At 32.2% G+C, this 284554-nt stretch overlaps 3 protein-coding genes across 5 annotated transcripts; 2 read left to right on the top strand and 1 right to left on the bottom strand.

Annotated features, from left to right (window-relative positions):
- Positions 1 to 52959: 52959 nt before the first annotated feature.
- LOC114337362 (ATP-binding cassette sub-family G member 5) lies at positions 52960 to 170767 on the bottom strand. 2 transcript variants are annotated; one of them, XM_050662527.1, is made up of 11 exons: positions 170749 to 170767; positions 94899 to 95016; positions 83802 to 83992; positions 77073 to 77217; positions 72578 to 72850; positions 71962 to 72181; positions 62976 to 63093; positions 61087 to 61180; positions 60888 to 61026; positions 60040 to 60225; positions 52960 to 53381 (listed from the first exon to the last, which is right to left on the bottom strand). In XM_050662527.1, exons 2-11 carry the CDS (start codon positions 94987 to 94989, stop codon positions 52991 to 52993), a joined length of 1848 nt encoding a protein of 615 aa, XP_050518484.1. In that variant the 5' UTR covers positions 94990 to 95016; positions 170749 to 170767; the 3' UTR covers positions 52960 to 52990. The 2 variants fall into 2 exon arrangements, with proteins under 2 accessions (XP_050518484.1, XP_050518483.1); XM_050662526.1 differs by lacking the exon at positions 170749 to 170767 and adding an exon at positions 109787 to 110126.
- Positions 125529 to 238770, top strand: LOC114338374 (ATP-binding cassette sub-family G member 8). Of its 2 annotated transcripts, XM_028288962.2 has the most exons (15): positions 125529 to 125864; positions 163506 to 163670; positions 207257 to 207388; positions 212162 to 212302; positions 212829 to 212973; positions 213091 to 213305; positions 214059 to 214209; positions 214430 to 214562; positions 216672 to 216901; positions 221510 to 221915; positions 225574 to 225757; positions 225913 to 226201; positions 228597 to 228717; positions 228854 to 229140; positions 235884 to 238770. In XM_028288962.2, the coding sequence occupies exons 2-15, from the start codon at positions 163525 to 163527 to the stop codon at positions 236124 to 236126; spliced, it is 2823 nt and encodes a 940-aa protein (XP_028144763.1). In that variant the 5' UTR covers positions 125529 to 125864; positions 163506 to 163524; the 3' UTR covers positions 236127 to 238770. The 2 variants fall into 2 exon arrangements, with proteins under 2 accessions (XP_028144763.1, XP_050518482.1); XM_050662525.1 differs by lacking the exons at positions 125529 to 125864; positions 163506 to 163670 and adding an exon at positions 202458 to 202544.
- An 8107-nt stretch (positions 238771 to 246877) lies between these two features.
- LOC114338373 (uncharacterized) lies at positions 246878 to 257165 on the top strand. Its single transcript, XM_028288961.2, has 3 exons — positions 246878 to 247045; positions 247518 to 247662; positions 256477 to 257165. The coding sequence occupies exons 1-3, from the start codon at positions 246949 to 246951 to the stop codon at positions 256610 to 256612; spliced, it is 378 nt and encodes a 125-aa protein (XP_028144762.2). The 5' UTR covers positions 246878 to 246948; the 3' UTR covers positions 256613 to 257165.
- The last annotated feature ends 27389 nt before the right edge of the window (positions 257166 to 284554 follow it).

The following is a 284554-nucleotide window of genomic DNA, read 5'->3' as shown; positions in this document are numbered from 1 at the left end:
TCAAAATCCCATTACTAGTTGGGACTTTTTGTTTTCTAGATGGTAGAGTTGTGGTAATGTTCTCAGTGTAGATTAGTTCTGGTGTCATTATATCCCAGTTCAGCATAAAAATGGATTCAATACATAATTTGGCCTCCAAGTATTGTTTGCTCTGAGTCTCAGGATGGTACTAACGGAACCAATCCCCAATGCATTGTAGATGTTACTGTTTCTAACGTAACAAAGAACGTCAACGTTATTGCTTAGTACCTTGTTCTGGAAACGTTAGTACCTTGTTCTGTAAACGTTGGATTATCTCTGTTACTCTTAATGGCACAACTCAATAGTTAAAAGACAGGCTTGAGGATTTGATTGTAGACCAGTATCTTGTTATGAGAATGGATATTTTGGAGTTACGTCGATGCAACCAATCCATTTTTTTGTATCTGATTCCAAGCTCTTGTCGTTTGTTCTTAACATTTAACTTTTCTCCTGAGTTACATCAAAAGTGATGTTCAGATATTTCACATTATTTTCATGTGAATCCTAGACCTTATTTACTTAGAGTGAAATATATTGTTTCCTTTTATTAGTGAAATCAATGCTGAAAATGAAAGAAGAGAAGATGAGAGGAGAGTGAGGGTTTCGTTTGGCTTCATTTTCCATGTTTTAGTCCAATTGGTAATATCTCATATGACCATATACCAATGATGTTTTGTGTCACATTTGACACTCTCTAACTAGTTTTACCTATTGCGTATGTATGATTTAAATAATTATATATAGGTAACTAAATTATAAATGAAACAAAAGTGAAATAATTTTTTCCACCTACCTCTACCGAAAGTATACTTTTCCGGACCTAATTGTAGGGAGCAAAGTTGTACTTTTCCTCCCTAGGGAGGAAAAGTAAAAGTGACGTCATAGTATTTCATTCATGAAATATAACTTATTGACGCCCGGTGCAATATCTATTTTCTATTACGTAAGTATCTATACATTTTAACGTTTATTTATAAAATACCCTGTATTTTGCAGAATGGTAAAAAACAGTACCTAAATTGTTATTTTGATTTAACAATGTTTACATTAATAATTTGACTTATATTTGACAGTTGACAGTTATATTGTACCTACATGTTAGTTTTAGTTCTAATAAATGTTGTTGGTAAGTTACATAAATAAATTAAGTAAAAATGAAAAAATAACTTGGTATTTGAGGAAGGTGGAAAAATCATATGTATAACATAGTGTAAAGTGCCTTTTCCTCCCTTGAATGATTACTGCCCTCCGCTACACTTCATTCTCGGGAGGAAAAGTAGCACTTCCCTCCCTTGTTATACAAATAGCTATTCTTTTTTACATTTTTTGCTACATTTTTTACATTTTTTACTTTTTTTTATTCTCTTATCGCTATTTAAGTACTGTCTACTAAATCGGTTCCTTTGTACCTATTATCTATTCATATTCTCCTCCTTAATATTATAACTCTTTCTAAGAATTGTCGTATGAATTTTTTTTCTTTAAAAAATTATCAATTTAGAGATGCATAACTTAATTAAACATTTATGTACATGACACATTACGAAAATGCTAAACAAGTAAATAGCGTGTTGAAGTTTGCATTTCTACATTATTGTATACAAAACAAACATACACAAGTATTAAATATTTTTAAAATTAATATGTATGTACATTTTAATGACCTATATTTATCAAGTTTGCATTAGAAGTTAAATAATATTACACATGTGAAAAGTTTTCAGAAATACGTAATAATTAGTCGAATTCAATATTTATAAATAATATCGGTTTCAAAACATTTGGCAATGTTATATGATGCTAATTTTTTCTGGTTTCTATTATTACATTGCCTTACTTTCAATTCTTTAACACTTTAGTTCCATCTTTCAATGTTTTCTTAGTTTTTCTTTGCTTCCTGCGGTTTAGTGGCATCAATTGCATGGTCAGTTTTTTCTGTATATGTCTACCTTATAAGACATTTTGTTCTCAATATCTGTGTTAATCATTCGCCCACTCACAACGCTGTCGAACATCATCATGTCAGACATCATCATTTTCTAATTTTGACTATTTTGGATATTAACCATATTTCGTTTACTCAGCCACATTATTTTTTTGTCTGGATTGTCATATTCGTTTCCTTATCTACCTCCTATCGTCTTTCTCTATTGTGTCAAATGTACCTCCTAAATATATGTAGGAACTGCATACAGGTATGTTATTAGCTTCTAGCACTGTTTTCTGGTTCAACATCTATTGAAAGGTATTTTGTCTTGTGCATATTCATTTTCAGACTCTATATTTTGTATTATTTATGTAGTTTCCTGGATTTATCCCCCTTGCTATTCCAAGATCCAAGATTACTGTACCGGGTGTCCCAATAAGAATGGCTCTCGGCCATATCTCAGGAACCGTTTATAGTAGAGCTTTGAAATAAAAAATATTATAACAAAAGTTGCATCAGGAAAAGCCTGGAAATTATTTTCATAATTGTGGGACCACCGCTAGAGGGCGTAATTGAAGATCAAAAATTAAAAAATCTAAATTTTACAAAATTTTCCTAATGAAGGGGCACTGGAAATCCGATCGTCGTATTCTTCATAAAATTCTACGCATATTTGATTTGACAAGTTTAGGTCTACCTTTGGAAATAAGAGGTGGGGGTGAGTGGGAACCTTGTTATGAAAAACTGGCTGTGAGTCCGGTTCTGCTTAATCAAATTTTGCAAACTTGGTCTTGTTGAAGACAGATCTTTTTCGTCAATGTAAAAGTTATGATTTCCAACCAACTTACTGAGTAATATGCCAGCTAGAAGGCGTTATTTATTTTTTTTTTCAGAAATCTAGTGTTCCTTGGAAAATATTAAATACAAACATGCATTTTTAATACCATATTACAAAATAAGACAAAATTAGCAACAGAATAGCGAAAACCGCATGTTAATACCTTTTTTCTATCTCGAGATATCTTACAAAACGTGTAAATTTAAAAACATAACTGTTACTGTCACCGGTAAACGAAATTAATTAAAAGTAGTGTGCTATGGAAACAACAAAGAAACATTTTCCAGCTGTAAACGTATATTAGGTCTTTTCAACGCTTCTCATTTGTTTCGAGCCTCGTTCATATCTCGTATATTAATATTATACACGGATTATACGGCATATGACAGAGGCTCGAAACAAATGAGAAGCGTTAAAAAGCCCTATTACAAAGAAATAAAAACAACTATTTAGTGATGACATAAACGTTCAAATTTTTGGCCCATCATTTTCGTTGCAAACATTTACTCTTTCAAGAGTAGATTGAACAGCAGTCTCAATTTCTGCTTTCGATATGCTTTGAATGGCGTTTAGTATTCTCTGGATAATGTATCCTAGAGTAGTGTATGATGGGCAACAATTTGAATATTTAGATCGTCACTAAGTAGTTCTTTTTGTTCTGTGTTATATTTAATTTTAATAGTATTGTCTCTCTTTATATTGTTGTTTTAATTAATTATATTTTTATACGTTGACATCTGGAAAATGTTATTTTGTTTTTTTCCACAGCACACTACTTTTCATTAACTTAGCTTACCGGTGATAGTAACAGTTATGTATAAAATTTACACGTTTCTCGAGATATCTTGAGATAGAAAAAAGGTATCGACATGCGGTTTTCGCTATTCTATTGCTAATTTAATCTAATTTTATAAAGTATGATTAAAAATGCATACTTGTATTTAATATTTTCCAAAGAAAACTAGATTTCTGAAAAAAATTAAATAACGCCTCCCAGCTGGCTTATTAGTTATTAGGATGGTTGAAAATTATCACGCTTACATTGAAGAAAAAGATCAGTCTTCAACAAAACCCAGTTTTCAAAATTTTATTTAGCAGAACCGGACTTACAGCCATTTTTTCATAACAAGGTTCCCACTCACCCCCACCTCTTATTTGCAAAGGTAGAGTTAAACTTGTTAAATTAAATATGCGCAGAATTTGATGAAGAATACAATCATCGGATTTCCAGTGCCCCTTCATTAGGAAAATTTTGTAAAATTTTGATTTTTTTATTTTTGATATTCAATTACGCCCTCTAGCGGTGGACCCACAATTATGAAAATAATTTCCAGGCTTTTCCTGAGGCAACTTTTGTTATAAATTTTTTTATTTCAAAGCTCTACTATAAACGGTTCCTGAGATATGGCCGAGAGCCATTCTTATTGGGACACCCGGTACACAATTTTTTATTGTAATTATAGTTAATAAATATATTTTTGAGATGTAATTGAAAAAAAAAAATATCAGTAGTAATTGCACAACAAGAGCTCTAAAATTATCGAATTTTTCCCGAGTGACACTTTGACAGTTTTAATTTCATGACCCGAAGGGGAGTGAAATTATCTCAAAGTGTCACGAGGGCAAAAATTCGATAATAATTTAAGAGATCGGGTGCAATTTGCTGCGATTATTTTATGAATAAAACTGTTCAAAACCAAAATTTTATTGAACGATGAAATTGAAAATGGTTATTCATTTTTGATTTACAAAATTTTATTGTAATTTATTTATGTAACTACAAATTAGTACAATTAAACACACAGTTGTTATACGCTCTGAGCTTCGCTGGTGTCGCTCCTAGCGGACTACTAATTCAACTTTCACCGGTAATTTTTAAATTTATTATTTAATTGTTATCGCTTAATATTTACAACGCAAAAAAGTAATTAAATTGTAATTAATTTTTTTAAGATTCTGCTAATCATTTTGACGTTCTATTGATAAAATATGAATTTCTTACTTCGGATACTTTCACAATTATCGTGTAGATGGCGCTAAGATTAATTTATAATTACATATTACGGAACATTAAAAAAACTTAAATTCAGTATTTAAAACGTAAGTATATTTAAGGTAAAAATATATACCACAGCTTTGACCAACTAATATTTTTTATAATTAATGTTTTTAATTTTAATTTTAAATTAATCACTTTGACATTTATGTCAAATTTCCGGTAAACGTTTACAGACTTGCCACTACTGGCGCTCGCGAATTTGTAAATATCCCCTCTACGTATGAGCTCACAGCGTATAAATATTTGACGGTTGAAAGTCATCACTTTTATAACTTTAAAAACATTAATTGTCATTAATGTCACTGAATGTAATTTTTCGTAGCAACGAAGGGCATCGGACGTAATATACTTGACGATGGGATATTATCAAAAATTATCACTAGTACTAATACCACTAGAGGTCAAATTATTTCCGGAAATTTTTTTTGATCATGAATATTTTTAGAAAATTTCCCTCGTCTGCGACTCGGGAAATTTTCAAAATATTCATGATTTCAAAAAAATTTCCGGATATTAATTTGACTTCGCGTGGTATTCGGTAAGAAAATTCCACACCAAATTTGCATTTGAAAATCCAAAGCTGCATGAACAGATTAATAGCGCGCCATAGCTTTGTCAGCAATTATTTAGGCTTCCAAATTCGTAATTTCTACTCATTGTAGTTGCATGGGAATACCATTTCAAGATAGAAAATAGTATATTCTTCAATTTTACATAAGTTTTGAGTAACTACAAGTGATAGAAAATGAATCAAAACTAAATTATGTAAACAAATAAAAACCAGTCTGTCAAAAATGTTCTGTTATTGTAAACGTCAAAAAATTTCCACTATAATTCGCTGTTGGGTACCCCACGAGCAAAAAATTTCCGATAAAATACCTCCGTTGCCATGGTGATCTGTCAAAATAACGTATTTTGATTGGTTCAAAATTACAGGTGTGGAATTTTCACTTTAATTTTTAGTTCTGTAGCTTTCTATTGGTCAGAATCTCCTATGAATGCAATAATCTTAAATATTTATGTTCCTATATCCTTCTCCTTCGTAAGGATGTAGTGGCGTCATGTAATTTGTTTGACTATTTCTGTCCAAATTATCTGTCTTCTCTTAGTGTTGTTTTGCTTCAGAGAATGAGTCACCAGCCATGTTCTTTATTTGGTCCGACCATCATGCTGGAGATATTCCTGTGGATCTTTTGCCCTCTACGTTAGCTTCAACTATTTTTCGTTCCATCTCTTCTTTCCTTCTAGTTATACAGTGCTCTGGAATAAGTGTTACCCCCCCCCCCCCCCTTACTAACTTATTTATTTTTAGCACATAAGCAAAACACTCGGGCAGGTCGATTTTTAAAATAATCATAGTATGTTATAGCATCAATGTTTCGAACTTTACGCGTTCCCTCTTCAGGTGATAGTGATAACTTTGATTTTTTTAAATGGGAAAGTATATCATGTGGCACCTCATTTAAAAGCTTTTGAAAGACTGATTACAAAAATGTATATTACTTTAATCCTTTTTGAGACCGTAGGCGCAAAATTTCGGTCGAATTATTTTGAAATATATTAATTTTTTTCGAATCCTGAGAAAACTAATAAGTATTATTTAAACGCAGAATGAAATATTACAGTATTATCGAGGGTCAAAAGTCCCTGAGAACTTCTATAATAATTATTTTAATAAGTCACAGGGGTGAAAAAAAAAAAAGAAAATTTAGTCGGATTTTTAATTTTAAATATATCATTCAAAAGAAATTTTTGTTTCTTTCAGCCCTCGGTAATAATGTAATCTTTTATTCTGTTTTTAAATTTTTCAAAAATACTTATTAGTTTTCTCAGGATTAGAAAAAAATGAATGCGTTTAAAAACAATTCGATTGAAATTTTGCGCCTACGCTCTTAAACAGGATTAAAGTATTATACATTTTTGTAATCAGTATTTCTATGTAATGAGCTATCACATGATGTACTTTCCCATTTTAAAAATACCAAAGTTTTGCCTGTCACCTGAAGAGGGATCGCGTAAAGTTCGAAACATTGATGTTATAATATACCTTGATTATTTTAAAAATAGACCTGTCCGAGCGTTTTGCTTATGTGCTAGAAATAAATAAGTTATTAAGGGGGGTGGGGAACACTTATTCCAGCGCACTCTATGAAATTTACAAAAAGTATTTTTTGTCGCTGTTACCTGGTCTAATATATAATTTTATCTAAATGGATTGTGTTTAGCCGCTAAGCCGAGACATCAGCTATAATTAAGAGAAATAATAAAGCATCATAAAGAATTTATTGTTGCCGTGTGATCGTTACATAGAAAGAGTTTGTATAATAGTCGATAGACGTTTTTGAGAGAAAGTGCACCCAAATAGAAAAAATAAAAGTAATGTTAGTTTATGATTAGAGGTGTTAAGGAAGGTGTATAGGAGGTGCTAATTGTTTTTATAAATAAATAACCACTTTACTAAGCTAACTTAAGACAATAAAATATTTTTTTATTGTCAGCACAGAGTTTGATAAATATGTATTCAAATAAGTATGGTAAAATTTAGCATTAAGGGGATAGGCGCAAAATTTCTGCTCAAATACTTTAATTTTTTTCGAATCCTGAGAAAACTAATAAGGATTTTGAAAAATTTAAATGCAAAATGAAAGATTACGTTATTACTAAGGGCCGAAAGTCCCTAAAATAAAAAGAAGGAAAAACTGGGTCGATACAGAATGCAAAATCAAAACAAAACGGAAAAATCCAGAAAGAAATAAGTGGATATCAAATTAAAGAAGAACATCATCAAAATGCATACAAAGAAACAAAGTAGCAGCGCAATGTTGCAAAAACAAAAAAGACCATAGATAGAAGAGTTGTTACTAGGATCTAGAAGAGAATAGTAACGACAGCGCTAAACTATTTGGATACCTAAAAGCTCAACAAAAAAAAATACAGATCAGTGCTAAACATTGACAATAGATAATGTATATCGTAGGAAACACACTTCACAGAACTATATAGATGAAAAGAAAGAAAGCTGTGAGAGGAAAAATCAGGGCCGTGCAGTGCTATGATGCGGTGAGGCAGTCGCATCAGGCGACATCACAAGGGGGGCGGCATAATCAGTAAAATGAAAATACATCAAAATAATCATAGGAATAAGAAAGGGTGTGCAAAATAGAATATTTGAAAATATCCGATGGAGTGTATCACTCGAGTTTAAAGCGTGGCGCATGCCACTCTGTAAACTTACTTTTAAAAGTGAAAGCGTCTTCTACAGAAACAACAACGTTTTTTGTATTATACAAGAATTTTACACTTTTCTGGTTCTACAAAGCGTTGGGAAGTTCCATAGCCACCTTTACTTAACAAGCCATGAAGTTGAAACTTGGCAACATCTATTGGTAGACCGATTAATTCTGACAGTTCTCATTTGTTTTTAAATAATTTTCATTACACAGAAACTGAAATATTTTACAATATTTCGTGCTCCAAATTATATAGAACATTAAAAGGTATGTTATTAAGATGATTTTAGTTCAATATAATATATTTTTATATAAACTTGCGTGCATGTGCATATAGAAAACCGTCTACTTAAAAATTTTGTCATTTTTAATGACATATTTCCTAAACCTGTTGGCAGATTTAAGTGATTTTTTAAATATGTTATAGCCTAATTCTTTAACAATAACGCTGTAATAATATTGTTGCTAACCAGTTAAATTTTTATGGTGTACCGGGCATTTATAAAATACTGAAATTAAAACCCAACTAGAGACTCCGGTTTTCTTAACATTCTGTTTTTTTGATTAATTCGCTTATGTTTAACAACTAGATTTGTTCTTTATCGATTCAGGGTGTTTCTAAATAAGTGCGACAAACTTTAAGTGGAAAGGAACAAAATGCAAAATTTTGACGCCTGTATTTTAAATGTAATCATTTTTTTCGAATTCTGAGAAAACTAATAAGTATTTTTGAAAAATTTAAACGCAGAATAATAGATTACTTTATTACCGAGGGCTGAAAGTCCCTTAAATTTTTTTTAATGACATATTTGAAACTAAAAATCACACTAAATTTTCTTAGTTTTTCACCCCTGTAACTTATTAAAATAAACATAAAAAGTTTTCAGGGACTTTGGGCCCTCGGTCCTAACGTAATCTTTCACTCTGCGTTTAAATTTTTGAAAAATACTTATTAGTTTTCTTAGGATTCGAAAAAAATGAATCCCGTTTATATTCTTGTTATTGGTGTTTTTTTTTGTATAATAAACGTTACTTACAAGGAATTACTTTTAATATTATTTTGTACAAACTTCTAATTAATAATATTTTCTTGTTCGACTCAAAAAATACTATAAATTTTACCAGAATTTGTACTTTAAAATCGTAGTTTCAAAAGCAGTAGTCCGAAAGTCAGACTACCGACGTCATCAATTGCGACGTTGCCTTTTTCTCTTCATGGCTTGTAAAGTAAAGGTGGCTATGGAAGTTCTGATAAAACATGTTTCACAAGTAACTCTAAAACTGTTAATCGATACTAGATGGCCAAGTCGAATAGATGCATGAAAAACCTTGATTTCAATTTTGTGATATATGATGCATTATTCAAAATAATAGAAGAAGTCAACAAAGATACAGAAACTTAAGTCAAAGCACGAGGATTAACAAAAAACATTAAAAATTATAAATTTATATGCGGAGTTCTTTGGCATGGTATTTTATTTCATATAAATTCAGCCTCGAAGATGTTGCAACATATAATTATAAATTTGTCAGATTGTGTAAAAAGGTTGTCAGAAACAATAAAAAAAAATTAAAAGTTACAGACAATCTGGCTATGACCAAACGAAAATTACAATTACTTCTAATGAAATTGCACAAAATCTTGATATAAGCTCCGAATTTCCAGCGGAAAATGAAATTCCAGTCAGGAGAAAAAAGCGTCAATAATAAAGCGTCAGAAGAAGATAAATTTAAAATGAATTTTTTCATCTATATGTCCTCTTCTAGAAATTCATAAATAAATAAATTTTTGATAATATTTTTAAATTGAGGGAAATAAATAATCAAACACTAAAAAATATTGTATCATTCAATACTTTCAATAGAAAAAGAATCAGATATACAGGCAAATGATCTTCTAGAAGAATTGCATGGTATATCCCAAATGATAACGTAGTCCATGAAACCTTTAGTAGTTTTGAACTAAGTATTTCTGTATACCGAAATCACAGTATATATAGGTTCCCTCTTTATACTGTGCCCAAATGTAGTTGTATCGCTAAGAATTTTACATTCCCTGTCTCGGTAGCTAGTGAGGAAAGAAGTTTTTCAAAATTAAAAATTATTAAAAACTATTTACGAAGCTCCATAAGACAAACAAAACTAAAAAAATAGCACTCATATAAGTTAAAAATGCTACTTTAAAGCACTAGTGCTTTAAAAATTTTAAGGCACTGCAGTTAAAAGTGAATTGTCAAATTGTGAAACGTCAAAATATTTATATTTCATTTATTAACATTAATATTCATAGTACAACTTGCGCAATTTGAAAAATGTGGTTTAAAAGGTTTTTTAAAATTTAATTTAAACTGTATTATTGCATTTTTAACACGTTTGTAGAAAAAACTAAAGTATTGGTATTGAAATTATAGGCAGTTTTGATGTAATGTCAAGAAAAATATAAAAATTGAATGTCAGTCAAGTTTAAGTAAAAGTTTTTGTAGGTATTGTCCTGTATTTGAGAATGAATAAATTATAATTGTTGATATATAAGACGTTTGTAGAAAAAATATTGTATGATATACGTGTTAAAAAGTACATTTTTAAGGCACTCATGTGAATTGCAGAATTCGCTTCGCTCATTCTGCAAACTTTCACATGCGTGCCTTAAAATTGTACTTTGAACACTTATATCATAAATAACTATTAAGGGGCGGCATTTCGAAGAATTGCATCATATTGAAAAGATGTACCGCACGGCCATAGGCGCCCATACACACGGGCAGGGGGGGCCGTGGCCCCCCCCTAGCTTTTCGGGAAAGAACAAAAATTAATTTTATATTACATAAACGTATTTTTGTCAAAAAATTATTGGATAATTTTGAGAGATAAATTGGAAACAACATATTTATTAATAAAAAAATTCACATATTGGGTAGTTATTAATAGTTTAACAGAAAATATTTGTGTCTGTGACAGTGGTCCATATGGAATGTGCATAATACACATTTCCCACAATCACGGTATGCTATTAACGAAAACATTGAAAGAGATTAGAGGCGTGGGAAACATATACACTGTAATCGACACCCAAAATTATCAATTAAATGAATCATTTATAATACTGCAAAAAAAACCATATCAGCAAGAAATCCGATCTCTGACCGATAATCACTAATGAGGCATTTGTCTTTGAGAACTGGTATAAAGTAATTATATTTTATATTTTGAAATAAATTCATACTGAAAAATAATTTTTAAAATTTATTGAACATAGTCAAATTTTAGTTTGCAAAAGTATTTTTTTAGTAAGCAGATTATTTTTAAAGTGTGCATTATTATGATGAACAGAACAATTTTATTTAAATGAAAAACAGGTGATCTTTCATGATGAATGAGTGTTATATACAGGGTGTCCCAAAAGTAGCGGAAAGGTCGAATAATTCGCGAAATGAACATCGGATCGAAAAACTGGAAAGTACGTGTTCAATAATTTTCAAAAATCTATGCGATAACACTAAACAAGTTCACCACTTCAACCCCTGGGTGTGGAGCGGGGGGTAACTTAAAATTTTAAATGGAACCCCTAATTTTTGTTGCAGATTTGGATTTTCCTTGTAAAAATAAGCAAATTTTATTCGAGCCATTTTGCGAATTGTGGATAGATAGCGCTATAATCGGAAAAAACGGTATATCGTGATACCATAGCAAAATTATAGAAACGGTCTAATACTAATATCTCGAGAAATATACTTCCAAATAAAAACTAAAAAACACGTGTTTAATATTTTTCAAAAATCTATAGAATGACACCAAACAGGATTTTTCATTCCACACTCTGGAGGTGAGGTGAGAGTTAACTTTAAAATCTTAAATAGGAACCCCCGTTTTTTCTTGCAGATTGAGTATCCTCCTCAAAAAATAAGTAACATGTATTCGAACTTTTTTAGAATTGTTGACGGATGGCGCTATATTCGGAAAATGCGATTTATTTGCGCCATCTATCAACGATTCTAAAAATGTTTGGAATATGTGTGCCTTATTTTTCATAAGGATTCTAAATCTGCAAAAATAAAGGGGGCTCCCTTTTAAGATTTTAAAGTAAAAACTTGGTTCGACACATACTCATGGTTAGTCTGCTCGCCAAAGTTGAAGGGAAGGCTTTGCAAGCATTGTATTCTTTTCAAAGGGGTTTTAAAGAGAGGCGCAACTTTTGTGGTACCCACGACATTTCCATTTAAAAACTTGGTCTAGTGTTTAAATGTATGAATAATTTCTCACAACAGGGTTCAAACTAGGTTTTTTAGGTGATTTAAACTACAGTAGACTCCCTCTATAACGAGAACTGAAATGGTGGATTAATTATCTCGTTATAAGCAGATCTCGTTATATCAAACAATAATAATATTGAAATGTTTTGATGCCTCTTACGTAGTTTATTAGGTGTCGATGGTCAACCTGAACAGTGAACAATATGAGACTTCGCCGAAATAAATTGTAAATTTCCTATAGTATTCAATATCGGTCGATAAACAGGCAGATGTTTATTACAGGTGGCCGAGTTTATTACAGCACTGGCCTCGATAATAAGACAGATGTTGGGCACTTCTATGTACAGGTAGTTGGGGCATTTATTTATTTATGACCATTACAACGCTAAAAACAAGTAAAGACAAGTATTCTTCGATTTAAATTTTCCTCGTTATAACCAAATATGCCTCGTTATAGAGCGTTATAGTTCAATAGGAATTTCATGGGACACCTAATGTACCTCGTTATAAGCAAAACCTCGTTATATCCGTGTTCGTTATAGAGAGAGTCTACTGTATATATTGTCATCCGAAATATACAAAATGTAATGTGCAGCATCTTCACGTTTGGCCCCCCCCTAAAATTTTTTATATGGGCGCCCTTGCGCACGGCTGTGGGAAAAATGCGTAACAAGACATGAGGGATAATGAAATAAGGAAACCAACCTAAAGATGAACATTTACACATCATTAAAAAAATTGAAACTGGGGGAAAGAAGGATAATTGACAAGGATCTACAACCGGCCAACCGAATAGTAAAAATATGCGAAGCAGAAGAAATGCCCGATGATTGTAAAGAAGGCAGAATTGAAACATTGGAATATTAGCAAGGATTCAGGGAAGGTAGATCCACTACAGATGCGATCCACAATTACACAAACAAGAAGTTACAAATATGAAACATTTTTCTACATTGTATAAAAATAAAAGAAAATATTGGAAAATAAAAGAATGTTCTAGATCTTTCGTAGGATAAACCGTGAATAAAACAAACAATAGTCTTATTCATGTCTTCACGCATAGAAAATCTTATTGTCCTTCCTATACAAACAATTGTCTCTTAGTACACTATTTTTTATTATGGGAAGTAAAAAATGTTGATACATACGAAATCTTCGTCATACATTCTTAACTTTCACACTTATTTTCGTAGCCTTGTCATTAGATCAACCTTGGTTCTGAGTTTTATAGTTTGATTTGCAGACAAACGGAGTAAGGTTACATACAAGGCACGTCCACAGAGTTCTATTAAAATAATACCTGCGGTGCAAAAAATTCGATCCACTAAAAATTTGGTCATTTTTAATATTTTGAATTTCCTAAACCTGTTGTCCGATTTAAGTGATTTTTTACCACGTTATAGCCTTATCCATTGACAATATCGATGTAATAATATTGTTGCTAGACAGTTAATAGAGATGCACAAGTTTGACTTGAATGTTTGAACTTGACTTGAGTTTGACTTAATTTCAAGTCAAACTCAAGTCAATCCTTCTGACAAATATTTCAAGTCAAGTCAAACTGGTCAATCGTACAGGTTTGAAAATTCAAACTGTTTGTCAAACTAGTTTGAAAGAGTTTGAAAAATAATTTATTTAGTAGATATACTTTTTTGTCGAGATTGACATATTAGTTGCCAATTAAGATAAGAAAATTAACCCTGGAAGCTCACACTTGGGTGTGAGATACCCATCGCGACACTTAACTGCATGTAGCTTGCGCAGCTTCATTTCAATGGTAATGCTGCTTTATGTAAATTCAGTCTCTAGTCTGCCAAGGACGGGTATGTAGTTGCGGTCTCATTTGAGCAATATTTCCAATCACGAGAATTTATTGAATACAGGCTAGGGTATGTAGCACCCATGTGTGAGGTTTGCGATCAAGTGTGCGTTCAAGTTAATGACCTAACAACACAACATCCCACAAATTTAGTAAAGAAAACTAGGTGTTATTTCTGCAAATGCAAAGATGGAAAAGCAAAGCGTGCATGCTCGGCTTGCTGTAAAGCATAATTTAATGCATGGAGCATAGAGCCACACTGTCTTATGAATGTAGTTACTAAAATGAGTGAAATTGAAATACCTGGCTAAGAATGAATATGAGCTCTATAATCAAAAGGTGTTATATTTTAGTTAAAAAGACCATTTTGTTGTTAAATTAAATTAAAATATTTTGAATTATGTTTCCGGTTTTTCAGAAAATGTTTTTTAATTATTTTTAGGCATTTTTAATATTTTGTTCTTTTGTGTTACTATAATTAATAGGGAGAAAACAAAATTATTGATTTAATTATTCGTATGTATTCAGTAGTGATTAGAGAGTCTCTGGAAATCATAAAATATTTACTTTTTTTTATTTCTTCACAAAAAATCATTGGGTTTCTGACACCCATGTGTGCGGTTTATGTAAAAAAAAATAGGTGTGATCTTCCAGGGTTAATAATACAATGAGTGCCACATAAAAGTAACTTAATACGGGAAGCGATTATAATCAAAATAGGGTCGTAAATTTAAATTTCTTGAAAATGATTCCTGAATGCTTAAACTGCTTGCTGGCAAGTTTCGTTTTATCCATATAACTTTTTTATATCTGAGTGTTACTAGATTAAAACAAAGAATTCGTTGGATAGTTTTTTTTATCATACAAAGTGCAATTTAATCTACTTTGGGAGCGTTCAGGTTCAAGTATTACGTAACACAAGTTGGGGGGGGGGTTATGCAAAACGTTACGGCGCGTTACACGGGGAGGGGGTAGGATGGTTCGAACAGCGCATTACGTAATAGTGATGTAACGAATGTCATTTTTTGAACATTCGCGAATACGAATGCGAATGCGAATATCTAATAACGACATTCGCGAATGCGGATGCGAATGCTCAGTTTTTTTTAATTTGTTTTTATTTTTGAAATGTTTTCTAAATTTGTAATGAGAAGTTAATTGATATTTAGTGTAAATGAATCTGAATCTTAAGCTTTATTACATTATGCCAAATAATAAAACAACGTGAGGGCTGATAATCTGATTATACGAGGTTAAGTTACCTTTTTTTAATAAAAAAGATGAGAAAGAGAATAGATTTTGATTTTATTAATCTAACTTTATTTTCAAATTATTATTTCTCTAGAGTTTCACGATATTCGATAAAAATATCGATATTGTATTGAAAACCAATACGATACCGATACAATACATACCTTAGCAATATTAATGTCGATACGATACTCATCTGAAATCAATACAATACTCTTGTATTGTCGATACGCTTGCCTCGATATTATTGAAAATATCGATGTCGAGAAAAGAAAATAAAACGCCACAGTTGTTTGATTATATTTTGTGGAATAGGTATTTAGATCATTATTATTTATTACATAAAAGTATAAGTGATCTGCAACCCAAGCATCAGCTGTTATAATATTTTACACTTGAGTGCACGAACTTGAAATTCTTGAGAGTAAGTAAATGTCTGTTATGATTACACTGTTTATATCATGTGGAATTTGTGGCAATATTATGGAAGTAAGTGATGATGGCTCAAAAATCATTTTTAAAAATACTGAATTGCGATTTATTCCGAATCTCCGGGGATTTCCCTATATTTTCAAAAGTAGTTTTTAAACAATACAGAATTATAAGTATTTGTCGACTTTCAAAGAAGCATTCAGCCATATTCAATCTTTATAAGAATATACATATAAGTTATAAGCAATATTCGTAATATTTTTAGAATAATGTCCATTTGTCAAGCATACAAAAGTGGGCATAAAGGGCCTACACAGCTCAGATGTATAATCCTTTTTATGTCGATATTTGATCGAGTATTGTATCGATATCGTATCGAAATCAATATCAATACGATATTTTTATAAGACAGTATTGCCGATATCGATACTCGATACGATACTTCATTGGCATAACCAATACAATACTCAATACTTAAAAAGTATCGATATTGTATCGTATCGTGAAGCTCTATATTTCTCTGATATTCATATTCGCAAAACATTCGCACAAATTTTGCGAATGCGAACGCGAATGTGAATATGCAAAAAGATGCGGATATTCCCGAATGCGAATACGAATACGAATATTCGTTACATCACTATTACGTAACATTGTTTTTTTAACTTAAATAAAAAAAAACTACCGAATCACAATCTTCCACCTTTTCAACTTTCGTTTATATTTTACATAGAACCCCTGGATTGTATTATATTGCCCCCTCACCTCCGCTCATGTTACAATAGGACAAAATAGTATTCAGGTGAAAAAATCTTAAAATTTGTATTTAGCAGTCAAGCACAGTAACATGTGTCTCAATGGACAGCTCAAAATAAAATGATTTGGAATTTTTATGACTTTCTTTTATTAAAAAAGGCATTTAAGGGTAAGGGCCAGTTAGAAAAAACATCTGGTAACCAATCTGCTAGTTCACTCGAAAATACAATACAAACGTATTGCTGTATATTTGTTGGTATTTCTTTAAAATTCAAATATAACCATTGGGTTATTAGACCTCGATCCTGCGTACCAAAAAAAGTTGATTAATAGCAAGCCGAAAATTTTTTAATAGCTTAACGGTGCCTAGTCGGACAAACTTAGATGTACGGGAACACTGGAACGGTGGAAGTTTTAATTGTGGAACAGTTTAATAATTTGGAACGTCAGATTACGAAAACGTCCCATGTATTTTGTCGGACATAACATCCAATTGATTTGTTACCATTTCATTAAACTCTCATGCAAAAATCAGACTGCTATTACTAACCAACATGATTCCTGTCATTTGACATGTTCTTCATGTTCCACTCATTAAAATGCCCAGTTGGTGATAAACACCAGTCTGATTTTTGCATGAGAGTTTAATGAAAGGATAACAAATCAATTGGATGTTAATCAATCGAAAGTTCTATCCGACAAAATACATTCCCCTGTTCCAGTGTTCCCATACATCAAAGTTTGTCTGACTAGACACCGTTAAGCTATTAACAAATTTTCAGCTTGCTATTAATCAACTTATTTTTGGTACGCGGGATCCAGGTCTATATGGTTTTACCTACATTTATCTACAATTTAAATTTCTTTCGGAGACAGGCTACAAATGTTGGGTTTAAATTTTTAAAAAATTAATGTATAAATATGCATTAATAGTATGGTATAACTTATAACTAGACCCAAACCCAGACATCCAAAGTGAAAGTTATCCTCCAACACCAAATGGTTCTATATGGTCCACATAATGTTAAGAAAAAAGTAACACACACCATTTTGAGCGTCGGGTTTGAGGGGAGAGGGGGAAGAAATCGGTAAATTCGGAGATTTTTACGTTTTTCGTCAATATTTCTAAAACTATGCGGTTTCTAAAGGATTCTACATAAAATTTAAAACAAAAAGGTCCTATACATATTTGTTATAAAATCAACGGTTCCAGAGTTACGGAGGGTGAAAAGTGGAAGTTTTCGATACCTTTTATATTTTTTGGGAAATTTATAATATTATTACTGATGAAAGAAATTTTCTTTAACAGGATTGTGTTTTGTAAATAAAATTTGCTATTTCAGTGGCATGTTAGTGATAAGCCCTCGAAGAAACGTCAACCTCACCACCCAAAATCATCATCAATTGCCCAAAAAATATAAAAAATATCGAAAACCTCCACTTTTCACTCTCCGTAACTCTGGAAGCGTTGATTATATAACAATTATATATAGGACCTTTTTTGTTTTAAATTTTATGTAGAACAATTTTGTATAGAACATTGTTTACGCTAAAGTATAGTTTTAGAAATATTGACGAAAAACGTAAAAAAATACTAATTTACCGATTTCTCCCCAATCTCCCCTCCAACCCGGACGCTCAAAATGGTGTAACTTTTTACTGCACAATATGTGGACCATATAGAACAATTTGGTGTTGGAGGAAGACTCTTTCTTTGGATGTTTGGGTTAGGCCTTTTTTTGACCAGTTATACTATACTACCTCCGTAACTTTGGAACCGTTCATTTTAGAAGGATTATGCAATGGGCCTTTTTTATTTCAAATTGAATGTAGAACATTTTTGTATAAAAGGTTGTTCATGCTAAATCGCATAGTTTTAAAAATATTGACGAAAAACGTAAAAAACTACGAATTTACCGATTTCTCCCCCCTCTTCCCTTCAAACCCGACGCTCAAAATGGTGTGACTTTTTTCTGAACATTATGTGAACCATATAGAAAAATTTGGTGTTGGATGATAACTTTCCCTTTGGATGTCTGGTTTATGCCATTATTTGGATCACTTGTATCATACTATAAGAAGCTATAAGCTTTCTTAATAATTATTATCCTAACTGGCGCGCTTATTGGGTTTTATTTGTCTGTCTGCGGTTTAAATATCATATCAGCCAATACATTTCTGTTTATTGAAATTTGTCAAAAAATTTTTGTTGGACCTTGTTGGGATTGGGAGATTTCCCCTACCCCTCCCCCACCCATTACTCCCCCCCCCCCCCCCATTGATCCGCCACTGAACAAATAAACACGTTGTGTAATATTCAAACTTTTCAAACTGTTTGAAGATGTTTGAATTCAAGTCAAACCTAAAGATATCGAAATCAAGTCAAGTCAAACTTTTTTATACAAAAAGTTTGATTTTCAAGTCAAGTCAAGTTTGTTGAGTAAAATCAAACTAGTTTGACTTGATGCATCTCTAAGTTAAACTGTCATTGTATACTGGGTGTACGAATTAAACTGTGCTTTTTTCAAAATTATTGTTAATAAACTGGAAGATAATCATTCAACGTTAGCTTCAGAATTATTAGCTTTGTTTTTGCGCCGCGTATTTTATAACAACGTAGAAATGTGACTGCACTACTGATTTATGACGCGTCGTGTGACGAAGAGGCTAAGAGCAATGATGACGAAGAGGCTCATCACGTAAGAAACGTCAATGTAGAGGTTCCGTCATGGGGTTTCGACCTTGATCTTACATTGTAAAAGGAGTTAGAGTTAACTTTATCATCAGCGTGTAATGTAACCATAACGAACTTTTGAGTCCATTATAAAAAAAGAAATTACTCTATGAATCTGGAGGGTCAATGGGAAAATATCTTACATTTATATATAAAGCCTTAAAAGGAACACCGCCGACATGTGTAGAAGCCGAAAGGGCATTTTGTGCTGCCGACTATATTGCCTCTAAAATACGCAGTAGTTTGGCAGTCGACAGTTTAGATGTGTTTCCTTCGCAAGCATTTTCAATTGAAAGCTTTAGCTAAATAATAGTAACCTAAAGCTAAGTAATATATTAACTAAATAAGTAAAGTAAACTATGTCAATTTTCAGTTGAAAATGTGCTTTTTGTTGATTTTTAATAATTGGTGTATTTCTTAAAGAAGATATATTTTTTGTTTTTTTCACTATTTGTTACTGTTTTTTGTGAAGAATAAACGGTGTAATTTGATTGATCTCATACTACTTAATAGTAATAAATGTGGAATTAGTTGATTAATTCATTGTTTTATTTGTCTTAAATAAATATGACTATTTTCAATATGCCGGATCTCGCAAATAACGAGATCCCGCGGGATTGAAAATTGGTAGTCCCGCAAATACCGAGATTGAACTTGGGCTGCGGGATTGGAAGCCCTACATCATGCAGAATGAAAAATACCAGTTCCTTCAACTTCTAATCGCGGGTAAAATTGAAGGCAAGATAGGAATGGGACGCAAGAAATTGTGCTGGCTCCGAAACATACGGCAATAGACAGGGATTAACGAGATACAATATCTGATACATGTTGCAAGAAAGAGAGAGTTAATGGAAAACATTATCGCTAACATCCATTAGTGGATTTGCATCTGAAGAAGAAAAAGAATCTTCGTATATCCCTCGTAACTTCTTTTTAATTGACGGTAGTTAATTTGCATAAAATCTTTTGTTATATTAACAAGCATGTTACACTATTATCCAATCAACAGTCAGTTTTTATGTTATAGATACCGATCGAAGAAAAAATATCAATGTCATCGATGTAATGTGATTGAATTCTTGTCATTGTTGCGTTCGGCTATTGGGAAAAAAGCACAAATGTTAAATAATGTTTGAAAATTGCTTTAACTTTTTTGATAGTTTTTTCCTTTGGGCATTGAATCATTAACGATTACTTATTAATTGGCCCCATACGTTAATCCAAAGGTATTTATGTATATTGTTCTTTGTAATGGATCAAAAAAATTGTTCATATCGCACCCTCAGTGCAAGACTGCAGTAAGTCAAAATAAGTAAGTTTCGAGATAAAGACGATTTTATTTATTTTCGTGCTAATATCGGTGAAATAAGACACAAATTTTAAGAAAAATTAATATTTAATTATGATTTTGAATGCTTTTCAGCCTATATTACATTAACCAAAAATAGAAATTTAAATAAAATAATATTAACGCAAAAAAAATTAGGAATTTCAAAGTTACAACACTTTTGCACGGAAAAAATTGTTAATCACTACACATTTAGTATTAGAATTTCAAAGTTACAACAGTTTTGCACGGAGAAAATTGTAAAAAGCGTAGACACATTTACTTTTACAGTAAAACCTGTGCTAACGGCCAGTTTAAAAATTACCCAAACCAATTATGTACAGTAAAACCTGTGTTAACGGCCACCTGTCAAAACCGGCCACCTAAACTAGCCGGCCAGCTTCAAAGTTCCCCAAACCAAAATTTCTGGACTACAAAAACTGGTATTAGCGGCCACCTTTTTATATCGGCCAATAGTTCTGTCATTTTTAGTGACCGTTATTGACAGGTTTTACTGTATATCTAGACTACAAAAACTGGCATTACCGGCCACCTTTCTATATTGGCCAATAGTTCTTTCATTTTTAGTGGCCGTTGCTGACAGGTTTTACCGTACTTGTTGTCCTCTTCTCGTACATCATCTTGTGCCAAAATATTTTTATAAAAACTATGGTGGGCTTCTGGTATCATACCCGAATGGCATAAGTATACCAAATCTTTTTTTTTGGCCATTTGAATTTTTGGCTGTTCTTTGGCAAGTTTTCTGAGAATAGATATTTTTGACCTCTCAGTATTGTCAATACACGAGTTTTAAGATAACTGTTTTTCCTTTTAAAATCTTATGGAAAATAAATATAATACAGCAAAATCTGTGTTAACGGCCACCTGTCAAAACCGGCCACCTGAACTAGCCGGCCAGCTTCAAAGTTCCCCAAACCAAAATTTTTGGACTACAAAACCTGGTATTAGCGGCCACCTTTTTATATCGGCCAATAGTTCTGTCATTTTTAGTGACCGTTATTGACAGGTTTTACTGTATTACACAAAGGACATAAAATTTACATTATGTTTATTTATATTTACATATCTATTTACAATAGATTGGTCTCGAAAATCTTTGTTTATTGTCTCAGCCGTTAATGGATTACGTAGACGCTCTGTATATTAAAATTAAACACCACAGATATAGATATTAAAATAACAAATATCTTACTTTTTTCATTGCTTGTTATCGAATCCGTTGCAATGTTCCGTGCAAAACTGTTGTAACTCTGTTACATTAGAGTTACAACAGTTTTGCACGGAACTTATGTTCAAAAACGCAAAATAGTTAAAGTGTTGTTGTTGTAATATTTAGCCCATTAAGCATTTGAAAGTTACTAAAGTTTTACAGGGGATAGATATGCATGTTTACAATCGAATTCCATGATTACTTCATTTTCATAAAATTTTGAGTTACTGCAGTCTTGCACTGAGGGTGCGATATATCGAAAGTTTACTGCCAAAACAAGCTAACTCCACTGTTTAAACATATTGAGTTTTATCGACCTTTTCGACACTCACATCTACACATACCCGAACTTATATGGAATTACGATGTATTTCAAAGTAATATTTATTTATTTTGAAAAAACTTGTTATTGTTGCGAATAATAATAGTCGAGGAAATGAAGCTGAAAAAATGACAAACCCTCGCAATTTTTTCGTCCAGCATCGATTTGTACAAAAATTTGGGATTAGGCTCATTACACCCTCTAGTTCATTTTCTATATTGAGCCGTTGTACGCTTCTGGTTTTAAGGGTTAAAACTACCCCTAAGTGTAAAAAATTATAAAATAACATTTTAAACTTTAATATTGTCAACATTTGGTTCTTATTAGTTACATAATTATTTGTTTTCACTTATTTCAACCCTTAAAACTACCCTTGTTGGAGCTATATATAAAAAATTTACTTATCCTAAAAGAATACTTTCGGCTTGCATCGGTATACATAAAGATTTGGGATTAGGATCATCTCACCCTGTACTTCATATTTTATATCATGCTTAAGGGCGTTGATTATTCTTGGGGGTGTAAACTACCCCTTATTGTCAAAAATAATATAAAAACATTGTAAACTTTAATATGGTTAAAATTTGGTTTTGATTGGTTAAATAATGATTGTTTTATACTTTAGGATATAATATCATAATATTTCAACCCTTAAAAACCACCCTTAATAACATTACAGTTTTTGTAAGTAGATATTTTAATAGGTCTATACAGAAAAAAAAGTAGAATTAAAACAAAAATACGAATACAAAAATACGAATTTACAAATATGTACAAATACAAATAGTTTTTTAGTCATCTTCCAGTATACGAACCGATTCTTTGGTATTATATATAAATTGAAAATTATCCATAAGCGGACTATGCGAATTTTTCAAAAAAAAATTCGTTTTATAAACATAGCTCCTTCATTTTTGGCGATAAAAAGTTTTTTCAAAAATGAGTTTGTAGAATTTTTGAAGAGTTATAACACTGTGTAAACTAAATTCCGCAAGATCCCTTAGTTTTTAATTAGGGTGGGTTTAAAGGGCTCGAATAAGGGGGTGTTTGCTCGTAAATAGAGGTTTTAAACAGCTATATCTCCCTAACTGTTCACTGTAATGAAAATCTATGCACAAGAGAATTTCAGATATTAAAAAGCTACAATTTAGTAGTCCATCATTTTTTTCGTATCTTCAGTATTTTGGGAAATATTTTGAAATAACTGGTGAAAAATGGGAAATTCCAAAAAATTAATTTTTCTTTAAACTCCAATTTTTCTAAAATTATGCCTTTTAAATAGGTCAAACTTTTTGGGTGTATTGATAATATAAATATAAAACGAATTACAGAAAGGTGAAGACCAATTTTTAATTAGGAGGGTAGTTAGGGGGTTGTTTTCACTGATTTTTTCATAGAGAAAAGCAGGTACCGACCTTTTTTTGATCATAAGTCGCTTAATTTTTAGGCTAGAAACTTATTATTTTTTTTGAAAGGCCTAACTGTATGCTTGAAAAATATTATGTAAGTTTTCCTCAAAAAATAAAAAGTTTTTCCGTTATTTTACTTTGAATATTTCAAATTATGCATTTGACGAAAAAAGCTAACTTTTAACATGCCGTATCTCGGTTTGAATTGGTCTTAAAAATATTACAGAAAAATAATTTGGTTTATGTTACTGAAATATATAATTTTGATACCTACAGTTTTTTTGATTAAATGCATATTTTTCGAGGTATTCTCAAAAAACCCTCTAAAAAAGTCGATTTTTTCATCGAAAAACTGTTATTTTCAAGCGCGAATAACTCGAAAAATATTAATTTTACGAAGAAAATGCAAAAAACATTTTTTTCTTAGAATTACTTTTTACATCGATTTACATGGTTAAAATGTAATAAAAAATACCCGTCCCCGAGATGGGGTGGCTACCACCCCCAAGGTTTTAGCGTACAGCGGCATGATATAATGATATAGAAAATGATTCTTAGGCTATTCCCTACCTTCTGTGAAAATTTCAAGTAAATCCATGCTGGACGAAAAAATTGCGAGCCAAAATGATTCATTTCCTCGACTATAAAGGCTTTTATTGAAAATATACAAATCTATAAGCTCGGTACAGTACAGCTCGGTACAGTACAGCTCGGTACGGTATAGGTTATTTGCTTGAGTTGCAAATTTAACGAAAATAACTACAACTAACTTTTGCGTTCAAAAACGAAAATATGCGTCATATGGGGTTATAGAACTTAGAACGGGGAAAAATTATTAATCTTGCGGAGCAAGTAATGTTCTCAGAGGGACATAGCTGTAGAGCTAGACGTAACAGAGGGCGTTCTGTTCAAAACCTATGCTTGGTAACAGGACTAGGAAAGCTCAAAAATAAAGCAAGGGAAAGTCGCCAAAAAGTGATAACGGCTCGCCACGATCGTTTAATTGTCCATTCAGCTGGAAGACACCCAACCATTTCTCACCTGCAGCTCCAAAGGTAGCTTTTGGAAGCTACAGGTTAACTCTTTCAGTTGAAACGATAAGAAGAAGAGTTCATGCCAAGAAGTATACAGCAGAAGACAGTTATGGGTTCCCGAGTTATCCAGGCAGCATAAGATTGATCGCCTAAATTGGTGTCTTCACCACCAAAGCTGGAGCATTGGGAATTGACAAAATATGCTATTTTCAGAAAAAGTCAGGATTTGTGTAAAATCAGATGACCCACGAAATCGTGTACTTAGAGGTCGGGGAAGACAAGCAAGAACGAAAACTCTCAGATCTGTTCACAAATATACAAGAGGAAGTGTAATGTTCTGGAGATAAATAATTGTGATCCGTAAAAAAACTCCTTTAATTTTCATCCAATCAACTTTAATTGCTCACAGGTATATTGATAACCTGTCGTTAGGCTCTGGAGAGGTGCAACAGGAGAAAATTTAATTTTCTTGCATGATAATGGACCTCCACATCCTTGTTTGGAGTGGCCTGCTTGCTCACCCGAGCTTAACCCTATAGAGAATTTGTGGGATATGCTTAAAAGAAAAATTAGAGCTCACCAGGATAATCCACAAAACACCTCACGGCTAGAAAAAGCTAGTCTTGAAGGATTGAGCAACCTACCACAACATAATGTTGATAATTTGATTAGGAGCGTGCCCGCGCAAACGGAAGCTTGCATAAGGACTAGAGGTGATAACACTGACTACCAAAAAAAAAACAAAAAAAAATAAATAAAGCAATTTAAACATTATTCGTTTTACATTGAAATTTTTTATGCTATTGACTTTAAAACAACTAATTTCAATTTGTTTGTTAAATTCTTTATTGTTTTATTTAATTGTTATGTGTTTATTATTAAATTGCTTTAAAATAAATATTTTTTGACTTCGTGTGTTCGTTTTTTTAAATTCGCACGAAATAATAAGAAATATCAGATAATTTCATATACAGTTGAGTCCGCGAATCTTTACCCGTGCGTCATTATTTAAAACAAACGAAATAAGTCGATGATAAGTCGGAAATTGAAATTTACTAAACGCAAGAGCAAGTCGCTTACTGTCACTTGCTGTTGCGTTTGGTAAATTTCAATTTCCGACTTATCATCGACTTATTTCGTATGCTTTAAATGATGACGCACGGGTAAAGATTCGCGGACTCAACTGTAAGTTTGGGTGTGTGTATATCCTTATACCATTTATTTGTTTGTTCCAAGATAATTCTAAGGATGCAAATGTAGTCAATTGTGAGCGTTTGGTACGAAAGCCTGTTTGGTGGTTTTCAGTTTTTTTACCCTGTTTCAATCTTTCCAATATGATTTTGGTCAACTGAAATGAGGGCCGAAAGTCCCTGAAAACTTCTATAATTTTTATTTTAATAATAGTATGTACCTAGGGGGCTATGTACGCTAAATTTGCAGTTACTCGAGCGTTATTGGGACCTATTGGGTTGTGAATAGTAGGTCCTAAAACCAAAAAAAATAAGTTTTTCATAAAGTGGGGACTTTCCATTTTTAGTTTAATTTTCCATTTCCAACAATCCCTTTTTCCGATTATAGCGCCATCTATCCATAATTCGAAGAAAAAAGTGTCTAATAAAAGTTACTTATTTTTACGTAAGGAATCCAAATCTGCAAAAGTAACCCCCTACCCCAAAACTCTGTGGGGGGTCGTGTTTGGTATCATTCGATAGATTTTGAAAAATGTTGAACACGTATTTTGTAGTTTTTCGATCTGACGTTCATTTCGAGAAATATTTGCTTTCTTTTGTGAAACTTTGTGACTTACCCATTTCCTTACGCCCGCGCCCCCTCAAATCGTAAAATTTATGAAATATACACTGCTTTGCATGTATGTATTTAATTTACCTTATCTTAATCTAACGATTTCGTTTTTCTAAGGATAGATTTTTTTTCGGACTCTTTTTCGGTTTCTCCCCACGTGATAATCTGACGCGCACGAGTAACTGCAAAATTCCCCGCTTGGGCTCCCCTACCATAAGTTACAGGGGTTAAAAAAAGAGAAAATTTAGTGTGACTTTTAATTTCAAATATCTCATTCAAAAGAAACTATTTGTTTATTCTAAGGGAGTTTCGGCCCTCGGTAATAATGTAATCTTTCATTCTGCGTTTAAATTTTTCAAAATAATTTATTAGTTTTCTCAAGATTCAAAAAAATATTTAAATAGCATTGGCCCAAAATTTTGCGCCTACCCTCTTTTAATACGAATGGCCGCTGTTTGACACCAATATTTTTTTAAGTAGAGTCCGAAAGTCCGCATTCTCCACTATATTTTAATATTTTGTTCATTATTCTTTCTAAATCTTCTAAGTTGTCGGGTATGACTTTATCGTCGTCATACCTAATTTTAATAAATACACTTCCATTCACCTTTATGTCGACTGTCTCGTTTACCAAACCTTCTTGTTATGTATGATTTCGTCAGAATAAGCATTAAACAATAACGGCGATAGTATGCAACCTTGCCCGACCCCTCTCCTTATCTCCATTTCTTCTGACGCTTCTCTTCCAATTTTCACATTTGATCGTTGGCTGTAGTATAAATTTAACATCAATGTTACATCCCTCATATCCAGATTCTTGTTCTTGAGTACTTCTATAAGTCGGTCATGTTTTACCTTATCGAATGCTTTGTTTTAGTCTATAAAGCATACAGAAAGATCTCGGTTAACATACAAGCATCTTTAGGTCAGCACATTAATAGACAATAGTGCCTCTCTTGTTCCTACTCCATTCCGAAACCCAAACTGGGAATCACTAATATCCATCTCCTTCTTAGCATGTATTCTATTATGGTTGATGTTTAGCAGGGTTCTTAAAGTATGTGACATTAAACTGATGGTTCGATAATCACTACATTCTGTGACGATAATCGAATTTTATGTAGAATTATGTAGAATTTTTATCTAGAGTACGCCAATGATTTAAGCAAAACGTGTTTTTATACCGTCTCGGACGATATAAAAGACGGAACGAAAAGCCTAGTTGGATTATTAGTCTTGGAGCGTTGATCGAAGAATAATCAACAACAATAAGGCATAAGAGGTGAGTTATCCCGACCATTTTCCCACGTCGTTTTGGTGCGTTGAACGAATCCGACGGTTTTTCCTTTTACCTATCCTATACGAGCGGTGATCGTATTTCCTTACATGTCTTTCTCCCTGGCGAGTTGAGCGAGATGTCCTCTCCTTATAACCCATTTCATACTAATAAAGGTAATTCCTAATCCACGCGATCGTCGGTAGTATTCATTCATGTACCAAATATCGTCATATCGACCTAAACCGAAAGTTCTTTACGTAGGTTATAGATGTATTTTATTAACGAAATTAACGAGTAATTAAGAGGAAACAGTAGCGATCAACAGGTAGCAAAAACGCGTTCCAAGATTGCGGCTGTAATTTTGAATATTTTTTCGAGATATTTGGCACACGTATTCGTAATATAATAAAGAATGGTGGTACAGAGCCCAATTTGAAAAATATATTAATATGTGGAAATTACTTTGTAATTAAATACAATATTAAAAAAACGAGCCCATGGACCGATTCTATAAGATTAACGCGAAACAATTACGTTCGTTATCCGACGGTTTGCTATTCTGTAAGCTAATTCGGGAAGAACCGGAGAAGCAGATCACGAAGCCGATTACAAAGCGAAAGCGATAACTTTTGGCTTGCGTTTCGTTTCGTTTTCGATAGTGATTGGTCGATCATTTTCACGTGGTACACAAGCGCAAGCGCTAAGCGGGTTGTTCGTTGTTGATTCCACAAGAATTCTGTGTTTTTTGTTGATAATGAATTCGTGATGCTCTTACACCATATCTTCCGTAAGTTCCTGTAGCTCATCAAAAAGGAATCGAACTAGTTCTTTGCTTAAGCGAAAAATATCAATAAACCTTATATCTGTTACACCAAATGGGTCACTTCTATCTCGAAGGAACCCGCTTTCCTCTCGCGTTAACCGTAGATGGTTTCTTCGCGAGTTTTCCATAATATAGAACAAATTGCACTGGCAACATTTTTATTAAAATATAATAAAAATATAGTTATTCAAGGAAATAATTCAATCAAACTTGTGATTATAAGGCAATCAGGTTATATAAATACGTCATGTAACTGCTAGTTACTCTTCTTCTTTCTTTATTTCTTCTTTTTTCACTCCCTGCACGTATATTTGCAATGTTGCCGTAATTATTTATTCATACGTCGTTTAAACTCGTATATTATCGTATGCCGCTATGATAACGAAGCGAAAGCGAAAACTAACCTTATAGAATATGAACATAAATCAACTTCGCTATCGTTTAGCTTAGCTTTCGCGATAATAACGAAAATTATAGAATTCGCCTACTGTACCGCCATTAAGAAGAACAAAAAAATACACTTTCTTCAAATACATTTTTTTAACCGATGCCTAGATTTTGTGTCATTTTGGAACTACTAAAAATTTTTATTTCATTAGTAGTTCCAAAATGACACAAAATCTAGGCATCGGATAAAAAAGTTTATTTGAAGAAAGTGAATTTTTTGTTCTTCTTAATGGTGGTACAGGCTCGTTTTTTTAATATTGTATTTAATTATAGAGTAATTTACACATATTAATATATTTTTCAAATGGGGCTCTTCAGGCACGGATACAGGGGGGTCAAGGGGTCCATGGACCCCCTATTGTATATAACAAAAATAATATTTTAAAATGCAAATACATTACACTGGGTATAAACCTTATCTCATGAAAAGTCACGTTTCAAATTTGCGATACAATAAAGATATAAAAATTTGTATTTTACTAGATAATCCATGGGTACCTACCCATTGATGGTAGAAGTAGAAAGGTTTGTCTTTATGGTAAAGAACGACCAGTGAGATTAATAGTCGTCAATTATCTATCAATACTTTTGATACCGTAGGTATCTGGGATTTCAATATAGTGTATTTTATCCTTAGAGTAAGTGTGAGTAGTATGGCTAAATCTAGAAAATATAGTATTTGAGCAGTGTTGCCACAGGTCTTGGATAAAATTTCGGGAGACTGCTCCTATTTTTTCAGTAGAAATCGTCAAATTTCGGTAGATTTAATTTTTTCCTTCTTTTGCTATCCCATTGCAAACAAAATGATACTTTAGGTACGAGTATTCAAAAAAAACTACATTCATCATCATATATAATGATCAATAATATCCATTCATCATAAAAATCATTTAAAGTTCAAAATCGGTATACCTTAAAAAATGTATTTTCTCGGCTTTCTAGGTATTATAGAGCAATTTTTTTCATTTTTTTTAATCCAAAGTAACTCGGGTAGAGCCGTCTAACTAACGCAATACTCAATAACGCAATATCAAGGATGCTTTAGTTTTGTTATATGGAATTAATTTATTTATAATAAAATAAAACTGCATATTTTTTCCTGTTGTAGACTTTTTAAAAAAACTTACCACACGTGTACCTATTAACGTTCAAAATACAAATATTCTTATTTTTTATAAACAAGTTAAAAAATTTTAATATAATAAATAATAGTTATAAGTTATTAACATTTATAAATTACTGCAAAAATAAGGGTTTTTGCAATTATCACCAATTGTTAATGTATTTCAAATTAGAAACTATTAAGATCTAGAATATTTATTTGAAACATTTTTCTCTAACACCTACAAGGAATGTTTTATAGGCAAAAACATGATTTGTTACACTTTATAATCGTTTAAAAACAAAACAATGTCGGATATTAAAGCAATTGAGAACGAGAAAAAATTTTAATGTTCTTTAGTTACCTATGTCGAAATACTGTAGGTTAAAAAGGAGCAAAATAAATTTCTCCTGTTTTAAGTTTTTAACATAAATACTATTTTTAGCTTGGAATTATCTTCTGTATCAAAATAAGCCACAATCCTTCAGTATTCACTATTCAGATGAAGGTAGATACATTTTACTCCCAAAATCATAATATAAAAGGACAAAAGGACTGGTCATAAAATTAATATCGGTAAATCCGTATCTGCTGGTTTGCACATTGTGTCACAGGCAATAGTAAAAGCAATTCAGGAATTCTTGAAAATTGACTAAACTCAAAATTTTTTTTCTAATAATTTTGATTTTTCGGTAGAAAAAAAATCGGCAGATTAATTTGAAAATTAAGAATTTTTATTTTTTGGTCGAAAAAAAAGGAGAATTAGGTAGATCGGTAGATTTGACAGGTATTCGGCAGATCTACCGAGAATCGGTAGCTGTGGCATCACTGTATTTGACGTAAGTTTGACCCCCCTATTATGAATTTCTAAATTCGCGCCTGATACTTCTAGATACCGCCATTCTTTATTATATTACGAATACGTGTGCCAAATATCTCGAAAAAATATTTAAAATTACAGCCGCAATCTTGGAACGCGTTTTTGCCACCTGTTGATCGCTACTGTTTCCTCTTAAGGCTAATTATCTTATGACCAACTATTTTTATGGGAAATTAGCCACAATTAAATTGAAAAAAATAATTTTATTAACGTATTGACGCCCAAATCGAGTGTCGTTGTCAAAATACAAAATACTTCTAAAATAAACAAAAATGTTGTTGCTAAGTAAAATATTCTTCTAATAATTTATTTAATCTGACTCATTTATATTGGCAATTCAGACATACATATATTATACATTTTAAAGTAGAAGACTTTAAAATGATATTGCCAATATTTATGAGTTGCGTTCCTGGGACGACTTTACTGAAAGATGGTCCATTCGATTACATGAAATCAACCCCAACTCAAGAATATCCGTCACAAAAATCATAGCATGTGATCTGTCTTTAAAAAGACAACCAAATGTAACGATGACAGTAAAATTCTCTCGTTAGAGATTCCATAGTAAATCACGAGGGAAAATCAGGAAACAACCTCGTGATACTATCCCGTCATCGTAAGTATTTGGTCTTACATTTAATTTATTCTCAAGGAACTAATACCAAATTCTGACTTTAATATGTAAAATAATAAAATAATACAGAGATATACAATAAGTAATACTAAAATATAAAATATGTACTAACTCGATATGTTATTGACTTACTAATCGTGGTATTTTATTTCTATTGACTTCCTCTTTCAGTATGGCTAACCACATCCTACTGCATTCTACCAAGGAATTTGTGACACAATTGGTTTCATTTAGCATAATTAGTGCCGCTTCTTTGATTTTTCTCTTTTTACTATTTGATTCTTTCAGGACTATATTTGAATCTATCCACTGAACTCTATGTTCTATCAAATTCTCTATTTTTAATATAAGACTAATGTTCACTTCTTCTAACGTTTAATGCTCTTGATGTTTCACCTAAATAAAATTGTTCGCATTCACAAGGTATTTTATAAATGCATTTCTTTGTTCTTTCTTGTTCATTGTTAGGTTTAGTTTTAGGTAGAACAAATCTCAATGTATTATCTTATCTTTTGTATGTTTTGATTCTAAATAAAAATGTCTTAAAAAGCGAACCTTTCTCTTCGACTGTATTTTGTTACCTGGACAATCAAATACAACGACAACGTTACAATTCTTTGGCATTTACTTTCTTTGGAAAACAAATCAATGTTGATGTTAACATTTCACGTGGAATGATTGCTGTGGAATAGATTGTATTAAATAGTTGGACTAAAAAATCTATATTTTTTTATTGGCCAGTTGACCATTGACCGGTTCCCCACACTTTGCATAAATTATCGAAAAGTAATTAAGTAATTGCGAAAGAACTTTTATATTGTATTTCTTTAATGACTAATTTTGCAACAGCCGATAATCTAATGTTTACCACAAAATGTAAATGGTATCTCAAATGTAATTTTCGCAATATATGTAGATTAACTACGACAAAAGAGTATCAAAGACCAGGTCACTTATTCTTATGCAAACTGCGGTTTTCACTTTTTAATTTTCACTCGTCCTAAATTGACCAACGGACAATATGATTCACTGCATGATTTGTAAATTGGAGGTGACTGTACCCTATTGCTCAATTCAAGTGCTGTATGTGGAAAATAAATTACAACGGTATCAATAATGACATGCATTAAGATTAACGTAAATTACTTGACAAAATTAACACAAATTAGTTGTTGGCAGTGTGATATTTTTATCTAAATTCATGTAGGATTATGGTGGACATCGTGTAGCGCCTTTGTGTCAGTTTTTTTAAATATATATGTTATTAATTTTGGCATGCGTCAAATTAAGGCCATCGGTACATAATTCGCAAATATTTTACGGCTATCCCTACTTTTTCTGTCTTTACACGGCAAATTACGTGTATTCTTTTTCCCATAAGCATCTTTCAGTGCGTCACAGTTTTTCGGTTTCTTTCTAACGCATTAAATTGTATGTGACAGAAAAAAGGCACGTCCGTGATTACAGATATTTATAACATTTATTCTAGTTGTCGATAGATGGCGCTATAATCTAAAAAAATATTTACGAATTATATAATATATCTACGAATATAATCTGTACAATTTATAAGACAATAAAATCAAAGAAAATACCATTTTATAAATGCAATAAACACAATTGATTTGTTTTTATGCTAAATTGCAAATAAAATTTGAAAACTGTCAAATTTAAAGAAGATGTCATGTTAGAATAAATGTTATAAATGTGTATTATCACGGACTTACCTTTTTTTCTGTCATTTGTGACGCACTGAAAAATGCCTATGAAAAGGACAATAGTAAAATTCTCATTGATATGGTGGTATGGATATATGTAAACTTTACTTGACAATGTCATCATTAACTTTAAAGATGGCTTTTGAATGTTCTTGGATAACTGTTACTTGTATAATTAAGTCACTTAATTAATATGATAATTTTTTTACTAACTATGTATTCAGTGATTGTAATAATTTATATACTGTACAACAAAAACTAATAAGTAATACGCAATCGAGAAAAGAGGAAAAGTGATAAAGTGATTTTTTAATAATATATTGTTATAGTCGCTTCGCTAAACTCAGACACAACTGGCTAGTAATTTTAGTAAGTAATTTTGCCAATTTGGCAATATTCGTTTTTCTGTAGGGGTACATTCTGACACTTTTTTGGGATTCTTCTTTCCCCCATTCGTCTTTGGTTATCTATGGGTGTCATCTAGTCATAGATTCTAATATCTCCGTCAAAAACTCAGTGGCTAGTAATTTAACGTTGTACTTCTTGGTTAAGAGCGTTGGCCCAAAAATGTGACCAATGCTTTTTAAATGCATTCATTTTTTTCGAATCCTGAAAAAACTAATAAATATTTTTAAAAAACTTAAACGCAGAATAAAAGATTACATTATTACCGAGAGCCAAAAGTCCCTTAGAATAAACAAACAGTTTTTAATGAGATATTTGAAATCAAAAGTCACACTTAATTTTCTCTTTTTTTTTTTCACCCTTGTAACTTATTAAAATAAACATTATAGAAGTTTTCAGGGACTTTCGGCCCTCAGTAATAATGTAATATTTCGTTTTGCGCTTAAATTTTTCGAAAATATTTATTAGTTTTCTCAGGATTAAAAAAAATAATGCATTTAAAAAGCATTAGCTCGAAATTTTGCGCCTACTCTCTTAATAATTATTTTATTAATCTTTAAGGGCTAACTTGGACAGATATGGGGCTAATGCAATATTGGCAGATATGGGGCTAATGTAATATTGGCAGATACTGTCTTGATAAAAATAGAAAAAGTATACAGTATACGTCATTTTCAAATAAAAATATAATTTCAAATAAATTGAATAAATTAATAATTATAAAACTGCTGAAATAAATTAATTTTAATCTGTAAAATCTGTGCCTTGTTTGGCGCGCGAAGAGACCCCCAAAATTTAAAAAAAAATCCCTAGGCACCCTATTTGACCGATTTGGATTTTTCAAAGTGCGTTTGAAGGGTCCTTTCTTTATGCAACAAAGAATTGTTGACTATTTAAAGTCCTTATTTTGGGCCCAGCATAATTTTGCAAATTTGCAATTTCATTTGCATTCAATTATTATGCAAAAAATGTTAAACCGATCCTAATGAAATGTCGCACACGTTTCAGTCATATTATAGAATTTTTATAGGCGGAATATAGTTTATCTTCAAAGGGTCTAAAAAGTATTAAACGAAAAACTTCATTTTTTGGATTTTTTCCCAATTATTGCTATTTTTCAAACAATAAACAGTAAATTTTTAATTTCTAGCTAGTCAAATGTTTTTTCCTTGAAGCAGTATCTCTCAAGTTACCTATAGGCAAAAATATGGGCGCAAAAAACAAAAAGTTTTGCTTTTTTTTAAATTTTGCCAAATTAAAAATTAAGCACAAGGTTTGAGACTGGGGCATATTGTGATTATTAATAAAAGGTACATTCTGAATTGATTCTAGCAAAAAATAGACTGCTATGAAAATTGTCCAATTTAAAACGGATCCCGTTTGGATTAGTAGCTTATATTCGACAAATTTGATCGATCATTATTATTTAATAGACAGAGATCTATATACATATTAATTAATACATAATTACTTCGCTAAGGTCGAGATAACGTAACACCAGGATCTCTGTGTAGGTATTTTGATTTTTATCACCTGGCCTTTGTTGTTCACCTTATTATTCATGGTATAACAATAAATTAATTTGTGTCATTTTTCCTAGAATAATAGCCATAAATAATATCACCTACGCTTTATTTTCGCACCCTATGTATACCTTGGAGTCGTATATGTATATGTCGCATTCCTTTAATTACATTGTAGAATGTTAAAATAGGTTTGCTTTAATAAAAAATAATTTTTTTCTATGATTGCTATACAATATGCAACTTCTATCACTACTTACATACATTTAAAACGAACAATTCCTCACGCAGTGAGAAAAGTCGGCCATTGCAGTGAGAAATATTTTTTCTCACGGGTTCTCTTACGGTTTTCTATACATATCGCCGTTTTCATGGTAACATGCACAATACAAACACAATTAATCTTGTCAAAAAAGTGTGTTGAAGCAAAACTTGCCAGAAATAGCCTTTCGAAACTGTTCAAAAAGAATTGTTAATTAGAATTTTAAATAAATAACGAATATAAATTTTAAGAATATTAAATACCTACATGTATATGTATTGTATTTCAATTTATGCACATAATATACCTAAAAGCATCTAAATTATTTAATTTTGAAGTTTGAACTCTTGACAAAACCGCATCCATAGAAAAATTACAGTGTACAACACATGAGAAAATGATATATTTCTCCCTCGCTTGATTTGCGGCCCTTGTTTTGTGCCTCGGCCCGTGCCAACAAACTTCTGCGCTCGTGAGAAATATGTATTTTTCCTCACTTGTTGTACAATATACTATTATTTATACAGAGTGATCGGACAAAAATGAAATAGAGACATGAGCAGGAACTAAGACACTTTTGAAAAGCGACAAAAAAACTGTTGACTTCTGGAATGTTTAAATTAAATATTATGTTTATATGGGATCAGCCACAGTGAGGTTGTAATGATCATTACATATTACCTAAAAGTACTTAAAGTTTCGATATCCACTCCAGAGATCGTTGTCAAAAGTAGAAATTAAGAAAACAATAAGTTGTTATCAAGATGTGTACCACCGCGAATTTGTTTTTATTGGCGCAATGTCACATCCCTGTCAAGAAAATATTGTGCTTTGTCCATGATGGTTTTAGGCAACAGCCAGCTATGGCTGGAAGGATATGAGGATCAACGTTGTTGTTTTTCTCTTCGTTTGATCCGGTCAGTGGATGTTGTTATACTCCGTGTGGATGATATAATGTAGTATTATTGAAATCATCTTTATATAGCACTTTATTACGATTATAGCTATAATCCTTCTTAACCTAACTTCTACTGCCACTGCAAATCCTGACATCCTGTCATTCTCTCCAAAAAGGTTCTGTCTCAAGTACCGACTACGTATAAGTGGTTGCATACTGAGCTGACTCTACAATATACTACTTATATCAAATTCTGACCGTTCTTTATATTTTTGCACAATTCTGTGTGTTATTGTGTGTTGCATACCTATGTGTAGTGTATGTGGAAATGTGTGCTTCACTTTCCTCTGTCTATTACTGGTATGTGTTTCTTGTTCACTTCTTCTTGAAGTATTGGCAACCAATGATGCATTTTTCTCTCCTTCATGTCTGTTTCCTTCATGACTATTAATTCATCTTTACACTGTGGTATGTGTTCATTGTGTCAGGCATGTTTGCATGTCTGTGATTTGTCGAAATCCCTGTTTTTGATGTAGGTTTCATGTTCCTTGACAGGGACGCGTTTAGGTCAATTGACGCCCTAGGCAATTCTCTAGTAGCCGCCCTTCAAATGTATCATTTTGGCAAAAAAATTGCAAGCAGATTTTTTTATTTAAATAATAATACTGTAGCGGAAGAGAAATATTGGCCGATCCCCGTTTAACAGTAAACACCTCGAGAATGACGTAATCGGATGTGCTAGGCCTCGCCGGAGAATTCTGGAAGGTACGTCACGTAGGCGGAACAAGCCGATAGCTCGAGATGGGAGTCGATTGTTCCAGAATAACAACTGGGTATAAATACGGGCATATTTTGTGAATAAGTTTAGAGTATAAGATAAATTCGTCTGTAACTTATATAAATAAAGTCGTATATAAATTACGAACCGCTAGTTTTATTGTAATTAGAAGTAATTACACTAATCACGCTACAGTTGGTGTCGGTGTTTGGTAAACTTAGTGCGATATAAATAAGTGAATTACGGAGAGACTTTAAAAGACTTTTGGACTTTATTCGTCGGGAATAGTTAAAGTGCGTTGATTGTTCGGTATTCGGAAAGACTTTTAAAAGACATTTTGGAAAGTACGTGTGTGCCGACCAAAGATGTTGCTACGAGAACTTACAGTAAAACAGCTCCGTGAACAGCTAGAGGAACGGGATCTGGACAGCAGTGGGCTCAAGATAGTCCTACAAGCACGACTCGAGGAAGTCCTAACGAAGAACGGAGATGATCCAGAGACGTTCCACTTCCAGTCAGCAGAACAAGCAATCTTATCGAAATTAAAAACTGTTTCTGAAACGATTGATGATACTTCTAAGATAAGCAACGAGAAATTTGAAAGTGTTTCTCAAAAGATCGATGAAACTTCTAGACAGAACAACGAGAAATTTGAAAGTGTTTCTCAAAAGATCGATGAAACTTCTAGAAAAAGCGATGAGAAATTTGAAAGTGTTTCTCAAGTAATAAAAGACGTTTGTAGACAGACCGACGAGAAATTTGAAGAAGTTTCCAGAACATTCGATAAGATACAGAAAAGTGTAGACGACAATAAAGAAATGCTAGAAGAGAAGATCAAACAACTAGAGAGCATGATAACCGATACAAAAGTGCAACTGTCAGTTAATGCAGTAGCTTTAGATCCTGTAGTGAAAGATGAACTACCGAGAGACGAAATGTCGCATAATATGAGAATCAAATTACCACCATTTGATGGAAAGTCCTCTTGGTCCATATACCTTAGACAATTCGAAGCTATTGCGACCGCCAATCATTGGACCGAACAGGAAAAGGCTGTTTCCTTGACTGCTGCTTTGCGAGGTGATGCTGCAGATATATTAAGATCAATTCCTAAGGGTCAAGAAAATTGTTACCAGACCTTGTTCACTCGTCTAGAAAAACGCTATGGAGATGCCCATCTACAACAAGTATACAAAGCACAACTGCGAAGTAGAAGTCAACGAGCAAGTGAGAATCTGCAAGAATTTGAAGCAGATGTGGCTCGTGTGGTGCGGTTGGCTTATCCAGAGGTGCCAGACAGCGTTTTAGAAGAAATTGCGGTAGACACCTTCGTCAATGGGCTGAAAGATAGTGAAATACAGAAAGCTTTACGACTAGCAAGACCGAAAGTTTTAGATGAAGCACTTGCTATTGCCTTGGAACACGAAGCAGCTAGCCAAGCTTCACGAAACAATGGAGTAATAGCCATGGAAAAAGGCGATAAGAGAAAAGATGAACGTTTGGTGGAAATGGTACGGAGGGTGATTCGTGACACGATGCCGAAGAGACGCGTGAAGAGGGCTGGAAGAGTTCGTTCAAATATAGATGCTTCCTCGATACGGCCATGCGGTGAAAGTTGTAATCACCGGCTTAGAGTAGAGGAACAGCGTTGCCCTGTGAGACGAACTACCGTAGTTAATGAACAATGGCAGCCCCAACAGTTACAACACGCCCAAGAAGATGATCCATGTATAAAAAGAGTATTGGATTGGATGCGTCGAGGTGAGAGACCTAGTTGGCAAAACATTAGTGCATGTAGTCCGGAAGTCAAGGCCTACTGGAGCCAATGGAATTGCCTGATACTAAAAGATGATCTTTTGTACAGAACCTTTGAGAACGATGATGGTACAGAATCTAAGCTTCAGTTGATTGTACCTAAAAGTAAAGTGTCAGAAGTATTGCGTCAGTTGCATGACGGTACATCAGGTGGACACTTTGGTATTACGAAGACTCTGCAAAAGGTTCGAGAACGGTTCTATTGGGTGAACTGTAAAGATAATGTAAGAAGATGGTGCCAGAAATGTGAACTGTGTGCATCCGGTAATGGTCCAGTTGGTAAAAAGAGAGCACCCATGAGACAGTACAATGTTGGAAGTCCTATGGAAAGAGTAGCAATCGACATTGCAGGTCCATTTCCAGAAACCGATGCTGGAAATAAATACATTCTGGTAGCCATGGACTATTTTACGAAATGGACCGAGGCCTATGCATTACCGAATCAAGAAGCTGCTACCGTTGCAGAGGTACTTCTTAAAGAATTCTTCAGCCGATTTGGTGTTCCCTTGGAGATCCACTCCGACCAAGGGCGAAACTTTGAGTCAGCTCTTTTCCAAAACGTTTGTAAATTGATTGGTGCCAATAAGACCAGAACAACACCCCTGCATCCTCAATCAGATGGAATGGTCGAGAGGATGAACCGAACGATGGGTAAACACTTGTCCAAAGTTGTATCTGAACATCAGCGAGATTGGGACCAACACATTCATTTATTCCTGATGGCCTACCGCTCGGCCGTGAATGAAACTACAGGTCAAACACCAACCTGCCTGATGTTGGGTTGTGAAGTTCGTTTGCCCTGCGACCTAGAGTTTGGCTGCAGACCTTCCGAGGAATATGTTGCAGGCGAAGAATACGTAGACCGCCTGAAGTTACGAATGAACAACATTCATGAACTTGCCCGACAACACATCCAGATAGCCAGTGACAGAATGAAAGATCAATATGATTCTCGATGCAAGATTGAAAGCTTCGAAATAGGTGATCTTGTCTGGCTTTATAATCCACAACGTCGTCGCGGCTTGTGTCCTAAACTACAAAGACAATGGGAAGGTCCGTATGAAGTTGAGAAGAAAATAAATGACGTAATATACAGAATTAAGAAGTTGCCAAACGGTAAACCAAAAGTTATTCACATAAATCGTCTCGCACCATATGCTGGCTCAAATGAAACAGAGGAAGCCCGAGTCCTCCAACAGGAGATGAAAGATGCACCACAGCCAAGTTTTAAGGAATTTATGTCAAATTACGCAGAAAGAAAGAGTGCTAGATTCGGCGTGACCACAGAAGTTCAGCAAGATCTGTTTGGTGTTCCAGAAAACGTCTCTCTGGCCCACTGTGTTGCCCAAGACCTCGAGATGACTAAAGGAATATCGTCCGTATTCAATAGAAAGTTCGGCCGCCTGGACGAGTTAAGAAATCAGCAGCCTAAAATTGGAAGAGTACTGCGATTGGAAGATGGTCCTCGATCTTTGCTGTATATGGTGACCAGAAAGTCTTATACGGACACGCCAAGCTACGAGAACATATGGCGTGCTCTAACTAATTTGAAGAAAATCGTGTGTAATTATGACATCAAAAATTTGGCTTTACCAAAAATAGGCCATGCAGTAGAAAATCTGGATTGGAAGATTGTGAGAAGCATGCTTGAAGTGGTCTTCAGAGGAACTGGTGTACAAATCACTGTGTGTTGCATGAACCCGAAGATGTCGTACCCTTCAAAGACAGTAGACTGTTATTTCTTCTTGAAGGGTGTATGCAGAGCTGGAGAGTCGTGTAGATTCCGCCATCCTGGGCCTTCATTTAGAGTTGCTGATCGAGACGCTTAGATCTTAAGAGGGGAGCAGTGTAGCGGAAGAGAAATATTGACCGATCCCCGTTTAACAGTAAACACCTCGAGAATGACGTAATCGGATGTGCTAGGCCTCGCCGGAGAATTCTGGAAGGTACGTCACGTAGGCGGAACAAGCCGATAGCTCGAGATGGGAGTCGATTGTTCCAGAATAACAACTGGGTATAAATACGGGCATATTTTGTGAATAAGTTTAGAGTATAAGATAAATTCGTCTGTAACTTATATAAATAAAGTCGTATATAAATTACGAACCGCTAGTTTTATTGTAATTAGAAGTAATTACACTAATCACGCTTCAATACATAAAAATTGTCATTCCAGTTCGATCACATCAGATTTCTTTCTTGATTTTTCTTTGGAAGAATCATCTATAAATTATTTTCATGACTATTTTAAATTCTTGACATTTTCGAAAATGACCTTTCAGCGGACACGTTGGTTGGCAACTGGGACGCACAAATAAATGCGCAAAGCAATATCAAAATTACGGAAAATATATTTCAATCCACTCTTCTTTAATTATTTAGATATGTCAATTATTGGTGATTAATGATTTTATTGTGGTATCCAAATGAACCTTCAAGTGAATGCATTCATGTATGAATGATGTAGGTATTAGTGCAGTCAGTGAGGGTATTTGGCTCCGAGTTCCATCCTACTGCATCAATTTACTTGATATGTTCACTGTAAGTAGGGAATAGCTCAAGAAACAAAGTCTACGCTATATCCTATGAGGCTTTTAACTTCCCACCCGTTCTCGGGGGTGGGAATTTTTTTTTATCAAACTAACACCAGAAGTGACCAGAGAACCTAATTCTAAGCAATAACTGTTTTATAAATTTTTTTGAAAACTCAATACTTTTTGAGATTCGTGGTTAAAAATTTGCCATTTTCATTGAAAAATGACACTTTTCGGAGACGGTTTTTTGGGAATACCATAAAAATTGTGCATCTAACGAAAAGAACTATCTATATAAAACATTTTTGTAGTTTATGAAAAATCAGAGAGATTAATTTTTTCATAAATCTTCTAGTTTTAATAAAAAAAGAAATGGTAGGTGAAAAAACATTTTTTTTGTTGCATGCTCAAATCGGTGTATTCAACTTAAAATATCATAAATTGTCGATTTTAGGGGTATAATGCTACGAATACCTTTTGTAGTACTTGAAAAGACCTTTAAAACGAGAGCTGTTAAATGTCGGTTACATTCAAACTGAAAAACTGGTTAAAGAAACTTATGACTAATATATTTGAAGGAAAAATGAGACGTATATTTAACCCTTCATCCACCAGAATTTAAATGCATCGGTTTTCTTCTAGAATACCTTCTACTATAGTGTCATTTCTATATTAACCCAGATATTACTGAAACTTTTATTGTTAACATTTTGAATTAATTTCGAATTTTCATGGAAATTATAGCATATGGAACCAAAAAACACAATCATATATTTTTTTATGACGACACCTGTCAAGTTTTGACATGTTCTTTTAAAAGGACGGTAGTAATATACGGTACCAGATATCATATATATTTTATTAGTATCAATTTACAAAGAATGAAAGGATTTAAAACAAAATTTTGGATGTAAAGGTATTTTGCACTTTTCACACAAAAACTGGACTTTTTTGTGACAATATCCACATCGCGATTGCTTTTCTTGATAAAGAACCAAGTGGTTAATACCGTCATATCTTGAATTGGCTACCGAATTCGAATTCCGCTTAGAAGGTCCGCGTTTTGTTTCTTTTTTAAAAGTTTCCAAAATATTAGTTGCAATAGATCTTCTAAATTCAAGTTGATCCAGTTTACCGTCTTGAGTTTTGTGAATCTGCCACGCATTTTGAATAGCCATATCAACGCAATGAGCAAAAAGGGGAAAATACCATTTCTTTCCTCTTATGGACACTCGATATAAACTGATGTTCTGGTCACTGCGATCAACGCCGCCCATGAAGTTGTTGTATATTCTAACAATATTTGGTTGAGGAACTTGAATATGTTTTTTCTCTGCTTGTGAAAATCTCTTTACAGAGAAGCAAGGCATTACTGGTACAAAATTGGAAGCAATAGAAACGATATTATTATCATGCCAGCGGCAAACCACTATTCCTGTATTTTTATCAAGACGATACTCGTATTTACCACGTTCAGTTTTTTTCATAATAGATGAACAGGGTAAAGGGCATTTCATGGTGCGACTTTCCCTTACAGTGCCTGTACCAAATATGCCTCTTTGTTTTAGCTCATGCAGTAAATGAATAGAAGTAAAATAATTATCAAAAATAAGATGGAATCGCCTTTGAGGCCATACTTCATTCAATCTGTCTGCATAGGATAGAACTACTGATGCACCCAATCCAAGGACTTTATATTGTTCAGGTATTGTAGTGGAATTACCTTGGTAAGGAGAAAACCAAACTATGTATCCCAGAGGAAGGGCTCCTACCCACATTTTGTACCCCCAACGGATTGGTTTTCCCCTGATGAATTGTTTTGTGGGATGGCGACCAAAATACGGAACCATTGCCTCATCTATGCTGTGATGTTGTTCTAAAGGGGAAAATTGTATAAATTTTTTGTTTATTACGTCGAACAGGGGTCGCATCTTGGCAAATCTATCAAATTTATCTAATGACAAGTTATTGCAAACATGCAAAACTTTCATTATGTGGGAAAATCTATCCCTAGATATAGCAGCTACCACCATTGCGTTGTGCGAATCGTCACGATTTTCCCAGTACATGTACCTTTTCGGCACAACCACATAACCACTCAATACAAGAACGCCTATAAAACATCGAATCTCATTTTGAGTAATGTCGTTCAAAAGATTTCTTTGTCCTGCGTAGATGTTAGTGTATTCGGTAACCAAATTGATGACTTCATCATCAAAAAACAAATTGAAAATTTCCATCGGCGACTGAGTCATTTTCGGTCCAAATTGAGTTTTCCAGTAAGTACAATCAGGGTGTTGATACAAGTCTCCTTGAATCCAGTGTGCAGATATTCTCTTCTCTAATTGATGGGGCAGCTTTTCCTTGGAAAGAAACAAAGCCAATGGTATATTGTCATCATCCGAATCTTTTTCTGGTAGGCTGGAATTCACAGAATCTTGTGGTAATTCAGTCGCGTTGTCAAAAACAAGTTCTACATCGTTTCTCAACTGACTACCCGGTAAATTATTTATTGTAGTTAGTTCTTCATCGCCGGAGTCGCAATCGGTGACATCATCATTGGCATTTTCTGGGGGAAATATGATCAAACCATCTGGAGGGACTGGGATTTCATCAGAATCAAGCTCTTCTAATAGCTCATGCAAATTTGAGAGGCCTCCTGAAACAATACGCACGTTGGTAGTACTAATTACTACCGTCCTTTTAAAAGAACAAAATGAAATCCCAAGCGGCGAGCCTTTGAAACAACGTGACAACTATTCGAGCCAAGAATATACGTACATAAGTCCCTATTATACAATAATCCACATGCCAATGCCGTGAAATAACAGTTTTTTAATTCTAGACTTACCTCCAATTATAAGCATCCATTTTGTAGTCCAAAACCTGGCAATTTACACAGATAACCTCACAATTACAGCATGTGCGCGCACTAAATTCGTTAAAACTTGTCGAATGCTGGCTCTTGAAAACACTCCATCTAGAGCCATCTATCAGTTGGTAGCTGTACTAACCTAAATTACGCATAATTTACACTGCCTTTTAAAAGGACGGTAGTAATATCTGGGTTAAAAAAGTTGGACGGGTTTAAAATGAATGGTTTTTGAAAAGAATGAGATCAAATTATAGAGCGTATTTTTAAATTTTCTTAAAAATCTTCCTTTTTTTTCCATGTAATTCCAAAGTGATAAGAAATACATAAAAAATACCTTACAAAAATGTAGGTTTTCTTTTAGATAACAATTTTATTTTTCTTTCATTACTGTATCCCATAATCATTTTCGAGTTACATGGAGAAAAAGGAAAGTTAAAAAAAAAAATTAAAAATGATCCTATAATTTGATCTTACTTTTTTTTAAATCATTCATTTTAAACCCGTCCAACTTGTTGAACATAGAAATAACACTGTAGTAAAAGTATTTACTCCGGTCAACTTACGCATCCGAGGCTACAAAAATTACCATCAAGCTGAAAATTGGCAGGATTGTTGAAAATACCATCATAAATGAAATCTAAAAAGTCCTCATAAATCCGACCAGTGCTAAAAATTTTACGCGGGGTCAAAGGTCACCAAATATGGTTTTTAGCGATTATCAGCGAAACGGTAAGTTTTATCGTAAAATTAGTTCTAACAAAAAATGTAGATTAGATAATCATCTATAAAAAATGCCTTATTACTTTTTTCCTGAGAGCCACCGTTTTTGAGATATAACGATTCAAAAAGTGGTAATCGTCATAATATGTGCACACGTTTCCACACCACCTTTGAGGTAGTGTACTTGGCGCATTTTTTTAACGTGGTTTCCCCAGTAGGCCTATTTCACGTATCTGAGATGATTCTGTTTAATTTAAAGCTATTTAATAATTGATATTGGCAAGGGTTAAAAATGAAAAAAGTTATATAAAGCGGTAGAAACTAAAAAAAAGGGAAATTTATCAAACTGGTTCATAATTTTCTAATACTTCTGCTTCCCTTGTTCTTCTTCTCATTGTTCTTCTTCCTCTTCTTCACCTTCTAGTTCTCCTTCTCCTTCTCCTTCTCCTTCTTCTTCTTGTTCTTGTTCTTCTTCTTCTTGTTCATCCTGGGTGCGAGTAAATTGTCCCAATAATGACACATCGCATGGCTCCTCGATAGAATCAAATGAATCCTCAATTGTTGGTGATTCAACATTGGAGCACGACCGGTTTTGACAATTAGTGCATGCTACCGAACAAAACAGTCCAACTTTTTTGCAACCACATTTAGCGCTACATCCCTTTTTACAGTTGCAAAAAATTGTATTCACGAGTTTTGCCGGCGCAGGAGGGAGTAAAGTTTGAATTGGTTCTAATGAACTGTCGACTAATTTCCATCCCCAGTCTTTTGGATCTAGCTGATAACCAAGCCACACTTGAACTTGGTAATATACCCGAAAAAGATGTTGATGAGCAGCTGCTGAGGTTTAAGGAAGACAAGATAACTGCACTTGTTTTTTGTTTCGAGTACTTTTAAAAAAACATGCATATTGAAACTTATTCATAAGCAGATTCCTGAGCTTGCCATACAAGAAACTCAACCTGACAATACAGAGCAGGAAAACAACGAGCTACATGATAACCTAGTAAGCGAAATGGCACGTGCTGTACAAGAGTTTAATGGAACAAACCCACTTAGCAGACCACCGCTACCACGAATAAACTCTTGTAAGAGACTAGGTGTGCTGTTACAAATTGTGAACACTGAAGTCCTACCCAATTATGTCGTAGAAGCCCACACATTAGAGTATCTGCACATTCTAATCTACTGTGCAGCAACAGCAATTGCTAATGTAATGGGCATTAAGATCAGAACACGACGGGGTACTAATAATGGAAGGACTGGTAGCAGAACTGCACCCTGGGAAAAAAGACTGCTCGGAAAGATTGAATTGCTGCGTAGGGATATTGGTCAAGTCACAGAATATATACGAGGTGTAAGAAGTACAAGAGTCATCAGGAGAGCTGAAGAGATAATACGGAATACTGCAAGACACTCAAGATACGATCCAGAAAACAACACAGCCCAACAGTGCCTGGATACATTAAAACAAAGACTCTCAGTTTATTCAGGACGACTAAGAAGGTACAAAGTGAGTAACAACCGAAAATCCGACAATGCCCTTTTTGAGACTGCTGAGAAGACGTTCTATCGAAAACTCAATTCCACCGTAGAAAGTCTCGATAAGTCTTACCCAAGCCAAGAAGAAATTCATGAGTTTTGGGGAAATCAACTTTCCACACCAGCTGCCCTTAACAACAATGCTGGATGGATAGAAGATACGGCACAGAACTGCCAACACTACACTACTACTCTCTACGAACCCTTCACCACTGAAGAAGTCTCAAATATCATCAAAGAGCTTCATAACTGGAAATCTCCTGGACCAGACGGAGTTCAAAACTTTTGGCTCAAGAAGTTTTGGAGTGCTCATGAATGCTTATCAACACTAATTAATCATGTTATTTCTAATCCGCAGGATATACCATCATTCCTAACTCAGGGAACCACTTATTTAATACCGAAGGATCAAAATAACACCCAAGATCCAGCAAAATACCGCCCAATTACTTGCCTTCCAACTTTGTATAAATTGGTCACATCCTGTGTAGCCCGGCGTATCTACCAACACTGTGCTCTGAACAATATCATAGAGCCTCAACAGAAAGGATGCGCTAAGGGTTCCATGGGTTGCAAGGAACAACTTATCATCGACTCAGTCATTTCTAATCAAGCATATTCCAAAAATTGGAATCTATTTACTGCTTTTATTGATTACAAGAAGGCCTTTGATTCAGTGCCGCATGAATGGCTTATAGATATATTGAGAATATATAAAGTCGATGATAATATAGTGACCTTTTTACAACATATAATGACAGAGTGGAAAACTAGAATTCACCTTCAAATACCTGGTGAAAGTAACATCGAAACTGAAAATATCGTAATCAGCCGGTGCCTGTTTCAAGGAGATTCGTTGAGTCCTCTGTGGTTCTGTCTAGCTATGAACCCACTATCTCAGCTATTGAACTCCTCAGATGCAGGTTTTAGCATCAAAAATAACAACAATGTGGTGGCGAAGCTTAATCATTTATTGTACATGGATGATTTGAAATTAATGGCTTCCACTCGACACCAACTCGACGAGATGCTAAAAACTGTAGAAACGTTTTCTAATGATATTAGTATGCACTTCGGACTAGATAAGTGCCGTATTTTAAATATAATCAGAGGAAAAGTACAGCCCGGAGGATTCGACATGCAAAATGGCCAGAACATCGAGGCCATGGGTGAAAACGATATGTATAAATACCTTGGAGTAAAGCAAGCGCGGAAAATTGACCATAAACAAATGAAAACAGAGATAACTACTGAGTTTATACGAAGCGTAAAACAGCTGCTTCGCTCACACCTTAACAGTAGAAATTTGTTTAAGGCACTAAACACCTACGCATGTTCCGCGCTTAGCTACTCATTTGGTATTGTTAAGTGGACAAAAACAGATATAGAAGCTCTTCAGCGAAAAGTACGAACACACCTCACAAAGGCACAAAAACACCATCCTAAAAGTGCAGTAGAAAGAACAACATGCATATTGAAACTTATCTAAGCACGTAGTTTTCTTAGGCGCTCCATACATAGAGAGAAGAAAGCTAATTCTGTTGGAAATAACTTCTTGTGGAGTTGAATTAGTTTTTTTAAAAACTTCAGCACATTCAACTGAATCTTGTTTTTCAAACATTTTAAAAACAGTCGTTTTACCCCTCCTGAAAAATGCAGATGTCGTATCACAGCCAGTTATTGCGTGTAAAAATACTATATGATTTTGACATTTTGCAAAAGTAGATAAACTTTTAGACGAATATATTTCCGACTGGTGTTGAGCTTTTCCAGGTTTTTCAAAAAAAGATAGTTTTTTCGATTGGAGTTCTACCAGTGAGTAATACGAGCAAGTCTACATATTCACCTACAACAATAGTTGTATTTGTTAAATTGAATTGCTCTATGGCTGTTTCAATTATCATTACGTCAGCATCATTATTAGCTTGTTTTACCGATATATTTTCAGCAATAAACTTATCTTTCAGCATTGAAATGAACCGAGATTTGTTGTGAGTATTTGCAAGAAATTTCTGTTGAGTGGTAGATACTGTCATAGATTGATCAAATAAAATATTAGAAGATGAAGATGTTGCTGAAGTTCTACGACGTTGTTCTGCAGCTCTAATATTTCTCGTAAAATCATTATAGCCATCAAATAAAGTTGTCGTTCATTATTATGTTCAAACCCTTCTGAGAAAAGAATAGGTAGGGTGATTACATTAGCCGACGAACGTGTTTATTCCGACAAAACCCATCTTTACAAATTGAACTAAGGCGCATAAATAAAAAGAATTATTATAAGTAAATACTTTGTCATATCAATTTACGATTTTTGTTGGGATTAAGCCGTAAAATTCAAATAAATCTTATTATTTTCGCGTTACATTCACTTTGTAAAGATTTTTTTTGTTGGCACTGTAATATAACACAGATTATTGCATCCCTCGGTAGACCGCAAGCTGTATAGTAGAAACATTATCATATTTATAATCTTATATTATTATGTGTAATATAAGTTAAGTTGACCGATAGAATATTATGTTTACTTGTATTACAGCTTCAGTGATGTATATACCTGGTGTACTAATACATATATTATGACGATTAAAAGTCTTTTAACTCTTTTAATCGTTGTATCTCAAAAACAGTGACTCTTAGGAAAAAAAATATTAAGATATGTTTTATAGATAATTATCTAACCTACATTTTTGTTAGAGCTAATTTTACGATAAAACTTACCGCTTCGGTGAAAATCGCTAAAAACCATATTTGGTGACCTTTGACCCCGCGTAAATTTTTTAGCACGGGTCGGATTTATGAGGACTTTTTAGATTTCATTTATGATTGTATTTTGAACAATTCTGCCAATTTTCAGCTTGATGGTAATTATTGTAGCCTCACTCCTATTTTTGAGTCTAACTAGACCGGTCTAATTGTAGAAGCAAAACGATGCATTTAAATCTGGTGGAGGAGGGGTTAAAATATACATACTTCGCATTTTATCTTAAAATAAATTAGTCATCCTTTTTTGTTGCACCATATCTCGCTTAGTTTGAATGTAATCGAAATTTAACAGTGCGGGCCGTTTTAAAGGTCTTTTCAGGCAGTACTTACAGAAGATATTGATAGCATTATACCCTTAAAATCGACCATTTCTCTGTTATTAAGTTAAACACACCCATTTGAGCATGCACAAAAAAAATTTCTTTTCACCTACCATATCTCTTTTTATGTTACCACTAGAAGACTTATGAAGGATCGAATCTCTTTGATTTTTCATGAGCTACAAAAATGTTTAATATAGTTTTTTCGTTAGATGCATAATTTTTAAGGTATTCGCAAAAAACCGTCCGAAAAGGCGACATTTTTCAATGAAAATGGCAAATTTTCAACCATGAATAACCCAAAAGGATTCAGTTTAAAAAAATTATAGACTTTGCGGTGCTGCCGACGGTCCAATAATCCCTAAATTTACCACTTCTGTACTTTTTGAATGAATAGTGTTAAGAAAATGCAATTTGTTTTCTAGAAATGAATGTCCACTTTTATTCCATTGATGGATGTACGATGTATGTACTTAAATGTTATTCGATTTTAATTTTTATATACAAATATTTTTTGTACAGTATTTTTGCCGCTCTCTCATAATTTGCTGCCCTAGGCAACTGCCTATATTGCCTAATGGATAAAGCAGTAATGTTCCTTGATCCTGACGCTTAGTGGTCTTGCAGTTTCTCCCATATAGAAATTGTTGTATTCACAGGGTATTTTGTAGATGCAGTTTTTTGACCTCTCCTGTATGTTAATCGATTTGGTTTTGGATAGGATAGATCTAAGTATGTTGGTTGGTTTAAATGTTGTTATTATTATGTACTCATTCCCTATCCTTTTTAATTTTTCTGATAAACCCTTTACATATGATATTTTTGTCAACAGTGGGCCCCTTTTTTGGGTGCAGTTGGGATGCTTGTGTTGTTTTGTTGTTTCATTTCTTCTGTCTTGTGGAATTTCTTGTTTATAAAAATGACATTGGATAGTCATATTTTGTTAGAACCTTTGTTAGCAGGTTTTCTCCTCTTGAAATGCTTTTTCGTTAGAACAGTTATTTTGAGCTCTGTCAGATAATGATTTGATGATCATTTTTTAATATTTATAGTGTGGTTTGAGTGAAAATTTAAATACCTGTTGGAGTGAGTTGGCTTTCGGTGCACTTTGGTTGCATATCCTGTAACTTCTTTGATGATTAGCACGTCTAGGGAAGGAAGTGAATTCGTTTCCTCTTTTCCCATGGTGAATTTGACAAATTGTTCTTGATTGTTGATTTCAATCAGGAATTTATCTAAGGCTTCTGGTCCATAAGGCCAAATTGAAAACTCGTCGTTTACATATCTCCGCCCTACCGAAAATCCTTCATGAATATCAGCTAATAATCAGCTTATCTTTCAGCTTGGCATATTTCTTTAGAACTTCCTGCCCTTTGGGTGTTTGGATTTTCTTTAGAACTTCCCTTCTTCTTCTTAAAGTTCCCTTTCCTATCGGAGGCTGGATATCATAAAGGCTATGGTCACTTTGTTGGCTACTGCTCTGAATAGTTGTAATGAACTGCAGTTAAACAATTTTTTAAGGTTCCTCAGCCAGGAGATGCGTCTTCTTCCTATGCTTCTTCTTCCTTGGATCCTTCCTTGCATATTAATAATTCTCAGCAACTCGTATTTTTCTCCTCTGGTAATGTGACCTAAATATTCCAGTTTTCTAGTTTTTATACTCTTCATAGTTTCTAACTCCTTATTTAAACGTCGTAGCACTTCAATATTGGTAATCCTTTGAACCCACTGAATTTTCAATATTCTTCTGTAACACCACATTTCGAACGCCTTTATTCTTCTTATGTGTTGTCTCTTCAATGCCCAAACTTTAGATGCCAAAACTAGCATCTTAGAGCCCTCAATCTGAGAGGCAACTGAAGGTCTTGTTTGTAACCAGTGTCTTCATTTTTATAAATTCTTGCCTTGCAGTTTCAATTCGGACTTTAATTTCTTTGCTTTGGTCATTCTTGTCATCAACCCAGGTTCCCATATATTTGTATGTCTTAACTTTTTCTATTTGGGTTTGCTCTATCATTAACCTTTCATTTCCATGTTCTGTTTTTGAGACAATCATAAATTTAGTTTTTTTATTGTTTATTTTTAGTCCGTATCGAATACAGTAATCGTTAATTCTATTTAGCAATTCTTGTAGCGATTTCAGGGTGTCTACCATTATAACGGTGTCATCAGCGAATCTGATGTTATTTACTATTCTTCCGTTTATAGAGATTCCATCACTTAGCTCCGCTATCTCTTCCTGAAATATGGCTTCACTGTACAGGTTGAACTGTAGCGGGGACAGAACACAGCCCTGTCTTACTCCTCTCTTGTATCGATGTCCTCTCTGTCTCAATCCTCCCATTCTCGGATTCTTGTTCTTCTATCTTTATATTGGCCTTTTGATTCCAATACAGATTGATGATAATTCGTAAATCTCGTCTGTCTATATCTCTGTTTTTCAATAATTTTATTAGTTTTTCATGTCGGACCCTGTCGAACGCTTTTTCTAAGTCGATGAAACAGGAATAAATATCCAGGTTCATATCTAAGCATCTTTGAGAGAGGACATTAAACGCAAACAATGCCTCTCTTGTTCCAAGTTCTTTGCGGAACCCAAATTGGGTATCATCCATATCATATTCTAGCTTTCTGTATAATCTTCCATGAATCACCTTTAGAAATATTTTGAGGGAATAGCTTATTAATGATATTGTCCTATAGTCCGAACAATCTTTGGCATATATTGTTTTTGGTATTGTTACAAAGGTGGACACCAACCATTCCTGAGGGTTTTTTCCGGTTTTATATACTTCATTAAACAGATCCAGTAGTACAGGTAGAGTTTCATCGTCTAGACATTTCAGTAATTCCGCAGGTATTTCGTCTGGACCTACAGTTTTTCCGTTTTTTGCGTTTCGTATTGCTTGTTCGATTTCCTCCATTGTGATCTCTGGTCCCGTTTCGCTGTCGATTTCTTCCGGTTCTTGTCTATTATCCTCAAACAGATCTGTTATGTATGTCTTCCCTAGAATTTCCCTGCCCTACTGCATTATGAATTTTGGTTTTGACTTTTCGGCGTCGAAAACGTTTAGGCCGTGAGTTTTTTCTCTCTTATTCACCCCATTTGTCCCATGACCATCTAGGCTGCTTTAAATACAAGGGTACAAAAAAAATAGGGCTTTTGGGATTTGATAAAAAAAAACACTAACAAATAAATAAATAACTTTATTTAAACCTTAATCTATTCCCTAAACTTTGCCTTAATGAAAGAAGGCAAAGGAATCAGATACAAAAACAAATTAAAAACGATCATTCCCAGTGCAAACCCACAGGTGAGTCCAACATTGAAATCTTCTTCCAGAACTCCGCTAAAAATGACCTCCGTGGGATCTCTGCTGTATCGTTCCGTGAGGAAGGCTTGTCCACTGGCGTATCTGCAGTAAGCATTGTTGGCTCCGTTCAAGATAGAAGTTTCGAAGCTGATTTGAGTGCAGTTGTGCAGGAGATCAAAAGGAAGGGCTTTGCTGAGGGCAGAGTGGGTAAACACTTTGCGATTTAGATAGGCAGCAGCGTAGCGTGCTTGAGTCCCGTAGGTGGCGTAATACAGCCATTCTGGTAAGCCTTTCATTGACCTAAAATAAGTGTTTTAAAATTAACATAAAAAGGTACACACTAGTTCTAATTGAATTAATAATTAAATAATTTATTCTGATAATTGGATCAACAATCCGAGTACACCAAATAAACATTACAGACATTAGCCGAAACAAGAGCGGATACACAAGCAAGATTTTTGCAGAAAAACAATATTGTCATAGCCATAGTTCAGAAAACACACACTGCTGCCACTTCTAACTGAACAACTATGGTCACATTGCAGGATATAGATCAGTTGCCTCACTTAATCATCCACACTATACAGGGTGTAACAAAAATACAGGTCATAAATTTAATCACATATTCTGGGACCAAGAATAGTTCGATTGAACCTAACTTACCTTAGTACAAATGTGCACATAAAAAAAGTTACAGCCCTTTGAAGTTACAAAATAAAAATCGATTTTTTCCAATATATCGAAAACTATTGGAGATTTTTTATTGAAGATGAACATGTGGCATTCTTATGGTAGTAGTATCTTAAGAAAGAATTATAGTGAAATTTAGACACCCCATAAAAATTTTATGGGGGGTTTGTTCCTTTAAACCCCCCCCCCCCAAACTTTTGTGTACTTTTCAATTTAATTATTATTGTAGTACCATTAGTTAAACACAATATTTTAAAAAAAATTTTGCCTCTTCGTACTTTTTCGAAAAGTCAGTTTTTATCGAGATATTTTGCATATTTTTCAAATCCACCACATATTTGTATGTATATGGCAAAGTACGATTAGAGAGACTTGATAATTTTCCGCACTTTTCCGCACGCGTGTTACTTTTCCGCACGCGGTTTTTACTTTTCCGCACGCGTGGTAATTTAGATATGTTAATATGGCCTTAAAGTAATTATAATACATGCATAAACTAATATTTAGATATTATTTACTAATTTATTTCAAATATATCTTATTGTGTTCCTGTTTTAATGAAATTAACGCGACAAATCGATGAAATAAAATTATTTTGACATAATATTCGAAAGTCAAATCGGTAGACAATAACAGTCGTTTTGAATCATCGTCATGGAAACCAAGATCGTCGTCATGTAACTAATTATATTGAAAGTTTGGTTTTGACAACCTTGTCAAAGAATTAATTTGTGTATTTATTTTCATATTAATTAAATTACTTGATTAAGATTTGGTAATTTTTTTAAAGAGTCTTAGAAAAAATATTGTTCCTAACTCTTGCAGAAAGTCTCTTTTGCGAAAGACTGCAGTCGCGTGCGGAAAAGAATGACTTTCTGCACTTGTTAGGAAAATAACTATTATGATTTACATTTTTAGGTATATTTTGAACCATATTAAAAAAGAAGCCACATCTCGATAAAAGGTGCCTTATCGAAAAAATACAAAGAACCAAAAAAGTTTTAAAAACACTGTGTTTAACTAAAGGTATCGCAGTAATAGTTTAATTGGAACGTACACAACCATTTGGGGGGTTTAAAGGATAACATTTAAAATCCCCATAAAATATTTATGTAAACATATTAGAAAAGAAGCCGCAACTCGATAAAAACTGCCTTGTCGAAAAAATACTAAGAGCCAAAAAAGTTTTAAAAACATTGAATTTAACTAATGGTATCAAAATAATAATTTAATTGGAACTAAAGTTTGGGGGGGGGTTTAAGGGAACAAAATCCCCATAAAATTTTTATGGGGTGCACAAATTTCACTATAATTTTTTCGTTAAGATATTCCTGCAATAAAAATGCCACATGCCCATTTTCAATAAAAAATCTCTAATATTTTTCGATATATTCATATATAACTTCAAAGGCTGTAACTTTTTTTATGTGCATATTTGTACTAAGATAAGTTAGGTTCATTCGAACTATTATTGGTCCCAGAATAGGTGATTTAATTTATGACCTGTATTTTTGTTACACCCTGTATATTGCAGTGCTACCTACTGTAGAACGGACATAAAAAATGTTAACACCATATACTCTTACTCATCTCAAGAACTCTTCATACTGGTAATCGTAATAGACATAATCACAATAATTATTATATACAACCCAAAAGCAATATGGCCACCAGAAGTGCTTCCTTCATTCCCGCATCCATCAATATATACAGGAGACTTCAGTAGTGGATCAGTCAGTAGCATTCTCATTAATGAACTACAAAAGATTTGTCAAATTAACTTCGCTAAAAAACGCATTCCACGTGGCCTAACCAAATCCTACATTCCGTGTAGTGCTGGATCGAAGAATGTAGAGACCTGTGTGAATCAACATGAGCAAACCTGAGACCCAGACATATGTGAAAAACTTATAGAATCTCTGAATTCTCCAAGACTCACCATTCAGAGGGAAAGTCTAGAAAACCTTAACTTTAAGCATATAATTACTTTAACTCTCGAAAACCGTCTAATTGTCTGGAACCTACTCAGAAAACTAGATACAGCCTCTAATATCCCTACAACTAACCTAGAAGATATAGCGAAACGTATTACTCAGTTTTAACTGATATAATGGGAAATAAGCCACAATATTATTATAAATAGTTAAAATTGTAAAAATGCCACAAGAAAATAGCTTCAGAACAACAGTATTACTCAGCTCCCCAAACCAGCCATAGAAAATTCATAAAAGACAAGTACGATATCAGCTCAAAAAGATCCAAATTGCACATTAGCAAAGCCTACTAATCATGAGGCAAGTAGATACCTAGGAAATTTTAGGACCAATTGCGGCTGAGATCTCGAAATCCTCCAATATCTCAAAGAACTTCATAATCGATGAGCGGGACTAAACAAGTACCAGCTAGTCCAGAATAGAAAAATTGAACCGAAGAAGAAAGAAGAAAGATCAGTAAGAGACTCCCTGACAAAGTTCAACTACAACAATTAGATTATTAATTGTGGATATTTAGTGAGAATGTACACTCAAAATATGAAGATATTGATATTGATATGAGAGATCTCATCAAGCTCAATCACAGTCAATTGAACATCATGATGCCATCATATCCTTGCGAAGGATAATGAACTGAGGAGGAGGAGAAGATCGAAGATCACGAGAAAGGTCGCAACAATATAGTGTGTGTGTGTGTGTGTGTGTGTGTGTGTGTGTGTTCACAAAGAAGGGATGGCATTAGATGAACTTTTTGCCACAGATATGCAACAATATAGGTTCATCAGATTACAGGAATCTTGAAACGACCGACCAATGTAGGAATTAAGGGGCCGGAAAGAGAAATTTATGAACCATATGAGACTACATCACGAGAACACTGATCCCTCGCGTAGGTCAAGACTGAGAATAGACAGATACTTAAACAATGACAGAATAAACAACTAATTTGATAATAATGATTTCAACATAATAACTTATAACTAGAGTAATTATAGACCAGGAAGGATAAATATGTTTTTAGGTGGATGTGAGAGGTGGCATTCGGATTTTTGCGGATTAAGTTAGGTTATAACTTCGTTAATAATAATTGACTTGTGCTCCTTCTCAAATATGCCCGGAACATTAATAAAAAAAAATAAAATATTTAAAAATTTCAAAAAATTTCGTTTTTTTTTTCTACTTTTTTGCTTATAATTTTAAAACGATTCATTTTAGAACAAAGTCGTATAAGAATAAAACAAAGATAATTAAATTTTCTATCAGATACGATTGGTTAAAAATGTCTTAATTTATCACCCTTACTGCAAAATAGCAATAAATATAAAATAAGGGGGCAAAACAAGCCTGTCCTTATTCAATGTTTTTCCATCACTTAGGTTACACTTGGAACCTTCCTAATTCGCTTAGAAAATTTCTGTAATGTGCTAAAACTGTCCACCAAATTTCATTAAAATTTACTTACTAGATTTTGCATAATAATTTTGCAATCTAAACTTTTTTTAAAAAATTAAAATTTTTTTAAAATTTTGCACTACAAAAACTAGAACATACAAAGATTTGTCAATTTTTTGAAGATATTCTTCTTTAGCGGCGAATCGATTGAGGGTAAAATTTGATTGATCCGCGCGCATGCGCACACCGACAGTATGGTATTGGTTGTTATACGGGCTCTGATTGGGTGTTGAAATTTTGAAATGATCTGTCAATAATTGTTCAATATGGAGGTTATCGGTAAACAAAAATATTGTATAATATTAGTTTTTATTGATGTGTGGACAGAAATAAAATCAAATTTATAATTATAGTGACTTTTTAAATAGTTTTGAAAAGCCGCAGGTACGTAATTCTAAATGTTTCAGTTGGAAATACCTAATAGTTTCAATACCTATCTATTTGGAAAATGTAAACAAAATAATGTAGGGTTCAAGCCCCAAGCAAGTTATTATTTTTTTATTTTTTTTTATAGATTTTATGATTGTAAGTATATTATTATATAATTTTTGAAGATATTCTTCTTTTTTGAAAGTGGTAGATAAGAAAGTTAGTTTGATTTTTAAATAAAATAAGTACAAATAACCTTTTAAGTATATTTACTTCGTTTAAATTACCTATTATACAGTGAGCACGTAAAGGTTGGAATAAATTCATTTTCTCGAGAATGGACAATGTTGGAAAAAAATCCCACAATAGGTCAATTTTTATTTTTAAATTACGACTTTTTGGCATATATATCATACCAGTGACGTCACCCATCTGCGCGTGATGACGTCATCGATGATTTTTTTAAATGAGAATAGGGGTCGTGTGATAGCTCATTTGAAAGGTAATTCAATTCTCTATTCAGTAATATAAACATTAACATAATTTTTTATACAGGGTGTCCAAAAAAAATTTTTTTGGATTAAATTTATTGACATAAAAAGAAGAATGTATGTAATTATTTAATTCAAAATACATTTTACTGCTCTCAGAAAACAGAAAAAAATGTTTATTTGAAAAATAATCATGGTTTTCGCTTAAATTAAATGTTTAAACTGTCACGAGGCTGGTGGGTGGCTGCTTTAATATTGAATTTAAGCAAAAAACAATATTTATCTGCCAAATAAACATTTTTTCCTGTTTCCTAATAGCAGGAAAATGAATTTTGAATTAAATAAATTACACACATTCTTCTTTTTATGTCAATAAATTTAATTCAAAAAATTTTTTTTTGACGCCCTGTATAAATAATTATGTTATTGTTTATATTACTGAATAGAAAATTGAATTACCTTTCAAATGAGCTATCACACGATCCCTATTTTCATTTAAAAAATAATAGATGACGTCATCACGCCCAGATGGATGACGTCACTAGTATAATATATATGTCAAAAAGTCGTAATTTAAAAATAAAAATTGCCTGTTTTAGGATTTTTTTCCAAAGTCGTCCATTCTCGAGAAAATGAATTTATTCCAACCTTTACGTGCTCACTGTATAATAGAAGAATATCTTCTTACGTGCGTACAAAGTACACACACATTCTTTTTTTCACATATAAAGAAGCACTCCACCTATCTAATGCACTTTACAGAATTGAAATCGGATTATTTAAGCAGCCTCAGCAATGTTTTAAAGTTATAAACAATTTTTTGGCTTATAAACAAATTAGTGCTGTGGCCAGGAGGGGGTGCTACGGGCTCCTTTATTCAGATGGACTTACTTAAGTTTTTTTTATGTATTTTGACCCGTAGAACATGAATTTTTTGGGTAACAGTTGATCCGGATGTCGATAAGATTGATATAAACAAAGAACTTGAGGAATTACATAACATCGAATTTTCGCAAAATAAAACATTTTTTGTATTTCTTGGGCAATTCTAAGCAAAAAATGTTTTTACAAGTTTTTTCGTAGGATGCATAGTTTTGGAGATAAACGCAGTGGAACTTCCAAAAAATCGAAAAATTGCAATTTTTGAACGCGAATAACTTTTGATTAAAAAATAAAATAGCAATTCTGCTGACAGCATTTGAAAGTTTAAGTTAAATTATACCGGTTTTAATTATTTGCATTGCTAAAAATTAATTTTTTTTATTATTAAACAAAGCTATTTATTTATAAGCCAAAAAATTGTTTATAATTGTAAAACATTGCTGAGGCCCCTTAAATAATCCGATTTTAATTCTGTAAAGTGTATTAGATAGGTAGAGCACCTCTTTATATGTAAAAAAATTAGCCAACTTCTAAATGGTCTACTTTTTGTTCAGAAAGATTTTAAAAAAATTGAACTTTTTTAAAAACATTTAGATTGCAAATTTATTATGCAAAATCTATTAGGTCGATTTTAATGAAATTTGGTAGACCGTTTACGTAAGTTATAAGAATTTTCTAAGCGAATTACTAAGGTTCTAAGTGCCACCAAAGTGGTTAAGAAACATTGAATAACAACAGGCGTATTTTGCCCCCTTATTTTGTATTTATTGCTATATTGCAGAAAAGGTAATACCTTAAGACATTTTTGACCAGTCGTATATCATACAAAATTCAATTATCTTTATTTTATTTTTGTACGACTTTGTTCCAAAACGAATCGTTTTAAAGTTATAAGCAAAGAAAGCAGAACAAAAATCGATGTTTTTCGAAATTTTTAAATATTTTAATTTTGTTATTAATGTTCCGGGCACATTTAAGAAGGAGCATAAGTCAATTATTATTATTGAAGGTGTCACCTCTCACATCCAAAAATAGACGTTTTTTACAGATTAGTCCTGGTCTATTATTGATAGTTACCTTAATATCCCGCTGCCAAGAGTAATGCACACCACTGTCAGATAAATGCTAAATATAGCGGCTTTCATGTAATCCTTCACAATCATTAAAATCGCCATGGTTTGCTGTTCTGCGAAGATGTAACAAGCCCATAATATTAGAGTGAAGTACACGAAATCGACAGGATTGTCGAATGATATAATTAACCTAAAAAGAAAGAGTTTTATTATTTGCTATTGTTTAAAACTTCATTCCTCATTATAGCAAGATAACAATTTTTAATTAGTGAAAAAATGCCATCTTTTCGAATATGAAAAAATAATTTTTCCCCAGATAATAGGGCATTCCAAAACTTTGACGTTTATCACACCGCTGGGAGTCAAACTGCCAAACATTGTATTTGTTTATATTTGTACCACGTTTTTTTACCTTTAATAGTTTTTTAGTTGTATTTTCCGAACATTTTGTTGTTGATTTTGTGTAGAGTTTAGTTGAAGTACTTGAAAGACTTTATTTAGTTTTAAGAAGTGAATAAATAAACATGAGTGAATATTTTCGAAAGATGTTGGTAGACAATACAGATGATGCTAGTAGGTACAAGCAAAATATTGGCAAAATAAATTCTTATTCTTCTTCTTTTATGGCACTATAGCCCAAATTGAGCCTTAGGCTCCTTTATTTTTTGCCGCCACCCTTGTTTGTCTGTGGCTGCTCTTTTCCTATTTACTGTGTTCCCAGCGCTTTCTTGGCTTTCCAACCGGTCACTTTCCCTGTATTCTAGCGTTCAGTGCTCTTTCTGGTAGCCTATCCTCTCCCTTTCTTATCACATGTCCGCTTTGAAAATCTATGAAATTGTCACATATACTTACGGGAAAATTATAACTGCAGACAAAACTGTCGAAAGAAATGAGAAAGGCAGCGAAACCAAATTGTAGGTTAGCAGAAACAACGTGCCTCCATATAATCCTTCTTGAGTATCTTGGTAGTACCTCGTCCTATATATAGGATCTAAAAGATACAAGAGAATTAATAAGTAATGTATTTGTAGTGAAATTAATAGGAGCTTACAGATTAATATGGTGTTTATTATTCCAACGAAGTAAACACAGCACAGACAGTTCAAAATTAAGCCATTTCTTGATATGAATGTATGTTGCCAATCCTGAAAAGATTATTTATCTCTATTAGTTGTATAAAGCAGGAAAAAGAAAAATACTTTGAAAATAAATGCAAAGAGACTGAGGACCTTCAAAAAAGATACGATATATTATTTTACGCAAGAAAGTTAAACAGATGGCAGGATTTTTCTCATTTTTTTCCCTAAATTTTAGATTTTCTTCTCTAAAATCAATTTTTTCTCTCAATTTTTTTATCTAAAAAAGCTTAAAAGAAATTCTGCATACACAATAACGTAATGTTTTAGGTATTTTCGTTGCAGCAAGTATATATCAGTGCCGTAGTTCTTCATTTTACAAATTGTATATGATTCCGCGTCTTTTTGAAAATCAAAACAAACATTTATATTCTGCATGCGTGAAAACGTGAGATGTCTCGTGCGGCTCTAGTAGCAGTTGTTATGGTTGTTCCTCAGTTTTCTGAAGGCGCGTCATTAGCAGTGGCATATTTAGACATTCACCTTGGGCGGGGGGACTTCCAATGAAACACCAACCAAAATACATAAAAAAGATAAACCCAAACTACGTAACAAACATAGATAATAATTTATATGCAATGAGTTCCCTTAATTTGTCTAAGTATTGAGTGTATTGGGTGGAATTTGTCTGTCTGTAGTTAAAGTTTTGTACAAGCTAATATATTTTTTATGATTCAACAATTTTGTCTTTATCTTTGGACCGTGTTACGGGGGGTAATTCTCCTATTCCCCCCTCCGTACATCCGCCTCTGGTCAGTAGTTTTCTAAAGGTAAGGCGGAATTTCATAAGTGTGAAACATTAATGAAAACATGATAATTCTTAAATCGCTCTAGCAACACATTTTCTATCGCACTTCTGTTTTCTAAGGACTTTTCGGGTTTTCTGAAGACTAAAATACGATGCTTCCATTTTTCACCACAAATTGCATATTTGCAACACGCAAATATGCAAGAAGGAAATGAGTCCCCTTTCTTTCAATAATAAAAAATATTTTCGTTTACTTGACCGTGAAGTAGAGAACTTAATGTACACCGAGTATGTGAGCCCAATAACTTCAGGAAGCTGTAGCTTCAGAATAATAGCTTTTCAGACCTAGGTTCCACGGACTTTTTTAATCTACGTACTGACAACTATCATTCACCGAACTTTTTCCATAAGGAATGTTCCGTTGGTGGTTAACGGAAACAATTAACTTAAATTAAAATAAGTGTAAAACAACGAACAGTAATATATTTATTTATTTTTGAGTAAAAAAGGCGTGCTTATATCTCATAAGAGGGTTTGTTATTGTTTGGGCCCAGCGAGAGTTGTATGACCAACCGATGCCTGCTGGGGTTTTGTATCGACTGATGTGGCTGAACTAAAAACACATGTCTGTGGTTTTACGTTGAAGACTAATTTATCAACATAAAGAGGCTGGCCCTTTATCTGGTGTTTTAAAGCTGAAAACACTTCTGTAGTTTTAAGAAGCGTCTTCGAATGCATTTAAAAAGTGATTTATTGACATAAGGTCTGATAAGGTAACTATTTAATGGGGAATTTGTTTCCCAGAAAAAAACATTAATTTTATACAATTTGGTTTTGTATTTTAGGAGCGAAAGACATATGAATTTTAAATGACCCATATTATTTTCGTTTAGAAAAGAAAGTTAATATTTAAAATTAGCAATTAAAAAATAATAAATGAAGCGTGTCGCTATAGGAATGTTGCGGGGTTCTTTGTGAGAAAAGGTACAATATAAATAGTTTAAAATATGGGTATGCATCATTGATTGCTGCACTTAAACCTTTTTTGTGACTTACCTTCATTTCTCTATAGAACAGCCACATCAAGAAGAAATATAAAGGTAGCGCAAAAGTACGCAAAAACGTTTGTCGCAGTCCAGCTCTTTTAAAACTCACAGTTGCCGCTAAAAGTCGCCTACAACATATTTAAAGCAACATAAATATAACAAATACATGATAATAACTAAGAAAACAAACATACAAACAATAATACATTTGGGAAATGTACCGATAGAAAGGGTTGATAAATACAAATACCATAGAGATATATATTAACATAGAGTGAGCCTTCACTCCACGCGTCCTGACGACAAGATCTCTTCTACTGGTTTGCGCTATCTCTTTCTAGCACATCGTACCGCAAAACTAAGATGACATTAAGGTGTGAGTATAGGCACGGAAGAGGAGGACAACTGTCTAACTGACAACGCAGCTTAATATGCGTAAGAGTGGAACAGCACTAATGGTGTCGTCACTTCGCTTTGAATGACACTCTCTCTATGTCAATATATAGGGTGAGGCAGATAACTGGCCTATTAGAAATATCTCAAGAACTACAGGCAACAGAATCATGAAAATTGGAATAAAGGGGTTTTGAAGGATGATCTATTAAATGAAAATATTTTCATCTCTTTGCAACTTCCGGTTATACCGGATATAATTTCGTATTCCGGTTATAATTTCGTTTTTTTAAATGGGACACCCTGTATATTTTTACATTTTTTGATTCTCTTCGATGTTTTCTTTCTTAAAATATAAGGTTTTGTAATATTATACAGGGTATTTTAAAAGATAATTACGTTTTTTTTATTAATTTCGTAGCAACATTCACACCCTGTAGAATTGTAGTAGTTTGACATCTAAAACTCTACTTACGTTCAAATAATTTTTTATATACTCTGCTATTGTTAAGAATCATTAGTATAGCTAAATTTTTAATTTTAGTATATAGGGTTGGTCGAAACTCGGAATGAGTATTTTCTGAGTTTTCTCAAATGGAACACCCTGTATTTTTGTATTGTAGTGAAATGATATTTTATAGTACTTTTTTATTTCTTAAGCATTCCCTATACCTAACTGCTTTAATTTGTGAGTTATTGGTGATTCAAGCTAAACATTAATTGCAACAAAAAATACGTAAAATTTTATTAGGTTGGCTGTGAAAATACCCAATCCCAAATAATTTTTCAGAAATAAATACATATTAATCCAGACTGGTCCTTAAAATTACCAATAATGGTTTAGCTATCGAAATACCTACTTAGTTGAGATTGTTGGTGCGATTAACAATTAAGCACAAATTAAAGCAGTTAGGTATAGGGAATGCTTAAGAAATAAAAAAGTACCACAAAATATCATTTCATTACAATACTAAAATACAGGGTGTTCCTTTTAAGAAAACTTAGAAAATACTCATTCCGAGTTTCGACCAACCCTGTATACTAAAATTAAAAATTTAGCTGTACTAATGATTCTTAACAATAGTAGAGTATATTAGAAATCATTTGAACGTAAGTAGAGTTTTAGATGTCAAACTACTACAATTCTACAGGGTGTTAATTTTGCTACGAAATTAATAAAAAAACGTAATTATCTTTTAAAATACCCTGTATACTATTACAAAACCTCATATTTTAAAAAAGAAGACATCGAAGAGAATCAAAAAATGTAAAAATATACAGGGTGTCCCATTTAAAAAAACGAAGTTATAAGCAACTTCCGGTATTACCGGAAGTTGCAAAGAGATGAAAATATTTTCATTTAATAGATCATCCTTCAAAAACCCTTTATTCCAATTTTCATGATTCTGTTGCCTTTAGTTCTCGAGATATTTCTAATAGGCCCTTTATTTGCCTCACCCTGTATACCTCTATGACAAATACCTAGGAACCTGGATTTCAGAGAAAAATGATCAAACAACAGAAATAAGGACAGGATAGAAATAGCAAGAAATGCGTTTGTAAAAATAAAAACAATTCTTTGCAACAAAGACCTTAGCTTAGAACTAAGAGTAAGAGTTTTGCGATGCTACGTGTTCTCGATATAGTGCAGTCATTCAAGCGTATAATAGGTTTTACCTCCGAAATTTTTTACTATGAACCGATTTACACAAGAATTTGGAATTAGGCTTATCTTACCCTTAACTTCAAAAGTGATATTGACCCGAACTCCGTTTTTTATTTTTAAGGGGTGAAAACAACCCCTTAATGGAAAAATTGACATTGAGCAATTTTATCGCCAGAAAACGTGTTTAATAATAAAGAGTGACATTGTGAAGTGTTTTCTAACACAATAACCTCATGTTAAACTCACATCCCCTTGAAAACCGTACAACCCTTGCAAACAACCCCTAAATCGAAAAAATTTACAAAAAATTAATTAAGTATGACATAAAAAGATTTAAATATAGAGTAAAGATATTTTACGTTCTCTATCTTAATTATTATATTAATAACCCCCTTTCAACCCTTAAAAACAACTCCTAAATAGAAAAAATTTACAAAAAATTAATTTGGTTTGACAGGAAGACTTAAATATAGAATAAATCTACGTTCTCTATCTTAATTATTTAATTGTTAACCCCTTTCAACCCTTAAAATCAACCCCTCGATTAAAAATTGTATAAAAAATTTCTTTTGATAAAATAAAAAGGATTTAAATATCGTTCCACGTTCTCGAAAAAGCTATGCTGGACAATCATATGCTCAAGTTTTTTAACCCTTAAAACTACCCCTAAATTAAAACATTGAATATGTATGATTTAGTTTTTGGGCCATAACTACTTCAATTTTGAAGCTATCACAACTTATAAAACAACCATTTTGAAGGTAATTAAAAGAGCTTCAACTTTTTTCGTTATAATATGTAGTGAAACACCTTTTACTTTGAAACGGTGATGGGTCAAAGGGCTCGAGAGAGACTGTGGTTGCGCTACCGCGCGATCTTTAATCAATCATATCTTCGTCAATTTTTGTGTGATAGGAAAAACAAATAAACCAAAATTTTTGTCAAAAAAAAACTATTTTTTGATTATTACACTTTTTTACGTATCTTTGTAAGGATAAAGGAAAGTGGTTTTTTTTAAATTCGAAATATTTTTGTTCTTAAAATCGTGATTTTTTTAAAAAATTTGTGTTCCAAAGCAGCGAAACTGCTAGAATTCATCAAACTCTTTATATTAAAGTTGATTCTAGACGGAATATGATTAATTTTAATTTTGGTGGAAATGGCACTTATGAAATCCATTGATTAAAAAAAAAACATTACTCTGTTTCTCTTTTTTTCATTACAGCTCACTTATTTTACGTACAAAAGACTTTTAACAGTGCTCATTTTAAAGATTATAATATATTAAGCACTATAAAATCCTTTCTCATCAGCATGCATACAATTTATTCGCTCTCCGCTAGAAGGCATTGAATACATCGATTAAATTTCACACAAAATAAAAAACGGCTTTGATCTTCAATATATCGCTTAATATTTCCCTTAGAACACTCTTTAAAAAACTACTTTGTTCATTTTTTACTTGCTACAATTTTGTTCAGTATAATATTATCGTTAAAATGCATATTTTTGGAGATATTTCCAAAAAACTGTTGAAAATCGTGAGAAAATTCCGAATTTTCAATTGCCAATAACTTGAACTATTGGGTTTTTGAAAAAACTTTATACAACATTTTTTGCTTAAAATTAGGTCTTCTATCGATATCTGAGATTATTTTGAAAAAAAAATTTCCACCACCGAAAAGGGGTGGCAACCACCACCAGGGTGAAAACGGAGTTCGAGTCAATATCACTTTTGAAGCTAAGGGTAGGATAAGCCTAATTCCAAAATTTCATGTAAATCGGTTATTTGAAACGTGGTGTTACAGAAAGATGCTTAGAATAGCATGGATACAGAAGAAAACAAACACATAAGTATTGCGAGAAATGGGTAAATAAACACAATAAAAATAAGAAAGTTACAATATTTGGTACACGTAATGAGGGGAAAGCCATATAAAATGCTAAGATTGATTATACAGGCAAAGATAAGAGGCGGAAGGTGTAAAGGAAGACGGAGAGTGTCGTGGTTGAAGAATTTAAGGGACTGGTTTAAATGAAGTTGAATAGAACACTTCACAGCAACGGTAGATAGAGTAAAGATAGTGATGATGATATCCAACCTACGATTAGGAGACGGCACTTAAAAAAGAAGAAGTAGAAATATAACAAAAAAAAGAATGTGTGTGTACTTTGTACGCACGTAAGAAGTTATACTTCTATTATATGATTTCAACGAAATTAATATACTTTAAACAGTCTATTTATATTTTATTTAAATATTAAACTAATTTTAATACTTACTACTCCTCAAAAATTTTTATTAAAACAGTGCCAAGAATTAAAATAATAAAAGAATAAAACACACACAAACAAACACATTGAAAAAGGCCACAAATGATTTCTGAACAATGTAGGAAATTTTTTAACTAAATACGTATTTTCTGAAAAAAAAATTATATAATAAACTTACAATCATAAAATGTATAAAAAAAAATAAAAGTTTCCATTGGGGTTCGAACCCGCTTATCAGTGCAGTTAGTATTGAAATTAATTCACCTTAAACTTTAACCCACGGAGACCATGTGTTATCATGTGCGAATATCCACTAACTAAACGGATTAAACTTTTGATGGTTCTGAATTTAACCAAATTATTTTGATTTTGAATTGAAATTATTTAGAATTGAAAGAAATATTAGAATACAACAAAACAGAGTAAGAAAACAATATATTAGGTGAATATTGATAGAAATTTTGATGGTAATCAAATTATGTAAATCAAAGCATTATATTCTATTTTAGTAGGTTTTTTTTAAATTTTCCAAATAGGTAGGTCCTACCTATGAAATTTTTTATTAGGATAATGAAACATTTTCAATAATTATTACGTACCTGTCGCTTTTAAAAACTATTTAAAAAGTCACTACAATATTATAAACTTGCATTTTTCTCTGCCATCACAACAATAAAAACTAATATACACAACATTAATTTGTTTATCCAAAATCTCCATATTGAATAATTATTATTGACAGATGATTTTAACACCCAATCAGATCCCGTATAACGTTTATACCAAACTGTCTGTGTGCGCATGCGCGCAGAATTATGAAATTTTACTCTCAATCGCGCCTAAAGAAGTATAACTTCAAAAAAAATAAAATTAACATAATATGTCCCTGTAAGTTTTATCCATATGGAAAACTTTTTGAAGTTATACTTCTTTACCGGCGATAGAGGGTGATTTTTTTATATGTTAAAACCTATCAGCCCGGCGCATGCGCATTATAACTTTGTTCTGATTGGATGTTCAAATGACATGTCAAAAATTATCCGATATGGCAGCTGTGGTTTGGAGGTAAAGGTAAAGGTAAACAAATGTATAATATATTAGTTTTATTGTTGTGAGGACAGAAACAAAAAAGTTTATAATATTGTAGTGACTTTTAAATAGTTTTTAAAAGCAATAGGTACGTAATAATTGTTAATGTATCATGGGTATAAACCTACCTATTTGATCTGCCAAAATACGTAGTATGTAATACTTTTATTTATATAATTTGATTACCATCAAAATTTCTATCAATATTCACCTAATATATTGTTTTTTTACTCTATGTTTTGTTGTATTTTTTCAATTCTAAATCATTTCAATTCAAAATTAAAATAATTTGATCAATTTTCAAAATATCAAAATATCACAAGTTTAATCCGTTTAGTTAGTCGATCTTCGTAAATAATGACACATAGTGTCCGTGGCTAAGCGGAGAAGGCGAATGAATTCCAATACCAACCGCTCTTATCAGCGCTGGTTCGAGTCCCAATAGAAATTTTCTGTTTTGTTTTTTTTAAATACATTTTATGATTGTAAGTATATTTATTATATAATTGTATTTTCAGAAAATACGTATTTAGTTAAAAATTTTCGACAATTAATGTTCAGACATCATTTGTGGCTTGTTTAATGTGTTTGTGTGTGTTTTATTCTTTTATTATTTTAATTTTTGGCACTGTTCTAATAAAAATGTTTGAGAAGTAGTAAGTATAAATTAGTTTAATATTTAAACAAAATATAAATAAAAAGTATATTAATTTCGTTTAAATCATATAATAGAAGTATAACTTCTTACGTGCGTACAAAGTACATACACATTCTATTTTTATTATTAATTTTACGCAAAAAAGTTATTCTTCATAAAAAGATCTGCATGGTCCAAAACCTAAGATTTATCCATCAAATATCAAATTTTTTGAATATTATACGAGGTATGTCAAAAAGTTTGAATTTCACTCAAGAGTAAAGTAGCTTTATTTTTCACAATATTGAAAATTGCTATTATGAAAAGTTGTTTGGAATTAAAAACTATATTCTAATATGCAATTACATCCTTCTAATTAAAAAATTTTTTTTGAAAAATTATGGATAACTAACAATATTTTCAGTTATTTCAATTCTGATAACTTTTTTATTATTAATTTTACGAAAAAAAGTGATTCTTAATAAAAAGTTCTGGATGGTCTAAAACCTAAAATACAACCATCTTAAATCAAATTTTATCAATTTTATAGGAGGTATGTAAAAAAGATAAATTTAGATCAAAAGTAAAGTACCTTTATAGTTCAGAATATTTCAATTAACAGGATGTAATTACATACTGAAAAATAGTTTTTAATTCTAAATAACTTTTCATAATAAAAATTTTCGATATTGTAAAAAATAAACGTATTTTACTCTTGAGCGAAATTCATATTTTTTGACATACCTCGTATAAAATTGATAAAATTTGACATAAGATGGTTGTATTTTAGGTTTTAGACCATGCATAACTTTTTATTAAGAATCACTTTTTTCGTAAAATTAATAATAAAAGAGTTATCTGAATTCAAATAACTGAAAATAATGTTATCCATAATTTTTCAAAAAAAAATTTTTTCAATTAGAAAGATGTAATTGCATACTAGAATATAGTTTTTAATTCCAAACAACTTTTTATAATAGCAATTTTCAATATTGTGAAAAATAAAGCTACTTTACTCTTGAGTGAAATTCAAACTTTTTGACATACCTCGTATAATATTCAAAAAATTTGATATTTGATGGTTGAATCTTAGGTTTTAGACTATGCAGAGCTTTTTATGAAGAATAACTTTTTTTCGTAAAATCAAGATGATAACTTTTTTTCGTAATAACTCAGGAAGTTTTATAAACGATAAAAAAGATGTGTCAAATGCTTTCGGCTTATTCTTTACATCATTTTCAAAAAATGCATTAAATGCCAAATATGGGGATTAACAATCTAAAAACTATACGGCTTTAAATATTGACCAAACATTCTACTTTTATCCTATTATAGACTACAGCGATGTTGCTGAGGCTGTTTCATCCTTTAAAAAAATGTAAATTCAGTGGGTATTGATTGCATTTCCACAAAGCTAGTTAAACATATGAGCGTATACATTATTCAACTGATTTAACTGATTAAATAAATAAATTTGTGGAGATGGGTATTTTTCCCACTGATTTAAAAGTTGGTATAGTTTCCCCATTATTTAAAAAAGGAAACAAAACTGTGTTAAATAATTCATGGATTCGACCGTTACTTGATGGAAGTTCATTTTATCTAACAATAAAACACTGAAAACGTTTGTTTTCCATACTTCCACAAAATTTATTACAACTATGTGACTACAGCTGTTTCGGCAGAGTGCCTTTCTCAAGTGATTTAGATTACTATGGGTTTGTCTTTTTAAAGTCTTTAACTGAAGAGGTTGAGGAGTGGGGAGCTGTTTGTCTCGAGTTGGTCATTCAGAATTATATCTGTATTTTTCAGTTTAATAATTTCCATAGATTCTAATAAAGATAGTTTAAGGCCTTTATTTTGAATATGCAGAATTTGAAACTGTTCATTAAAAGAATGATTATGATCTCGAAGGTGAAGTGCGTATGTTGAAGTGTTTGTTTTTCTACTGTTGAAAGCCCTTTTGTGTTCTGCTATCCGTTTGTCAACGGTTCTGCCAGTTTGACCGATGTAAGGTTTCGGGCAGTCACCACAAGTTGGTTTGTAAACACCACTCTGCAGTTGTTTTCTCTTTCGGCTCTTATTGTTCCTAATATATTTGCTTAAGTTGTTGTTAGTTCTGAAAGCTGGTGTTATTCCTTTCTTTTTTATGTATCTGGCTATTTTTGTTGTTATCTTGTCAGTATATGTGATAGAGAAGAAGGTACTGGGTTCTTTCTGTGGTGGTGGATAGACTTTTAAACCAAGAACTCCATAAGAGAGCCCTGAAATTAGGGAAAGCCCTATCCACCACCAAAGAAAGAACCCAGTACCTTCTGCTCTATCACATATACTGGCAAGATAACAACAAAAATAGCCAGATACATAAAAAACAAAGGAATAACACCATATTTCAGAACTAACAACAACTTAAGTAAATATAATTAAGAACAATAAAAGCCGAAAGAGAAAACAACTACAGAGTGGTGTTTACAAACTAACTTGTGGTGACTGTCCGAAAACTTACATCGGTCAAACTGGCAGAACCTTTGACAAACGGCTAGCAGAACACAAAAGGGCTTTCAACAATAGAAAAACAGACAATTTTCTACATACGCACTTCACCGTCTAAATCATAATCATTCTTTTAATGAACAGTTTCAAATTCTGAATATTCAAAATAAAGGCCTTAAGCTATCTTTATTAGAATCTATGGAAATTAATAAATTGAAAAATACAGATATAATTCTGAATGACCAACTCGAGACAAACAGTTCCCCACTCCTCAACCTCTTCAGTTAAAGACTTTAAAAAGAAAATCCCATAGTAATCTAAATTACTTGAGAAAGGCACCCTGTCGAAACAGCTGTAGTCACATAGTTGTAATAAATTTTGTGGAAGTATAGAAAACAAACGTTTTCAGTGTTTTATTGTTAGATAATATATCATTATACTAACACGTAAATCGTCCACCCAGTTGAAAACCTTCCAGGTCTTCCATGCATGAATGGAACCTTCTCGTGTTGTCCATGCTCGTGGTTCGGATTGGGCGAGATCATGCTTGGACTTTTCTGGAAAATAACTCCTTCGTTTTTAAACTTCTCCACTAATGCTGCTATTTGGTAATTGCTTTCTACGAATCGTTCTCTGGATCTTCTGTCCACTGTAGAGAGACAAACTAGAAAGAAAAACAAGAAAGGTCTAAGAAAAATATGTTTGCTTTGATCGAAGGATCTATAGACATAATTTTCATCAATACAGTCACAAAGGATCTCTAGATCTTCTTCTTCGTGCCCCATGTTCTTTCAGAACCTTGGTTACCATCATAGCTATCTTAATTTTAGTCACTGCCACTCTAAATAGCATGCTTGTATCTTGTATCAATACCATATCAATCTCGCAAGTTCTTCAACCATGAAGTCTTTCTTCGTCGTGACATACCTTTAAAAAAGTTTTCAATAAATGGCTTAACAAACTGATGGTTCTATAATTAGCACAGGTTTTTGCTGTTGTGTTCTTAGGTAGAGCCCTAGATAACTTAACTTATATCTGTTGTATTCTAAAGCATACTTACGATAGTACATCAAAGGATTTTCCAGTTGTGGACAAGGAAAGCCAATAACGTTGAAGTACTCGAGCATTTGCTTGGTACCTCCAGTGTAGACGACATCTCCAAGACACAAGTACAACACCCGATCCAAGAACGGGAAAACATCAGATCTAGGCTTCTCCATCGTCAAGATTATAGCAGTTCCATACTTTTTAGCTGCATTTGAAAGTATTGAAATTATTAGGTATGTGTTTAGTGGGTCCAGATCCCAGGTGGGTTCGTCTAGTAATAGTACCACTAAAATGGGAAAGAGAATTGTATAAATCAAACACTGTCTACAAACATTTTCCGAAGCGCACAGCAACAAATCCAGGTCTATTCTACTTCCATTTAAGGTAGACTTCCGCACCAAGCGATCGAGACAGGAGACCGCGACAGGCTACAGATAGGTCGCGATTAGACGATAGTTGGTCGCTGGTCTCGGTCGCGGGCTGCAGAACTACCCTGATATAATTGCATTGAGAGCAGTCGTGGGGAGACCTCGCCTATCTGTCGCCTGTCGCGGCCTCCTGTCTCGGTCGCTTGGTGCGGAAGTCTACCTTTAGAATGATTCTACTCAGCGGAGAATGCCTACCAAAGTTGCAGCGATGAAATTTAATTGAAAAATTTTGGGATGTTCTAGTAACTCTAGAGGGAACATTAAAGTCAATTAGAGACAGTAAATCATTGCAATTAATTTTTGAATTCAGTATTTTATGAAGAAACAAAACATCAGCATACATCCGTCTGGAAGATAGCCTAGGAAGGTTTAATTTATTTCTAATTTCTGAGTAGGAATGGTCACTTAAAGGTTTGTGTAATTTAAAACTTACGTACCTAATGAATTTATTTTGGACTTTTTCAAGCTTGGCTATATGGACTTCATAAGTGGGTGACCAAACAACTGAGCAATACTCAAGAACAGATCTAACTAGGGAAATGTAAATCAGTCTGATGGAATTAATGTTATGCAAACATCTAGAAGTTCTAATAATGAAGCCTAACATTTTAAATGCCTGGTTATTCACATAATCAAAATGAGCGCAAAAATTTAGTTTGGAATCTAATTGAACACCTAGATCTCTTACAGTTGATACAGCCTTCAGTGGTTCTTCAGCTAATTTGTAATTATAAAAGAGGTTGTTAATTCTTCTACAGAAACTAATAAAGTGACATTTTCCAACATTAATGCTCATTTGGTTCCAATTGCACCATGCCATAATTTTGTTAATATCATCTTGAAGTTTTTCACAATCTGAGACGGATTCGATAATTCTATAGATTTTTAAATCATCAGCAAATAGCAGAAATTTAGAGTTAATTTGAGATTTAATGTCATTAACAAATATATTAAAAAGGAAAGGCCCTAAGTGGCTTCCTTGTGGAACACCAGATGTTACGTAAATTTCACTAGATTGAAAGTGTTTAATTTTAACAAGTTGTATTCTGCTAGTTAGGTAACTACATAACCAGTTATACAGATTGCCCGTAAATCCAATAGCTTCAAGCTTGTTACACAACAATTTATGATTCAAAGTGTCAAAAGCTTTGGAGAAATCTGTATAAATAGCATCCACCTGTAGTCTCCTTTCCAAAGCATCAGATATATATTGCGTGAAAAGTAAAAGATTTGTAGAAGTTGATCTACCTGAAAGAAAACCATGTTGCTCTTCAATTAGTACATTGCATAAAGGTGTTTTAATAGAGTCGCATATTATACTCTCTAGAATTTTAGGAATAGAAGAAAGAATGCTTATTGGTCTGTAGTTAGCTATATTGCTCCTGTCACCTGATTTATGAATAGGAACAATAAAACTAGATTTCCACAAACTTGGACAGATACCTGAATCAAGTGAATGAGAAAACAGAAAATATAAGGGACGGGTTAAAGTACATCTACAATTTTTTAATAGTATGGGTGGAATTCCATCTGGTCCAGAGCCTTTAAAAATGTCTAAATTGGCTAATTTTTCAAATATGATTTCAATAGATACATTACAAGAATTTAGACTCACTGTTTTTTCATATTCTAAGGTGGCTGTATTAAATCATCATTTACTCTGTAAATATTTTGAAAGCATTGCGCAAAATTATTAACAATATCCGCACCATTATTAAGCGCTGTGTTTCCAAAAAACATAGTGTTTGATAGACCATTATTTTTGCGTTTGCTGTTAACAAACTTCCAAAAGTGCTTTACGTTTGAACTAATTCTAGATTCAGTTTGACTTATATAAATATCATGACATGACCTGCTTAATTCTTTGCATTTGGTTCTCAAGGAAGAGAAAAGTAGATAATCGTCCCAAGAATTTTGTTTATATATCTTATGAGCAATTTTTTTCCTAAATATTAATGATTTTAGGTCATTAGTCATCCAACGAGGAAATTTGGGATTTTTTAATCTTACACGTGGTATTGAACAATGGATGCCAAACTGCAATATGGAGTAGAACAGTTCCGTGGCCTCGTTAATATCACTGCAAATACCTAAAACATTCTCCCAGGAGATACTAGCAAGATACATATTAAGAGCAACATAGTCTCCTCTCCTAAAATTGAAGGCAAAACTATCATATTGAAGCTCAGGCATATTATCTTTAATAGCTAAAGAAATAGATAACGCAGGATGATAACGATCACAAGGCAATAAATAATCATTAGCAATTTCAACTGTTACATTTTCATTATCATTAGCAAAAACCAGGTCAAGTAAAACTCCGTTACAATTTGTGATGTGATTAAGCTGAAATAGGTTATAAAATGCAAAAGTATCAACTAAAGTATCAGTAGCAGTGTTACTATTATTACTAAAGACACCTCTTTTATCATGGTACCATTCGCTATTTGGCAGATTGTAGTCTCCTGTTAGAATGAACTTGTGTTCAGGAAAATTGTTACAGACAGATTCTATACTGATACAATGATTCTCATAGGATATTAAGGCTGAATTAGGAGGAAGATAAACTCTACCAAATATATAACATTCATTCAGAGTGCAAACTTCAACAAACAGTTCCTCCAACTGAACATGTGGTAACAGAATAGACCTCGATGAATAACATTTTTTAACTGCAATAAGGACACCCCCTCCAATTACTTTATCACTAGTTAATGGAGAGCGGTCCTTTCAATATATATTAAAATCTAAAAGTCCCAATTCGCCATTACTGATACCATCACAAAACCACAACTCAGTAAATATAAGCACATCATAGTCAGTTGTAGCAGCACTTTCTTCAAGAGCAGTAAGCTTGGTTCTAATTCCTCTAACATTCTGATAATACACTGTTAGTTCATCAGACACAATGTGGGAGGAAATATAGCAACATAATTAAATATATGATAAAAGTAGTAGCAGATGACACTAGCAACATGATCAAGAAACAACAAAAGCCGTTGTTCGATGATTAATGTAAATACAAAATAGAAAAACGCAACAAGCCACGATTAAAAACGAAGAACAAATAAAAAGTTAGACGAATTATATAAGAAGCCTAATATATTTAGAGTAGTAAAATCAGAAATACTTAGATGGTTAGGATATGTCCAAAGAATGACTACTGGAATGCTAAAAATCTTCATACAGAAGTAAAAAACTTCATTTGTACAATGGTATAAAAAGTTTATTAAAAACTATTAAAAGTCATCCAAAAGGATCTGCAAAACGTTTTCGATCTAGATCAGATCATCTTCAGTGCGTTCTGCCTAGTACATGGAACTAGCAACCTTATTAAAATGGTAACATCGAGAAATATGGTTTACATGATAATTCTATAATATTTATAGCGACTCCAAGTCGATGTTAAAGGATTAATTTATGTGTTAGGAGTGCTCAAAGGGCAACACGGTTCCCTGCTCGATAAAAAAATCGTAGTTCTTGCCAGTTCAATGGACACAGACCAACCATTGAACTGGCAAGAACCACGATTTTTTTATCGAGCAGGGAACCATGTTGCCCTTTGAGCACTCCTAACACATAAATTAATCCTTTAACATCGACTTGGAGTCGCTATAAATATTATAGAATTATCATGTAAACCATATTTCTCGATGTTACCATTTTCATAAGGTTGCTAGTTCCATGTACTAGGCAGAACGCACTGAAGATGATCTGATCTAGATCGAAAACGTTATGCAGATCCTTTTGGATGACTTTTAATAGTTTTTAATAAACTTTTTATACCATTGTACAAATGAAGTTTTTTACTTCTGGATGAGCTCTTTAACTATGGTATACAGCCAGCTACTGTGTATTTTCCCATTGATTTTGCTAAAAATCTTGTTAATCGCTGCAATAGGTGGTAAAAAGAGAAAATGAAGGCCTGGGATTAAATGGAGTCATCAAAACAATGACTCGTAAGTAATGTAAGCAATTCAAAAGAAAAAGCGAAGAACAAACAGCAACGGAAGAAGATTGTAAACCTAGACATGAGCCTGATTTTATCCAATTATTTTATTTTATATGGTATATATTTACCTGGGTTTTTGATTAGTTGGACACCAATCATCAGTCTTCTGTATTCACTTTTTGTCAAATCTTCAACGCATTTTTTAGCGACTTGTGACAATGCTAAATCTGCTATCACTTGCTTTACTTTAGACATTTTTAAATAGCCAGTGAACTAAAATAAAATAAAGAGTTATATAACGAAAGAAAAAATAAAAAAAATGATACGTAAGAATAATCGAAAGAAAAGTTACATTATAAAAACATAGCAGAAGCTACAATAAACAATCAAGGGTATATAAGGTTCTCGAACGCCTAATTGAAGCATATAAACCGGGAGATATTAACAGAAGTTCAACCACGATTTTCTAAGTCCTGCCCTTTACAATACTGGAAGGTTAGAGAAGGTACTTACAATTTGTGGAAAAATCCACGGGTTTCCTGTGACATTTTCCTGTGAACATTAGATTTTCCATGAAAAAAAAAATTGGGAGTTGCGAGGAATTTTTAAGTCCTGCCATATCCATAGAATAACAGGATACTATCTATTTTATGAAGAAAATTTTTTGGGCAGGACGGTTGCAAAAGGACTAAGGGAGTATACAGATATACAAACATGTAATGAAAATAATGAAATTTTCATAATTTTCTAAGTCCTGCCAACTTAATAAAATAATCATATTTATTTCAAAATGACCAAAAAAAATGTTGGCATGACGTCACCTAATGTTTAACTGCACTTGTTTCTTGGAAAATTCTGTATAAAATTTTCACTCTGGTTCCGTGATTTTCTAAGTCATAAAATAAATTTTGCTATAAAATAAATAATTTCAGTAGACATTATTCAAAATGGCAGGATGTTTAGTTACACCTTTTTTACTATATATAGTTAAAAAGTTTGTAAGAAAATTCGTGGAAAATTACACGATTTTCTAAGTCATGCCATTTCATACATATCTCAAGAAGGTTAATAAAAATCTATTTTCAAAGAGGCAGGATGGTTATATAGTTGTTTCGTATAAAAAAATTAAATTGTGTGTCTATAAAATTATTTCAGGGTGTTATACAAACATATTCATATCACCACAATTTTCTAAGTCGTACCATGTCGAGTATGCTTAAAAACACTAATCTAAAACCGTTTACAACTTGGCAGGATAACCGCAAAGATGAATAATACAAAAAATTAATTTGTATATCATTAAAACAATCGTATCCTATTAAATATTATTTTCTTGAATAATGTCTCGGAATTTTTACACACTTTTCAAATCTAATAGCAAACTGTAACATCTTTATTTTAAGTGATTAGATCATATTTTTATCTAAGTAAACGCAATAAAAGTAAATAAACAATTTTTACAATTTATTGGTTATAGTAGGGAATTTACCTACCCATTATATTAGACAGGGTGTCCAGAAGCTCTCATAACAAACGAAAACCGGCGATTCCTCAGATAATTTTAAGAAAATTTAACTCAATTCACCTAGTTCAAAAATGCTTCCGTGGAAAGCTAGAGCTCTTTAAAGATGGCGTCTTGTAATTCATCATCGTCATAATTCAACCCGGATCTATCCAATGCTGGATATAGGTCTCCCTCAGTCTTCTCCATGCATTTCTGTCCTGTGCTGTCTGTGCATCAAGTTTCTGTCGATCCGTTTGATGTCATCAGACCATCTGGTTGGCGGACGACCTCTACTTCGATACGCTTCGTCTAGAAGAAGCATATCGAAGTCTTGTAATTAGTTTCTTTAAAATAGCTGCAGAACGCTTTTATTTGGAAAAACTAAAACTGGTACACTTATTTATCTTCCAGAGGTCAATTGTTAAATGTCAATTATCAATTGTCAATTTTTAGTACCGGTCATAGGGGTCCGTTTTAGGTACGGAAACGGATATTTTATCGAATAGCTTTTCTGTCTAACTTTTAAGCATTTCTGACACTGGATTATTAAATTCTGGGATAGTTTTATACTAAAAGGTACTTTTGCTCTAATTTAGAAGAATACGCAGTGTTCTAGAAAAATCGATTTGAAAATTTCTTCGTTTTTTGGTTTTTTGAGTTTAAAAGAATTTAGAAAAATTCTATTTAGGAAAACGAAAACTGCTACGTTTATTTCTCTTCCAGAGATGAATCGATTTTATCAATTGTGAATTTCTAGTACTGGTCATAGGCATCCCTCTTGGGTAGATCAACGGATAGTTTATCTCATAACTTATTGGTCTTTAAATTTTTAGACATTTTTGAGAGTAGAGTATTAAATTATAAGGTATTATAGTACTAAAAGTTACTCTTGCTTTAAGTCGGCAAATACACCGTTTTTTTTTATTTTTTTAAAATTTTTTTCAAATTCAACAAACGAAAAATTTGAAAATAGATTTTTCCAGAAAACCGTGCATCCTACTGACTTAAAGCAGGAGTACCTTTTAGTACTAGAATACCTCACAATTTAATAATCTAGTGTCAAAAATACCTAAAAGGGAAAGACAAAAAAGATTCCTATGACCGGTACTAGAGATTCGCAATTGATGGAATCGATTTATCTCTGGAAGAAAAAAAGGCGGACCAGTTTTTGCCTTTCGAATTGGAAGCGTTCTGGAGATATAAAAAACTAATTACAACGCGCCATCTGTAAAGAGCTTTAGCTCTTTAGTGCATAACATGCATCCAGACGTGCATAGACCTGTCAAAATTAGTGTATTAAAGGCAAAATTTTGTTATTTGGGAGGTTTATGGAGTTACGAATACGCAAGCAGAACCGACCTCCGAATCACCTAGTGTCCAGTGTTGCTGCTAAGGCACGTCATCTGGAGTTTCGTGGGATATCGGCAATAAATTAAAGAAAACAGATTATTCGAGGGTTTTTGGGATGGCCGAACACGAATATGACATTACAACCGACCCTTGGAGCACCTGGTGCCCAGGGTGACTGATCTCGAATTTAGAGAGTTTTTGGAGGTCGATTGTGATGACGTATTCATGTTCAGCAACCACAAAAACCACCTGAGTAATCTGTCTGTATCAATTTACTGCCGAAATTAATATATAAATATGGTATAGAAAATGCTTAACAAATAAAAAGGTACCATAAAATATAATTTTATTATAATACTAAAATACAGGGTGTCCCATTTAAGAAAACTCAGAAAATACTCATTCCGAGTTTCAACGAACCCCGTATAGTAAAATTAAACATTTTGGTATACTATTAATAACTGACAATAGTAGACTATATTAAAAATCGTTTAAACATAAATTAATAGAAGTTTCGATATCAAATCACTAACAATATGTATAGGGTGTGAATGTTCCTACAAAATTAACAAAAAAACGTAATTATATTTTAAACTACCTCGTATAATATTTCAAAAAAACTATATTTTATTAAAAAGAACATCGAGTAGAATCCAAAAATGTAAAAATATACAGGGTATTCCATTTAAAAAAACATAAATTTGTGTCAACCTCTGAAAACGGGTAGCTCTGTATATTAGAAAATACTGTTAAATCATAGTCCTATCTGTGGCCCAAGTTTTACCTAAATAACTTTTTTCGTATATCTTACGACGAACGAGTAATTGGACTTTGTCACACTAATGCCCCACCCTGTATATAAAATAACCATAAAACCATCCTGCCTCTTTGTAAATAGACTTATATTAAGATTCTTGAAACATGGGCAAAATGGCATGACTCAGAAAATCGTTGACTTTTTCACGAATTTTCTTACAAATCTAGGACTCCTGCCGTCTTACAAGAACCGTTTAACCTTCCTGCCGAGTACCGAAAAGGTATTGATTGTATTTGAGTATTATAACTTTTTAAAGGCAGGACTAAGAAAATCACGGAATCAGGGTGAAAATTTTCCGCAGAATTTTTCAAGGGACAAGTATACTTAAACATTAGGCGACGTCATGCCAATATTTTTTTTGATCATTTTGAAATAAATATGTTTAGTTTATTTAGTTGGCAGGACCTAGAAAATCATGAAAATTTCATTCTTTTCCTTACATGTTTGTATACATATATACTCCGTTACCCCGTTTGCAACCCTCCTGCCCAAAAAATTTTCTTCATAAAATCGATAGTATCCTGTACATCTACGGATATGGCAGGACTTGAAAATTCATCGCAAAACCCTATTTTTATTTTTTGGGAAAATCTAATTTTTACAGGAAAATGTCACAGGAAATTTGTGGATGTTTCCACAGATTGTAAGTACATCGTCTACCCTTCCAGTATTGCAAAAGGCAGGACTTAGAAAATCGTGGCTGAACTTCTGTATAATATCTCCCGGTCTAATAGAGCTTCATTGAAAACGCACCATCGAGTTCTATTTTGCGCTGTCTTCATATCATTCCAAGACTTTCCTTGACCTCTTATCTAGTCGATGATTGATCTTCTCCAAGTTTGTGCTGCATGGGGGACCTCTTTTTATTTTTCCTGGGAGTTCCACCCTAGGACAGTTTTTGCCAAGGATATCTATCTATTGCCCTTCATTTATCCAAAGTTGAACGTAGGCCTCCCCCTTATTTTTCCACTCTTCTCGGTTCAGTGCTAATGCTGTCCATCTGGTCCCTGCGTATCTTTTTAGGTGATCCGAATATCTCATCTGTGGTCTGCCCTTTCCTCTTTTCTGGTGCCAAGGTCTCCAGTGGGTTATCGCTTCATTCCATCTTCCGTCTCTTTGTCTGCTATTGTGTCCTGCAAATTTCCATTTGAGAGTAGCTGCATGTCTGTTTACGTCTTTTACTTTGGTTTTATTTTTGATCCATGTATCATTCTCACTTAGCTTGATAACCAGCATCTGTCATTCCATTGCCCTTTGAGTCTTGGCCATCTTTTCCATATTTACCTTTGTAAAGGTCCATGCGAGTCTTATTCTCCTTTTTAGTTCTGCTGGTTGATTTTCTTTACTCAGTTTCATTATTTGCCCTAGGTATATGGTACTCCTTGACTTTCTGTTGTACTGATTCCTATTTGCTTGGTTTCGTTGTCCTCTTCTACGTTTGTCAGGTTTAGTTTTTGTTTAGTTCAGTTTTAGACCTCGTTTGCTTCCTTGTCCAATTGTGTCATCATTTCGTTAAGGCCTTTCATGTTGTCTGACATCACCGCTATGTCATCCGCATATATTAGGCCAATGGTAAGGAATATAAAATCAAAAAGAGACTAAAAGAAGAATGTCAGAAGAAGAATATACTCAGATGGTCAGGGCATGTGATACGCAGTAACGACAATCGCCTTATAAACAATGTGTTCTGGGAAAGGCCACATGGAAGAAGGTCTATAGGACCGCCTAGAAAAAGGTGGAAAAATGAAGTCAAAGACGATCTAGAGAAAATGGGAGTGCGACAATCGGAATTAGTGGCACAGGACCGACAAACATGGAAGGCAATAGTAAACACAGTGTACATAGACTCACGAAGAGTTCTAGCGCCATTGATGATGATGAAGAATGTCAGCAATTTAATATTGTGTCATAAATAAATGTGTCTTAAATGTAAAGTGTTTTGTAAGATATGTGAACTTTTTATGGAAAAAAAGAGGAATAATAGTGGCATGTCTTAGACATTTTTGATTTGTGTATTTATAGTTTTAATTCAAAGATGCAGAGATGTAAATCATGACGTCTTCATATGCGCGATTGATTTTGAGGCCTTTGATAAAGTTCGCCATGAAAAATGCTATATATTCTTAAGACTACCGGTCTGGACGGTAGGGACATTAGAATAATCGCAAATTTGTATTGGGGCCTGTATGTGTTAGGGTTGGGAATCAGTGCTCTGAAGAAGTAAAAATCAAGCGTGGAGTTCGACAAGGCTGTATATTGTCACCAATGTTTAATCTTTACGCTGAAACAATCTTAAGTGAAGTGTTGGAAAACGCAAAAGAGGGCATACTCATTAATGGTATGCTTATGAACAATATCAGATACCCAGATGACACCTTGTTAGTGACAGGATTAATTGAACATCTTCAAGCGTTATTGAGCCGAATGGTGGCGTTCTGCGCAATATATGGACTTAAACTCAACACAAGAAAAACAAAGTTTATGGTTATTAGTAAACAGGCAGCCGTAAATAATAATAACTACGGTAATGACTCAATTGAACGAGTAAGTAAACTTGTATATCTGGGTACTCATATTAATGAAAGCTGGAAACCTAGTACAGAAATAAAAAATAGAATTGCCAAAGCAAGAACAAGTTTTATGAAATTTAAGGAAATCCTGTGCAGTCATGATCTAAATTTGGAACTTCGCATAAAAATGGTTCGATGTTATATATTCCCAGTACTACTTTACGGGGTTGAAGCATGGACCCTGACAGAATCGCTTTTTAAAACCTAGAAGCATTTGAGATGTGGGTCTACCGCCGTATTCTGGGGATCAGTTGGGTAGAAAGAGTCACAAACGAAAGGGTTTTGCAACGTTTGAATAAAAGTTGCGAAGTAGTGAACACGGTTAAAAGGTGCAAATTGGAATACTTTGGTCATATAATGGGTCACCCAGAAAAATGTGACAAACTTCACCTTGTCATGCAAGATAAAATAATGGGAAAAATAAGTGTGGACCGCCGTACAACTTCTTGGCTTAAAAACCTACGCCAATGGTTTGGGGAAACTAGCACTGAACTATTTCGTGCGGCTGTAAATAAGACAGTGATTGTTAATATGCTGAGCAACATGAGAGCCAACGATCGACAAGCGGTCTCGGCCCCTTAAGAAGAAGAAGAAGTATTTATAGGAACCCCCTTACCTTAGTCGGAGTATAATACAACGTCTGTTCAACATTTAGTCCTGGTATAAAATCACATTTATGTGTAACATATGCACATTTCTGCTGGAATAAACACATACTGACTGGATGGTTGTTCAGATATATCTGTCCTCTTATAGGGCCTTGTGCTCGTCTTGAAATAACATCAAGTAAGGCTTTCTTCCCACTACCTAAAATAATACAAACATATGAATTATATTTTCTAATATGTATTAAAAATCTAATAATTTGTTCTATCTATCTAATCAGCCTTAAACATTCTTCCTTAAACATAGGCCCCCTCTTCCTTCTTTTTCATGCCTCTCTATCTTGAGCATTTTTGATTCATTTTGACCCGGCATGTTTTTTCAGGTCATCTGACCATCGCATTTGTGGCCTTCCTCTTTTTCGTTTGTGGTTCCACGGTCTCCAATGTACAATCGTCTTAGCCCAACTTTCATCCTTCTACCTCAGAGTATGTCCAGTAAACTTCCATTTAAGCTTTGCTACTTGGGTTGAGACATCTCTCACTTTTGTTTTAAATTTATCATGTAAGAAAAAACTATTTTGCTTGTCATTGAGAAATTTTTTTTTCCCAAATGGCTTTCGTTCTCTATGTCTTCCAGCTTCTTTTGCATTGATATCATTCTTTTTGTTTAGTCCCTTTGTTTCACCTCAAAACTTTCTGTCCATCTTTTTAGTATCTTTTCTCTTTAAAAAATCTAAACGGGAACTGGTGTATGTTTTCAAAAGACTGATAGTGTGTAAATATATATATATATACAGGGTGATCAACTTCTGTGACAAAGTCCAATATATCTGTTATTATACAATATATGAAAAAATGTTGTTAATAAAAGTTATAGACACCTTTAATGTACACATTTTAAAATTAGTGAGAAATATACAGGGTCCTCCATAACACGGTGCCAAACCAAAGTTATGTTTTTTTAAATGAAACACCCTGTATTTTATTCAAAATCTGGTTTCTCTACATTTTTCTGATTCTAGAAATATAACACTTGTCTAGGATTATACTGAGTGTTTCAAAGTTACGAGCACTTTTATTAAAAAAGCATACTGATTTGATCGCCCTGTATGTTTCTAACGGTGTAATATAAACTTATTTTTTTGATGCTTTTGACTGTCAATATTAAAGTAGTTTTGCAACAATGTACAATTTTTTTATAACTACACAAATTGTATACAGGGTAAGTCAAAATTTAAATACAAGATTTTCTTCATAATTTTAAATGGAACACCCTGTATTTTATATTATTATCGAAAAGTTCTATCACTATACTTACATATCTCTTAAATATTCCCTATACCTAAAGTTATTAGTTTTTGAGATATTTTAGTTTTATTGTTGATAGCAACATGTATTACTTAGTTATTAATAACAATACTTTAATTTATCAAAATTTATTAAAAAAACTAAATTAAATAAAAAAAAAATGTTCATCGTACCTCTTATGTTATAAAAGGTGTTCAAAATGACCTCCCATAACGTCTACACAAGCCTGGAGATGAGTTTAAAAAGACCTACAGATGTTTGTAAACATTTGTTGTGTGACACTTTGAAAGACGTTTTGAAACCTTACTCTCATATCATCAACTATTGTTGGAGGTGCCCTATAGACTACGTCTTTAATATAACCCCAAAAAAAGAAGTCACCTTCGTTTAATTCTGGTGATCTGGGTGGCCAGTGAACTGGCCCATCTCTTCCTATCCATCTTTCAGGAAATAGTTCATCGTTGAGAAGTGCGTTGTGGTGAGCAGGGGCTCATATGTTGGCGGATGTTTAATGATACATTTTCAAGTAGAATAGGTAAATGATTCACTAGAAAATTTAAATAAACCTCACCATTTACCGATTACTCATAGAGAGAAGGACCTATAACGTAATTGCCTCTGATTCCACCCCAAACATTTAAGGACCATCTTGTTTGACTATGTGTCTGAGCACAGTACGGATTGGTTGTGGAATAATAATGAAAATTGTGTCTGTTTACACTACCATTTTTGTGGAATGTTGCCTCGTCTCCAAAAAAAAGGACAAACTCAAAAAAATCTCTCAGTATAACTATTTGTTTTTGTGACCATTGACAAAATTGTACTCTTTTGTATATGATATGGGTGCATGTTGTTTTTCTTGACTATCTTCTGGATAGATCCATAACTTATATCTTGCTCTCTTGTAATATTTTGAATACTTGTATGAGGATTTTCTGTAACAGGCAGTAAAACATTTAATTAATTTTCATTCGTAATAATGAATTTTGTTTTTTCCTTTGCTTCATAAACAGAGCCAGTACGATTAAACCTGTCAAATAAGTTGTCAAATGCTATCTTATTTGGTTGCTGACGCTATGGACACCATTCCTTATAAATTCTTGTGGCAACTAATGAGTTTTTGAAACACTCTCCTAAAAACGATATCATGTCTGTCATTTCTTCACGACTAAAATTCATTGTTGGGTAACAATTATAACAATATGGCAAACAATTATAATCAATAACAAAAGTAAAAACGTACAGATATTTAAAATCTTACATCTGACAGTTCTTGTGTCAATTATTTCAAACCCACCTTAAACAAAAACTTGCAGCAATCTATAGTTTCCATTTCTTCGCGGAAAATTAATATCATTTTGTTAGTAAATATAAAATTGTCGTTATTGTATATAATTTACCATAAAATTGGAGAAAAAATGAAATGCAGTCTACTTTTAATTATCATTAACAAACTCATTGGAGGTTTCTCATATTATGGGTAATTAATTTACTGTAATAAACGTATCTATGAGTTATCGACAATAAAACTAAAATATCTCGAAAACTAATAACTTTAGGTATAGGGAATATTTAAAAGATATGCAAGTATAATGAAAGAACTTTTCGATGGTAATATAAAATACAGGGTGTTCCATTTAAAAATATGAAGAAAATCTTTTATTTGCATTTTGACTTACCCTGTATACAATTTGTGTAGTGATAAAAAAATTGCACGTTGTTGCAAAACTACTTTAATATTGACAGTCAACAGCAGTAAAAAAATAAGTTTATATTATACTGTTAGAGTCATACAGGGCGATCAAATCAGTATGATTTTTTGATAAAAGTGCTCATAACTTTGAAACACTCAGTATAACCCTAGACAAGTGTTATATCTTTTTAATCAGAAAAATGTAGAGAAACCAGATTTTGAATAAAATACAGGGTGTTCTATTTAAAAAAACAAAACTTTAGTTTGGCGCCGTGTTATGGAGGACCCTGTATATTTCTCACTAATTTTAAAATGTGTACATTAAAGGTATCTATAACTTTTATTCACAACTTTTTTTCATATATTTTATAATAACAGATATATTGGACTTTGTCACAGAAGTTGATCACCCTGTATAATAGCACTAAAGGCCTTAGAGGCCCATGGCTTGAAAAGTTTGTTCGTTCTTCATTTTTACTTTTCTTTAGGTACCTAGATCTTCTCTGGCTTGGTATGTGATTTTTCTCCATTCCTTCCTGTTATTCATTTTTCTTCTCTGACCTTCTAACCCCATTTTTTCCATATCTTTTTCGACCTCTTGCTTCCATCTATTTTTCGGTCTTCCTTTTCTCTTTTTTGAGGCTATGTTGTAGTTTAGTACCCTTTTTGGAGTCCTCGCGTTCGGCATCCTTTCTATGTGACCTCGCCATCTAACTCTCTGTGCCTTTATCACTCCTATTATATTAGGTTGATTGTATAATTCCTTTAACTCATTATTTGATCTTCTTAACCATAAACCGTCCCTTATTATTCCTCCATATATCTTCCTCAGGATTTTCCGTTCCCAGATCTCCAGTAAACTTTGTTCATTTTTTGTCATTGTCCATGTCTCACTGCAGTATGTTACTATTGGTTGGATAGTTGTTTTGTATAACTGTATTTTTGCCTTTCTTGATAAAAACTTGCTTTTCAGCATTCCATTAAGCGCATGTACACTTTTGTTGCCTGCCATTATTCGAGCTTGTATTTCTTCTTTAATATTCGGTTTACGTGATATTATTGCTCCTAGGTATGTAAATCTTTCTACCATTTCGAATTCGTATGATGTTCCTTCTTCTACTTCTACTTTAAGCTTTTGTCCATTCCTGAACTGACCATCTGTCCATTCCATACATTTTGTTTTAGTTTCATTTATGTGGAGTCCCATTTTCTTCGCTGCTTTTACTATTCTCTGTACTATTTCCTGTAGCTCTTTTGTTCCTCTTGCAAGCAACACCACATCATCCGCAAATGCCAAAACTTGGTGTCGTTTTTGATATAGGAGTGCTTCTCTATTGATTTTTGCTTCTCGCATTATTTTTTCTAGGCATAAGTTAAAGAGTAATGATGACAAAGGATCGCCCTGCCTTACTCCTTCATTTACTATAAATGTGTCTGATGATTGGTTGTTTATTTTGACTCTATTTTCTGTATTTTCTAACGTAATATGTATCATGTTGCGTAACTTTCTGCTAACTCCCAATTCCTCAAGCGCCTGCTTTAAATTCTTCCTCTTTATTCTATCGTACGCTTGCTGGAAATCGATGAATAGCGCTATCGTTGGTAGGTTGTGTTCATAGCTTTCTGCTTGTAATTCTCTGATTACGAATATTTGGTCCGTTGTGCTTCTTCCTCGTCTAAATCCGCACTGATATTCACCTATTATATTTTCCGCTTCTTTTTCAAGTTTATCTTTTATGGATTTTGATAAGATTTTATATATGGTATTTAGTAATGCTACTCCTCTGTAATTACTACATTCTGTTTTGTCTCCTTTTTTGTGTAATGGGCAAATAATTGCTTCCTTCCAATCTTTTGGTATCCGTTCTATTCTCCATATCTCTTTTATGATCTTGTATATCCACTCATGTAGCAATTTTCCACCATATTTCATCATCTCTGCTGTTATATTATCGCTTCCAGGACATTTGTTATTCTTCAAATCTTTTATGATTTCCTCGATTTGTTCTTTGCTGGGTGAATTATCTTCTATGTCTTCTAAGTTTTCATTTCCTTCTTCTGCTTCCATGTATTCTCTTTGGTTTGACTTATTCTTGCCATTTAGTAACTCGTCAAAATACTCTTTCCATCTCTCTACTATTTCTGCTTCACCGCTTATATTATTCCCCGCTTTGTTTTTAACGAATATTGGTTTTTGTTGGTATCCTCTTTTCTCATTTCTGGCACCTTGATACAGGTTTCTTATTTCTTTATTTCTGTAGTTCTCTTCTATTTCTTTTAGCTCATTTTCTACGTGTTTTCTCTTCTTTTCTCTCAGCAATCTCTTTACTTTATTTCTTTGCTCTATATATTTATTCTTCGTCTCTGTCGTTTCTTTCATTATCATTTCCATCCTTAATGATTTTCTTAGTTCTATTTCGTTTTGGCATTCTATGTCGAACCACTCCTTTCTCTTTTTATTCTCCTGTTTATTACACTCTTTTGCTGCTTTGTTCATTACTTGCTTTATGATGTCCCAGTTGTTTTCTGTTCGTTCTTCTGTTTGTATCTTTTTTAGTTCTCTTTCCATTGTTTCCCCATACGTTTCTTGCTCTTTCTTTGTTGCTAATCGAATTGGTTTATTTATATATTTCTTTACCTTTATTTTGTTTTTGTTTTCTGGTATCAGTTGTTTCATTTTGATGCCCACCATGTAATGATCAGAGTCGGCATCTGGTCCTCTGTATGTTCTTATCTTCTTTATACATTGCTGTTCTTCTTTTTCAATCAGCACGTGATCTATTTGGTTTTTAGTCTTTCTATCTGGCGATATCCATGTTTCCTTATGTATTTCTTTTCTTTCAAAATATGTGCTCATTATGATCATATTTTTTTCTCTTGCGAAATCTATGAGAAATTGTCCATTCTCATTAGTTTCATTGTGTTTGCTATGCTTTCCTATTGTCGGTCTAAACACTTCTTCCTTCCCTATTTTGCCATTAGCGTCGCCTAAAATAATTTTCATATCATATCTGGGTATACTTTCGATTGTTCTGTTTAGTTCACTGTAGAAACATTCTTTAACATCATTATCTTTTTCTTCGGATGGAGCGTGAATATTTATGAGGGTGATTTTTTGGTATTTTCCTTTGATCCTGATAGTACATATGCGGTCTGATATCGGTTTAAACTCTACTATTGCTTCTTTTAGTTCTTTTCTTATCATAAAACCTGTGCCTAATATTCGATTCTTTCCACCGCTGTTAAAAAACAATGTATCTTCTATTTCTAATATATCATTTCCCAGCTGTTTCGTCTCCTGCAAGGCTACTATGTCAAATTGGAACTTTTCGATTTCTCTCGCAAGATGTTTAAGTTTACCTTCGCCATATGTGCCTCTTACATTCCATGTTCCTAAAAGTAAGTATTCTTTTCGACATGTTTTCTTGTTTTTTGGTCCGGTTTTTGTTTTTTTCCTCTTGTTTCCTTTTTTTGTATTATCACTATCCTTTTTCTGTGCTTGTTTCGTCAACGTTATTCCTATGGTACAATTATTTGTTAGTTTTTTGATGCTGTTTTGATCATTGTGCCCTCTTTGTCGTTCCACTTCCATTCTATGTTATTTACCCATATTTTTTTTACTCCAATTTTGACTTCATTTCCTTTATTTCTTTCTTCCTGGGCAATGTTTCTAATTGTTTTCTGTATATCTCGTTCTTTTATGGTTGTATCTTCGTTGATATATACCTTGTGCTCTTTAATTTCTTTTAGCTTGTACTTTTTTTCCATTATTTTTCTTTTTTCCTCTTGGTTTTCTAATTCAATTAGACATGTTTTTTCGCCTAGCTTGTGAGCATTTCTTATTTTCACCTCTATTCCTAAGTGGTGTTTGATGAAATTGTTGATTTTTCCTTTTAACCGTGCTTGCTCATATGTGTCTATTGTTAGGCCGCTTATAACTACGTTGTTTATTCGTCGGTGTTTTTCCATAACTTCCATGTTTTTTGTTATTTCTCTGAGTCCCTCCTTGATCTCTTTATTTTCTTCTTTCAGTTCTGCATTTTCTTTTCTCAGCTCTCTGTTTTCCATAATGAGCTTTTCTATTGTTTCCTTACTTTCTTTTTGATTTCTTTTTATTTCCTTAATGTCATCGGTGAGGAGGCTCATCATTATTATTAATTGATCAATTTTTGACCCTCCTTCTGGATGTGTGTCATCACTCTCTAATTTTTCCATTTTCCGGCGCCAAACACTGTCTTCCACCTCAACAGTGCAGAGAAGACAGCGTCTACCGTATTTATTTTGTTTGTTTATTATCCGTTGTTATTTTCTGTGGTTATCCTGAAAGTCTACTCACAACGGCAACGTCGCAATTTCAACGGTCAAGGTTTCGTTTCTACGTTTTGATGTTAGACAAGCTTATCAATTGTAGCGATCTTACTTTTTATAGGTCCTTGGTATTATTCCGATGCTATTTCACCGATTTTAAAGTTTTTTCTTATCACTGTCCTTAACTTAATGTCTTATATTATTCACTAGATACTTCCAATAATTTATTTCCCGTTACAACTCTCAGAAATTGAGTTTATTGCAGACGACAAATAAAATATGTGTTTACGTTTTGACTACAGTGTTGCCACCCTAGGGGTTTTTAGGGTTTTTACACCTATAAGACGATAGCTCTGATGATGGCATTAATATGCTGAAAGTACTTAGCTGATTTAATAAATTTATTTACACACTATCAGTCTTTTGAAAACATACACCAGTTCCCGTTTAGATTTATATAGAAGTGTGTACAAGTCAAACAGTCTTTTTCTATTCTTTTCTCTTTGCCTGCCAGTTTTTCTTTATGCTTGATAATTTCGGATTGAATTCATTTATATTCTGCTTGACTTACTTTCTGTTTGAGTATTAAGCTTCAATTGTTGTTTGAGTTAATATTGTAAATTGATGTTTTCTATTTTTGTAATTAATTTTTCATCAAGTGTCTTCTACATACATTCTTCCTCTTAAAGGTATTGTTCTTCTTCCTTGTTATAAATCTCTTTTGTATTTTTTCTTGCGGTATTCTTCAAGTCCAGTCCAGTCTGATTTTACTTTTTGTCGTGTTTGTTTTGTAATCATTTTGTAATCATAAATCTCTCTCTATCGGCTGCTGCGCGAAATAATTCTTCTACTGTGCAGCCACACCATTGTCTAATATTACGCAGCCATGAAAGTTTCTTTCGACCAACCCATCTCTTTCCCTCCACTTTTCCTTGTATTATAAGGCGAAGCAGATGGTATTTAGGTCCTCTAATTATATGGCCGAAGTATTCTGTTTTTCTCCTCTTTATGATGCTTATGAGCAGACGTTCCGAATTCATCATTTGAAGAACATCTTCATTGGAAGTGTGCGAAACCCACGATATCTTTAGGATTCGTCGATAGCACCACAATTCGAATGCTTCTATTTTGTTTAGCATTGTGGTTTTTAACGTCCATGTCTCACAACCATACATTAGGATAGACCACACATAACATTTCAGCACCTTCTTTCGAATATTCATCGACAGGTTTCTATTACATAAAACTGGTTTCCAGGTCATAAAAGCCTTCCGTGATATTTCGATCCTAGTTATTATCTCTTCATCAGAGTCACAATTTACATTTAACCAGCTGCCAAGGTACTTGAAATGATTTACCCGTTCTAACTCCTCTCCATCAAGAGAAAGCTGACCTTGATCTATTATAATCTTTCCAACTGCCATCCACTTTGTTTTTGAAATGTTGATTTTAAGGCCTCTCCGATAGCTTGCTTCACTGACTAGATTTAGTAGTGTCTGAAGATCTTGTAAATTTTCAGCAAGAATGGCTGTATCGTCAGCGTATCTAATATTGTTGATTACTTCTCCGCCTAGCCTTACTCCCTCTTGTCTGTCATCCAAAGCCTCCCTAAAGATTTCTTCAGAGTACAGATTAAAAAGGGTGGGTGATAAAACACAACCTTGTCGTACTCCACGTTTTATCGGCAGTTTTTCAGTACGACTGTCTCCAATTTGGATAGAGGCTACTTGATTGTAATATAAGTATTTCAGCAGTCTTATGTCGTAGTGGTCAAGTCCTGCTGCCTACAGGCAATAGAAAAGTGTATCATGTTGTACTCGGTCGAATGCCTTCTCGAAGTCGATGAAACAAACATAAACGTTCTTTCGGAATTCACAACTTTTTTGTAATAGAACGCGCATACAAAATAGTGCTTCTCTAGTTCCTAGACCATTTCTAAATCCAAATTGCTTATTACCCATTCTAGTTTCGCACAGAAGGAATACTCGGTTTTGTTTAATACGTATAAGTATCTTAAGTGTGTGACTCATCAAACTGATTAGTCTAAAATCGCTGCATTTGGTGGGCCTGCTTTTCTTTGGTAATGTTATAAACAGTGACTCCAACCAATCATCTGGTATTTTTCCTTCGTTGTAAATTTTGTTAAAGAAAGTAGTCAAGTAGGTAATGTTTTCCTTATCCAAAAGTTTAAGTAGCTCAACAGGGATTTGATCTGGTCCAGGTGCTTTATTGTTTTTGGCTTGTTGTATTGCTTTTATGACTTCTGACTTCAGTATACTGGGACCTCTGTCTAATTGGTTGTCACAGGTAGTATTTGGAGTATTTTCTCGAGAAGCATCGTCAAAAAGGTCACTGATGTGTCTCTCCCATTCTTTGCACTGTTGTTCGTGATCACAAATTTTTCCGTCTGCGGTTTTAAGTACGTGAGCATTTTTCTGTTTTCTAATTCCGGAGGTATATTTAAGTTTCTTGTGGAGGTTGAAACTGTCATGCTTTTTTTGGAGGTCTTCTATTTCTTTACATGAATTCTCGAGCCAGGATTCTTTGGCCTGTTTAATTTTTCTTTTTATGAGTTTGTTAATTTCACGGTATTTGATAATATTTCTATTTTTGTATTTTCGTCGAACTTCCATCAAGTCTAGAATTTCTTGGTTCATCCATTCATTTTTTGCTAACATTGTAGGTGTTTTTAAAGATTCCCTTACGTCCTCTAAAATCGAGTTTTGAATATCGTACCAACATTCGTTAATAGTTCTGTTTTCGTTTGGTATATTTGATATTCTGTGCATTTTACTATTTACCTGCTGTGCTATGTGTTCGCGCGTTTGGGTGTTTTTAAGGGGGTCGAGATATATCTTACTAGGCTTAGTTGGCTTTGTTAGTTTCTTTAATTTAATTTATATTTTGGAGCAGAGTAAATTATGATTTGAGTTTATGTCGGCGCCGGGGTAAGTTCTTACATCTTTAATATTGTTCCGAAATCGATAGTTTATTAGGATGTAGTCTATTTGATTCCGTACTATTTTACCTTGATGTCCATCTTGAGGGGATTTCCACGTGTAGAGACGCCTTTCTGGAAGTTGAAACCAGGTATTTGTAATGACGAAGTCATTTTCTTGGCAGAATTCTATTAGACGCTCACCTGTTTGATTTCTCTCTCCCAAGCCGAACTTTCCGGTGATGTTTTGTGTCATCTTTTGTCCAACTTTAGCGTTAAAGTGTCCCATAATTATTGTTATTTCGAGTTTCTTTGTTGTTTTTAGCACTTCTTCTATTTGATGGTAGCATTCTTCCATTTTCTGCTCATCTGCATCTGTAGTGGGAGCATAAACTTGGATGATATTTATATTTACAGATTTAGCATTCAGCTGTATTAAAATTACTCTGTCTGACATTGGGATGAAGTTAGTCACATATTTACTAATATGCTGTTTCATAATTATTGCTACTCCGTTTCGATGCATATGGTCTTGATTTCCAGAAAAATCCGTGTGCTATGAAATTCCCTGTATTTGGCCATCTTGTTTCACATACCCCCATGATAGTAATGTTTAGTCTGTCCATTTCAGAGAGTAGATTTCTCAGATTACCGGCTTCATATAAAGTTTTTACATTCCAAGTAGCTATTTTATACGGATTCTTCATTTTCATCTTATGTCTGGTGATGTAGACTGTACTATAGACCTTTATATTTACCAATATTCTTTGTAGGATCTTCTGGCTATACCTACTTCGAGGATTTTCTCAAATTACACTGTAACATCTAAAAAAATCTCAAAATTTTGGTTTCGTCCCTTACCTTTTGATCCCAGCACTGCTAGGACCTCACCAGAATGTACCAACATGGACACATCTTTTAAGATTACTGCAGTTTTAATGTTGCCAACCATTCTTTGAAGAACAGAGCGCTTTTCTACCTACAAAATAGACGAAAATGGAATGAATCATCTCAACATTGTTGTCTACTAAAATAGCTAAGAAAGTTCAGCAATTTTTTGAACATTATGGTTGATATGTGATCTAAAATAACAGAGTCTAGATATCGACAAAGCACTAAATACGTAATCAAAGAAGACAGAGAGAATCAATAGGAAACGAGAAACACAACCAGAGCACCATACAGTGATATTATTTTTTCTGCAATTATTGCACTTCCCAATGTCCAACTGTAAGCTGCTCTCTTCAAAGAGGAAAGCCACTCTTCGCTCCAATCTTGCCAGTTCACGCGCCTTTAAAATAGTGCGGAATTGGCGATCTACGATCTAGTCTCGTCATTTGACACTCCACGCTCCATGGAAATAGCCCGACAACATTTTCCACGCGCCAATTCTGTTGAGGGGAGGAGTGGCACTCGACGTACCGTTTATAGATGAAGTAAATTCTGGGGGATTATCGTCTTGGTCTTCATGTACGGGGAGCTAAAGCAATTTCTTTATTAGTGAAAAGGGAAAAATAAATAGTGACTTTGTGTTTAAAAAAACCGACTCTTTTCTGTCTTCGAAAGGCGTTTAGTCATAGAAAAATCTACTTATATTATTATTTCAGTGTGGTTTTTCAGTCTAATAGCAAAAACATTGAACCGCTGAACTACTTAACAACCTTACCTATATTATGTGAAGTTATTTCCTCAACTATTATGTGGTCATTTCACCTGTTAATACCAATATATTTAAAATACAAATTATCAGAAGGAAAAGGAGTGTCGGATCAATACGTTTACACAGATGAAAGGTTTCATACACCTTTCATATACCGGAAATAGAAAGGGGCTAACGGAAACTTCATATTGGTAAACAAATCCATTCAAAGTTGGTTCTGTCTATACATAAATAAGTGATTAAGAGAAAAAAAAAAACAAAAATATTTGATATACATATAACAATACAAGAAGCGTTAAACAACTGTATGAGAGAATACACTGGGATGAGAGTCGAACTTGGAAACAAGTACATAACAAAACTTTCCTTCGTAGAGGACTTCCAAAAAGTTTGTGATAAGACATTTGTGCAGAGCCTATTTTACTTCAAATCAGACCCGAGGCACTACACAATTTTCGGGCCCCTAAAAAAATTTAATAGTAATAATAATAATAACTTTTTTAAATGTATTAATTATTTAGGTAATCGAAATATAGTTGCACCAGAAATTTAAATTTTTATTAACAATAAAAATATTGTTTAATTGTTTAGAGTGCAAAAAGTACCGTGGATTTTCTCTACTATGTACAGCATATAAAGTCCTCACGTATATTATAAACCAGCACTATATTATAAACCACTAGCAGAAAATATTATTGGAAAGTATCAGACGGGTTTCAGACGGGGAAGATCGACAATGGATCAAATATTTACAGTCAAGCAGGTCCTGAGCAAATCATGGGAACACGACATTGATGTTCACGTGTTTGTAGACTTCAAACAGGCATACGACTCAGTCAAAAGGAACAGACTATAGTATATATTGGCTGAATTGGCATTATTGGCAATACCACACAAGCTAATTAGATTCATTGAAGCCACAATGAATAAAACTCAGGCATGTGTACGAGTACAAAACCACCAGACAGACTTTTCCAAAATCTCGCAGGGATTGAAGCAGGGAGATAGGCTGGCCCCAACATTGTTTAACCTGGCACTGGAGTATGCGGTTAGGCAAATGCAAACTGGACAAGGAAACCTACTGACCAATAGAACCGTTCAACTGGCTGCTTATGCCGATGATATTAATATTATGAGTAGAACATCAACAGGAGCACAGAGTTAAAAACATATGCAGAGTTAAAAACGCAAACGAAAAGGCTAGGTGTGGAAATTTACACAGAAAAAACAAAAATAATAATACAGACGAGAAGAAATATAGTCCAACAAAACATTATACATGAAGAAGACGTGAAGCATGAGTCCTGAAAGAAACATCCAAAAACAAACTCGACACATGCGAAAGGAAAGTACTGAAGAGAATACTAGGACCTGTGAGAGAAAACGGAATCTTCAGAATACGAACTTTATCAACTTCATAAGAAAACATCCCTGTCAGACTTCATTAGAATACAAAGATTGCAATGGGCCGGACATGTGATAAGAATGGGAGAGGATAGGATACCAAAAAGAGCAATGAACGCTAGGATGCAGGGAAATAGACCGGTTGGAAAACCAAGAAAGCGCCGGGAAAACACAGTAAGCAGCGATGCAAGGATTTTTAGGAGTCCGTGTATGGAGAAGAGCAGCCACAGACAAACAAGGGTGGAGGCAAAAAATAAAGGACGCCAAGGCTCAATTTGGGCTGCAGTGCCGTACAAGAAGAAAAAGAACAGGATGGGAGGACGAACCTCCTACTCTTATTGCAGTTTTATGATAAGAATGGTTTATGGTTTATGAATATAACTCTTGTTATCATTTATCATTTCCTGTAGGTAAAATGAAATAATTTTGAAAATTTATTTTGTTTTTGCAATAAAAATTTTCTTTTAGTGATCTTTTCGGGCCCCATCAAAATGCTCTAGGCCCATGAGGCAAGTGCCTCGTGGGCGGTGGTAAAATAGGCCCTGTCTACTATCCATCAAATATTTCTTCTAAGGCAAGCTTTGGAAACAACATATGAGTATGGAATTGATACTCACCATTTGTTTGTAGATCTTAGATGTGTCTATGACAACGTAGACAGAAACTCACTATACAAAGCCATGGTAGAATTTAATATCCCAATACACCTAATGTAATGTATCCCAATACACTAAGGTTAGGGTGAAGTACGGTATATTAAAAATTTTCCAGACGCAAATAGGACTTTGATAGGGAGATAGCCTATTAGAGGATCTGGAATAACAACAAGAGGTACACTATTTAGGAGTGTACAAATACTAACGTATGCAGACGACATTGATATCATAGCGAGAAGAAAGGCGGACCTAGTTGAATCGTTCACGGCATTGGAAGCAGCAGCAAAAAAATAGCGCTACACGTTAACACTAATAAAACTATGTATATGACGATCACAAATAATAATCAAGTAGCAAAATCCGAAGATCTAACGGTTGGAACATATACTTTCGAAGGAGTGAGAGTGTTCATATATCTAGGCTCACAAATCAACCAAAATAATACAGTCGCTGCAGAAATTAACAGACGTATAAATCTAGCAAATAGAGCAAACTATGGATTAAAGAAACTTTTAACATCAAACATAGTCACAAAAAGAATAGAACTCTAATCAAGCCCGTCCTCACTTAGGCGTCAGATACGTGGACGATAACAAAAAGTGATGAAGAACGGTTAGGCTGTTTTGAACGGAAAATCTTCAGACATATTTATAGGCGTGCAGAAAAACGGATTATGACGTAGACGCTATAATTTTGAGCTTTAGGTACCACAAATTGAAGAGTCTCAGATGCAGAATCCACCAATTTAATAAAAATTAAAATGGTAAATAGTAGTTTAAACCTGAGACTTTTCGCGTTGAAAGTTCTTACTGGTACATCCTTAATCTGCGACTTTTTTAATTAATAAGACAGCAGACGACGAATATAGTCAAGTCAAGTCAAGTCAAGTCAAATTTATTCATCACATGCGACATTATACAAAGTTGTACATGTATGAGACAAGTCAAAGTTACAGACATATATAATGTACATATTAAAAGTATATAAATTAATAAATACGACAAAACATACTTAAAAGTTATTTGTAGAATATGGCTCTAGCTCACAAATGTATTGATGTACACACCTCCGAAAGTTTGGCTGATGTAAATTCATTCGTATATCTATTGGCAATTTGTTAAAGAAACTTATGACTGCATAATGTGTGCTACCTTCCAACAAAACAGAACGATGCTGTGGAAGCATAAAGTGATTGTCTCTGAATCTTGTTGAATAAATATGGTTAAATTGAAATTTATTGAATTCATAAATTTTGCAATGTAAATACATTATACACGAAAATATATACAGACTAGGAATTGTAAGAATATTATTTTGTCTAAAGATACCTCTACAAGAATCTCTAAATTTCATTTTATATATTATCCTAATAGCTCTTTTCTGAAGTACGAATATCTGCTCTAATTCAGAGGTACAATCCCAGACTTCAATGCCATATTTGGCTATTGAGTAAAAATGGGCAAAGTATACTGTTTTTAATATTGATGTATTAAAGAGACGTGAAAGAATTCTCAATGCATAACATGCGCTACTTAATCTGGATTTCAAATTAGAAATGTGGTTTGACCATTTAAAATTACTGTCTAACAGAACCCCCAGCAACTTCGTGCAGTCTGTTTTATCTATTGCTGCTTGTATAGTGGCTTGATGGTTTAATAAATTATTTGACGTGAAAATCATATACTTTGATTTATCTTCATTTAAAACTAGTTTGTTGGATAAAAAATAACTGTTGATGGTGGATAGTATCTGTGTAGTTTTATTTTGCAAATTTTGATTGGATGTTGCTGTGACTAGAATGTTGGTATCATCCGCATAACTGATGATGTTAACTCCACTCAGTGAATTAGTTATCAAAGCTATATCATTAATATATACTATAAAAAGTAGAGGACCCAATACACTACCCTGAGGGACACTATAATGGATATCCAACGTGTTTGATTCGTATTTAAGTCCATTAGATGTTATCTTTACTTTTTGTCTTCTATTTTCTAGGTAGGAAGTAAACCATTTTAGAACTACACCACGAATACCAATCCCCTCAAGTTTTATTAGCAACAAATTATGATCCAAAGTATCAAAAGCCTTGGACAAATCAAGAAATAAACCACATGCCTTCTCTCGTCTGTCCAAAGCATCCAACACTAAGCTGACGAAATTTGCAAGAGCTGTAGTTGTAGACTTAGAAGATGTAAAACCATGTTGAAAATTATGCAAGACACTATGCTTTTTTAGAAATGCGTTTATTCTAGTATAAACCAGAGTTTCAATTATCTTTGAAAACACAGATAAGAGACTTATGGGACGGTAGTTGTTAAGGTCATCTTTATCACCACTTTTGAATAAAGGGATTACAATAGACAGTTTAAACATACTAGGAAATATTCCTTGTTGAAAAGAGGCATTACAAATATCCGTCAGTGGATCTGCGAAAGCGTGAATGCATTGTTTTAATAACTTAGGGGAAATCTGATCAAAACCACAACTGTTTGGATTTAAAACTTCCGACTACACTAGTTATTTCCTGTGGGTTAGTTGGATATAAAAACATAGAACAACTATTACGGTTTTTTTATGCTGATGTAAACCCACCTATTTTAATAGGATCCAAAGCAGCAAGTAACTTTGGAGCCATTTCAACAAAATGGTGGTTAAATTTGTCTGCTAAATTATTATTATTATCACTAGGTACTTTTGAGTTGTTTTGTTTCCCGACTGTTAAGTTTACTAAATGCCAAATACATTTTATTTTATTTGATGATTCGTTTAACTGTCTCATGAAGTGACTACTTTTAGCTGCTTTTAATTTAATCGAATATTCTGTCTTTGCCAAATGAAGGATTTGATATAGAAAACGAAAGGGAAACGATCACATTCCGCCTTCATTCGTCTAGGAAAAGTACAGCAGAGAAACTTTCAGTACTCAAACCTAGTAAAGGAAATAAAATAATAAATGATGGTTTTGCTTGTTTTCGATTCAGAGGGTTGCACACCAGCTAGACAGGCTGTTTCTACCATTTCAGGCGTCTTCAGTAGCTTTTGTTAGCGTGCACACCTCTGAATCGAAAAATAGCTCCACCATCATTTTAAAGGAAATCTGAAAAAGCTTCAAAAGCTACTGAAGACGCCTGAAATGGTAGAAACAGCCTGTCTAGCTGGTGTACAACCCTCTGGATCGAAAACAAGCAAAACCATCATTTATTATTTTATTTCCTTTACTCGGTTTGAGTACTGAAAGTTCCTCTGCTGTCCTTTTCCTAGACGAATAAAGGCGGAATGTGATCGTTTCCCTTTCGTTTTCTATATTCGTCGTCTGCTGTCTTATTAATTGAAAAAGTCGCAGATTAAGGATGTACCAGTAAAAACTTTCAACGCGAAAAGTCTCAGGTTTAAACTACTATTTACCATTTTAATTTTTATTAAATTGGTGGATTCTGCATCTGAGACTCTTCAATTTGTTATGAGATGTCGCTGTATCGAGTCTAATGAAAATTTGAATTATTTTTCAGATTCCCTTTAAAATAATGGTGGAGCTTTTTTTCGATTCAGAGGTGTGCACGCTAACAAAAGCTACTGAAGACGCCTGAAATGGTAGAAACAGCCTGTCTAGCTGGTGTGCAAACCTCTGAATCGAAAACAAGCAAAACCATCATTTATTATTTTAGGTACCACCTTTATAGTGAGCCTAGTATTGGTAGATCTATCAAAATAAACAAGCTGCGGTGGCTAAATCACTAAGAGAGAATGAATTGGATGGAGCTGTCGAAACCCATTTATATTCAAGGACCGGATGGAGTGAGGTAAAGAGGCAGGCCCAGAGCACGATTTAAGGACCAGGTGGAAGAAGACTTGCGAGTGCAAAATTGGAAAACCAAGGCGAAGGATAGGAAGGAGTGGAAGTTGATTCTGGAACAGGCCAAGACCCACCATGGGTTGTAGAGCCAATGATGATGATGATAATTTGGTCATTTCACTTATTAATATATTGAAAATACATATTACCAAAAGGAAAAGGTGTGCTGTGCTGGATAAATACGTTTACACAGATGAAAGGTTTCATAAACCGGAAGTAGAAAGGGGTTTACGGAAACCTTATTTTGGTAAACAAATATATTCAAAGTTAGTACTGTATGTAAATAAATGAGCGAATAAAAGACAAAAAAAAATAAAAATAACTGATATACTATTGTGTTTCAATTTATCAATCAAAGATAGAATAAAAATTTTATTTTTTTTATATAACGCGGGCACATAAATTTGATACACCCTGTATATTGATTTGTAAATATTTATTAGAAGTTAGCTTTCACGCAAGGTGGTTTCTCCTTAATGAAATTTTCCATGAAGAATATTAAAAACATTTGTAAATAAAAGTGAAGTGAAAGTTATTTAGGATTATTATTTTAAACCGATTGTTTATTACGGGAAAGGTAGAAGCCATAGGTAATTAGTTCTTAGAAAATTAAGGTAAAGAAAGTTTGGAATTTTAATCTCTTTTTGTTTAACCCCGAGTAAATTTTGTAGAATTTCCCGAAAGTAATTATTATGATGGTAGGAATATTTTTGAAAGTATGAGTGGGTGTTTCGAATGAAAAAAAGAATGGGGAAGAAAAAATGTCTCTGATTGGTTTGGCAATTTGGAATGGGAAGGAGAGAAGGTTGAATTTTCAGACAGTTTGGAAAAGAAAAGATGATTGTGTTACCGGCATTCGAGAAGAGCAGTCAAAAGTTTTCGTGAGTAGTTCAGAAGCAAGTACTAGTGGTTGTTTTGATAGTGAGAGTAGCTGAAAAGTGGAACGAGAGACAAATCAAATCGAGAAGAAATACCTCTTTGATTCTGTAAAGTCCAAGAGAGTAAGTTACAAGAATTATCGTTATTAAAATTACTTGTGACACCAAGTAAAAAGATACTTGGGTCTCAGGAGATTATTGTTGAGAGAAAGAGAGTTTTGGAGTTTATTGAACGAGTGCTGGCAAAAAGAGGCCTAGCTTGTGTTTTGGAGAAATAGTTGCTGGTATCCTGCTGGATTGTTTGCTGAGAACGGAGAGGGCTTTGATTGGTAGCCTAACATAATCAACAAGGAGGAGCTGTTTGGGTCAAGAGGAGACATCATTGTGTGTGAATCAAAAAGGTCAGTCAATAACCTATGTGATAGATTTTCTTTATAATCAAAAGTTAAATTTTTTTACGTAAAAGCATATGCATTTAAGATTCCAACATTTCAAAAATTTAATAGGAAGTATAAGTAATTTGCGAATACCAAATTTGTTTGTTTAGCTTGTTTTTTATTAAGAGGAAACAGTAGCGATCAACAGGTAGCGAAAACGCGTTCCAAGATTGCGGCTGTAATTTTAAATATTTTTTCGAGATATTTGGCACACGTATTCGTAATATAATAAAGAATGGCGGTACAGAGCCCAATTTGAAAAATATAATAATATGTGGAAATTACTCTGTAATTAAATACAATATTAAAAAAACGAGCCTGTACCGCCATTAAGAAGAACAAAAAAATACACTTTCTTCAAATAAACTTTTTTATACGATGCCTAGATTTTGTGTCATTTTGGAACTACTAAAATTTTTTATTTTATTAGTAGTTCCAAAATGACACAAAATCTAGGCATCGGATAAAAACGTTTATTTGAAGAAAGTGTATTTTTTTTGTTCTTCCTAATGGCGGTACAGGCTCGTTTTTTTAATATTGTATTTAATTACAGAGTAATTTCCACATATTAATATATTTTTCAAATTAGGCTCTGTACCGCCATTCTTTATTATATTACGAATACATGTGCCAAATATCTCGAAAAAATATTCAAAATTACAGCCGCAATCTTGGAACGCGTTTTGGCTACCTGTTGATCGCTACTGTATCACCTTAAGGGTATCAAGAACAAAGCGATAAATATTTGTTTGAATTAGATTAATTTAGTTTCTTTTGGACAGTTATGCCCACAGGATTTAATTGATAAATTTATAGAGCATTGCTTTTGATAATAAAGTTATTTGTATGTGTTTATTTATGATTTTTCTATTTATTTCCTTTTTCTATTTTATCCCGATAAGAATCAACTAAGAAATACTGAAGCCACGAGAAAGGATAAGTATAACCTAAGAGAATTTAATTAAATTTTTTTTGACAAAAGGCACCCTGAGATTTTTTCTTAATATTTTTATGTATGATTTGCGTTAATTAAATAATTGATCAAATAAATAATAATTAATATAAAAGTAATAGAAAGCAGATCATAACAATACAGAGAGTTCAGAAACTCTCCTGACTAACGAAGACCTTATATGCCTTAGATACTTTTAAGAAAATTTAACCAATTCACCTAGTCCGAAAATGTTCTTAAGGGAGCTAGAGCTCTTTAAAGATGGCGCCTTGTAATTAGTTCTTTTAATACCTCCAGAACGCTTCTAAAAAACGTTTTTGATTTGTTATTTTTTGAGTTATTTTTTAAAAACCACCCAAAAACATGCACTTTTTAGGTAGGAAATCAAAAATTTTAAGCGTGAATAGTTTGTAATCTAGAATTAGAATATTATATTACCTAACTGAGAAACGTCTGTAACTGTATATCATTTTTTGTTATAAAGTCTCTATCGATTTCGGGAATTATTTAAAGGCATTCACCCCTTGGGTAAAAGCACACATCGGCACTATAATATTATATTTATATTACCATTTTTTTCTTTGACATGATTTCTATGCCTATTTCAAATCTCATGTCAATCGAAGCCGTTCTTTAAAAGTTCTGAGCAAAAACCGTGAAAAAATGGACTAGTAAAGCAATTTTAAAAATGGCTAACTCAATTTTTGATAAAAATGGACTAAAGGCATTTTGCTTTAAGCCCTTCAATTTTAAGTGGAAAGTGGGATTGAGAGATATTTCATTTTAAGAGCCGTTGAAGTACTGAAAAAAAAAACACATGCTCGATCTATCTTTTTAGCACTTTGTGAGAAATCTGGTGAAAACTGTAAAGTTGATTAGTTATCAAAAATATCTTATGATATAATTGTAAAGAATTGCATTGAACGAAACTGAAGTTCTCTTCCAATATGGTAATTTTTTCCTCCGAATATCGAATAAAATAGTAAAGAAGCATGTCAGTTAAATTATATGAGTTTTTGTATTTTTTTAGATTCCTTGTAGGTTTCGAAACATAGAGGGTTATACGATTTCGAAATGACACCTTGTATGAATCCTTTATTGTTAATATTTTTTTGGCAAATGTTTCAGATATTTCTAAGGTTCTATTTGTTTGTTTTTTTTTATTACGTACAATTCCTTTGATGTTTTGTTTTGTATTTATACCATCTGTTATATTATTATCCATACGCAATAACCTAAAGATTTTCAACGAAAATATTTCGTGTATAAATTCGCAAAAGTCTGTGTGTTATTGCGTTGCCGCTCCTGCAATGCTCAGATCAGATTTATCGATGGATTCTTATGTAGTTTTTTCTTCTGAATCCAAATCTGAAAACGGCATTTCGATACTTCTAGTCTTCGAGATAATCGACCCCAAAGTCTAAAATGTGACGTCACAATCGGGTTATTTTATACACGTCCAACTGAAATCGTTGCTATTAAGTAGGCTAGTTTTTTAATCTCGATTTGTTAAGCAAAGCATAATAGGTTATTTACATTTGAGTTTGACACTTCGTGAATGTCAAACTGAATTTTAAATTAAGTATTAATAAAACATCAATGACATTTGATAGTGAATTTAATTATTATAGGTATAAAATAAATAAGATGTTCAAAAATACAATTTGAGTATATTTTAAAAGCAATAATTTATTAACAGCTTCAAAAAGGTTTATACGAGTATGCGGTCTCCCCTTTATGATAAATGGACTGTTCCATTTGCTATGAATAGTGTGACCAACTCCAATTCTGTCAAATTCGGGACAAAGCTGAAAAAGTATCTAAAATCCGGGATTTTCAACGAAAATCGGGCCATTTTTTTTAAATGTAGAATTTTAATATCATCATTTTATTGATTATTTAACATTCTTATGTTGACGATGCTATTTTTGTTGGGGTTAAGCCACAATTATTGGCTGTAATGATAATTACATTTTTGATAGTTTTTGACGTTTCGACTTCCAATCAGGAAATCGTTCTCAAAAAAGCAAAAATTTGAAAATCAATTGATGTTGGATTTCCATGTAAATATATATCATCTTAGGTTAATATAAAAATATAATTATCATTACAACCAATTGCGGCTTAATCCCATCAAAAATATAATTATTGTCTTTTCAGAAGACGATAATTAAAATACAGAAATGAAAAAAGTCCACTAATACTGGTATTAGTATTACACTCATTTGATGTGAATGCTTAGAAGAATAAAATTCAAAATAGAATTTTACCAAATAGTTGAAAATTCGGATGGCCCGAAAGCCTTGTCCGAGACGCCGGGACACGACTTCGTAATTCGGGCCATGTCCCGGATTTTTCGGGCTAGTTGGTCACACTAGCTATGAAATTAAAATATAGTCGGTTCGCTAAACTCGACACAACAACTGGCTAGTGATTTTAGTAGGTAATTTTTTTGTTTTTGCGAATTTTGAAAAAATTGACAAATTTACTAATTATTTAGTAATTATTAACTAATTAGTAATTATTTTTTTTGCCAAATTGGCAAAATTATTGACTAAAATCACTAACCTATTGTGTGTGAGTTTAGCGAACCGACAGTATATGAAAGAATATTGGTATAAACAATTATGGTCTGATATGTGCAATTACATCTTACTATGGTTTGTTTTTTAACCAAGAGGAGTGATTCAAATTTACCGCGCTGTATTGCTTGTTTGTAATTGGTCCAACCGCAGGCAAGTTTACGGCACTGTTATAAAATTTTGATACTAATGACATTTATCAAATTTTGACACTTCTGCCATTATATAGGTTAATTAAGTTATATCGGCGATTTTTGAGTTTTCTGTGTTACTCCTTTAATTTTTTTATTGTTAGTCTGCTTTTATTTTTTATATAAAAAGCAGTTGCTTTTCGAACTCTTTAGCGACGTATTAATTTAATATAATATTTATGGGTTACCATTGAGGGCCGACTAGATCAACCAAAAAAGAAGATGTATTTGGTTATTATTCTAGTGACTTTCTTGGGTGTGAATCTGTCTTTTTAGTTTACTCGTCCTGGTTAAAAAATAAACTATGATGGAAAAATATATTTGAAGATTTTTCTCAAATTATGGATACCAGCAACATTTTCATTTATAACTCTTTTATTTTTAATTTGACGAAGAAAAGTTATTCTTCATAAAAAGCTCTTCATGTTCTAAGATTTATGATGCAACCATCATATGTAAAATTTTATTAATTTTATACGAGATATATAAAAAATATGAATTTCGATCAAGAGTAAACTGCGTTTATAGTTCATAACATTTAAATTAGAATGATATAATTGCACATTAAAAGCATTTTCAGTTTGTTTGAATCCGTTTTGTTAGATTTAATGGAAGTATATTTTAGTATTTTATTAAAGAATTTCATTTATTTCTATATTTCATGAAATTTTGGTAGGACACCTTACTGATATAAATCATGTCATTTATTCCTGTCAAACATATTCTAAGTAAACGTATTTAATAACTTGACTGTCTGCTTTCAATAGAAGTTTAGCAATGATTTAATCCCTAAAGGCGGGTTGACATTACTAGTGAATAACGAACGTGGCTCACGCTTACGTATTTTGCCCTTGCTATGGATAGATATTTTACTATTTTCAAACTCGAGCAGTAAATTAGTATTTATGCATTGCATAAATACAAAACTGCTCGAGTTTAAAAATAGATAATAAAATATTTACCAATAGCACGGGCGAAATACGTACGCGTGAGCCACGTTCCCAGAGTCAGGCAAATATGCAATAGTGCATATGCATATGCATTTGTATATTTTTGTAGTTTCTTTTGAATTTTGCATATACTGGTATATTTAAAAATAAAGTGCATATAATAGGTTTTTAAAGCGAATTTGTTTATTCATGGTACAAATACCTTCGTACCTGATATTTTTGTGTGGATCAAGGCATCCAGAATTGATCATTGATATGGGAAAATTATTATAATCAGCATGAAGTAAGTAAATACAAAGTAAACCTAAATTATTTTAAATTGCATAAAAATAATAAGAAAATCAAAAAATATATATTTTAAATTTAAAATGCTTTAAATAACCCTCGATCTAAAAATTATTTAGTTTACTGTAGGAATTTTTTGCAGATTCCATGCGAAAAAAAATTTCAAATAGTCCAGCATTGCAAAACTGCTTTACAAACCGGTAAAAAAAATAAATTAGAATCGGGAGAAAAGCAAGATTCGATATCTAGGGGCTTAAAATCAACTAATCGGAAATCAAGTGAGCAAGAAACATTTAATGATGATTTGTTCGAAGAATTTTTAAGCTAAAATATATCTTTGTCCACATTATCAAATGAAAATTTGCGAAGATTTCTTGGAAAATACTGCAAATCGAATATTCCTAGTGAAAGAAGCTTAAGAAGAAACGAGGTCGATTCTCTAGGTATATTCTGCGGTACTGAGTAACATAAAATTAGAGACAATAGGAGACAATTATTTTTATGTATGTGTGGATGAAACAATTGAATGTTCTGGACGTTACATCGCACATTTATTAATCGGATCTCTTAAAAATGGGCAAGCTTGTAAATCGCATTTAATTGCTACCAAGAAGTTGAATAAAACTAACGCACTCAGTAACAGTTTTAAGGTTTTTGCAAGACAGTTTAGCAATTTTTTTCTTCCTTTAGCTGTTCCCAACGAAAAATTTTTATTTATCTGTCAGATGCTGTACCTACCTTACATGGTTAAAGTAGGAAGCAATTTGAAAATTTTTTATCCTCGTTTAGTACATACAACTTGCCCAGCACATAGTTTAAATAGGGTCGCAGAAGAAATTAGAAATAAATTTCCTCTTGTTAATAATTTTATCTCAAATATGAACAAAATATTTCTTAAGGCACCTATAAGGTATCAGTTGTATAAAGAACATTTGCCGAATCTTCCTCTTCCACCAAAACATATTGTTACTGGATGAGAACTTGATTAGAGGCTGTAATGTTTTGTGCAGAAATTTTTGCTGAATTGAAGCCAAGATTCTTCCGAACCATTTATACTTTTCACAGAATTGGTGAAAAATAAAATAGTACCACAGCAACTTTCATACTTAAAATATTATGTACATACATGCATATTTGACACAAATAATACATGCATATTTGACATAAATAAATGCATATACATGCATATTGGACACAAATAATATGCATATATATGCGCATATATCTTCCTTTTCAGCCTGCATATTTGCCTGACTTTGGATTCACTAGTAATGTTAACCCGCCTTTATATGCCTTTGAAAGTACTAAAAGATTGATGATATCATAAAGAGAGTAAAAATTTGCGTGAAAATTGAATTTTCTTTTGTAAAGAAAATGGCATGTGCTGCGACGATTTTCTTCCTTATGTCTTATGTCATTTGTATCCACATATCGAGAGAGGAGTATTGATTCTATTTTTTTAAATTTTGTCAGAAGGAGTATTATTGCTCTATGGGTGCAATTATGACCTAAACATGTAATTTTAATTGGTCAGTGTCCATTATTTTCCCCTTCATGCCACTTGACAGTTTGTTAGTTTTCACTATAAGGAACCTGCCAACAAAAGGAAAAACGACAGGTCGTGAAAACGATAAATTTTACCTAGAAAAAGTTGCGGAAAAGAAGGAAAATTCGATTTTCACAAAATCGAACCTGGTTCAATTCTAAATTTTCCTTCCTCTTTGCTTATCTCATATCGAATTTTCAGTACTCTAACTCTAAAAGACATAACGGATAAAATGGTGATTGAATTTCATATTGCAATCCGACGGTCCAACTACAGTACTATTTGGTATGTACTATGTTTAAATGTATGAAAATATGTCAACAAGAAATTAATAACAGTAGGTACTACTTACCTGTCCAGAATAAAAAACATTGCACAATTCCAATATATAGCCACCAGACAACATCTTCAAAGATTAATATATAAATAAATAAATAAAAGTTAAAATTGTTCGTTTCTGTCAAAACACAACTAAAGCAGTACCACACATGTAGTACCCATCCTGAAACTGAAGTTATTAAAACGAGTACCGCTCGCGCGATAGTCAAGCCACGTAGACCAGAACCACATTCGCCTCCCCAACTTGAACAATTACGATCTAAATTTGACTGGTCAACTGTAATTGCCCAATAATATCGTTAATTACGATACAAAATGGTGTCTACCTGTACAGGTAAAAAAGCCGAAAGCTTACTGACTTAGCTTGACTCTTTAATCTAGGTGAAAAAGAAATGTAGTTTTGAGTGTATTTTAGCTCGTGGGAGAGGGGGCATCTTTCTCAGGATAGGTTCACAGGAGTTCATTCTTGAAAGTTTTAATTTATGTAAAGTAGAAGTAGGAATCATATATTAATGATAATAATAATAGAAAAAGATGCGGCCGAATAATTAGCTAATACTAATCTAACTAAAAATAAAAAAATGTCCTACTATCAAAATCAGAGAATATATTTTTCAAACTGTGATGTGTTGTTGTTTTTTTTTTTGTATTGTGTAATGACTGTAATGCCATTTTTATTTTAAATAATATAAACAACTTTCTTTACTTTTAAAATACTTGGTATTGCTAGTTTAATTTTTTGGGTTTTTAGTTTTTCTCAAAATTAAAACAAAACAAAAAAAAAGAATGTGTGTGTACTTTGTACGCACGTAAGAAGTTATACTTCTATTATACGATTTAAACGAAATTAATATACTTTTTATTTATATTTTGTTTAAATATTAAACTAATTTATACTTACTACTTTCTCAAACATTTTTATTAGAACAGTGCCAAAAATTAAAATAATAAAAGAATAAAACACACACAAACACATTAAACCAGCCACAAATGATGTCTGAACATTAATTGTCGAAAATTTTTTTAACTAAATACGTATTTTCTGAAAATACAATTATATAATAAATATACTTACAATCATAAAATGTATTAAAAAAAACAAAAAAGAAAGTTTCTATTGGGACTCGAACCAGCGCTGATAAGAGCGGTTGGTATTGGAATTCATTCGCCTTCTCCGCTTAGCCACGGACACTATGTGTCATTATTTACGAAGATCGACTAACTAAACGGATTAAACTTGTGATATTTTGATATTTTGAAAATTGATCAAATTATTTTAATTTTGAATTGAAATGATTTAGAATTGAAAAAATACAACAAAACATAGAGTAAAAAAACAATATATTACGTGAATATTGATAGAAATTTTGATGGTAATCAAATTATATAAATAAAAGTATTACATACTATGTATTTTGGCAGATCAAATAGGTAGGTTTATACCCATGATACATTAACAATTATTACGTACCTGTTGCTTTTAAAAACTATTTAAAAGTCACTACAATATTATAAACTTTTTTGTTTCTGTCCTCACAACAATAAAACTAATATATTATACATTTGTTTACCTTTACCTTTACCTCCAAACCACAGCTGCCATATCGGATAATTTTTGACATGTCATTTGAACATCCAATCAGAACAAAGTTATAATGCGCATGCGCCGGGCTGATAGGTTTTAACATATAAAAAAATCACCCTCTATCGCCGGTAAAGAAGTATAACTTCAAAAAAACGATAGAAATCTATACACAACATATAAAATTAATTTCTTTTTCGATCCTAATAGCATTATTAATAATATTTAAAAAATATTAAAATATTACTAAAATATTTTTAAATTGAAAACTTATTGGTCCATTTCCTTGGTAACACCACCAAGGCTTCTAAAATTTGCAAGCCAAATGGATGCTGAAGCGAAGAAGACAAGAGGGAATTCAAAAAACTTACAATTCACGACCCCGTCTGTTCAGCTTGTAAATTCCAACAGAAAATTTACCTAGTTACTCGAAGAAGTAAAGACCAATATAAAAATAAAATAAAAATTTTATTTTTAATTCAGTTGCAATGCGAAGGCAAAACAATCTTACTTTTCAATTAGAATACGGATCTATTAGGATCGAAAACTTCATCTTTTAATTGCCAGATGACGCTAGTCACCTAATATTTTCACTTCAGTTGCAATGGGTGGGAAAAGCTCTCGGTGCTGATCAATTGGAGTATGGAGAACAAGCCTACGTTCTTTCCGATGAGGCTCCAATATGAGCCGAAAATCGCGATTCAGAGGACTGGACTGCGCTCCGTATTCTAATTGAAAAGTAAGATTGTTTTGCCTTCGCATTACAACTCAATTAAAAATAAATTTTTTTTTATTTATATAAAATTAACTTTTAAAGTAAAAATTAAGCCCCATAGTACTCATTTGAATGTAGAATTGTAGTGATTTGACATCAAATTTTCTATTTACATTCAAACGATTTTTAGTATAGTCTACTACTGTTAATCATTAATAGTATAGCAAAATGTTTAATTTAAGTATACAGGGTGGGTAGAAACTCGGAATGAGTATTTTCTGAGTTTTCTTAAATAGTATTTTAGTATTGTAATGAAATTATATTTTATTTTTTTATTTCTTAAGCATTCCCTATACCTAAGTGCTTTAATTTGTAAGTTATTCGTCATTCTTTAAACAAGCATTAATTGCAACAAAAATTACATAAAATTTCATTAGGTAGCCGTGAAAATATCCAATCAAAAGTAATTTTTCGAAAAAAAAAATACATAATAATCCAGCCTGATCCTTAATTTATTAATATTGGATGAGATATCCAAATACATTCGTAGTTAAGGTTGTTGGTGCTTAAAATATGAATCAAACATACAAAATTCTGCCTAGTTGGCTATGACACAAAATATGCTTAGACATTTGACATTATACTATTTATATAGTTCCAGTTGATTTGATACCATTACTAATATTAATTTTTCTAATGAGGAACGGATTAAAATGGCTTTGTGCTAGGAGAGTATAACAAAAATGAGCTACTTGCAATAAAAATTTATCATCAGCAATTCCCTGATAGACGATAACCAAAAAGAGAAACTTTTGAAAGTATACTAAAACGGTTTCAACAGGCTAGATACTTAGATTGTAAGAACGATTGTACTAATATGCAGATCCTCAGTGACACTAAGGATTACATTAATTGCTGTTTTCTTCACTTACAATAGTTTTTATTCGAGCAGATTTATCATAATCTAAGTGATCAGTCCGTTGAAACCGTTCTAGTATATTTTTAAACGTTTCTGTTCTTAGTGGTCGTCTATCAGGGAATTTCTGATGAAAAATTCTTATTGCTAGTAGCACATTTTTGTTATATTCCACTAGCACCAAAATCTTATTAATCAGTTTCTCATAAGAAAAATACATATTAGTAATGGTAACAAAGCAACTGGATCTGTAAAAATAGTATAATGTCAAATTTTTAAGGAAATTTAGTGCCATAGCCGACTAGGTAGAATATTGTATGTTTTTATTAATATTTTGCGCACCAACAACTTTAACTACGAATTTATTTGGATATTTCATCCAATAGTAATAAATTAAGGATCAGACTAGATTATGACGTATTTTCTGTTCCAAAAATTATTTTTGATTAAATATTTTCACAGCCACCTAATAAAATTTCACGTGATTTTTCTTACAATTAATGTTTGGCTTAACGAATCACGAATAAATTACAAGTTAAAGCACTTAGGTATAGGGAATGCTTAAGAAATAAAAAAGTACCATAAAATATCATTTCATTACAATACTTAAATACAGGGTGTTCCATTTAAGAAAACTCAGAAAATACTCATTCCGAGTTTCGACTCACCCTGTATACTAAAATTAAACATTTCGCTATACTGTTAATGTTTAACAATAGTAGACTATATTAAAAATCGTTTGAACATAAAATAAAAATTTGATGTCAAATCACTAAAATTCTACAGGGTGTAGATTTTGCTACGAAATTAACAAAAAAACGTAATTAACTTTTAAACTACCTCGTATAATCTTACAAAACCATATATTTTAAGAAAGGAAACATCGAGGAGAATCCAAAAATATAAAAATATACAGGGTGTTCTATTAAAAAAAAACATAAGTTTGTGTCACCCTCTCAATACGGACGACCCTGTATATTTGAAAATATTTTTAAATTATGGTACTATGCGTGCCCTTTTACCTTAATAACTTTTTTTCGTGTCTCTTACGACAAACGAGTAATTGGATTTTTGTCACACTAATGCCCCACCCTGTATATACATGCTTTTGATAAAATAAAAACAATAATGCTTAATTTGAAGCTACATCATAATATTAATAAAAATAAACACGTTTTGTTGTAATATAACCCTTTTTAGAGATTTTAATATACTACCTTTTAAAAGATAAGGTTTTTATTTTTTGTGATTTATGGTATAGTATACAGACAGTTACAGGAATATTTACTTGTGATATTTTTAAAACCAATTGTGTGATAAAGTCAGACTTCGGTGATAAGTTTGAGAATAGACTAAAATGTAAGACGAAATAGTGAAATACTTTCCATGTCGGGATAGTAGCATGAGGTTTTTTTCCTGGTTTTTTCCTCATAGTTTACTATGGAATCACTAAACACGAGAATTCTTAAGTTAAAGTTGAATTTATGCAATCGAATGGACTATTTTCCAATAAAGTCATCCCAGGAACGCAACTCATAAATATTGGCAATATCATTTTATAGGCATTTACTTTAAATGTACCTACAATATAATATGTGCGAATTTTCAATATGACGGAGTCAGATAAAATTAAATTATTAGACAAATTTTTTACTAAGCAACAGAAACAAAATCTGTATAATTTATTAATGTTTTGTATTTTTATAACGATTTCCGAAATGGAAATCAAAACGTCAAATAAACTTTCGAAGTAGAAGTCAAACGTCAAATTTAATTTCAATTAAATTTGCGGCTTGTTCCCAACTAAAATTGTATATTGCATTCAGATGCCACAAGAAAATAAATAGCTTCAGAACAATAATATTTTAAATGTAACTAAGAATAAAAAAGTAATGTCCCAATATAAAAATCCAAGAAATTAAATATGTATTGTTATATTCCTATTTGACATAAGAAATAAAAGTCTATAGTTATATTTAAAATTCAAATAAAAATAAAGGTTTTCGTTTTTCTCGACCGCGGGCATGTAAATTTGGAACACCCGGTATAAAACAAATTATGTATAGGTAGTTTTTAAGAAAGTGTTTCGGAGAAGTGCTTACGAACCCCAGGAACAATACGACTCAAGTAAACAATTAGAGTGATGTTTAAAAAGAAAGTGTTCGTGGAAAGGTGTGAATAACCACCGATAATTCATATTCTAGCAAATAAGATAATAGGTTATTAAATTTGTAAAGAGGGTTAATGTGGAAAATAAAATTGAAATGGGGAATATTATTTTTTCTTGAAATCCATTAAGATATTTAGAAAAAAGAAAGTTTGTGTTGGTAAATACGGATAATTGAAAGTTGCTTGGGATTGGTTGATTTTTGAATGCTGGAAGGGGTATTTTGGGAGGAGAATGAATGAGCAATGAGAGTCAGTGTGTTTTGAACGAGGAGAGGCGAAGTCCAGTTTTCGAGAAGAGTGTACAAAAAAGTGAAACGCCGGGTTAGTTAGTTTTGTTTTTGAAAATTAAAAAGTAAGATATCGTGGAACGAGTGATAGGCCGAGAGTATCCCGGTTTGTTGAAGTGTTTAAAAAAGGTGGAACACGGCATCAGGAGAAGGCAGGAACGAGTGCTGTACGAGGCGTAGTTTTCAAAGGAGCCGAGGCATTACTGGAAGACTTGGACGAGTCGTTGGATCGCAACCCAAGCCAATAGGAAACGTGTTTTGTGTGAAGACATTGTCAAATCATCAGTAAAGGTCAGTCTAATTTGTTATGACATGAATGTATGGTTTGTGTATTAAATACCACATTGAAAATTGAGCCACACAATCACTATTAAAAAAATTTCATCAAACCTAAATCAATTTGTTACTGATAAATCATAATAGTTCATTATAAATAAAATAAATTTGGAGACATAAAGAAATAAGATTCCCATTTTTGTAACTGTTGTATTAAATAAAGATAGAAAGATAAGATATAAGAAATATTAAGCAGTTATTGCTATTTAGATAAAATAAACGATTTTTATAATTTCTAATTGAAATCCGTAAGTGTGTATTATTTTATTCTCTTTTATCTATCCCGATTAGGAATCCACTGAGAAATACTTTGAAGCCACGAAAGTAAGTAATTGATATTATAATTTAGCCCTGAGATTGACACTATATTGGTATTTGATCTGTTTGATTGATGAGATAATTATTGATTAATTAATTAAGATAAATTACATCTGAGAACATCATTAGATTTCAGAAGTAAGATCACAACAGTATGTAAAAGGTTAATTAAATTTTTTGAACAGTTTTTGAATCACATATATTTCTTCTATTTAGATGTGTCTTAATTTGTGCCATATTTTTTCTAATTTTTAGCCACTTTGTTGTTGGGTGTATTTTTTGTGGGCATTTTTTCCAGAGCAAGCAAAAACAACTTTTTCTGAAAGTCTTGTAAAAAATACAAAAAGATATTGTACTATACAAAAATGTATTTACGAAGACTAAAATATTATGAACAGAGTAAGCACTGTCTTAAAATTAAAACCAATATGTATTCAAAAAGAAACAGTAAATAATTAATAACATCATTATCATTAAAACTCTTAGGAACATATACAAAGGAACAACAAAGAAAAAGAGGATATTTGGCTTTAATAGTGACATCTAAAGCCAAAGAAGAAAAAGTATAAAAGGTTTTAAATAAATGAAGGAAATCTTTTGATGAGCTTCTAACAAATAATATAAGGATAACGACAATGGAGACATGGAAAATATGACAGAAATACAAATAAAATCAGCGGTTTTAGATCTCGACAAAAAATTTTCTTGGGCTTAAACTAAATTCATATAGTCCAGTAAAGAAAAAAAAATAGTTGAAAAAATTTTAAACAGATTTCTGAAGGTTCTAAATAGTTATTTTCCTAACAAGTGCAGAAAGTCGTTCTTTTCCGCACGCGACTGCAGTTTGCCGAACGACGCGAAGCGGGAGTTCGGCAAGCAGTCGAGTGCAGAAAAGAGACTTTCTGCAAGAGTTAGGAACAATATCTTTTCTAAGAGTCTTTAAAAGATTACCAAATCTTAATCAATTAATTTAATTAATATGAAAATACATACACAAATTAATTCTTTGACAAGGTTGTCAAAACCAAACTTTCAATATAATTAGTTTTAAGACGATCTTAATAGTCTGGCTAATTGGCTCTGTCAAAGCCATTAAAAAAAAAAGACGATCTTGGTTTCCATGACGATGATTCAAAACGACTGTTATTGTCTACCGATTTGACTTTCGAATATTATGTCAAAATAATTTTATTTCATCTATTTGTCGCGTTAATTTCATTAAAACAGGAACACAATAAGATATATTTGAAATAAATTAGTAAATAATATCTAAATATTAGTTTATTGCATGTATTATAATTACTTTAAGGCCATATTAACATATCTAAATTAACACGAGTGCGGAAAAGTAAAAACCGCGTGCGGAAAAGTAACACGCGTGCGGAAAAGTGAAACTTTCTAAACTAAAATGCGTGTGCAAAAGTAGACATTTTTGCACGCTCGTAGAAAAAAGTATATAAAGGTATATATATATACATGTATCCTACTTTGTCTGAATCCTAAAATATTGGAAAGCGTCATGCTTTTTGTGTTCACGGCAGGATGCTGTATTATAATTTGATGCTGTTTTCCCAGGGTTTTGCATCATCCAAGAATCAAGAGATGCATTATAATAAGTCTTAAAAGTTGCAAATACACCAATATCCAGTGGTTGCATTTTCTTGGATGAATGGGTAGGTCAAGTCAAAACTAAAAGCCATCTTCTTTACATAACGTGAGAGCCTCTAGGGACTCTTAGGCCGATCAAAATCCCATTACACTAGACCTTTCGATAACTCGGTGCACTGACTGTTTCATTGTGCACCGTGCTTCATTGTGCCCCAGCCTCCCCTACTGAATATGATAGCAATTTGATTTGTATTACAAAATAAAACCAATTCTTTCTGCAACCTTCTAGTCTAGTACATTACTTTCGCACATAATGAGTCAGAGTTTTTTAACAGTAACTGAGTACCTACTGTTTAAAAATTTTCGTACCTCTTTATTGACGTAAGTAATGTTCCCATACAAAAGAATAAGAAGAAATACTCGTACTTGGCGTTACAGTTATTTTTGCACATCAACATAAAATTTAAGGTATTTGGGAAAGTATGCCGCCCGAATACAATCCCAGCATAATAAATTTCAACTCTTAATTTGTTCTTTATGGTATGAATGGGTTGATATAACAGATTGTTAAGATTTTGCTTCTGTACCGTTAGAGTAATGAGTAATTGTAAATTGGTCCGAGTGTTAACGAGTTGCGGTTATATATGAATTTAGTTTAACCACAAGAAAAATTTTTGTCGAGAACTAAAATCAGTGAATTTATTTGTTTCTATCCTGTTTTTCCCTTCCGTCGTGTAGAAGATCAAACAAAATATTCCTTTAATTTATGTATGACTTTTTTTCTTCTTGACTGGCATTACAACTCGGGGCGAGACTTTGTCGTATTTATTATAGCCCTCCATCTTCTAAGATCTTGTGCTTCTATTTCCCTTTGTTGTACCCCAATTCTAAATAAATAATAGTCCAGGGTAATAAGGATTATCTGAGGACACTCAAAGATCCAGGTAGCTGACTACTTTTTTAGTTATTGTAGACCTATAGGAAGAAAACCTACCTGTTTCCTGCCTAGAGTTAGCGTCCGTTTTTTAATTATTAACAATTTAGCGCAAAAATCGCGATTTTTTTCAATTTTTTGCACCCCATTCAGAAGCTAAATAGTTGACATAAAACTACAAAATTTAATTTTATAGGAAATTAAAAAACCTTTAAAATACCGACTTTTGAAAGTTAAAAAAGTTAATTTGTTGCTTCGCAAATTGCAAAATAAATGAAAATCGATATTTGTTAATAACTTTTACTAAATTTAATTTAGAATTTTAGGGTTTCACCCAAAGTTGGTTATTTTGGTACTTAACAAACCCTCAAAATTTGAGACCGATCCATTAGTTAGTTTAAAAGTTATTCTATTTGTTTATCCCAGAGACATTTATTTTGCAATAACATAAGACAGAAAATAATGAACATTGGGCAATTATGAGTATGCCAAACGAAAGCAGAAGACTGATAGTATTAAAATGTATTAAAAAAAGATACAAAAATTAATCAATATAATCAAAAATCCTAATGCCAAATTTATGAAATTTTGTAGTTTATAAACATTTAAAATAACTTGGCAAATATTACCCGTAGGAACAATCTTTTTATACACTCTTGTCAATGTACTGAGTCTAGATGGTTCATAAAAATAACATGTGTTTTTACTTAATAACAAACGGCAGCTGGTTTGTCATGAGTTTCATGCGTGGAAGAGAATGATGCCAGATAAAAAGTATGTGTTTTATCTCGCCAGGTATAGGGCTTTTCATTCACAGTCATTTGTTTCGAGCTTCTGTCATATGTTGTATAATCTGTATATATAAATATTATACAACATATGAGAGAAGCTCGAAACAAATGACAATCGATGAAAAGCCCTATCAATGACGCACGGGTAAAGACTCGCGGACTCAACTGTATATTCGGAAAGCTAGTATTTTAATACGAATTTTCAAATAAAAAGATTTTGCTTGGGTTCATTAGGGACAAAGTTAGCCATCTGTTTTTTTTTAATTTACAGCTAATTTGTTTATAATAATTAAGGAATTTCATTGATGCCATTTTAAATAATGGGATTTGTATTTTTTGTTAGAAAATTTGCATAAACATTGTACCTTCACAGCACCCTCTAAGATTTTTCAAAATTGTAGTTTAAACGGTTACTTGGGGGAACCCACGAATCCACCGAGTTAAAATACCGAAAAAGCAATTTCAAACTAATACAATTTTCTGTATCTCCGGATAAACTCAATGGATTTTCATCTATCTTTTCTAATTTGTATGTAATTTCTACGTACATTACAAATATGCAATTTGTTTATAAATTTATTAATTAATAATCAGTCTAATTTGTTTAAAAAAACAATTCCTGAAAAAATATTTTTTTACAAAACTCTATTTTTTTAATAATAGTATCATTAATGATCATACAAAAAGTTAAAGTTCACTTTAATAAATAAATTATTTTTATTAGATAATTATTTTTGAAGATAATTTATTTATTAAAGTATACCTTAACTTTTTCTATGATTAATAATGATAGTCTGATTAAAAACATGGATTTTTGGGAAACAATTATTTTTTTCAAAAATTGTTTAAACAAATTAGATTGTTTATTAATTAATAAATGTTAAATTTCAAATAGACAAATTACATATTTGTAATGTACAGAAAAATTACATACAAATTAAAAAAAGAAAGATCAAAATATATTCAGTAGATCCCGAGATATAGAAAATGATAGTAGTTTTAAGTTGCCATTTTTAGTTTTTGAACTCGTGCATTTGTCGGCTCCCAACTCCCCCTTCACTTACTACGACTAGTAACTGAACAACATTTTTAAAAATTCGTGTAAAATACCAACTTTTCGAATAGGTAAAATGATTTTTTCTACGGACAATATTTTTAAAGTTGTTCTAAAGTTTATAAACTACAAAATTTCAAAAATTTGGCATTAGTATTTTTGAATATATTAGATAATTTTTTATCTTTTTTTAGTACATTTTGATAGTATCACTTTTCCACTTTCATTTAACATACGCAGAATTGCCTTATCTTCATTATTTTCTGTCTTATGTTATTGCAAAATAAAGGTCTCTGGGATAAACAAATAGAATAACTTTTAAACTCATTAATGGATAGGTCGCAAATTTTGAGGGTTTGTTAGATACACAACTTTGGGTAAAACACTAAAGTTCTAAAGTAGTTTTAGTAACAGTTATTAACAAATAACGATTTTCACTTATTCTGCAGTTTGAGTATCAACAAATTAACTTTTTAACTTTCAAAATGTTCGGCATTTTGAAGGTTTTTCAATGTTCTAAAAAATTAAATTTTATAGTTTTATGTCAACTGTTTAGCTTTTGAATGGGGTGCAAAAAATCTAAAAAATCGCGATTTTGGCACTAAATTGTTATTAATTAAAAAACGGACGCGAACTTTAGGCAGGAAACAGGTAGGTTTTCTTCCTATAGGTCTACAATAACTAAAAAAGTAGTCAGCTACCTGGATCTTTAAGTGTCTCGAACATGGTCTATTTCCAGCTTATTACCCTGGAGTATAAATCAGCTTCAACATCATCCTTCCATCTTTTTCTGGGATGGAGCACTTTTCATCTACCATCTGGTCTCTCAAAAACACTGTCTTTAATACTCTGTCTTCCTCTGATTTTACCACATGTCCTGCCCATCTTATCCGGTTAGCTTTGATATATCTGAGGATGTTTTCAGTACCATACAGAGTCACCTACTTAGCATTGAGGCGTTTTCTCCACTCTCCCGTCAATTCATCTCTTTGAGGACCAAATATTATTCTAAGAACCTTCCTTTCAAATACCAGCAGCTTATTTATTTCCCGCTAATGTAGAGTGCATGTTTTACTTTCATTTGTAACAACTGAGCGAATAATTGACATGTACAGTCTTAATTTAGATGTATTTCTAGCAGCTTAGATCTTAATAATAATGATAGGGAGTACAATGCTCTATTCCCCGCAGCTATGCTTGCTGAGACCTCTTTTTCTATGTGGTTGTCATCTGTGATTACCACCTCAGATATTTTTTAAACTCCTTTACTACTTCGAAGTTGTGTTCATAATCGTTATGCTCTGCCTAGCCATAACCTTAATTACTAAAACCTTTGCTATTAGCATTCTTCTTCTTGCTATGGCTTTAGACGCAACTAAATTTATTTCATATTCTATTTTTCTCTGTCATTTTCCTTAGCAAAATAACCTAAGATTTTAAACGTTTTGTTTAATGTCTTCTTTTGTTTCTATCTTATCTTTTTGCATAGCTCTCTCCAGATTCCCTATCTTTTTGTATTTGTTGTAGATAACTCTTCATTTCGTATTCTTATTTCTCCAACGTGTTTTCTATATCGCTTGTCATTTTTTATTTTCTTCTCTAATTTCTTCTTGCTGTGCTTTCATCATTGCTATATTTTCTTCTTGCTGTTTCATCATTGATCTATTTTCTTCTTGCTGTAGTTTCATCATTATTTTAGCCTTGTCTTGATTAGTGCTTTTATTATTGTTTTATTTTATTCTTGTTGTGTTTTCATTATCATTATTAGTTTTTCTAAGATGCCTGTGTCTTCTGTTTTCCTTTCCTGCATTTCACTTTGTTTTTCTGTAACCATTGTTTTCTTTAGGAAAATTTACAAATAAATTTATCAAATTTATCCACAAATAATTTTTATAAAAGAAACTAAAGCAAACCTTTCACTTTGATCAAATTTTCCCGAATTTTTATATTAAATACTTGTAAAATATACCCAATTCCTTCAAATAAATCTGTCCTGTGGAATGCTTATAAAACTCACATGTACTAATTGTTTTAAAATGAAAAATGAAGTGCCATCTCCGCGACGGATGTCGGCAATCATCATAGCTATTCGGATTTTAGAGACGGCTGCTCTGAAAAGTTCATTTGATGTAGGTACATCCGTACCATTCACTCAGGTTGCGCAGCCACGATATTCTGCGTCTCCCTAGGCTTATTTTTTCTTGAATCTTTCCCTGCATAATCAATTGGAGTAAGTTGTATCTCTCTCCATGTGTAATATGTCCGAGATATTCAAATTTTCTTGTTTTGATGGTATTTAAAATTTTCATTTCTTTATTCCTCTTTAACCTCTTTGTTTGTGACATGTTCTGTCCACGATATTTTCAGAATTCTTCTGTACACCCACAGTTCGAATGATTCTAGTTTTATCATTGATGCAGCATTCAAGGTCCAAGCTTCCATTCCATAAAACAAAATCGAGAAAACGTAGCACCTAGCCAACCTAACTCTTAGCTCCAACTTCAAATCTCTTGTGCAGAGCACTTGTCTCATTTTGTTAAAATTTGCTCTAGCCTTTTCTATTCTGAATTTGATTTCCTGTAAGTAATCTCCTGTGGAGTTGATCATTGTTCCAAGATATGCATATTGGTCGACTCGTTCGATATTGGATCCGTTTATGAAGAAATTATCGTTATTTCTTTGAGTGTTTGATATTCTCATAATAATAATCAATGTATGCTTCTACATAATTTCTCTTCTATATTGCACTATTTACTAGGTATTTCTTCAGAGTCCCACGTTGGGTACCAGTTATTGTGATTTTGAAATATTTTTGAAAAACATTGAAAATTCCCATTTTAATTAATCTCAATATAATTAAAAACAAACAAAAGAATATAGAATTTTATACTTAAGATATCTGGATAATTTTTATTACAGACGCCAAATTGTTAATTAGATTTTTTTTATATATCAGGGTTTTTATTCGAGTTTAGAAATGCCTTTGGCTTTGTCTAGTATTCCATAACAACAGGAGTAGAATTAGGTCCCTACTATTACCACACGCTTTCTGCTTTTTTATTTCTGATTCTCTCCCTTGCGTTTGTCTCATTACATCGAATTATGTCCAATTTTTGAATAGTTCTCTCTGTTAGTGGCCACATTTTACACCCATTTAACCTGTGAAATCATTAATAAATATAAAACCTCCATTGTCAGCTTAAAGATATAATTTTTATCAAAAATGAATATCCATTTTCAATTTCGTTGCAACACGAAACTACAGCCGCGTCATTATTCCAGTTCAATCAGAGAGTGCAGCAAGCACCTCTACCGGTTTCGAAACTTATTAGTCTCTCATCAGGAGGCACATATGCTGCTCTCTCTGACTCTACTAGGACAAACCCCGGCGTGCAGTCACGGATTGCAACGAACGAAATGGCAGGGATGCCCTAGCGGCAACTGCTATCAAAAAACTGAGTTTTCAATCTAATAGCACATAAAACAACATCCATAAATGTTATTCTACATCCTACCAGACTGAAAACAATGGGAACCTTCTCTGGTAACACCTCCCAGGCTTCTACAATTTGCCAGCTATAACGGATGCTGAGACTAAGGAAGATGAGGGAATTTTACAATTTAACATTCACGTCCCATCTAGTTAGTTTTTTTTTATACAGTCGAACCTCGATTATCCGTCTCTCCATTAACCTTCACCTCTATTAACCGTCAAGGTCCGATATAATACGGTCCGTAATATTATTATTTTTATTGTGTCTAGTATTTAGTATTCTTTACCCAATTTTCGCAATACTTCCATGTTAGTTTTCTTCTGTGCCCATGCCATTCTAAGCATTCTCCTGTAACACCACATTTCAAAGGACTGTAGCTTATTTGATGTGTTCTTGCTTCAATGTCCAGCTTTCAAGTCCATATTTCAGTATTGAAAACACTTAGCATCTCAGTGCTCTTAGGCAAGCCGCACACCAAAGAAACATGAAACGAAAAACATGAAACATGAAACGTGAAACATGTTTCATGAAAATAAAACACTGCTAAACAAATCTCAAAGTCCGCCTACCAATGAAACGAGTGTGATTCATGCTCATGCATGACACATTTTTATTTTCGGAGAGTTTCATAAATGGCCGGACGTATATTTGTTTATCAGTGTTTTATTTCCATGAAACGTAATTTACGTTTCATGTTTTTTTGATGTGCGGCCTGCCTAACACTCACTTCTAATCTAAGGTCTTTGGCGCAGAGAATTTTCATTATTACAACCGCATTTCTTGCTATTTGTATCCCGGCCCTTATTTCTGTTGTTTGGTCATTATTGTATTGAATAGATTAGCAAAAATTGAGTCATCAATTCATTTTGATTGAACATTTGACGGTGGCGATGTCGTTGATGTCATTGCAAGTGACAAAGATTTGCGTAAAAAAGCTAGAGATGCTGCATCGCACATGCAATAATTCATCGACTGGTATTCTCGACCAGAAGAAGCCAAGAAAGTTGATTGCATGGTCTTCCGCTGATTAAGAAATTCAGCCGTTGCAAAATGTAAAGCAACAGTAAAACAAACAAAGATTTCAGAATATTTTAAACCAAATTGATTGATTGTCCCTCTTAAATTGTCAAACAAAACATACAAATTAAATTTGAGAGTTGTACTATGATTTTTTTTTAATGTTCTGTTAACAGTCTTTTCGATTATCCGTCATACCCTTGGTCCGGTGCCCTGACGGATAATCGAGGTTCCACTGTATAATTTTTACTTTAAAATTTGTTATGTTTCATATAAGGTAATCATTTCGGTGCATAGAGATCGTTGAAAGTGAGCTCTTTTTACTTACATAAAAACGAGAGATGATTCCATCCTGTATACATACGTGATACAGATAGCATATTTATAATCAAAGATTCAGACTATATAATTTTCTGTGCAAATCTTCATCTCTATCATCTACCATTACCACAGCAGCCGAAGAGAGTACAAAACCAAATGAAGTACTCGCTACCCGAGACCTCAAAATTTACTTCCGCCATTTACGGTACACTGTGCACGGGGAAACATTCTGTGGTACTGGTAGTACTGTGTGTTTGCGTAGTAGATTCCAAAATAACATCAGACAACCAGACTTCACTTTGTTAAATCATATCGGTTTTTGTGTTGGTGCACGCATACATAAGCTAATTAAAGGTACTAAAGTAGTACCAAAACATCTCCATTTGTCGTTTGTGTAGTGTTATTTGTGTTTAACCGGTTCATTGGATGATTGTTGGTGGTACCGGGTTAGTGTACGAAGTTTTTGATTCTAGTACTTGGACTAACTGTAACTCCAATATTTACTTATTTTTGTTCAGTTAATAGGGTTTACAGAGATGGGAATGAAAGGTAAGTACCTTTAGTACCATGTTTTTTGATTAGTACTGGTGTAAAAGTACTGTAAACTTCAAATCGTAAGACAGTGACCTTTCTTTGTAAAATATTGACATAATTGGTACAAAAATATCTTTGGTCTGAGACACGAGTACCTTTTGTATAAGACATATACCTTACAATTAGACGGAGAGCTAGAGCCGAAAAATCATCGTCAAAAGTAATATGGAGTTTATCCTGTGAAATGCGTTCATTGTATATAGGTTATATTATGATCCTTGCAGGCTGACACCTCAGTGGATAGAGTAAGTAGCAATAAGGGATGAAAGGGGAAAATTAGTGCTGTCATTAAAGGTTTTCACCTCCGATTTCGTTGAACCTCTATCGATTTGCAAGAAAATTGGTGAGTAGTTAGAGGATACCTCAAGAAACAAGAGTGACATGGTGCCAACTTGTGCTTTTATCCTGATGGTGGATCCCTAGGCCACCCCTTCTCGTGGTTGAAAATTATTTTATTAAAAATAACTCCACAAATCGATAGAGGGACAATTCAAGCAAATTTTGTTATATCAACTTATTAAAATAAATAAATACTTTTTGAGTTATTAAAGATCAAAGATTTGATTTCTTTTCGGCCATAACCTATTTAAAACTAAGTATTCAACCTTAAATAACGGGGAAACGAAGCATTTTTTTAAAATATATTTACTAAACACTCAGGGCCGCCGCTACCATGTGTGCAAAGTGTGCATCGCACACGGGCGGCAGATTATAGGGGCGGCCAAAAGCAGGCCACTGATGTTAATACTTTTTTTAAACGAAAATAAATTCAAAAAATTAAATAGAAATTATTCAGATATTTTTATATACTCTAATATTCCAAACAATCTAAAATCTAAACTAAAATGCCAGAAAATGTTATTTATTATATGAACTGCCCTTTTGCAGCTGTAGTCATAAAGTAGTTCTGGGAATGCTTTTTAATTCAAAGTCAAAGTAGCTGGCGGCTTTCGGTAAGACATTTTTATCTACGTGGTTCAAATGCGATTTTTTCACATTCTGAACATTTATGATTTGTTAAGAGAGTACGATACGACAATAGGATACTTTGCGAGAATTTAGATAAGTGCTTGTTAAGTTGCTCTCATTGAGTAATAAAGAAGTCTTTTTTATTACTCGATGGTTTAAAAAAATATTTTGTATTACTCGATGGTTGCTCTGTTATAATATTGTTCCTTTATGCTTATGTATGGTTATAGATGGGTTATAGTTCAGTCTAAGTTGAGAATTTGATGATTTTAGACACGATTTTGATAAACGATTTTGCCCGTGCCTTTTGCACACTACTGTATTTCAAATAAGCCTGGATCCCGCGTACCAAAAAAAGTTGATTAATAGCAAGCTGAAAATTTGATAATAGCTTAACAGTGTCTAGTCGGGCAAACTTTGATGTACGGGAACACTGGAACAGGGGAAGTTTTAATTGTGGAACAGTTTAAAAATTTGGAACGTTAGGTTACAAAAGAGTCCCATCTATTTTGTCGGACAGAACATCCAATTGATTTGTTACCCTTTCATTAAACTCTCATGCAAAAATCAGACTGCTATTACTAACCAATAATATTCCTGTCATTTGACATGTTTTTCGTGTTCCACTCATTAAAATGCCCGTTGGTGATAAACACCAGTCTGATTTTTGCGTGAGAGTTTAATGAAATGGTAACAAATCAATTGGAAGTAATGTCCGACAAAAACCATGGAACGTGTTCGTAGTCTGACGTTCCAAATTTGTAACCTGTTCCACAATTAAAACTTCCCCTGTTCCAGTGTTCCCATACATCAAAGTTTGTCCGACTAGACACCGTTAAGCTAGTAACAAATTTTCAGCTTGCTATTAATCAACTTTTTTTGGTATGTGGGATCCAGGCTTATATATTTAAATATATTAGTAAACCATTAAGCATGCCGAATGCTGTAAGTAGTCTTGCAAACAAAACTTACACATGTAGGTATTAGTGCAAGATTGCAGTTCTTTATATTATTATTGACATAATAATAATAATTTTTTTGATACGCGGGATCCAGGTCTAAAAGTAACTTCGAGATCAGAGCAATTATTATTATTCAGATACGCGTTACGGTCTCCTGCACATTTCTTTAAATGCTAGTGCCTATGGTGAAACGACTAAAGTGTTGGAAGGGGGGCGGCAAATATTAAGTTGCACACGGGCTGCCAACACTTTAGCGGCGGCCCTGTAAACACTTGTTAAAGTACTCAAGAATACCTATCAAGTGAGCCCAGATGAAGTTGACAGCAAGTTAAGCAAGTTATGATTAAAATAAGAGACCATTTCGAATTTTTTAGAAAAAAGTGAAAAATAAATCATACGCTATTTCCACAAAAATTAAAATTTATAGTAGTTCCTATAAGACTTTCTTTATTTTAAAATAAGTAACAACCTCAAAAATGACTGGTTTAGAAAGCATATTTTTGAAAAAAAAAATTATTCAAAAAATCATAATTTTTTCAAATTTTCGTAAATTTTATTTTTTTTTGATAATATGCAACTCCAGAAATAATCGATATACGTAAAAATTTTTTTGGGTTTTTCTTTAACAAATATTTTACTTTTTATTATTTTTGTAGGGCAAAAAATAACTGAGATACGTTTAAAATATAAATTTTACTTCAAGAACGATGTAAACGGGGTCCGTTAACCTTTTACCTTTAAAAAATAGGGAATATAAAAGATTAAGTTTAATAATATTTTATAGCCCTTTAAATTAACTTTGACACGGTTCTTAGCTAAACCTGATATCATAAAAATGAATGGAGTTAATCTAAAAAATAATATCATTTTTTTTGGAAAAAATTTTGGATCCTAAATTTTAACGCTATCAACTTCTCCGGTAGCTCATTTAATAGATATTTCTGAGTACTTAAACAAGTGTTTAGTAAGTACCTATATGCCATAAAATTCATAGTTTTTCCGTTATTTAAGCTTGAACACTTAGATTTGAGTACTAGCCGAAAAAAAATTACATTCAATCACCTGTAACTCACCTTTAATTAATTATAAAAGGTTTTTCTAGTAAGAAATCTATTCGATTATTTATTGTCTTCAATTTTGGTAACCATAACTATTTTGTTAAAACTTTTCTTTAAATTATTTATGAAAAACCGCTTTACACCATGCATTTTTTTCACGAAAAATTCAAATCTTTGATCTTTAATAACTCAAAAAGTATTAATTTATTTTAATAAGTTGATATAACACATTTTACTTTAAATTTGTCCCTCTATCGATTTATGGAGTTATTTTTGACAAAATATCCTGGGGGTGGTATCCACCCCCAGGGTAAAAGCGCAAGTTCGCACCATGTTACTTTTGTTTCTTGAGGTATCTTCTAACTGCTCACCAATTTTCATCCAAATCGATGGAGGTTCAACGAAATCGGAGGTGAAAACCTTTAGTGACTGCACTAATTTTCCTCTTTCACCCCTTATTGCTACTTACTGTATCCACTGAGGTGTCAGCCTGCGAGGGATCATAATTACCAATATATTTGGACGCATTCCACAGGACAAACTCCATATTACTTATGACGATAATTTTTCGGCTCTAGCCCTTAGTCTAAATTTTATGTATAGTATAATAAAAGTGCCTAAAACTTAAAATGTATAGCAACCGAAAGATAGTGACATTTGTTTTTATTATATAGATATATTTTGGTTTAAAAACATCTTTAATCTGAGACACGAGTACCTTTTGTACACAATGTTATGTTTAGTACTGATGTAAAAGTACCTAAAACATAAAATGTATAGTAACAGCTAAATAGTGATCTTTCTTTCTAAAAATTGATATAATTGGTTCAAAAACATCTTTAGTCTGAGGCACGAGTCCCTTTTGTGTACAATTTTATGTTTAGTCAATAAATACTGATGAAAAAGTACCAAAATCTATAGTACCAGCAAGCAAGTGACTTTTTTCTTGTAAAATATTGATATAATTGGTTAGAAAACATCTTCATTATGAGACACGAGACTTACATTTACAAAAATAAACCTATCATAAATTGTAATTGCAGTTGAAGACCACAGGGAAAGAACTTGATAAGTCCAATTTTTGACATTTGTCGTTTTTAATACTAATACCAATTTGTAGCTTTAATTACATAGTTTCTAAGAGTAACACAATACAGAGTAATAACTTGATAAGTCACAGGATATAAGTGTTTAAAAAAAACCCTGTACAGGAAAAGAATTTGACATGTCCATTCCAAACAGGGGAAAACGTTGATAAGCCCATATAATTAATATGCAATTATATATTTAAAAAAACTAAAATGTAAAACAACCACCAATATATCAATTTTTTTTCTTTTTATTAGTAATTAATTGTAAGATGTATTTTAATGTTTTAAAATCATAATCACATTTTTAATGTTTTAACTTTAAAATGTTCTCCTGAACAAAACCAAAAATGTGACTTATCAAGTTATTTTCCTGTGGTCTTCAGTTGGGTGTTGTAATTTATTATTTTATTCGAAAATTGTTTATCTATAACATTAAATTTAAAAAAAATTATAATATGAATTGGTTCTTCATTATTGACACTTGTAGATTCATTCGACTGTCAAATTTTGCATTATTTTTTATAGTCAATGTCTTTTGTGTCTTGGTTTTCTGTTTGTAGTAGCATCAATATTACTATCCAGCAATCTAGCTGAATCTTTTTTTTGTTTCATTCATTATACCTATGGTTCTACATTCATCCCGACCACGTCAGTCCCCATTTTTGGATAGCATTGTTTTTATTTGAATTTTACGTTTCATGACGTCTTTTTACTATATTCTACTCTACTGGTATTTTCAGACATTTGCCTTTTTATTAAAACATATATTTACACCATAGTTTATTATAGTTTTCATCTAACATCCACATAATTTTTCTCTGATTTTCATCTGAAAGTAGGATTGCACCAGGGCTCGGTATTTAGTTAGTCCTTATTTATTCTCATTAGTGTTGGGAAAGAAAATTCCTAAGGTCCAAAAAAGATCTTTGGGCCTGTGCTTGATATAACCTTCAATCTATAGTTCGCAGAACTATATCCAGTCGCCAACATAATAATAGACATAATAGACAATAATAGTCCAGAAGACTTCAATGGGCAAGACACCTTAAAAGAAGATATAAGTAGTCAAGCATAATATAAAGACTCAAAGGTTGAAATGGCTCGGGCATGTAGTAATACGAGAAGATACGTACATAAAGAAAATATTGAAATCTTTTTCTTCGGGTGCCATCTACGGAGGTTGGCAATCATCAGAGCTATTTTAATTTTTGAGGCAGTAGCTCTAAATAGTTGTTTTGAGCTGCATCCAAACCATTCTCGCAGGTTCTTCAGCCATGAAATTCGTCTTCTTCCGATACTTCTTCTGCCATCTATCTTTCCTTGCATTATGAGTCGCAGAATGACAGACTTCTCGCCCCGCATCACATGTCCGCGATACTCTAGTTGTCTTTCTTTAATTGTAAGTTCAACTTCCTTCTCTTTACCTATTCTTCTTAGTACTTCGTTGTTCGTAACTCTATCTACCAAGGAAACCCTCATAATTCTTCTATAGGTCCACATTTCAAATTGATGGAAAATTTCAATATTGAAATGGAAACCTACAAGTAAAAGACGTAGACGGAGATCAAAATGCAAATGGGAAGATCAGGTCGGACAAGATATCAACAGAATGAAGATACCTAATTGGAGAACAAAAATAGAAAATAGAAAGGAATGGCGCTTCATCATTAATCGGGTGAAATCACACAACAGTATGTGAAGGAAGACGCAGAGAACAATAAAATAAAGAAAAAGCAGAGCAATTCCTCGCGAAATACGGATCTGAAGAACTTGTATTAATGGGCGGCTGATTGGAGACTCCTGCTCAAGAGTAATATACCCGTATGCATATTGATTTTAAAAATTTTAGTGGACTAGGACTACTCATCATTCTCTTTGCCTTATCCCTATGCGGGGTCGGCTTCTCTAATTGCATTTATCCACACAATTCTATCTTGGGTCATATCAATGTTAATCTCCTTTACCAACATGTCCTGCCTTATCGTCTCCCCCCAGGTCTTCTTTGGTCTTCCTCTCCTACTCCTTCCAGTAATCTGCACTTCAGCTATTCTTCGTATTGGGTGATTAACGTCTCGACGTTGAACATGACCAAATCATCTTAATCTATGCTCTCTCATTTTGGTATCAATTGGTGCCACACCTAGACTTCCCCTAATATACTCATTGCTAATTTTATCCTTCTTTGTCACTCCACTCATCCATCTAAGCATTCTCATTTCCGCCACATGCATTTGTTGTTCCTCTTTCTTTTTCACTGCCCAACATTCAGTTCCGTACATCATAACCGGTCTTACGGCTGTTTTATAGAATTTTCCCTTCAGCTTCATTGGAATTTTTCTGTCACACAACACACCACTCGCTTCTTTCCACTTCATCTATCCAGCCCTATTTCTACTGCATGCATCGCCATCTATTTCTCCATTACTCTGTAAAACCGATCCTAGGTACTTAAAACTATTACTTTTCACAATCATTTCACCATCCAAAGATACCATTTTATTTGTAGTAACTCCATATTTAAATGAACATTCCAAATACTCTGTTTTTGTCCTATTAAGTTTTAAACCTTTTTCCTCCAGAGCTTGTCTCCACTGTTCCAGTTTTTGTTCTACGTCTCTTTAATTATTTCCTATTAACACTACATCATCATTCATCATCATACATTTGCGTGTGCTCACTACGGAGACCAAAGGATGGTATCCAGCCTAGAGCATGGTATCGTACTCTTCATATTCGTGAATTTTCGCATTTAAAATAATGTATTTATTTTACCTGGCGATCGAAACTATATTATTGTTCGCTGTGTAAAATAAATGCATTATTTTGAATGCCAGAATTCACGAATATGAAGAGTAGGATACTATGCTCTAGGCTAGGATTGGTCTCCGTAGTGCGCACACCCTTTAGCACCAAGGAATGCTACCGCCCTGTAGTTTCGCTGTTATCTGGTTTAAAACCAATGAGAATAAATAAGGACTAAGCACCGAGCCTTGGTGCAATCCTACTTTCACCTGAAATTTATCAGTCTCTCACAAACCTGTCCTAACACTAGTCGTTACTCCCTCATACATATCTCTCACAATCTTTACATATTCGCCAGGGACTCCTTTCTTATTGAGTGCCCACCACAGAATATCTCGAGGAACTCTATCATATGTTTTTTCAAGATCTGTGGACTACTACAATATGTTAAATTTCTTGAAATTTGTTCCCATATTGCTTTTACCTTTATTTATCACGCTATTTAGATTTAGACCATCTTGTATAACAAACCTTTCATTTCGTTTCTATTTTTAGTAACATACGAATATATTTATTCAGTCAAATATTACATATCAAGAACTTCAACATAACAGTGTTCTACTTTTGTTTAGTCGAAATATTTTTGTTTATATAACGTTGAGTTTATTGGGGTGAAAATTTTACATAATGATTCTAATTAATTCTTTTGATGATTGCGATGATTGGAGTGATTCTCCTAATTAATTTTTTTATTTAATTTGTCGTAATCAATTGAACTGTAATAAATATTAAAATTCCATACTGAAATTGTGCTATACATAATATGTACATTTTTTGTACTGCCTTTTAATACTGTTGGTAGTGTTTATACAGGGTGTTTCATTAATAATTGTCCATATAGTAACTGGAGAAACCTTAGCACAAAATACGAAGATTTAACCTAAAACACTTAAATAAAATGTGGTTCCTTACTGATTTACAGGGTGTTTTATCTAAAAATTTAAAAACTATTTTTGCTCAGCATTTTAAAACTATTCTACGTATCCTTTTCATACTTGGCAGGAAGTATAGGTACTGTACAAACTACTAAACTATGTTAAACAAACGTTTCTGGCTATTACCAGAGGCGTACGAGGGGGAAAGTTAATGGTTGACCCTTTCGAGATTTTACGCCACTGGCGAAATTGCTGTTTTAGTTCTATTTTAGGATTCTCCAATACTTTCTATGAAAATAATATACTCTGCATTCGTAGCGATAAAGTCATTAGTTTTCGAGATCTTTGAGGTTAAAAATGAAACGACACGGTTATTTTCTAGTTCTAGTGTATTTTTTACGGTGAATTAAGGTGAAAATTTAGTGTATTCTGTAATAATATCTGACAGTTGTTTTGAAAGTTTATATGACGGGGCTGTATAAAAAGAAACTACAGGCCTTATTGGGTGGTCAGGTTTGTGTAGTTTAATAAAAGAGTATAATTTAGGAGATTGTGGGTTCATAATATTAAGGTATTTCTGTTCTGTTGGATTTAATATGGATTTTGAATTTTCAATGGCTCGTTTAATTTGTTTTCGGTATGTTTCTGTGGGGTCTTTGTTTAATGTTATTAAATAGTAAAACATTAAACAAAGACTCCACAGAAAAATACCGAAAAGTCCATAAACTTTCTAGATGTAACAATTATCAGACTACACAACAAACTGAGTTATCCGTATATCATAAACCTACCCATACTGACACAACTATACACAATTCATCATCCCATCCTACACAACACAAATTAGCAGCCTATCATAGCATGATACATAGACTGACAGAAATTCCCATGTCAAAAAATAACTTCGAAATAGAACTGAATATTATTAAACAAATAGCAGTAAACAATGGCTATAACGAACAAACAATTAATAAAATTTTAAACCAAAAACTCCATAAGAAAGCCCTGAAATTAGTCTTTCCACCACCACAGAAAGAAGCCAGTTGCTTCTGCTCTATCACATATACTGGCAAGATAACAACAAAAATAGCCAGATACATAAAAAAGAAAGGAATAACACCAGCTTTAAGAACTAATAACAACTTAAGCAAATATATTAAGAACAATAAGAACCGAAAGAGACAACAACTACAGAGTGATGTCTACAAACTAACTTGTGGTGACTGTCCGAAAACTTACATCGGTCAAACTGGCAGAACCTTTGACAAACGGATAGCAGAACACAAAAGGGCTTTCAACAATAGAAAAACAGACACTTCTACATACGCACTTCACCTTCTAGATCATAATCATTCTTTTAATGAAGAGTTTAAAATTCTGCATATTCAAAATAAAGGCCTTAAGCTATCTTTATTAGAATCTATGGAAATTAATAAATTAAAAAATACAGATATAATTCTGAATGACCAACTCGAGACAAACAGCTCCCCACTCCTCAACCTCTTCAGTTACAGACTTTAAAAAGGCAAACCCATAGTAAAGTAAACTAAATCACTTGAGGCACTCTGCCGAAACCGCTGTAGTCACATAGTTATAATAAATGTTGTGGAAGTATAGAAAACAAACGTTTTCAGTGTTCTGTTGTTAGATAAAATGAACTTCCATCAAGTAACGGTCGAATCAATCAATTATAAACATTTATCTAACGCCCTTGGTACATAAATAACTATTAAAACCCACTTTCTTTGAACAATTTGGGTAAAAACCAGTGAATCACAAAAGTGATTAAACCAATTAAAGCACTACATTTAAGGACATGTGAGCAATTCCTGCGTGCCATTGACTGAAAACGAAACAAAAAATATTTCATGTCCGATTACTAAGATTCCTCGAACACAAAAACAGCAGATCTGAAGGCCAGATAAAAGAATGCAGCCATTGTATTAATCTACCGGAACTTGCGCATGCAGACTGAGGATTAAAATCCGCATTTACTGGAACAAGAAAACGACGTATTTATGTACCAATCACTGTTATTGATATTCATCGCCGCGGCTTCGGCTGTGGCTTCTCTGCGCGGTATAATAGGGGATATATCGCAACAGTGACTATTAAATCAAGCCACAGAGATAAAATCATAAATTTCTAGGAAAACATGTGCACACTGATTGTAAAACGTAAACTTTTATGTAGAATTTGCAGTTCAAAGCGAAAATTATCAAGCTGCACAGAAAATATGTAAGAGAAAAAGATAAAAACTAAAGACGGGGATCAAAGATCAAAGCAATGTGAAATAGCATTATTTTCCTTAGAATTTGTGATTTATGGCCGATTGAACACTCTATACAGGGTGTCCAGAAACTCTACCGACAAACGAAGACAGGAGATTCCTCAGAGAATTTTAAGATAATTTAACCCAATTCACCTAGTCCGAAAATGCTTCCTAAGAGAGCTAGAGCCAGTGGCGGCTCGTGACCTCAGTATGCGGGTAGGCTACACATATACTTCGGGTAGGCGACAAAAAATATCCTACAGTTTGTAATACATTTTGAGCCGTCTTGCAATACTAAATGTAATCTATGAGCGCAACAATGTGTAAAAATTGCTTTTGGAGCATCTACTTTAATTTTTGATTGTAATCCGTTTAAAGAGCCAGCCATTACACTTGCACCATCGTAAAATTGAGCAATTAATTTATTTTTGTAATCATATGGCTCAAGCACGTTTGAAATTAAACTATATAGAGCGTCTGCATATCTATTATCGCTAACATCAAAAAACCCTAAAAATCTTTCTGTTACCTGACCAACTTTGTTAACAAAACGGATTGTTAAAGTACACTGTGATTTTTCGGTTATATCAGTAGTATCGTCAGCTAGTACAGAAAAAAATTGACTTTCATTAATTTCTGTTGAAATTTCATTTTTTACGTAATCGGCAAGACAATATCTATTAAATCATTTTGTATTGTTTTTGACAAACCCGTGAACACCCCTTCTATTTTTTAACATGATCCTGGATTTCCTGATCGCGTTTAACTACTAAATTAAAAAGTTCTTTAAAATTACCCATGTTTGAAGAATTATGGCTCTTATCACGACCGCGAATTGTAAGTTCTTGTTTTGCTAAAAGAATTGTAACATCAATTTTTTCAACTTCTTCAATCTTTTTCAACTTCTTCATTATATATCTTATTAGACAGAGAAATATGTCCAGCGAAAGCACTGTCAGTAGTTTGTTTATTTTTTTCTAACCGTTTTAAATCTAAGCAATTGTTTAAATGTTCTTTCGAAGATTCATGTTTTTTTACACTAGCTGATAAATTTTTCAAATCTGAATATCCCTGACTCACCCAAACATTTTGCTTCAAATTTGAGAGCAACAGACAAAGCCAACAGAAAAGTGAATTTTTAAAATAACTTCCGCTTAGCCATTTATGATTTTCATACCATATTGTTTTAAACGATCTCGAAAATGGTTGATTGTCTTTTGTCTTATCTGTGGATAAAATTGTTAAATTTTGTAAAGGCCGGCCCATTGAAATAATTACTAATCTTTCTTGATTTTGGCGCCTTGAAAAAGGTGTCTCGATCAAACTGCATATTACATCGTTTAAAATATTCATATTCGATGACTAATGTTATTCCACCAATAAAACTAACACACCTACGTTTCCACAACGTCAAATATTACTTATTTTATTTATGTATGAAATAATAATTTACTCTTCGAATAAATTGATAAGTTAACAATTAACCTCGCTTTAAATTTTTAATTATCTATATAATCTAATAACACATTATTCAGTTTTCATAAACAAATTTAAATTGTCCTACCTAGTTTTATTCAATACTTAACCTATTTACTAATAACAGCCAAAATAAAAAAACAATTATTTTAAAACAATTTCACAAGACACAAGAGAAGCAACTGATAAAATTTTGTAGGTCCGGCTATAAGACTCTGTGCCTATCCGCCCATTCAAAATCCGCGGGCCTGCAGCAGGCTGCTCGCTAAAACAGAGAGAGAGATCGCACGTCAATTCGGTATTGGCGTCGTTCTATTTCAGGCTACGTTCCCGAGTGCCTGACCAAGGAGAATATAGAATCTATACAGTACTACTGATACTACAAGGAGCGTACAATAATTATAACTACGGAGAAAATTTTTTGGATATTTTTAAAAATAATTTGGATAATTTTTGCTATTTTATTGTAGATATTGTGTCAAAATTTATAAATTACAATTTTGAAATAAGTAATTTATATTAATAATTTATATTATTGTACTACATTTGAAGAGGGTAGGCGGCGCCTACCTTGCCTACCCCGACGGGCCGCCCCTGGCTAGAGCTCTTTGAAGATGAAGTCATGTAATTAGTTTTTCTTAAATACCTATAGAACGCTTTTATTTAGAAATACGAAAATTGGTATGCTTATTTACTTTCCAGAAATGGATCGATTTCATCCATTACGAATTTCTAGTACCGGCCATAGGCGTGCGTTTTGGGTAGGGCAAAAGCAGCTTTCAAGCATTTCTGACACTGTATTATTAAATTGTGAGGTATTCTAGTACTAAAAGGTACTGTTGCTTTAAGTCGGTAGGATACACCGTTTTCTAGAAAAATCGATTTGAAAGTTTTTCGTTTTTGGCATTTGAAAAAAATTGAAATTTAAAAAAAAACGATGTATTTTACCAACTTAAAGCAAGAGTAACTTTTAGTACTCGAATACTTCATAATTTAATAATATAGTGTCAAAAATGCTTAAAAATTAAAGACAAAAAAGTTATGCTATAAAATAACTGTTGACCTATCCAAAACGAACGCCTATGACCGGTACTAGAAATTCGCAATTAATGAAATCAATTAATCTCTGAAATATAAATAAATATACCAGTTTTCGTCTTTCTAAATAGTTTTTTTTTAATTTTTTTTTGATATTCAAAAAACGAAAAATTTTGAAATCGATTTTTCTAGAAAACGGTGTGTTCTACCGACTTAAAGCAAGAGTACCTTTAAGTACTAGAATGCCTCATAATTTAATAATCCAGTGTCAAAAATGCTTAAGAGTTAAAGACAATAAAGTTATGCTATAAAATAACTGTTGACCTATCCAAAACGAACGCCTATGACCGGTACTAGAAATTCGCAATTAATGAAATCGATTAATCTCTGAAATATAAATAAATGTACCAGTTTTCGTCTTTCTAAATAGTTTTTTTTTATTTTTTTTTGATATTCAAAAAACGAAAAATTTTGAAATCGATTTTTCTAGAAAACGGTGTGTTCTACCGACTTAAAGCAAGAGTACCTTTAAGTACTAGAATGCCTCATAATTTAATAATCCAGTGTCAAAAATGCTTAAGAGTTAAAGACAATAAAGTTATGCTATAAAATAACTGTTGACCTATCCAAAACGAACGCCTATGACCGGTACTAGAAATTCGCAATTAATGAAATCGATTAATCTCTGAAATATAAATAAATGTACCAGTTTTCGTCTTTCTAAATAGTTTTTTTTTATTTTTTTTTGATATTCAAAAAACGAAAAATTTTGAAATCGATTTTTCTAGAAAACGGCGTGTCCTACCGACTTAAAGCAAGAGTACCTTTAAGTACTAGAATGCCTCATAATTTAATAATCCAGTGTCAAAAATGCTTAAGAGTTAAAGACAATAAAGTTATGCTATAAAATAACTGTTGACCTATCCAAAACGAACGCCTATGACCGGTACTAGAAATTCGCAATTAATGAAATCGATTAATCTCTGAAATATAAATAAATATACCAGTTTTCGTCTTTCTAAATAGTTTTTTTTAAATTTTTTTTGATATTCAAAAAACGAAAAATTTTGAAATCGATTTTTCTAGAAAACGGTGTGTTCTACCGACTTAAAGCAAGAGTACCTTTAAGTACTAGAATGCCTCATAATTTAATAATCCAGTGTCAAAAATGCTTAAGAGTTAAAGACAATAAAGTTATGCTATAAAATAACTGTTGACCTATCCAAAACGAACGCCTATGACCGGTACTAGAAATTCGCAATTAATGAAATCGATTAATCTCTGAAATATAAATAAATGTACCAGTTTTCGTCTTTCTAAATAGTTTTTTTTTTATTTTTTTTTGATATTCAAAAAACGAAAAATTTTGAAATCGATTTTTCTAGAAAACGGCGTGTCCTACCGACTTAAAGCAAGAGTACCTTTAAGTACTAGAATGCCTCATAATTTAATAATCCAGTGTCAAAAATGCTTAAGAGTTAAAGACAATAAAGTTATGCTATAAAATAACTGTTGACCTATCCAAAACGAACGCCTATGACCGGTACTAGAAATTCGCAATTAATGAAATCGATTAATCTCTGAAATATAAATAAATGTACCAGTTTTCGTCTTTCTAAATAGTTTTTTTTTTATTTTTTTTTGATATTCAAAAAACGAAAAATTTTGAAATCGATTTTTCTAGAAAACGGCGTGTCCTACCGACTTAAAGCAAGAGTACCTTTAAGTACTAGAATGCCTCATAATTTAATAATCCAGTGTCAAAAATGCTTAAGAGTTAAAGACAATAAAGTTATGCGATAAAATAACCGTTGCCCTACCCAAAATGGACGCCTCTGCCGGTCTCCTCGGTACATTGACGTTTTTTATGTTGTTTTTTGGTGCGTATACTTGATTTTTCGAGGGTTCAAGACTGAAGACGCGTCAGATAAGTATTAACATACACAGACAAGTTATTACACAGGTCTACAGAAAAAAAAATTGTTTTGGTGCCGTGAATCTTTAAGCTGATCTTTACTATATAAGGGGCGATAAATCGAAATATGGATTTCGTTTTTTTGTATCAGCTCTAGTTTTATGTATATGGCAAATTGAGAAATTACGAGTTTTAATATTTGAGATAATGAAGAATATGCTATTTAAAGGAATATACATTGTTAATTAAACTTATTCCTCAGTATATATTTGTTGCTCTAACTGTATTATGCCTTATTTATGCAAGAAATAATACTTTAATGCCGTTACATTACTATTTTATAAGGAAATAAAACAGCTTGGAGAGTATTTTTAAACTTTCAAAATGATACATTTACCACTTGTAAACCCATTCAGCCTCCACTTAATAATGGCTCATAGCCCATGGACCATGCTTCGCCTACATAGGAAGGAAGCTGGCCCAGATAAGTATGGAAAAACTTAAAGCTGGAATCTTTGATGGACCACAGACAGACTTCTTACAAAGGATCCGGCTTTTGTGGGGTCAATGAATAAGGTAGAGAAAAAAGCTCGGTTTCCATTTGTGGACATTATGAAAAATTTTATAAGAAATCACAAAAATGAAAACTATGCTGAGGTGGTAAACCGTTTACTGAATAATTTCCAATCACTTGGATGGAATATGAGCATCAAAGTCTCTGGCCGTTGGACCGTTTCCCTGAAAACTTATTTTTCTGGGATTTTTGCTGGGATTCGAAGAGAGACTGTTTAAAAGTTCATTCCAGGAAATCACGCAAGCGAAGCATTCGTTACGTCAAGTAAAGCTTTTTTTCTATTTTGTTAGTTTTTTTCTCAAAACTAAATGTATATCTGTTTCATTGTACAAAGGGTTTTATTGTAGTTAAATGGCTTAATTCGCAGACGACATAGTTTTGTTCTCTGACAACCTCAATGAGATATGTGCAATACTACATGAACTTCAGTTACTGAGTGCCAGTGTAGGTCTTAAAATAAACATCTCCAAAACAAAATTCATGACAAACCTATTAACTGGCGGAAATATCAATATTGGAGACAACGAAGTAGAGCTAGAGGAAAAACACATATACCTTGGAACACGAAATAAAGATCACAAGTGAAAACCCAACATGCGAACTACGAAGAAGAATAAACCTAGCATGGGCAGCATATGGAAAACTCAAAGACATCTTTAAAAGCGATATGTGTATCAATTTCTTTAAAACGTAAAACGTGTGACCGATGTGTGTTGCCTGTGGTGACTTATGGTGCCGAAACTTGGACATTGACAGCTACAACTTCTAAAATGCTGCAAATAGCTCATAGGAAAATGGAAAGGTCAATGCTGAGTATATCGCTTCGTGACCGAGTTGGAAATTAAGACTTAAGACTAAGAACATGAGTTACCGATGTAATTTCCTGAATTGTCACCCTGAAATGGAACTGGACCGGGAACGTCACCCGAATCAGTGATGGGAGGCGGACGAAGAGATTACTTGAGTGGAGGCCGAGATTAGACAAAAGTAGTAGAGGAAAACCCCTACTCGTTGAACTGACGATCTCAAGAAAATGTCAAGAAATTCGATGCCAAGTGCTCAAAATGGAGCGCAGTGGATAAAAATGAGGGAGGCCTATGTCCAGCAGTGGACGCAAAGGTCTGGACGGTGATGATGAAATGGCTTATAATATACGTGTTTTTTAATTGTGTGGTTTTTACTTCAATTTAGTATATCCATATCAGCATATTCTTATTTTAATGCATAAAAGCTGGCATGACCTACGTTATCTTGAAAACTAGAGCTGATAGCGCAAAACTAAAGCCATATTTGGAATCAGCACTCCAAATATACCTAAAATCAGCTCTAAACACTTTGGCACCAAAAACACTGTAGGCCTGTGTTATCATTTTAATTGTTTAAATGACAAATGACTGTCTCGTAACTAGACCATTAAGATTTTGAATTTTACCGAAAAAGAAATTGCTCCTTTTGAAAAAATTAACAAAATGTTATACGAAAAATAACAAACCAGACGCTAAAGATAGAGTAATAAGTGAGGAAATAAAAGCTAGATGTGCGAGGTGTGGAATAGAGGAAATAAAAACGTGGACAAAAAAAAAGAATGTGTGTGTACTTTGTACGCACGTAGAGAAGATATTCTTCTATTATATAATAGGTAATTTAAACGAAGTAAATATACTTAAAAGGTTATTTGTACTTATTTTATTTAAAAATCAAACTAACTTTCTTATCTACCACTTTCAAAAAAGAAGAATATCTTCAAAAATCATATAATAATATACTTACAATCATAAAATCTATAAAAAAAAATAAAAAAATAATAACTTGCTTGGGGCTTGAACCCACTTCATGTCTACCGCGCCGTACGAAAGTTGACGCCATTTCAAACTGCACCAAACTCTCGTATACGTCATGTGGGAATATACACAAACTAAACGTTTACACCATAAATTTATATGAATTTAATAAAATTATTAGTTTGATTTTTGTCGAAATAAAATACAACAAAATATAGAGTAAGAAAACGATATATGAGATGAAGATTTGTAGAAAGTTTGTTCGTAATCAGATTATGTAAATTAAAGCATTGCCTACTAATAAGTAACTACATTATTTTGTTTACATTTTCCAAATAGATAGGTATTGAAACTATTAGGTATTTCCAACTGAAACACTTAGAATTACGTACCTGCGGCTTTTCAAAACTATTTAAAAAGTCAATATAATTATAAATTTGATTTTATTTCTGTCCACACATCAATAAAAACTAATATACAATATTTTTGTTTACTGATAACCTCCATATTGAACAATTATTGAGAGATCATTTCAAAATTTCAACATCCAATCAGAGCCCGTTTAACAACTAATACCATACTGTCGGTGTGCGCATGCGCGCGGATCAATCAGATTTTACCCTCAATCGATTCGCCGCTGAAGAAGAATATCTTCAAAAAATGAAAAATATAATCAAGCCAACATATAGAAAGAATGACAAATAAATGGAACAGTAAGAATAGCAAGAGACAAATGACCAATTGGAAAAAGGGCAAAAGGACGCCGGAGGAAAAGGTGAAAGTAAAATCCAAAGTAAAACGGACATGAGCCTATTAATAAAGCAGGAAGAAGAAGAAATTTTTAGACCGCTAATTATCAGTATCAGTAATTGCACAAGAACTCTAAAATTAACGAATTTTTCCCGAGTAACACTTTCAGAGTTTTAATCCAGCAGCATTTTCAATCCAGCTGGATTTTTGCATGATTGGCCTAAATCCAGCTGGATCCAGCGCGGATCCAGCAAAATGTCGAATGAAAATAAAAACACGATTTTAATGTTTTTTGTCTGTATTCTAAATTTCTAACCAACAGAAACATGAATTATTTAAAATGAAGTAAAAGTCAGACTTACTCTCAATCTTTATTATAACTTCCGACGACCGGTTTCGCTCTTTAAAATTTGTAGAGCATCTTCAGGTCAAAGGTAACAAGTTACAAAATGCTACAAATAAAAACCAGAATTAGCACATTGTCTGGTTGTAAAAGATGCTAAAGATCCATATGATCAAGCCAATGTTGAATAACATACATAAAAGTAGCGAAATAGCATACCAATGCACATGCAAGCATTCATGGGGGTGGTGGTACAAAACTTCCCTCAAACGCAACAACATGCGCAGAAGTATGCTATATATAATCATGCAATCATAACGTGTCGTACTTACATTCGGATACAAGGTGCTATCAACTCCGTTTTCATTATCATGATGTTTCTTTTAAAGTTATGTTAAGTCATTCACTAATTTGATTTACACAAACATAATAACAGACATAGATTTGCTGGTCAACTTACACCAACTATCTCATCACCCTCAAGAACTCCTAAGTCCCATAGATTTGTTTACCTTTGCTGCATATGTCTATTCCACCATATCCCGTTAACATAACTTTAAAAGAAACATCATGATAATAAAAACTGAGTTGATAGCACCTTGTATCCGAATGTAAGTACGACACGTTATGATTGCATGATTATATATAGCATACTTCTGCGCATGTTGTTGCGTTTGAGGGAAGTTTTGTACCACCACCCCCATGAATGCTTGCATGTGCATTGGTATGCTATTTCGCTACTTTTATGTATGTTATTCAACATTGGCTTGATCATATGGATCTTTAGCATCTTTTACAACCAGACAATGTGCTAATTCTGGTTTTTATTTGTAGCATTTTGTAACTTGTTACCTTTGACCTGAAGATGCTCTACAAATTTTAAAGAGCGAAACCGGTCGTCGGAAGTTATAATAAAGATTGAGAGTAAGTCTGACTTTTACTTCATTTAAAATGAACTCTCACATGCAACCCATTCAAGATATGAATTATTTAGTTTTTTCGAAGTGTGACCTTAAAAACATATTTTATCGCCAACCGTCACTAAAGTCATTCATTATTGTACTCATTTGCCGCCATTTGCGGCAGTAAAGTAACACTTTATTGTACTGAAAGAAGAATTTTACTTTAACTGTCGCGATTAATCAAATTAACCGAGATTCAATGTAAGTGGTCGATGGCAGTAATCGATTATTTATTTGAGTGAACTTAAAATTTATTTACTGTAATTATTGAAAATATTGTACATAATTTACGTTATTGTTAGTTAAATTTATGCCAAAAAGTGAAATTTTGTAGTATTTTGCAATTATATTCATATAAAATTAATCAAAATTTTACCGATTTAGTAATTATTCAATATGGGATAACTATCTATCGATTAAAAATCGAAAGCGGCATGCAGAAGTCATCTGTCATCACTGTCATATTTAAAAAATTAAATTGAAAATTGTATTTATTGTAATAAAAGTGTTAAAACGAATATCAAATTATAGTACAGTAGTGCTGCTTTGGAAATGGAAGAAATTACATGAACGCCACCTGAAATACGCAAGAAATCGTTAGAGGCAGTTTCAGAGCTTCTCCCAGCAAAATCCATCGAAAAATACAATCGGCAATATGACATATTTGAAGCATGGCGTGAAAAAAATTGTATTACAAATTATAGTGAAAGTGTTTTACTAGCATATTTCTCTGAATTGTCTAAAGAATATTCTCCATCGACTATATGGTCCTATTATTCAATGTTAAAGGCAACTTTGACCACAAATAAAGGCATAGATATAAGCAATTATAAAAAAACTTACAGCTTTTTGCAACAAAAAGGAAGGAATTACATCCCAAAAAAATCAAAAACCCTGCCGCAAGAAGAAGTGATAAATTTCTTATTAAATGCACCTGATAACGATTATTTAATGATGAAGGTAATTCAACAAAAATAAAATACTATTACATATTATATTGTACGTAAAGTTCTTTTTCATATCCTTGAATCCACCATGATTTATGTATAATGTCTTTTCATTTGATGTCAATTATTTTCTTTACATTTTTTACTTGCCTATTTGTTCTTAATATCGGCCGTGTCTAGCAAGTGGTTGCGTAGGCTAGCGGTATGTGTGTCTAGTTACGGACCTGTCAGTACTTGGTTCGAATGCCCCGTAAGGAAAACTTTTTTTTTAATATTAATGGTTATTGACATACTTAGGACTTAGACTATTATAAGGACTTAAGTACACACACACTCTTTTTTCATTAGAAGGATGTAATTAAGTAAGTGTTAATTTTTTTTATAATTGGCGATAAAATTTTGTATGCACCACGTCAGTAAAAATTCTTTATCGACCTCATATGTTATTCGCCTTGCTCGCTACGCTCGCTCGGCTCATAATATCAGACTCGTTCGATAAAGAGTCACTTTACTGACTTGGTACATAAATAACTATTATCTATCGTCTAACCTACTTCGCACAAAACTGCACATATAGCCGGTTGCGGAGAAACCCTTTCAGTCTCTATGCTGGTCGGTTTAAAGGTCATCTAATAGTCACAGACTATGGACAAATGATCGCCTTTGACTCTTTGTCTTATAAACGGCCATTTCTTTTTCCAAAATCTTTTCGTAATCTTTTAGAAAACCAGTTTTTTTTTGGTTATACAATTTTTTTTCTCGTTTCAATTAAATCTCAAGTTCTTGTTCCAAATTAAAATTCACGGGCTCCGGATTAGTTGGCCCATCTTCTTCCAGTATGCCCTCTTGCGCTGGTTCCACAATCACTTGTTTATTTATACGACAACAAATTTTTTATCTCTTGTCGCATTTCATTCTTTTTTGGCATGGGGAAATATCCAGGATTGTTTAGTCCTTCGTCATACTTTTTTAGATTTTGTAAGTACACTAATTTACCTATAATTTCAGAGAGGCGCCGTTCCGCGATTTCTGGCTAGAAGAAGGCTCGATTACTGGCTATTTAGTTTTTCCAAGACACGTATCATGGTTGTGTCGGTCGTTATCAAAGTGGAATCTCTTCTCCAAAGAGCTTCTACAGCCAGTTTCACCTGTTAAAGAGCGGTGATCAAGTCATTGATTATTGACCACTCGCCAGCAGAGAATATTATCGCCGAATCAATGTCTATCAACGCTTTATCTATGCAAACTTTTCGGCTGTAGAAACTTTCCAGTATACTGAACTACATACTGCTAGCGCGATAGAATGGCAAGTTACCGACTAACGGCTTTGAATAAAGAGTCTAGTGAGGACATTAAGTAACTTTTTTTCGAATTTGACATGTTTCAGATCCGCGTTGCTGGATGCAGCACGGTTTGCTGGATCCAAAATGTAAAAAAAGCGTTGGATCCAGCTAGATTGCTGGATGCTGGATCCAGCAATTGCAATCTCTATTCACGACCCGAAGGGGAGTGAAATTATATCAGTGTCACGAGGGCAAAAATTCGATAATAATTTTAGAGATCGAGTGCAATTTGCTGCGATTATTTCATTAATAAAAATGTTCAAAACCAAAATTTTATTGTAATTTACTTATGTAAGTACACATTAGTACAATTAAATACACAGTCGTTATAATTATTTGACGGTTGAAAGTAACCACTTTTATAATTTTTAAAACATTAATTGTCATTAATGTCACTGAATGTATTTTTTCGTAGCAACGAAGGGCATCTGACGTAATATACTTGACGACGGGATATTATCAAAAATTATCGGGTATATATCACAAGAGAGTGAGAATAAATTGAAAATAATGCGACAGTTTTTCGAAAATTTGTTGTCTGACAATAGACAAGAGAGCCCGCAGGGCTCGAGTGGCTATTGCCCAATGACAACAAATTTGAGTCAAAATGAAGCATTATTTTATTATTTATTCTTACTGTCGTGTGATATTCGTAAGATTATTTTTTAATAGGTATATTATGGATATTTTCTTAAATGTGACAGTTGTAAAACTAGGAAACTGGTTGCCATTAAACATAAACAATCTACTTAAAAAATTCTATCGGTAATTTTCTACAGTAGATAATTCTTAGTATAATTTTAATCTGATTGGACAGAATTAAACACGTGATCAAATGTCTTACTATACGATTGGAAGTTAAAATCATCATAAAATAATCAGTATAATTTTTATTTCTGTAGCTTTTTATTAGTCAGAATCTCCTATGAATGAAATAATCAGTAGTAATTGCACAAGAGCTCTAAAATTATCGAATTTTTCCCGAGTGACACTTTGACAGTTTTAATTTCACGACCCGAAGGGGAGTGAAATTATTAGACTAAGAGCCGCTATAGGTGAAATTTCTTAATCATTTTAGACACGATGGGACCCTATAACTTAAATAGTAGAACCTAAAAGAAAACGTTTGAACACTGTGCCGTCACTTTTCAGTGGCACATGCGTCGACAGTGGCGCATCAAACTTTCCACTTATGGACGGGATAAATAAATTAAAAGTTAACATAACTTACTAACAGAATTAAATTTTTTTTATTTTTTTAAGTTCTGTGTGATTAACACATAGGATTCATCGTGATTTTAACCCACCACCCCCTTCCCCCTGCCCCCACCATCAAAAACTTCATTTTTCGTTTTTATTTTTTTTGGTGGGATGCAATCAATTTTAAAATTTCAAAAAATTCACACGCATAGTTGAGGCTTTTATAAAACATGCCTATTTTTTATAGACCCATAGGTAGAGTGTACATAACCTCAAAAAATTAAAAGAAATTTTTTTTTTAAAAAAGCGTATAACTTTTTTTGAGGAATAGCTGCAGGTCTAATTTTTTCTTAATCTTGTGTGTTTTATCAAATACTATATTTTTAATTTTTTTCAGATTTTTCCGTATGTCTCCCCACCTTCAAAAATCCGAAAAACTGTTTTTTGGGGGATTTTCCCTATTTTATAGACTTGATAATATATCAAATCAATTTTGTTTTTATAGGTTATATGTAACTTGAAGTAACTGAGTTCTTTAGAATATTTAAAAGTCAGAAAAACACGTTAAAACCCCTTAAAAGCCCATTAAAAACAGTTTTTTGGATTTTTGAAGGTGACTAACGTTACAGAAAAATCTGAAAAAAATTAAAAATATAGTGTTTGATAAAATACATAAGACTAAGAAAAAATTAAATCTGCAGCTATCCCCAAAAAAAAGTTATATACTTTTTTTCAAAAAAAAAAATTTTTAAATTTTTTTGAGGTTATGTACACTCAACCTACAGGTCTATAAAAAATAGACGTGTTTTATAAAAGCCTTAACTATGCGTGTAAATTTTTTGAAATTTTAAAATTGATTGCATCCCACCAAAAAAAAAAAATAAAATCGAAAAATAAAGTTATTGATGGTGGGGGCAGGGAGAAGGGGGGTGGTGGGTTAAAATTACGATGAATCTTATGTCTTAATCACATAAAACTTAAAAAAATGAAAAAAATTAAATTCTGGTAATGAGGGAGGGTATTTTTTAATTTATGTGTCCCGTCCATAAGTGGAAAGTTTGATGCGCCACTGTAGACGCATGTGCCACTGAAAAGTGACGGCACAGTGCTCAAACGTTTTCTTTTAGGTTCTACTATTTAAGTTATAGGGTCCCGTCGTGCCTAAAATGATTAAGAATTTTCACCTATAGCGGCTCTTAGTCTATATGTCAAAGTGTCACGAGGGCAAAAATTCGATAATAATTTTAGTGATCGAGTGCAATTTGTTGCGATTATTTCATGAATAAAACTGTTCAAAACCAAAATTTTATTGTAATTTAGTTATGTAAGTATAAATTACTACAATTAAACACACAGTTGTTGTAAATATTTGACGGTTAAAAGTCATCACTTTTATAATTTTTAAAACATTAATTGTCATTAATGTCACTGAATGTATTTTTTCGTAGCAACGAAGGGCATCTGACGTAATATACTTAACGACGGGAGATTATCAAAAATTATCGATTTAATTCAGATTTCTGTAGCTTTCTATTGGTCAGAATCTCCTATGAATGAAATAGTCAATATAATTTTCTAATTATCATGTGTATTTAAAATGATTCTCTAACAGGACATATATTTTCGTATATTATGGCTGAATTGAACGACCTTCTTATACGTGTTACCAAATTAGCAATCGAATTAGCAGATTCGTAATGGTGTAGTAATATTTGACCGTGTCATTAACACCTATCAATCACATAGAGGTTACAGCTTATTTTATCGTTATAGTCAAACGGTACAATCCAATAGCGTTTCTGCTGTACCTATTACAATTACCTAATAAACTGAAGATTTTGTATGAAAACTGTAGATAACATAAAAATTTATTAAACAATGCATACGTATTTTTGGCTTATCGTTTTACAGAATTAGTCCAGAGAAATAAGGTTATTGTCTGGACACTTGAGCAGCCAAGTTGCAAATGGATTTTTTGGCTACTGCTACTATATACCTAATACATTATAAATACAAAAATGCCCGTCACAGTTCGGACGAGAAAATTATGCCCGGTTGCACCAACAGATCTTATTTTAGTCGAGAATATCATAAGAATTAATGTAATATTATAATATATTACAATAAGAATACTATAATATAATAATAGATATAATTGATAATAACGTAAGAATCTAAAATTATGCTGCAACGTAAGTGATCCTCAAGGAGGCCCTATCTACAAGTAGAGCTTAGCTAAGCTGGAGCTTAAGATCTGTTGGTGCAATCAGGCATTAGTTATTAACAAATAAGGGTCAAAAATGACAGTTTTTTCGTTTAAATCGCTACAGGTAAAAACAGGGTACAAAAATATCTTATTTATAATATTCTTCTTTTTGTAGATGAGCCAATGTTTAAAACGGCAGTCTTTTACTTTTGGTCCGATCCTTTTTTGTTTCGGAAAGTGCAAAATAAGACTAAAATTTCAAAAAAAAAATGTGCTATAACTTTTGCGAAAATGGCCTTAAGACTTTCATATTACACGAAAAGTTAAGTCGAATATTCCGTATAATGCACAAAAAATTTTAAGACGATTCGTCAATTAGTTTAAATTTTATTCAATTTGTTTATCGCAAAGAGCTTTTTTTTTCGCAATGTTGTTGTTCATAAAATAATAATGACATAGCAATTCTGTGGAAATCAAATGTAAGAATAATAGTTATATTTTTACAGTATTGAAAAAATCATTAAATAGTCGTTTTTATCACTCCGAAAAAAGTTTAGTAAAATAGAGTCATTTTTGGCTTCTAAACAATTTGAATAACTTTGTTAATATTGACTACAGAGTAAATCTACTTTAGGATTTCAAAAGCTGGTATTTTTATACGAATTTTCAGAAAAAAAATTTTTGTCTAGGTAAATTATTAGGTTCAAAGTTAGCCTCTTTTATTATTTAATTCGCAGTTACTTCTATATACATCAAATTCTCCTGTAACAGTGTTAGTTACCATACTACTCCGAAACGACTTGGCCGATTTTTATCAAATTTTACACGTTTATCCTGAAGGACGTTAAAGAGGTTTTAATCTATTTTTTATACCCATAAGTTATAAGGGGGGTTGCCCCCTGACATTTTTTTTTATTTTTTTAGACAAAATTATCTACTTTAATTTCATATGATGCAGAATTAAAAAATACATACAACCCTTAATTTTCACTCTTCTATCACCAACCCCTATTTGTTAATAGCCATCTATATATTTACATGTATAAAATTCTCCTGTCACAGTGTTAGTTTCCATACTCCTCCGAGACCGCTTGAGCGATTTTTATGAAATTATATATGTATATTCGGTAGGTCTTAGAATCAGTCGTAATCTATTTTTCAATTCCTGAGTGATAAGGGGAGTTCCCACTAACATTTTGTAATGTTAGGTGGGGTTGTGTGTACATAACGTACTCTATAAGACTACGAGTACATACAAATTAAAAAATTATGACCAAAATCCATCAACAAGTTCCAGCGATATTAATCGCAGCATATGTTGGCAGAATCAGTTTCATTTTTTGAGTGCACGTATTTTAGCAATTCCCCTCCACCGACCACGAATTAATTCCGTTCGGACGGCATTTTTAAAGCTTTATTAACCACTCTGTTGAGGTTAAAAGTTCACTCAAACTTTTACACATAAACTATATATCTTCAACTTCAAAATGGCTCTAGTTATTTTGCTTACAGTTGAGTCCGCGAGTCTTTACCCGTGCGTCATTAATACCTGGCGAGATAAAACACATACTTTTTATCTAACATCATTCTCTTCCATGCATGAAACTCATGACAAACCAGCTGCCGTTTGTTATTAAGTAACAACAAATGTTATTTTTATGAACCATCTAGACTCAGTGCATTGAAAAGAGATAGGTACAAAAAAAGACGATTCGGTATGTTTTCATATTTTAAGCACAATTTGTTTGACGTTTCTGATTTGTTTAATTTTGTGGCTGTCAGTCAGTTGAACTTTTTGCGGTTTTTGTCGAATTTTTGCGTTTTGAAGTTTCTTTATATTACACAAACAGTTGTTTTCACAACTAATTTTATATTGGCCTTTGAAATTTTAAGGTAAATAATTATATTTAGGCAATTAATATTTAAAACATACAAAACTAAGGTCATTCACACAGTAAAGAAATGACTGTGTTTAGATTTCCGTCAAAGTGAATAAAATAACAAAAATAAAATGTTATTCGATTTTTTTATAAATTGTTTATTTATTTATTAATCAATAATAATAAAATAATTTATTAAGCTACTTCAAATGTAACTGTAATTCTGCGCAAAAATTTTGAAGCAAAACTTACATTTGACATTCTATATATTTGATAACGTCAAATTTTATAATAAAACCCGTAATCGGAACAGTAGGCACTTTCTGTCAGTTGTTGTTGCGTGAAATAGATTTCCGACTTATTTCGTATGCTTTAAGTGATGACGCACGGGTAAAGACTCGCGGACTCAACTGTAATTGTTATAACAGAGTAGCCGTCAATTAAATAAAAAAAGTGGCTAACTTTGACCGTAACTAACCTAGGAGAAAAGTTTTTCTTTGAAAATTCGTATAAAAATACCAGATTTTCAAATTATATTGTAGTTTTAGCCTACAGTCAATATTAACAAAGTTATTCAAATTGTTTATAAGCCAAAAATGACTCTATTTTAGTAAAATATTTTCTGAGTGATAAAAATGACTTTTTAACGATTTTTTTTAAATGCGTTGAAATCATGACTATTCTTCTTTCATGTTGTTTTTACAGAATTGCTGTATCATTATTATTTTCTGAACACTAACATTGCGAAAAAAAGCTCTTTGGGTTAAACAAATTGATTAAAATTTAAACTAATTGACGCATCGTCTTAAAATTTTTTGTGCATTGTATGGACTGTTTGACTCAACTTTTCCTGCAATATGAAAGTCCTAAATTCATTTTCCCAAAAGTTATAGCAAATTTTTTATTTTCGAAATTTTAGTTTTATTTTGCAATATCCGAAGCAACAAATAATCGAACCAAAATTCAAAAAACGCTATTTTAAACCTTGGCTTATCTACTAAAAGAAAAATATTTTAAATAAGACATTTAATACCCTATTTTTACCTGTAGCGATTTAAACGAAAAAACTCTTATTTTTGACCCTTATTTGTTAATAACTAAATTTCTCGTCCAAACTGTGACGGGCATTTTTGTATTTATAATGTTAAACTCTTTTTTGTGTACACAGGTCAGTTCGCACAGTGAATCGTCTGTGCAAAGCATTTTAGGGTTTACTTTTCCCAGGAAGTAGTTCTTTATTAGAGTGTAGGTTTTACTTTTAAAAATTTTGAACTGTATACTAACGTTAATTTTAAATTTAATAATGTTTTTATAAAGTTCTTTTAGTATCACTAATTACAACAAGAGCAAGAGTAATTAAAAAAGATATTCTATATCACTTGCAAGCATGCATTAATAGGTAAGAAAGAAGGTCCCTGTAAGGTTAAATGTTAGTAAAAACAGCCAAAATTAATTTTGGCGGAATTACCAAAACCTACAAATCTAACACTGTAATATATTTTTTACTTATACTATATACTTCATGTTCCCAAAGCTTCATGTACATGGACAGAGAGCTAAATAGTCAGCTAGACCACTCAAAAGAAATTAGAAGACGCATTGAAATAGCAAGGTCTGCTTTCATCAACATGCGTAAAATGCTCTGTAATCACAAGATATCAGTCACAATAAGATTGAGAACGCTAAAGTGTAATGTGCAACACTATTACTATATGGCTATGAGGCCTGGACATTAAAACAGTATGACGCCAACAAACTAAAAACATTCGAAATGTGGATGTACCGCCGAATGTTAAGAATAAGCTGGACCAGCAGAACCACGAATGAAGAAGTACTGGAAATAATGAACACACGTCCTCATCTGGTCAATACTATCAAAATTAGAAAGACGTCATATCTAGGACACATAATGCGCCATAGGGAATTTGAGCGGCTCCAGGTAATTATAGAAGGCAAAATCTAAGGAAAAGGGATAGGCCTTGGGCCCGCATATACAATTATTATTTATGACCACACCGTTGAAACTTTTTGTACTTGTTATTTGGGTGGAGTCGGACAAATTTTGAGCTTGGCGCATTATGGTAGTGGGGCGTTTATCTGTCAAGCGGTGACGAAGTTGTCAATTTTATGCAAGAAAAAAATTTATTACCACATTGGTCATTCTATTTTAATCAATGGATTTTGTCATATAAACAACGAAAACAATTTTGTCGGACAAAAATATTGGGGCATATGACGCGTCGGACACGCTAAATATGTCAAATTTATGAAAATAATAAATTTATTACCACATCGATAATTTTAACGGTATCTATCATAAAACCTTTTTACAATAATGTGGTAACCTTGTCGGACAATTTTCACGGGGCATATGCGCAGTCGGACGCGCCGAAGATGTCAATTTCCTGAAATTTTTTTATTTATTACCACAGATGTCATTTTTATTTTGTACTGTTCTTTTACATGTGTAATGCATATTGGATCACTTGTCGGACAAAAATAATGGGGCGTTTTGGTACAATTAAAATAAAAAGTAATTTTTATGCATACAGGGTGTTTGGTAAAGAATGGGCCATAGCTTAACCTCAGGTCCCTGAGGTTAAAATAGGCCGATTTAAGCTAACTTACCTTAGTACAAAGTTTATAATAGCCGAGATACAGGGTGTCAAAGTTAAACTTTTTTTTTTATTTATTATTGAATATTTCCTGATAGGTATGAGATAACAACATGAAATTTTATATCTGGGGGTTTCTTGGGTCGAGAAATCTATATTCCTTACCAAAAATTATGCATTGCCCAGAGGGCGCCACATATGCCTTTCAGCACTCATTTATTACGTTCAATTTTTTTATCCCTCACTCTGTATAATTTTTGACATTAAAATTTTTATTTTCTTATTAGTTTTACTTAAAAAAGGTATACTTCTTTCATCTTCCTAAACTCAACCGTTTTCGAGATAAACGCATTTTAAATATGCGATACACCATCATTTTTAGCATAATATCATTGTAGTTACACCCGAAAAATAACTTAAAATTTATGAAAATAATAAATTTATTACCACATAGCTAATTTTAACGAAATCTACCATAAAACCTTTTTACAATAATGTGGTAACCTTGTCGGACAATTTTCACGGGGCATATGCGCAGTCGGACGCGCTGAAAATGTCAATTTCCTGAAAATTTTTTATTTATTACCACAGATGTTATTTTTATTTTGTACTGTTTTTTTACATGTGTAATGCATATTGGATCACTTGTCGGACAAAAATAATGGGGCGTTTTGGTACAATTTAAAAAAAAATTAATTTTTATACATTTTTGACTTCATATTAAATTACGTATTTTTCGGCTCATATTACCCGTATGCGCGCCAATGGTGAAAATTAAATTCTTAACTGTAATTAATAATGTAACTGTAGTTAATACCCAAAATTAATTTTGGGTACAACTCTAAGTCATCATCATCATCATCATCATTTGGCTCTACAACTCTATGTGAGTCTTGGCCGCGTTTACTATTTCCCTCCATTGTTGTCGGTCCTGAGCAGCTATTTCCTATTGCTGTACTCCCATTTTGCGTAGATCGCTGGCTACTGCGTCCTTCCATCTCTTTCTTGGGCGACCAACTGACCTTTTTCCATCGGGCATTTCCCAGAATGTGGCGTTTAGAAGTCTTTCGTCACTTAATCTTAGTACGTGACCCGCCCATCGTATTCTGTTTGATTTAATGTAGCGTACTATGTTTTCATCTCCGTATATTGTCTGGAGTTCATCATTGTGTCTTCTTCTCCATTCTCCAAGTCATACCCTTTTAAATTTTTTACTTAATGTGTGTAACAATTTTCAGCAAAACCGATCTAAAAATAACCGAGAAAAACTGTTTTAAAATTTTTTTTGATAATACCTCCTCGTCGATAGCCTAAAATAATGAAGTTTTCTGTTCGTTTGCCCCAACATTTTTGTCAGACAGTTACATGTTTTGGTTAAGAATATAATTAGTTGTAACTTACTACTTTGTCGGAAAAATGGTTGTAAATATAAGGGATGCACGAACCCAGCATAATTTAAAAGTATAGTTTATTAATAAACATTAAATTTTTTGTCCGACTTTGGATTTGCCCCAATATTTTTGTCCGACACTTAGATTTTTTGATTTGGAATATAACTACTTATAACCCGATTTGTGTCGGAAATTTTTTTTATTTCGAGAAAAAAACCTACAGAACTATGTTTGTCGTTGTTCAAGGAGTATGTACGCAAATATCAGATCACAATTTTTCTAAAATTTTCCCTCTTGTCGGAAATTTTTTTGGAAAAATTTTTTGAGTACAGCTCTGCGTCTACCATTTTAAATGTTTTACTTAGTGTGTGTACCAATTTTGAGCTAAATCGATTCAAAAATAACCAAGAAAACTGTTTTAAAAATTTTTTTGATAATACCTTCTCGTCGATAGCCTAAAAGAATTAAGTTTGCTGTTCGTTTGCCCCAAGATTTTTGTCAGACAATTACATTTTTTGTTTAAGAGTATAATTACTTGTAACTTACTACTTTTGCCGGAAAAATGGTGGTAAAGATAAGGGATACACGAACCCAGCATAGTTTAAAAGTATAGTTTATCAATAAAAATTAAATTTTTTGTACGAATTTGGATTTGCCCCAATATTTTTGTCGGACACTTAGATTTTTTTATTTGTAATATAACTACTTATAACCTGATACTTATGTCGGAAATTTTTTTTATTTCGAGAAAAAAAACTACAGAACCATGTTTGTCGTTGTTCAAAGAGTATGTACGCAAATATCATATCACAATATTTCTAAAATTTTCCCTCTTGTCGGAAATTTTTTTGGGAAAATTTTGGGTACAGCTCTACGTCATACCCTTTTAAATGTTTTACTTAGTGTTTGTACCAATTTTCAGCTAAATCTATTCAAAAATTACCGAGAAAACTGTTTTAAAATATTTTTGGATAATACCTCCTCGTCCATAGCCTAAAAGAATTAAGTTTCCTGTTCGTTTGCCCCAACATTTTTGTCAGACAATTACATTTTTTGTTCAAGAGTATAATTACTTGTAACTTACTACTTTTGTCGGAAAAATGGTTGTAAAGATAAGGGATGCACGAACCCAGAATAGTTTAAAAGTATAGTTTATTAATAAAAATTAAATTTTTTGTCCGATTTTGGATTTGCCCCACTATTTATGTCGGACACTTAGATTTTTTGATTTTTTAATATAACTACTTAAAACCTGATACATGTGCTGAAATTTTTTTTTAATTCCAGAAAAAAATAGAGAACGATGTTTGTCGTTGTTCAAGGAGTATGTACACAAATTATCAGATCACAATTTTTCTAAAATTTTCCCTCTTGTCGGAAATTTTTTTGGGAAAATTTTGGGTACAGCTCTACGTCATACCCTTTTAAATGTTGTACTTAGTGTGTGTACCAATTTTGAGCTAAATCGATTCAAAAATAACCGAGAAAACTGTTTTAAAATTTTTTTTGATAATACCTTCTCGTCGATAGCCCAAAAGAATTAAGTTTTCTGTTCGTTTGCCCCAAGATTTTTGTCAGACAATTACATTTTTTGTTTAAGAATATAATTACTTGTAACTTACTACCTTTGTCGGAAAAATGGTTGTAAAGATAAGGGATACACGAACCCAGCATAATTTAAAAGTATAGTTTATCAATAAAAATTAAATTTTTTGTCCGACTTTGGATTTGCCCCAATATTTTTGTCGGACACTTAGATTTTTTGATTTGGAATATAACTACTTATAACCTGATACTTGTGTCGGAAATTTTTTTAATTCGAGAAAAAAAAACTACAGAACAATGTTTGTCGTTGTTCAAGGAGTATGTACACAAATTATCAGATCACAATTTTTCTAAAATTTTTCCTCTTGCCGGAAAATTTTTTAAGAAAATTTTGGGTTCCGACCTACGTCATACCCTTTTAAATGCTTTACTTAGTGTGTGTACCAATTTTCAGCTAAATCGATTCAAAAGTAACCGAGAAACACTGTTTTAAATTTTTTTTTTATAATACCTCCTCGTCGATAGCCTAAAAGAATTAAGTTTTCTGTTCGTTTGCCCCAACATTTTTGTAGGACAATTACATTTTTTGTTTAAGAATATAATTATTTGTAACTTACTACCTTTGTCGGAAAAATGGTTGTAAAGATAAGGGATACACGAACCCAGAATAATTTAAAAGTATAGTTTATCAATAAAAATTAAATTTTTTGTCCGACTTTGGATTTGCCCCAATATTTTTGTCGGACACATAGATTTTTTGATTTGGAATATAACTACTTATAACCTGATACTTATGTCGGAAATTTTTTTTATTTCGAGAAAAAAAACTACAGAACGATGTTTGTCGTTGTTCAAGGAGTATGTACGCAAATATCAAATCACAATTTTTCTAAAATTTTAACTCTTGTCCGAAATTTTTTTGGGAAAATTTTGGGTACAGCTCTACGTCATACCCTTTTAAATGTTTTACTTAGTGTGTGTACCAATTTTCAGCTCAATTGATTCAAAAATAACCGAGAAAAACTGTTTTAAAATATTTTTGGATAATACCTCCTCGTCCATAGCCTAAAAGAATTAAGTTTCCTGTTCGTTTGCCCCAACATTTTTGTCAGACAATTACATTTTTTGTTTCAGAATATAATTACTTGTAACCTACTACTTTTGTCGGAAAAATGGTTGTAAAGATAAGAGATGCACGAACCCAGCATAATTTGGAAGTTTAGTTTACTAATAAAAATTAAATTTTTTGTCCGACTGTCGAGTTGCCCCAATATTTTTGTCCGACACTTTGATTTTTTGATTAAGAATATAATTACTTATAACCTACTAATGTTGTCGGAAAAATGGTTTTAAAGGTAAGGGTTGCACGAACCCAGTATTTTTTAAAAGACAGTTTATTAATAAAAATTAAATTTTTTGTCCGACTTTGGATTTGACCCAATATTTTTGTCGGACACTAAGATTTTTTGATTTACAATATAACTACTTATAACCTTATACTTGTGTCGGAAATTTTTTTAATTGGAAAAAAAATACAGAACGATGTTTGTCGTTGTTCAAGGAGTATGTAAGCAAATATCAGATCACAATTTCTCTAAAATTTTCCCTCTTGTCGGAAAGTTTTTTAAGAAAATTTTGGGTACATCTCTACGTCATACCCTTTTAAATGTTTTACTTAGTGTGTGTACCAATTTTGAGCTAAATCGATTCAAAAATAACCGGGAAAACTCTTTTAAAATTTTTTGATATTACTTTCTCGTCGATAGCCTAAAAGAATTAAGTTTTCTGTTCGTTTGCCCCAAGATTTTTGTCAGATAATTACATTTTTTGTTTAAGAGTATAATTACTTGTAACTTACTACTTTTGTCGGAAAAATGGTTGTAAAGATAAGGGGTACACGAACCCAGCATAATTTAAAAGTATAGTTTATCAATAAAAATTAAATTTTTTGTCCGACTTTGGATTTGCCCTAATATTTTTGTCGGACACTTAAATTTTTTGATTTGGAATATAACTACTTATAACCTGATACTTGTGTCGGAAATTTTTTTTTTATTTCGAGAAAAAAAAACTACAGAACGATGTTTGTCGTTGTTCAAGGAGTATGTACGCAAATATCAGATCACAATTTTTCTAAAATTTTCCCTCTTGTCCGAAATTTTTTTGGGAAAATTTTGGGTACAGCTTTACGTCATACCCTTTTAAATGTTTTACTTAGTGTGTGTACCAATTTTCAGCTAAATCGATTCAAAAATAACCGAGAAAAACTGTTTTAAATTATTTTTGGATAATACCTCCTCGTCCATAGCCTAAAAGAGTTAAGTTTCCTGTTCGTTTGCCCCAACATTTTTGTCAGACAATTACATTTTTTGATTAAGAGTATAATTACTTGTATCCTACTACTTTTGTCGGAAAAACGGTTGTAAAGATAAGGGATGCACGAACCCAGAATAGTTTAAAAGTATAGTTTATTAATAAAAATTAAATTTTTTGTCCGACTTTGGATGTGCCCCACTATTTATGTCGGGCACTTAGATTTATTGATTTTTTAATATAACTACTTAAAACCTGATACATGTGCTGAAATTTTTTTTAATACGAGAAAAAAATACAGAACGATGTTTGTCGTTGTTCAAGGAGTATGTACACAAATTATCAGATCACAATTTTTCTAAAATTTTCCCTCTTGTCGGAAAATTTTTTAAGAAAATTTTGGATTCCGACCTACGTCATACCCTTTTAAATGCTTTACTTAGTGTGTGTACCAATTTTCAGCTAAATCGATTCAAAAGTAACCGAGAAACACTGTTTTAAAATTTTTTTTTGATAATACCTCCTCGTCGATAGCCTAAAAGAATTAAGTTTTCTGTTCGTTTACCCCAACATTTTTGTCAGACAATTACATTTTTTGTTTAAGAATATAATTACTTGTAACCTACTACTTTTGTCGGAAAAATGGTTGTAAAGATAAGGGATGCACGAACCCAGCATAATTTGAAAGTATAGTTTACTAATAAAAATTACATTTTTTGTCCGACCGTCGAGTTGCCCCAATATTTTTGTCCGACACTTTGATTTTTTGATTAAGAATATAATTACTTATAACCTACTAATGTTGTCGGAAAAATGGTTTTAAAGGTAAGGGTTGCACGAACCCAGTATTTTTTAAAAGACAGTTTATTAATAAAAATAAACTTTTTTGTCCGACTTTGGAATTGACCCAATATTTTTGTCGGACACTTAGATTTTTTGATTTAGAATATAACTACTTATAACCTGATACTTGTGTCGGAAATTTTTTTTAATTGGAAAAAAAAACTACAGAACGATGTTTGTCGTTGTTCAAGGAGTATGTAAGCAAATATCAGATCACAATTTTTCTAAAAATTTCCTCTTTTGTCAGAAAATTTTTTAAGAAAATTTTTGGTACTGCTCTACGTCATACCCTTTTAAATGTTTTACTTAGTGTGTGTACCAATTTTGAGCTAAATCGATTCAAAAATAACCGAGAAAACTCTTTTAAAATTTTTTGATATTACTTTCTCGTCGATAGCCTAAAAAATTAAGTTTTCTGTTCGTTTGCCCCAAGATTTTTGTCAAACAATTACATTATTTGTTTAAGAATCTAATTACTTGTAACTTACTACCTTTGTCTGAAAAATGGTTGTAAAGATAAGGGGTACACGAACCCAGCATAATTTAAAAGTATAGTTTATCAATAAAAATTAAATTTTTTGTGCGACTTTGGATTTGCCCCAATATTTTTGTCGGACACTTAGATTTTTTGATTTGGAATATAACTACTTATAACCTGATACTTGTGTCGGAAATTTTTTTTTATTTCGAGAAAAAAAACAACAGAGCGATGTTTGTCGTTGTTCAAGGAGTATGTACGCAACTATCAGATCACAATTTTTCTAAAATTTTCCCTCTTGTCCGAAATTTTTTTGGGAAAACTTTGGGTACAGCTCTACGCCATACCCTTTTAAATGTTTTACTTAGTGTGTGTACCAATTTTCAGCTAAATCGATTCAAAAATAACCGAGAAAAACTGTTTTAAAATATTTTTGGATAATACCTCCTCGTCCATAGCCTAAAAGAGTTAAGTTTCCTGTTCGTTTGCCCCAACATTTTTGTCAGACAATTACATTTTTTGTTTAAGAGTATAATTACTTGTATCCTACTACTTTTGTCGGAAAAATGGTTGTAAAGATAAGGGATGCACGAACCCAGAATAGTTTAAAAGTATAGTTTATTAATAAAAATTAAATTTTTTGTCCGACTTTGGATGTGCCCCACTATTTATGTCGGGCACTTAGATTTTTTGATTTGGAATATAACTACTTATAACCTGATACATGTGCTGAAATTTTTTTTTAATTCGAGAAAAAAATACAGAACGATGTTTGTCGTTGTTCAAGGAGTATATACACACATTATCAGATCACAATTTTTCTAAAATTTTCCCTCTTGTCGGAAAATTTTTTAAGAAAATTTTGGGTTCCGACCTACGTCATACCCTTTTAAATGCTTTACTTAGTGTGTGTACCAATTTTCAGCTAAATCGATTCAAAAGTAACCGAGAAACTCTGTTTTAAAATTTTTTTTTGATAATACCTCCTCGTCGATAGCCTAAAAGAATTAAGTTTTCTGTTCGTTTGCCCCAACATTTTTGTCAGACAATTACATTTTTTGTTTAAGAATATAATTACTTGTAACCTACTACTTTTGTCGGAAAAATGGTTGTAAAATAAGGGATGCACGAACCCAGCATAATTGGAAAGTATAGTTTACTAATAAAAATTAAATTTTTTGTCCGACTGTCGAGTTGCCCCAATATTTTTGTCCGACACTTTGATTTTTTTATTAAGAATATAATTACTTATAACCTACTAATGTTGTCGGAAAAATGGTTGTAAATAAAAAAATTTCAGGAAATTGACATCTTCGGCGCGTCCGACTGCGCATATGCCCCGTGAAAATTGTCCGACAAGGTTACCACATTATTGTAAAAATGCTTTATGGTAGATACCGTTAAAATTATCCATGTGGTAATAAATTTATTATTTTCATAAATTTGACATATTTAGCGTGTCCGACGCGTCGTATGCCCCAATATTTTTGTCCGACAAAATTGTTTTCGTTGTTTATATGATAAAATCCATTGATTAAAATAGAATGACCAATGTGGTAATAAATTTTTTTCTTGCATAAAATTGACAACTTCGTCACCGCTTGACAGATAAACGCCCCACTACCATAATGCGCCAAGCTCAAAATTTGTCCGACTCCACCCAAATAACAAGTACAAAAAGTTTCAACGGTGTGGTCATAAATAATAATTGTATATGCGGGCCCAAGGCCTAGGAGTATAGGAAGAAAGAAAAAATCCTAGCTCCGACACATCAGAAACTGGACCTACACAACAGGTAATAACTAAATTCATCAAGCCCAGAACAGAGAGAAATTTACCATATTGATCGCCATCCTCAATACAGAACGCACTTAGGAGGAGGAGGATCCTGAATAAAATTATCATAAAATATTTAACATTTTATTTTAGAATTAATTATAATTAATTATATGTATTTATATTTTCAGGTCCGAGATAACCTAGACCATGATGCGTAGTCGCACCCCCTCCCAAGGAGGGGGCTCGCAAGGATTCGAAATGGAGAGGAAATACTCGGTACCTTCTAACCCGGAATCAAGAGCCTTTTCGGGTGGAACTACCAGTGAAGATCTGCACGCTTGGTCGATATATAGGTAAGCATTTTATCCAAAAAACTATTTTCTTGAAGCATGAAAATAATTTTTATACATTTTTGAACAAAATTTAATGGTAGAAACTGATGGTAATAAAAAATAAAGCTAAATTTTTATTTAAAAAATTAAAAAAAAAACCTTCGTACAACAAATCTAGTCATTCAAGTACGAGGATTGGATGGACGTGCTAGCAACTGGTGACTCGGAGATACATTCCATCAAAGCCAGCTGTTTTGGTTTAGATAAGTGCTTCTGTTATCAAATGAGAAGGCACGTGGGTATTCTGATGTGACTGGAGTATTTGTCTTATGTTGTTTGAGAGCTCTTTTTACGGCCGATGCATAAGTTTTCTCACGTGGAGCTCGGGAGTTCTTAATTTTTCTGTGTAATATCTCATTTGGCTCAATTGTTGATTTTGGAGTCCCAATGCCTTCCGACTAGAATGGGAGAATCAATATGTTGTACGGTAGACTTCCATTTATTAAGTCTTGTTCAGGCCAGTGATTTCAATAAGTTGTCTCCAATTTCGAAATCTTTTGATTTCAGGAATGTACACCTTTCGGAAACCTCGGTTGATGTGTTGGTTGGCCATAGAGATAATACAAGAGACTGTATATCAATAGAGAAATGAGAAAACCAAGAATTAGATTGTAACATCAAGTAGAACAGAATCTAAAGAATTTTAATGTAAAAATCTGGACTAACAATGCTAGAGATTGAAAAAGATGGAGAAAAGTTTTACAAAAAGCCTTGGACCAGTAAACCTGTTGCTATATTAATATTTTTAATGATTCTATGAATTCTTGTCATATAACTTCGTAAATAATAAAAAACGCCTGTTTTAGTAAAGCACGAAGTAAACAAAACATTTTTTTGAGCTTCGATAAAAGTGATTGATAATACGACCTATTTTACATCGACCCAGTTCATAAAATTTTAACATTGGCTTGAATTATACAGTGAAGACCTAAATGATAACAAAAATTGTGCGTTTGTTATCAGACTATTTCAGACCATTAGAAATATAGTAGCTATAACAATTTTGTATACGGGGTTTGATAAAATATTCAATTTAAAAATATTAGACATTTGTTAAGTGATTGTAAATATTCTATTTCATATACAGTCGGAAAAATGAAAGAATAGGGCTTTTCATCGATTGTCATTTGTTTCGAGCTTCTGTCATGTGTCACATAATATTAATATATCTACGTGGTACGTTATTGGTGTATACCAATGATACAAACCAAAGACGTATGACGTAGATATATTAATATTATGTGACACATGACAGAAGCTCGAAACAAATGACTGTGAATGAAAAGCCCTATACCCATGAACGATCACATCAATCACTTATTTTGTATTTGCTGTCTTTTTCTATAAATAACAAACGTTTGTTATAGAAAAAGACAGCAAATACAAAATAAGTGATTGATGTGATTGTTCATGGGTAATTTTTCATTTTTCTGACTGTAGAAATATTTGTATACAGCTGATTTATTGTATGTAATGAACTGAGGGAATCAATAATAATTATCACTGCTTTGGAGATGTTGTGGTCAATTATAATATAAATTAATGCTTGTCGAAGATAGAATGCACAGTCCCCAGATAGGACCCCACTGATTGATGGTAATTCAAATTGTAATATATATACTATTTGGAGTAAGAACTGCTGATCCTATGCCATTATAGTCCAGAGAAATAAAGATTTTCTCAGGACAATCAAAGATACAGGTAGCTGACTACTTTTTTAGTTATGTTTTATAGTTACCCCACTGATTGATGCTAATTCAAATTGTGATATATAGTATTTTTACTACAAAAGCGATATTACGTAGGTCAAAATTTTTGACGTAAGAGAACTGTCAAGAACATATACGTAATACAACGTAATAAACACGACAATAATGAAAAGTCACATTCTAATGTTTTGACAGTTCTCTTACGTCAAAAATTTTGACATACGTAATATCGCTTTTGTAGTAAAAATACTATATATACTATTTGGAGTAAGAACTGCTGATCCTATGCCATTATAACCCAGAGAAATAAAGATTTTCTCAGGACAATCAAAGATACAGGTAGCTGACTACTTTTTTAGTTATTGTAGACCTATACGAAGAAAACCTACCTGTTTCCTGCCTATAGTTTACGTCAGTTTTTTAATTATTAATAATTTAGTGCAAAAAACGCGATTTTTTTCGATTTTTTGCACGCCATTAAAAAGCTAAATAGTTGACATAAAATTACAAAATTTGATTTTTTAGAACATTAAAAAAGCTTCAAAATACCGATTTTTGAATGTTAAAATGTCAATTTGTTGCTTCGCAAATTGCAAATTAAATGAAAATCGATTTTTGTTAATATCTTTTACTAACTTTAACCTAGACTTTTAGGGTTTCACCCAAAGTTGGATATTTTAATACTTGACAAACGCTCAAAATTTGAGATCGATTCATTGCTTACTTTAAAAGTTATGCTATTTGTTTATCCCGGAGACCTTTATTTTGCAATAACATAAGTCAGAAAATAATGAACATGTGGCAATGCCATATAAAAGTAGAAGAGTGGTAGTATCAAATGTATTAAAAAAACATAAAAAAATTAATTAATATTGCCAAAAATCCTATTGCCAAATTTTTGAAATTTTGTAGTTTATACACATTTAGAATAACTTTAAAATATTATCTGTAGAAACAATCTTTTTATATATTCGAAAAGCTAGTATTTTAACACGAATTTTCAAATAAAGAAATTAAGCTTGAGTTTATTTGGGACAAAGTTAGCATGTGTTTCTAGGGGGAACCTACAAATCCACCGAGTTAAAATACCGAAAAAGCAATTTCAAGCTAATACATTTTCTTTATGTACTTTCTACGTACATTACAAATATGCATTTTGTTTATAAATTTATTAATTAATAAACAGTCTAATTTGTTTAAACAATCTTCAAAAAATATTTTTTTACAAAAATCTATTTCTTAATGACAGTATCATTAATTATCATAGAAAAAGTTAAAGTACACTTTAACAAATAAATTCATTTTATTATATAATTATTTATTCAAGATAATTTATTTATAAAAGTATACCTTAACTTTTTCTATGATTAATAATAATAGTATGATTAAAAACATGAATTTTTGAGAAAAAAATATTTTTTAAAAAATTGTTTAAACAAATTTGACTTTTTATTAATTAATAAATGTCTAGACAAATTGAATTTTTCTAATGTACAGAAAAATTACATACAAATTAAAAAAAAAAAACAAATATATTCAGTAGATCCCGAGATATAGAGAATGATAGTAGTTTTAAGTTGCTTTTTTTAGTTTTTGGACTCGTGTATTTGTCGGCTCCCAGTTCCCCCTTCACTTACCACGACTAGTCACCAATTGAGCTATATTTTTAAAAATTTGTGTAAAATACCAGCATTTTGAACATGTAAAATGATTTTTTCTACGGGCAATATTTTAAAGTTATTCAAAATGTTTGTAAACTACAAAATTTCAAAAATTTGGCATTAGGATTTTTGACTATATTAGATAATTTTTTATCTTTTTTAGTACATTTTGATAGTCTCACTTTTCTACTGTCATTTGGCATACGCAGAATTGCCCTATCTTAATTATTTTCTGTCTTATATTATTGCAAAATAAAGGTTTCTGGGATAAACAATTAGAATAACTAATTCATGGATCGGTCTCAAATTTTGGTGGTTTATTAAGTACCCCAATATCCAACTTTGGGTGAAACACTACAGTTCTAAGGTAGTTCTAGTAAAAGTTATTAACAAATAACGATTTTCACTTATTTTTTCAAAAAACATGAATAACTATCAAACTTGTATAACTTTAATTCAAATAAAGATAAAGATACAATAAAGTTGTGCACGTTTATACCGGGTGTCCACTTATATTTTCCCCCATTTTAACTGCCTATAACTTCTAAACGGCTCAAGATAGAAATATGCAGTTTTCGCTGAAATGTTTTATTTTAGTAAAAGTTTTGTCTGAATGGATTGAACTTTTTATATAGTTTTCAAATACGAAAACAAAAATGGCGGATTTTTGAAAAAAACTTTGTTGATTTTTTTTTAATGGAACACCCAGTATATTTTTTTTGTAAATTGAAAGAAAGGTCCTTCACCTATCCAGCGATATAAAGTTTTTCAAAATCGGTTGTCAAATCATTGAGTAATTAATTTTTAAAATGAGAGGTGCAGCATGGATATCACATAACATAATATCAATTTATGTGATTTCCACATTGCATCTCTCATTTTAAAAATTAATTGCTGATTAATTTGACAACCGATTTTAAACATTTTTATATCGCTGGATAGGTAAATGAACGTTTTTTCAAGTTTTTAGGTAAATGACCATTTTTATAACGCTTTTAAATAAAAAATGGCGGATTTTTGAAAAAAAAAACGTTGTTGACTTTTTTTATTAAAACACCCAGTATACTTGTTTGCAACTTGAAAAAATGGTCATTTACCTATCCAGCGATATAAAAATTTTTAAAATCGGTTGTCAAATGACTGAGCAATTAATTTTTAAAATGAGAGATGCAATGTGGAAATCACATAACATAATATCAATTTGTTTAGTCATGTTATTTAGGTATGTGACATCCACGTTGCACCTCTCATTTTAAAAATTAATTACTCAGTGATTTGACAACCGATTTTGAAAAACTTTATATCACTGGATAGGTGAATGACCTTTCTTTAAATTTACAAAAAAATATACTGGGTGTTCCATTAAAAAAAAGGCAACCACGTTTTTTTCAAAAATCCGCCATTTTTTTTTCGTATTTGAAAGCGATATAAAAAATTTAATCCATTCAGGCAAAACTTTTGCTAAAATAAAACATTTCAGCGAAAACCGCATATTTCTATCTTGAGCCGTTTAGAAGTTATAGGCAGTTAAAATGGGGGAAAATATAAGTGGACACCCGGTATTAAATCTCATATCTGAAAGCAAAATTTATAATACAATCCCACTGAAACATCCAAACCTTTCATAATTATGTATATGCGGGCTGAAAATTTGAAATAACCTATTAGCGATTGTCATTTGAATAAATTCATAATAGAGGCAAGCACACTCCTACCTATTTCGTTAGTATATCTACCAAAAAGTAGGCCAATTTTAATGAAAATCATTACTTCATACAAACCTATTTGTTTCTCCTTGGTTGAAATAATTACCATGTTATTGTTGATAAAATTTAATAGAAGCTTTAAAGTATTATGATATATTTGATAGTCAAATTTTTTAAATATTAGTAACCTGGTTTTTTGACTTTTTCTTCTCAGTCATTCGTGGTATTGTATTGTATTTAATTGTGGTCAATGGTGGATATAGTGGTCGTTCATTTGTAAGTGTTAGATTTCCTCTCAATTTAATTTTTTGTTATAAGTTTTAGAATCGACTAATGACAGTAATGATCAAGCTTCATGAGCTCAGTCATTCGTGGTATTGCATTGTATTTAATTGTGGTCAATGATGGATATAGTGGTCGTTCATTTGTAAGTGTTAGATTTCCTCTCAATTTAATTTTTGGTTATAAGCTTTAGAATCTACTAATGACAGTAATGATCAAGCTTTTATTCAGGTTTCATCCACTCTTCAGTGGTTGAATATCAATATGACCAGTTTGATCTTATTCGTAGCTGCATTACATAGCTAATTAGTTATTGAAATTCTTTATAATTCTCTTAAAGTTTTTTCTTTTATGACTTCTTCTATCTTTTATTTACTTGATTTATCTTTTATTTCATATGTCCAAAGCTACCTTTTGATTTGTCATAAGTTTAGTTTTCTCAAAGTTTATTTTTAATCCTGCTCTATCAGACAGAGTTTTCTCTGTTTTTTTTCTTCATCTGATCTACTACCCCTTTTTCCACGATTGATCCCAGATATGTAAAGTTTTCTACTTGCCCTATTTGTCTTCCACTTATTTTAATTTTAGTTTCTTGGCTGGTATTTTTTTTACAGTTTCGTTTTTCTGTATTTTTCTTAAGGCCTATTACATTGGAGTATTTTGTAAACTTGTCGATCTTCTTCTGCACATGGTATTGTACTATTAGGAACTATTTTTAAGTTTGTTCGAACAATTATTTTTGTTCTTGTTTGTTTTTAAAATGCTTTGCTTCAAATTTTCGTATAAAATTTGTGTGGACATTTATTGCACGCCTTAATACTCACTAAATCTATATAACATATGTATAACTAGGATATTTTCCGGAGTTAATCCACCATTATAAAACAGTTGTTAAAATTGCGAACATACGGTACACCACATGGCAGAGGAAGATGCATTTCCATTGAAACCATGTGAATTTACGAAGATGATGCAGCAGCTTGTGTACCGGTTCTAAATTCCACACGGTGGTAATATGATGTATTCACATTAATTCGCACACTGCACGATACTACACACAAATGGAGAAAAAATTGATTTTATACATCGCAAACTCAGTTACCATTTATAAAATAAAATTCTCTGCAAATCCCTATTAGGCCTGGATCCCGTGTACCAAAAAGAAGTTTATTGATAGCAAGCAGAAAATTTGTTAATAGTTTAATGGTGTCTAAATAGTCGGACAAACTTTGATGTACAGGAACACTGGAACAGGGGAGTTTTAATTGTGAAACGGGTTAAGTTGTGCTCACTACGGAGAGCAATGGATTGTATCCTCGCTCCGACCCTTGCTCTCTGGTATTTATATTCGTTATATTCGTGAATTCTCGTGTAAAATAAATACATTATTTTAAATGCGAGAATTCACGAATATAACGAATATAAATACCAGGGAGCAAAGGTCGGAGCCAGGATACACTCCATTGCTCTCCGTAGTGAGCAAACCCTTAAGTTGTGGTATATATACCCAAAAAAAGTATATTTAAAATCCCTAAAAAGGGCTGTATCACAACAAATCGTTTTCGGAATCAATATTCCATCATCAGTTTTATCACCTAAAATAAGTATAACTCTATAAGTAAAACAAACGTGAGGTTAAATTTTGACAAAGGTAAAAAAGTGAATAGATAGTTATACTTACAGGTTTACATGTTTTAAGCCACCAAAATGTACGGGCAAAAAGGCTTAGATTGATATTAAACAGTTGGGGTTACATTATATTATCTGATTTTAAAGGATGTTAAAAATAGTTCCAGATTAACCCCTGGCATCACATGACATCAACCATATTGGTTGGGAAATTGTAGGTAGAACCATGGACGTATAAATAAAGATATCTTTATATATATCTTTATTTATACGTCCATGGGTAGAACCTACAATTGTAGGTAGAACTGTTATTTATAGTATCATGGGTAGAACCTTACATGGCAGAGTTTAGGTGACAACTGACCGGAATGGCCCTCTGAAGTATGTCAGCACTAGACTGACACCGTACCTTGACATAATGTAATAATATGTGTAGTTACTTCAGCCAAAAGAATTTAAATTTTATGTTAATATTTAAAATAATAACAGTAGTGAAAAAATTTGTTGGGATTAAAATTATTCTAGCCCGAACCAGTATGATGGATAAAAGTTAAAAACTATAGAATCAAACAGAAGTGAATTAATACTTTCTTTAGGGTAGGCAATTATCATTACATAGTATTGAAAATTATAGATTGTAAATACAGAGTTGTACTTTTCTAAGATATTAGTTACACTGATGTTATAAGCTTAATATTTGGTGTAATTTATTAATAGAAGGATCCAACAAAATAGACAAAAGATGATATATATTTAGTTTGGCTGAAAAAATATGTATTACTAGATGTGAATGTCAATAAGAAAAGTAGTAATGAGGGGACCGAGAAATCCAGAGACCCGACATCAAAGTATCTGGAGATGAAAAACTAGCAATGATGGGACAGGAAGGATATAAGGTTATTAGTGTGTAAGAAAGGAAAAAGAAGTAGTGATGAAAGAAGGGATGTAAGTTGATATGGGTGAGTTGGTCTGTTACAGAAAATTAGACTATGAATGAGGTTTAAATGAGTGTAATAAGTCATAGGTATAACATCGAAAATGTGGTTTAGAGTCGAAGTCTAAATGAAGATGGACATGTAAGGAGGAATGGATGAATGGTGGATATCTTGACTATGAGAAAAGTTGTCGATGTAATGGAATGAAGTCTCGATTAAACGATACATGACGGTTAACTCAATTAGGGCTGTTTTGTTTTTCGCTGACTATTTCTAGGTCCTCATACAGGTCTAATTTTAGGTAATCTTTCTGAGGAATGTTGTGTAACAAGGAGACGTCTTCTGGGATGTTAAGAGTGTGTTTTTGTTGTTTAAGATATTGTGAGAAAGTGGAAGTGTTCTCTCTTTTGGTGTGTTCTAGGGAACGAGAAGCTAATTATCTACAAGTTCTACCTATATATGTGGCATCACAATCGGATCATTGTAATTTATAGACCTCACTACGATTCATGTCGTCCACTACTAATTTACATCTAATTGGGTTCTTGGATATTACTACCGATTTGGTTTTTTCTGTGAATAGTGTCAGGTTATCCTTTTCGGCGGTTATTTTTGTAGTAGGCGTTGTAAGTCATCTTCGTTTTCATCATCATTAAGATTGCATCATCTGCGTAGCAAAGGATTCTCATGGTTCGGTTACCCACCAACTTTTCAAAACAGAGCTGGTGCGGCTAGCAATATAGATATAACAATATCAAATGTTGCAGTAGCACACCTAGTTAAGGATTGGAAAGTGATGGAGCATGCAACAATAAGTGATCACAACCTTATAACTTTCAATCTTAATAACCTAAATCCACGTAATACGGAAATATCTTCGGTAAAATACAATATAGGTAAAGCAAATTATGAACTATTAAAGTCTGAGTTTCGACCACCTTGTCTGGTACAAAGGGGATCTAATATAAATATTGCAACAAAAGAATTAACCAAACAAATTAAAAAAGCAATGGATATAGCAATACCAAAAATAAAAGAAAATAGTAAAGTAAAAAACTCAGCCTGGAAGGAAAACCTCACAAGAATGAGAAGCAGAGTTAGATATGCGCGAAAGCGATATCAACGATGTGGTATCTATCTTGAGAGGCAAATCCTTCTAGGTGAATATAGAAGACTAAAACAAGAATATAAACAAGAAATAAAAATAACAAAAGCTAAAAGTTGGGAAACCTTCGTATCAAGACACTTAGAATTAGATATGTGGGGAATACCATATAAAATAGTTTCTAAAAAAATTAGATGTCCGACAATGATTTCTACTTTAAAAAAAGAAGATGGAACATTTACAGAAAGTTGGGAAGAATCGGCCGAAACATTACTTAATGTATTATTACCTCCAGATAAATTAGAAGGAGAAACAGTAGAACAAAGAAATATAAGAGAAGAAATGATACAAGAATACCAAATAGAAGAAGAAAGAGAAATAGAGGAATTCACAGAAGAAGAAATATATGAAAGTATGAGAGAAATGAAAAGAAAGAAGGCACCTGGACCGGATAATATTCATGTTGAAATACTTCAAGCATTGTCGGAACAAATAATTCCAGTACTAACATCATTATATAATGAATGTCTTAGACAAAGAAGGTTTCCCAATAATTTTAAACAAGCAGAAGTTATAATAATACAAAAAGGGGAAGATAAAGATCCTGCCTTACCGAAATCATATAGACCGGTATGTTTATTGAATACAATGGGAAAATTACAAGAAAAATTACTATGTAAAAAATTAAATCAAATAAGAACAGAAATTGGATTACATCCTGGTCAGTATGGTTTTAGGAAAGGTAGATCAACAGAAGATGCAATAAATAAAGTATTTGAAATAGTAAACGAAAGCATAAAAAAGTATGTTTTAATGATATTTATAGACGTGTCTGGGGCTTTTGACAATCTTTGGTGGCCGTCATCTTAATGCCAAGGTCGGTCAAGGTAAGGTAGGAGAACATGTAGGAAACTATGGACTTGGAAACAGAAACGACAGAGGAGATCGATTGATTCAATTTTGCCAGAGCGAAGACTTCGTAATAACAAACACCCTTTTCAAATTACCTCCTAGGCGATTATATACATGGACATCTCCACAACATACCAAAGAAAAAATAGTGAGAAATCAAATAGACTACATTCTGATAGCAAGGAGGTATCGTAATGCTGTTAAATGTACTAAGACGTACCCAGGAGCTGATATAGGCTCAGATCATAACCCGGTAGTTACTGTGATAGAGGCGAGACCAAAAAAGATTAGGAGACCACACAGAAAGACACTAGATTTAGATAAACTTAGAAATAAAAATATACGACAAGAAACAGGAGAAGAAATAAATGAAAACCTCAGTTCAGTGCAACAACAAATTAATGATACGGATAACGTTAACCAAAAATTAAAGTACATAAATACAGCTATACAAACAGCAGGAAAGAAACATCTGACAAAAACAACAACAAAGAACAAGGGGTGGATGACACAGGACATACTAGACTTGATGGAACAAAGAAGAAAGATGAAGAATTACCTAGACAAATACAAAGAAATAAACAAACACATAAAAAAGAGGATAAAAGAAGCCAAAGAGGCGTGGATTAAAGAACAGTGTGAAGAAATGGAAACCTATGAGAAAAAGTACGATGCGTTCAATATGCACAAAAAAGTAAAAGAGATAACAGGAAGCATAAAGAAATGCGAAATAGGTAAACTTAAAGACAAAGATGGAAATCTTATTGTAGATCTAGAGAATAAAATAAAAAGATGGACAGAATACCTGAATGAATTATTTGAAGACGATAGAAACAACTTAACTCAGATAATCAATGCAACTGGGCCAGACATATTGAAAGAAGAAGTAGAATACGCAATAAGAAACGCTAAAAATGGAAAAGCAAACGGACCTGATGAAATCCCTACAGAACTGCTGAAGCTTTTGAATGATAAATCCGTAACCATAATATTGCATATATTCAATACAATATACAGTACTGGTATAATACCGCAAGAATGGTTGCTGTCTACGTTTGTCACCATACCGAAGAAAACTAAGGCAATGCAATGTTCAGATCATCGAACAATCTCCTTGATGAGTCACCTGCTTAAAATATTTCTTAGAGTCATTCACAACCGAATCTATCAAAAACTAGACATCGATATTAACGATACACAGATGGGATTCAGAAAAGGATTAGGTACAAGGGATGCTCTCTTTGCCTTGAACGTTCTAACACAGAGATGCCTAGATGTTAACCAAGAGGTACACGCCTGCTTTGTAGACTTTGAAAAGGCCTTTGACAAAGTACGCCACAGTAAACTCAAAGAAATCCTGGAGAGTAAGAACATTGACACCAGAGACATACAAATAATATTAAATCTGTACTGGAATCAGCGAGCTAATATAAAAATAGAAGAACAAACATCGGACGAAATAGAAATACGTAGAGGAGTACGACAGGGTTGTATATTGTCACCGCTCTTATTTAATATCTACAGCGAACAAATATGCCAAGAAGCTCTCTCATATGCAAACGAAGGGATAATAGTCAATGGAGAAGTTATCAATAACATTCGATATGCTGACGATACTGTGATAATGGCAAGAACAGCGGAAGATCTACAACATTTAGTTGAAACTATGAATGAGATATGTAATAACTACGGCATAAGGATGAACGTCAAAAAAACCAAATATATGACCTTCAGTAAGAATCCAATAAATGACACTAGTATCACAATAAACGGTACCCAACTTGAAAAAGTAAACGAATACAAATACTTGGGAACCCTTATCAATGAAACAGGTGACCAAAATCACGAGATAAAAAGACGTATTGAAATTGCCAGGTCTACTTTTATAAAAATGAAAAAATTATTTTGTAATCGTGATATTAGTATTCATCTACGAACTAGAATGTTAAAATGCTATGTATTCAGTACTTTGCTCTACGGTGTGGAGTCATGGACTCTTAAACAGAGGAATATTAAAAATCTTGAAAGCTTTGAGATGTGGTGCTACCGCCGTATACTACGAATAAGTTGGGTGGATAAAATTACAAACGAAGAAGTAATACGCAGAACAAATAACGAGCCAGAAGTTCTACGGAGTATAAAAAAGAGAAAACTTAAATACTTAGGCCACCTGATGAGAGGACAAAAGTACACATTCCTACAAAATATAATGCAAGGAAAAATCCAAGGACGAAGAAATCCAGGCCGTAGAAGAATGTCCTGGATGAGAAATTTGAGAGAGTGGTTTGGCTGTACCACTAACGAATTGTTCAAAACAGCAGTAAATAAAATTAGAATCGCCCTAATGATATCCAATCTCCGATAGGAGAGGCACTCAAAGAAGAAGAAGGTGGCCGTCATTCTTTGAAAGACTTCGAAGAATGAGATGTCCAAAGAATCTGGACGGAAGTCTCAGAAACTACTGTCAAGACCGATATGCAAGCTTAAGCTGTCCAACAGGAAAAAAGACAAAACATATCACAAAAGGATGTCCACAAGGATCAGTTTGTGGACCTATGTTCTGGGATGTAATGCTAGAGGAACTGTTGGAACAATTGACTATAGATCCTGAAGTGCTTGGAAGCATAGCATATGCAGATGATTTGTTGTTGATCATAGATGCAAACTCAAGAAGAGAATTAGAAAATAAATCAAATGAAGTATTAATAAGAGTAAATGATTGGATGAATAAAGTAAAATTGACAATATCAGATTCAAAAACAACATATAGTTTAATAAAAGGAAATTTAGAAAGAGATCCAATTATAAAAATTACAGGGAAAACAATAAAAAGAAAAATGGAAACAAGATATTTAGGTATTATAATAGACGAACAAAAATTATTTACAAAACACATGAATTGTGTCTGTGAAAAGGCAACAAAGATCATGCATAGCATTGCTAGTCTAGCACAGAAGGAATATAGAATTTCGTTCCGACAGATGAGAATATACCTAAGTACAATACTTGCATCAATTGTAGGGTACGGTTCAAGTGTATGGGCACATAGATTAATAAATAAAAAAAACGCAGAAAAATTAAATAGAGCTCAGAGAGGATTTCTTGTAAGAATGACGGGAGCATTTGGAACAACTGCAACACAGGCACTCACAGTTTTAACTGGAGTAATGCCAATGCATTTAGAAACACAAAAAAGAGCATGTAATTATTGGCTAAAAAAAGAAAAATATGAAAAAATAATACAAATAATAGGATTAGATATAAGAAATAAAAGAGAACTAAAAGAAATAATAAATAGAAAAAGACAAAATGAATGGGAAAATTCAACAAAATCTAGACGTTTATACAATTTTATACCAATATTAGAAAACATTCCAAATTATTTTAATCCAAAACAAGGTTTAATCAATGAACTGTCAATACGGATGGAATGGCCATGTCCCATTCAAATAGTGAAGCAAGATTGACACCAACATACAAGAGAGAGGTCCTAGAGAGAGACAGACAAGGTGGTGGAGAATTTGACAGGCCGTGTAATTTGAGTTGCCTATATAAATGGACCCGATTGAATCAGTATTTACAGTTCGTTGAATATTTTAACTTATATTTTAACTTGGCTAAGGCCTAATGCTGATTGGCAGTACATATTTCAAAATTTAACCACTTTTTTGTATTTAGGGGATAAATAGAGTACACAGTGCCATACTTGGTGTTTAGATACTTTTCAGAATTGTTATTTGTATTTATCAAAACAAATACCTACTTTCCTAAAGTATTTGGGAGTTAAATAATTTTAAAACTATTTAAATACTAAATTAGTGACTTTTATACAAAGTGAAGAAGTCCTTGATTATGTTTTTATGTTACTTTTATATTTAGACTTTTATATTTTCCCGATTTAAGTTGATATAGGCAACTCAAATTACACGGCCTGTCAAAGGTTCCACCACCTTGTCTGTCTCTCTCTAGGACCTCTCTCTTGTATCGTGGCTGCATTAGTTGTCTTTGTGCCTATTCCATCCGTATTGACAGTTCATTGGGTTTAATACACTTTTTGACAGGACATGGACCGTACCCAACATATTTGGAAAGATTTAACTTAAAAGATGATGCATATTGTGAATGTGGAGAACTAGGTACACCAGAACATATAGTGTTACATTGTGAAAATACTATAGAAAATGAAGAACACAGAGAAATGAGAAGAAGATTAGAAAGAATTGAAATAAGAGATATATTACAAAATGAAGAATATTTTGAAATATTAAACAATCTCACACAAATAATATCTAAAAAACAACAAGAAATCTATAATAATAGAAGAAGACAACCAATAATCCAACCCTGATGAAGTTGAGTAAGATAAAGTTAAAATAAATAAAATAAAATATAAATTCAAAAATAGATATTTACAATTATAATAATAATAATTCAATATAAAATAAATAAATAAAAATAATAATTCAATACATAATTCATAAAAATAAAAAAAAATAAAAAAAAAACTACCAACTCTCTTCTGAAAATAGAGAGACTGTCTTTATAACTTAGAAGGGAGTTGATAGTACCAAAAATATTTTAAATTGTTTATTTAAATTTGTTTGTTATACGTAATTAAGAGATTATGGCAAATTGTTATTGTAAAAATAGATTTAATAGTTGAGTAAAAAATGTAAAAATATAAAAAAAAAATATCTGTAATCCCATCAGGAAAAACGACCTGGATTAGTCACTAGAGGCCAGGTCATATGTATAAATAATAAATAAATAAAATAATAAATGGTTCGGTTACCCGTTTTATATCCCTGTTACCCCTGTTATAATTAAAATCACGTTTCACAATTAAAACTTTCTCTGTTCCAGTGTTCCCATACATCAAAGTTTGTGCAACTATGTAGACACCGTTAAGCTATTAACAAATTTTCAGCTTGCTATTAATGTTTTTTTTTGGTACGCAGGATCCAGGCCTATATCTAAAGTACAAATATTTTAAAACATTGCCCCAAATAGAGGGAAAAATATTTTCAGTGATGAATAGAATCTGTTCAAATTGAAAAGTAGAGCAAAAAATTTATTGAAATGTTATATGTATGTGCTCTAATAATTGTGGAAATATATATAAAATTTTTTGATATTTCAGTTATATCAGGAATTGTTACGCTATTTAACGAATGAAATAAAATAGAAATTAAAAATTTATGTTATATCAACATGAATGGAATTATGTATTATTTAATTAATAACAAAGTTCGATATGACAATGTGTACGATGTGGATATATTTTCCAGGTTGTTCAGAAATCGTTTGAAAATAATAATCTTTTTCCCTTTGTGATATAATATGTTTTTTCCTTCAACATAAATATATAGTTAAGGAGGCTTTTGCACAATGAAATACAACAGATGTTTATACCCACAAAGAGTAAAAACTAAGTTTGACTGGTCGTATTGATGCAAAAATACGAAATTATTTTAGATTTAGCCCATGTCAGAATTGTTGAAATCCATCCCGAATCCAATTATTTATTAAACGCTTTTTTTTTATTAATTAAACGCTTTTATTTAGTTCAATAGTTTGCGTCAAATCTTTAGACGTTAATTTGACTGCCTTTTCTTCAATGCAAATTAATGAAAATTTGCAGACATATGCATTCGCGGGAACAATACACGAATAGTCAATAAAAAATTTTTTTCATGTTTATTAATTGTTTAAATAAAAAAAAACGATTTTAATGGAAAACGCTTAAATTCTCTTGTTTCTTACAATGTAAAAACTTGAAACTTTTACGGATTGTATAGCTAATGATATTAACAATACATAATTTCACTTTTTACGTTAATTGTTTACGTTATGCTTCATTAATAAACAATAAAGTTTCAAATTTTTTGCCGATTCCGACTACGTTTCATGTTTGTACATCATGTTTTATACATATTTTAATAAACATGACGATATATTTTAATGTTTGAAAAGTGTAAGACTAAAAAGTAGAAAATAGAAAAATATGAAAAAAAATTATTAAGAAACGCTTTTCTTTAGTTACGAGTGACTAAAATTAAAAATATTATAAAAAAATCAACAAAAAGCAAAAAATAAAAAAAATTGAAAAAATCTAACACCGTTTATTCGATGAACACACGCCACGCTTTTCTTTGACGGATGTATTAGATTTTTTAATTTTTTTTTATTTTTTGCTTTTTTGTTGATTTTTTTATAATATTTTTAAATTTAGTCACTCGTAACTAAAGAAAAGCGTTTCTTAAAAATTTTTTTTCATATTTTTTTATTTCTGAGTACACTTAGCCACAGATGGATCATCCAAGAGCATTTTTATGTATGTGCTATTAACCGAGTGAATGTCACCAACAGGAGGCTCTACGAAGTTGTTGCATTTTTGGAATCGTAGGAATTTCACCTAATAGTCTCCCTCATTACCTTTCATCTTGTTGATTCGACTCATCTAGAATATGGATCGACCCCTAGTTTTGAGTTCAACTAAGACATGATGCAGGATCTAAAGCAGAAAGACGCAACACTTCTGGAATGTATTCAGGCTCAACAGCAAACAAGTCAACTATTTTTAATGGGAGATAAGCCACAATTTCAAAAAAAAGATTGTATTAACGTTTCGAAGCCCAAATCGGGTTTCGTTGTCAAAATACAAAATACTACTAAAATAAACAAAAATGTTGTTGCTAAGTAAAAAAAATTCTTCTAATAATTTATTTAATCGGACTCATTTATATCGGCAATTCAGACGTATATTATACATTTTAAAGTAGAAGACTTTAAAATGATATCACCAATTTTTATGAGTTGCGTTCCTGGGACGACTTTACTAAAAGATAGTTCATTCGATTGCATGAAATCAATCCCAACTCAAGAATATCCGTCATAAAAAAATCATAGCATGTGATCTGTCTTTAAAAAGACAACCAAATGTAACGATGACATTAAAATTCTCGCGTTAGAGATTCCATAGTAAATCACGAGGGAAAACCAGGAAAAAACCTCGTGATACTATCCCGACATCGTAAGTATTTGGTCTTATAGGTCTGGATCCCGCGTATGAAAAAAAAGTTGATTAATAGCAAGCTGAAAATTTGTTAATAGCTTAAGGGTGTCTAGTCGAATAAACTTTGATATATGGGAACACTGAAACAGGGGTAGTTTTAATTGTGGAACAGGTTAAAAATTTGGAACGGTCACAGCACGAAAACGGCACATTTATTTTGTCCGACAGAACAGACTTAAACTCTCCGAACAGAGATTAAACTCTCATGAAAAAATCAGACTGCTATTTATTACCTGTCATAATTCCTGTCATTTGACATATTCTACATGTTCCACTCATTAAAACGCCCATTTGGTGATAAATAGCAGTCTGATTTTTGCATGAGAGTTTAATCTCTGTTCGAAGAGTTTAAGTCTGTTCTGTCGGACAAAATAAATGTGCCGTTTTCGTGCTGTGACCGTTCCAAATTTTTAACCTGTTCCACAATTAAAACTACCCCTGTTCCAGTGTTCACACATATCAAAGTTTATTCGACTAGACACCCTTAAGCTATTAACAAATTTTCAGCTTGCTATTAATCAACTTTTTTTCATACGCGGGATCCAGACCTATTACATTTAATTTACTTTCAAAAAAAACTAATACCAAATTCTGACTTTAATATGTTTAAATTTTAAATAATATTAATAATACATAGATATACAATAAGTAATACTAAAATATAAAATTTGTACTAACTTGTATGTTATTGACTTACTAATCGTGGTATTTTCTTTCTATTGACTTCCTCTTTCAGTATGGGTAACCATATCCTACTGCATTCTACCTAGGAATTTGCGACACAATTGGTTTCATTTAGCATAATTAGAGCCGCTTCTTTGATTTTTCTCTTTTTACTATCTGATTCTTTCAGGACTATACTTGAATCTCTCCACTGAACTCTATGTTCATTATCCCATGCGTGTTGACATATTTGAGATCTATCAAATTCTCTATTTTTAATATAAGACTGATGTTCACTTATTCTAACGTTTAATGGTCTTGATGTTTCACCTAATTAAAATTGTTCGCATTCATAAGGTATTTTATAAATGCAATTCTTTGTTCTTTCTTGTTCATTGTTAGGTTTAGTTTTAGATAGAATAGATCTCAATGTGTTTGTTGTTTTGAATGTTGTTGAAATGTTGAATTTATTTAAAATTGTTTTTAGTTTCTCGGATAGTCCTTTTATATATGATATTGATATTTTCCTCGTATTATTTTTTGTGAATGTTGTAGGATCCCGTTCTAAGTTGTTATATATACGAGGAATATAAATATAATATAAATAATACGAGGAAAATATCAATACTATAAAATATATATTATAAAAATGCCACAAGGAAATAGCTTCAGAACAACATTAGCAAACAAATTCTTATCCATATCCATATCGTCGTTCGTGTCTACATATTGAACGTCTTTATCTTCATCTTATGATTAATTAACTTCTTTTGTTTGTGCAGATTTTTTGTTCTTGGGTCCAAACAACCTCCTTTTTGCTGCCTTGTTCATGCAAAGTTAAACTGGTTTCTTCTTTTCTACAATAGCTTTCATTTCTGGTTTGCTCCTACCTATGGTACTCTTCCTTTCTTCCTCGACTTTCGATCAGTTTTCCGTTCTCTTGCTTTGGATAACCAGAAAAATCTTCATGAGAGACGAAAGTTTGACTTAGAGCAGCTCCTGGATCAAGGGCAGTGACTTGTGCATGATTTGAAGCGGCTCCTCCGTCTACTTGTAGTAGAGAATCATTGGGCGACTCTTGGCATATACTGTGTCTTGGGTGACGATCCACAGTACCATCAAATGCACTTTTCTCCTTCTTTTTTTGAATCCTCAAATTATATTGGAAGGCGTCATGATTTTCTGATAAGATGTGTTCACGAAGGATGCTGTATTATAAATTGATGCTGTATTCCCAGGGTTTTGCATCATCCTAGAGTCAAGTAGTTTCATTTTATTAAATTAATGGGGAAGCTTCAATCAAAACTGAAACGCCATTTTACTTGGGTACCATGAGCGATTCTAGGGACAAACAGTTTTCTACGTTCTCATAAATGCATGGAACAGGGTTTCCTCCAGAACTGCAGGTGTAGCGAATGAAATGCTTAATAACTTCTACAAATAGTTCTGAGGTCATTACACTAGAAAGGGTGGCTAAACCTAGTATATCTAGAAACGCTTTTCGAGTAATATGCTCCTAAAAATGAAGACGTAGATACCACATCAACAGATATTTAAATTATCACTCAAACTATAATATACAGGGTGCGCCAAACCTCTGGTTTTCTTTGATTACGGCTAAACTATGGGATATACAAAAAAGGTTTATAACAAAACTAATGTGCATCAAAGAGGTCTGTAATTTAAAATTATTTTCAATTATACAGGGTGAGTCAGAACGACGGTATGAACCATAGTTGTATTTTTTTAAATGGAACACCCTGTATATTAAATCATTTTTGAATATATTATTTAAAAATATGAAAAGTTTGTATAAGGACTTATAGGCCTAAAGTTAATAATTTTCGAAATATTTACTTTTTTATTGAGAAAAATGGTAATATTTATAGGGTTGTGGATTATGTTTCCAAGGAAATAAAAATTTAAGTGATAGGTCAAAGTTTTTAAAATATAGTGTTATTTTTAAATAATTTAATATTTTTTACTTTTAGCCATAAAATATACAGTGTGATCACTATTTGCAAATACAAAATTTTCTAATTTTTTTTAAATGGGACACCCTGTATATTAGTTTTACGTTTTGTAGTAAATATTACAACCTTTCTTTTGGTATAAGGTTGTATGTAGCTAGCATGTTTCGTTTTGTAGATATTTAAAAAAAAACTAAAAATTTTACGTTTTTGCGGATTTTTTATTTAAAATTTTTTTTTGCAAAAAAAATAATTATAATCTGGTTTTAGAAACATAAACTAAAATATAAAATATGAAAATAAAAACGTAATTAAAGTTTAAAATAAATCGTATGCTAGTACAATTCAATTGAATTTAATAACTTTAAATTATTTTACAAAAAATATTTTACCATATTAATGAATGCATAAATTAGTTACTAAATTAAATAAACAACCAAATTTTAAATCAACCGTAGTAATTTTTCTACCGCAGCAACTTTCCTGTATCAAATTAATTGTTAGTTATATTGTATTTACGAGTAAGATCAGTTAATAACTTTTTAATGTACCTACATCTTGAGAACGTATAAAGTATGCTTTGAAACAAATGAACGTTATGGAAGTATATTAAGAAGTAAATAGTATCTATGTACCTACTCGTGTCACAAAAGCTGGTAATAATTTCTAATGGTTTCGCCCAAAACAAATGTCATATCCAAAAATTTTTCGGTTAAAAAATTAAAATTTATAATATAAAAAATTGTTACAAAAATTTCAACTACAAAAGTATTACCAGCTTTTGTGACACCAGTAAATACTATTTATATTAATAAATAATTTGGCTGACACATTTAACATTCATTTGTTTCAAAGCATACTTTATAATAATTTTTATATTCTCAAGATGTATGTAAGTAAATTTAAAAGTTTAACTAAATACAATTTAACTAACAATTAATTTGATACAGGAAAGTTGCTGTGGTAGAAAAATTACTACGGTTGATTTAAAATTTGGTTGTTTATTTAATTTAGTAATTAATTTATGCATTCATTATATTAATATGGTAAAATATTTTTTGTAAAATAATTTAAAGTTATTAAATTCAATTGAATTGTACTAGCATACGATTTATTTTAATCTTTAATTACGTTTTTATTTCCATTATTTATATTTTAGTGTATGTTTCTAAAACCAGATTATAATTATTTTTTTTGCAAAAAAATTTTTAAATAAAAAATCCGCAAAAACGTAAAATCTATAGTTTTTTACAAATATCTACAAAACGAAACATGCTAGGTACATACAACCTTATATCAAAAGAAAGGTTGTAATATTTACTACAAAACGCAAAACTAATATACAGGGTGTCCCATTAAAAAAAAATGAGAAAATTTTGTATTTGCAAATAGTGATCACACTGTATATTTTATGGCTAACAGTAAAAAATATTAAATTATTTAAAAATAACACTATATTTTAAAAACTTTGACCTATCAGTTAAATTCCTTTTTCTTGGAAACATAATCCACAACCCTATAAATATTACCATTTTTCTCAATAAAAATGTAAATATTTCGAAAATTATTAACTTTAGGCCTATAAAACCTTATACAAATTTTTCATATTTTTAAATAATATATTCAAAAATGATTTAATATACAGGGTGTTCCATTTAAAAAAATACAACTTTAGTTCATACCGTCGTTCTGACTCACCCTGTATAATCAAACATAATTTTAGATTATAGACCTCTTTGATACACATTAGTTTTGTTATAAACATTTTTTGTATATCTCATAGTTTAGCCGTAATCAAAGAAAACCAGAGGTTTGGCGCACCCTGTAAATATCAAAAAGAGAATCACTAAATCACTATATAATAGAGGCCACTATACCTGCTCAAACGAAGAAGAAAACCTGCTAAAAAATCAATATCCATTGTCATTTATAAAAAAGGAGTACCACAAGATTGAAGATGGGAGAAAAGAGACACCAAAACGATTCAGTAGTGCTCACAAAAAAGAATTTGAAGATAACAACAATACTATTTGTAAAAGGCTTACCAGAAAAATTAAAAAAGATAGCAAATAAATACATCACAACATTTAACACAATCCACACACGTTGGTTGAGGTATTGAGACGAACGAGTAAAGAGATGAAATTGTTAACAACTGTTAAAAGGAGGAAATAGTCATATCGAGGCCACAGTATAGGCTCCTATACTGTGTCGAGGTCGAGGCCATCCATCTATGTAATCATCCCTAGGCATCCATACTTGCATATAGGCCTCCTCTTCCGTCTTCCATGCCTGTCTATCTTGGGCATTTTGCATCTTTTCTGACCCTGCTTGTTTCTTCAGGTCATCTTACCATCGCATTTGTGGCCTTCCCCTTTTTCGTTTGTGGTTCCAAAGCCACCAGGGCATAATAATCTTAGTCCATCTTTCATCCTTCTGCCTTAGGGTATTTCCGGTCATATCTAGAGCATATGTTTCGTAATAATATTGCTACAGTTTATAGTGTATTGGACAGAACAAAAAAAAATCTTGGCTGACAAACTTAAGGGAGTGGTTTCAAATAGCAGAAGCTGCCAACATAAACAATCGGGAAAAAACAGACACAAAACATATAAACGTAAATTTTTAATAATAATAAAGGATGCACCAATAAATATTTTAATAATTTATTATTTTTCACTAAAATTGTCAAAAAACTCATGTTTTTATTCCACAAAATGATGTATAGAGACATACTTACTGCTATTTATACTTATACCTAATCAAACATAAAAGCTTAATTTGTATGGTATTTCCATGGCAGCTCTAATTATATTACATTTAAATAAAAACAAAACCTCTTAATAATCTACAAAGCGTCGTTCGTTTTTTATTGTTCGTTGGAGAGATCTCAAATCTCTTGAGACACACCTTTCAGAATAGAACTGCGAGAAATGTTTAAACAATTTGAAGAAGAAGCTAGAAAATATGGACTAATTATAAACCAAGAAAAAACTAAGGAAATATAAATAAGAGGGGAAAATGCAAAAGAAAATAAATGGATCATCTAAGACGAATTTGAGTACCTTGGAGTAACAGTTAGAAATAGAGGAGACAAAGAGAGAGAAATAGATAAATGGTTGTTGAAAGGTAGTAAAGCAAAGATCAATAAACGTACTGTTGAAAGCAAAAGACTTGTCCAGAGCAACCAAGAGTCGAACACCTCAGTAGACTCTATAATCATGTAAGTGTATGTTCCAAGTAAATAGATAGTGAAGAATGAGTGTTCGAGAGTTAGCCCTTTCCGTCGCTTAAGGTCCAACACGACATGGAGATCCTGCCTTTTTGAACCTGAAATACTGATGAAGAGAATAACTATGGGAGAATAAAAATGGGAAATAACCAGAACAAGGAAAATGAAGAAAAATATTTATAAACCAGGCGGGAAATAGCGGAGGCACCACGGCTAATAAAGGAAAAGGGAACAGTCTATCCATTCCAGAGATATTGGGAGTAGTAGCATTTGCCCTAGCTTTCATAGGTTGCTGTACAGACGATATAGAAGGCAGTCGGAGCGAGAGTTGGAGCGAGAGTTGACCCCTTCCGTCCCTAAGGTCCAACACAACAGGATCACCAAACTTCCAAAGAATCACCTCATATATCTCCATACAATAAATTGCTTTATAAAAAAATCATATTCATTAAATTTTCTTTGTTTTTAACGTTTTTATTTAGTAGAATGCTATTGAAATAAGCTATCGCTAAACTTACAAAACGTAAAAAGCTTAATTTGTATGCTGTTTCCATGACAGTCCTAATTATATTACATTTAAATAAAAACAAAACCTCTTAATAATCTACACACCGTGCGTCGTACGCTTTTTATTGTTCGTTGGAGAGATCTCAAATCTCTTGAGACACACCTAACTTTAAGTAGGTTTATTGCTAACAAATAAAAGAAATTGAATACGAGGATTGGATTATCTTAGAACGGTTTATGTAGGTATGCGGTTTTACAAATAATCATCATCATCTTTACTTATAGCGGAAACATTGGCTATTATAAAAAAGTATACGCATAAAAATGTTTATGATTAGTAATGCGAGAAATCGATAGGTTAATTAGAATTTGTTTATCATCGGAATATTATTTGTTATATGTGTATAAGTGTATAAATGTAAGTAACATGTACTGTATGTGTATAACATACAAGATAATAATCAGACTTTATTCATATCCGAAATAAACTGTTACAGACTGCTTTAATTCAGCATCAAACTACTTAACTTAGCACTGCGCCGTATACTGTGTTCAGTACCATTATTTGATTCTATTGTGAAAAACTCGCCCTTTCTTAGACTGTTATATTACAAGTCGTTAACCAATAAAACACATTTTTTCCAATTTTTACATAGTTTTCCATCCCAACAACAGGAATACCTTTCTGATGTGGTGTCCATCATAGAAACCCTGGTAAGAAAATCCACAAAATAGTGTAAAAGTAAAGTAAATTAGATTAAAGAACTACAAGAAATAAGAAATATTGTATCAATAACTAGAAATGTCACATTCACTGCGATTACGAACACAAGAGCGTACCAGGTAGAAATGAAGATTAACCTACAGCAAGATGATCAAGATGAAACCAATATTGAACAGCTCAACAAAACATTGGTGGGTGTCCTGAAGAATTGTCAAGACAATCAAACAAGGAAAAACGAAAAACTCTCAGAAGACACAAGAAACCTTATATTAAAAAAGAAGAAAAATGAAAGATACACGCCCAACTAAAATTGCAGTGTTAAGGAATTTAAGAAAATCATTTCAAAAGCAGTTAGCAAAGACATAAAACACTTTCATGAAATCTCGTAACGCGATAGTTCGTATCAACACTTAAAGCACAGAAGTGAAGTAGGGGTCAAAAGAGAGATGTCAAAAATCATCAATGGCATTCACATCAATGTCATGACTAAAATTCCAGACGAGACGCTGAAAGCAAGAAGATGTTAAAATGCTCAAAATTTGTGGATTGAGTATCCTATGCCGATTTCATCCTTTTTTGAGATTGGTCTCATTTATATTGATAAACAACACTCAGAGACGGCTTTACCTATTGTGCAGGGTGTGCGGTGCACACGGGCGCCGGGATGTTGGGGGCACCGAGCACCAAAGAGCGGGTCCTTTACTTTGTTTCAACATAAAATATACTTTAAAACGATTAATGAAAAATTACATTGTCACTTAAACGCGATTTATAGATTGCCGCCCGCCCGGCTGTCCGTCCAACGGACGGGCGGCAATCTTCTGATTCATTTGAAGACATACCGACAATTATTCCGAAATCGGTTGTGGAACCTATAAAGATTAAATTGCTTGGGACTTGCCGGGCATTTTCAAAGGCGTTTGTACACGTGTCGCGGGGTAATTTTGCGAAGTTACCCCTTAAAAAAGCTTCGATGGAAGGACTAAGTAATATATTTAAGTTAACATGTACTACTATTTACTTGTGTACTCAAACCTGTCAAATTTCCTCAACCAATTTTCAACCATACCTCATAGATAAAATAGTTCATTTTTAATTAAATATTTTTAACAGATTTGGGTGGGTTGTTCTGACGCAGCACTGTGGTTCAAAAAGCTAAAAACGTGGTCATGATCCTTTAAAAGCGGTATATTGTATATACACTTTGGAAATATAGCTAATTTGTCCCAGAGCTAAGAATAAGAATACATCCTTTCTGCTCTTTATACCTGCGTATTACGACTCTACGATAGTATAAGAAAACAACTATAAACATGAAAATCCCTAGATACGGACTTTTTCTTTTACCTCATGACCACGTTTTCCGCATTTGGAACCACTGTATGCCGTGAATACCTATTTGCTCCCGACATCATTTAATATTGCACTATTTGCATCTGAATTTTTGTTTACATTATAAGCGTATCTAATACCCTCTAATACCCTATGTACTATGGTTTGTTTTTAAACCATGAGGAGTAAACTAAAAAGACAGATTCACACAAAATAAAGAGTTCTAAAAATAATTGTTTTTTATATAAAAGTAGACTAAAAATCTAAAAATTAAAGTAATAACGCAGAAAACTCAAATTATCGTCGATATAACTCAATTAACCTATGAAACGCCACTAGTGTCAAAATTTCATAAATGTCATTAGTGTCAAAATTTCAAACAGTGGAGTAAACTTGCCTGAGATTGGACCAATAATTACAAACAAGCATTACGGCGCGGTAAATTTGAATTACTCCTCCAGGTTTAAAAACAGACCATAATACTAGATAGGTACCTATTCGACAATTCAGTTTTGACTGCGCGTCTACCAAAGGGCGCCAGGGCATCGACTGCACACGGGCGCTACATGGGCTAGAGCCGCCTCTGACAACACTCTTCTTCGATGGGTCATATAGCTAATGTAGCCCCCCGTATTCTATATTGATTATAGAGTCCCTCAACTGTTCCAGATTGTGTTATTGATATATTGTGCAAATCCATTTAATATTTTGATTCATTTTCGTCTTTTGTGCCTAAATAAAAATGAAGTTATACAAGAAATCACTATAAACTTTCTTCTTTAAAAGAAAAGTTTTAAACAATTTTGATTTGAGAAAGTATTATAACTATAAAAATATTGGAATGGGTTATAAAATATAAATAAAACATGCAGATGTTATGTGAACTACAGAAAGCACTGCAAATACAACATCAACCTACATAATGTACATATAAAACAATGATTGATGACAAAATATACAAAATGAAACCGCTGTAAAACTTGTCCTGTTGAAAAATACTAATTAATCCCTGAAAATACTGACAGATTCGAAAAATGACATTAATACACATAAATATAAATCATGCCACTATATTGGTTTTACTGTTATTGTACACAAACAGTATATTATGAATAAAAAATGTGAAAAATGCCATAAATTATTGGGTATAAATGAAAGTGTTGCATAAATATTTAAAAACCAGATTGTGAAAGTTTAGTCATCATTTAAAAAAACTATAGGTAGCTACAATATGGGATTTTTAAATAAGCTTAAAGTAATAATTGGCTATTGATTATGTATTATAGAAAGGAACTATAACGTTAACGGAGTTTTATTGTTTAATATAGTCAATGAACCTCTAAATATGAAAAAACCGCTGGGGTGCGTTTTTGAGAAAGGGATGAATTAGTCCCTAGGCGCAGGGCGAATTAGAGTGAGTTCTATGCACTTTTGGTACAAACACGTTTACATAAAAATTGTTCCAGATTAAATTTACTATTGAAATATTACATTTCAAAGTGAAAAATATGTTTTTTTGCAAACATATATTCAAAAGAAAAGCAAGAAAACAACACGAAAGATAGCAATTTTGTTTTTTGACCCATAACTTTTTCCCATGGGGATATAGGTATAGGCATTACTTCACAGAAAAAAACTTCCATCCTTTCTCTTTAAAACGGTGTTTGGCAGAAGTCTCTATGATTTATAGTTTCCAAAATATGATTTTTCAAACTTCGCTACTCACAGCGATTTTGTCCCATTTTCCTTGTTACTTCGCAAACATTGTTCTGTAACTTTTTTCTACGCAGCTTTAGGTATATGCAATGGTACATTTTGTAGGAAGAAAAGTCAATTACCTTTAAAATGGTCTATTGTATAAGGCTGTGTGACTATTTTTTAAGCAAGATATGGTTTTTGAAAATTGTATACTTTTAATGATTTTTGATATATTTTTCGATTATGTATTTTTAAATTTCTCATTATAACTTTTTTTATTGTATATTTAGGTATTTGCACATTGTACAATAAAGAAGAAAGCCTACTTTCTTTACTTTAAAATAGTGTATTGTAAAAAATTCTAGGACTATTTTTAAACAAGAGATGCGTTCTCAAAATGTGACATACACACATGCCACAGGTCCCACTAAGCTGGAACCATATGGAAACTTTGTTATTATTAACTTTATGAAAAAAATTATTCTCTATAAAATGCTCTTCATAATCTAAAACCAGAAATGCAATCATCAGATATAAAATTTTATCAATGTACACATCTGTTTTTCTTATGCCATGGGGGAAGAAACTCGGGTTTGTGGTACCCACTAGACCGATCTCACATTCCTCAACCGCGATATCGATAAGAGGAACACAAGGGTAGCGGAAAAGGGATATAATTTCGAACTATTTAAAGAACCAAATCAATTTTAATGGAATTCAAACAGAAGGAGTGTGGAAAAAAGATGAATATCTTGGCTGAAAAACATAAGAACATGACAGGGTTGCAGTAGAAAACAAATTTTTAGAGTAATTATTTCGAAGTTAGTGACCACGATTATTGCCAATCTAAATAATGGAGATGATACTTAAAGAAGAAGAATGCTACTATCAGCTTAAACCATCCTTCAATGTCATTTGAAAAGAAAAATAAATTTGAATATTCCAAATGATACAATAAATGATGAAACCTTAGACATTATAGTAGACTTGTTTAACACAGTATACAAAAAAGGAAACATACCTAAACAATGGTTACACTCCACTTTTTGTGCTATCCCTAAAAATACAAACGCTAAAGATTGCAGTGAATACAGAACAGAAAACAAGAACAGATGCTTAGAATAGCATGGACATAGAAGAAAACGAACACGGAAGTATTGCGAGGAATGGGCAAATAATACGAAATAATATACATAATAAAAAAAAGAAAGTTACAATATCTGAGGTAAATGCTAAGACTGATAATATGTATAGGAAAAGATAAGAAGAGGAAGGTATATAGGAAGAAGGAGAAGGTCATGGTTGAACAATTGAACGGACTGCATGGTTTAAATGCACTTCTATAGAACTCTTCAAAGCAGCTATAGATAGAGTAAAGATAGTGATGATGATATCCATCCTACGATTGAGAGATGGCACTTAAAGAAGAAGAAATGATACAAATTTGACAACTACCTTTATAAATGTTGAAAAAGAAAGATGATATTTCAATTTTGTTAAATGTAGCTCTGCTTTTAATTCGTTCAGAGTTAGTTCGTGGCCAAATAGGCTACACATTTATCAAATATCCCTCGTATAGAGGCACTTTAAACTAATATTCATAATTTTCTGTTGTTGCTTCAGTGACTTAGCGCATTGATTAGTATTTGCAAGAAGAAGTTCAGTGACTGGAAATAGGTATCGCTCGGCGGAAGAAATGATAACTGAAGAAAACTAAATAACTGTAATTAAAATGTCTAATGGTAATGGTATTCATAAATGTACTCCATAAATAAACCACTGAGTAATTTGTTTATAACTTATAGCAATGGCAATATCAAACAAATTGGTATATCAGACGAAGAGCATTGATAGAGAAGTATAAGATTCTGTAGTGGTGCGATATTTGTAATCCGACAAATAACTTACAAATTTATAGAATCCAACAAGAATTATTACGTTTAATAGATTATGCACTGTGTATTATGACATTACCTATTGAAAGATATGAGACAATTCATGTTAGGGCTTTTTGTCAGAGAATACCACTGTGTCGTCTGCCTATCTTATGTTATTGATACATTCTCCGTTAATTCGAATTCCGGCTTCAACATCATCCACTATTTCGTGAAATATTTCCTCAGAGTATATGTTGAACATCAGTGGTGATAGTACACATCCCTGACGGGCTCCACGTTTGATTTTGATATCGCCGGATTCTCCTGCCTCTGTCCGTATAGACGATGATGTTTGATTCCAGTGAAGATTGCTAATAATTCTTAGATCACAGCTGTTTATTCCAATATTGTTTAATATTCCCATCAGTTTGTATCTAACGCTTTATGGTAATCAATTAAGCATGCATAAATATACTAGCAATTTACGTCTCTAGATAGTTGAAATAATAATAATATCGTATGGCATTTTTGCCGGGGAGATCCTTTCGGACAGTTCCGGCGCCATTTACATCTTTAACCCGGCTTCAACATCATCCACTATTTCTTGAAATATTTCCTCAGAGTATATGTTGAACATCAGTGGTAATAGTACACATCCCTGACGGGCTCCACGTTTGATTTTGATATCGCCGGATTCTCCTGCCTCTGTCCGTATAGACGATGATGTTTGATTCCAGTGAAGATTGCTAATAATTCTTAGATCACAGCTGTTTATTCCAATATTGTTTAATATTCCCATCAGTTTGTATCTAACGCTTTATGGTAATCAATTAAGCATGCATAAATATACTAGCAATTTACGTCTCTAGATAGTTGAAATAATAATAATATCGTATGGCATTTTTGCCGGGGAGATCCTTTCGGACAGTTCCGGCGCCATTTACATCTTTAACCCGGCTTCAACATCATCCACTATTTCTTGAAATATTTCCTCAGAGTATATGTTGAACATCAGTGGTAATAGTACACATCCCTGACGGGCTCCACGTTTGATTTTGATATCGCCGGATTCTCCTGCCTCTGTCCGTATAGACGATGATGTTTGATTCCAGTGAAGATTGCTAATAATTCTTAGATCACAGCTGTTTATTCCAATATTGTTTAATATTCCCATCAGTTTGTATCTAACGCTTTATGGTAATCAATTAAGCATGCATAAATATACTAGCAATTTACGTCTCTAGATAGTTGAAATAATAATAATATCGTATGGCATTTTTGCCGGGGAGATCCTTTCGGACAGTTCCGGCGCCATTTACATCTTTAACCCGGCTTCAACATCATCCACTATTTCTTGAAATATTTCCTCAGAGTATATGTTGAACATCAGTGGTGATAGTACACATCTCTGACGGGCTCCACGTTTGATTTTGATATCGCCGGATTCTCCTGCCTCTGTCCGTATAGACGATGATGTTTGATTCCAGTGAAGATTGCTAATAATTCTTAGATCACAGCTGTTTATTCCAATATTGTTTAATATTCCCATCAGTTTGTATCTAACGCTTTATGGTAATCAATTAAGCATGCATAAATATACTAGCAATTTACGTCTCTAGATAGTTGAAATAATAATAATATCGTATGGCATTTTTGCCGGGGAGATCCTTTCGGACAGTTCCGGCGCCATTTACATCTTTAACCCGGCTTCAACATCATCCACTATTTCTTGAAATATTTCCTCAGAGTATATGTTGAACATCAGTGGTGATAGTACACATCCCTGACGGGCTCCACGTTTGATTTTGATATCGCCGGATTCTCCTGCCTCTGTCCGTATAGACGATGATGTTTGATTCCAGTGAAGATTGCTAATAATTCTTAGATCACAGCTGTTTATTCCAATATTGTTTAATATTCCCATCAGTTTGTATCTAACGCTTTGTGGTAATCAATTAAGCATGCATAAATATACTAGCAATTTACGTCTCTAGATAGTTGAAATAATAATAATAATATCGTATGGCATTTTTGCCGGGAAGATCCTTTCGGACAGTTCCGGCGCCATTTACATCTTTAACCCTGTTTTAAGTAACTAGTGCCGATGTACACTAGCCCAGGGGACCGACGGCTTAACGTGCTCTCCGAGGCACGGTGAGATGGCTTGTGTCATTATTGGAAATGAAAATGGTTTGTCTTTGGCAGGGCTCGAACCCACGTGCACTGGCGTATGAGGCCAGCTGTATTGGGATACACTGCATCTCAGTAATCATCTTATTAAGACAAATTCTTTTAATAATTAAATGTCGTTGGTAAAACAAATACGTTTGTTTATAATAAATACGATTGACCTATATTACCACATCAATGTGTCGATTTTCGATACAAGGTCAGTTTGAAATAACAATTAGTATTCGTTATTTATAATCTAGTCGATTCAGCACTTTTATTTATATCAAATAGTAAACAGGGGAATCCACTTTGAGTTCTACTTTCATGGCGAAAAGATTAGTCATTGGTATTTGAGATCCCAACGAGTAAACATCACAGTTACTAAATAATATACCACCAGCTCTTTACCGTAGTTACTTCAACGTACCGATAAATGAATCTACAGTGAGTATTGTTACTTCATCAACCCTTATGGTAGGGGGTAACCACCCCTCAATTATCTGAGATGGTTCAGATAAACAGGAACCATCATACAGCGATTATGCCGTTACTCTACGGCCGTTCATAGTTGAAATAGCACTATAATGAGAGAATAGCACTATAAATACTAATGAGAGAAATTTGGTTCAATTTGGCTTTGGAAATGATATGAGCACACGAGATGCTTTGTTCGGCTTGAATGTGCTGGCCCAGAGATGCATGGACATGAATCAGGATATGTACTTATGTTTTGTAGACTTTGAAAGGGCATTTGATAAAGTTCAACATAAAAAGCTTGTAGATATATTCAAAAGCAAAAATATTGACAGTCGTGACATGAAATATCGAATATATATTGGAATCAAACTGCCAAGGTAAGAGTTGACAACCAGGACACCCAAGATATCAAAATACAGAGAGGAGTCCGTCAGGGTTGCGTGCTGTCTCCACTACTTTTCAATGTTTACAGTGAAGCGGTATTTCAAGAATCGCTCTCAGATTCAATAGAAGGCATATCTATCAATGGAGAAGTTTTGAATAACTTCTCCATTGTTTCTTCTTCGTTTTGCAGACGATACAGTAATAATAACGGATAAGAACAATGATTTACAGAACGTAATGCAACGCCTTAATGAACGCTGTCATGAGTACGGACTGAAGATGAATTTAAAGAAAACTAAATGCATGATAGCATGATGCACTAAATCAGCACACGCAAACATCCAATTAACTATTGAAGATACTGTGATTGAGAGTGTGGATAACTACAAATACTTAGGAACATGGATAACATCAAATGTAGACCAAACCAAAGAAATTAAGACACGTATTGAAATAGCACATTCATCATTCATTAAACTTAAAAAGTTTCTTTGTTGTCGGGATATAAGGTTAGAACTACGCCTAAGGATGCTTTTTTGTTACGTGTTCTCTACTCTTCTTTATGGCTTGGAAGCGTGGACGTTGAAACAAGTCCATTTGAATAAGTTGGCCGCCTTTGAATTTTGGTGTTACAGAAGAATCCTACGAATATCATGGATTCAAAGAATGTCGAACGTGGAAGTAACTAGAAGGATAGGAAATGAACCGGAAATAATACTAACTATCAAAAGACGAAAACTTGAGTACTTGGGACATGTGATGAGAGGGCAAAAATACTCATTATTACAACTTATTATGCAAGGCAAAATCCGAGGAAAGCGAAATGTGGGAGGACTAAGAACATCCTTGCTTAAGAACTTACGGGAATGGTTCGAATGCAGTAGTGCAGAGCTATTTAGAGCGGCAGTCAACAGAGTCCGCATTGCCATGATGATTTCCAACCTTCGACAGAAGAAGAACTAATGAGAGCCTCTGTCATTCCCACTGCATTCCGAAAACCAAATTGTGTAGGGCTAATTTTTTCTCCGCACAGTCTGTGCATCATTATTTTGATGTACAATATTTAGAAATTATTTTAAAATATCGCTCATTAAGCTGATGGTTCGGAAATCACTGTAGGATACGGATTTTGTTTTCTTTGGTACAGCAATAAACGTCGACTTGGTATTACTCCTAAACTAAAACTTAACAGAAAAAATACAGGTAAATACAAACAATATTTAAATTGCAACATTTTTTAGCAGAACTTTTTTCTACTAATCATTTTCTTGGTAATGAAACAAAAGATGTACCCAAAAGATAAGAAGTGGATCAGATTATTTTAATTAAATAAAAAAGAAAATAGCCATTGAGCGTGTCTAATGGTCAATGATGATGATTACAATATCCACTTCAGATAATAATTTGGACGACACGTCAATTTACCAAAAGTAGTGATTAGAGTTCAACTTTCTATGATGACTTTCATGGTGAGAAAAAAAGAAAATTTTAATTTAAAATTTAGGCAGTGGTGTATGTGCAGTGTGTAGTTTTCTCTTTTCAATTTAAGATAGATTAGTTTTTTTCAGTCAAGAATACAAACGTTATTTTATGCTCGAAACAAATTTTAATATTCAATGTGATATAGGTACGTGTTAATATAAATAATAAATGAATCATTATGATGCAACCTAAGGATATAGCTATTTGTATAACAAGGGAGGAAAGTGCTACTTTTCCTCCCGAGAATGAAGTTTACTGCCCGACGCGTAGCGGAGGGCAGTAATCATTCAAGGGAGGAAAAGGCACTTTACTCCCATGTTATACATATGGTTTTTCCACCTTCCTCAAATAACAAGTCATTTTTTCATTTCTACTTAATTTATTTACGTAACTAACCAACAAAATTTATTAGAACTAAAACAAACAAGTAGGTACAATATAACTGTCAACTGTCAAATATAAGTCAAATTATTAATGTAAACATTGTTAAATCAAAATAACAATTTACTGTTTTTTACCATTCTACAAAATACAAGGTGTTTTATAAATAAACGTTAAAATGTATAGATACTTACGTAATAGAAAATAGATATTGTACAGGGCGTCCATAAGTTGTATTTCATGAATGAAATACCATGACGTCACTTTTACTTTTCCTCCCTAGGGAGGAAAAATTTTTTCCTCCCTAGGGAGGAAAAGTAGAACTTTGCTCCCTAAAATCAGGTCCGGAAAAGTATACTTTCGGTAGAGGTAGGTGGAAAAAGTATTTACATCACCATCATATAAATGTATGCACTGACAGCAGAAAATGCAGGTTGATAAATTTAATGAAACAAATGCATCAAGTGCTTCGATCATTTAGGTCTGAAGAGATGTATACAGGGTGTCCAGAAACTCTACCGACAAACGAAGACAGGAGATTCTTCAGATAATTTTAAGACAATTTAGCTCAATTAGCCTAGTCCGAAAATCCTTCCTAAAGGAACTAGAGCTCTTTGAAGATGGCTTCTTGTAATTAGTTTTTCTTAAATACCTCCAGAACGCTTCAATTTAGAAAAACGAAAATCGGTACGTATATTTATCTTCCAGAGATAAATCGACTCCATCCATTGCCAATTTCTAGTACCGATCATAGGCGTCCGTTTTGGGTAGGTCAACGGTTATTTTATCACATAACTTTTTTGTCTTTAACTTTTAAGCATTTTTGACACTGGATTATTAAATTGTGAGGTATTATAGAACTAAAAGGTACTCTTGGTTTAATTCCGTAGGACACACAGTTTTCTAGAAAAATCGAATTGAAAATTTTTAGTTTTCTGAATTTGAATAAAAATTGAAAAAATGTTTAAAAAAAAACGGTGTATTTTATCAACTTAAAGCAGGAGTAACTTTTAGTACTAGAATACCTCATAACTTAATAATCTAGAGTAAAAAATGCTTAAAAATGAAAGACAAAAATGTTATGCGATAAAATAACCGTTGACCTAACCAAAACGGACGCATATGACCCGTAATAGAAATTCGCACTGAATGAAATCGATTCATCTCTGAAATATAAAGAAGCGTACCAGTTTTCAGATTTTTAAATAGTTTTATTTTTGAAATTTTTTTTTGGAATTCAAAAAAAGAAAAATTTACAAATCGATTTTTCTAGAAAATGGTGTATCCTATCGACCTAAAACAAGAGCACCTTTTAGTTGTAGAATATCTCACAATTTAATAATCCAGAGTAAAAAATGCTTAAAAATTAAAGATAAAAAAGTTATGCGATAAATTAATTGTTGCCTTACCCAAAACGGACGCCTATGACCGGTACCAGAAATTTGCAGTGCATGGAGTCGATTTATCTCTGGAACATAAATATGTGTACCAATTTTCGTTTTTCTCAATAGAAGCGTTCTGGAGTTATTTAAGAAAAACTACTTACAGGACGCCATCTTCAAAGAGCTCTAGCTCCTTTAGGAAGCATTTTCGGACTAGATGAATTGGGTTAAAATATCTTAAAATTATCTGAGGAATCTCCTGTCTTCGTTTGTCGGTAGAGTTTCTGGACACCCTGTATAATAATGGGCGATTTCAACGCAATGATAGGTCAGTATGACCTATTCGAACGATATGAACCAGGAGAAAAAAATAGAAAAACTGCTTGATAGTACGTTGCTATTTCCGTAAGGAATTTAAGAAGAGTACAGAATGTTTCAGGAACAAAATCTTCATTGGATTAAAGAACAAAATAATAACAGACAATAATGAAATTCACATGGTCTGTGAAACATATATGGGTCATTCCATTTCAAATCACTCAATTTTGGAGCAAAAAAAATTTTGGACCTCCGATTTGTCTGAAAATTGGTATATAGCTTCTGCGGGACGTAAAAATAAGATATTTAAGGTCAACAAATCTTCTTCTTTTTTTCTCAAAATGTTATTTTATGCGATTCTACAGTGATTTGGGGTTTATTTATACAAATTTGCATTTTCTATCGTAAAGTATCAATGGAAAACATAATATTTTAATAGAAGGGACTCAAAAATGTCATTATATGTCATTATAACAAGTTACTTTGATTCAAAACAGGCTTTTGATCAAATTTTATAGTGTAGAAAACGTTAAAATATTTTTTACATTTTTCTCCATTCCCAAAATACATCATAATTGATTTGGCTGAAAATTTGCCCATAGATCGACAAAACATAGGACTTTACGTGGTGAGAAGGATTTGACATATATTACAATACTAAAAAAGTTACATGCAATATTATAGTCAAAAATATAGGCGTCTACTGTAAGTACAATTAACTCGAAAATATCGACCTCACGACAAAAATTGTTAAAAAGAAATTGTAATAATTGTAAGCACGATTTATTTGGAACAATTTCAGTTCCTACCATTTTTGTCGAAAAGTTAAAAATGGCGGAGATATTGAGCAAAACAGGTTCTCCTTTAAAATCAAGATGGCGGCTAACGTAACGGAGGAATTCATTCGTGATTTTAAATTTAGGCTACTATTGACTCCCCTGAAGATCAGAAAAATATAATTTTGGGCAGCTCGGCATTCAAGGTCAAATGATATCCCGACTGGACTAATATATATGTACTTTTGAGTCTGATATTACTGCATGTAACTTTTTTGGTATTGTAATATAATTCAAATCCTTCTAACCACAAAGTCCTATCTTTTGGCTATCTGTGGGAAAATTTTCAGCCAAATCGATGATGATGTATTTTGGGAATGGAGGAAAATGTAAAAAACGGTATTTCAACGTTTTTTACACTATAAAATTTGATCAAAAACTTGTTTTGATTCAAAATAACTTGTTATAATGCCATATAATGACATTTTTGAGTCCTTTCTATTAAAATATTATGTTTTTCATTGATACTTTACGACAGAAAATGCAAATTAGTTTAAATAAACACCAAATCACTGTAAAATCGCATAAAATAAAATTTTGAGAAAAAAAGAAGAAGAAGATTTTTTGACCTTAAATATCTTATTTTTACGTGCCGCAGAAGCTATATACCAATTTTCAAACAAATCGGAGATCCAAAATTTTTTGCCTGAGTGATTTGACATGGAATGTACATATATTAAAAACATGTATCTGGAGGACTGTTTGTCTGTATAATATGTCCATTATTCTTCTGAAGCTATTTCCTTGTGGAATTTTTATAATTAGGTATTTTCTATAAGAAATAAGCCACAATTTTACTAAAAAATTGAATTTATTAACGTTACGAAGCCCAAATCAGGTTTCGTTGTCAAAATACAAAATACTACTAAAATAAACAAAAATGTTGTTGCTAAGTAAAAAAATTCTTCTAATAATTTATTTAATCTGACTCATTTATATTGGCAATTCATGCCCGATTTCATCGACGATACCTAAATATTTAAGAATTACCTAAGTGGGTTTAGGTACTTCCTAACTCTAAAACGGATTTCACCATACGATAAGAATTGCCTAAACCGCTTAAGCATTACCTTACGGTAGGATACGGTTTTCGATCTCCTTAAACTTCAGGTATTACTTATCGTTGACAGTCAGGTTATATTCTTACAATTTTGACTAATGTTCTTGTGACGTTTGTCAATAATTTGCTTCTTACCTTAATTTTTCTGTTAGGCCATCCGCACACACAGCTACTAAAAAGAAACCAGTTGGTAACTTTAGTTACCAATTAGTTACTTAGTAGTCACTGCCCATGTATTTTAATGAGTGTCCGCACATAGCGCTACTAGTTAGCAGCAGGTCTATAATGCGGGAGTGATCAGTCGAAAGCGGACTTGACATGCAGGTCGCTTGGGGACTAGTTTCTAGCCTTTTGTGATATTTTATTAAAGTTTAACACGCGAAATTGGCAGAAGAGTCATTTAATATAAAATTAGTGCAAGAACTGAAAAACATCCGTGCCTATATAAACTTAATTAACTAGTTTTGATGGGAAAGAAGCCATAATTTTACTAAAAAATGATTTTATTAACGTTTCGACGTCCAAATCGGATGCCGTTGTCAAAATACAAAAATTATTAATGAATTAAACAAAAATGTTGTTGCTTAGTAAAAAATTCTTCTAATAATTTATTTAATCTGACTTATTTATATCGGCAATTCAGACATATATTATACATTTGAAAGTAGAAGACTTTAAAATGATATTGCCAATATTTATGAGTTGCGTTCCTGGGACGATTTTACTGAAAGATAGTTCATTCGATTACATTAAATCAACATCAACTCAAGAATATCCGTCACAAAAAAATCATAACATTGTGATCAGTCTTTAAAGATACAACTACATGCAACAGTGACAATAAATAATAACAACAATATCATTTTAAAGTCTTCTACATACTTTAAAATGTATAATATATTATGTCTGAATTGCCGATATAAATGAGTCAGATTAAATAAATTATTAATAGAATTTTTTAATAAGCAACAACATTTTTATTTAATTCATTAATATTTTTTGTATTTTGACAACGGCATCCGATTTGGACGTTGAAACGTTAATAAAATAAATTTTTAGTAAAATTGTGGCTATTTCCCATCAAAAACTAGTTATGTAATTACAAAAATTCCACAAGAAAATAGCTTCAGAGCAACATATATAAACGTAAACTCCGCCTAACAAAGCTACTCAGTACAAAGTACAATCAAGAAGTGACTCGTTTTATTAATTTTCAGTAGCGTAGTGTACGAGCCATCATAGTTGATAACCACTTGATAATTCTAGTTACCAACTAGTTTAGTTTCTTTTTAGTAGCTGTGTGTGCGAAAGGCCTTATTTACATAGGTATATTAGTTGTAATTTTGTATTTTCTTTTATATTATTAATATAATATGTGTTGGAAAATATAGAAAATCTTTTGGGAGTTTTTTACAGGTCTATTGACAAAATTATGTAGTCTACCTACTACCTAACAAACTAGTGTTGTGTTTCAAAAACCCATTCATGATATCACTAAAAGTGTGTCATTAAAAATTAATAATAAAAGAAGCAATTTTCAACATATTTATTTTAAAATTATTTCATTAATGACAATTCAACTAACTTTAATTTTTCGACATTGTGAAATTTACAACTCTTTTCTTTTCCTCAATTTCACTGTACATAATGTACTAATAACATACAAAACTTAATAAACTTAATTCACAAATAACTAACTACTACCTTAATAAAATAACTATAACAGTACAAAACTGAAACCAACTTGGCAAACAAACAATAATGACAAATAATCGAAAAAGTAAGGTAATGTCATCTTATTCTTCTTTTTATTTATCAAAAATAGGTTAACTTTTTAACCTGGTTCCTATTGTCGGAAAGGTCATGGAATCCATTATTTCTGAAGCTATGTCTGAATTTCTCCTTCAAGAAAATGTCATACCTTACCAGCAGCATGGTTTTATTAAGGGTCGTTCAACGATTACAAACTTACTTCATTGTATAAATGACTGGTCATCATCTTTAAACAATCGACATCCTGTTGATGTAGTCTATTTAGACTTCTCCAAAGCTTTCGATCGTGTTCCCAAACGACGATTACTAGCTAAATTGGATCACTATGGTATCCGCGGAAAATTAAACATTTGGATTCAAAATTTTTTATCCGACAGGTACTTCCGAGTTCGTGTTGGGGAAGCTTATTCAGTAGATAAACCAGTCAAGAGCGGAGTTCCACAAGGATCAGTACTTGGACCACTACTATTTTGTATCTACACTAGTGATCTTCCTCTCGTTGTATCCAGTAAGGTTTCCATTTACGCGGATGATACTAAATTATATGTGAATCCAATTATTGACCAACATGTTCTTTAAACTGACCTTGACGCAATATTCAAATGGTCCTCAGAGTGGTTACTTCCACTGAACATTGAAAAATGCGTCATACTACATATTGGCAATAATAACCCATTACTACCGTACTTTATTAATGGACATCCCATAGAGTCAGTAACCTCCCACAAAGATCTTGGAGTAATAGTTAACAGTAACTTAAATTGGTCTGACCATATAGTGTCGGTGTGTAAACGCGCAAACTCGAAACTGTTTTTAATCCATAAATGTTTTACACGAATATCTTTAACCTCGATGAGTAAACTTTATTCTATATACGTCAGACCAATTCTTGAGTTTTCCGGACCAGTATGGAGTCCAGATCTCAGTCGCGATAAAGCCTTACTGGAAAATGTTCAATGTAAAGCCACAAGACTGGCATTTGGCCGCGTAAGACCCAGTTATGAAGATAGACTCTCATTGGCTCATCTAACAACATTTGAACATCGACGTCTTCGAGGGGACCTAATCATGTCCTTCCGCATTTTAAAATATAATTTTGGAAACCTTAACACGATATTTACGCTAAATCAAGACGAACGATTAAGAGGCCATCGATACAAATTAAAGAGGGAACAAACGACAACAAGATCCAGGATGAACTTTTTACCAAACAGAATATTTAATATTTGGAATAACTTAGATCAAGACACCATATCGGCAACTAGTGTAAATATTTTTATCTACGACTGATACATAATATATGTATTATACTTGTGGTGTTTGCAATATAATGCCATATAATAATCCCTTAGGGATTAATAATGCGGGATTAATAGCTATTAATCCCTCTGGCACAACAATCACAAAATTCACCACGGAAACAAAATAATCAACCTCAAAAATTGTCACTGTCAAACGAATAGTATATTTGACAGTTTGTGTGGAGATGGACGAAAATGAAGAATCTGTTAATTGTACACCACCAGAAATTGTATTAAATATACCTATCCCTAATATTTGTATTAAAAACTCTACTAAAGTTAATGATGATTCTCAACCAATTCAGTTTATTAATTGTACTATTACTAATTTTAATGTTTTTAACAAATTAATTTGTTCATTAAAAATCTTAAATTAATTAATTTGTCGTAGATAAAGTAGAATATACTACTCGCAATAATGGCTCTCATTCCCTCGGAATGTTACTCCCTCGCCGCTAACGCGGTTCGGTTCGTAAATATTCCTCGGGAATAATAGCCATCATTATTGACTCGTGGTATAATCTACTATTAAAAATCGACTTGATTCCTCTTTATTTTCTTTGCAGGACTAATGCCCGGTTGCACCAACAGATCTTAAGCTTAAGTCGAGAATATCATAAGAATTAATATAATATAATTATAATATATTACAATAAGAATACCATAATATAATAATAGATATAATTGATAATAAGGTAAAAATCTAAAATTATGGTGCAACATAAGTGATACTCAAGGAGGCCCTATTTATAAGCAGAGCTTAGCTAATCTGGAACTTAAGATCTGTTGGTGCAACCAGGCATAAGTTATTTTAGGACGGCATTATATTTATTGTTTCAAAATTTTATTTGATGTTTTTAATTGTAATCTTTATAATTTTATTAGTTTTACAACGCTATTTTTCTTTATTTTGAGCATTATAGGAGATTTAAAGGACTGCATTGTTTTAGGCAGGCATTGTTTATTGTTTCAGTATTTTTTATTTGATGTTTTTTAATTGTAACTTCATTCTTAATTTGTACTAGTTGTATAAGATATTTTTCTTTGTTTTTGGGCATAATAGGAGCTCGCTCCTCTGCCCTTATTTGTTTTATAATAATAATAAATAATAATAATAATAGTTCAAACGTACCCGAATTAATACCTAGGAAAGAATTTCCTAGATAAGCAGTTCTTTTAGTTGTGAAACGCTATTTTTCTTAAGTATTGACTTAGGAAGTTCCTATCGATAAGAATTACTTAATAGGGCAACTGTTTAGGTATCGTTGGTGAAATCGGACATAAGTTTTCAATCTAAGGCAAGCCGCACACCAAAGAAACATGAAACGAAAAACATGAAACATGAAACGTGAAACATGTTTCATGAAAATAAAACACTGCTAAACAAATCTCAAAGTCCGCCTACCAATGAAACGAGTGTGATTCATGCTCATGACACATTTTTATTTTCGGAGAGTTTCATAAATGGCCGGACGTATATTTGTTTAGCAGTATTTTATCTCCATCTCCATGAAACGTAATTTACGTTTCATGTTTCTTTGATGTGCGGCCTGCCTAATAGCACATAAACTAGTATTAAAAATATTACTCTACATCCCATCAGATTGAAAACAATGGAAACCTTCTCTGGTTACACCTCCGAGGCTTCTAAAATTTGCAAGCCCTAACGGACGCTGAGACTAAAGAAGACGAGGTAATTTTACAATTTATAATTCACGTCCCATCTACTCAGCGCGGTAAAGTTTCAACGAGAATGGTTCCCTTCTTACTCCAATCAGAATAAACATGTAAATAAAAAAAGAATGTGTGTGTACTTTTTACGCACGTAAGAAGTTATACTTCTATTATATGATTTAAACGAAATTAATATACTTTTTATTTATATTTTATTTAAATATTAAACTAATTTTTACTTACTACTTCTCAAACATTTTTATTATAACAGTGCCAAAAATTAAAATAATAAAAGAATAAAACACACACAAACGCATTAAAAATGCCACAAATGATTTCTGAACCTTAATTGTCGGAAAATTTTTTACTAAATAAATACGTATTTTCTGAAATTAAAATTATATAATAAATATACTTACAATCATAAAATGTATAAAAAAAATAAAAAAATAAAAGTTTCTATTGGGGTTCGAACCAGCTTATCAGCGCGGTTGGTATTGGGGTTCATTCGCCTTAAACGCTTCGCTACGGAGACAATGTGTCATTATGTGCGAAGATCGACTAACTAAACGGATTAAACTTTTGACATTTTTGAATTAAATCAAATTATTTTGATTTTGAATTGAAATGATTTAGAATTGAAAAAATACAACAAAACATAGAGTAAGAAAACAATATATTAGGTGAATATTGATAGAAATTTTGATGGTAATCAAATTATGTAAATAAAAGTATTACATACTATGTATTTTGGTAGGTTCAAATAGGTAGGTACCTATGGTACATTTACAATTATTACGTACCTGTTGCTTTTAAAAGTCACTACAATTATCAACTTTTTTGTTTCTGTCCTCACAACAATAAAACTAATATATTATACAACATTTGTTTACCTTCATATTGAACAATTATTTATTACTGACAGATCATTTCAACACCCAATCAGAGCCCGTATAACGACTATTACCATACTGTCGGTGTGCTCATGCGCGCAGATTAATATAAATTCACCCTCAATCTCAATCGCGCCTAAAGAAGTATAACTTCAAAAATGAATAACCATTTTCAATTTCGTTGCAACACGAAACTACCGCCGCATTATATTCTAGTTCAGTCAGAGAGTGCAGCAAGCACCTCTACCGGTTTCGAAATTTATTAGTCTCTCATTTTGATATTAATTTAATATTTAGATCCAACATTGCTTTGTATATTTATTTTTTATTCTCTGTTCAATGCTTCGAATCTGGTAGTTCTTAATAGATTTATACTTACATACATTTTTTGTTACAGGCAAAATCTAAATTCAGATTTCACTGATAGTGCTTTGGGATCCACAGATAAGAGTCCACTTCCTTATGGCAATTTTCAGCTTCGAGATACAACGGTGCAGTCTATCCTCTCTCATCCTCGTTATGGTCCTAAGTAAGTACCCAATTCATTTATGCATTTAATTACTTTAGAGTTTTAATATTATTTATGAATGACAAAACCAGAAAATAGAATAGAAATAGACATACCGTCATCAAAAGAAGGGCACATGGACGCCAAATAGAAAGGTGACAAGGTGGTGAAAAAAGTTTTTTTTAACGTTAAATAACAATTTTAGATAGTGTTTTCTAAAACAAATCTCTAAAAATGAAAATGAAGAGAGAAAGAGATAATTCTCGAAGTTTGGAACACCCTGTGGAATATTGTTGCGTATAAAAATATTGAAATTAAAACTCAACTGTAGCCTTAGGCTTTTTTAACATTCTGATAATAAACAAGTTAGGTACTTTAACAACAAGCAATGTTATTCATCAATACAGAGTGTTTCTAAATAAGTGCGACAAACTTTAAGCGGTTATTCTGCATGAAAAAATAATGACCGTTTGCTTTATAAATATTGTTGTGATCTGCTTCTTATTTATTTTATATTAATTATTATTTATTTGATTAATTATTTAATTGTCGCAAATCATACATCAAAATTGAATAAAAAATCTCAGGGTGTTTTTTATACTATTAAAAAAAATCCAAATTATCTCACGTTATACTTATCTTCTCTCGTGGGTTCAGTATCTCTGAGTTGATCCTAATCGGGATAAAATAGGGAAAAGAAATAAAGCAAAATATTAAAATAAAAATACAGAATTGTCTTTTATTTATCAAATTAATACTCTGAAATCTATCGAATCTAAAAACCTGTGGACACAGATGTCCGAATGAAATTTATACCACTTAAATTTATTATCGTTACAAAAAAACAATTTATCGGTTTGTTCCCGATGATTTTGGTAAAACAAACTAAACCAAACAAATTTATGTCTTCGCAAGATTACCTATATTTACTATTTATATTTTGAAATATTGGAATTTTAATTCATATGCTTTTTACTCAAAAATTTATTTCCCGAACATAAAAATCTCTTTCACATAGATTGACTGACCTTTTGTTTGCCTCACTCGGATGTCTTCTCGTGACCCCAAACAGCTCTCCCTCGTTGATTATGTTAAAGGCTACTCATCAAAGCCTCTCTCCGTTGTCCAGCTTCAAAACTATCAGCATACCAGCACTAATTCTCCAACAAACCGTGTCTCTTTGACACGTTCTCGATTCAAACAAAACTCCAAAAATTCTCTGCTCTCCTTCTCACAATAATACAGAATCAAAGAGGTATTTCGTCTCGATTTGATCTGTCTCTCGTTCCACTTTTCAACACTATTCTCCACTATCAACCAGCCACTGATATATGCTAACTATCTCTGCACTTAACACGTCGAAACCGCTTCTTCTCGCTGCCAACAACATAATGAATAATTTTTCAACCTCTCTCCATCATCCAATCCATCTTTTCCCCTTCCACATTCCAAGAATCAAAACATTGACTTTTCCATTTGACAAACAACAGTCACCCTCAAATTTGTTCCGACAATCCTAATTACTTTCGGAGAAACTCTCCCACATATACTCGTATTGAAATGAAGATATTAAAATTCCAACTTTCTTTTCAATTATCAATTTCGAGAAATATTATTACCTATACAGTAATATAATTTTTTTCCATTTTAAATCTAAATACATAGTTCTTTTCACTTTAATTATTCACAAAAGTCTTTAATGGTTCCGCGGAAAGCTCGTTAAAAGAGAAATCTATTTACATCCTAACTAAATTCTAATAAATTTTAAAACAGCTCAATATACAGGGTGTATCAAATTTATGTGCCCGCGTTATTAAAAAAAATTTAATTTAATTTTTATTTTGCTTTTGATTGATAAAATGCAAACACAATAATATATATGTCCTCAAATGCTTTGTTTCCGAGATACGGGATGTTGAATTATTTCTTACAAACTGACGATTTATTTATTGCTCTAAAACTGGTTGAGATATGGAAAAGAAATTTGGAAGGATTTAGGGTGTAGTTATTACACATTTTTTAAAATACAATTAAGAATTTTATATTCACCATTGGCGTGCATACGGGTATAAACATTTTAGATACATATTTTGCAAAGTTTAATCGCAAAAGTTGAGTGGCAAAATTTGAAATTTAGCTTTTTTATCAAGTTGATGTTAAATATGCACAAAGAATAAAATGTTTTATAGAAAAAAAATGGTACAACTTTTAATTTTAGGAAAAACAGGATTTCATTTTTTTTCATTTTTAGGGTAAAATTGCGATTTTGACAATGTTCCCCTATCTAAAATTCAAAATAAACCTCATTTTCGTTTTCAGCACCATCACAAACATAAAATAAGATAAAAATTAGCCATTCACCATACCGTGGTCAGTAGCTATCTCGAGAAATAAGCGTTTTTTTGAGGGAGTGCCACTCGTCTATAAAGTCAATAACATTTTTTATATATAGCTCCAACAAGGGTGGTTTTAAGGGTTGAAATATGATGGCAGTATATCTTAAAGCATAAAACAATCATTATGTAACTAATAAGGACCAAATGTTGACAATATTAAAGTTTAAAAGAATATTTTAAACTTTTTTACAATGAGGGGTTTTTTTTTTTTTATTGTTAGATCGAACCGGGTGGCCATGGGGCCCGTACTGCAGCCTGAGTAGGCTTATTGCACACACCGTTCGGTCTTGGGTTAACCATCATTGGGTTTTTGTCCCCAATGGGTTCGGGATTACTTAACTTGAAGTTAAGTCGTCTGTTACCTATAAGAGGTCCATTCTCCCAGCTAGCAGGACAAGACCCTTTATTAGGTTCTTTACCTGACTTCTGACACTTAGGTTCGAGTTTTCGACCCCGTATTGCAGTCGCCATCGGGTTTGGGCTGGACAGTCAAATATGACATGTGAGGCAGTTTCATCTGCCTCCCCACATCTCCTGCAAACAGGGTCTCCGTGAAAGATCCCCATGTTGTGCAGGTGTTTTCTTAGAGTGCAGTGTCCGGTTAGTAAGCCAGTTACCGCCCTAAGCTTTTTCCTTCCGAGTCGTAGTTTTCACCCTTAAAAAACCAAAAGCGTACAACACCTCAATAAAGAAAATGAACTAGAGGGTGAAATGAGCCTAATCCCAAATTTTTGTACAAATAAATGCTGGACGAAAAAATTGCGAGGTTTTGCCATTTTTTCAGTTTCATTTCCTCGACTATTTTTCCTATTGCATATTTTGACTTGAAATTTTCCAGAAAACGTCTTTATGAATTATATTTTATTGCTGTGTTGGTTAAAACTATAAACTAAAATGTTTGTCGCTCAACTTTTTTAAGTAAACATGAAACTAACGAAATCTGACTACAAAATGTTTTAAAATTAGCAACTCCTCTTTTGATTTGTTTAAACATTTTGGATATAGCTCGTTCTTATCTAAATACTTCAAAGATGACACAGTAAAATTTTCGTGGATATTAGTGCACCCTATGTAACTCACAGCTGAATCTTATGTTTGTGCGTCACAGTGTTGCCATGTCATTTCTTTCATAATTTCAATCAATGTTAAATGTACCTACAAGAATAATAGAATAAGAACGTTTACTTCTCCGTCATTATACTAGGTAGAATGACAAATGAGGTGTCAAATGAAAGCTTATAATCCAAGGATAGTACTAAAGGTGAGAAATTAGACCTAGATTGTCTGTCCCTCAAAAAATAAGCGGTATATTGGGGATTTCTAATGTCGACATTGAAAGTTGCACTATTTTTTTTCTATAAAACATTTTGATCTAAAACTTACCAGAAAACTTCTTTGTACTCTCTACTTTCAAATAAACGTGATTAAGAAGCTAAATTTTAAACTTCGTCACACAACTTTTGCGATTAAACTTTGCAATGAACAAATCCGCACCTTTTTCTTTGAAAAATTTATAACCTTTATCATGATAAGAATAAAAACTTGAAGCAGGTACCTTTGCCTTCAGAAATGTTAGAGATATACACTTTAAAAATTTCAGAAAAAAATATTAAAATGGAACAGAGTTCTAGCGAGGTAAACGCAAAAAACGTGATTTCATTTTTTTTATTTTTAGGTTAAAATTGCGATTTTGACAATGTTCCCCCACATAAAATTAAAAATAAACCTCATTTTCATTTTCAGCACCCTCGAAAATATAAAGTATGAATAAAATTAGCCATTCACCCCTCTGTGGTCAGTATCTCGAAGACTAAGCGCTTTTTTGAGGGTGTCCCGCTCGTGTATAATATCACAAAAAATTGTAACGTGATAGTATGAAAAATAGAGGTTACGGCAACGGTGTTACAAGTGATGGTCGGATCCAATGCCAAAATCTGCACAGACATATTAGGGTGCACTAATACCCAAGATGTCCAAATTTTCAATAGGACAGATTTACAGCAACCCAAAATACAGCGAGGTGAATATGAAAAATCATCAAAATTGATTTTTCGCATTATTGCATAAAATTTGATTTTTGGAAATGTTCTACCAATTCTAGATAAAAATAAACTTCATATTCGGATTCAGCGATCTCGAAAATATAAAGAATGACCAAAATTTGCCATTCACCTATCATGGTCGCTTTTTCGATTTCTAAGCCTCAAATTAGGGGTGTGCCGCTCGCCTACTACGGACACTACACCACAGGTGGCGCTGAAGACTCTGAAAAGAAGAAACTTAAGTCAGCCGATGGTGGTGGCACCCGAATCGAATTAAATCTAAAGCTGTATTTCCTGAAAATGAATACTCCAAATCGATTTTTTTCAATTTAAATTCAAATATTGTTTATTTCTAGGTCAGCCCTGGGCTCCAACATGTACACCTACCTAAAATTCGGCCTTCCGAGGGTGTTCCCACCGAACCATAATGGTTCTAATCGGTCTGGTACTCCACAACATTTTCGACGAAACTCGTCCACTAGACCGCATAACATTCGGTAAGTGTTCTTAAATTTTCGTATTAACAATTTGTTGATACAGCTATGCTAGGTACTAATAGCGGTACCGTTAGATGGTACCATAGAATTGATGCGTGTATTGTGATTATAGTGTGGGTAAAACATAATTCCATATATTTAAACGTACAAACAATTGGGTAGCACAAATAACAGCTGGCAAAAAATAGGAACAGTTAGGTACTTATGTTTAGTTTATAAAATCTCGGTTTTAAATACTTTTTAGCAATATACAGTGTGATGCAAAAGTATAGAATAATTTAATTATTTCAGAAACAAACGAGTTTTTCCGTTCTTTCCCATAAAAAAGTCAAGCGTAGTCAAATCAGGAGATCTTGGTGGCCATTCGATACATCTTATTCATTATTAAAATCTCGATTTGTTCTGTTTCTGTAAGTTTCAAAGGGATATACGAGTCCAAAATATATTAAAGTCACTATATTTGTGACCTATACGCAATGTAGGTACTGCAGGGCTTCTTAACTATGTGGTATCTTTCCACTTTCAGGCGTTCGAAAGCAGGAAGTCATGGACCAAGAGATGGAAGTTCTGGATATGATAGTTCTGACAATGAAACGAGCCACAACTATAAGCAAAATCGAAAATATCGATCGGACCCTGATTTCAGAATGCAAAATGTGTATCACGCTGAGGTAAGATGAGATAATAACTTGTGTACCCTATGTTTTACAAAATATATTAAAGAACTCGTTATTTTGCTACTTTTGTTCAAACTATTAAAGCAATATTGTTGCAACATTTTATTTTAGCAAACGAGTCCTGGGATCCCATTGGCAGCCATGCACCAAGGTGATATACGACACTCAAACAGTCAATGGAATAGAAATAAGAGCATTTCGGAAGCCAATCTTTTGGCTTTAGGTTATAATAGATCCTGTCATAATAGCGAACGCCATCTAATAGATCCTCGAAGAAACAGTGTTGCCGATTATGGACACCACAATCACGATGTCGTGGATCATAGGTAATCATAGTTCCAAATATTTTAGTTGCTTAATTGTCTTTATTGTTTAGATTATCTACATAGTTCCAGTTTTGATCTTTTTACTAATAGAACCCAAAGATAGTAGAGCGAGTCATCCAAACCAGACTCCAATCAGGGACAGACAGGTTAGGACTAATTCGGGTTCAGAGCTCAACATTTCAGCGAACTACAAGTACTGTTACAGAGGACACAGCAGCTGGATTCAATAACAAGAAATATACAGGAGCAGCCTTCCTGGATGTGAGCAAAGTTTTCGATAGAGTGTGGCATGAAGAACTGACAAACGTAATAACAGATTATGGATACAGTGGAGCCATGACGAAACTCATCTCCTCGAACCTAAGGGATGGGAGGTTCAGGGTTTAGATAGGACCAGTTCGATCTAGACACGGAATATCGGAAGCTGAAGCATCACAGTTAAGCAGGTGTAAGAAACAGATACGATAGAAGAAAGCAGCATCCGATAAAAATAGCAATAAAGCCAGAAAAGACTCTTCACAGAAGTGTTTATTTTCAAAAAGAGCAGAGAATCTAGAACAACAGTTAACAGTGCAAGACAGATCCACGAAATGGCAAAACGAAGCCAAATACCTTTCAGTCACAACGGACCAAGGCCTAACTTGAAGATGATCTATTAAAGCTCATTATTAATAGTGTTAATACTTTACTATTATCTAATATTTAGTAAAAGTGCTACTTTATGAAATATAATATGTTTTTTTGTGTATTTAGTGTCATGGGTCATATGGGAAGACCAATGTCCAAAACTGAAAGTCATTTCTCTGTGCCTCATTCAAGAAGAGGACCACCATCTATTCTTCGAACCGATTATCTCAATCAAGATGATGAATCTGGAACCACGTTTATGTTTCCACATTTACAGGTACATATTGAAAATAACATTCAAATAATATAACAATAATATTTGATTTGATTTGATTCGATTTGATTTTATTTGATTTTATTTCATTCTGTTTAATTTCATTTGATTTTATTTGATATTATTTGATTTTATTTCGTTCTATTTAGTTTTATTTGATTTTATTTTGTTTTTTATTTATTTTCTTTTATTGAAAATTTTTAACGTTTCACTTTTATCGCAGGCACATGGATTAGGCATTTTCCCAAGCTCCCAGTCTTGCACCAAATCCCGTCAACACCTTCTTCTTAACGAAATATCGTTTGAAATTCGAGGGGGCGAAATAATGGCCATTATGACGACTTCCGAGGAAGAAGGTACCGCCTTTTGTTTTTTTAATTCTTGTATTTCCTATATGTTTCTTATATACTATTATGCTCTGTATTTTCTCTCTGTCATGATATTGATCAGCATCTTATTAATTCGATTAATTAATTAATTATTTTAATTGCTACTCATAAAAACAAAACCAAAATTTAATAAAACTTTCCAATAAAAAATATTCTCAGGGCTAATTGATTTTAATGTGGCTTTAATTCTCTCTTTAGTTTGTGGCTTCTAGTATTTCTCGTTGCTTAATTTATCCAGGACAAAAGAGGGAAAATAAATATACTCAAAATCATATAAATTTTATAACTACTATTTATTTATATACTACACCATAAATATAAAAGATTAAAAATGTATGCTAAACTTTATTCTGTTGTAAAAATTTCTTATCTAATAAAAAAAATCTCTAATTCTACTCTCTCCTCTTTTTTAACCAAAATTCATTTAAATGATTCGGTAGACTGTTCTTATTATTATAAAAAAAACAAAATTTAATTTCCACTTTTTAAATAGATTGCTTATATCTTCTATGAATTTATGAATGAATAAATTATGCTGTAAAACTTGTAAGTTGACAAAAAAACAAATATGGTATGTAATATAAAACAACTCTCTCTTTTCACAAATAATCTGACTAACCTTTTCTATCTTCTTTACTTCTTCTCATGGATTGTGTTGTCCTCGGTTCTCCCACAACGTGTTTCTCGGATGCTGCGACTGTCGTTCACCTTCAAACTGTTTCACAAACAAAAAACAGCTCGAATTCTCTCCTCAATTAAATCTCTGACTTGATACAAACAATATCAATCTTCATAATTCCAAGATTTCTTCTTTCAGCTCGATATGTCGTGCAAAGTTGATATAAAACCGGCTACTCGTTCCAGACAGAAACTGGAATCTATTCGGACACAAGGAGTTTGTACTTCTCGACTTGATCTTTTCGACTTGATCACGATTTCGTCACAACACGAATCTGCTTCCACGGCCACCAAATTAACCACTTTACACAAAAATACTACTTCCAAACTGGACTGGTTGCTTCCGATCTTCTTTACACTTTAAATTCTTTTTCTCTCTCCTCAATCTAAGACTCTATTCTCCTTCCATCGATCTCCTCTCCAATCACAAGCATTCCTCACCCATCATATCCCTACTTTTTTTTAAGAACAACTAGTGTTGTATACAAATTTTCTGTCTTGTTAATTTCCAGGAGATATTAAAATTAATTTTACTTACATTCTAGAAAACCGTCTATTCTAAACTAAACAAAATTGTTTACCATCATTTCTTTCTAGGAAACCATTTAGAAACATGGTCTATTATCCATTACAAAACAGCACATTAACTTTCTAAAAGTACCGTTTTCTAGTTCATTGTTTTGAAATGTATTAATCCGTTCGTAGAAACTTTACCACTAAACTTTTACTCTTCCACGAAACACTGCTTACGGCTAAATTATTTTTTTTTACAAATTTTTGGCTATATACAGGGCGATGAAAATTTACGATCTCGTGGTCTTTGACACAAAGTTAATTCTCTAAATTTTTCCCATAAAAATTATTTAACAATACATTGATGAGTGCGCTAGAAATCGGCAAAATAACGCAAAAGATGGAAAACATAATATGTTGTGAAATAATAAAAGATGAACCTAGTAGAGGTGGGAAATTATCGATATGAACCTATACATTTACATTAAATTACATTACTATTATCGATAGTTTCCCACCGTTAAACCTTAGCTTAAGAGCTAGTTGACTTCAGTCATAATTATGCGTACGACGTTAACATGACATTAACATTTTTTAATTTTGCATAAAGTAAAAACTGATTGAGTGCCATTTTAACGGCATACGTATAATTATGACTGAAGTCAACTAGCTTTTAAGCTAAAGTCTAAAGGTGGGAAACTATCGATAGTGGTAATATAATGTAATGTAAATTTATAGATTTCTATCGATAATTTCCCACATTTACTAGTTTCATCTCTTTTTATTTCACGACGTATTATGCTTTTTTATCTCTTGCGTTACTTTTCCTTTCCTAACGTTTATAATAAGTTTTGGTATACATTTTTTTTCTTTTTTTTTTTCTAGGTACCGCCTTGTTGGACATCATTGCTGGGTTCTCGTCACCAGCTTTAGGAACAATATTTTTAAATGGACATAGCGTCAGAGCGCATACATTGAAATCTAGAGTAGCTTATGTCCAAAATGACTTGAATTTATGTAAGGATATGACAGTTGTACAGACTTTAAGATTACATTATGATCTTAAGAAACCAACAGAGAAATTAGGGTATTTAAAAATTGAATCTATGGATAGGGTGAGTACTATTGTATTGCATTGATTTTATCTCTAATTTTACATCTATTTTATTTAGTCTTTATTTTACAGTTATTTTACAGTCTATTTTAAATTCTTTTTCTTGTAGTTCCTTCTCCTATCGGGGGTTGGCTATCATCACAGCTATCCGTACCTTATTGACGGCTGCTCTGAAAAGATCAACTGAGCTGCAACTATACCACTCTCTTAAGTTTCTCAGTCAGGAAATTCTTCTTCTACCTATGGATCTTTTAACCTTAATTTTACCTTGCATTATGAGCCTTAATATCTCATATTTCGCACCTCTGGTAATGTGGCCTAAATATTCTAGCTTTCTTGTTTTGATGTTCTTTATCACCTCGCACGCAATCCTTTTGCAGCCTTCTTAACACTTCTGCATTTGTAACTCGTTGGATCTATGGTATTTTCAAAATCCTTCTATAGCACCACATCTCAAAGGCTTCCAACTTCTTTATATTTTCTACTTTTAGTGTCCAGCTTTCCACTCGATACAACAAAGTCGAGAACACGTAGCATCTTAAGGTTCTTATCCTCAGCTTCAGAGGAAGGTCTCGATTAACAAACATCTTTTTCATTTTTATAAATGCTTGTCTTGCAATTTCAAGTATATTCAAATGGGAAATAAGCCACAATTTTAATAGTCCAGAAAACCACTGCGAATCCGCTAGGAAAAATATTCTAATTCGGATTTTTTGCACAGTCTCACTCAAAAAAAACTCCTTTTAACAAATTTGCATGTTGCCAGGACCAAAAGGTGGTCAAAAATTTTTTAAACGTTTTTTTTTTGTTTTTTTCCTAAAATTATTTTTTTTGATTAGAAAAAATTTTTTTTAGGTTTTTTGGATCATTCCAAACAGAAAAGGTCTTTAGTAACTTTTCTCTAAAAATGATAGTTTTTGACATATCAGCGATTAAAATTTGAAAAAATGCGAAATCGGCCATTTTTAGCCCTCAACAACTATGTGAAAAACTGAAAATTTGAATGTTGCCAAGGCAGGTAGATATTCTTTAAACTTCTATTGTTGAAATGCCGAAGAGTTTTTTGCAATACAATATTCAAAACTCCTTTGTTTTTTAATTGTTAATCAAGCGTGCGCGACACTATTTTCCACCGACAGTATGGTGCAAATTAAAGGAATAAATTCGTTATTTCGTAAACTGGCGACTATAAGGAAAAATCACGAAACAGGTCGATTTTTATTTTTAAGTTGTGATATTGTGGCGTATATGGTATACTAGTGACGTCATCCATCTGGACGTGATGACGTAATCGATGATTTTTTAAATGAGAATAGGGGTCGTGTGCTAGCTCATTTGAAAGGTTCTTCAATTCTCTATTCAGTAATATAAACATTTACATAATTATTTATACAGGGTCTCCAAAACATTTTTAATTAATTAAATTATTTGACAAAAAAAGAAGTAGAAGGACACCCTGTATAAATAATTATGTAAATGTTTAAATTGCTAAATAGAGAATAAAATCCTTTCAAATGAGCTACCACAAGACCCCTATTCTCATTTAAAAAAATCAACGATTACGTCATCACGCCCAGACGGATGACGTCACTAGTATACCATATATGCCACAATATCGTAACTTAAAAATAAAAATCGACCTGTTTCGGGATTTTTCCTTAAAGTCGCCGGTTTACGAAATAACGAATTAATTCCTTTCATTTGCACCATACTGTCGGTGGAAAATAGTGTCGCGCACGCTTGATTACCAATTAAAACACAAAGGAGTTTTGAATATTGTGGTGCAAAAAACTCTTCGGGATTTCATAAATCGATGTTTAAAGAATATCTACCTACCTTGGCAACATTCAAATTTTCACTTTTTCACATAACTTTTGAGGGTTAAAAATGGCCGATTTCGCAATTTTTCAATTTTTAATCGCTTATATGTCAAAAACTATCATTTTTAGAGAAAAGTCACGAAAGATCTTTTCTGTTTGGAATGATCCAAAAAACCTAAAAAAACTTTTCTTCATGCAAAAAAAATAATTTTAGGAAAAAAACAAAAAAAAAAAAAAAACGTTTAAAAAAGTTTTGACCATCTTTTGGTCCTGGCAACATGCAAATTTGTTAAAAGGAGTCCTTTTTGAGTAAGACTGTGCAAAAAATCAGAATTAGAATATTTTTCCTAGCGGATGCGCAGTGGCTTTCTGGACTATAACTAAAAATGATTTTATTAACGTTTCGACGCCCAAGTCGGGTGTCGTTGTCAAAATACAAAATAATACTAAATAAACAAAAATGTTGTTGCTTAGTAAAAAATTCTTCTAATAATTTATTTAATCTGACTCATTTATGTCAAATGAGTCAGATTAAATAAATTATTAGAAGAATTTTTTACTAAGCAACAACATTTTTGTTTATTTAGTATTATTTTGTATTTTGACAACGACACCCGACTTGGGCGTCGAAACGTTAATAAAATCATTTTTAGGTAAAATTGTGGCTTATTTCCCATTTGAATATACGTGATTATAAAAATGCCACAAGAAAATAGCTTCAGAACAACATTGCAATTTCAATGCGTGTCCTGATTTCTTTACCCTGGTCATTGTTTTCATTTACCCAGGTTCCCAGGTATTTGTAGTTATTCACTCTTTCGACTTGTTTTCCCTCGATATCCAACCTTCCTACTGTATGTTGCTTAGAAATAATCATGAACTTGGTTTTCTTAACGTTCATTTGTAGTCCATAGTCCATACTGACTTGATGTAATCTATTTACTAATAGTTGCAGTGCATCTAGACTGTCTGCAAAAATAGCGGTGTCGTCTGCGAATCTTATGTTGTTCAAGATTTTTCCGTTTATTGATATACCCTATTCTTCCTCTGATATTGCTTCCTTAAAAATAGCTTCGCTGTACAGATTTAATAACAATGGAGACAACACGCAACCCTGTCTAACACCTCTCTTGATTTTTATAGCCTCTGTTTCGACATTTTCGATTTTAACCGTTGCTTTTTGATTCCAGTACAGATTGACAATAACTCGTATATCCCGACTGTCCACATTCTTCTCTTTTAAAAGTTTTATGAGTTTCTGATGTCGTTTCGTACTCTATCAAAAGCCTTTTGATAATCTATAAAGCAGACATAGAGATCTTGGTTCATATTTAGTCATCTTTGCGTAAGAACGTTAAAAGCGAACAGAGCCTTTCTCGTTCCTAGTCCTTCTCTGAAACCAAACTGGGTGTCATCTATATCTTCCTCTATTTTTTTGTATAGTCTTCTTCTTCTGTCGCATGTATTAACTTTGGTAGTGTTACAAATGTGGACAGCAACCAATCCTGGGGTATCACTCCTGTTCTGTATACCTTGTTGAACAGATCTAAAAGTATATGCAGTGTTTTTTCGTCAATGCATTTAATTAGCTCAGTGGGTATCTGATCTGGGCCTACTGCTTTTGCGGTATTTGTATTTCTAATTGCTTGTTCTAATTCGCACATTATTATTTTCGGTCCTGTTTGTTCCCGTGGTTCTTCTTGTATCATTCTATCATCTTCGAATAGTTTCATTATGTATTCCTGCCAAAATCTTAATTTATCTTTGATGTCTGCGATGAGTTTACCGTTATCATCTTTAAGTATCCAATAGTGTGCTCGCTTTTTGGTACTTGTTAGTTCTTTTATTTTTTTATGCATATTAAAGCTGTCGTATTTTCTGTCATACTCTTCTATTTCTTTGCATTGTTCTGTTAACCACTTTTCCTTGGCCTTTTTTATCTCTACTTTAATTTTATTTTGTAGTTCTTTGTATTTTGGCTCATTTCTCCCTTTGGCTTTTTCTCCCCTCTTCTATTAATGCTAGAATTTCAGAAGTCATCCACTTCTGCTTTTTATTTGTCTTTGCAGGCTTTAAAGCCTTCTGTACTTTATTCCATTTTTCATTGACATCTTTTCTGATGTTAAAATCTCTTCTTCTACTTGTGTTAGATTTGAGTTGACTTGTTGGATCATATTTGATGTATTTCTGTTTTTCTTAATTTCGTATAATCAAGTGATGGTTTATTTTTACGTCTTACTATATTTTTGAGTTTCAAATGCATTACTGCTATCAGCGGGTTATGATCTGAGTTGACATCTGCTCCGGGGTACGCCTTTACTGCTTTAATTGAATTTTTATATCTATTTTTGACCAGTATATTGTCTATTTGGTTTCTGACGATGCGGTCTTTGTTGTCTGTAGGAGATCTACAAGTGTACAATCTTCTGTCGGGTAGCTGGAACATTGTGTTCATTACTGCAAAATGTTCATTTTGACAAAAATCCACGAGTCTATCCCCTCTTTCGTTTCTGACACCTAGTCCAAATTCCCCAACATATTCGTCAACTTTTCCTCTCCCGATTTTAGCATTAAAGTCCCCCATTACTATGGTAATGTCGTCTTTTCTAATAGATCTTAAAATTGTGTCTTACTTCATGTAAAAATGTTCTATCTCCTCTTCATCCTTATCAACTGTTGGTGCGTATACTTGAATTAAGTTAATTTAACTAAGTTCTTTTATCTTCAATTAAAGATACCCTAATTTATTTTCTTGTTGATTTTAACTTATTCTGATGTTTAATTTTCAGATAAACGTTTTAATAGACGATCTAGGCTTAGAGCAAGTCCGAAACACCAAGGTATCTATGATGACAATCTCAGAGAGAAGAAGACTGAACGTAGCGTGTCACCTTATCCTCGACACTGATATCGTACTCTTAGACCAACCCACCAAAAGCATGGACATTTTCGATACCTTTTTTTTAGTCGAATATTTAAAACAATGGGCGAGCGGTGGGGCAGGTAGTACTTTGGGGCGGATAGTGATATTGACGATGCATCCCCCCACTTACGAGATATTTACTATGCTGTCTAGGATTTTGTTGGTGTCGGCGGGGAGGACTATGTATAGTGGAAGACGACGGGACATGCTGCCATATTTTGCTCTAGTTGAGTATCCCTGTCCGGCTTTTAAGAATCCCTCGGATTACTACCGTAAGTTTCTATTTTTTTGTATTTTTAAATGTCAATGATTAAATTTAAATTGTAACTGTTACGATAAGAAGAGGTATACTGATCATGATCTGTTGCTATCTGCGTACACGATTATACAGGGTGTTTCATTAATAATTGTCCATAAGGTAACTGGAGAAAGCTTATTACAAAATACGAAGATTTAACCTAAAACACTTAAATAAAATGTGGTTCCTTACTGAGTTACAGGGTGTTTTATCTAAAAATTTAAAAATTAATTTTGCTCAGCATTTTAAAACTATTCGACGTATGCTTTTCATACTTGGCAGAAAGTGCGACTACTAGACACTCTACTAAATTATGATAAATAAAGGTTTCTAGCTACTACCAGAGGCGTACGACAGGGGATGGTGGATGGTTGACCCTTTTCAAATTCTACGTCACTGGAGGAATTACTATTTTGGTGCCATTTTTAGATTCTACAATACTTTCTACGTAAATAATATACTTTTCATTGGTAACGATAAAGCCATTAGTTTTCGAGATATTTGAAGTTAAGTATGAAATGGTACAGTTATTTTGATTAATTTATGATATGATTCATATGATTAAAATTTAAAAATTATTTGTACCCAGTACTTTAAAACTATTTGGCGTATCCTTATCATACTTGGCAGAAAGTGCATGTACTGTACGCCCTACTAAATTAAGATAAATAAACGTTTCTAGCTACTACCAGAGGCGTACGACAGGGGATAGTGGCTGGTTGACCCTTCCCAAATTCTACGCCACTGACGAAATTGTTATTTTAGTGTAATTTTTTGATTTTGCAATAGTTTTTATGTAAATAATATACTTTGCATTCTTAGCGATAAAATGATTAGTTTTCGAGATATTTGAAATTAAAAATGAAGCGACACAATACACTGATTAAAATAACCGTGTCGTTTCATTTTTAACTTCAAATATCTCGAAAACTAATGATTTTATCGTTATGCATGAAGAGTATATTATTTTCATGGAAAGTATTGGAGAATCCAAAAATTGAACTAAAATAGCAATTTCGCCAGTGGCGTAAAATTTGGAAAGGGTTAACCATTCACTTTCCCCCGTCGTACGCCTCTGGTAATAGCCATAAACGTTTGTTTAACATAATTTAGTTCCTTCTGCACTACCTATACTTCCTGCCAAGTATGAAAAGGATACGTTAAATAGTTTAAAAATGCTAAGCAAAAATAGTTTTTAAATTTTTAGATAAAACACCCTGTAACTCAGTAAGTAACCACATTTTATTTAAGTGTTTTAGGTTAAATCTTCGTATTTTGTGCTAAGGTTTCTCCAGTTACTATATGGACAATTATTAATGAAACACCCTGTATAATATAGACCGGTCAGTCTAGTAGGAAAGTATAGGTCGCTCAGGTTCATGAGCTCTTTTAATCTATTTCATGCGGTGGATTGGTCCGTATAAGTCTTCTTCGTGATTCTTTATAGGTTTTCGTGTTTTTTTGCTTTCTCGGGGATCTGTTTCCATTCTTTCCTATTCTGTATTTTTTCTATCCAGCCTGTAATTTACATATTGGATATATCCTCTCGCAGTTGATCTTCCCATTTTATTTTCGGTCTTCCTCTAGGTCTGTTTATTACTGGCGTCCAATTTGTTATCTGCCAAATCAGTTCATCCGCTCCTCTTCTTTGAATGTGGCCAAACCATTTTGGTCTTTGTGCTTTCATGCACTGTGCACTGTCTTCTCCTTCCATTAGATTTCTTATTTCGTGATTCATCAGAATTTGTATTTCCCCTTGATCTGACTTAATTGGCCCATGTATTCTCCTCATAATTGTTCTTTCTATTATTCTGTTTTTCTTCATCTTTTTCTGTAAGGCACATTGCTTCTGCCCCATAGGTAATGACTGGTGTAATTGCCGCTCTATATATCTTTGTCTTTGTTTTCTTGCTCAGATTTTTATCTTAAAATAGTTTGTGGTATTTCCAAAATGCCCTCTTCTCTGCTTTAGTCCTTTCGTTTATCTCTATCTTTCTTCTGTTTTGACCATCTACTATTACTCCTAAGTATTTAAAGCAGTCAACTCTTTGGAATACATTATCACTTATTCTTATTTCCAGATTTAGCCATACGGCTCACACTCCCTCTAAGGGGAAAATTGACTCATCCCAGATAGCTACGGTATCAAAAGGATTGAGCTCTGGTGGGACTCCTTCCGTGTTATCGAGCCCTAGGTGACTTGGTATGCAGGTGTATGCTCACAAAAATTTTCGTACACATCTGGCCGTCGCAAGTAGTACAGCTTTCTGCATGGTCTTGTAAAGATGTTCATTTAGACCCAGCTTTTTTATGCTTTCGAGGAGGTTCTTCGGAATGACTCCAGTGGTAGACATAATAATAGGTATCGTCTGGGTACTTTGCATTCTCCATTGTCTTCGTATTTGAATTTCCAGATCTCTGTCCTTGGCGATCTTTTCGGCAAATTTACTACGTAGATTATTGTTGTTAGGTATCGCCACATCAATTAGTGTTGTTTGTATTGTTAATTTATTAACTAGTACGAGATCTGGTCTATTATGTGCTACTGTTTGGTCTGTGAGCACAGTGCGGTCCTCTGTAGCATCCACATAGCTTGTAGTTGCCATCCTCAAGCATACTCTCAGGGACGTATTGATAATATGGGAGATGGTCCGTTTGGAGAAGTCCCAGCTTGATAGCTATCTCTTGATGAAGGAGTTTTACCACTGCGTCATGCTGTTCCTTGTATTCAGTTGCAGCAAATGCCTGGCAGCCCCCTGTAAGATGTTGGTTCTTGGGTTTGGCATCCATATCGGCATTTGTCGTTTTGGACCTGAGGGTCTGATGATATATTTCAGGTAATTTTTGGTTGGTATAACCTGGTCCTAAATGGCCAGTAATGAACCCTCCTTTTCAGGGAACATCTTTCCTGATGTCAACCAATAGTTCGACGCTGTATTGTCGACATAGTCTTGGCTGACCTCTTTGGAATGTCGCCCGTGCAGAGGTTTACCCATCCAGGTGCGCATTTTTTCGTCTTTAGTGAGGTGGTTTATGCGCATTTCTGGTTCCCTCAGTTTGATCGGTGTTGTGTCATCTACTGCGCAAATAGCGCGATGTAGAGCAGATTTCTCAGCTTTCATCTGAAAATAAATTCTTAAATTAGCAATTTGTTTATCTAATTGCTCACCTATATCCATAAGTCCTCTTCCTCCTAGATTCTTATTTCTATTATTCTATTTATTTGGTCTTGATTTCTCGTACTTATTAATTAAGTATTTTGTTTTTCTCTGATTGAATAATAACCCCGTGATTTTTGCCTCTCTGGTGAATGTTAGCAAGGCATCTTCTAGACTTCTCTTGTCACGGGCTATCACTCTTAGGTCATCTGCATACCCTATTATTTGTGCCGAGCTTTGAATTATTGTCTTTTTTGTTAGCCCTGTTTTTCTAATTACTCCCCCCAAGGCTATACTAAAGAGAGTTTTCGATAGGCTGTCACCTTGTCTTACCCCATGTTCTATGTTATTATTCTTTGTTTCACCATCCACTGTGTTAACCTGTGCTGCTGAGTCCTTCATTGGCATTATTGTCAAGCTAGATATATATTTTATGAATACTTTAATAACTTTTACAAAAATTTAATTTTGCAGTTGATCTCGTAACCTTGGACGATCTCGCAGCGGAGGCTATGTTAGAATCATCACAACGAATTGAACAGTTGGCTGAAATATTTAGACAAAAACAGGAACCCTTAAGCGACCCAGGACCACCTTCATCTTTGCCGCTCACTGTACGAAACTGTAATTGTTTTGTAGCTGCATTTGCTTTGTTTACGTAAGTATAAGGTCCATCGTCCTCGAACCAACTGTTTTAAAATAACGGTTGAAAACTTGTTGAGAACTTGTTGAAAATTAGTTGCAATGGATCGTTTCTAGTTGAAAAGTAGTTGCAAAAATAACAAAATACCAAAATTGTCTTTTTTATTCCAGGAAATCCATGATCTACACCCAACCCGCGACTTTCCTCAGCTGGCTCACAGTGATAGTCCTTTCAGCCAGTCTATCCCTTATTCTTGGCGCCATATTTTGGGATATCCCTTCCACCGATCCTCAACTTATATTAAACGACAGGTACGGGTACCACTACAGCGTCATGTGCATTGTACATTGGCCATTATTGCTAGCGATGACTGTCAATGAAGTTAGAAGAAATAGAAAGGTGATTGAGAGAGATATTAAAGATGGACTGTATGGTAGAGTCACCTATATCATAACAAAAGTAAGTAGGTTGCTTAATTTTTTAGGTTTTAATAAATATATAACACTGTTTTACAGTGAAACTTCAACTAACATACGGAGCCAAATTGTTCTGCATTCGACTATCTCTATCTCTTAGGTGTAGGTAGGTCTTATCTTAATTGCAAAAGTTTTTTTTATTAACACCTTGAGAGATCTGCAATCTGCCTATTAGGCAATAAGCGTTTTTTTCTGACAATGAAGCTAATGACATGTAGAGTATTATTCCAATGAATAATCTCTTTTAAATATATCTAAACCTAAGTTAAACATTGTTGGTATGATTTAACAATAAATTGCCTTAAAAAAACTAAACTAAAGTCCATGTGATATAGATAGATCGGATGGCAGTAGACGTTTTAGCCTATGGATTTCATTGGCATCGCGCACGTTTAGTTGGGCCGCTAACCGATTCGGGTGCACTGACACTTTTTCACTATAGTTGACACTAAAACGATGTATGGCATCTTTGATGGATTCCAAAGGGACATCATGCTGAATGATTTCGTTACTGACGTAGTAGGGAGCATCAACAATAGTTCGTAGTACTTTATTTTGGAACCTCTGCAAGATGGATATGTTGGAGTTGCTAGCAGTTCCCCACAGCTAGATGCCGTAGGTCCACACAGGTTTTAAGATTGTTTTGAATAATAATATTTTATTGTCTATGGAGAGTTTTGATCTGCGGCCGATGAGCCAATACATGTTTCTTAATTTGAGGCCAAGTTGCTTGCGCTTAGTGAATATTGTGTTTTGTCCAAGTCAGTCGTCGATCCAGGTGCATTCCGAGGTATTTGGAGCTATCAGATTGTGGAAGTTGACACTCAATAAATTGAACAGGTGGGCACGTTTCTCTGCGGAGGGTAAAAGTCACATGTGTTGATTTCAATCCATTTGCTTTAATTCGCCATCTTTTTAGCCAGTTTTGGAACTTGTTTAGACTAGTTTACAGGTTCCTAGAGGCTGATGTTAGGTCAGTGTGGGACGCCAAAATGGCTATATCATCGGCAAATGTCGCAACAGTGGTAAGTCGTGTTGATGGCACGTCTGCAGTATACAATAAGTACAGAATCGGTACAAGTAAGCTACCTTGTGGAACTCCGGAATTTATTGGATGCAGCTCTGTATATTCACTTCCATGTTTTATTTGGAAGTGCCTATCTGTCAGGTATGATTTTAGAAGTTGAAAGTGGGGATGGGGCAGTAGCTTCTTTAGTTTAACTTGCAATCCTTGATGCCACACCTTGTCGAAAGCCTGAGATATATCGAGGAAAGCTGCTGAACAATATCTTTTACTATTCAGGTCCTTATTGATTTGATTTACCACTCTATGAACTGGTTAGCAAATGGATCGTCCCGTGTTTATTGCGGAATCCGAATTGGTGATCTGGAATTGCAAAAGTGAAAAAGGAGTTTTGGAAGGCACAAATAAAATATCATATTAAGTAATCATATTTATTGTAGAAAAAAAAATGAAATTTTAATATCAAAAAAGCAAATCCTGCCTAAAGCTTTACAAAAATTTGAAATTGATACTTCTGGCTTCATGTAGTTGACAGGATTACTTGTCGGTGACTTCAAATGCTGATTGTATGGATTGTAGTTAAATGAGTACATTGTAAGTTGGTGAAGATGCCGGGGCTTGAATCCGTTTCAAGGCACCCATAGTTTCAGACAGCTATTGAATTTTGCAGTCCTAGCCTGCTAGGCTGCTGCAGTTTTCATCCCATGTTTAGTGCACCACAAGGCTCAACAAGTTCCACCAAACTGGGGGAACAGGAATAATTTATTAAGGCCAAAAAAACTAAAACGAAAACCTTGTATTAACGACACATACCTACGTTTAAAAGCTCTACTTGCCAGTTTTAACCAAGATTGCTGTGATCTACTATGATTACTAAAACACTGATCCTAAAAAACAATGCTTTAAAACGAAGAATAGCAGAAAGAAATAGGGAGCTTTCAATGATATGAGTAATAATAAAAGACAAGATCACTAACGAAGACCTACATAACAGAGCCAGAGTTACAGATGTTTGAAGAGAGCTTGCACGTGAAATGGAGATGGGCTGGCCACGTGGCAAGGATGAAGGATAGAAGGTAGACATGCAAGTTAACCGAATTGAGATCAAGAATAGATGAACGAAACAAAGCAAGACTACCTATACGGTGGCAAGATGATCTGCGAGAGAGGACGAAAAATTGGATCCATTCTGCACAAGACTATGCACTCTGAAGACAAACAGGGAGGCCAATGTCCTGCAGTGGAATAAAAAAGTGGATGATAGTGCTGATATTATATATTTACAATATTTTCTTATGTTTTATCTTCAAAATTTTTATTAGGTAGTAATTTATTGTTTTTGTCTTATTTGCAGTCCATCATCAATATATTTCCATCATTGTTTGTATGGCTGATCTATGTAGTCCCTAGTTACTCTATGACTGGCTTATACATGCAGCATTTGAATAATTACGATGGTTTCTATATTTATATAGGTAAGATATTTATGAAACAATTGTAAGCCAGTGACGGAAGTTATCGGTGATTTAAAAAATCACGGTAACTGAATCACCGGTAATGAAATCACGTGCCATTCAATGATGCCTTTATACGCACATGATATTTTTTTAGGGGTAATGTTGTTATATCTTAGCTGCATCCAAATATTTTTGATGGCATTTATCTACACAGTCCCTTTGAGCAACACAGCCACAATATTCTGCGGTACAGTACTCTCAGCTTTCTTCCTGAGTGCTGGATATTCATTGCACCTCAAAGATATTCCAATGTATTTACAATGGATTGAAAAAATAAGCCCAAGCGAGTGGTTGATACCATATTTACTAAATAGAGAACTTTCTACAGAAGCCATACAGAGTTTGCAAGGGACAATAACCACCCTTTGCAGAAATAAACAGGTAATATTTTAACATGATTTATAATCCGGTCAACTTTGACATCAAAATGCTTGGCAAATAACAAAAATTGCCGGAGAGCCAAATTTTGGTGGAGAGCTAGGGTATACCATAACAAATAAAGTTTAAAAAGTCCCCATCGATCCCATGTGTGCGTCAAAAGTTATTCGGGGTCAAAGGTCAAAATTTGAGATTTTTTGGATTTTTTTCGAAAACGGTAAGGTTTATCAAAAAAACACCTCAATCCAAAGTTGTAGATCTTAACATTCGCTACAAAAATTGTCCTTACTATTTTTTTCCTAAGAGTTACCATTCCTGAGATATCGCGATTTTAAAAGTTACTTTATACATTATATGCACATATAAGCCACGTATATACATATGTGGCCCTTAAGACAAGTATAAATGCCTATTTGTGTCTCTTTTATATAGTATATTATACTATTCTGAAAATATTTCTTCAAAAGGTCATCAGTCCCAAACTGAATTTCCTCTATCCACGTGGCCTTGAAAAACATTTTACTATACCATTGTTTAAAAAAGAACAGATTGTCTATTATAGGCAATGGCTACAGTATTGTCCGTAGGTCTCGTTCATAATATTATCTGTTTCTTTTAGTGCTAAAGGTTCAGTTCAAGTGAATATAAGTACTTATTACAAGCGTCTACCATTTAGTACCGTTACCGTTATTTGTACAATTTTATAGTTTTAAAAATGTCTCAGTTTTGCTTTGTTTGCAATAAACTTTTAAGTGAAACTAAAACAGTTGTGGTTGATCTTGGAATGCCAAATTTAATCGAGGCTAGGTCGAGAGAGGTGATGAGTTTATTGAGTATTTAAGAACTCAAAAATCCGTTACAATACACGTGAATTGCAGAAAATCATACATTCGGAAAACTTCAATCGCTGCAGTGAAAAGACAACGTGAGGAGGAACAGGCTAGTACTTCAAAAGTAAGTCCACCTCATACTAGAACGCGAGTAAGTAAATCACATTTTTGTTTTAAAAAATACTGTTTATTTTGTGGCAATAAAGCCAATGAAGAATCTGAGATAAAGAAAGCACAGCATCTTCGAAAAATAATTCGTAACGTGACTACACTAAAATTCAAAGAATCCCTGTTGAAATTAGCTAAAGATCGTCGCTTTTAAACATTTGTATCGAGTATATTATCAAGTTCAAACATGGTTAGGAAATGAACTGAATCCAGAAGACTGGGGTTGGAAATTAATAGATAATACTCTGGAACCGATTAAAACCTTACTCCCACCTGCTCCAGAAAAACTCCTTAACACTATTTTTTGCAATTGCAAAAAAGGTTGTAGTGCCAAATGTGGATTTAAAAAAGTCGGGTTGCTGTGTTCTCTAGTGTGTACCAACTGCCAAGGTCAGTCTTGCTCAAATGTCCAGTTTAGTACAACAGAGGAAGACTCCTGTGATTTTAATGCAGAGACCAAAGAAGATGAAATCGAAGAAGACTTGACTGTTAAAGTAGACTTTCAAGAATATGAATCTGATTAAAATATCTAAAGAAATCAAATCAATAGTTAACCTAATAATCAATAGCAATATCAATAATCAATATCAATAATAAGGTAATATCTAGAACTTGACCGGTATTGTTTCCTTAAATTATCCTAAAATTGTCAAAACAGTTAGTGGAGTAGGCCTACAGGGGAAACCACGGTAAAAAAACGCGCCGACTACACTACCTCACAGGTGGTGTGGAAACGTGTGCATATCATGTATAATGTGACTTTTTGAATCGCGATATCTCAGGAATGGCAACTCTTAGGAAAAAAATAGTAAGGACTATTTTTGTAGAGAATTTTAAGATCTATAACTTTGGTTTAAGGTTTTTTTTTTATAAAACTTACCGTTTTCGAAAAAAATCCAAAAAATCTAAAATTTTGACCTTTGACCCCGAATAACTTTTGACGCACACATGGGATCGATGGGGACTTTTTAAACTTTATTTGTTATGGTATACCCTAGCTCTCCACCAAAATTTGGCTCTCCGGCAATTTTTGTTATTTGAAATGTCTATATAGACCGGGTTATTAAGGTATGATTTGAAAATTTTGAAAGTTTTGATATTTTTATTATTTTAAATGAAAGTACATAACTTTATGAATACTCTCTGAAAATATTAGATCGATCGAACCAAAATCACCAGTACGCTTGAGTGTAGTGAGAAAAATTAAACAGCTGTTCCCCTTCTCTTTTATAAATTACTCCGCGATTCAAAAGCATATTCCGGTGTGCATTACTTTACGATTTGACAGACAAAAATAAGAGTTGCGCTTGAGAGTATTTAAGTCACTTACGTCTCTTTCGATATTTAAGAACATTCCTCCACAATTCCAACGATATCGTATTCTTAGAATGACGAATGTATTGACGAGCCAATCTCCTAGTTGACATTCGAACCTACTTTTTTGCTTTTTCACCAATCTCTTTAATCCTTGTGTAGTAAATGCACGTGGTCTTCCATTTTTGGGTAGATTCAAATATGGTATTCCTTGATCGCATTCCGATATTGTTCTATAAATGGTTCTGCGTGAAATGTTTTCATTCTGGAATATCAGACACATTTCAGCTTTGGGTACCCGCTCAACCAACGTATAGATACTTTTCTTATTTTCAAAGAAAACTTTTCGTTTATAAATTCGCAAAAGTGTGTGTGCTATTGCGTTGCCGCACCTGAAATATGTAGAGGCCACCTAGCGATGGATTCCCATGTAGTTGTGTCTTCTCAATCCAAATCTGAAAACGGCATTTCGCTATCTCTAACCATCTTCCAGATATTAGACCTCATATTCGTTATTGTGACGTCACAAGCCTCCTTTAAATTGTCATTTTCTTGCGACATAGAAACGTCAACTTTACTTTGTTTTCGTTTGACGCAACTAAACGTCAACATAAAATTAAAATGACAGATAAACAAATTTTATCACAAACTATACATACTCTAGACGTTTCACGACCATGTTAATCTTTCGGATCGAATTAACGCCATCTCTTGATAGGAATGGGAACTAAATTGACAAATTTTAGTTACGTGGGAATTTCAAATTTTAAATTTTGCGGGATTTTTGATGAAATTTCGCAGGAAATTAAAACAACAGAAATAGAATTCAATGTTTTTTTCAATAATTATACTGAGTTAAAATTACCTTAAAAGTTCCATCTACATAAAAAATACCTACTAAAAGTATTGTCTAAAAGTTCTGTCAGTAGGTAGTGTTGTAATCGGGGCTGAAATACCAATATAACCAAAAATCATAGTTTTACGGTTTTACTGAAAACTTCAAATAATCCAATTTGTTTTCAAAATGCTAAACACTACACTGCCATGTGTCACGTGAAAGCGCTGATGTGTAATATTGAGTTGAATGAAAATTTTTGAAAGAATCTTTTAGGATGATTGTTTAGATAAATACCTTATAATCTTTTACAAACTTCCAAAAATATATAGGCCCGAAATGTTGATGACACACTTGTCTATTGGAATAAACTGTTTCAGGATCTATTATATTGTTTTTTTAAATGTGGAGAAACACAACACGGGATGATCAATGTATACTAAAAATTCTACTCATAAAAACGGAGAGGAGGTTAATACAATTGATTAAAATTGTGATTAAATCTAATTAAAAACGTAACACCACTATAATAAAATAATTAAGCCACAAACTGTAAAATAAACAGTAAATAGCAAATTAATTTAATTGTCAACTGTCAGTTGTTAAATATGACAAGAGAATTGACTGACAGCGACATCTCTGGGTTGGAATGGTAACTAATTTGCTGTTTTGACCTTGACAATTTACGTGAAACGTCTATGAGTATATATGGTTTGTGAATTTTATTTATTTATGTTAATGTAATGTTAAATTACACTTCACTATTTTCAAGGAAAACTGTTTAATTTGTATTTATTTATTTTTATTAGATATCAAATCTATATTATACGAGGTATGTCAAAAAATTTGAAGTTCGATCAAGATTAAAGTGTCTTTATTTTTCACAATATTGAAAAGTGTTATTATTATAAAAAGTTGTTTGGAGTTAAAAACTATGTTTTTAATATGCAATATTACTTGTACATCCTTCTAAAGATAAAAAAAATATTTGAAAATTTTTCTCAAATAACGAATACCAATGCCATTTTTATTCATAACTCCTTTTATTATTAATTTTACGAAGAAAAGTTATTCTTCATAAAAAGATCTGCATGGTCTAAAATCTAAGAGGCAATCATCATATATCAAATTTCATCAATTTTATTCGAGGTATGTCAAAAAATATGAATTTCGCTCGAGAGTCAAGTACCTTCATAGTTCACAATATTTAAATTAGGATATAATTGCCTATTAAAACATAGCATTTAATACTAAACAACTTTTCATAATAGAAATTTTCCATGTTATGAATTTAAATACGTCAATAAACAAAGTTTTCGTTATGATAATGCTGGCATTTTCAACTTGTTAATTTATACATCTTAAATACAAAAACTTCAAAATTAATAAATTTCAACTGACAGGAAACAAAGTTAAAAAAAATGAATGTGTGTGTACTTTGTATGCACGTAAGAAGTTATACTTCTATTATATGATTTCAACGAAATCAATATACTTTAAACAGTTTATTTATATTTTATTTAAATATTAAACTAATTTTAATACTTACTACTTTCCAAAAATTTTTATTAAAACAATACGGAAAATAAAAAAAATAAAAGAATAAAACACACACAAACAAACACATTGAAAAATGCCACAAATGATTTCTGAACAATGTAGGAAAAAATTTTAACTAAATACGTATATTCTGAAAAAACATTGTATAATAAATAAACTTACAATCATAAAATGTATAAAAAAAATAAAAAAATAAAAGTTTCCATTGGGGTTCGAAGCCGCTTATTAGCGCAGTTAGTGTTGAAATTCATTCACCTTAAACTTTTACCCACGGAGACCATATGTCGTCAAGTGCGAAGAACAACTAACTAAACGGATTAAACTTTTGACGGTTCTGAATTTAACCAAATTATTTTGATTTTGAATTGAAATTATTTAGAATTGAAAGAAATATTAAAATACAACAAAACATCGAGTAAGAAAACAATATATTAGGTGAATATTGATAGAAATTTTGATGGTAATCAAATTATGTAAATCAAAGCATTACATACTATTTTTGTAGGTTCTTTTTAAATTTTCTAAATAGGTAGGTACCTATGAAATTTTTTTATTATGATACTGAAACATTTACAATTATTACGTACCTGTCGCTTTTAAAAACTATTTAAAAAGTCACTACAATATTATAAACTTGCTTTTTTCTCTACCATCCCAACAATAAAAACTAATATACACAACATTAATTTGTTTATCAAAAATCTCCATATTGAACAATTATTGACAGATGATTTTAAAACCCAATCAGATCCCGTATAACGTTTATACCATACTGTCGGTGTGCGCATGTGCCCAGTAAAATGAAAATTTACCCTCATGCCTAAAGAAGTATAACTTCAAAAATTTTGTTTTCACAAGCAACTTGATATTATTATGTTTTTTGAAGTTATACTTCTTTACCGGCGATGGAGGGTAAATTTTTATATGGGAAAACCTAGCGACCGGGCGCATGCGCATTATAACTTTGTTCTGATTGGATGTTCAAATGACATGTCAAAAATTATTCAATATGGCGGCTGTGGCACAGCTGTAGTTAGATTATTTATGGTTGTTGCGTTTTAAAATTTGTGTGAAAAGAAACAACAAACAAAAGTTAGTTAATAGTTATACTGCCTTTTTAAATAGTTTTCATATACCTATATTTTTGGACTTTTGGACTATTTTGGACAAGAAAAACTCATTCTAATTTGGTAAGTAGTTTTTATTATAATCATATTGTAATTATACATTTGGATTAGGTTGAAATACATACATTTATTTTCTCAAGAATGCGGATTTTAGAGAGAAATCCCAAATTAGGTTCGATTTTTATTTTTAAATTATGATTTTTTGGCGTAGATTTATTTATCTAGTAGGTATGTAATGCTTTGATTTACATACTTAATTTGATTACCAACAAAAGTTCTACCAATCTTCATCTAATATATTGTTTTCTTACTGTTTTGTTATATTTTTATATTTTCTTCCACAAAAAACTACATAATTTAATTTTCAAAACAACTGTCAAACAGTAAAACGTTCAGTTACCGTATTTTTCCACATGATAAATAATGTGGGATTGGACGAGTGAGTCTACGCTTCGGTTACGAGTCAAAGCGGCACGAAATTCAAGGGTTCAATTCCCGATGCAAGTTTTATTTTTTTATTTTTTTATGCATGTTATGATTGTAAGTATATTTGTTATATAATTTTTTTTTCAGAAAATGCGTATTTAAAATTTTTGCCAACAATTATTATCGTTCAGAAATCATTTTTTCTTTGTGGCATTTTTCAATGTGTTTGTGTGCGTTTTATTCTTTTATTTTTTTAAATTTTTGGTATTGTCTTAAAAATCACATAATATGTAGTAGAAGTATAACTTCTTACGTGCGTACAAAGTACACACACATTCTTTTTTTTTTTTAAATAAAGCCAACTAATTGTGTACTAAGACTTTTAGGACATACGTTATAAATATCATAACTTTTGGGATTTTGGTATTCATACATTGATATCTAATTTTTATAGCGTTTTCATTAAACCATGAAAATTTGTTCCAGATTCAACACCAGGATATTATAGTCCAATTGCCATGTCCACCTCCAAATGGAACAAATAGTCTAAAAAGCTTTGGTTACTTAAAGTCTGATAACTTAACCTTCGACTATGGTAACCCAGTTATAGCAATGGGCGTATTTTACTGTATCTTCTTCGTGATCTCTTGCTTCATGTTCGCTCTCAATTTGTGCAGAAGCAGACGAAGGCGTAGACAAGACACTAAGAACGATGCAAATAAACCATGAAATTTTAAATAGTTAATAGGTTGATGTAATACGAATTTTAACTAAAGAAATTGTAAAGAAGATTGTAAAGTTATAGAAGAAGAAAGGGCACTATAAAAAATATAAAAGTTAATGTGCCAATGCACAGAAAAAGCTATGAGTTTGTTTGAAAAACATTAAAACAGTTTTATAGATATTATAGCTGAAACATGTTGTTTATATCTCTAGCATTACCAATAAATATTAAATTGTTAACATTTAGACATATTTTGTACATAATATCTGTAATATTTGAAATATTTTATTATTATCTATTTATTTCTGATATAAATGATAAGTTTAATATTATACAGGGTGTTTCATTGGGAAACGGAAATACTTTAATTGTGAATAGAGGTCACCGAGGCGGTTCTAAGTATACTACATTTTTTGCCCTACCGACATTTATAACCGAGTTACAGGGTGTTTTATCGATTTTGCCAATTTCTTTCCTAAGCCATAACTTTAGAACCACCCTGTATATCTTTTTGATATTTGGTACACATGTGTCCCATCCAAAAGCCAAACGACCGACATAATAATCAAAAGAAAAAAATCCAGGTCAGGATTAACAAAAAATTATAAAGTAATTATGATCTTAAAACAACACCCTGTATACTGAAATTCTGAAAACCTGTTTGCATATTTGAAAAGAGCACAAAAAACTAAGTCTAATCATTCGCTTCAATTTTTCGGCCAGACAATTTTATGACTTTAATTTTGAAATTATGTTGAATTTTTTAAGAACTCTGACATTAAAAAGCAGGTATTATTAACTTTTAATTATAAATTATTAAAGCTATTGAATAAATACTCATTTCATAATTAATCAATACTTATTTATCACATTGGAATGACCCAATTATTAATCACAAGAAAAATCCAGGTCCGGATTAACAAAAAAACATAAAATAATTGTGATCTTGAAACAACACCCTGTATATTGAAATTTTCAAAATATGTTTGCAAGACCACAAAAATCTGAGTTTATCGGTTTGCTTTAATTTTTTGTGAAGGAAATTTAATGACTTTAATTTTGAAATTAAATATATTGATACTTTTAAGAACACTGAAATTAAAACGCAGATTTTTAAAGCACTTTTAACAATAAATTATTAAAGTTATTAAATAAATACCCGTTTTCAAAATAATCAATACTTATTTACGACATTAGAACGACGCACTTACAAATCACAACAAAAATCCAGGTCCGAATTAACAAAACAATATAAAGTAAATGTAACCTTGAAACAACACCCTGTATATTGAAATTTTCAAAATCTGTTTGCACATAGGTATGAAAAGAGCACAAAAAACTAAGTTTAATCGTTCGCTTCAATTTTTTGGCCAGAAAATTTGATGAATTTAATTTTGAAATTATGTCGAAATTTTTAGGAACTTTGGGAACTCATAATAAAAATTTCGATATAATTTCAAAAGTAACGTCATTAAATTGTCTGCACAAAAAATTAAAGCGGGAAATTTTTTCGTGCTTTCTTCAGGTGTGCAAACGTATTTTAAAAATTCCAATATACAGGGTGTTTTTTCAAGGTCACAATTACTTTGTATTTTGTTGTTAATACGGACCTGGGTTTTTTTGTGGTTAGTAAGTGAGTCATTCTAACGCAGTAAATAATTACTGATTATTTTTACAATTAGTATTTATTCATTATCTTGAATGATATATTATTAAAAGTGCTTTAAAAACCTTCTTATTAATTTCGAGGTTCTTAAAAATTTGAATATATTTAATTTCAAAATTAAAGTTAATAAACTTTTGTACAAAAAATCAAAGCAAACCGATAAACTCGGATTTTTGTGGTTTTTTCAAATGTGCAAACAAATTTTGAAAATAATCAATATACAGAGTGTTGTTTCAAGGTCACAATTACTTTATGGTTTTTTGTTAATCCGGACCTGGATTTTTCTTGTGATTAACAATTGGGTCTTCCCAATGTGGTAAATAAGTAGGTTTTTATTAATTTTAAAATGAGTATTTATTCAATAGCTATAATAATTTTAATTCAAAGTTAATAATACCTGCTTTTTAATGTTGAGTTCTTCAAAAATTCAGTACATAATTTCAAAATTAAAGTCAAAAATTGTCTGGCCACAAAATCTAAGCAAACCATTAGACTTAGTTTTTGTGCTGTTTTCAAATATCCAAACAGATTTTCAAAATTTCAATATACAGGGTGTTGTTTTAAGGTCACAATTACTTTATAACTTTTTGTTAATCCGGACCTGCATTTTTCTTGTGATTAGAATGTCAGTCGTTTGGGTTTTGAATGAGACATATGTGTACCAAATATTAAAAAAATATACAGGGTGGTTCTAAAGTTAGGGCTTAGGAAAGAAATGAGCAAAATCGTTAAAACACCCTGTAACTCGGTTATAAAAGCCGGTAGAGCAAAAAATGTAGTATACCTAGAACGGCCTCGGTGACCTCTATTCACCATTAAAGTATTTCCGTTTCCCAATGAAACACCCTGTATACTACTACAAATAAAGTATTTTATAAGTGCCTTAATAATAATAATACAATTATTATCATTTTCCAATTTAGAGGAAAAGTATATGATAATTCTAGATATGTTTAAAAATAAAAATAAACTATTTATGTATATATTTGTGGTATCTTTTTTTTATCAAAATTCATCGTAAGTTCACACCTAGTGACATATCCTGTCAATCTTAGGCTAGCAGATCGATCTCATAATTTCGAAGAGAAATGACAATAAAGGACATAAATCAGTTATTAGTCCAAGTAATGAATCTTAACATAGGACAAAACCTCGCAATTTTTACAGAATGGATCGATTTGCTTAAAAATTTGAGAATAACTAGTGGATAGTCCAAGGATCAAAATCTATATGATGCTGAAAGGCGCTTTTACCATTGGGCTGGTTGCCACCCAGGAGCGTCATTTGAAATTTTGGTAGGGGGGGGGCAAGCATTATATATACAATACATTATATATGCAAACATAATACAAAATTGATCTATTTTTTAAAAATTTCAGTCATTTTCAGGATCAGGGGGGCAAATGCCCCCTGTCCCTATCAAATGACGGCCCTGTTGCCACCCCATCTCGGGGGCGGAAATTTTTTATTATATGTTGACCGCAAAAGTTGGTAAAAACATTGATTCTAAGCAAAAAACGTTTTATACATTTTTTTGATAAAATTAATAGTTTTCGATTTATTCGCTATCGAAAGTGTTAGTTTTATATCGAAAAAATCAATGTTTTTAATTAGTTTTCTGTAAATAAGTCAAAAAGTTTTCGTTTTATCAAAACAACTTTGCTTAACAAAAATGTACCTTCTGAAAAAATCAACAAAACCGTTTCTTAAATTTTCTTTAAGACCAATTGTAATCGAGCTATACTTTATTATATGTTAGGTCTTCTTCGTCAAATGCTAAATATTGTAGTTTCAAAGTCAAAAGACGGAAACACTATGCATTTTTCGAGGATAACTTGTTTAAACTAATTTGAAGTATTTCAAAATATCTAGCATACGTCTATCTAGCAATATCGGAAGCAAATCCTTAATCACCACCCTAATTAAAATTAGTCATTGGTCTTATTTGGTCTTCTTTATTTATGTATTATTAATAGGTTCTAGAAGTTTGACCGGCTTAGAATGATTAGTTTTTAATAAAATGGAGTCAAAAGTGAATATCGAATTTTTGGAGTTTGGTAAAAAATTCTCTTTTCTTCAGAATAGAAAGATTAGAATCCGAGATAAGAAAAAATGTTTAAATATGAAATTGTAGCTTATTTAATTCCCAAGAAGTTGGTTTGCAAAAAATTTTTCTACGGTAAAAATTGAGTGAGCTATTGACAATTGAAACTTGTAATAACATGCAAAAACTACCTTTGCCAACCTTTTCAAAGTCACCACTTTTTGCGACTGATGATTTTAAAAGGATTTAATATTAATAGCCTTATAAATCTTGTAAAAACCTACAAAATTCTGTTTACCAAACTTTCTAAGATAAAAATTAAAAAGGTTACGGTTAAAAAATCAATATATTTTTTTGAAAAAAAAAGGGGACATCCAATTGGAATCATATTACTGTAAGTTAGTGGTGTTTTTAGTCATTGGCCTTATTCATTCTTCTTTATTTATGTATTATTATTAGATTTCAGAAGTTTGACTGGCTTAAAATGATTAGTTTTTAAAAAACTGAAGTTAAAAGCGAAAAACGAATTTTTGTAATTTGGTAAAAAGTGCCATTTTCTTCAGAATAGAAAGATTACCATCAGAGATACGAAAAAATCTTTAAGTATGAAATTGTAGGTTATTTAATTTTCAAGAACTTGGTTTGAAAAAATTTTTTCTACTGCAAAAATTGAGTGAATCGTAAATGAGTATACCATCGAAAAACATTGATTTTTTAGATATAAAACTAACACTTTCGATAGCGAATAAATCTAAAACTATTAATTTGATCAAAAAAATGTATAGAACGTTTTTTGCTTAGAATTAATGTTATTATCAACTTTTGCGGTCAAAATATAATAAAAAATTTCCACTCCCGAGATGGGGTGGCAACCACCCCCATGGTAAAAGCGCCTTACGGCATCATATAGATTTTGATCCTTGAACTATCCACTACTTACTCTCAAATTTTCAAGCAAATCGATCCATTCTGTAAAAATTGCGAGGTGAAAAGTTTCAGTTCCTGGACTATTATTATTAGGACTATTATCGCGGTTCAAGGGACTGGACTGCACTCCGTATTCTAATTGAAAAGTAAGATTGGTTTGCCTTCGCATTGCAACTGAATAAAAATGGTATACATTTTTATTTTTATATTAGTATTACTCCTATAGAGTAACTAGGTCCATTTTCCGTTGGAGCTTTACCACGCTGCAGACGGGGGTTGTGAATTGCATAGTGTAGAATTCCTTCCCTTTAGTCTTCACTGCAGCATCCATTTGGCTTGCATATTGTAGAAGCCTTGGAGGTTGTCACCAGGAAATTGGCCAATAAAGTTTTTCAATTAAAAATCTTTTAAAAATATTTAATTTACAAATATTTTTATTAGGTTGAAAAACTTAGTCTTTTAAACTTAGTCTATTAGTCTTTTAGGATTTTTTAAATTTCGTCGCTCACATCATTTTTGGGACATTTTCCCCATTATTTCGGAAACATTGTTCTGTAACTTTTTTCTATGCATTTTTAGGTATATGCAATGGTACATTTAGTAGAAAGAGAAGTCAATTACCTTTAAAACGGTCTATTGTATAAGGTTACACGACTCTTTATAAGCAAGTTATGCTTTTTCAAGGTTTTATACTTAATAATTTTTGATATTTTTAATGATTATTTTTTAAATTTCTCACTGGGAATTTTTTCCTTGTAAATTTAGGTATGTACATTGTAAAATAAAACAAAAGGTTGTTTTCTTTACTTTAAAATGGTGTATTGCAAAAAATTCTAGGACTATTTTTAGGACAAGGGTATGCGTAATTTAAGAAAAATTTAAATTTTTTATATTTTTTTCAATTAGAAGAATATAATTGCATATTATAACATAATTTCTAATTCCACATAACTTTTCTTAATAACACTTTTCGATATTGTGAAATATAAAGGTACTTTACTCTTGAGCGAAATTCATATTTTTTAATATACCTCGTACACTATTGATACAATTTTATATCTGATGATTGCATCTTAGGTTCTAGACCATACAGAGCATTTTATAAACAATATTTTTTTTTATAAAGTTAATAATAAAAATATTTTCCATATGGTTTCAACTTAGTAGGACCTATTGCATGTGTATATGTCACATTTTGAAAAAGCATATCTTGTTTAAAAATAGCCCTAAAATTTCTTACGATACACCATTTTAAGGTAAAGAAAATAAGCTTTCTTTTTTATTGTACAATGTATATACCTAAATATACCATAAAAACGTTCTAATAAGAAATTTAAAAGTAATCGTAATATATAAAAAATCATTAAAAGTATAAAATTTTGAACAACCATATCTTGCTTAAAAATAGCATCTTGCTTAAACACAGCCTTCTTTAGGAGACCATTTTAAGGGTAATTAACTTTTCTTCCTATTAAATGTAACAATGCGTATACCTAAAGCTACGTAGAAAAAAGTTACAGAACAATGTTTGAGAAGTAATAAGCAAAAATTGGCCAAAATCGATGTGAGTGGCGAACTTTGAAAAATCATATTTTGAAAAATATAAATCATAGAGACTTCTACCAAACGAAATTTTAAAGAGAAAGAATGGAATATTTTTTTACATGAATGTGGCCTATACCCACATCCCCGTGGAAAAAAGTCATGAGGCAAAAAACAAAATTGCTATCAATTGTGTTTTTTTCTTGCTTTTCTTTTGAATATATTTTTGTAAAAAAAATATTTTTGACTTTAAAAGGTGATGTTTCGACAGTAAATTTAACCTGCAACAATTTTCCTGTAAACATGTTTGTACCAAAAGTGCATAGAACTCACCCTAATTCGCCCTGTGCCTAGGGACTAATTCACCCCTTTCTCAAAAACGCACCCCTTTAAATGGTAGCACTCCGCGGGTTTTTATTATTTATAGGTCCATTGACCATATAAAACAATAAAACCCCGTTAACGTTGTAGTTCCTTTCTAAAATACATAATCAATAACCTATTTTGCGAGGGTGTGAATGAACTGCCCCGGGTGCCCGCTGTGACTATACTGATCGAGACCACAAAACTATTATGTCATCATGTATGCGGTTCTACAATATGGCTAGAAAAGGCGATAAATTACTAAATTTGGCGTTTTAAAAGCTCCTTTCAAGTTGACATAACGAGCGTGACCAATCTGGCAATTTGTGTTTCCCGGAAAAAGACATTACTATTATACAATCTGGTTTTGTATTTTAGTAATGAAACGCATGGGAATTTTAAATTACCCATATTATTTTCGTTTAGAAAAGAAAGTTAATATTTAAAATTAGCATTTAAAAAAATAATAAATGAAGCGTATCGTTATAGGAACAAAATACTTATTAAAAGAAAAGTAACAAAATGTGACGGTTACAACGTTACTATGTTACCAAAATATCGATGCAATATTTTTTGAAGCGTTTATTTAACTTAATTTAATTTAAACGGAATTCAATTTACACCGACTGTAGCTCTAAAAAATGTCCTAAATACCGCAATAAATTTTAATATATTCAAAGTGACTGTAACGCTCCAGAAAAACGACCCTAATAAAGCGGGAGAGGGTAGTTATTCCAGTCTTTATTGACGGTTTATTCTCTTCGTAGACAAATATTGTTTTTACAGCTTAAACAGTTTGTTATTTTTGCTCGTTTCATCGAACCTGTAATTTCGATTGATTGTTTGTTTTTTGGAGATCAGTCTTTATTTAAAAAAATACACTCCAGGTGAACATTAACCTGGTAAAAAATTCTCTTTACGGATTATTTTAGAGGCTTGAGGTAAATAAACATGTTTTATACGTAATTGAAGCTCAAACAATTGGTACCAACTCAACGAAATAATTTTCCCAGGTCTTTCAATTATTCAGAAAATTAACAAGTTTAGTAGGTACTGTAATACTTTAGTAGTACTGTAATGATTTAATGTTAAATTATGTATATAGTCCAGAAAGCCACTGCGCATCCGCTAGGAAAAATATTCTAATTCGGATTTTTTGCACAATCTTACTCAAAAAGGACCCCTTTTAACAAATTTCCATGTTGCCAGGACCAAAAGGTGGTCAAAAATTTTTTAAACGTTTTTTTTGTTTTTTTCCTAAAATTATTTTTATTGCATGGAAAAAAGTTTTTTTTAGTTTTTTTGGATCATTCCAAACAGAAAAGGTCTTTAGTGACTTTTTTCTAAAAATGATAGTTTTTGACATATTAGCGATTAAAAATTGAAAAATTGCGAAATCGGCCATTTTTAACCCTCAAAGACTATGTGAAAAATTGAAAATTTTAATGTTGCCAAGGTAGGTAGATATTCTTTAAACATCGATTGATGAAATCATGAAGAGTTTTTTGCAATACAATATTCAAAACTCCTTTGTTTTTTAATTGCGAATCAAGCGTACGCGACACTATTTTCCACCGACAGTATGGTGCAAATGAAAGGAATAAATTCGTTATTTTGAAAATCGGCCACTTTAAGGAAAAATCCCGAAACAGGTCGATTTTTATTTTTAAGTTATGATATTGTGGCATATATGGTATACTAGTGACGTCATCCGTCTGGGCGTGATGACGTAATCGATGATTTTTTTAAATGAGAATAGGGGTCGTGTGGTAGCTCGTTTGAAAGGTTATTCAATTCTCTATCAAGTAATGTAAACATTTACATAATTTCTTATACAGGGTGTCCTTCTACTTCTTTTTTTGTCAAATAATTTAATTTAATAAAAATTTTTTGGACACCCTGTATAAATAATTATGTAAATGTTTATATTACTGAATAGAGAATTGAAGAACCTTTCAAATGAGCTAGCACACGACCCCTATTCTCATTTAAAAAAATCATCGATTACGTCATCACGTCCAGATGGATGACGTCACTAGTATACCATATATGCCACAATATCATAACTTAAAAATAAAAATCGACCTGTTTCGGGATTTTTCTTTAAAGTCGCCGGTTTACGAAATAACGAATTTATTCCAAAAGATTTGCACCATACTGTCGGTGGAAAATAGTGTCGTGCACGCTTGATTAGCAATTAAAAAACAAAGGAGTTTTAAATATTGTATTGCAAAAAACTCTTCGGGATTTCATCAATCGATGTTTAAAGAATATCTACCTACCTTGGCAACATTCAAATTTTCAGCTTTTCACATAGTTTTTGAGGGTTAAAAATGGCCGATTTCGCAATTTTTCAATTTTTAATCGCTTATATGTCAAAAACTATCATTTTTAGAGAAAAGTCACTATAGACCTTTTCTCTTTGGAATGATCCAAAAAATCTAAAAAAACTTTTTTCCGTGCAAAAAAAATAATTTTAGGAAAAAAACAAAAAAAAAACGTTTAAAAAATTTTTGACCACTTTTTGGTCCTGGCAACATGCAAATTTGTTAAAAGGAGTCCTTTTTGAGTAAGATTGTGCAAAGAATCCGAATTAGAATATTTTTCCTAGCAGATGCGCAGTGGCTTTCTGGACTAATAGTTATTTTTAATTTATTAGAGTCTTTTAACACTTAATTTATTTAGTTTCTATTTTAATTTATTTATCCTTAACACTATCTACACTAAAATATAATTAATTTATATTTTATATCCACAACACTAGACTTATATAACTTTGAAAGAGTGAAGAGTTCTTAATATCTCGGAACGATAATCACCGCAGATAACGATATCACGAAAGAGATAAAGGGAAGACTTCTGGCAGCAAACAGATGTATGTATAGCCTACACAGCAATATTAAATCCAGGACTCTAACATGAACATCAAAATTAGAATATTTAAAACAGTGATTAAACCGTTCGTCAGCAGGATCCCAGGCAACCAAGTGAAGTCAATAACGTCGAGGAAACGTCAGCTTTTGGTTGAATATATACACGTGTTTGAACATTACGTCGTATAAACGTCTTTTGTAGGTGATTTTAAATACGTAAGATTAATGAAGTTAAAATACGTTTAAAAATAGATTTTCATTTCCGATAACCCATGTCTGACGTCACAAAAATGGGAGGAGCTTAACGAGTTACTGCTTATAACGTTAATGTTGTATATTGACGTTGATATTTATAAGCTTAAATTGTCATAACAAATTAATCATTTATTGTTTACGTGCCTTGTGTGGTAAAAAAGGACTTTTCATTTAGATATATAGTTGAAAAAAACGTGTTAATTAAGAGATTTTTAGTCGTTTTTCTCAAGTAAGTTAGTTTAATGCAATAGTTCTTCTTGAAAACGGTTTGAGGCTATGTGGTGTTTTGCTATGCGGATTTTGTTTTGGTGATCCTGTTAATGAACTAATTATGTGTTATCGAGTTTAATTAAATTAATTTGTTAATAAATTATTTATTAGTTTATATGTTGTTTCAGTTTTGACACAGTAAGTATACCTTAGCCTATAAGCTAAATTTAAAACAGTTAAATGAAAAATTGCAATACCAACAATGCCCATACGAATAATTATTATTTTGTATTTTTAAAACCATAAAATGAAAAATAATCTAATAAAACGACATAAAAACTACGTTTTTTATATCACTTATTTAAATCGTTATAAAAATGACGTCTGTTATGGTGGGACATATTCACGGACTTTCGACGTCGAAAAAATGTAACAAACTGACGTTGTTTGGTGATAATTATGACGTCTTTTCAACGTTTTGTAAACGTTATTTGATTGCCTGGGATCTTTGAGTTCTACCACAACCCGTATATTAACCAGTACCGAATACGGTCAAATTCCGAGGTAAAAGAAATAAATGGGCTAGCTACGTAGTCCAAGACATTAAATCTTAACATCTGAAATGAGCTGGCTACATCCATAGACTCTCTAATACAAGCTCCCCTATCCAAGTTCATCTGGGAGGAAGCCTCGAAAACTTAAGACGTCCACGAATGTGATGGGAGATATATCATATGGTCATATGTAAGAACAATGGGGCTACTCACTGGTTCAACTATCGTGGACGTTCGAGATGTAAGCGGGTTGTGCAGTCAGCCAAGACCAACTCCGGGTTGTACTGAGAAAAGAAGAAGAGAAGAAAAAGTTTCAAAATTGTTTTGAATAGTGTAAAAGTCTAGTGTAACTTTGACATAAAGTTTTCCATCAAAACACGTTTTAACATCACAATGAAACCATACAAAGCTCAAGCCATATTAGAAGCTAGGTGTAAGTTAGAAGAAAAGTTTGCGAGCGTCTATGAACATTTCAGTCCAAATTACAAAAGTAAGTTGGTAGTTCTAGTGGGTTTCCTTTCTAATCATTGATATTAAATACCTATTCTTTTCACATTCTGATCCCCATATTCCTAAAAATTTAAAGGCCAGTCCCAAAACTTGCTGTTCTCATATGCTGATCATCATATTCCTAATCATTGATCTTAAAGATCTATTTTTTTATATTCTGATCCTCATTTTTCTAACCATTTAAAGACCAGTCTTAGTAACGCGTGTTATCAGTAACTGGATTTAAGCCGCAAAAGACAAATACAGATGGAAAGAGCTGAAGAAAACCTCTGCCCAGTAGTGGACGCGTACAGATTGATAGTGATTATGCTGTACATAAAAGTCTTCTTTATCAACTATTACGACTATTGCTTTCAGATAAACCAGTGATTTTGATGATATTGGCTCTATTTGTTCAAATAGTTATTAATTTGGTTAGCTATTTATATAACCGTTATCTCAATTTTTTTTAGAATCTACCATTACTGCTAAGTTTTATTCAAAGTACGAAGGATTTACTGCGTATGAAGCTAGACCAGATATCTTACGTGATTTAATCAGAGCAAATGATTATCCTCCTAATAAGAAATTAATATGGCCTGAGACAGTCAATCAATGGTATGTTCTTATTAATATTCTTCTTTTGGCATTTGTCATTGAAAAGTCCTTTCCTTCAAGTACTAGCGCTGAAATGTTGTATTTATATCAATTGTTCAGAATTTGTTTTAACATAAAAATTTTGTTGTCATCTTCCCTTGAGAAATTCTTCCTGTTATTCTCCTAGATTGTTCACCATTATATTTCTAGTCGTTTTTTGATTTTTGTTTTGACCTTTCATTTCAGGAAGGGGTTTTCCTCAAATTCAAAATAATGCTTTAGTTGTGCCCATACATAAAAAGGTGACAAATCACTTTTATCTGTGTTTTCAAAAATATATGAGAAGGCATTTCATACACGTCTCCTATCGTATATTAAAAAGCACAACATTATAGAAAAGTCTCAATTTGGTTTCCGTGAAGGTATAAGTGTGCAAGATGCACTACTAGCGCTGTGCAATCTTATTTTATCGAACTTTGATAAGGGTAATAAAGTTATCTGTTTGTTTTTGACTTAGCACGAGCTTTTAAAACTGTAAATCATCTAATACTGCTGGAAAAACTTTATCATAGTGGTGTTAGAGGAACTGCGTTAAAGTGGATCCACACCTTTTTATCGAAAAGGTTTCAAAAAATTAAGGTCAATGTGAGTGGGAATATAATATTTTCTACACAAGAAAGTGTCCTCTCCGGAGTTCCACAGGGAAGTATCATTGGCCCTCTTTTATTTTTGATTTTTGTCAATGATTTAAATTAACTGATAAACGATAGCTCAACATGTTTGGTTCGGAATCCATTAGATAATTTTTCTGATGCAATAAGCGTTCGAGTAGAAACCGTGGAACAGCAATCAGACTGTTATGTCACTCAATTTGCTGACGATACCACAGTTGCACTAAATTCCAATAATTGTTTTAATGTAGTACAAAAAGCAAACTGTCTTGTAAAAAGTATGACTCATTGCTGTTTAACTAATGCCCTAATCTTAAATGGATCAAAGACCATTAAATGGATTAAATGGATTAAATCTTAAATGGATCAAAGGTAACCTTTTCACCTTCTTCTATGCAGATGAGTCCATTAGTAAAACTTGACAATGGGTCAGTCGTAAATAGCCACTCCACTAAGTTGTTAGCTGTTTACCTGGATTCTAATTTGTCTTGGAGCTCTCACGTTGATTATGTAGTGGGAAGATTGTCTGTGCACTGTTATGATCTATGGCAACTTAGGAATTTTGTCTCCCTAGATATCTTAAAACTTTACTATTTTGCTCATGTACAGTCAATTTTGCAATATTGCTTAGTTTGTTGGGGAAATTGCTCGCGAATTAATGAGGTGCTTGTTCTTCAAAAAACAAAAAAAAAAAAATATTCGTACCATGACGTTTAGAAGGCGCTTGGATTCCTGTAGACCAGTTTTTAAACAATTAAATATTTTAACTGTAATTTCGCTGTATATTTTCAGTTGTATTGTTTATGTAAAGTCACATAGATGCAATTTTATTTGCAGAAATGATGTTTCCTTAATGAGTGGCTACAATTTTCGTTATGGAAATGATTTGGTGACCCCTGCTCGCCACTTGACCGTTGTGGGCAAGGGTCCTTACCCAACATGCGTTCGTTTGTATAATAAATTACCTAATTATGTTAAAGAGTCAAATATTTATGTATTTAAGAATTCGTTAGAAGAATACTTGCAGGCATCTTTTTAACAATTTGTATGCTTTTGTGTATATTTTATATGTTTTTATGTTAACTGTTTTTATGTACTTATAGTTTTTACTGATTGTATTGTATTTGACGCATTTCAATACTTGTAAAAGTCAGATGAAATAAAGAATATTGATTGATTGATTATTATGGTGAGCACTTTCTATATTACCTCTAACAAAGACATTCCTCTATACTTTGCGCATTCAGTTCTATCTCTCTTTTGGATGTCTCAATCTCAATTTATGGCCAAAATATTGTTATTCCTCCTAATAGCCTTCAATTTTTTCATTATAGTATCTCTGTAAGGATACTCCAGCTCTTGTAGGAGCATAGTCTGATTTTAAGATTTGATGTAATATCTTTATTAATAATAATTTCCTTTGGTTTATAGAAGGCGACTCTGGCGTTTTCAATGCGTTTCAATTTACAATATTAAGGGGATGGGTACGTAATTTTGGCTGCAATGCTATTCAAATGGGGATTCATTTTTTTCGAATCCTGAGAAAACTAATAAGTATTTTTGAAAAATTTAAACGCAGAATGAAAGATTACGTTATTAGCGAGGGCCGAAAGTCCCTGAGAACTTCTATAATGTTTATTTTAATAAGTTACAGGGGTGAAAAACTAAGAGAAAAGTTAGTGTGATTTTTAATTTCAAATATCTCATTCAAAATAAACGTTTTATTTATTCTAAGGGTCTTTCGGCCCTCGGTAATAATATAGTCTTTCATTCTGCGTTTAAATTTTTCAACAATATATATTGGTTTTTCCAGGTTCGAAAAAAATGAACACAATGTCCGTGGTAATATTTTCCAAATCTATCTTTGTCTCAGCACTCAGTCGAATAGAATATTGTCAGCATATTGTCAGTCAGACAGTGACAATCAGTGGCAATTTTAAATATTTGACATGGCATGATGGCATCGGGAATATTTTGAGTTGTTGATTAAATAATATTGATATATTTGATAAATAATTTTTTTGATTTGAAAAATAATTGATTTAAGACGTGAACTTAATAAAAAGTTATTTATTGTGTATTATTTGTGGAAGATCCAAGCAGAGAATACATCAGGATAATTATATTCTGTGATCCAAGTATTTTGTTGTTAAAGATGTTCAAAATTGTAAGCGTTTCATAGTAACAATATATTATTAAAAAATCACTTTAACACTTTTCCTCTTTTCTCGATTGAGTATTAGTTTTTGTTGTACATATAAATTATTGAAATCACTGAATGCATAGTTAGTGAAAGAATTATCACATTTATTAACTGAATTAATAATTTGCAATTATACAAATAACAGTTATCCAAGAACATTCAAAAGCCATCTTTTTAAAGTTAATGATGATATTGTCAAGTAGAATGACATTCTAGTAATGTTTACATATCCATACCAGTGTGAATTTTACTAAGTACACGTAATTTGCCGTGTAAAGATGGAAAAAGTAGGGATAACCGTGAAATATTTGCGAATTATGTACCGATGGCCTTAAGGAAAGACATTATCATTACAATATTAACTTCGACAGGGTCGATAACATTTCGATATAAACTTCCTTGTTTATTACATATTACAAATGGCTAATGTTGATTACTTTGTTGATAACACCTAATAATCTTATTTGATTACAAAATGTAAAAAATCTTAACGCATTTGACCTTTTTCCAACACATAGTTATTATAAACAAAAACAGTAGTGGTTATCATTTTAGCTTATTTATTTATTCGTCACTTATTTAATTACTTAGGATAAGGAAAATCACATGAATTTGAAAATTGTTTAATTTATATTCAGATCAGTTATCATAGTGGACTAATATACAATATGATTTCTTTCTCTTCTTGCTTCTTATATCTCTGGCTTGGAATAAAACGGCAGGATGTTCATTCTTCCTTATTATAGGTTTATTTATTTAAAAAGAATGAATAAGGAAGAGGAGATAATAAATACCTACAATGAAAGCAAGAAAATTGGAGTAGCTGGGTCATGTCATAAGAGGTGAGGGATATGCGTTGCTGCAGATCACTATACAGGAAAAGATAGTGGGCAGAAAAAAACATAAGCCTAAGACGTATATACTGGCTAAACAATTTGAGACAATGGTACAATTATTTTATCTCTGCTAGCTGCTTAGAGCAGCAGTATCAAAGATGAAGAATGCCGTAGTGCTAGCCAACCTTCTTAAATGAGAGAGTACATACTTAAAAAAGAAAAAGAATAAACTCTTCCAAACAACTTAAAAGAAATTACTCCTTGGTCTGATAACCGTGCTGGGCAAAATAGAAAGACGATGTTGTTTGTCATTTATCTCTACCTGGTCCAATTTTCTTATTTTGTGATAAACCACAAATTTTTATTGATAGGCCATATGCACATGGAAGTAGATGCAGTTCGTCCTTTAACTGAAAAGACGAACAAACTTAATTAACTGGAAAATTAACTCGACAAAATTTATGCATATTGGTCAATACCTATAGTAATTTGCCATTGGATGTACACGAAATGTCCCAAAATTAATCTTTTAACTGGGCTAATTTATATTCTGGTCAGGAAAAATTAATTTGTGCGTAAAGTAAACACAGACGCTCTAATATTGTTCATTTGCAAGTACGATCAGATAAATCGGGTCAACTAGTATATGTAATGGTAGGGGAGTAAATTATGCTGTATGTGCAGTCACTCGAGCGTTATGGGGACCTATTGGGTTGTAAAGCGTAGGTCCTAAAAACAAAAAAAGTTAAGTAAAGTTTTCCATTTTAGTGGGCACTTGCCATTTTTGAAGATATTCTTCTTTAGCGGCGAATCGATTGAGGGTAAAATTGTACATGATCCGCGCGCCTGCGCACACTGACAGTATGTAGTTCTGACAGTATGTAGTTCATTGCTAATCTTTCAAGATAGGTATGTATGTATCTGTAACCGTGCAAATAAGTCATTAAAAGAATATATTAGTGGTTTTAGGAAATGTATTATTTATTATAATTCTCGTGTTTTTGGATTTGTGTTTCCCTGTAGTAAAATAATAAAATATTATGTAAGCATAACATTTTTACACTATATGTCGCCGTGTTGTGTAATTATATCCCAAACTTACATGTCTATTTATAGGGCCTCGCTGGAGTAGTGGGAAATGCGTTAGCACTGAGATTGGAAGGTTGCGGGTTCAATTCCTGGGCGATTCATATTTTTTTTATTTTTGGTTGTTTTAATAAAAATTTTTTGAAAGTGGTAGATAAGAAAGTTAGTTTGATTTTTAAATAAAATACAAATAACCTTTTAAGTATATTTACTTCGTTTAAATTACCTATTATATAATAGAAGAATATCTTCTTACGTGCGTACAAAGTAAACACACATTCTTTTTGTTAATTTAATTTTCCATTTTACAATCGTTTTTTCCGATTATAACGCCATCTATCCATAATTCGAAAAAATGTTTCGAATAAAAGTTACTTATTTTTACGTAAGGAATTCATATCTGCAATAAAAAATGGGGGCTCCTATTTAAGATTTTAAAGTAACCCCCAACCTCACCTCCGTGGGGGGTCGTGTTTGGTGCCATTCGATAGATTTTTCAAAAATATTGAATACGTGTATTTTACAGTTTTTCGATCTGATGTTCATTTCGCGAAATATCGCGGGATTCGTATTTAAAATATTAAATTTACCCCCCACCCCTCTCCGTGGGAAGCCGGGTTCGGTATCATTCGATAGATTTTTAAAAAATATTGAGCACATATTTTTAGTTTTTCGATCTGTCATTCACTTCGCGAAATATTCGCTTTTTTCTTGTGAAGTTTTGGGATGCACCCTGTTCCGTACGCCCGGCTTAAATCGTCAGATTTTTTAAATATACACTCTATTGCATGTACTTAACTAATCTTAATCTGACAATTTCGAGTATTTTTAAGGATATATTTTTTTTTCGGGCCTCCCTTAACGAACTCCCCTGTGTTAAGAACCAATATATTATGGTAGAGGTACATCTGCAGGGTACCAGGTTTCTCCCCATGTAATAATCTGACGCGCTCGAGTAACTGCAAAAAGCTCCGCTTGGGCTCCCCTACAAGCATAAAATTGAATTTAGCACAGTCTTTAAATAAGTAAATTTTAAAACAAACGAAAGATTAAATTTAAGTTTCTTGAATAATTGTTTAAAGCCAATATGGAAAAATAGTTTAATTCCCGTTAAAAACAAAAGACATATGATAATCTTAGGGTTTTTCTATAATGGATGGACGAGCAGCACAAATATTATGATATAAGTAAACTTCCCACATTATACAAATCTAGATTTAATATGGTATAACTAGAACCAAACCCAGACATCCAAAGTGAAAGTTATCCTCCAACACCAAATTATTGTTCTATATGGTCCACAGAATGTTCAGAAAAAAGTCACACCATTTTGAGCGTCGGGTTTGGGAGGGGAGAGGGGGAGAAATCGGTAAGTTCGTAGTTTTTTACGTTTATCGTCAATATTTCTAAAACTATGCGGTTTAGCATGAACAACCTTCTATACAAAAATGTTCTACATTTTTGAAATAAAAAAGGTCTTATGCATAATCCTTCTAAAATGAACGATTCCAAAGTTACGGAGACAGTATAGTAGAATTGGCCCAAAAATGGCCTAGCCCAGACATCCAAAGTAAAAGTTTTCCTCCAACACCAAATTGTTCTACATGGTCCACATATTGTTCAGTAAAAAGTTACACGATTTTGAGCGTCCGGTTTGGGGAGGATATGGGGCAGAAGTCGGTAAATTAGTAGTTTTTTTTTATATTTTTCGTCAATATTTCTAAAACTACGATTTAGCGTAAAATTTTAAAACAAAAAAGGTCCCATACATAATTGTTATGAAATCAACGGTTCCAGAGTTACGGAGGTTGAAAAGTGGCGGTTTTCGATACTTTTTATATTTTTTGGGCAATTTATAATATTATTACTGATGAAAAATTTTCTTCAACAGGATTGTGTTTTGTAAATAAAATTTACTATTTCAGTGGCCGATGGTATGTTATTGACAAGCCCTTGAAGAAACGTCAACCTCACCACCCAAAATCATCATCAATTGCCCAAAAAATATAAAAAGTATCAAAACCTCCACTTTTCACCCTCCGTAACTCTCGAACCGTTGGTTTTATAACAATTATGTATAAACCTTTTTTGTTTTAAATTTTATGTAGAACATTTTTGTATAGAACATTGATTACGCTAAAGCATAGTTTTAGAAATATTGATGAAAAACTTAAAAAAATACTAATTTACAGACTTCTCCCCCATCTTCCCCCCAAACCGGACGCTCAAAAGGGTGTAACTTTTTACTGAACAATATGTGGACCATATAGAACAATTGGTGTTGGAGAAAAACTTTTACTTTGGATGTCTGGGTTAGGCCTTTTTTTGGACTAATTATATTATACTACCTCCGTAACTTTGGAACCGTTCATTTTAGAAGGATTATGCATAGAACCTTTTTTATTTCAAATTTAATGTAGAACATTTTTGTATAGAAGGTTGTTTATGGTTTAGAAATATTGACGAAAAACGTAAAAAACTACGAATTTACATATTTCTCCCCACTCTCGCCTCTCAAACAAACATGACTTTCAAAATGGTGTGACTTTTTTCTGAACATTATGTGGACCATACAGAACAATTTGGTGTTGGTGGATAACTTTCACTTTGGATGTCTGGGTTATGCCATTTTTTGGATCAATTGTATGATACTAATTCTGATAAAAAAAAAATGAAAAAAGAAGGCCCAAGAGAGACCGTTGGATTACGTGGAAGGCCACCTGTAAATTAGATATGCATATAAGACAATGGAGAAGAAGGGCATAAGAGGGATCTAAATGAAAGAACACAGTTAGAAAGGCAAAGACCAATCCAGGGATCGCCGACCTTCAACAGGAGACGACGCAATAAGAAGAAGGAGCTTCCTATTTATATATTTGTATTGGTTTTGTCCTTGTGTCCTTCAATAAATTTTGTCAATTCTTGTTTTATTTAATTTGGATTATTAAAAGGTTTATTGTTTTTATCAATGAATTGGGTAAATGTGGTCATGTTAGTGATGTTCCAGATAATTATCTATTTCAGGGCTTCCCAAACTTATTCGTATTGTGACGCCCTTGAGACTTTGGTATTTTTTGCGACGCCCGTCAACCCAACCTCAATAAAATTTACCAATTTTAGTAAGTACTAGCCTAGTAACAGGTTATAATTATAAAAAAAGGACTACTTATTTGAACATTTATATTTTTATAAGAAATTAAGAGCGAATTCAAAACATAGGCACAAAAATAAAAAGGGATATTTTTTTATGTAACTGGCTGGTTAACGTGAGGGATGTTCTTGCTTTTTTGAGCACAGCTTATGAAACCGGGGCTCCAATTTGGAAATTGCCACTCTCATTTCTTTTTCTAAGTTTATGTTTGACCTGTACTTGTTTTTAATTACTGTCACTGCAGAAAATTCCGTTTCGCACAAGTACGAAGTCGCACATGGTAATAAAACCTTTAATGTTGCAGTGCTGATGACATGATATTCATGAGAAACTCAGCTCCAAAATTCAAACAGTGTGTCCTTGTCGTATTAAAGTTTTAGGCTGGAATCACAGGACAATTCTGTCAGTTGTTCTTCTTCCTCTGTTAAAAGTGTCGATAATGTGGATAACTGGAAAGGGTTTCTGACCCAGTCATATTACTCCAGATCTTTGGGAAATATTACTCAAGGTGTTCACTCAATGATAACAAGTGTTGTGTAAACATATTTTTAAAAGAGATATCGAAGATTTCTATCGATTTTCCTTGTAGAATACCCTGTAAAATAGGGAAACAGTCAATTTCTTGATCTTTTAATTTTCTCTTCCATAAGAGCAACTTATTCCGAAACCCAGTAATTTTATCTGCCAATTGCAGGATATCAGTATTGTAATAAATATATTTTCTGTATTAAAAGTCGGCTCTGACACGCGACGCCCCTGGGACAACCCGACGACGCCCCAGGGCGTCGCGACGCACAGTTAGGGAAGCCCTGATCTATTTAATGATCCTGTTGATCCATAACAATGATCCATAACAAATTATAATTTTCAAATTTTAATTGTTTTAAGGTATGGATGGTTCACTGAACCACTAACTAATGCTGATCAAAGTGATACAAGAAACTATAATCCAAGAATTTACACTGAAATCACTAAACATGGCATGAAACTACTTGAAAATAGATCGAAAACAAAGAAGAAGTAATAATAATTGTTGTGAATAATAATTAGATATTGCTAATACATATTTGTTCGTTATTACTAAGGGCCACATTTTCTTCTTGATGTACAGCTGGTTCCTAAAAAAACTGATACGACTCTTAGTAAGATTTGATCATTTTGAGCAGTGTATGATTGGTCTGACATTATATTGTATTTATTATGACAGACAAATAATAAAATAAACAAACAAACATCCATTTTTTGAGGTTGAAGTTATCTGACAAATTTTAAAATTTGGCAGTGACAGTGACAGTATGTAAATAATAAGCATTTATCCTTCAAAATATAATAAATTAAATATAATTAAACTCATATTCATTATATCACACCTCATCAAAAGCTTTTTACAAGAACATAGTCAGGGATTTTGATATGGCTTAGAGCCAGACTACATCAAGATCGCCAATAAATCGTGCTGGTAATTGCCTTGCAGCGAGACCAAAAACAAAAAGAAGAAGAAGAAAGTACACTGCTCAATTTTCTACAAAATACGCTTTAAGAGTCGTATCAGTTTTTTTGGAACCAGCTGTACCTATTCGCGGTGTGCAAGTACTTGGAAGGGAATTGAGAAACGATCGTGCGCGAATAGCGGAGAAATATTGCAACTTTCTTAAATAATTCATATTGTCAATTGAAATTGTCAAATTGACTTACATTTCATACCTACTGTCATTGAAGAAGAAAAATTATATGTTGCTCCACAATATTTATATGATATGCAATTATTATATAAAGGTAAATTTAATTAATTGTATTTTGCTTGCGGTACTGCATTTTAATAACTAATTCTATTTACTACATACAATTGTTTACGTTTTAATAACATAACCTGAATGTTATTTTTTCTTCTTATTATTTTTTTGGACTATGGCTTGGTAATTATCCAGTAACCAGGACTAATATAATTGGCCAATATAATTAAAAGTGCGAAGAAAGTTGCAGAGCGTAGAAATAGGTGTCGCTTTGCCGAACTTGCACGGTCCCAATTGGTGACGAATGTTGGAGATCATCATGACAATTTTTATCTTATCTGCAGCAGCACAGAAGAGCTGCGCAGATGTTGTGTTGAACCAGTTCTGAGGTTCTTTAATGTTGTTCTGAAGCTGTTTCCTTGTGGCATTTTGATAATTAACTATTTAGATGGGAAATAAGCCACAATTAAATTGAAAAAATAAATTTATTAACGTTTCGACGCCCAAATCGGGTATCGTTATCAAAATACAAAATACAGTATTTTGTATTTATTTTGACAACGACACCCGATTTGGGCGTAGAAACGTTAATAACATTATTTTTTTTTTCAATTTAAATGTGGCTTATTTCCCATCTAAACAGTTAATTTCTTTCAATACGTCCTTTTGATATCTTTTTTTCTACACCAATCTGTATATTTAACATATCAAAAAAGAAAATCAAGGCTTAGAAAGGAAATGAAAACATAATATGAAAAAAGACGGAACATTATAAGTGAAAACACCACCAAAACGATGGAACAACTTCCTGGAGGTACATTGACATACAGATATATTCATGTCTAGAGAAAAAGAAGAAGATTTATTTCTTATTTTCGTAACAATCTTAATTTTTACAGATATGGAATTATTGTTTTCTTTCAAATAAAATAAATCAACTTTCAAGATTAGTTAAGCGAAGTATTAAAAGACAATTACAAAAAATGAATTTTCATAATTTTCCCTCTAAACATTATCCTTTATACAATTTTTACCAAAATTTACAAAAAGTTACTACTGTCATCAGCTCCGTAGCTAACTTGCACCAATAACTCATTTTCAAAGTCTTCAAATTCTGTAGAAGTTTCTTTCCAGTTTTCTCTGAAAGTTGTAACCAGCAGATAGTTTTGTAGTATTTCTTGTAAAGTTCTACAAATTGAACTCAAAATTTTGATAAATGTTTGCATCTTAGTATTAGGTTGAGTTTCTACCATTTGGTGCCAAATATTTCATTCATTGGCATGTTTATTGATTTTTCTGAGGTATAAAATGTAAATACATACTGGATTTATTCATTTTGACTGACACTCACTTTCACTTTCAAATGACAAATGGCAGTGTGTAATCTCTAATCGGATAGTGTAAGGATAAGTCGTTTTCTTTCTACATGCCTCCTTTGTTAAGGTCAGCAACCAACATAATAAATTTGGAGTCAAGCGCGCTTATTGGAATAGCCTTCGTACCAAGAAAGAGTATTCCTATAACGGGATATTCTAATACCCGATTACTGTTGGCTAGTAGAAAGGTTTCGGTATCTCAAATTTCTATTCCTTAAACCGGGATATTCCTATAAAAGGTATTCTAATAACCGGGTTCGACTGTATATGTATAAAAATTTTTCCGTTGACGTTTGGTTAGTCTCTACATTCTACATAGACCAGGGCATTTGTTACAACATAAATCAATTTTTAAAATACAGCACCTAGAGATTTGCAACTTCTTGCATTGTGTTCAGAATGATGTCAGGAAATAGTAGTAAAAAGTATACTACCTACATAAAAATGGGTGGAAATGCATAGATGTATTTGGAAGTGCATAAAATTCATCCAAGAGTGCACAAACATGTCAAAGTAAGGCCAGATTTTATTATTCGTAAGGTTTTTGGAGTCGCTAAAGGTGAATACGTCATCAGAACCGACCACCGGAACGCCTGGTGCCCAGATTCACTGCTAAGGCGCATTTTATTATAAAGTTTCGGGGGTTTCAGGCACTAAATTGATGCAAGCAGATTACTCGGAGGTTTCTGGATTCGCTGAACAAAAATACGCCATCAGAACCGACTCCTGCTGTACCTGGTGGCCAAAACCCTCCAAACTTCAGAAGATAGCTTACCTTAGAAGTGACCTTGGGCACCAGGTGGTATGTGGGTTAGTTCTGATTGCATATTCCTGTTCAGTGACCCCAAAAACCGTCTAGTGATCTATTTGCATGCACTCAAGGCCGAATACTTTCGCAACTTTTAAAGATCACGTGACTTAGCAGTAACAGTGGACACCAGGTGTTCTGGGGATCAGTTCTGATGGCGTATTCGTTTTCAGCAACACCAAAAACCACCCGAGTAATCTATGCGCGTCAATTTAATCCCAAAAAAACCTCGAACCTCCAGATGACGTGCCTTATTAGTAACTCTGGGCACTAGGTGCTCCGGAGGTCGGTTCTGATGACATAGTCATATTCAGCGACTCAAAAATCCCCGAGTAATAAAATCTGGCCCTTAATATGCTTATTTTGACATGTTTATGCACTTTTGGATGCACTTTCCCAGGCAACCAAATAACGTTTACAAAACGTTGAAAAGACGTCATAATTATCACCAAAACACGTCAGTTTATCACGTTTTTTCGACGTCGAAAGTCGCGTGAATATGTCCCACCATAACTGACGTCATTTTTATCACGTTTTAGATACGTAATATCAAAAACGTAGTTTTTGTCCTTTTTTAGATTATTTTTCATGTTATAGTTTTAAAAATACACAATAATAATTATTCGTATGGGCATTGTTGGTATTGCAATTTTTCATTTAACTATTGTAAATTTAGCTTATAGGCTAAAAGTAAAACCAAATAAATGGAAGACTTTATAAAAAAAATGCATATAATTACAATCAAATTAAAATACCCTCAATCTCAATGCAACATTATAGAATTTTCACTTTTTATATAGGTATACTTACTGTGTCAAAACTGAAACAACATAATATAATCTAATAAATAATTTATTAACAAATTATCCAGCATAATAATTAACTTAACGTTGTCCATTAAATCAAAAAGAATCGTGAACAACACATAATAATTAGTTCATAGGGCTTTTCATTCACAGTTATTTGTTTCGCGAGCTTCTGTCATATGTCGTATAATCTGTGTATATTAATATTATACGAAGATTATACAACATATGACAGAAGGTCGAAACAAATGACAATCGATGAAAAGCCCTATGAACCAATTATTGTGTGTTGTTCACGATTCTTTTTGATTTAATAGACAGTGTTACGTTAATTGTTATGCTGGATAATTTGTTAATAAATTATTTATGAGGTTATGTTGTGTCAGTTGTGACCAATGAACTGTCAACACCGATGGAATGGGCAAGAAGTGAATTTAATGACGCCAGGATGAGATAGCGCTAGTCAGGGAAGGAGAGAACATAATGGCCATCTTTCATGCATCTTTCGTAAACAAAAAATGTATAGTGGTAGTCAGCGTTGCCAGCTTGGGGTATTTTTCTATAATTTTGGAGTAATTTGAAAGCGTCTAGAGGAACTTTTCTAAGCAGAAATGTTGGGGAGGGAAAATTATGAGATATTTTAAGGGGTCATGGTAAATTAAATTTGCGTATATACGTAGAACTGTATAATTATACCCTCATATAATCGAAGACGATAGGACCTATGAATTATTTCCAGGGCCTTCTGTTGATAAGTAGTATAATTTTGGTTTACTGTTCTCTATATTTGACTACTAATTTATTAAAATGCGGCAAAAATTTAAATTTAAGGGGTTTGAGCTTCAATTTGAGGGAATTTCAGTTTCTAAGTGGGGGATTTATAAAATCACATCTGGCAACTCTGGTCATTATGATAATATTCAACCAATGAAGAAGTCAAATTTTCCCTGACAAGCTCTGTCTCTCTCTAGGACCTCTCACTTGTATGTTGGCCGCAATCTCGCTTCACTGTTTGAATGGGATGGGGCCATTCCATCGGTGTTGACAGTTCATTGGTTGTGACACAGTAAGTATACCTATATAAAAAGTGAAAATTCTATAATGATGCATATTAATATTATACACAGATTATATATACAACATATATGAGAGAAGCTCGAAACAAATAATCGATGAAAAGCCCTATTGACAGAAAATAATCACCGAAACACCAAAAGTCTTATTTTACCACAAAAAGCACGTAAACAATAAATGAAGTTTGGAGTCAATATCATGTCAATATACAACATTATAAGGCTTGACAGGTCAGTTTTTACTTTTTCAGTAGTTTTGCTTTCAAAAATCAGTAGAAATCAGTATTCTATTTAGGCCATGTAAATACAGTAAAACCTATGTTATCGGTCACCTGTCAAAATCGGCCACCTGTACTAACGGCCAGTTTAAAAAATCTTCATATTATGAAGATTTCCTTATTTAAATAATCCAATCTCTCTCTCCTGTCGTTTCCCCATTACTGAGGATCGTGATTTTTTCCAATATTCCTAACAATGTTTCTCCATTGGTCTCTATCTTCAGCTGCTCTAAGAGCTTCGCAGAATGAGTTTCCAGCTGAATGCTTTATTTGGTCAGGCCATCTAGTTGGTGATCGTCCTCTTGATCTTGTCCCGGGAACGTTTCCAGAAACAATTAATCTCTCCAAACTGTCGTCACCTCTGCGAACCACGTGACCAAAGAATTGCAGAATTCGTTGCAGACATATTGTGGACAGCCTTTTTTTAATATTGAGTTGGTTTAGAATGGAAACGTTTGTCCTATGAGCTGGCCATGGTATGCGCAGCATTCTTCTCCGGCACCACATCAAAGGCATCAATTTTTTGGCGCTCGCATGCGCGAAGAGTCCAAGTCTTTGCTCCGTATAGAAATATTGAGAATACAAGGGCATTCACCAGACTCATCTTGATATTTTGAGAGATAGATCTCTCTTTCCAAACTTTAGTTAGGCGACTCATCGCATTTTTTGCCATACCAATACGTCTCCGAACTTCTGCTTCACAGTTACCATCGTTAGTTATACTAGACCCGAGATAGACAAAGGTGTTTACTATCTGGTATTCCTGTAATATGTTAGTCAGTTGAATAGTGTCAAGTCTGTCGACCACCATTATTTTTGTCTTAGCTTTATTGATTTCCAATATTGATATTGAATAATCCAATAACAGGTCATAATTATGACCTGGTATTTACGGCCATCTTTATAATACGGACGCGGCCAAATAATCTCGTATTTTTAAAGCCCATTTCATAGAAATTTACCTGTTAATAACGGCCAATATATATTGATATATTTCAGTAGTTTTTCAGTAGTTTCAGGTCAGTTTTTCAATAATTGGATTTTAAATCAGTAGGTCTACTGAAAAATCAGTAGACCTGGCAACCCTGAACATTATAAGCATTGACTGTTTAAGCTCCTCCCATTTTTGTGACATCAGACTTGGGCTGTCTGAAATGAAAACGTGTTTTTAAACGTATTTTAACGTAATTAATCTTACGTATTTAAAATCACCTACAAAAGACGTTTATACAACGTAATATTCAGACACGTGCATATATTCAAGAAAACTGACGTTTTCTCGACGTTATTGACGTCACTTGGTTGCCTGGGCTTTGCCCTTTAAAATACCATTAGGCATTTCCACTCATTGTTCTATAGTAGACTTTTTTCCTGATATAATCCTGAACACAATGAAAACAGTTTCAATTCTCTAGGTGCTGTATTTAAAAATTGATTATTCCGGTATTTTTAGTGCTAAATACCCTGGTCCAATAGCTCTCATTTACTTTCTTTAAATGGGAATCAATTACAATTTTACTTCTACGTATATTTTGTCTCAATGATACTGGTAAAAATCTTTTCTCAATAATTATAATCATATTCAAATCTGAAACTATCAATATCTGAAAAGCATGCAAAAACATAAATCTTTGTGAAACTTCACCAAACATCGTTCTCAATATTAAACAGCGGCTTAAGATTGAACTAATTCACTCCTACACACACAAAAGCTGGTGCTTAATTAAGAAATAATATCCAATGCAGAAATAAATCATCCATTGTTCAGTACAATATTAATCTGGGTTTCCGGGAACACAACGGTGTAACTTTTACAATAAAAGCAAGTACACAAATCTGAGCACTGTTGAATCTGTACATGAATCGACGAGCATGACATCGACAGTTTCAAACAAAACTTCACTCCATTTGCATTGTGCGCTTATTTGACTGACTGTTCTTCAATTACTAGCGAATGTACTTGATTACAACTCGTCAATATGGCTTTTCATTCACAGTCATTTGTTTCGAGCTTCTGTCATGTGTCACATAATATTAATATATCTACGTCTTACGTTATTGATATAACAAATGATACAAACCAAAGACGTATGGCGCAGATATAATAATATTATGTGACACATGACAGAAGCTCGAAACAAATGACAATCGATGAAAAGCCCTATACACACTGCGTCTCAGAGAAAACGGGCAGTGAATTTACAAAAACTCAGTGGCGGCTCGTGATTTTTACAATAGGGGAGGCTATACCTAACTGTAAAATATCTAGACAAATTTGCACTAGCAAAAAGAATCCGCCAAAAAAATCTAATTTAAGGCCCCATTTTTTTGACCATTTTTTATTTACATTTTACAATATCATCATAATTCACAATTTCATAATATCATATCATTTTAAAAATAGTTAGTCTAGTTGTAAAAGTGTATTACCAAAGTTTGTGTTGTTTATTTGTTAACAATTCTATCTCTGTAAGTAGATATGCATATCAAAATAAATACAGATTTGAAGTTTTGCAGTCCATACAGGTTGAAGGTTCACATTTTTTAAGATACTTAACTGAATTTTTTTAATTCTAAAAACGGCCTACTGCGAATCCAAAAACACGGTAAATTACCGATATTTTGCTTAGCATTACTACAGACATCGGAAAAGTTATTTGAACAAGTATTTGAACAAATATTATTCTAATCCCACATACCAAATTTCATCATAAAATTAGCTCTTTTAGTTTTTTCATTATTTGTAGTCAGGATCCTAAAATCGTAGAGGAGGCTACTGGCCGATTAGCCGCCCTTGCCCAGTCTCCGGGCAGCGTGTGCGTTAAGCGATAATGCAGCTCTAAGGAGACCGGGTCTCCTTAAACCATCCTTAAACGATGCTGGGCTGCGCGGAGCATTAGCAAGTGAGAGTTTCCGGCCATCAGCCTCCTCTGAGATTTTAGGATCCTGACTACAAATAATGAAAAAACTAAAAGTGCGAATTTTGTGATGAAATTTTTTGGTATGTGGGGTTAGAATATTATTTGGAATAACTTGTTCAAATAACTTTTTCCGATATCTCTAACGCGAAGCAAAATAACAAAGTAAACAAAACAGTGTAGCATGTGAAAAAATTTATTATGGGGAAGCTAAGCCTCCCTTGCCTCCTCTGACCAGCCGCCACTGCAAAAGCTATACTAATTCAGTCATGGGGCCGACTGAATTCGAGTAGGTTTTGTATGCAGAATATTAGTTACATATTCTATACTATCACAGTCCACAAATTAACTGTAGGATTTGTAATACGAAATTTTTGTATATTATTGAGTAAATATCTATACTGTTTCAGTCATGTAAGTAAAACTAATCAAGTATTTACTTAAGTGGATTTATTATTATATCATAAAATTTAGATATATTTTGAAAATTAAAATGAATAATATATAAAGATTAAAAATTAAAAACAAATGAATAACTACTAATGTACGAGTATATACAGTATGTCCCTGTAAGTTGGAACTATATGGAAAACTTTTATTATTGATTTTACGAAAAAAAGTTATTCTTCATAAAAAGTTCTGCGTGGTTTAAAACCTAAGATGCAATCATCTGATATCAAGTTCTATCAATAGGATACGAGGAATGTCAAAAAATCTGAATTTATCTCAAGAATAAAGTACCTTTATATATTTCACAAGATTAAAAATTGTTATTACGAAAATTTGTTTGGGCTTAAAAATAATGTTCTAATATGCAATTACATTCTTCTAATTGAAAGAAAAAATTAAATTTTTTCTCAAATTACAGATACCCAACATCATTTTTATTTATGATAACTCCGATAATATTATTAGTTTTACGAAAAAAAGTTATTCTTTATAAAAACTTTTGTATGGTGTGGAAACTACGATCCAACCATAAATTATCAAATTGAATCAATTTTATACGAGGTTTGTCAAAAAATATGAATTTCGTTCAAGAGTAAGTACCTTTATAGTTCACAATATTTCAATTAAAAAGATGTAATTGTGTACTCACACATGTTTTTTAATTCTGAACAACTTTTATAATAAAATTTTTCAATATTGTGCAAAATAAAGGTACTTTACTCTTGAGCAAAATTCACTTTTTGAGATAACCCGTATAAAATTGATAAAATGTGAAATATTATGATTGACGCTTATTTTGTAGAACGTGCAAAACTTTTTATAAAGAATAACTTTTTATAAAGAATAAATAAATTTCGGAGTTATCATTATCAAACTTAAATAAAAATGATATTTTGTATCTTCAAAAAATTTTTTTTTCAATTATAAGAATGTAATTAGAACATAATTTTGAATTCCAAACAACTTTCGATAATAACAATTTTCAATATTGTGGAATATAAAGGTGCTTTACTCTTGAAAGAAAATCATATTTTTTGACACACCTCGTACACTATTAATAAAATTTTATCTTAGTTTTTATACAGGGTGTTTCAAAAAAAGGTAACCCCGTCTCTAGGGTAGGTAAAAAACTGAAAAATAATTGGGGTTTGCTTAGTAAAAAATTTTTGTAACGCCATCCGTTTTCAAGATACTGGGCGTTGAAGAAAAAAAATTTTACGCATTTTTGAAAATTGAAAAATTGAAAAATTGAAACAAGGTTTAAAAACTCTAATTATTGTTGATTTATCGTCATAACAATCAATAAATGTCAGATTTCCATGGCACACTTGGAGAAAATAGAGGTATACCTATTAGAACTTTATCATTACTACCAGCCTCAATTATTACTTCATAATTTTCAAATCAAAATATTCCGAAAACGGTACACAGTATCGAGTTTTACCAAGAGTACATTTTTCGTGTAAAATTGAATGATGTTTAAGTTTACTTGAAATTTTGATTAATAATTATACTATTAAAAAAGTTATATTGACTAATACTTAATGTTGTTCTGAAGCTATTTCCTTGTGGCATTTTTATAATTACGTATTTTTTATGGGAAATAACCCACAATTTTACTAAAAAATGAATTTATTTAATAATAAAATAAATTTATTTAATAATAATAAAAAATAAATTCATTTTTTAGTAAAATTGTGGCTTATTTCCCATAAAAAATACGTAATGACTAATACTTAGTACGATCCATGTAACTAGCGCCCTCTATGAGAATCATATATAAAAACAAATTCTTGGGATGTATCAGCTTCCAAAACATATTCGTATAAAATTTCATTACAATGTTGCCAGTAGTTTCGGCAAAATCGTAAAAAATGCGTAAAATTTTTTTTTCTTCAACGCCCTGTATCTTGAAAACGGATAGCGTTACAAAAATTTTTTACTAAGGAAACCCCAATTATTTTTCAGTTTTTTACCTACCCTAGAGACGGGGTTACCTTTTTTTGAAACACCCTGTATAAACGTATAAATCTTTATTTATCCGTCCATCTATGACTGAAACAGTATAGACATTTACAAAATTCGAAAAAAATCCTTTGTAAAAGATATAAATTTTTTTTATTAAAAATCGCTTTAAAGGGCTACATCACAACAAAATGTTTTCGATTTTTTATAAAATCATCATCAGTGTTAAGATCTAAAAATAAGTATAACCGAATTAATAAATGCAAAGTTGGAATTTAAATTTTGACTAGGCTTATAATAGCAAGTTGGTTATACTTACAAACTTGATGCTAGCTGAGCCACAAAAGAAAAATATTAGGGTAAACACCCTTTAAATATCACATTGATGGGGGTAAAGGTTGTTTACCCTAATATTTTTCTTTTGTGGCTCAGCTAGCATCAAGTTTGTAAGTATAACCAACTTGCTATTATAACCCTTGTCAAAATTTAAATTCCAACTTTGCATTTATTAATTCGGTTGTGCTTATTTTTAGATCTTAACACTGATGATGATTTTATAAAAAATCGAAAACGTTTTGTTGTGATTTAGCCCTTTAAAGGGATTTTTAATAAAAAATTTTTATACCTTTTACAAAGGATTTTTTTTCCAATTTTGTGATTGATGGTATACAGCCAACTACAGGAAAAACATTTCTTTTTCTTTGTGGATTTTATAGACATTTACTTAATAATAATCAAAAATTTCGCTTACAAATCCTACACCAATACAGTTAATTTGTGGACCGTAATAGTATAGAATATGTAACTAATATTCTGCATGCAAAACCTACTAGAATTCAGTCGCCCCATGACTGAATTAGTATAGCTTTTGTAAATTCGCAAACGGTGACCCCGCAAAATGGGCCATTTTTGATGTCTCGAATTTCCTAAACCAGTTGTCTGATTTGAATGATTTTCAAAACGTTTTTATATACTTGGCTTGGTCTTTGTAACTATGTCACTATATCCGCAAATCTTGTAATCCATTTTAAAAATAGTTCTATGCTACCTAGGCAGCTGAAATTTTCAGAACAGCTCAGAACTAGCTAACAATACAATATTTAACTGCTATTATATGGATAACATCCCGACACCAATAGGTAGAAGGGAATTTGATTATGGATGGATAAATCGATTTTTTTAATTTCAAACTATTTTAAAAATGTGACTAATGCAATGACATTAAAATTTCATTTTAAAGTACGTTAGTAAATCGATAGGTGGTGGCTCAATGGTAGAGCATGAGACTGCAGATCGGGAGGTCCTGAGTTCGAAACCCGGTTGTTGCGTACCTTTTTTTAATTTTTTTAATAAATAATTAAAAGTTAATATAATTAAAATTCATATTATATAAGTTAAATAAATGTTATATATAAATATTATAGTTTTGGTGCCAGAGGGGTCACCGTGTCCTTTTCAATTCTGATGGACAAACTCAACGGTTTCTTATGAATTTTTGGCTGCTGATTACGAATTTTAAGGGTGGATTTCCATCCGAGTGATCAAAAATTTGTTATAGACAATTTAATTGTTTATAAATTGTTTATAAGGCTCTGGCTCATAAACTAAAAGAGAGAAAAATAATCTTTCAAATAAAATTTGTTCGTTAATAAAAAACCGTTTACTCTTAAATCTAACAATTATAACTCAAGATATTGTAAAATTAGTGCACAATGCCAATTTCAAATTGGAAAATAAGTATTTTTCGAAGCTTTATTGATCGTAACTCGGTTTTTACGCATGCAAATGAACCTTAAAAGGTCTCATTTTAAAGATTCATTAATAGGCTTCCAAAAAAAGTTTGTTAAATTACTTTATCTTCGTTTGTTTTAAAGTTATACCCGTTTAAAATTATAATTTTCTTAAAAAAATTGTACATTAATTTGTTTATAAGGGTTTAAAGTAAATTTGAGCTGTAAACAGTTATACTTTAATTAACAGTAATGATAGAAGAACTCAAGAGGAATACTTTGAGCTTAAGAAAAATGTTCGTACGTTTATTTTTGGTCAAGATATCGATATTTTAATGGCGCGCTATGAGGCGCAACACCGGCTCACAGTCAAGTATTTTTCGACGCTTTATCGATCGTAACTCGGCTTCTACGCATGAAAATGAGCCAATATGTGATATCCATATAAAAATGGACCGAGTTATTTTACAGCATCATCATTGCATATAAAACGAGCATTTATGTTGTGGCGGCATACACAATTGACGTGCCTTGATGATGCTGCAAAAGAACTAGATCCACTTTATATGGATACTATCCACTATCCACTGGATATCTGTATGATATAGATTATATCTATATCATATAGATAATTAGTTTGAAAGAAAAGTATTACGTAGGATACTGGGCCCAATAAGGGAAAATAACAACTGGCGAATTAGGTATAATAGAGAAATATACGAGCAATATAGCGAACCAACTCTAGCACAACACACTAAACTACAGAGATTACGGTGGGCAGGGCACGTGGTCCGCATGCATGAGAATAGAATCCCCAGAAAATGGCTGAATGCAAGAATGCAGGGAAGAAGACCGGTTGGAAGACCTAAAAAGAGATGGGAAGACGAAGTCGATGAGGATGCCAGGAACTTCCTGGGAACGCGTTCATGGAAAAGAACAGCGGTAAATCGAAATGATTGGAGAAGCTTATTGAAGGAGGCCAAGGCTCGATTTGGGCTGTAGTGCCATTGGATGGATGGATATAGATAATTAGACTCTGAAGCCCCAGAAAGTTTTAGTTTTACTGCCTACAAGAACAGACTTAGTACCACCATGTAACTGTAAAAGTTGCTCTAAGAAAACTTATGCAGATGTAAAAAAGCTGAGATTCCCTGTATATGTCGATTCAGATCCATGAAACAAAAAGTTTGTAAAAATACATAGTATCAATAAATAATATCAACTTACTTTTTAGTTCTATTTTTGAAATATTAGTTTTTAATGTTTTTTTCTCTCATTTAGTACAAAAAATAGAAGACAAAGTAAATAGAATGAAAGGTGATACGAGGTACAATATGATGATTCAATTATAAGAATTATATGATAAAATTTTATTAGGATCTTTAAAAATGAAAAATGAAGATAACGTATATTATATTACATAGAAATTATAATTTGCATCACAAACCATACATACTCATAGACGTTTCACGACCATGTTAATCTTTCGGATCGAATTAACGCCATCTCTTGATTGGAATGGGAACTAAATTGACAAATTTTAGTTACGTAGGAATTTCAAATTATAAATTTTGCGGGATTTTTTATGAAATTTCGCAGAAAATTAAAACAACAGAAAGACAATTCAATGTTTTACTCAATATTTTAGTGAAAACTTCAAATATTCCAATTTGTTTTCAAAATGCTAAACACTACTGCCATGTGTCACGTGAAAGCACTGATGTGTATTGAGTTGAATGAAAATTTTTGAAAGAATCTTGTAGGATGATTATTTAGATAAATATTACCTTATAATCTTTTACAAACCTCCAAAAATATATAGGCCCGAAATGTCGATGACACACTTGTCTATTAAAATAAACTGTTCCAGGATCTATTATATTGTTTTTTAAATGTGGAGAAATGCAACACGGGATGATCAATGTAAACTAAAAATTCTACTCATTAAAAAACCTAATTAAAAACGTAACACCACTATAATAAAATAATTAAGCCACAAACTGTAAAATTAAAAGTAAATAACATGTAAATAACAAATTAATTTAATTGTCAACTGTCAGTTGTTAAATATGACAAGAGAATTGACTGACAGCGACATCTCTGGATTGGAATGGTAACTAACTTGCTGTCTTGACCTTGACAATTTACGTGAAACGTCTATGAGTATGTATGGTTTGTGATTTGCATCGAGAAGTTAGCGCGTGAACCTTTACTCGGTGCAGTGAGCCGATCTTGCGCCTCAGACCGCACTATTAAAATATCGATATCTTGGCGAAAAATAACCTTACAAACATTTTCGTAAGCTCAAAATTTTCCTTTTGAGTTCTTCTATCATTATTGTTAATTAAAGTATAAATGTTTATAGCTTAAATTTGCTTGAAACCCTTATAAACAAATTAATGTACAATTTTCTTAAGAAAATTATTATTTCAAATGGGTATAACTTTAAAAGAAATGAAGATCAAGTAATTTAACACACTATGTTTGGAAGCTTATTAATGAAACTTTAAAATGAGACCCCGTAAGACTCATTTGCATGCGTAGGAGCCGAGTTACGATCGATAAAGCTTCGAAAAATACTTATTTTGCAATTTGCAATTTGCATTGTGCACTAATTTTACAATATCTTGAGTTTTAATTGTTGGATTTAAGTTTAGTAAACGTTTTTTCCTTCGTTTTTTATTAACGAACAAATTTTATTTGAAACATTCTTTTTTATCTCTTTTAGTTTATGAGCCAGAGCCTTATAAACAATTTATAAACAATTAAATTGTTTATACCAATTTTTTTACCACTCGGATCGAAATCCACCCTCGAAATTCGTAATCAGAAGCCACAAATCCATAAGATACCGTTGAGTTTGTCCATCAGAATTGAAAAGGACACGGTGACCTCTATTTGGCACCTAGACTATTATACAGGGTGTCATGAGGAACTGTACATACTCCTACCTCGTATAGAGGCTCCTATGGGGAATAACAAATGACCATTAAAAAGTGTCTGCTCCCATTGTTTAATAATATACAGGGCGAGTTTCGCATTTTGACAGAAATTTGGATTCGTCATAATTTTTGAACGGTCAGATCGATGTGTCTCTTATTTTGGCCAATCGTTACACTATTACCACCTAATCAACTAATTTATTCAAACTAGAAAAAATCAGATCCGGCTTTAAAAAAATTAGTTCGTTTTGGTCTTAAAAAAAATTTCACCCTCTAATATGAATTTTACAAATAAGACAAATAGGCAATTAAAATGGCATATTTATTTTTTTCCCCACACGATTACTTAATTTTTTATTAGAAAATCAAATTTGTCAAAATCGGAATTTTAACCTAAAAATGAAAAAAAAAATGAACTCACGGTTTAACTCGCTACAACTCTGTTCCATTTTAATATTTTTTTTTCTGAAATATTTACAGCACATACCTCTTACCATTGTGAAGACTATGAAAGTTGTTGTAGACTTTCAGTCTTCTTCTTGTAAAAGTTGCAAACTTGTAAATCGCAAAAATTAGGTGGAAAAATTTAAAATTTATCAATTTGATCAAGTCTATATTAAACTATAGAGTCCAAAAGAAGTGTTATGGGAAGTTTTAGATCTAGACGTGTTATAAAAAAAATGGTAAAACTTTTAATTTTAAGAAAAACGTTGTTTTTGTAAATTAATTTTTGTAAAAAAAGTTAATTTTTTTAAATCTATGCAAAAACTTTGCCAAACTTTTTATGCATAGTCAAATTTGATTTTTTAATAAAAAAATAAGTAATCGTGTGGGGAAAAAATAAATATGCCGTTTAAATTGCCTACTTGTCTTATCTGTAAAATTCATATTAGAGTTTTCAAAAAACGTATACAAGGTGAAATTTTTTGTAAGACCCAAACAAACTAATTTTTTAAATCCGGGCCTGATTTTTTTCTAGTTTGAATAAATCAGTTGATTGGGTGATAACATAAATTAAATATGTGTTCAAAAAAAATTCATTTTTGTAATAAAAGTTTTTTTTTTTTAAATCTATGGTTCACTTTACCAAACTTTTAATTATTCATCATAGTCAAATTTGATTTTTTTTATAAAAAATTAAGTAATCGTGTGGGGAAGAAAATAAATATGCCATTTTAATTGCCTATTTGTCTAATTTGTAGAAATCATATTAGAGTTCTCAAAAAGCGTATACAGGGTGAAATTTTTTCTAAGACCCAAACGAACTTATTGTTTAAATCCGGGCCTAATTTTTTTCTTGTTTGAATAAATCAGTTGATTGGTGGTAACATAAATTAAATATTTGTTAAAAAAAAATTAATTTTGGTAATAAAAGTTAATTTTGTTAAATCTATGGTTCACTTTACCAAACTTTTAATTCATAATCAAATTTGATTTTTTTATAAAAAATTAAGCAATCGTGTGCAGAAAAAAATAAATATGTTATTTTAATTGCCTATTTGTCTAATTTGTAAAATTCGTATTAGAGTTTTCAAAAAGCTTATACAGGGTGAAATTTTTTCTAAGACCCAAACGAACTAATTTTTTAAAGCCGGACCTGATTTTTTTCCAGTTTGAATAAATCAGTTGATTAGGTGGCAATAGTGTAACGATTTACCAAAATAAGAGACACATCGATATGACCGTTCAAAAATTATGACGAATACAAATTTCTGTCAAAATGCGAAACTCGCCCTGTATATTATTAAACAATGGGAGCAGACACTTTTTAATGGTCATTTGTTATTCCCCATAGGGGCCTCTATATGATGTAGGAGTATGTACAGTTCCTCATGACTCACCCTGTATAATATACCATTTTAAATATTTTCTTTGATTTATATAAGCAAAATTCTTTTATCTACTCTATCTCATAATATGTATAAGTTTTTAGTTTGTGAAAACTGTCATTATAGATAGCAATGCGTGAATGATTTAAAGTTTTAAAGTGCGCGTGAAGTAACAATGTATTTTAAATGGGATTTACTTTTTCGCACTGTTTTTGGCACACTTTCATATAATCAAATATCCTTAACTTTCGCGTTGTCATCGTGATGACATTGTCAGCAATAAATTACGACAAAAGTTTTGACAGTTTTGTGGTTTGAAAGAAGTTAGAATTTTTAAATGTCAAAGTTCTAAAAATTGTAGGATAGAGATGAATTCCAGGGACTCGAGAGCTACTGTTTCTACCTCTTGTAAAGTTCTAGGAGGTGGCAAACCTTAGACAAGGAAAAATCCTTGTCTAAGTGGCAAACGCTGTCGTAGTCTTCTGCCAATTATGTCACAGAAATGTCCGATCGGGTTAAGATCTGGACTTTGTCCAATTCAAAGTCCAAAGATTTACCTGTTGTAAATATTCGATTACAATTTATGAACTTAAGGTCTTGCCTTATCGTGCATTAGCAAAATACCCCAGGCTGTGGGTGAAAAATAGGTCAATTTCAGGATATAATTCAGGAATTTTTGAAACCTATCAGGTGTTGTAAAGGACAATGCCAGGAATATCTTCTACTAAAATGTAACCAAAAATATTGTGCGCTTTTTTTTTATTGCGGTTTTCATTTGTTAAATTTGCAATTTTTAATGATTTTTAATTTTGCAGCTTAGGATATTGATTTTAGAGAAAAACTTTTTAATAAAAAGTTATAGTAAATTAAAAACCTACAATTTGAGGGACGGTAAGTTTAATTTGGTTAATTGGTTATTGCAAAAGAGCCTGCGAAAGGTCCAAAATGGCTGTTTTTTACAATTGCAATATTTATTGTACAAATAATTTTTTTTATTTTTTAAAGCTTTAAAATGAAGATCTTTCAATTCCAAACATAAAAAAAATTGTAAAGCCAGATTAACGAATTTGTTGCTTAGATATTATAAATTGTTTATCCCAAGAGGTCAAATGTCGAAGGCTATAACTTTTTGAAAAAAAAAATCGTAGAGAGTTGGTGAAACATCTAATCTCCTTCTAAAGATTTATATTTTCATATTCTGATGTAAATAAATGCGTAAAACATTTTTAAACATCTAATTTTTGGGTTTGAAAATAAGGGGGCAAATTTCGTTATAAACATTTAGAGCTGAAGCGGCCCTGTACATCTTATGAGTTTTAACTTACAGATTATTGTTGCTAAAGATAAAACGAAAATTTATAAAAAAATAAAAAATTTCTACAACCAACTGAAGCCGAGATAATTTTTGGGTTTGAAAATAAGGGGGCAAATTTCGTTATAAACATTTAGAGCTGAAGCGGCCCTGTACATCCTATGAGTTTCTAACTTACAGATTATTGTTTCTGAAGACAAAACGAAGAATTATAAAAAAATAAAAATTTTCTACAACCAACTGAAGCCGAGATAATTGTTTTTTTTCTTAAGTCGTAGTGCCTTTATTTATAACAATTAAGAAATTATTTTACAGTCATTGACTAAAGAAAGACTTATATTATCTTAAAATAAAAATTATTATAAAATATAATAGCATTTAATTATTAAAAATTATTTTTAAATTCGGTGCTTTTGCGGGCGGCCGAATTTTGCAAATCGCCCGGCTCGCTTCAAATCCGCGCGGTCGGAAAATTTTTACGTAATTTGTATTAAATTTTGACAGAAAACAAATTAATATTACCGTTAAAATATACAGTCTATTTACCACTGTATTTGTTTTTCTTGATAAACTTTTATATGTGAAATTTCATTTCTGAAGAAATAATATTACAAAAATGATATATATATATATATATATATATATATATATATATATATATATATATATATATATATATATATATATATGAAATATATAACTATATTTTTAATTTTTTCATTGTTATATAAATATAATAATAATAATGTTACTTCTTACTATAATATACAATATAAAACTTTTTCTTCTTGTAGTGACTATTCTTTTTGGATTTCACATATAAAAGTTTATCAAGAAAAACAAATACACTGGTAAATAGACTGTATATTATAATGGTAATATTATTAAATTGTTTTCTGTCAAAATTTAATAAAAGTTACGTAAAAATTTTCTGAGCGCGCGGATTTGAAGCGAGCCGGGCGATTTGCAAAATTCGGCCGCTTGCAAAAGCACCGATTTAAAAAATAATTTTTAATAATTATATGTAATTATATTTTATAATAATTTCTATTTTAAGATAACATAAGTCTTACTTTAGTCAATGACTGTAAAATAATTTCTTAATTGTTATAAATAAAGGCACTACGATTTAAGAAAAAAAAAACAATGATCTCGGCTTCAGTTGGTTGTAGAGAAGTTCAATTTTTTTTATAAATATTCGTTTCGTCTTCAGTAACAATAATCTGTAAGTTAGAAACTCATAGGATATACAGGGCCGCTTCAGCTTTAAATGTTTATAACGAAATTTGCCCCCTTATTTTCAAACCCAAAAATTAGAGGTTTAAAAATATTTTACGCATTTATTTACATCAGAATATGATAATATAAGTCTTTAGAAGGAGATTGGATGTTTCACCAACTCTCTACGATTTTGTTTCAAAAAGTTATAGCCTTCGACATTTGACCTCTTGGGATAAACAATTTATAATATCTAAGCAACAAATTGGTTAATCGGCTTTACAATTTTTTTTACGCTTGGTATTGAAAGATCTTCATTTTAAAGCTTTAAAAAATAAAAAAAATATTTGTACAATAAATATTGCAATTGTAATAAACGGCCATTTTGGACTTTTCGCAGGCTGTTTTGCAATAACCAATTAACGAAATTAAACTTACCATAGCTCAAATTGTAGGTTTTTTAATTTACTACAACTTTCTGTTAAAAAGTTTTTCTCTAAAATCAATATCCTAAGCTACAAAATTAAAAATCATTAAAAATTGCAAATTTAACAAATGAAAATCGCAATTAAAAAAAAGCGCACAATATTTTTGGTTACATTTTAGTAGAAGTTATTCCTGGCATCGTCCTTTACAACACCGGATAGGTTTCAAAAATTCCTGAATTATATCACGTTTTTTCACCCACAGCCTGGGGTAAAAAATTGTTACCAATGTAAGGAGCTGAGAGCATGGTAGCTAAGTCCTTCGCTATGTAAGATCACTACTACTTGAACACTAACACACTCATCGCGGGTCAAATTCCTTGTAGTACGTTCCGTTTCCAACAAACAACAAAAAAAATACGTTAATTGAAACTTTAAATAATAAATCTACTAATTTTCACAACAAACCAGGTATTAAATTGGTAATTTCTCATAGCCTACTTCAGGCTTGTCTATTAAATTAAGCAGAAAATGAGGATTTATTGATGAAAAACATGGCTAGTTGTTAACGCACCTAACTTTTTTATTATCCGACATAAGCAAATGAATCAAAAAAGAAAATATTAATAAAGTCTAGGGCTACAATTTAGTTTTATTTTTAATATTTTATATGTGATAGAATATTCCACAGGGTGTTCCGAACTTTAAGTAAAAAACACAGTATGATTGTTACACCGGGTATAAAATGACATTTACCTGTCTAGCAATAATATTATTACATCGATTTTCGTAAATAATAATGCTGAATAATAACTGACAGAGAAGATATGTGAAAAAAGAAAATACAATAGGGAACTAAAGAGAACGAAATAGTGGAACGAAAACATTAAGCACACTTACCAAAACCCATTGTAAAATAGGGCAAAAACTATGTACCTATTGATTGCATGAAACAATAAAAATGTTCTATTTTATTCTCTACCTTGCGATCTAATAACACATATTTATGGTTTCTGATACGGAGAATTAAGGGGATGGGCACGTATTTTCCGCTGCAGTATTATTCAAATGGGGATTTTTTTTTTTCGAATCCTGAGAAAACTAATAAGTAATTTTAAAAAATTTAAACGCACAATGAAAGATTACGTTATTAGTGAGGGCCGAAAGTCCCTAAGAACTTCTATAATGTTTATTATAATAAGTTACAGGGGTGAAAAACTAATAAAAAATTTAGTGTGATTTTTAATTTCAAATATCTCATTCAAAAGAAACTTTTTATTTATTCTAAGGGACTTTCGGCCCTCGGTAATAATTTAGTCTTTTATTTTGCGTTTAAATTTTTCAAAAATATTTATTGGTTTTTTCAGGATTCGAAAAAAATGAACACAATGTCCGTGGTAATATTTTCTAAATCTATCTTTGTCTTACAACGTACTCAGTCGAAAAGAATATTGTCAGCATATTGTCAGTCATACGGTGACAATCAGTGACAATTTTAAATATTTGACATGGCATCGGGAATATTTTGAAATGTTGATTAAAAAATAATATTGATATATTATAGTGTATTTGATAAATAATTGATTTAAGATGTGAACTTAATAAAAAGTTATTTATTGTGTATTGTTTGTGGAAGATTCAAGCAGAGAATACATCAGGATAATATATTCTGTGATCCAAGTATTTTGTTGTTAAAGATGTTCAAAATTGTAAGCGTTCCATAGTAACAATATATTATTAAAAAATCACTTTAACACTTTTCCTCTTTTCTCGATTGAGTATTAGTTTTTGTTATACATATAAATTATTACAATCACTACATACATAGTTCGTGAAAAATTATCACATTTAATAACTGAATTAATAATTTGCAGTTATACAAATAACGGTTATCCAAGAACATTAAAAAGCCATCTCTTTAAGTTAATGAAGACATTTTCAAGTAGAATGACATTCTATTAATGTTTACATATCCATACTAGTGTGAATTTTACTACACGTAATTTGCCATGTAAAGACAGAAAAAGTAGGGATATCCGTAAAATATTTGCGAATTATGTACGATAAATAAACAAAAATGGTAATAATCACTATCACAAAAACAGGTTATCACTAAATTCGACAGTATGAATTATTAATAAAATATTTATTGTTTTTATTGAAGTCAGTAAACTTGATTGATAAGAAAGGATAAAAAATGTAGTATATACGAAGGGAAATTTATAAGAATAATATTCATTTCGTAAATTCGTCGTAAATTTGCATATTCGTAAATTAATTTTCTTCTTCTTCTCTTAACTCTTTTTACCCTATAGGATTTCGGATTTTTTGTACGTACAATCTTCACGAGGTTCATACAAGACTCGACTAATATATTAACCTTTTTGTCTTAAATGTGTTAGGTACATTCCATGTCAAATCACTCAGGCAAAAAATTTTGGATCTCCGATTTGTCTGAAAATTGGTATATAGCTTCTGCGAGACGTAAAAATAAGATATTTAAGGTCAAAAAATCTTCTTCTTCTTTTTTTCTCAAAATGTTATTTTATGCGATTTTACAGTGATTTGGTGTTTATTTAAACAAATATGCATTTTCTGTCGTAAAGTATCAATGAAAAACATAATATTTTGATAGAAAGGACTCAAAAATGTCATTATATGGCATTATAATAAGTTATTTTGAATCAAAACACGTTTTTGATCAAATTTTATAGTGTAAAAACCGTTAAAATACCGTTTTTTACATTTTCCTCCATTCCCAAAATAAATCATCATCAATTTGGCTGAAAATTTGCCCACAGATAACCAAAAGATAGGACTTTAAGTGGATAGAAGGATTTCAATTATATTATAATACCAAAAAAGTTACATGCAGTAATATCAGACTCAAAAGTATATATTAGTCCAGTCGGGATAGCATTTGACCTTGAATGCCGAGCTGCCCAAAATTTTACTTTTCTGATCTTTTGGGGAGTCAACAGTAGCCTAAATTTAAAATCACGAATGAATTCCTCCGTTACGTTTTTATTTTATTTTTTTTTATTAATTTGTTTTCTTTTTCGGTTTGAATTTTTATTAATTTTAGTCTAACTTGTATTATTAATGTTATTTTTTTGGTACCACTGCTTAAATCTTACCTATAGGTGTTATAAATTATGTAATATTTTTATCATTGTCCTGTAAATGGGAAACTGTTGGGCAATAAAGCTATTATTATTAAAGCTATTATTATTGTTACGTTAGCCGCCATCTTGATTTTAAAGGAGAACCTGTTTTGCTCAATATCTCCGCCATTTTTAACTTTTCGACAAAAATGGTAGGAGCTGAAATTGTTCCAAATAAATCGTATTTACAATTATTACAATTTCTTTTTAACAATTTTTGTCGTGATTTCGATATTTTCGAGTTAATTGTACTTACAGTAGACGCCTATATTTTTGTCTATAATATTGCATGTAACTTTTTTGGTATTGTAATATAATTCAAGTCCTTCTCACCACTTAAAGTCCTCTGTTTTGTCTATCCGTGGGCAAATTTTCGGCCAAATCGATTATGATGTATTTGGAGAATGGAGAAAAATGTAAAAAACAGTATTTTAACGTTTTCTACACTATAAAATTTGATCAAAAGCTTGTTTTGAATCAAAGTAACTTGTTATAATGCCATATAATGACATTTTTGAGTCCCTTCTATTAAAATATTATGTTTTCCATTGATACTTTACGATAGAAATTGCAAATTTATATAAATAAACACCAAATCACTGTAAAATCGCATAAAATAACATTTTGAGAAAAAAAGAAGAAGAAGATTTTTTGAGCTTAAATATCTTATTTTTACGTCCCTCAGAAGCTATATACCAATTTTCAGACAAATCGGAGGTCCAAAATTTTTTTTGCTCCCAAATTGAGTGATTTGAAATGGAATGACCCGTTAACACAATGATGCAGGGATATGAATGTAGATGTATATTCATGTTTTATTGATTATCTAGAAGCATTTGACTGCGTTAACCATCAAAAGATGATCGAAATTCTGAGAACAACTGGAATTTATGAACAAGAGTTGCGAATTATATGTATTGGACAAAAATAGAACTTAGAAGTATATTGACATCAAACGGCAACAATTGAAATAGAGCACACAATAGCCGAAGAGAAACGAATCCGACGAGGAATGTGACAGGGTTGCGTCTTATCACCGCTAATATTTAATTTGTATTTGGAGTCTATATTCAGAGAAGCATTGGAAGAGGTCAGAGCTGGGCCGGGTACTGATAAATTGTACTCGGGTACAGAGTACCGCGCAGGGGCGGCCCGTCGGGGTAGGCAAGGTAGGCGCCGCCTACCCTCTTCAAATGTAGTACAATAATATAAATTATTAATATAAATTACTTATTTCAAAATTGTAATTTATAAATTTTGACACAATACCTACAATAAAATAGCAAAAATTATCCAAATTATTTGTAAAAATATCCAAAAAATTTTCTCCGTAGTTATAATTATTGTACGCTCCTTGTAGTATCAGTAGTACTGTATAAGATTCTATATTCTCCTTGGTCAGGCACTCGGGAACGTAGCCTGAAATAGAACGACGCCAACACCGAATTGACGTGCGATCTCTCTCTGTTTACGCGAGCAGGCCTGCTGCAGGTCTCGCGTATTCTACGATTTTGAAAGGGCGCATAGGCACAGAGTCTTATAGCCGGACCTCCAAAATTTTATCAGTTGCTTCTCTTGTGTCTTGTGAAACTGTTTTAAATAATTTTGTTTTTTGATTTTGGCTGTTATTAGTAGGTTAAGTATTGAATAAAACTAGGTAGGACAAATTAAATTTGTTTATGAAAACTGAATAATAAACAGGTAAATTTGAGATCGGTCTATTGAAGGGCATTTTAATTTTATATTAATTTAGTAATAATTCACTAACGACAAATAAATCTGTGAATAGTTATTTGTCAGTCGTCCATTACATTTTATAGATATAGATAGAAGTGTTATTAGAATTTATAGATAATTAAAAATTTAAAGCGAGGTTAATTGTTAACTTATCAATTTATTCGAAGAGTAAATTATTATTTGATACAAAAATAAAATAAGTAATATTTGACGTTGTTGAAACGTAGGTGTGTTAGTTTTATTGGTGGAAAAACTTTAGTCATCGAATATGAATATTTTAAACGATGTAATATGCAGTTTGATCGAGACACCTTATTCAAGGCGCCAAAATCAAGAAAGGTCAGAAATTATTTCAATGGGCCGGCCTTTACCAAATTTAACAATTTTATCCACAGATAAGACAAAAGACAATCGACCATTTTCGAGATCGTTTAAAACAATATGGTATGAAAATCATAAATGGCTAAGCGGAAGTTATTTTCAAAATTCACTTTTCTGTTGGCCTTGTCTGTTGCTCTCAAATTTGAAGCAAAATGTTTGGGTGAGTCAGGGATATTCAGATTTGAAAAATTTATCAGCTAGTGTAAAAAAACATGAATCTTCGAAAGAACATTTAAACAATTGCTTAGGTTTAAAACGGTTAGAAAAAAATAAACAAACTATTGACAGTGCTCTAGCTGGACAAATTTCTCTATCTAATAAGATATATAATGAAGAAGTTGACAAAGATTGAAGAAGTTGAAGAAATTGATGTTACAATTCTGTTAGTAAAACAAGAACCTGCATTTCGCGGTCGTGATGAGAGCCATAATTCTTCAAACATGGGTAATTTTAAAGAAATTTTTAATTTAGTAGTTAAACGCGATCAGGAAATCCAGGATCATGTTAAAAAATAGAAGGGGTGTTCACGGGTTTGTCAAAAACAATACAAAATGATTTAATATATTGCCTTACCGATTACGTAAAAAATGAAATTTCAACAGAAATTAATGAAAGTCAATTTTTTTCTATACTAGCGGACGATACTACTGATATAACCGAAAAATCACAGTGTACTTTAACAATCCGTTTTGTTAAAAAAGTTGGTCAGGTAACAGAAAGATTTTTAGGGTTTTGGCCCTACACCGAAAGGTACTAATGGGTCTACTGATTAAGTAAGTAAGTAAGTTGATGTTAGCGAGAATAGATCTGCAGACGCTCTATATAGTTTAATTTCAAACGTGCTTGAGTCATATGATTACAAAAATAAATAAATTGCTCAATTTTACGATGGTGCAAGTGTAATGGCTGGCTCTTTAAACGGATTACAATCAAAAATTAAAGTAGATGCTCCAAAAGCAATTTTTACACATTGTTGCGCTCATAGATTACATTTAGTATTGCAAGACGGCTCAAAATGTATTACAAATTGTAGGATATTTTTTGTCGCCTACCCGAAGTATATGTGTAGCCTACCCGCATACTGAGGTCGCGAGCCGCCACTGGTACCGCGTACTTTTCATATTTGAGCAACGAGTACACAGTACATTGCTCAAAAAAAGTACTCAGAGTACAATACTAAAAGTACAATTACCCGAATTTCTCGGGTACTTATTTCGAGTACATTTGAATATAGAAGCAGAAGAAAGGTAAGAAGGTAATAATTATCTATGCCTCTCTAAACATATTTATTTATGAGTCATGAAAACATAAAATAACGTACAACTCCAACTTAAATAAAAAAATAAGAATTTAAACAATTAATCATTGATCAATACAATAAAACCTGTCAGTAACGGCCACTAAAAATAAAGGAACTATTGGCCCATATAGGAAGGTGGCCGGTATTTCTAGTTTTTGTAGTCCACAAATACATAAAAGATAATTGGAACTTTGTTTATTTTGTTAATAAAAGCAAATATAATTCTATACATAAACGGAGACGTCGGAAACTATTAAAACTACTTTAATATCCAAATATAAAACAAAATTATAATACGGAAAAAACATGTTGACGCTAAAATTTTTTAAAGAATTTTTCAACCCACTTTTATTTTTTTTATATCCTTTGATAATTTGAGTTTTTACACCATATTTTTCAGCCAACTTTTGTGAATAGAGACATACTTATAAATAGTGACAAACGTTTCTCTTTTACAACACTTTTATGACATTTTATTATAAGATTTTTAGAACCTATTGTGACCACCGACCCAGTGAAGGTTAATCTCCTATTTATGGAGATACAATAAGTCCTAATAAATAGTACTGGGAATTTCCAGCAACAAATAGACATACTTATTTTAACAACATTATTTTGGCCAACATTCACATTCAATTTCTATAAAATGAGCTTTAAAAATATGTGATTGTTTGACCGTATTATAAAGATGGCCGTAAATAGCAGGTCATAAACAAGCGAATATACATATAATATGTACTCGTATAATAAACGCGGGTACCGAGTATTTTACCCATATGCTACGGGTACGAGTACCAAGTACTCTATTGAAAATGTACTCAGGTACCGGGTATTGAGTACCCAAAATGTACTCATTACAAAATTCGGGTACTTGTACCCGGGTATTGCCCAGCTCTGGACGAGGTCCAAGGTGGAATCAATATTAATGGAACCAGCATAGAAAACGTCAGGTTGTTATAATAGGGGAGTGCAATTAGAACGAAAAGATACAATGTTTCGGAAAAAAATCAAACAAGGTTATATTTTTCTAAAACTTTTTTTGTTAGTTTATAAATATGTTAAAGTAACAAGTTCTACTCACAAATTTCGCCGCTAATTGTTTATTAATTGTTTAAACAATAACAATTGTTTTGTATAAATAATGTTAAGAATATGGGTGAATTCAACATTTTATTTTGATAAAAAATGTTTTATTTTAGTTTTGAGTTTGCTGAACCCGAATCTGACATTACAATTGGCAAATTCAAAATGGCGGATTCAAAACGGCGGATTTCATCCTAAAAATCCTTAAAAAGTAGTTGTAAAATCCGAATTTTTTTTCATAAAAATTGTTTGTTTACATATATATATTTTTGAGAGGTTGCTTAACCTCAATCAAATTTTGATAATTTAAATTATAAAATAGCTTTGATAAAGAGAGCTTTGATAAACCTAACTTAAATGTTAACATTATAAACTATAAAATGGCGGATCCAAAATGCGGATTTTCTAAAAAGAACATTTTTCTAAAACATTGATATT

Source organism: Diabrotica virgifera, chromosome 9, assembly GCF_917563875.1.
Source record: "Diabrotica virgifera virgifera chromosome 9, PGI_DIABVI_V3a".
In the NCBI taxonomy this organism is placed as follows: Eukaryota; Metazoa; Arthropoda; class Insecta; order Coleoptera; family Chrysomelidae; genus Diabrotica; species Diabrotica virgifera.
The sequence above is the reverse complement of the archived record's forward strand: the minus strand, read 5'-3'. Positions and strand labels throughout refer to the sequence as shown.

What these genes read in the sequence shown, in the direction of transcription:
- LOC114337362 (XM_050662526.1), bottom strand. Translation starts at nt 109,840, where the DNA reads ATGTTGTCTGGTGGCTATATATTGGAATTGTGCAATGTTTTTTATTCT. An exon ending in CCAACTAATCAAAAACCCAG is followed by an intron (nt 72,851 to 77,072) that starts GTAAATATATAC and finishes TTCCCATTTTAG; the next exon opens with TGGTACTATTACTAGACGAA. An exon ending in AATAAACACCATATTAATCT is followed by an intron (nt 61,027 to 61,086) that starts GTAAGCTCCTAT and finishes TGTATCTTTTAG; the next exon opens with ATCCTATATATAGGACGAGG.
- LOC114338374 (XM_028288962.2), top strand. Translation starts at nt 163,525, where the DNA reads ATGATGCGTAGTCGCACCCCCTCCCAAGGAGGGGGCTCGCAAGGATTC. An exon ending in AAAATGTGTATCACGCTGAG is followed by an intron (nt 212,974 to 213,090) that starts GTAAGATGAGAT and finishes ATTTTATTTTAG; the next exon opens with CAAACGAGTCCTGGGATCCC. An exon ending in GACGACTTCCGAGGAAGAAG is followed by an intron (nt 214,563 to 216,671) that starts GTACCGCCTTTT and finishes TTTTTTTTCTAG; the next exon opens with GTACCGCCTTGTTGGACATC.
- LOC114338373 (XM_028288961.2), top strand. Translation starts at nt 246,949, where the DNA reads ATGAAACCATACAAAGCTCAAGCCATATTAGAAGCTAGGTGTAAGTTA. An exon ending in TTTCAGTCCAAATTACAAAA is followed by an intron (nt 247,046 to 247,517) that starts GTAAGTTGGTAG and finishes AATTTTTTTTAG; the next exon opens with AATCTACCATTACTGCTAAG. An exon ending in CCTGAGACAGTCAATCAATG is followed by an intron (nt 247,663 to 256,476) that starts GTATGTTCTTAT and finishes AATTGTTTTAAG; the next exon opens with GTATGGATGGTTCACTGAAC.